Here is a 250,556-nt window from a genome sequence, read left to right on the forward strand (position 1 = left end):
AATTGATGTTTAAAGAAGTAAAAAATGGTAGCAAACATGCTGTAATGTTACCAGTCAACGGCAAGTCTCTGCTGAAGTTCATATCCTTTATTTTTAGCGTGTGTGTGGCTGTGACGTTACTGTCTGTGCTGCTGTGTGAGTGCGATGTGAACCATTGTGCAGCTGTGTGCAGCACATCTGTGTAAATTTGACCAGCAAAAATTCAGATACATGGGCCTGATTAGGGCCGGTAACTGGTTATGGCCAATTAGCTGAATTATTAGCCCAATTAGCTGAGGGTGGCATCAAGAGGCCAGTGGACACTCTGAGGGAGCTACAGGGCTTTACTTTACTTTTTTCTACATAAACCGTGCATTACTTCTGACTGCAGTTAATTCATGCAGTCCAGCTGATGACCTGTTTTTTCTTTTGTGTGTGTGTGTGTGTGTGTGTTCAGCCTGTGCAGGAGTCCGATTTGCCCACACAGATGTCAGGATACCAGACTTCTCTGACTATAGGCGCCCAGAGGTGCAAGACCCCAATAAGTCCTCCCAAGAGAGCAGCGAATCCAGAAGAACCTTCTCCTACCTGGTCACCGGTGCCACAACTGTTATGGGCGTCTACGCCGCCAAGACGGTGGTCTCTCAGTTTGTCTCCTCCATGAGTGCCTCAGCTGATGTCCTGGCCATGTCGAAGATCCAAATCAAGCTGAGCGACATCCCTGAAGGCAACAACATGACCTTCAAGTGGAGAGGCAAACCGCTGTTCGTCCGTCACCGCACAGAGAAGGAGATCGCCACGGAGGCTGCCGTCAACATCGCTGAGCTGCGTGACCCTGAGCACGACAAGGACCGGGTCATCAACCCCAGCTGGGTCATCGTCCTCGGGGTGTGCACACATCTGGGTTGTGTGCCCATTGCCAACGCTGGCGACTTCGGCGGTTACTACTGCCCCTGCCACGGCTCCCACTACGATGCATCAGGCCGCATCAGGAAAGGCCCCGCCCCCCTCAACCTGGAGGTCCCCTACTACGAGTTCCCAGATGATGACACCGTGATTGTTGGATAAACATCACTCATCAGACTGAGCTCTAATTGTACAACAGCTTTCATTGTCTAAAGCATGACAGTACTGAGATCATCTGTATTATAATGTGTACTCAATACGGTGATGCTTTCTGAATAAATGTCTTCTGGTTCAGGTGTAATAACGCTGTGTTTAGGTTTTATTGGTTTTGCTGTGAATGTGATCTGCCAGCTGAGGAAACTGTTCACATCAACTTCCCAGAGGAAATTGCAACTAGTCCATCAGTATATCTCACTCAGTGTCACACATTGGCATATAATCTTCTCTAATTAAAATTTAGCGATATTTCATGTAATTCAAATCACTTAATGTACTGAGAGCAAAAAGATCTGCTGTGTTTTCTTTAATTTTGATTTTTAAATTCATGAATGCTAATAGTTTTGAATGTGTGTCCAAGGTGAACAGGTGAACAATTGTAAGTTGCAGCCAGATATCATCCTCTTCTATCTTTGCTTCCTGAATAGGATCTGAACATTAAATAAAAACACCTGCTTATCTTATTAAGTTATAGTTCATCTAATTACCAGAACAAATGTCCTGTTCAGGTGTAGTTAATAAAGAATTATATTTTATCTCACTGCCTGGAATCAGTGTTATTTGACCTATTCTGTAAAGGAAAAAAATGTTTTCTTTGATCTTCCTAATGAAACGGTTCTTATTTCTACACTGACTACCTGTTGACAGACTTTGAAAATCAATAGAATAATATTCTAGTTGTCTGAGGGAGTGTGTAAAGTAATATGATACAGGATGGAGGATGTTAAGTTGTCATCTGATGTCTGTTCCTGGTCTCTTGAACATGCAGTAGACCAGAATCTGTCCCAGAATTGTAATGTGTGAGGATCTGTATCAGCTGGAGAGTTAAATTGATGATGTACAGCTTTCAACTAGCAGGAAGTCTGGATTATTACATTCAGATTTGAGTGTGGGCTGCACCATATTCTCCCAGCAAGAGAGGCAAGGCTGTAGTGGGATTTGACAGGTGGTGAAATGTTGGAGACGATCTCACCGCAAATGGTGGTTCAGTATTTATTTGTTGTGTAGATCTGGGCAAAAATAAAGTGAACACTTAATGCACAAAGTTTTGACAACAAAGTGATTTAATTAGTAGTGTTATTTCTGCTTTATATACAGTTATGATGTTGGATATCCATTATATCATAATAAGGGAATGGTGACCAGCTGTAGCTATATAACATTGTATACTATTGGAAAATAGCCATCGATAATGTAAAGTATATAGTAGTTGTGGTTAATTGGCCAAAATTGCAAAACTACTGGGGTCTATTCCAGAAAGCAGCTTTAACAAAATCTGAGCCTGAACTCTGAGTTGATGAATCCTGAGTCACCATGGCAACAGGTAAATGGAAAGCAGGGCCTCCATTTTAATCCAGTGGGTGTAGAAATATTAATGCATGTGTATACAGACTGAACATTTATCTTTAGAAAAGTTTTATTCAGCGTAGACCAGTATTTCATCATTTAACACCCTTGAATTTCCTTAATGGAAAATAATTTTACATAAATTCAGCTTTAATCTGACAGGGACAAAACGAGGGGCAGCAACTGAAGATGAAAATATAGTTGAAGATTAAAAAAATATATCAAACATAAGACATGTTATAGAGACATGATAGTAAGCTCACACTCTGATCCAGTAATAATGAATTTGGTGATTTGCAGTTGAAAAGGCACCGAGGTTCAAACACTAAATGTTTAGACATCTCTTTGGATCTTGGCTCAACAGTATTCAAAGATTCACTGAAAAGCTGTTAAAACATGTTAAGACTATTTACAAGACAATAACAGTTTACAGTCTGCAGGTGCATCACAATCCCTATCACTCAAATATTTGTATATAATCAATATAATATGAAAACTACGATAGGAATGTTCCATCAGTGCAACCAATCACATCATGATATGTGCAACAAACATTTCAGTGCAGGAGCTGTTCTAATAACCTGACAACTGCCTGATCAATGTGCACAGAATCTCTGTTATAAAAGGATATGCAGGAGTTTTATTCTGAGCTGAGGGTGAATTTAAATATGAGGGCAAAAATGATGTTCGTAGAAACGACTGACTACCACATAAAAGTGGGAATGCTGTTAAAGACAGTCCTTGAATAACAAACTAATATCCACCTGGAATTTTGATTCTTACATACAGTAAACCTCCGCTAACGCGCTTCGATACGGGCTTATATTATAATAACAATAATGTATTATATATGGACTATAACAATGAGGAAATGAAACGTGTCTGACAGCTGACACCCTCCCTCTCCTGGAGTGAACGCAGCCACACAGCACGACGGCACGTTGCCCAGACCTACACACATTGCCTGGCTCTCCCCTTTCTTTTAGTCCCAGAGTCCCACAGGCTGTGCAATCAGTCACACACCTGATGTTCAGTCACACCTGATGTTCATTAGTTCTCATTACTTGTCGGTCCAATGCTGGTAAGTTCAACAATTCAGCTTACCATTCACATCACACTACCAGAGGAAGTAAACTCCCATGGATGCACTGACCGACTATGAATGTATAGTGGGGTGCTACTGGGACTTTATATTCAGTGAAAAAGCTTTCAAGAGAACCTGGCTGCAGACAAGTTGCTGTAAACCAGGGGTTCCCAGACCCCCCCTCTGCAGACCAGAACATTTAGTACTGCACCGCAAGGGAAGCATGTGATTCAGTAAAAAAGCTGGATAATAATTCTATAAGTTTGCAGATTATTATAGGCTATATTGGCCTAGGCCAGCAGGATATATAGAGAGATCCTGCTGGCCTGAGCCAGAGCACCAGAGAGAGAGAGGGAGAGAGAGGTTGGCAATGGCATGAGAGGGAGTTATGAGGAAAATGCAGCAGAGACTGTGCCAAGTTCAAGGTATTTACTCCCAAAATAGTCAAAGCTTTCACTTAACTTGCTTTCTGGAATACACCCCTGATATGGTCCTGTAAACTGATCTGGACGAGTTCTCAACATTAAGCCACATCCTCTAAAAAGGTTAACAAAGGTTGTTGTTTTTTCCAACATCACTTTAACTTCTATTTGAATCATATTGTTGAAATCCTCCTTACACAGAATTCAGGCCCGTGTGGGAGACAGATAGGCAAGTCACAGGTTGACTAGCAGGACGTTCATTTTTCATTCTCCTCTTGATCACAGAAATCAATCAGTGGTTACCATGGGAATCACAATGTGATAACTTGGATCTGTACCAGTAACACAAATCAGGTTTCCCCCCTGTTTCTCATAGCAAAGAATATGAAAAATAAAAGCATAATTGTATTTAATATTGATGTTATACTGCATGACAGTGTAGATCTTAACAGAAGATGAAGATACAAGCTGTGGACGTCAGGAGTAAATCCCAGAGGTACAGCGTATCGTCTCAGCCTCTTCTTTTGCTTCCAGGCGAGCTGCAGTCAGTGTAGGGTCAGTGGCTCCTTCATGCTGTTGAGGAGAGATAGCACCCAGATCTCCACCACCTGCTACAAACTCAACAGCAGACATCCTAAAAATTAGTGTGCAACACTGGAACACCTTTTAAGGGTGTGAAGCAGAACCACACTACACCTGCTATAGTACTCCTGATAAACAACATTAACACCTGCTCACTTGCACATGCTGTTTAAGGTAAGTGCACTCATGTAGACTGGAGCGTGTCTCATTAACTGTGCATTGAATGGTCATACATCATCTGTGCAAAAATGGCTTTATTTTACAGGTCCACAGTTGGGAAGTGTTCTGTGAAATTTTGATATTTAGTAATTATAGGAAAAATAAGAGTTTCTACAAAAGAGCTGCTCCTTTTAAATCCACATTCATATTAACTGATTATTCATTTAGTTTTGAAAACTTTATTCTTCATATATGTTTAATTGTACTAATTGCTGTAGTATGTAGGAAAATAATACTTTTTTGCATTGCTTAAGTTAGAAATTAATTGGAGTTATTTTAGAATGTAAAGGCAAACACAGTACCTTATTATTAATAGTAGTAGTAGTAGTAGTAGTATTTCTGGCAGTAACAGACAATCTTAATGAACTGGAAAACAGAAAAAGGACAGTTATAGTATGGCTAACGGGCTCAAAGAATATAAGGACTTACAAGTAACAAAGCAAGCATCTTGTGATTTTTTATGGACATCTGATTAAAACAATCTGTTGAGTACAGGGCAAATTAAATTACAGCAAAAATGAGATAATACCTTCAGTAAATACATACTAACATGAAGTCAAAAACTGAGCAGAGGAATTTGAAGAGAATTCACATTTTACATTGTGCTCATTTGAGGCCCCCTTGGTGGCTGCAGGGCCCCTAAGCAACCGTTTAGTTTGCTTATGCCTCAGGCTGGTTATGGGCCTGTGTCTTTTATTAATGTGCACAGTGTTCCCTCACTCACAGGCAGCAGTCATCAGTGCGCACACACACCAGACACACAGCAGCTGAACAGAGAAAATGCTTTCAACATTAGGATTCTATCTGCATTTAAGACCTGTGCCATGAAAAGTGGACCCTGGAGGAGAGTTATAATATAGGGCCCTATTTTAACTGCGCAAGTGCAATGACAAGCGCAACGTGGTAGGTCATAGGTGCACGGACTGTTTGGGCATCTCCATGCGCACCTGCTGTTTTGGTTGATGTATGTGCAGCAATGCAATGTGCAAAAGGGCTGAGTGAAGGTGAATATAGATCAGCAGGTGTGGTGATTATTAATAATGATCTCAGCCAGTCATATCACTGCTCTCATAGCTCTGAAACAGTTGTGCCAATCACAGTTAAACATGATAATGACAGCTCAACAAATGGGAAGCTTTTCTTCAGGAAATGTCTGGATGGTTCAGAGCATCAAGACATGAACACACATCACCACAAATCCATAATGATTCCTGCTAACCTGATGTCTTCTTCATTAAAAAAGCAGAATATCGAGTTACAACCACCCAGTCTGGTGTATGTAGAGGTGTGTGTGGTTATACTGTAGCAGCCTGGTGTCGTTTTCAGACAATTTAATGAGGATAAACACAGTGATATGACGGGTATGCATAACTGCAATGCGCTCTGGCGCGGCACACTTCTCAGAGACTGTGGATTTATCAACATATCAGTCCTGCTGCCTATAGATGCTGCAGGGATTTAATGAGAAGCTTTTCATACAGTATAAAGTCAGCCTATCACAGGGAGGCAGAAAACCTGGTGCTATGGTGTCAAAACAACTTTGCGCTCAATGTCAGCAAGACAAAGGAGGTGATAGTGGACCTGAGGAAGGGGAGGAGTCATCACAACCACCCATCAATATACAATGGTGAGTGTGAGGGCGAAAGTGTTAACACCTTCAAGTTCCTCAGTGTCTACATCAGTGAGGACTTCACCTGGACTCACCACCATCACTCAGCTGAAGGCACAGCAAAGGCTGTACTTCTTGAGGAGGCTGAGTAAATTTAAGAAGCCATCAACTACTACCGGTGCATCATTGAGACCATTCTCACTAGCAGCATCATGGTATGGTTCAGCAACAGCACAAAAGCAGACTATAAACGCCTGCAGGGAATGATGAAGTCAGCCCAGCACGTCATAGGAACGTCCCTCCCATCACTGCAGGATATCTACCAGCAGAGAATGCTCAGAAGGGCCTACAACATCATCAAACACCCTACCCACCCCCAGCACCACCTCTTCACACTCCTGCCATCTGGCAGACGGTAAAGGAGTCTGAAATGCAGGACCTCAAGGCTCAAAGACAGTTTCTACCCTCAGGCCATAAGGCTGATTTACACCTCCAAGACACTGCCCCTTAAATTTCTTCAGTGATTATTCTGGGGAAGCGAAGCTTTCCCTAGCCTCTTAATAGTGTCGCCTATGGCCATAACAGTATATAAATAACAGAAAATCACAAAAAGCATGAGATGTCCCCTTTAAAAAGTGTTAACCACAGATATTAAACAGATTTTACTGTATATTTATTTCTGCTGTGAGAATTAAACCACTTCACTTCCCACTGGAGTTCAGATGAACAATTCACATCAAAAGACAATGTTATATTTAGTAACATAATATGTTATCTGCTATCATTAAGCACCCTGCGGTGTAAAGTGACCACTGATTAGCATTGTCTGTAAACATTAGCACACTAAAATGATGTGTTTGTGAATTCAGCAGCAGCAAAATGTCCACATCTTTGGTTGTGAGTGTGTACATTACACTGAACACAATTCCCTCTCTCCTCTGCGAGGATAAAGCTCATTGAGCTGTACATCTCTGTAACGTGAAAGAGCTCAGATTAGAAACATCACATTGAAATAGAAAATTGAAGCTGTCTTTTTCAAGGCGACAGCTGGAGTTTTGATAGAGAGAGTCCTCTTGCCTCCCACTGCGTGCACAACAGCACACAGTGCTGGAAATTGAGATGAAAATGAGAGCTCAGTAAGAGGAGCCTGGATGGCTTTGAGGTGGGAACAGATATTTCATGACAGCACAATAAAGCCTAATAGAACTTTTCTCTTTTCTCTCCCTCTCCAGTCATGTGTCTCTTTGCAGTGGGACCCCTTTTTATGCTTGACACAAGCAGCCGCTGATGTGTGAAGCTTAAGTAGTCTTATTAATGCTGCCAGTCATGGATCAGCACAATGCACAGATCCTCCCCCTTTCAGCTAGAAGGCTGGAAATGAGCACACATGACGGAGGCTCAGTGGCTCTGAATACGCAATCACTGTCCTTCATCATTTGCTTTTACACCCGATTCCTTTATACTGTATCTACAGGTTGACTTGCTAGTTCAGTGCACGAACCGCACACACTCATAAACATATGAGACTTTTGTCTGTCTGTGTTACTCTTTATCCACTTATTAGTTGCCATTAATTGCTCCTGAGAATCATTAATAAAGCAACACTGTGAGCACATCCCATCAACAGACTGTGATGTCTGCCCAAAACGTTTTAGGAATGAAGGAAGTGAAGATTCACTTATTAAGCATGCTTACATGCATATTAAGGCAATATTTTGAGATCACCAGGTAAATGTCTTTATGTGAATGTCTTCATCTGAATATGATGATGGTCAGAGTTTAAATAGATTACATTAATTATATTTTCTCATAGTTTTTGCAATTTTATGGAAAAGAGCTGATTGAGCCATAGGCAAACAGGAGTAAATGTCTACAGCAGCTCTTACAGGCCACAAACAAACAACACACTTCTTGTTTTTGCTCTTTTATTTGTACAAAACAGATGGGATCTTTAAATGAGCACATTCAAGCTCACCGGAGGATGAACCCTTTCTATTTTGGACATGAGAGCTTTCCTTTGACATTGCTCTCAGGCCTCAATATGATATCTGTACACAATATTCTACCATCTTTAAGACACTTTATTCCATTTTAAGGCATTTTTAAAATTCTTTTTCATGAATGATAATGTCTTTTACTTAAGAATTTTAGCTGTGTTTCCTTTTTTAAGCTATTCCTATCCTCTCTTTTAATGTAATGCACTGTTTTTTGTTTTTCTTGTTTGCCTCCTTTTATTCTACGCATGTATTCCTGTTTAATATTCTGAATGTTTCTCATTTGTTTTTTATCTTTTCAATTTGAAGCACTTTGAGCTGCATTCTTTTTTTGTACGAAAGGTGCTATATAAAGTAAGTTATTATTATTATTATTAATATACTGTATGACATAAGGAATTTCTTCTAATGTCACCCTCAGTACAAACTACATTTTTTGCTGCAATACTGCTAGAGCTGTTAGAACACTGTGGCTGTCAGTAGGTTGTTTTCTTTGTCCAACATAATGAACATTGCAGTCTATAGGGGCCAATAGCAAGGCTTCAGATGTCGATGTTTGTACATTGTAACACCTTCATATCTCTCTTGAGTGTATCTTACATGGCCCGTGAGACTGTATAGAATCTAATCCAGTCCACAATGAAAATGTCTCACCAGTAGTCATCTGGTTGCATAAACTGTACAGAACGTAGCATGCAGGCACATGCAAGAATGGACAGACAGCCGTACAAACAGGTTGACACATTCACTCACCCATGCTTCCACCTTGGCTTTGCATCTGTGCTCAAGCGAGCCAAATGAGGTGAAGGTGTCACCTTGATGGGAAAAATCTATTTTAGAAAGCTTTTAGGGCAGGTGTGGGAGTCTCTCACCTGCTCCTACGATCCATACTGCATCTTGAGGCTACAAGGTGCTCTTTTCACTGCTGTCCAACTGGAAAATGCTCCTGCCAACAGTCTGTGTAATTTCCACAGACACACTGTCACTTAAACACTGAGGATTTTTTTTTTAATCTTTTTTTAGCAGAATTAAAAAAGCTTCTTATTACTTCCTTCCTCCCTCAGAACCACCATCATCTCTCATGAAAATGTTTCATGCCAACAGATGCTCTGCAGCAGCTCATCACTCCAGAATAGAAAACTGTCACAAACTTGGGAACATAGAGGTACACCGGCAACAGACACTTCTCAGTGTGTCACTCTGATGGACTTCTGTTTGAATTATGAATGAGTAAACGTCTGTGTTCTATTTATGCAACTCTGAGAGCAGAATTTCACTCTGACAAATATCCTCATTCACCTTAAAATCAACATTATTCCTGTACAAAGTTCTAAATCTGAAAAGCTGCTTGTTACAAAGAAGAGGCTCTCTCCTGCTGGAAGTAGGTTAGGACCTCAGCTTACTCTTTGCAGTACTACTTATAATTAATACTACTTACAAATAATAATAATTCTAATCATCTTTATATATATAGCGTCATAAGCCTTGTGCCCATCCATCTGTTCAGTTTAGATCAGTGCACATCAGTGCTCTACAGTACACTGTATGAGTGACCAGGCTGCCTTTAAAGTTTTTTGAGTTGGTTGACTTGGCAAGTTTGTGTTCAGTTCGTTCGCTAGTTCTAATGTAACAATGCAATAAATTGTGAACACAACTTTGGGCCTCGTACTTGTGGTCCAGACCTGTTGTACATGTCATGAATAGATCATCTCTGCCTTTCTTTACAGGGGAGAAACACTGGTTTGAATTACAATTATAATGTCCTCATTTGAATGAATTTGGAGTTTAAATATGATACTGAAATTAACAAAACAAACTGACCATATCATCATCATGGCTGCCAATTTACTGAAAGTTTTTTTAGATTTTCTGATTTTTATTGCCATAATTTTGCTCATGAACAGGTGGCATTCATCAGACTGAAACAAGCGATTTACAACAAATTCAGGCAGTTAAGAGAGTTTGTTGAATCCAACTTGGAACAGTCATATGAGCAAGTATGAGAGTTTATGGATAAAAATATGAACATGTGCTTGCATGAGGCCAAAAAAGTTGCTTATTTCAACATTCAGTAGTAACAAAAACAACATTATCATTCATTTGGTGTCGTGTTTCAGTCCATCTGGTGAATATAAGTCCAATATTCACTCTCTTTTAGCTCTGTTTTTGCTCTCTACCAACTCCTGGGGAAAATATCTGACTCTTTACTTGCTGAATGCTCCACTATGTTCACCAGCTAGTCTACAGCTAACTGTGTCTGTTTGCCATTTGGTGCTGAGCAGGTAGTGTACAGTGGATTTTTAGAGCTTTTTCTCTGAAAACAGGTGCCTGCTGCAGCCGAAAACAACGCCATGAGAGCGCTGAGAGTTAAACAAAACAGTAAAGTTGCAGCGGGACAGCTAAAAATTTCATGAGGCTCGTTGTTGAATAAAATTTAGGGGGAAAAACACGTGTGTTCTCCTTCATCTATGGCGCACACAAACCAAAATGATGAAGTGAAAAGAAAAAGAAATTTGTGTGACTTAGCTGCATTTTCAAGACATAAGAGCAGTGCAGATGGATGATGGGAGTTGATGATATATTTCTGCTCTCATGTACTTATACTTTTTTCTGTTTACATCATAGCACTATGATTCATCATGCATTCATCACGTGACCAAGATTTTATTAGAGCTGCCTCGCACAGTGTGACATGCAATAAACTTACACAATTGTTGTTTCACAGTCTAAGGGCACCTGAAGAAACGAAAACAAATATCTTTGTTTTCTATGTACATATTCAATATGTATATATAAATGAATATAAGTGCTGTGGACATCTTTGCATGTGTACATGAGAAACTAGACAATGGTAAAACTTTCCAGTGGAACCATTTTTCTATATCAGTTCTTTGCCTCATTATGCAAACCAGCCAAGTTGGTGTCTTGACAGCATTTTTTAGTAGATTCTGAGTAGCATTACCAAAGAGACCTTGTCACCTCCTCACCCCTTTCTCCCCTGTAGTCTCTTGTTTTTGTCAAGTGAATGCAAAAATGCAAAAAATAATCCTTATAAAGCAGAGTGTGATACAGACTTGTAGTTTTTCACATGCATCTCATTTAGCCTCTCAGATGTTCAAGGACAGCTAATGGTGAACCCAAAAAGTCCTGACAACAGCAACAAAAAACAAAGAGAGGGAACACGGCTGCCCACGCTGCAGGAGATGAAATGTCCAGTGTGTGTAATGTAATTCTGCAGAAAAGCCGCGGTGTTGCGGTGAATTCACACCAGCCAGGGAACAGCTTGTAGGTACGATTTCCCTGGGATAACACTGACCTTTAATTGCATTAAGCCTGTGTGCACTCGCCACTGTGGCTCGGCTGGAAGACTGCGAGGGCTGCAGATGCACCATCTGTGTGGCCTTTCCTCGCTCACCGCGGCTAACCTTGGATTGTGGAGAGCAGCTGTCTGGAGGGGAGCGGGCCGGGCAGGGTGAGCAGGGCTCAGCCGCTCACATCGTTTTAAAGACAGTGGAGGATGGAGCGGAGAGGATGGTCCTCACCTGAATCCACAGTGACAGCTTCCCTCCAGGGCAGAGGCCTGTGCACAGGCTGACTGGCCTTTCTTGTCTGGGGTTTTTCTAGTCATCTGACATCTCCTGTCATCTCTACTACAGCATCTACCGTTTCAGTTGTCATATCCTGCTATCTGACTCTCAGGATCATCTACCATATGTTGGGTGAGTTGAGTTATCCTAATCTTTATTTAATGCCATAGAGCTTAAAAAGGTTCCATTGTTCTGCTTGGGTACCAACAGAATGAGAAAATAGAAGAACAAGAGTGAAGAGTAATAATAGAATAAAAGTACATAGGAATAAAAGCTACTTTAAAGTCAATTAAAAGTAAGTCTTTAAAAGAGCTCACTTTATTCTCTGTGGAAGCGGAGTTGAGGAGACTCACAGTGAATGCCCTACTAGTCTCTGTCTCCGGGGACCAACAACAACAGCTGGTCAGCAGGGCTCAGACTAGGAGAAGGGGTGTATGGAGTGAGAAGGTGAAGGTAAGCTCGATCAATCAGTGCCTTAAAGACAAGCAGTAGAGTTTCAGAGTCAGTTCTGAACACGACAGGTAAACAGTGCAGGGAGGCGAGGAGAGGGAAACTGTGCTTACATTTTCTACATCTTACAAGAAACCTAGCAGATGTTTTTTTTTTATTCTTATTATTTTTTATTATTTTAATTGATACTAATGGGGAAATGAACAAAAACAAACGCAAAACACTTAACGTCAGAAAACAGCACAGTTTGCTTGCTGCCAGAAGTGCTGCACAGGTGGAGAGAGCCAGGTCGTATGGAGATCATCATCAGGGTATACTGAGTGCACCATGAACACATCAGGTTCAAATAGATGCATTTGATACATTTTCTAATGTGTGATGTGTGTTCTGTGAATGATTTTACACTGGATAAGTTGCAGGTTACTGTTGTTGGTGATGATTTGATTCCAGAAATCAGAAGTTGAAGCAAACTCTAAGTTTTCCTCTCAGCTTTTATAACCTTGACTGTATATTTTTGAGAGTAGTAGTACTTACCAGTTCTGTGATTACAGCAGGCGGCTGTAGAGTGACTTGTACTTAACTCTATTTTTGGGGTAATGATAACTGAAGAAATGTATTTCTGAACCCAGTATATAAAGTAGAGGAGGGAGCCGTTTTGATAGACATGTTGAAATTATGTGATACGTTTTTATTTCCGATTACTGAAGCTCATTGCTTTATTATTGAATAATAAGTCAGGGTTGTTCCAAAGTGGAGTGTGTTTGCATAATGCCAGAGATGTCTCCACCAAGCTGTCAGAGGAGTAGCGATCACAATATTTTCAAAGCAGGGATGTTTTGTAATTGAAGGGCTGATTAGTGGGAGAACTGAGAGTGGAATATTTTCACAATGTGACTGCTCTATCAGAATCAAAGACCACTCCTAGATTTCTAGCCTCTTGAGCATAGTGCAAACCCAACGAGCCTATGTTACATAACAATGTGTTTAGGACCAAACACAATCACTTCAGTTTTATCAGCATTCAACAGTTACTAGACTGCAGGTTGTGAGTGAGGTCACAGAAGAGAGACCTGATGAATATAGTATAAGTGTAAAGAGAAATATGGGAGTTGCAAATTACTTGAACTAATTAGTAGCATGTACATAGCAAACAGTAAAGAGCCAAGAATAGGCCCATGAGGACCTATAATGCTTTCCTATATATTAATACACTATATATTAAATATATTAAAGTTCTGGGATCAAATGTTTGTCAGCGGCCGTAGTAATTATGACCCGGGGAAGTGACACAGTTCAGATGACATCAATATAAGGTGACTTAATAAGTTGCCTTATTAGGAGCAGGCGGGTTGGGTGGATGGCTAGTTAGTTAGATGGCAAAACGTGGACTTTGCTGCAGGAGACCACTGTTTGCTTCCCGTTTCCAACTGCGAGTCGGGACACTTTTTTAAAAACCGTAACATTGTGGTGTTTACTATTGCTATGACAATGAAGGTTGCGTAACTTTAAGGAACTATAAACCACGTTAAAAATGATCATTTTAACCCAAACCATCATCTTTCCCTAAACATAACCAAGTGGTTTTTGTTCCTAAATCAACCAGACCTTAACCACAGCATTGTCACACCATAAAACATCATTATTTTTTAACAGTGATTTGTAACAGTTTTGGAAAGTGGCATATTAGTGCATTACTACAGCTGCTAGATAACCTAAACATAACTATAGGTTGTTTTTTGCAGACTGAATTTCAGACCTATTCTGTCGTTTAATTATGAGGATGTGTTGGTTTCACAGTGACAAGTGTCAAACAGAATATTCAGGAAAATATCAGAGATGAATGGTAGACAGCATCAAGCCTATGCAGTAGTGGGTCTGATGCATGCATGTACATGATGTCCACATAATCCACAACAGATGAAAAAGTGGACTGAACAGGATTTTTTCTTTCTGCAAAGAGAAAGCATTTCTTAAAACTGGAATAAAACCCTAATTTGATTTGAAGTTTCTTAACAAGGTTATTAATGAGAGCATGGGAAGTTAATTTATCATAAAGCCATATTCCAAGATATTTGTATGTATCTGTAGGAACTTTAATACTCTAATTTAATTGTATCTATTATTTAAAGAGTAATGTTATCTACCTTTTGTACAGAATGTGCATGATTTTTACAGTGAGTCAAATATTCAAAGCCTACCACTATTCATGTTTTTAAATAGAATAATCAAATAGAAATAATATGTCTTACAGATCATTTAAAAGTAATATTCACACATGAATTTTACATGAAATCAAACCCAGTTTTTGATAATAATTATAGTGGGCATGTTTTTTGCAATAGCCATTAAATGTATTTTTGTAATTTCTCATCTATTTAGTTGTTTTCATTGTTAGTGACAGACTTTTACTGTGACCAAAAATTACTGTTGTTTTGGATAGCGGATCAGTTTTAAATATTGCAGGGGTAATGGAACAAGACGGTGCTGCCACAGTGAGCTGTTAAACCTCCAACTCCTCTGCAAGGTAAACAACTTCACTGTGCCCTGCTGTTTTATGGAAAACTACTTGCACTGTATGCAGCATGAAATCAGAAATAAACAGGGTGTGATCTGTAAACAGATACACCAGTTGCTCTTCTGTTGTATGTTTGACAAGGTAGCTGTTCAACAAGTGTTTGCCGCCTACAATTCTGGGACCTATAGTATTAACTCGCACTTGCTGTTACCATGGTCACCATGAGTGTCACCAAAGAAATGAACCAGAACTGAAATCTTAAGGATTATAACTTTATTTGATATCTGTGGAAACTAAAGAGTAATGTCTGAGCCACAATGGGGCCACTGCTTGGGTTAATTTCCTTATTTTGTGCTACTTGCAGTGCTGTCGTCTTGGAAAGGATAGATCAGCATGTGCTGGAGCAATTCTTTGCCTTAAAAATGCACGAGCAAAATATTCCATGTGTGTAATACATGGTATATCCATACAGTGGTACAACAGTTACTCTCTTGTTTCTCTTGGTATAGTTTTTTTTCTTATAACTTACATGGATTTACATTATTTTTATCTACATTTGAAGACATATTGCTGTTCTCACAACCACTCTGAAATCCCTCTGAGCTTTCCACCCACTGAGGGCAGCATGTATAGACTCAGGAACAATAAGACACTCTACCACTAAACAGTATGATTCCATCTAAAACTCCAGTAAGTGCAGGGGAATACATAGGGAGGGGTCCACATTTATATGTGTCACTCATAATATGCACCAACTGTGACATCACTGAACACTTGAGCAGCATTTCCGAGACACACAGATGACTGTTTTGTGTTATGGCTTCTAAAAGCGCATTGGCACATTAATATTTGAAAGCTGGGAGCGTTTCTCTTCAGGTGGCAGTCCAACTGAATTTTGCTTTGCATTATATTTTTTTAAAAGAAGTACCCATGCTTTTTGTATTTTTATGTAAATTAACCAGTTCCTTTCTGAATAAGCCCCTTCATCACTGCATTGAAAACGTTTTCTATTCTACATTAAGGCTGAAAAAAGAGTGAAATTGAAGTATATTTGTTGATCCCTCCTCTCCTAAACCATGATCTGAGATTCATTAGCTTCAGTAGTTCTATATCCAATGCCTCTTTGTATGCTTGTTAAGGGACACTATTAGGCACTGGAACTGACAAAGTCATTGCATGCATTATTCACCTCAATCCAATTTGGCAGACTAACATCTATTTGATATTCTAATTTACCGTCGGGAAGAAGGGATGTCTGGAGGCAGTGCTAACACATGCACCTTGTTCAAGTGGCCATCTAACTCTGGATTTATTGATGTCGCATTCTGTTATTGTCCTCACTAAATGGAGCCTTAGCAAATGAACCTATATTTGGTCATTCTTTCCTCATCCTGTTTCTCCACTCTCCTTAATGCTATTGAGTGAACCCTTATCCCTGTTTGAAAACATATATATTGTATATATATCATATATACACCTCAGTGGTGGTAATGAGGGAGGGGCAAATGCTGCTTTTTCACTTTTCCTCATCCAGATTTACCCTGCTGGTCCGGACCTTCAAAACCAACAACCCTCTGGTCACAAGCTCACTTCTATAACCTTTAGGCCACCACTGCTAATGGCTTCCTGCTTGTTATCACTGACCTTTCTTTTCTGTCTCACTCTGTGATTTAGCCTGATAAGAACAATTTTGAACATCAAAATTTTGTGTCATGCATATTTAATACAATACAGGCCAGAATTCAAACAATGGCTGAAACAGTGGCCAAACAGATAGGCTATAGTCATGATCCATTTTCCATCATGGCTCACAAGGTAGCTTCAGTACATTTCTCCCAGGGGCTGAATTTATGGTTCCAACTCACACTGTCTACTAATTTTATTTTATGTAATTGCTGTGCAGATGGGCACTAAAAATAATTCCTTACAGTAATATCACTGTTTTGGCGCCCATGTTAACAGGTTAGAGCAGCCACACAGTCCGTGTGAGATGCGTGTGTCATGTGAGGCTGCTGCGTCGCTTCATCTAGCATTCGAGGTCTCGCCTATTTTCTCCGCGTGACATGCGCAGTTCTCAGCAGAAATAGACAGGGAAAATGAGAATGGCAGAAGCGCCGCAGCAGACACGTTTCCAGTGTGGCCACTGCAAGCGTGAGAGACGCAGCAGTTCAGCGCACTGCTGAGGTTCACGCATCCAGTGTGTCCCAGGCGTAATATATGCGTTCTCTGTGAAAGTACTCATGACAAAAACAATAGTTTGAAAAAATTTATTGACATGCCAATTAATCGCACAAAAAAATGCCCCCAGTGTGTAAAGGTCTTGGTCTCAGCAGGACTTGGAAAAACTTATTCATGCATTTATCTTCAGTAGACTTGACTACTGTAACACTGTCTTCACAGGTCTCCCCAAAAAATCGATTAGACAGCTGCAGCTGCTTCAGAACGCTGCTGCTCGAGTCCTCACTAAGACCAAGAAAGTGGATCATATCACTCCAGTTCTCAGATCTTTACACTGGCTTCCTGTCTGTCAAAGAATTGACTTTAAGATATTGCTGTTGGTTTATAAAGCACTAAATAGTGTAGGGCCAAAATACATCTCTGATCTGCTGCTACATTATGAACCATCTAGACCTCTCAGGTCGTCTGGGACAGGTCTGCTTTCTGTCCCCAGAGTAAAAACTAAATATGGTGAAGCAGCTTTCAGTTTTATGCTCCACATATCTGGAACAAACTCCCATAAAACTGTAGATCTGCTGCGACTCTCAGTCCTTTTAAATCACAGCTGAAGACTTTTCTGTTTGCCGCTGCCTTTCATTAAACCACATTAAGGGTTAATATTTTACACTGCACTGTTACTTTTATTCTCTTGTTTTATCCGTCTTATTCCCTTTTTAGCTTCTTTTTTATTTCCAAATGTAACACTTTTCAATTGTTTTTGTATGTCTTTTTACTTGTGTTGCTTTTATATTCTGTTTTAATGCCTTTTATGCTCTATGTAAAGCACTTTGAATTGCCTTGTTGTTGAAATGTGCTGTACAAGTAAACTTGCCTTGCTTTGCCTTGCCTAAAGGCAGATACAGTAATGTATGCACAATGAAACATACATAACACTATTAAATACATTGAGGAAACTTAAAGAAATGCTTTGACACTTTCAAAAATTCCAAATTCAGACTTATATTAATGGGGTGTTTGAAAAAAATATATAGTGTAGGAGAACAGATGGACTTCAGAAAAAAGGAATAATCTTACATCTCAGGATGGTGATGCTCATTGTGCCACACGTCTCCTGATTTTTCATGTCAATATTTTAATGTTTCCTGTTCCTTCCAAATGGAAGAAACCCAAGACAAATTATGGGTGTTTAAATAACAATTTAGAAACTTTAAAACTGCAAAACATTGCTCCTTCCCTCAACCCTCTTCCACAAACGGTCATCATCAGTTCATCAGAAGTTCATCAGTTTTCTTCTTTTCTGTGTGGAGCATTAATCGAGGGTTTAACAGTCAACAGCTTTCTCTCTCTTCCTCACTGCGTGTTAATTCTTTTTCCATTTGTACTTCTTATCACTCCTTGCAGCACTGAGTGGCTTTTTGTCTTTCAAAACGCTGCAGTAAAACTCTGAACAGGACTGCTCAAAGTTGAGTGATCAGGAGCTCACTCCTTATGAGCTCCATGGAGCACCTGTTCCTGCCGTTCCTAGAAGACCCGCACCATTGAATCATTTTATCCCCATTTGAGTTAGCCGGAGGGCTAAACTGAAATTTAGTCATCTTTACCTGCAGTAGTCATTGCGCGGGGTGTTTTGTTGTAAAATGTGTTGTGGTCGACAGGGTGCGGGGTGTTTCTACTTGGGTAGCACCGTTTTTGTTGTGTTGTTGTGTTGTTATGCTGGTTGTTTGTTGTTGTTGGTTGTTAGCATGAGAGTGGCAAGGCACTTGGGAGCACAAAAAAACATCACATTTGGATTTGAATTGGATGAGAATGTGCACGACATATTGAAGCATGGCACCAAAAGCTCCATCTTGTGGCCATTAGTGAAACACCACCATACTGCTTATTAACTGCCATATATCTTAAATGTAATATTCCATGGTAACCAAATTCAGCAAAGTTGGACAGATGGGGATGCTGGACAAGTCTGTAACATTTGATACCATTTCACCTGTAGGTGGCACAAGATTTTTAAAAATTGCTGCAGATTTCTGCATTTTGCAATTTATTAAAGCTGTCAGAATTCACTTGCATTTTCTGCAGGAAATTCATTTTTTAGTTCCTTATGGAAAAAGTGAGGAGAATTTAAATATCAGTTTGAAAGCAGTTCGGAATTTCAGTTAAATGCATGTCTTTAATATACGCCTGTTTCAAAAAAGGCTCTTCCTGCGGTTATTTGAGAATTTACAGTAGTTTAATACTTGATACAGGCTCCTAGTGAGACACTTGTCAGACAATACACAGTATAGATAACAAGCACACATTCCTACCTTAATGATCACATTTGATGAAAGACAAGTAATCCAGTGGGTTGCTGAAAGGTCACACAAAGCCATTTTCCACCTCAGAGCAGATGTATCAGGAGCAGCTGTGTGAGGCTGCTACTGTATAGTTAACAACACACATGGCATAAGCCTGGAACCACAGTGCCCCACAGAGATCAGTGTTATCATTTTATGGCCGGTACAGTCAATCACTGACATCTACCCCTCTATCAAAATTTGACAAAAAAGCATAATTTACTATTCTGTTTTACCATGAACAGTGAGCATCAATGGTTTACAGTCAGATTCCAGCCAGTCCAACACCTCCGGGAATCTGTCGCATTGAAAAGCCTGTTGCTTCCAAGTGAAGTGTGACATTTACTGAAGCTTGTTAAAAGATGAGGTTTCTGCCTTCATGGACCGGGAAGTAATGAGCAGCTCGATGGATGAGAGGACGGGAAACGGAGGTGAAGCGATGAAGAGAGAGAAAGACGGAGATATATTTCTCCCATTATTTCCCGGAGCAATAATAACCTGGTTTTTAATCTCTCCCTCTCTCTATTCCACAGAGCAACTTGAATCACCACAGACACATTAGTGCAGCCAACTTAATCATATTGTGATAAGGCTTTCACTGATAAAAGGCATTTCATTTTAATAGATGTCTCTCTTCCTGTTAAGGTGGTGTTAAATAATCTGAAGGCAGTGGCCAGTATGCTGTCCTGTCTTTACAGCATGAAAGACATTTTACCTTTCAAATTCTATGGGAGGAAGGAATGGTTGCTTTACAGAAGAGCAAGCATATATCGGGCCATTAGTCTGTATTGTATAAATGTGTACACTAAACCACTAAACCAAGAGTTGATAATAGCACATTTCAGGAGATGATCTTGCATTAAACAATGTGGATTAATTAGGTTGAAGTGCAAAAATGTATCATTTCTGTTCCACAAATAAAAAATACAAGTTAAATTTGACCTAATCTGTTTTTCTTTTCTTCCAAAACCTGTCCATTTATTACATAAAATTTTGTTTTTGCTCTGTGAATAAATCTGACTAACCTGAATTTTAGAGCCTCATTGACATTAGAGAACTCTTGCTGGTTAATTGTTCCCAGATGTATCAGATCCAGTCAAATTTAAATCTATAAATGTAACATGTTAAAATGCGACATCTCTACATCTTATTTTTGTCTGTTAAACTGGACAGACACTGTACAGATTTAGCCCAGTTTAACCCCGAAATTGGTTGCACTGAATTTCTTCCAGATCGGTTGTCATTTGACATGCAGTTTGAGGGTCAACAATCAACAATATGGCTATTGGATGATTGGTTGAATTTCTGGCATGTCAGAAATTTTGGTCAGCAGTCTTGCACTTTGAGCAGTTTCAAGGTCCAAATTCAGCATAAAGTTTCAGACAAGATAGCAAGCAAGTACAGCTGATGCTGATGGGAATGTCATTTGTTTTGGGGGTATTTGGTCTGGATCTGATGATGGCCCTAGATGAAAGATTAGGGGACATCGGAATATATGTGTCAAATTTTATGGCAATCCACTGAATAGTTGTTGAGAGTCAGAATCCCTAGAGCCTTGCCACCAGCATGGCTAAAGATCCATAATTTAATGGTGCTGTTTGAAGAGATACATATTAAACTAAAGTAAAACAGGACATTAAGGCCTTACATGTTTCAGAACTATTTGTTAGTTTAACCAATTTTCCCATTTTCAAAGCAAGGCAGGGTAAGACAATGCAAATAGTGTATGTGGGCTCAAAACAAACTTGAGCCAGTACTTTTTCTGGACTAGGGTCTGATTGGATCCTTTGTTGGAATTCATTTAAGCTCAGTTCATGTTCTCATTCAGATTTTTTATTTGATCCTGTGAGATAGCCACAGATTCTTTTTGGTTGGGTTCAACTTCTTGGACCTCTTTGAAAAGTTTCTGAGGTGAATTTTCAGAAAGGTTTTAGGCATATCACCTGTAACCTAACACAAAAAAAGCATTTTATTTCAATACTTCTGTCTATTCCACTGCCTCTTTCTAACCTCACAATGTATTGATTGACAGTGAATGGGATTATACGATCAATATGAATGGCTTAAGAGGCAAGTCTGAACCATATCTGCCATTATGTCCTCATCAGTCACCTATCTCATCTCAAGAGCTGCACATGGAAATTTATTAAAACTCCTTATATCTACCTACCACTATAGTCCATTCAATGAGGAATGAGTCCATTACACGTGCTGCAATCCATCTCACAAAGAGACTACAGAGGGCTTCTGTGCTCTCCATCTCACAACCATTGTGGGTCATCATAGCTCTCATTAGGATTGTGGTGTGCTAGACCAGAAGGATGTTACTTCCTCTGGAATAGGCAGTAGGATGGAATAAAGGTTATAATGATCTGAGGAATGGAGCCATAATGTTTTTTATTTGACTGAACAACCTTTGGAGTCATGCACATAGAGAGGTGTTCTACATATGTGCAATGTATGTTAGTGGGGAAACAGTTGTAATCCAAGACCAGGACGGATCATATATTTCGTTTTCTGTGTTCGTGGTTTAAAGTGAACAGCCATTGTAATTTCTAATTTGAAAGCATGGTTATGAATTATGTATGATATGCCAACGGGTGCACTTTGTGCAATGTAGAATAATTGCAGTAACCTCCCAGCGTCCTTCAACCTCCTCTGGGAGCCTGGCGTTTCTTGATCAGAAGACGCAGGGCTCCATCTCTCTGTCACATTGGAAAAACAAAAGACTGGGATAAATGATTTGGATTTGATTCCAAAATGAAATAAACAGAATGGGCCTGAATGTTCTCTTGTGCATGTCTGGCTATAATTAGAGCAATGCAATGCTTTTGGAGAGCCACGTTTTCAAACCCAAGGCCCCCAGGCTGCATTCAGCTATACTCATGCCCTCGCTCCGCAGGAGCCCAGGCTGCACTTAGAGAGGTGAAGGACCCCCAGCTGTAGGATTGATAGGATAATGGAGCCCGAACTCTCACTTGGCCATTCTCAGCAGGGGTTTGAAGAGTCCATGTTGGATTGCTGCAGTGTATGGTGCATAGAGCCCATTAACTGGGCAGGTCACCACTCTTGACAGCTTTACTATGGATTTGAACTGGCCTCTAGGGTTGTTTGGGTGACTACTAATCAGCTTATTTCTTCCAGATCCCAGCGTTTACCAGTGACTGTAAGAACCCTACCCTTTGATAGTAGTGCACAATGTATAAATAGCCCAACCTTGTGGTTTAGTTAAGGGCATACAGTGTGCAAATACTATAAATTGGTGTTAAATGAATCCAAAAACAGGACTATGAATTAATCTCAGTGGCAAAAGGTCTTCAAAACATGCCTTTCAGAAGATGAGTAGTCTTGGGTAACTCTAAAGTATAATCATTTAAGGATACACATCTAGAGCACACTCCTTATGTTACACTAGGGTATGTCCTTTGGAGTCGCCCCAGGAATTAAGAATTTTGGTCTTGTATATGAAACCTTCTCTAAGTTAATGGTATCTTCTGCAGAAGTCTTGCCTTAGAAAATATAGCATTTGAAGGATAACACTGGTGACATTTAAGTTTTTTATTAATGTCAACAAATCCCAAAACAAACAATGAACTGATCCTACTAACAAGTATTGTGTGTGTACCCAAAGCCTGATATATCATATTTTTCTCTGTGCCATGGAGCTCCACTGTTGGTCAAAAACTATTTAAAACACATCAATTAGCCACACTGTTGCACAAGGTGACATGTTCCTTCATTACCATGAACACACAGGTAGTTTATTCTAAGTTAATCCCACATATACCATTCTGCTGCCAAAAATACTAGCTAGAGCACCAAATTTTGGTTATTTCTGCAGCTGAAAATAGTCCCTAGAAAATGCAATATTTCCTCATTTTTGAACGTTTGTTGAAAACTACAATCTTTTTTTAAAAAAATGAAATTTATTATATATACGTATTTTTGACCTCTTTGTAAAGATTTAAGTGTTCAGTAGGAATAAATGGGGTTATAGCTGAATGCCACAAACGGGGTAGGGAAGTCAGAAAGAACAAACAAACACAATTTTTGTTTTGGTCGTTTCATGGGATTTATTGACTTTTACTGACAATAAGAAAAATAGAGAATAAAACTAGCCTCATCATATAAGCTTTGCCACAGATATTTTTTAAGAAATGGGAGATATTTGCTAGATGCTTCTTTACTTATTTAATTTTTTTACTGAATTATCTATTTTTTTCACTTCTTACAAAGCCTTCAGGTGTGCATGTGCACATGTATATATACAGTATACAGTATGTGTTGGGAATATGTACACACATTTTGGAGGAGTTAGTGAATGTGCTAGAATTTACATGCACATACTGTAGATTTGTATATAGATTTTTCATTCAAAAAGGTTTATTTTGGGGTGTATTTCTGCAGACACTGCACATTTATAAATGTCTGCAATATCTGCATATATGTATATGAATTTAAATGGCTTTTTGTCTGGGTATGTTCCTGTAAGGTTGCACATTTATGCAAATCATGTTTATGATGATGGTAAGAGAATGATCTGTATTTACGGTACAATGCAGTTTCTCATTATGTATCAAATAAAGTATATAAAAAGGTGAATATATTTATGGAAAAAGGAGATGATCAGAAAAAAATTAGTAACGGACCAACCTCAAGTTGCAATGTATTGTATGTATATATTTTGAGATCCATGCAATATATAAACTACTCCTCATTTCTACCTTATCTGCTTTTTGCTTTTTGTCAGTCATGATTTCACTGCATGCATGCATTATGACTGTCTGATCACACTGAAAGCGTTTTGGTTCTGCTGACCAACAATGAGCAATGTGAGAGATTTTCTTGGCTGACAGGCTCGTCGGATGCCCACACAACAGCCAGATGCTCACCTCTATAGGTATTAATAGCCTTCTGGTGATGTGATGGTTGTGATGATGGCAGCGCGAACACACGGTATGAGCATTTGCATATTTGCATATGGTTGAGTGTGTGTTCTTAGCACACTGTGCTTGGCACAGATTCCCAGCAGCATTTCTCTATCTGTGTTATTTCCTGTCAGACAGCCACTTGCATCAGCCAGCTTGTCCTGCTAGGCTCAGGTCTCCATGTCTGCTCTATTTAACCACAAAACAGTGTAGTAACAGGCCCCTGGCATTAATTATCAATATCCTGTCATTTCAATGCAGTGAATTGCAGTGGGTAGGAAAAGGGAATAAAGTTTTTTAACACACATTGTTAAAGCTGTGATATACAACTTTTTGACTTTTTAAGGGGTACTGACAAACATGAAATTTATCTCTAGTTTTGTGGTATGAGTGTAGTAGTTTTACTACTGGAGAATCCCCTAAAGCTCTGCTGCAGAAAAGTTGAAATGAGCAGAAATGCATGTACTGATCAACACAATACATTAAGAATGAACAAGATTTTAGCTTTGAATAAAATCAATAGAAATTCACAAAGATAATATTTATTGTAGAACTATTGCATTGGATTGCATTAGGTACAATAAGGGTGTCCATGACATTGGATTTGTCCAATTCTAGCATTTACTTTCCTCCAAATCAATGTCTAAAATCCAACCCTGTCTCATAGAAATGGCATTCATTGATATCATAATGCCTCCCCCAAATTATGTTTTCTTTATCAGAAGAAGTTCTTCAACGTTCTAAATCACACATAGTGAACTGATCTAAAAAAAAAAGTCCAACAATATCTGCTTGTGGCACCTAATACAAGATTTACATTTTTATGGTTCTGTTTAGCCAACTCAAAGTTAGGATCAGCGAAAGATGTAGTCTAGGTTAAATAATAAGTTACAGTCCTTAAGATTACAATCCTAGTTGATTGGCTGATACCCATGGTCACTGAAGGTAACTGCAAGTGTAGTTTAAAACTACAGCAAACACACTTTGAGCCGCTACTTTGTCAGAAATATAACAAAAGAGCAACTTGTGTATCTGTTAGGGGTGTGCCCGAATCCAAATACGTTATTTGGCAAAGTGCAAATAGTGGGATTTTTTTTACAAACATTTATTTCGTACAAATATTTTTTAAATTATTTGTTTTCGAGAAGAAAAAAACCCCATGTCAAATACCAGCATGTAGGTCACATCGCTATCTCAGTCTCTCTCCTATGCTCCATTGTTACGTCTATCAGCACGTTTCAACGAGGGGAGTCAAATCCACCTGCTACATGACACACATTTCCTTATTTGGACAAGTGCTTTCAAGGGACTCTCCATAACCTGTTGTTCCCTTTCTCCTTTCCACAAATATAAGTTGTAAAAAGTAGGCAATAAATGAAAAGTGCAAAGTAATAATCACATTTGAAGTTCTTCTCTACGTGTTACACGCTGTGCTGTCTCTGTGTTATGGCTATATAAATAAGTAGAGGTCTGTCTGCACATTTGCAATGCACTTGGTTTTAGCTCAGCAGTCAGCACAATCGTCTATGACCTGGGAGACTCGAGTTCAAGACCCTATGTGGAGACCCTCTTCATATAATAATTTATTCATAAACACTTTAACACTTTAATATTCTAAAATTAAAAGTGTAATAAAAACAAAAACTGGATTTTTAAAACTATTTCCATTTTTATTTGAATACAAATATAAATAATGTTGCCGCCTCAACAAATATAGATACAAATACAAATACTGGTCTCTTTGCACATCCCTAGTATCTGTTCACAGTGCAGCCTAAGCGTTGTACTGTAGGTAATTAAGCAATTTGAATCCAAGGTGGGAATAGTGGACTCTGCCACTAATGATGAATAATACTATAGAAAGGCATTTACAAAATGTAAATAATTGAATGGCGATTGCTGAAAAACATACCAACAATAGTATCAAAAAGAGAGATTTGATTTTATACAAAATTTAAGGATTATAACTTTAAAAAGTCATTAGTGACTTGAAGCATAAATCACAAGAATGTAACAGTCTCTAAACTGACAGGAATATTGTCAGTGAACATAATCCAAGCAACAATACATTTTACTAGGAAAATCCTTAAAGTAGTATATGAATGTAATTTCTTGGAGATAGGGTTGATGTATTGTTAGTGTGAATAAATCCTCTATAGAGTGCTTGAGAAATGTTTCAATGATGGAGAGAAAAATATGTACAGTAAGTACATATACAAAAGTATGTACACTATTTTTTTTCTAAAACGCCCACTATGTTAGTGTATAAATAACTTAATTTAAGCAGGAAAGGGCATCTCAGAATCTCTTTTGTCCTGGCCAAAACAGCAGCACTACATAGAGCACAAAACAAGGACACTATAATTACAGTTATGCAACACTAAACCTGTCAATGATGATGTAATGACAATGATTCAGTGTCCACAATCTAAGTTACTTCTCATTATAGGATAAACTATTGAGTATTTATAATGTAGGAAAAAAGTGAATGAGTGAACAAAGGAGTGATTTCACAGTATTTGTGTGAGAACATGTTTTTCCCATGGCTGACTGTGCTGTACAGTCAGTCGCCAGCTACATCACTACAATCCAATAAAACAGCCCTGCAATAAATCCAAACTTTATGAAGCTTTTAATGGTCATCCATCCACCCATGAAACCCACAAAAAATCTGCCATAGCACATAATGTACAGTAGATTTCCCCCATTTAGGAGCTGTGACTGTGAATGCAAATGATATTCATATGTGATACAGATAGATATCAGACTGTACAGAGCAGCCTATTTGAATCTTATTTTTGGAAAGGGCTTACACTGTACTTAAAAGGTAAAATGTAAAAGGGCTTGTTGGTCAGATAGATGGAAGGCTGTAAACAGTAAGTAATTGCACTTAGGGACATGGAAAAGAGAATTGTGGGACATTTTCCCTTGTCTACCTTAGGAAACTGAAGTAAAGGAGAGGCATTTCAGAAGCATTCTTTATGTCCTCTCCTATTCTCTGCTGTTGCATTAATGTTCTCTTCATCTCCCCCTCCCTTCCTTCATCCTTCCTCAAATTTCATGTATATGAGGTCTGTGGCAGGCCAATACAGAGAAGAAAAGAGCCTGGCTGTCTGCCAGTGGTCCCTCTGTGAACCCCGGATAATAAAATGCAGGTATCACTTTGTATGAACAGCTGGATTCTCAAAAATTACATTACGTTATTGCAAGGCTGCCTCTAGACAACTGAGCTGCAAGTTTCTTAATCAAACTGGTGAGAATAAAACTTCATAATCAAAAGCTGAACTTAATCTAGTGCTTTTGAGCATTTGTTCATCATCAAATACATGATAGGTTGACTCGGAATCAAATGTTGAAATAACCAGAATTTAAAAGTAGAACTGTGCTATCTGATAAGGACATGAGTTGAAATATGGATATGCGAATTGAGCATAATGGCTTATTGCTATTCAGATTTTTTCATTTTAGCAGACGATCACTGGAATAATAAGACTAAGAGTCTACAACCATGTTAGCAGCTCCATGAGGCTGTATACTGACTTTAAGCACTGTGGTGGTTGGATGCTCATGATGTTTCCACGCTAATCTTCACATGCTCTTGCCCACAAAGACGATGCTAACATGCTGATATTTAGCAGGCAGGTGTGTTGGTTTAGCACATTAGCGTGCTAATATTTGGTAATTAGCATATGTAATCTGTCCAACTGCTTGGATTGCTGTGTGTTAGCTTGCCATCATGTGTGAGACTGTGGATTGCATTTTATTTATTGAAATCAGACAAATGCATTTGCACGCCACATCTCTTTGTAAATAAAAGAAAGCTCCACTTCTCACAATCGCTGAGATCTTTTGTTCTTTGATATTTCCACCCCTTTTCTCTTCTTACTAACCACGCACATATACGCTCCTACATGCACACACACGCACAGATGGTGAGTTATCTTATTGCTAGAGACACATGTTAAGCTGGTGGACGCCATTGTCAAATCTTGCGGGCACGACCACCATCTTGACAGGAACTCTCGCATGATGAAACCCCACGTTCACGGTTCACGTCCGCCATCAGACTTCAGCCTCTTATATGTATCATTTAAGGAGGCCAGTAGGGTGTGTTTCAGTCCATCTTTCTGGTCCGGCTTGGTAGCTGAGGGGGTTGTCCTCTCACTCTGTCGGCATGTTCACAGCAGCTGATCCTCAGAGGCTGACCACTTTCTTCCTGAGACGTTCCTGATTAACTCTGAACCAGGACAAAACTAGTAATGACTCATTCATTACTGATTACTGTAAACATGAGTTATTGTATTTGTGCACCCCCCAAGTAAAGTGATACATAATACTGAGTAGTTACTAAGTTGTCCCTCATTACTTTACCATTACCATTACTTACCCCTGATGTTAAGTATCAAAACTAACAAGTAAGTTCTGGGTTTTTACTGAATAATTCACAGTTAGTTTAATAACAGACCAGAGACTGGCAGGATTGTCATAATGCATAGCCTACATTAATATTCACATCCACACGTCATAGGCCTATACTATCAGCTCCATTTACAGTAAATGCTAAGTGTACTTTTAGGCATATTATTATATATTAATACATATATTTCTTATTTATGATCGCAGGGTTGCCAACTTTGGGTACCTGGCTGGAGTGAGATTTTGATGCCATGGGCTTAATCACACATTTATGCACTAATTCACATGTACATATTTGGACACAATTCACCATCAGGGTTGGAAATAGTACGCAGTTTGCAGATGTGGTGAGAACAGAAGCTTAGGCTTAGGCTTTAAGGATACACATTACAATACAATACATTAATATTCACATCCACAGGTCATAGGCCTATACTATCAGCTACATTTACACTAAATGCTAGGTGTACTTTTAGGCATATTATTATATATTAATACATATATTTCTTATTTATGATTGCAGGGTTGCCAACTTTGAGTACCTGGCTGGAGTGAGATTTTGATGCCATGGGCTTAATCACACACATATGCACTAATTCACGTGTATATATTGGACTCAATTCACCATCAGGGTTTGAAACAGTACGCAGTTTGCAGATGTGGTGAGAACAGAAGCTTGGGCTTAGGATTTTAAGGATATAGCCTGACTACACCACCCTGGGAAATACTCACAATTTCACGATATTAGAAACACACTCACCCAATAAAGGGCACACAGGTTCTTTCATTAATGAACAAACTGTGTGTTGTTTCCAATATCAAAACTACAACATTTTATTGAATGTTCACCAGTTAAAAAGGCAATAACAAGGGTTTACACACACACACACTCTCACTCACACAGCCACATCAACACAGGACCACACTCACTCACAGCAGAGCAGAGGCATACATTTCCTTGACTTTCTCTTCATGTCATATTTGTAGTGTGTTGTTGCAGTCCTTGTTAATTATGTGTATTGGCTGTATTATCAAAATTAGGGATGAGTATCGTTAGGATTTTGTCAATACTACTACTCTTATCGATACCCTTTATTGGTTCGGTATTAGCCTAACCAGAGTACTATGGTTCTGTAAAACATACCAGCGGTGGATAGGACACTGCAGGCAAAGCAGTTGAAGATATCGCTTTTCTACATAGTGCTTGTTGAACAGGTGGTTTGATAAAGTACATGTTGGCCTTTTACTTGCAAAGGTTTTGTTGTGAGCGTGGTTGTCGTCAACTCAAGTAAAACGTTGTCTTTCACTTCACCTAGTTCCCTCATAACCTGTCAACACTGGTCTTTGAAAATAAGGCAAATTTTCCAGGACCCCACCTGACCATAATTTTAACTTTATGAAAAGGGTTTCCTCACCCAGCTCCAGAGATCTAATCACCAGGTACCTGTAATGGCAGCCCTGCTATAAGGGATGGTTGATGTGTGGTTGATGTGTTCTTTGTGGCTTCTTGGGTGCACTTATGTTTAACAGACCAAACGTGGTTGACAATTTTCACACCATGACCAACACTGAAGTCCAGTTACTGAGGTCAACAACTTTTAACAGCTAGTTGTATAGTGTTAATGCCTGTATTAAAAGCTCTACAAGTCTTTTTATAGCAGGTTTCAATTTTGTGCTTTGACTTTTGTTAGTGGGGAAGTCCTTTAGTTTACGATTGGATAACAGATTGTGCCTTAAAAATATTTAGCAGAACAGTAATTCATCTAGGTACAAGTCTAAGTTCCTTACCAGTTTTCCTGCTTTCAATGTCTTTCCATCACCTGACGCCTGGGCTGCCTCTATGTTTTCTCTTTCCTCCTTAAACTTTTTCTTTAAATCTTGAATCAGTTCTTTCTCCCTTCTCCTTGTTTGTAATGGTGTCTTTCAACACCATCACATCTTGCAATTCTTCCCTGCTTCTGTCTCTTCTCTCCTAATTTCTTCACAGTCTGAAAATATAAAAAGCCTTCCTTTAAAAATCTCAGTGAGCTTGAAAGAAAACTTTAACTTGTTTGGTGTTAATTACAGTAATTGTGGACAAACAACACACAGTAGAGATGCATCAGCAGTAAGGCTATCCAAACTATCAAGCTAACATTACATTAACAGTACTGTAAAGTAGGCTAAAGCAGCATCACAAGATAAACTGGACAGTTAAAACACTAACGTCAGTTTAACAAGCACTAGTTTCACTTTTTGCTAAAGAGTTTTTTACATTATGGTCCTTTGTCTGGCATTATCATTTAATGGCGCACATGTCAGTTAGCATCACATATGATCCTCCGAGCACTGATTCATTCCTCATGTCTCATGAAAGTGGCTCCAGTCTGCCATGCTTCGGCTGGAGGGTTTGCTTGTTTTAAACACTTGCATAGCAGGTGTGAGTGGTGGATTGTTGGTCACTCCTTGTTAACAGTAACAGCTGTCTCTGTGTCTCATACGAGGACACAGTATTCAAATGGAAAACAAAACGAGCGCTCATAGAGGCTACAACAGAAACTACGGTAGGAAGCCAGTCTGAGCTAAAAGCTGTAAAGTGAAGGGAAGTTTGCGTAAGTGCTATTTCAAAATTTGAAAAGTGGGTAAACAGTGTTTCTGTGCATTTAGTCTCCACTATGGCTCTGTGTATAATTGTAAAAATAATTCACTTGGTTTAACTATTACTCTATACCAAAAGGACTTTGACCATTCACCTGTTCATCTCTGCTGCTGTCGCAGTGTTTTGGCATGGAAATTGTTTGGGCAGCATGACAGCATGAGACTGAAGGTGAAAGTGTGTGTCACACCCAGAAGCGTGAGAGTTGGCAAACAAGTGATCAGATAAGAACGTTTAATAGATCTTATTTTCCATTGGTGACTCCATGGGCAGCTGCTGGTCCTTCAGTCAGTCCTCCCTCCTTGATTTCACCAACTTTCGTAAGCAGCATCAGCTCTTCAACACTGAGGCAATGGCAACCTCCCACAACTGGAAAATTTAATTTTACTCAACATGAAACTAAATCTACGTGGGTGAGTGGTTTTATAACTGTAGAGTAAGGCTTTAGAATAATTTGGGAAAACTTTCACCCCAAACGGAATCACATCAGCCTCAACATGGTTTCTCAGCATCAACAGTCCCCACTGCAACAAGTTCCATGCTACATAGTTCTGTTACACATTAATGCAAAGTCCATAAGAAGACGTGCCAGTAAGGCTAAAATATATAATTTACAAATCCACTGTTGTGGTGGGTTTACGTTACATTTTTGAGTGGTGGACTAAGCTTTACACAATATACAAAACTGTTTGGCTAGCGTGTAGTGTAGCTGTGTAAATCACGTAAATCCTCTTTCACCTGGTTAGGTTACAGCAGGGTTGATCACTGCCACAGGTCATGGCTCGTTTTTGTGGCTTGCTACTGGAGTGCTAACATGCCACTCAAACCTCAAGCCAATAGGACGTGTCCATCGTCAAATGGAAAACGCCCTTTACTCTTGACATACGAAACTTGTTTCTCATTTCATTCCTGTCTTTTCACAGTTGTTTCTGACAACTTGAAACGCAACATAAAGCCTCAACATTAACTGTCCAAGAACTGGTGAGTGCAGTGGACATGGTCTATGTGGCAAACATAGTGTTAGCATTTCTGCTAACTGCAAACATGCTAAGACTAACCAACTTATAGATCTGCTAACGTGGTGAAGTCAACAGTCTTGGGACTAAAGCTACCTGAGATGTGATGCTGTGCTGGAATGAAGCTTCATTTCTGCTGAGCTTGGGAGTGCATAGATTTTTTGGGAATATTTACATTGATAAAATACAATAAACATGACACTTAGCCTCGGCTTGTTTGCCTACCAACTTCAGGACCTGAAGTGTTTGCTAAAGTCTGTGCCTGTTCTCTGTCCATCTCTCCTGGTGTGGTAGGACTATACAGTTGTGCCCATCAACACACATGGTTTGAAATATACTTCATACTATTTATTATTTTGCTGGATGTTTTTTTTAATATGAAAATACCCAATACAGTTTGTGAAAGCAGTTTGTGTTGGGTGTTATTGCTTTTCCACACAGCCACATGATAAAAACTTTAAGCTTAGCCTAATTAAACTCTTACACACTATGTTTATTATATTTATTTTTAAGGTGTCAGCATTGCCAGTGCTACAGAATATGATGTGAATATTAATGTATATATGGTCTGAATATGATGAATAAAACACTTGCTAATAATCCTGCTGTCTCTGATTTTTTGTTAAGGACCTAATTGTAAAGATAATGATGAAGTAATGAGGGACTACTTAGTAACTACTCAGTATTATATACCACTTTACATGGGAGTGCACAAAAACAGTAACTAATGTTTAAGTCATTAGTAATGAATGAGTCGTTACTAGTTTTGTCCCGCTCAGCAGCTGATTCAGAGTAATCGGGAACGACTCTTGAAGGAAGTGGTCAGTATGATCGATTCACAGATATTTATGAACTAATCATTGCCTAAAGATTCATTAATATAGGATCTACTCAGTCTTTTCTAACTCATCAGTATCTAATATGTAATCATCCATTAGGAATTATTAGGGAAGTACTTAACGATTCATCAATTATCAGGTCGTTCCTAATTCGTTCCTCACTCGTTCCTTAGTAACTACGCACAATTTTGTGTACTGTATTGTAATGTGTTAACAGTGAAAGGAGGTTTCTAATTATTCTAGTTTTCCCGCATATTTCTGCAGTTGAAGGAAACCATGCGGCATCCATTAGTCATGTCACAAGCTGGCAGATGATGAGAAAGGAGATGTGTGGGTAGAAGAGAGGGAGAAATTTGAGAAAGAGGCAAATAACTCATACACTCACACTTAGAAATCTTCCCCTCATCAAATTGCATCTGGGTTTGCTGAGCTCTAAAACAAATTGGTTTTCTGCCTTGGGAGTGATATAGTGTCACTGCTGGGGCTCATCCTGCCTGATCACATGATGAAGCTGAAATTGAAGGGTTGTTGAGGTTCATTTTGGTCAACAGACATTTCAGCAATCATCTTTTCCCATCAACCAATGAAATCTGGCGACACTAGGGAGACCAAATTCAAATTATCCAAGTGCAGGACATCATGTTGATTTTCCTGGACTGAGATGGTAAAAAAAAAACTTGATACAATAAAATAACAATAATTGACTGGCAAGATAGCGTCCGTCGTCATCCAGGGTAGAGCAGTCTGACCTCTGCAGTCCTTTGGCAATTTACCACAGGCAGGATGTGGATGTCTTTAGAAAATTACAAGTCCTGCTGCCAGATGACAACCAGGAACTTCATTAGCTGTAAATCAGAGTTGGTGCTCTTCCCAGTGTTGATATAACATTACAGTCATTATATATTGCTGATATTTTCATCGTTGGTGAATGGCAACATTGTAGATTAGTCTGCTTAATTTAATTGTGTTTTCTCCTACAAGTTTCTGATGCCAGAGAAGATTTTTTTTTACAGTTCTTCATCGACTTACATAGGCACAATTTCAATAGTGCGACTGCTCTGGGTCATGACTACAGCTGCTAGATGGCATCTGTCACTCAAACGTAACTATATGTCATTTATGGGTGACTGAAGTCACTATCTATTGTACATTTTTCTTGGGAAGTCGGTCTCGCACATACTCATGCGAGCCGCACTCTAATTGTTGCATGAGTTGCCATGGAGTTGGATGTTCAGTTTTTTCCGGTAAGTACATTTTGATTTAATGGTTTTAAAACCTGTTTTTCACTAGTGAAAATTATCATTAGCATCATCACAGTCAACCATGGACTGCAAATACACCATGCTAACCAAGCTAACAGCTAGCATTAGGGTCAGCTCCACCCTTTTTGTCCAAATATGGTCACATCTGGCTCAATCCAAGATGGCGAAAATGACAATGCAAACACAAGGTTTCAAAATGGGAGTCCACAAACCAATTGGTGACATCACGGTTGCTACGTCCATTACTTTTTACAGTCTACGTTCAAAACAAATGTGCACAGCAGACAGACAGACAGAGTGAAATGCTCCTTAAGGGAGGTTTTTCAAGTTGATGTCAGCAGCAGTTTCAGAGGAGTTCTTTTGCTATTATTAATGTTGTAGAGTCAAGTCAGGCAGCCCTAGGAGGTTCTCTCAATTCTTGGGGGGCCCCAAGCAGTTGCGTGCTTGTCTGTCTATAAAACTGACCTCTAGTCATCAGTCACCTGCCCATACAGCCACTGCTCATGTACTGATTAGCTCCACATATATAGAGGAAGTGTTTGCTGCTTTGGTGCTGAAGAGTTGAAATCATTCCAGTTCTTGTTGAACCTGTTGCTTGTCTGGTTCTATGAGGGAAATTATTGTATGAATATGCTTATAATAAATGCTTGTGTGAACTTCTGAGAGATTCAAAATGCTTAGTGACAGCCATAAAAACCATGTTGTGCATCTGAACAGTATGTCCCTGTATAACAGTAACAAAGAACATCTGTTCATGCTGAAGCATATCCTGCCATGTCTGTATGGGTATAATCATGCATAGAGTAGTCACAACAACTCCTAGAGGTTGATGTGAAAGAGAAAGGAGTATTGACCCCACTCTTCGGGGCTCACTCCTCTGCAGCAGCTTGTATGTCTGTATTGAGTGTGAGTGAGTGGTGCTCTGAGAATTTAAGTGTGACAATACGAAAATAGTTTTTTTTTCTCATTGAAGTTAAGTACAAGAGGGGAATTGCCACGACAGGTTCATATCCTACTGTACCTGCTTACTTGTTGCCAGCTGTAACCATGACCACTGATCAAAGTAGAACACCTGTTCTCCACTTTAAGCAGGATTAAAACCAGTAAGGCCTCCATGCTGACAAACTGCCTTAATCACCTTATTTGGCTTTCATTTGGAGAATAAATCGGAGACACTGGGCAGTACTGGATCACTTCAGCTAAAGCCTCGTCTGCTCCAAATGTGAAATCCTCTCTAACTGCATCTAATAATAAGTAGTAAGGTATCAGTTTACTTTTGCTGTTAGTTGGGTTTTTACTTAACTATTGAGCATGTTGGCTACATAAATTCATATTACAGACTAACTGGATGAAAAATCATGCATCCATAATTTGATCTGCTAGTTAACAGTGGCTGCAGGTGAATGTAGGTTACCAGCTGTGTCACATACTGTAGGTGTAACCTCTTCTGTGAAATGATCTGGATCATAACTATGACCTCAATTCTAGTACTTTTACAAGTTGGCCAACATGTTGAATGCCCCCACCCCCACTCCTTCTCTCCTAACCGGTCACCTGATTGACATAACTTGACACCACTACTTCTTCGAGTCATAACTCAGTCAAATCTAAACACACAAACTCGTAAATACCTTGCTACAATCAGGGAAATTCTTCTTCTTCAGACATTCAGCAACCATTTTGACTTGTAGAGCAGGAAAAGCCCAGGTGAAATTAATAACATCAATGATGGCTGCACAGCTTCCATTAAATTTAGACAACACCACAAAGTCCTCACAGTTATGTGCAAGGCTCACCCCTCAGGATATTCTCACTATGGTACCATTCTCTGCAGTGTTAGATTGATGACCTGCTACCAAGGATTTTGTTTTGTTTGTAGAAACATCATTAATGCATATTCCACCATAAGCTCTTATTTTTGAATACTTTAAATTTTGATTCCCCCTGCCTTTCTGCACCATAATTTGTAGCAATTTAAACAGCCATATTAACATAAACAGTAACTCATAGAACAGAGTTCACCATCTGAACGGTGAAGGGGGACATAGTAAAAGTAATAAAATAAACAATTAATAATTCATAGCACGTTTGTGTGATCAACTAAGCCTTAAAAGAAAAGAGGAAGAAGAAAGAAAAAAGAAGAAAGAAACAAAAAGTAGAATACATTAGAATAGAAATTACAGTTATTCTAATTTTTTGTTAACCAATTCAAACCCTCAGGGCTCAAACACAGTGAATTTTCTCACTATCTAGTGAGAGGACTTGACTATGAAGAAGCACAACAAGGACAACCCAAAAGTAGTCAAAGCTTAGAATTCTATAAACTCTATAAAAATTTATGAAGACATGATGTGACATTGACCGACATGAACGTAAGTATTTACATTGTTTTTCCTTCTGGGTTGTTGATAAGAAATGCTAAGTACGCTTTCATGCTGCTGTGCAAACTGGTGATTTATCTCTAGTCTGAGAGAAGAGAACAATAAAATAAAATGTGTACCACTGTTTGTCTACTATAAAATAATTTTACCTTTTCTTCTCTCCGGTCTTTCTCTCATTTGGCTAAAAGTATCCAGAGCCAACATTGTATCACAGCCCCACTTCTGTAATCTTTTTCCTTCAAATAAGTCAAATAAAGCTTGATACTGTTAGATGTCAAATGTAGTATTCCCTTTATCTCAAATCCCTGCAGTCCTGCTTTGCAGAGAATTTCTCTCAACTGTTCTTTTCTTTGATATCTGTGACATTTAATGACTGGATTTTCTATGATTTCCTTGTCCTGACAAAAATCACACTGTACTGTTGGATGGTTACCTTGAATAAGTAGTGTCTTATAAGTCTAACGTGCCCTGTTATTAGCCTTGAAATGATGATCTCTTCTTCTCCCCATCACTAAGTCTTGTGCCTATTTTACTTTGGATATAATATATGTGTTCCCTTGTCTCCTTTCTCCTTGCTATAGTAAATGGATGGGTGCAATATTTGAAAAAGTTGATTCTCATCTATACTGAACTGGACTAATTACAAAAATGACCTTCTGTGGATCTCTGTCTTCAACCCACTGCACTTGACAGCTTGACAGCAACAGATCTGACCACAGTAATCATACTCAGACCAAAACAACTGTACCAAGACCCTTTAGAGGAAGTGATCTCAATCCGGTCCCAAACAAACTTGCAAGTGGATAATTTGTGGTGGGAACATGATCCAACCTCGTTCTGACCCAACTACAAGGTGTACTCTGCAGGTATGAGCTGAACAGCTCCTGTAGCCAGGTGTGCTTTGTATGCTGGGATGGTAGCAACTGGCCAGAGATGTTTGATGATAGATATTTCTGGGTTTTTGGGATCATTGTGTGAATATTTCATTATGATCTTGATGCAAAAGTGTATTTAAAAGTTGATGTGAAGCTTATATGAGAAGTCTGAGTTAGTCATATCAAATAGATATCTGACACATTTACAGTCCTTTTACCATCAAATTCCCTCTTTGTGTTTCCTCGGACAGTGTTTCCCTGTTGAGCTGCAGTGGAAGTATAGTAGATGGCTGAAGCTTCATATTATCTTCAGATTAACTTTTAAATACATTTTTTCACAAAAGGCTGGTGGATTTTGTCCCCCATCACTTACATTGTAAGTGCATTATGGAGGGATCTTCTAATGGTCAGTATACACAGGAGGAATGGTTACAGCAAGAAAAACATGTTTCAATGTTCATTTGGGCTCCTGACTGTTGTTTGAAGACAGACTTGAAAAACTGTGAATCTGTCCTTTAATACCCCGACACCAAAATGTGTCCTCGGGTGCAGTGTGTGATCTACATCATTAATGTTTACTAATCCTGGAGACACCACTGCTGGCAGCATGGGAAGTATAGTTCAAATAGCTAACACTGAATAACACTTAACCTTGCAAGATTTGACCTCAGTGATTGTTGCTATCACAGACTCAATATCCAATCACTTCAAGATCTAATGGTCAATACAGAGACTAGTGAGTGTAGACAGCCTATCCTGTTACATGATGTGCTGAGCTTTTCATTACCTTACGCCACAGTCACAGGGACAATGAGAAGCAGAGATCAGAGGTGTTCTTAAAATGTTGGTACATATTCAGAATATTCTGCTTGTATGTCAATGTAATCGAGCATCTGATCTGATTGATGGTGGTGAGATATTTGAGAGGAAAGCTTCAGATCCTCAGAGTCATCATCTTAGCTGCAATTTCTAGCGATATTCATCCACTTTCCCTCACTGATCAGTGCCTTTCATCATGTCAAGTGAGTGTAGAAATCATACAGCTCATCCAAAACAATTAGTCCTCTAATGAGACAGGACCACCATCTACATTAATAAGAGCAGGAAAAACTGTTTTTTGAATTGCTCTTTTGCAGCTCATTCACCTCTTCCTTTGTACCCAAACTGTGTAGCTGCTCCTAAATGACACACTGTATCTGTCCAGCTCATCTGAACCTTAAGCCTCTCTGCTATCTCTCTGCTGTCAGTTCTGGCAGAGGCAAGACATGATCTCAATTTTCCTGCAGACATTCTGTCACTCCCCTAACTATCTCTTTCCAATGTCTCAGTTTAGTGCTCTGTAGTATCTGGTTCACTTTTGCTCCGTTTACACTTGCCATTTCAAGTGTTTCATATCCAGATAAAATCCAGCTGCCACCAAATACGCTGACCCCATTTACTGTACATTTCATGCATCTTGAGCAACACATAAGCTAAGTGTAAATACAACCAGGATGCATTTGAGATGGATTGAAGTCCAGTTGCTCTAATGAAACACATTCAGACGAGTACGTAATGTACTCCCAAGTGCAACTACGTCATTAAGCGCTCCTGTGGTGTTTTATGGCAGTTATCAAACAGCTTCAGGTGCATCACCACCATCCTCTGGACTCAATTTGCATGTTGCCCAGGAAAACCAAAATGGAGTCAGCTAAATTTGTGATGTTTTGCTTGTGGCTAACACAATATGTGGCTGAGTGTAAATGACAATCGCGTCTGTATTTTATCCACATATGAGACAGTTTAGATGTAAATAGGGCCACTTTGGTTTACACTTTACTGCATATATGCTTCTCCATTAGCCAGATCACAACTGTGATAGCATCCATCTTCCTTTTCCTGCACTAGATGCAAATCCAGGTTACTGCCTGCTCCACCTGAAGTAGGTCTGGGCAATATCACCTAAAGTCAATATCACAATTAATTGTCTTGCTCCATCTTCACAGTGGAGCTCTTATTAGTTATTTCTAGTGAAAAATAAACATAAAATCCTGGACTATGACTCAGTCATATTTATTTACCATATTCAGTAGTTATTTGTTTGATAAAACAGGAAATTCAAAGTACAATATGGACATTTAAGGTATATTCCAAATGTCAAAATGAGTAATATGAATAGATTTGAATAACACTTTTATGACTGCTGTTATCTCACTATCTTGTTAGCCGTATCTTTTAGAGTTACATTATTTTTAACAAAGGCATGTGGAACAGACTGCTGCTTCTGAACCCTGCCCAGCCTCCAGACTATGGGGAAGCAGGAGGCTCAGGGATTACTGCTTTACAGATCCAGGGCTAAGTTGTAGCTAACTTTGGGGTTAACCCTGTCAACATACTAAGCTGCTGGTAAACAAAACTAGTGAACTTAACTCTGACATAGGTAGGTCATACTGAACATCATCTGTTACATTTACAGTTTTCTGCTAACCTACTCTGCTCTGACATCCAGCATCCATACCTGTCTGTCTTGTGCAGCCTCACCATGTCTCTTTTACCTTGCAAGGCAGCTGGATTCTCAAGACCACGACATCACAAGATTACACGAGAATCCATCTTGTCAGGCTTCAAATTAAAAACCACCGGTGGTTCGGACCAATCAGCATCGCAAATCCAGCTGCCTCGCAAGGTAAGACGGTGATAGACAAATGGTTCATCCGATCACCTGCCTAGTATTTTTTGAAAGTGCCTGCCCTTTTCCAAACCATTTCCATGGATGACTTCTCAGATGGTTCTGTGTAACAAACCATCTGGTGTGTCAGGTTAACGTCTCTTTGCCTCTGCTATTTTCCGACTGAATTTCCATTTAGCTTCTTTTTTTCCGGTATCGTGTGGAATGAAGCCAAACTGTGCACTTACAAAACATCTTTTTTTCTGCACCAGCTTGTTCTCATCTGCACCTGCCCCCAACCGCATCTCTCTAACACTTGAGTCATATGAAGGAATGATTTTATTTAACACATCCATATAACTAAAAGTCGGTTGGTTAGCGAGTCATAATGTTGGTTTTGGTTATTTTTCGATTAATTGCCCAGCCTTGACCTGAAGTCTAAAACACCAAAAAAAGAACTAATAACACTCTAGCTAGCTAGCAAACAATTATACATCAACTAACACAAGCACGTGGATAGTCTATGAGCAAGGTTTTGCTCATCTTTACGGACACTTACTCATGCTGCTGTCTCACTGACACTGTTCATGGGTCAAAGAAATGCTACAACAGCACGTTTCGTGATCCATATGCTCGCAGGTGTTAAAATTGCTGTAGCCTTTTCCTGTTCACATTAGAACTGGGATAATTTCAGTGTAATTTTAGTGTAATTTTATCTTTCATTACCATTGTGGCAAGACCCTGTAAGTAGCCACTTTATGCATTCACACCTTTTCAACATGACTATAACTTAAATCACCTCTAGTTTCCCAAAGTTTCTTGAGGTGGTTTGAGCAGCTGGATTGCCATCCATCTTTAATGCTTCATGGTTACATTAACACTTTTCCTTTGTGATATCAGATAACTACTCAGTCCCCAAGACACATTAAGTGGTAAAATGTAAATGGGGTATTTGACTAGTGATCGACACCTCATACCACATAATGGAAATTAATTTCATGTCTCCTTCCAGCTGTGGGAACAAAATTTGCATCATACTTTAAGGGAGCCACTTGGGTCTCGGGTACAGTGCTTGATAAAATGAGTAATACCTGGCTTTCTTTATTCTCCCTGCTCTATTCTTTACTAGTTCATTTTGAATATGTTTGCCAAGTGTCACTTGTCTCCTTTACTTGAATTCTTTTCTGCTGCTCTCGCTTAACTGCCTGAAATTGAGTCATTAATTCAACTTGCCTAAGGAAATTTCCATTTCCAGGCTCCAATAACCTGTCTGCATGGCCACAAAAAGCACAATTGTGCTCTGCCGATTCGTTGACAATTGCAATCAATCTTTGAAAAACCTCTTTGGTGGTTTAAGTCATTAGATCTTGGTTCAGTCGTTCCATAACTATGTTTGTTTCGGTCTCTCTAAAAGATTGTGACAGCTACCCATGTTTGTTTTGTGTTCAGCTGAGCTTTATTGCTGTCTTGAGTGTACTGATAGATGTTTCCAATTACTGAATCTTTTTCTGCTTAACTGAGGGCTCTTGTCAGGCAGCAGTGAAAGCACATCAAGCAATCTTTTCTTTCGCTGTTCACGTGACCTACGTATTTTCTCTCCATTCTACATGTCAGTGTAGTAGCAACTCCCATCTTTTGGCGGTGGCGGCGGTGGTGGGGGAGGGGGGGGGGAGGGGGGGGGGCTTCTTACATTATAATCATCATTAACATCAAGTATAAACCATAATTCAACTTGTTGGGAAAAGTTTCATTTTTTTTTATTTTGTCTAAATGAAACAAAAATATGTTGTTTACAATGGGACTCCCATCATCTACATCTGGTTACACTGATGGTCCAGTTTCCACACAGGGTTTGGAAAAATGCTCCAGCGGTCGCAAAGGGGCCTTAATCCATCAAGGTGGCTGTATGGTCCCTCAGACATACTTGTGGGATGGTGGAAAAATCCATTAAACCCCCTACCCTGCACCTTTCCGATGGCGGATATAGTAGCTAGCTAGCTGTCTTTTTTCATTCATGACACAACAATTTGTCACTTTTCATGTGAACAGCCGAGTGCAACACTATGACTGCCTTCCAGAAGAGACTGTCTGAAAATATGTGCCATTATCTCCATATTTAAATGATATTGTGTTTCCTCTGCCCCCTTCCCCTCTCTGTGACGGTCAGCTTTCCACTCCGCCTTAGAGTGAAGCCATTCGTAACAACTATCAGGGTTCATACACATTTTTACCCACAAATTTCCATGACTTTTCCATGCCTTTGAGGCAAATTTTCATGACCATACATTCTCTGAAACATTCATGTATACATGAAAAATAAGAATAAAAATCCATGTCAAAATTTACCACAGTGAATTTTAACTAAAATTAAAGACAAGCCATGTGGTTGATACAAAATACAAAATTTATTTATGTAACACTGACACACCAGTAAGATGTTTACTGAATAAAATGTGTCAAACCCTGAGAACTCCATTGTGTAGCCCTAATTAGCATAAATGACTGGGAGGCAACAATGTTTAAAAAATAAATGAGTAAATAAAGGTTTCCAGTAACACTGACATTAACTTCAGAAGGCAGCAGTGTCAGAGAGAGACTGTCTTTTGGAATACAAGATTTTGTAACTAAGAAGATTTTAAACCAACTATTCCTCCTATTTACCATTAACCTCATTGAGCATTAACAGACGATAACATTCCCTGTTTGAATCCCCCCAAAACAATCCACACAGTTTATTTTTTCATTTCTGCAAGGTTCTCATCAATATGCTTTTTAATCTTCAGCAGAGATGCTTTATTTTCTTTTGCAGTTCAGCGGAAACTGTTGGATTTGTTGATGAAGGTCAGTTTGTGTGTAGCTGATTTCTCAAGGGCACAAATATCAGCCTCCATCCTAGCTCTCTTTCAAATCATGTAGCTCATCTGTGAGGGTCTTCCTCTTCAAGTCAACAGCTTGCTGTTCTTTCTTTCTCTTCTCTTCATCCAGGTAGCCATGGTACTTTTGCCTGGCTCCTGCAGCTGAAAGCAGCAGCTCTTTTGTGATCTCTACCTTGGTTATGCCCCCAACAGACCTGACATGGTCAACAATGAGCCTGTCCATGAGACAAGACAAGTAGAATCTTCACCACATGCCACACTTTGGAAAATGATGGTTTTGTCCCCATTGTATCATACAGCAGGGTGTTGATCTGTTTTGGGGTCAAATTCCCTGACTTTAACCTGAAGAGCAGCTCATCACAAAACTCCCTAAACTCTCTGAGGATCACACATTGCGTCATCTATGTTTTTAGCTTCAAAAAGTATGCGCAACATTCTTTTCATTTGAGTTATGCACAGTTCCTTAGATTCAGCCATGCATCTTGGGTCAAGACACTGCATGCTTCTCACTAATGTGTGATGCACTGGAGTCTTTTTCAGCAACTTCTCAAGGAGTGTGATCAAGAATATCTTGCAGTCCATCTTAATCTTTAGTCTCTGTATCTCTGAAATGTTTTGGGAAGACCTGAGTTGGTTCAGGGTGGTTTCTGCTGCAAATCCAATATCAATCTGAGAACTGTCCTTGTGCAGATTGCTGTCCTGAAAAGGGACATGGAGGAGCTTCAGTGTGGATGTGGCCTCTTGCAGGTGCTTTTCCTTCAGAAAGTACTCTATGAGCCCTGCAAACAATTAAAATGAAGGAATTTTATGTTTCAGTTTGATCACTTTTAATTTGCAAATTTACAAACCATAGGTCAAAGTATATCTCTCTTTCACTTGAGTTAAACACACCAAATGAGTGAATATTACACATTCATAGCTTGATACAAACTACTGTGCTGTAAGCTGATTCTATTATGTGCATTAAATAATCATTTATTTCATTTTAGTCATTTAAAAATAAATACATAATGCCTTATGTGTAAGATACTACACATGTTGTCTTTATCCTACACTATTATGAGTGTCATGTATTCCCTGTGGAGGGAAAAAATTTGAAACTTTAACTGACTTCCACATTGTTGAGGTGGGATCTTTTTTTCCCCAGTGTTTGTTGTATTGTATCTATTAAGACAACAAAAAATGTTACCAATTGCTCTACCAGAAATTATGTACAAATGAAAACCAAAACTAAATATCAGCACATCAGATCTTCACCTCCTCAAATTACTTCACTTTTGGATTGGGTAGTTCACCTCTCCCTACCATCTCGATGTAGTGTTTGACATGCGGCCAGGGCAGCAATCTTCTTTCTGACACGTTCACATTCTCAATCCACTGGTGCTTGCAAAACTTCAGCATGGGTGTGCTATATCCAGTTGCTGTTGTAAAATCCTCGTGGCAGGCAGGGCAATTGTGGAACAGCCAGTAGAAGCTAAAGAGTCCATGTTCAACTTCCCATCCGGTGGATTTACATCCATCTCTGAACGCATTGTTCCGTGTGTGCAACCCACAGCGACTTCCCCACATCATTCTCCACTTGCTTCTAGAGTGTTTCGAAAACTTTCCAATTCATATTCAGCCCATCCATTGAGATTTGGACAAGATACGTTATTCTGATCTCTGAAAGCAAGTTCTTCATTTTCTCAGCGATATCTTGGGCTGATGAATGGCCCATAAACTCTGAACCAATGTATTTAGTCTTCACCTCTGGCCGTCCCATAGCCTGACATGCATGTCTAACTGTTTAGCCTGTAAATAGTGGTTCAGGCTTTCATCAAAGTATCACATTTTTGGTCGGCTACGTCCCTCAAATTTATCGGCATTGAAAGAGTGCGACCCAATCCAAGAGATGTTAACTTTAACCAGCTCTTAAGAAGGGAGGCATTTTGGATTTATGAATTGAATGCTATTGAACCTTATGGACTTAATGAAACACAGGATTTGAGTTATTTTCTGTGATATGAAAATGTTAACCATATGATACATAGTATTTGAGCTCTTTTCTGTGATATGAGTATGTAAACTTTATGAAACACAGGATTTGAGTTTTCGTCTGAGATATGTAAATATGAACTTGGATTTCTCTCCACAGACTATTTGGACTCCTAGGGTGAGATGAGCCACTAGGTCCCCTGGCACTCACCCTTCCCATTTAGTGATGTAGAGGGACAGCTGTAGGACCTGTAGAGTCCATTCTGCTTAGGGAATTCTACCCATCCTATTCAGTCAGTTGTTTATGGGATGTAATGAAGTTTAATTATATAAAATGGTGTAATTCTTGTAACTTTGTGCAACATTAATCACGTCATGTTTTTTGTAATATGTATATTTTCATTTTTGTGCCCTTTGTAAAATATTCACTTTGAGAAAATGAAGACTGTGATAATTAGTCATGTGACTCAAATGTATTTATCACACTTGTGAGTACTCAGCAGTTGTACTGAGCAAACCTGAAGAAGCTACAGGCGAAACGTGTTGTTCGCTCTTAATAAAGTTACAGTAAAGTCATTACAGTGTGCGGTGGTTAATTTTGATTATCACATTTTTGCTTTGTTTAAAAGTACATATATATGAGCACCTGCATTCACCGCATGCAAATCTGGTAGCTATTTGGCTGTCAGGGAACATCACCTGAAAAAGCTGGCTTGTGTCCTCATATGACTTGTAGGAATAGTGAGAATTAGCCACCTTTAGCGCCCACAGTAACTCTGCAGTTTGGGCTTCGTTTTTGGACACAGCACCGAAAATGGTCTCTTGTTTGATGATGGATGAGAGGGAAGCGCTGCAGCTGGCAGCAGGTATCATGTTGGTCACCGGGATGAAAGTGATGGAGTTGAGAGTTGATTTTCGAAATGTTGAACGTTTTACTACACAGTCCACATTTTGCACATCCCGTGTCCTGGTCTTTCTCAAGCCATGCCTTATACTTGTTCAAGTGAAGCCAAACATTATTAAATCAGCATTTTCCAGAAAGTGCGTAAATTTACATCTCGTCAAAGTACAAGCTGCAACTCAAGTCAGAGTCTGACGTTACACCATGTAGAAAGCCAGAGACTTTGATAGAGAGAGTTGCATCAAATTCATAGACTATAATAGGACCAATTATTCCACAACAATGGCAGATCATGGAGACTCAAATAGTTCCTAAAAGTGACTAGTCACAGGCAGCGTTTGTTATTCTTTGATGTATATTTCCATGAAAAAATATCCAGCAACAACATAAAGAGTTGAATCAGTCTGGTTTTTTAATATTCAACTTGCTAGATCAATAAGCTAAATTTGAAGAACAGTCAGGGATTCATTTAATGGAGTATTTGCCATCGTTGAGGTACCATTTTTAAAAGCTTTGAGGGATAGGTCCAAAATCACTTCTTATTTTAACCAATAAAATAAGCCTTCAATATATCATCACTATATCAGATTGACTGATAGTTATTTGACAATAGCTAAAGTTGGTTGACAAATAGTGAAAACATCAGCAATTAATTACCTATCAACAGAACAACACAACGTCAAGTGCCGTTCCAAGCTCAAATTCCATGATTTTTTCAGGTTTTTCATGACCGTACAAACCCTGAACTAAAAACACATTTGTTTTCTCATGAACAGCAAACAGTTCTGAGTGACCATAAATCAACCCTTAATCAACCCATCATTCACCCTCAATTGGAGGACTTCAATCCAACAGTGCCTGAAGTTGCGCACACAACTTTAGTATTTCTCTCCATGGGACAAATTGGCAGCAAAGCTGACAGGCAGCTCTGTATCCACTTTTCTTATTAAATCCATGGTAGGGCTGTGACAGGCGAGACAGTCACCTCCCCTAAAAATGCTGTAGCTATGCTGCAAATTTATCCTGGTTTTGAATTCATCACAAGGATGACTGCTATACTAACTAGGAATCATGACTCTAATGTATATTTACAGTAAAACAACATCTAATCTGCCTCTGTTTATATTCATTTGTATGTATTTATTAATTTTTGTATTGAAATGTGTTTAAGATGTGTACATATATGGAGCTAAAAGTCCACAGAGGCAGCGCTATAGTGTAACCTTAACTGTCCAACAGAAAAGATGCACCTTAATTCGGCTTAAAATACGGCAGAAACAAATATGAAAGTTCCACTCTGAGACCAAAGTGTATCTTTCAAATTATATGTTTAAAATGCAAGAGAGGCATCAGTGCTACTAGATTGTTTACTAAAGACTGTTCTTTTCTGTTCTAGAGGTATGGTCACATCACACTCAAAATTTCCCCACACTGAAACAGGAAATTATGTCTCAAGTCTGACATAGATTTTTATACAGGAAACATTGAGCAGAGCAACAAGGTAGTACTTCATAGCCGGTCTATGATGGTGTCTTTGAAGTTATAAAAAGGTGCTTGGATTGTATTTGATCTACAGGAGGAGACAGTACTCCACTCCAAGAGATTGGCGGTTCACTCTATAAATGCTGTTCATGAGGAGCATGGTGAGTTCTATTGATTCATTCATGAGCTCAGACTAGATGAAGAGCACTTCTGGGAGTACTTCAGGATGGGCATCGAACAGTTTGACATGCTCCGGGGAAGGACAGCACCTCGGATGTAGTAGCAAACAACAACAAATTTCATGAGGCAATCGGGGTTGAAGTTGTTGGTATTGTTATTTTAAACAATTCTAACACAGAAAAAAATATTGTCTTCACTGCATATAACTAGCACCAGTCAATTGGTTTGATATTTAAATTTCCAGTGTTCGTGTGTATGCTATCATTTTAAAATTAACTAATTTTATTACCATAGGGAAAAATGTTCCCTAAAAAGATAAAGAGGGAGGGTCTTTAAGAAGAACCTCCACTCTAGCCCAAATAAAAAACATTTTTCAGTTCATTCTGGCAACCAGGTGGTTGGACACAGTGTAAAAGGAATGAGGAACACTTTTAGAGAGTGTTTGACAAGGCATCTTCTATGGTGCGCTCATTGGATATTGAGGTTATCCAAATTCCTCACCAAAGATACACTGGTGGAGCAACTCAGCATAGGCCAAAATCACCAGAAGAGCAGGGCTACAGAGCTAAATTTTACAAGGTGTTATATACTGTAGATATGCAAGTCAAATAACTGTTCAGTCCAACCAGGGTACTGGAATACAAGCAAGAGATTTTGTAGAGTAGCCTACTAATCTGCTGACTATAAGTAAAATGCTGTTTTTCTGTTCTATTTGCTGGGTTGCTTATATGTCAACAGTACATTATGTATATGGTCTGGCACATTAATGGTAAATTTAATTTATATACTGGAAAACATCCACCCAGTGATGCCAGAACTACTCTGTTCTGAAATGTATTTCTGGTTTGTTCCTACCGGGGATTGTTAAAACTTTGTGTGAACTTCGCATGAAATTCCTCAGGAGTATGTTTACACACAGTTTATGGATTTCCCTACTGTTTTTTGTTTGTTTGGTTTTATTTATCTAGTAACATTTTTACAAAAATCTATCAAATGTACATTTTTATTCAAATTAATTAAATTTGAATTCATTTTACTCTCAAATTTATACAAACAAAATAAAAAGGAAAATATCTTTTCAAATACATTAAAAAGAATCCATGTGATACAAGTCATGTTTTGGCAAGTTAGCAGATACTTATGAAATAAAGTTTTACAGAATGTGTGCTTGTGCATGTGTGACATAGAGAGCATGTTTATACACTACTGTGTATATTGGTCATCTAACAACAAATGTCCCTACTGATGTTAAAACCAAACCTACACACTTGCTAAGTACAGACAGACTAACAGGCAGATTAGAATTCGGAAAACGAGTCAGTGCCCCACCACCAAAATGTAAAACACATGATTACAGTTTCATTTCAGATTGATTGCCAGGTCTGTTATTTGTTTATTTACAGCAGTAGAAACAGGCCTATATTTTTTCATGATTAGTTCTTCATAGCACATAAAATTGTCGACTTTCATAACTAACTCAAACCTTAAAATAATACTGTATAAGTACATATCGTTGTAGTTTGCAGTATCAAAATGTCACATATATAACTTTTAGTATTGGCTGTTAAGCTACTATAATAACATAAGCCTAATAATTTTTTAGGCCTGGGATGGTCTTGGGACAAATTTCCATTGTCCCTCTTGCTGTGGTGGACTCCTTTGGAACAGCTTTGCAGGCAGGCACCCATGACCTTCCAGATGATAGTGTTCTACCAACCGGTGATCACCTGGGTCCACTTCAATTTGCATCTGTGGAAGAAGACCTTCCACTTTTGCAGGGAACTTCTGCGTCCCTATCCAGGTCGGGTAATCTCCATAAGCACATTTTCAACTTTCATCTGTCACATGCTCGGAGGGTTGTAGATAATGCCTTTGGCATCATGTCATCCCAGTTCCCAACCAGATTCAACCGTACTGGATTTGTCACAGGAGAAAGAGTCCAGACAAACAACAGTAAAGTACAAACAAAAACACACAGCCCCCATTTGTTATGTGAATAGAGTACTGTGTAAATAAGAGGTCTGTAGATTAAATGTGCATATTTGTGAGTGTTATTATTATTGGTCTAACTTTCTATGGCAAAATACATGAAAGACAGATGCTGCCAATTAGTGTTGTTATTATACTTCACAAATTCATCCTTCATCCACATATAATTAATCCAAACAAAAGCAGCAGCAGAAATAAAAGACAAGGCAACATAAACTGAAATGCAATTCTACTGAAACCATCATTCTTCAAGTGTCTTTAAATGATATAACTCAATAATACCTGACAAGCACACTCAAAAATGATTTACTTGCAAACTCTGCATTGTGCATCATTTGCACCATTCTGATTTGTAATTTGCACTGTACTTCTGGTGACAGTCATCTCAGTGAAGACCCTATTAATTTCATGAAAGGATCCATTTCATCCCCCTGCTCCGACACCATAGCTAATATTTGTTTTTCAAATGCCTCCAGATGTGCTCTTTTTGACATGCTTGTTTTCTGTCTCTTTGGAGCACCAGGAGCTGATGGAGTAGAAGGACATTGACTGATTGATGATGTAGTTGGCAGAACATGCTGGTGTACATACTGTTACGACCTCTAATGTCTAGGAGGAACGCAAGGACTAACATAACCAGGTGACCGAAAACCGTAAAACACTTACAAAGGGTAACAAGGAGAACCATTTATTAACAAAAAGGATGATTAACAAAGATAAACTGACTGATATAGTAAAAAAAAAGGAAGCAACTTAGGCGTCAGGGTCTCCAAGGCCAAAACAATAAACAAAATCCCACACTTCAAAAAACTTAATGTGTTTGAACATTTTAAATCCTTTTCCAACAGTGTCCCAACCCGTACACTAATACACACACATGCATACCATAACAGCCACGCACACACTGACAAACACACACAGCAGGAATGCAAGTAGCAGTGTACACTTTATGTAAATTGGTGGAAGGTGAGGGCTTCAGTATGCTTGAAATTAACTACTTCGTACGATGTATTGTTCAAACACATCGAAAGTTTGTTCATGTTCTGAATGGCCACACTTGCAGGTGGCTACATCCCACTGCCTCCCCCGATCTTGCTCCAGAAATTCTTCAGCCTGTCTTTGTAGTCTTGACATGGTGAATCATAGCAGTGAGGATACATGTTCAGTCTTTCAGACAATCTCTCCTCAAAAGCAATCATGGTGTTGGATTTGGTTGCACATTCAAAAGGTGACAGAGGTAGTTGTGTGAGGAATAAAAAAGACTAATAACTGCATGCAGTGGGCATGATGTTAGAGGATCCAACAAGCTCTTTATATTAAACATATGGAGGCCTTAACCCTTTTGCAGAAAAAATGTAATAAATTAATCAAGCAACTTGTAGGTTTGAAGAATCACCCAGTAGCAACATTTTGTTGAGCCATAAGGTTGAAAATTCACTACATGCAGTTGATGTTTACCAGGTTTATCTCATTTGTAGGGAGCAGCAGCAGCCAAACCACCGAACCCAACAACATTGGGGAGGATTGTAGAGTGAGAAAGAATAAACGGAAAGCCACAAAAATAACAAGTCACCCAGGAAGAGGCTCAAGGGTCACACAAACATCACACACTTGCAAACCCACAAAGGTGGCCGTGGAAAATGTGATAGCAAAGGGGACTAAGAATGGTCAGCACAGAGACACCCAGGAAGAAACAGAGGAGTCGAAACAATGAGACTGACACAAACACCCGTGAATCAACCAAGGGGTCAGTGGAGAATTTCAAGGAGACAAGGATAAAAAAGAAAGCCAGTGCTGAGCAACTGCCAGCAAGAGAAACTCCCAAGAGAACAAGGAGGAGGGGGTACAGTGATCTCTGCCTGAGCTCCAGCAGCCTTTCAGCCTCCAGAACAACAGAACATCAGATGCACGCCCTATTCAGTGGGCATCAGAAAAGATAAGCTCATGTCAAGAAATTGACAAAAAGATTAATGTCCATTCTTCTGTTTGTATGTGATTGGAAAGATCCATGAGGAAATTTAGGCAGAAACTTTAACAAGGGACTATTTACTACTACTGACACTGCGCTGGTTAAGTTCACCAACAGCTTACTGCTTCCTGCTGCAGCAGGCCTTTACTCCATTTTAAAATCAGCTGTCTGAATTGTCTTTGGATTGCCTCATCTCTTATCTGTTCAACAGGTCTTTCTCTGTTACGCTTGGAGATGCTCCCCTAATGCTCCTCTCTGTGTGGGGTCCCCCAAGGGTCTATTCTTGGTCCTCTTTTTATTTATCTACATGCTACCCCTGGGGAAAATCATTCATAGAAATAATATTGATTTTTCACTGCCTGCCTTGCCTGCCTTGCTGAAATTAAAAATTGGATGTTCTGCAGTCGAAGTACTCCAAATCAGAAACAATTATAATCAGCCCTTCTAAAAAAGAGGCCCATAACCAAGGTGCAATTTTTGATTCAGAGTTGTCTTTTGATGATCAGGTGACTAAAGTGGTGCAGTCTTGCTTTTTCCAACCGAGACATTTAAACAAGATAAGGTCATTCTTCTCATTTGCAGATATAGAAAAGGATCTCAAGTGGGCAAACTCTGTATCCTCTCTTCTGAAACTCATTTTTACCACAAGGCTTCCTTAACTGATGGTATTTTGTGTAACTGTTTTAATAGTAAGTTATGATGTTTGTGCTGGATTGTTATTATTATTATTATTATTATTATTATTATTATTATTATTATTATTATTATTATCATTCAAACTCCAAAGGGGATAAGGCCTAAATATTAAATTTTCGAAAGGCCACGCCCCTCACACTGTAAGTCCAACTGATATGAAATTTCACACACAAGTCCAGCTCAATGTGCTCTACAAAAAGCCTCTTGGACCATAAGAGTCTGCCAACAAATTCTGCCAATTTGTATAAACTGAAAAACAAAACTTTTTTGATTTTGACTTTATCAACACCAAAGTGAGTATACCACAGTGCGGGATTGAGATACACATTTCTATTATTAATGAGCAAGATCAGTCACCATCAACCAAAATATCTTCGCAAGGGCGGGATTTAGAGAATATTAATCATAACTCATTAACCATTTGTCCAATCATCATAAATCTTGAGTCCATGATTGGGAATAGGTCCACCAAAGCATTTTGGGCCTGACCCATAAAAGTGTATCTGAAAACCCAGTGGACAGAGTTTCACCAAAATTGGTGTGCATGCTCTGGGGGTGAGTATAAACCAAAATCTGAAGTGCCAAATTGATTGGTGTAAGTGGGCATGGCCTATCATATATTTGCTCATAACTCAAAATGCCTTTGAGCAATCCTGATTTAACTCATTAGAGACATCCTGCACTACCCTCTGAACATACACACAGAGTTTCACTTAAATCCAATGAAGGGGGGACAAATGGTGGAACTTTGATTGCATAACTGAAATGCTGCAGGCTTTGTGATGATGAAACAAGTGTGTGATTTGTCTCACTCTGTACTGAATTAAACTAGCTGAAGGGACTTTACTCACCTTTATGAAGCCAGAAACTCGCTCGATGCTGCTCATGGCTTTAATTTTGTCCAATTGGGCTGCTTCCTTCTGTTGAGCGCAAAAACATGTGAACCTGCGAATTGCCTCTTGTGGCCATATTTATTACCTTGTCTTCATGTTACTTTTATTATTTTGTTTTTACTTTTTTTGTTTTAAAGCACATTATAACTCTGTTTTGAAAGGTACTAAATAAAGTTATCATTATTATAAAGCTTTGTGCTCCGTTTAAAGCTACAATTAGTTTAGGCTAAAGGTGGGCAATGATATTTTCAGTTATTGACTTTCAGTGGAATGTTGATTCAGTGATATTGTTTTTCCAAAACTGTGTTCATCAAATTGGTAATTTCAAGCAAACTGTAATTAAAAAGCCTACCAGTTTTATGCATGAAAAATTTTGTCAGCTATAATGAATTTAACATAAATTTCAGAGTTAATGGTTCTAACACTGACATTGTTTTCCTTCAAGAGACCTATCTGTGTATAAATGACCATAACAGAATGCGTAAACCTTGGATTGGGCAAATATTTCACTCTGCTTTCAACAGCAAATCCAGCTATTATTATTTCCAACCATGCCCCACACATTTTAGATCTGGTACCGACACCTAATACTCAGAGACAATGGAGGTTCAATACAGGGCTTCAAGCTAATGATGAGTTCTGCGATTTTATCTCAAAAAGAATCAGTGTCTTCCTTGAAATTAACAGGACCATTCAACTTTGCCCTCTCTGCTATGGAAAACATTAAAAGTTGTAATACAGGAAGAGATTATCTCATACAGTACATGTTTGACCAGAAAAATAAACAAAAACAGCAAGAGCTGATTGACACCATTCTCAGAGTAGATAGTGAGTACTCCAACTCCCACAGTCCAGATCTGTATATCAAAAGGGTCAAACTACAATCTGAATTTGACTTGCTCATCACAGGTAAAGCAGAATATCTTTTAAGGACTAAAGGGACATACTAAGAATATGGTGATAAAGCCAGCCGCCTTGTAGCTCTCCAGCTTAAATGCAGGTCAGCCTCTCACTTCATATCTCAAGTCTATGACTCCTCCCACTCACTAACTACCGACCCAACTGAAATAAACTCGGCTTTCACTTCCTTTTACTTTAATCTCTATAAATCTAATCTCCTGTAAACAAGACTGCAAATGGATCATTTTTTAGATAGGTTAGATATCCCCATTATAGACTCTGATCACAAGAAGGATTTGGATAAATCTATACAGATGGAGGAGATAACCACTTGTCTTAAATTAATGCAAAATAAGTGCCAAGTCCAGACAAATTTCCAGCTGACTTTGACAAGAAGTTTTCCCACCTACTTGCCCCCTTATTATAAGATATGTTTAATGATTCATTGAAACAAGGCTTCCTCCCCTCAACCTTATATCAAGCTTCAGTTTCGCTCATTCTCAAGAAAGACAAGAATCCAGTAGAATGCAGCAGCTGGAGACCAATAAGTCTGCTAAATACAGATATAAAGCTCTTAGCCAAGGTCTTGGCACGCCATTTGGATCCTTGCCTGCCAGACATAATCTTTGAAGATCAAACAGGGTTTGTTAGAGGACAGCAGTTATCATCTAACATTACTTTCTCCTTGCACCTCTCAAGTGGTTGAAATGGTAATATTGTTTGATGCAGAGAAAGCCTTTGATTGGGTTGAGTGGGATTATTTGTTTTCTGTTCTGGGGAAATCTGGTTTTGGGTCTAAATTTATTTCTTGGATACGACTTTTATACACTGCCCCTACTGCCTGTGTGACAACTAAATCCCAAATGTCTGACTACTTCGCTCTAACAAGTGGAACTGTCAGTGCTTTCCATCACTCTGAAATCCTCCCCACTCTTCACAGGTATTTACAGAGCTGGACTGGAACATCGAGTTTCTCTCTATGCCAATGACCTTCTGTTCTATGTCACAGACCCGGTTAACTGTGTAGATGATATTTTACAAATCTTAACAACCTTTGGGTCATTCTTGGGTTATAAGCTTTATATCAGTAAAAGCAAGTGTTTCTCTGTCAATGAGGCAGCTAAGCAAATTCCACCAGGTATCCTTCCATTCCAATTAGCCCACACCTGTTTCCATTATTTAGGTGTCAGCATTGCTCATTCCCTCCCCTCTCTCCATAAAAGTAATTTTACCAAGTTGGAAATTAAATCTGATTTGAACCTCTGGGAATCTCTCCCTCTCTGTCTGATAGGCAGAATCAACTCCATTAAAATGAATATTCTGCCCAGACTCTTGTTTCTTTTCCAGTGTCTTCCAATATTTCTACCAATATCTTTTTTTCTGAATGTTAGACCAAACAATTTCAAAACTTTATTTGGGCAGGCAAGAACCCAAGAGCACGTAGAGCAGTACTATAGAGAAGCAAAAGGGATGGGAGTCTTGCGTTGCCTAACCTCTGATTTTATTATTAGGCAGCCAATCTTCAAAAAATTCATACCTGGTGTAACTCTTCTAACCTTGAGTGGTGTATTATGGAGGGCAATTCTTCCCGTCCATCATCGCTGGCAGCTCTGGTCTGTGCTCCCTTGACTTCTTGTTCTCCCAATTATATTAGAAATTTTCAGTTGTTCTCTGAAAATTTGGAACTAATTCAGGCAACATTTCAAACTTCATACCCCCATCCCATGCAGTTCTATTTGCAATAACCACCTATTTGCTCCCTCTAATTTAGATACAGCTTCTACTTTGTGAAGATAGAGAAGCCTGGCTTGTTTCTCAGATTTAGAATTTTAATGAAGTATAATTGACCCCAATCTCATTTGTTCAGGTATTTTCAAGCTCATAATTATGCTTGCATGCATTTTACATCCTTTCCTCAGTTCCTGGCGGGATCTCTTGCCAGTGAGGTGCTCTCTCTCCTTAAAGCACATGATAGGATCTCTGTTTTATATGACCTTATTTCATCCTCATGTGCAGCCCCACTTGCGGGGATTAGGAGTAATTGGGAAAAGAAGCTTGAGCTTGAGCTTGATGTGATGTGATGTGATGTGACGATTGGTGGGAAGAGGCATTGGCCAGGGTCAACTTTACATCTTCATGTGCCTGTCTAAGTCTAATTCAGTTGAAGGTCCTACATAGGGTTCATCTTACAAATGCTAGGCTTAGTAGGTTGTTTCCAGGTACACATGATACCTGTAACAGATGTGGCTCATCACTGGCAGATCATACTCCTATGTTTTGTTCTTGTTCAAAACTAGCTGAGTTCTGGTCTTGCTTCTTTAATATGTTAGGCAAAGCCCTCAATATTACACTAGAACCCTGCCCCTTGATAGCCATCTTTGGGGTACCCCTTGTACCAACCAGCCTCACTAAGAAACATTCTGATGTTGCTGCTTTTGCCTCACTCATAGCCCGCAGATGTATCCTGTAACAGTGGAAAAGCCCAAATCTACCTTCTACTATATCCTGGCTAAATGATTTAATGTTTTTTCTTTCACTAGAAAAGGTGAAATATTCCCTAAGAGGTTCAACTGCCAATTTTTACAAAAGATACCAGCCCATCATCTCATATGAAAATACTCTTACCTCTGGACCCTGACTGATTCTCAGTACATCCAGTCCTTGAAGTGGGCATCCTGTGCATCCATTACACCAAAAAGAAAGTGAGGAAAAAACTATTTTGGAACACAGTTTTGCGTTCTTTATTTGATATTTGCATGACACCAGTGTCCAATAAAAAAAATATTTAAAAAAAAAAAAAAAAATTTCAGAGTCAATGCTCACATAAATATCACCATTCAACAGATGAGGCATGTCCATGAGCAAGTCGAGGATCGCAGTAAGTTCAGACATGTCTATAACAGCAGGACAGAGGGGAGCAAATGCTGTAAAAGTCTTTACACAGCATAGATTACAACTATAGCATTGGGAAATTTTATGGATATGGATGAAAAAAAGTTACAATGATATAAGTACTAGTGATGTGTCATTTGTGAACAAGTCCGCTCTATGAGCCAGCTCCTTTACATGAACAATGGGAGCCATCTCCCGTCTGAGAGCCATATTCTTTTTTCTTCCTTTTTTTTGTAATTAATACAAGACAGAGTAATAGGGTGATCTTTTCACCACACTGCTCAGCCCATGCACTGACTGAATGTTGTGTTGATGTGTATCTGAGTGCGACCAATCACGTTTGATGACAGAAAGAGATCATACCATCAGGTTAAAAGCAGAGCAGGGGCTGACGATCAACTGTTCTGAGGGACTGTAGTTGCTCTCAGTTGTTTTCTCTTTGATTTACCCATTTCATTTAGCATTTTTAACACTGGCCTGACACTGTTTTCGCATAGTACAGTATAAATAAAATATTCAATGCATATGTGAAATAGTGTTAGATTTTTTTTACATTATTTAAGGTTTTTATACCAAACATAATATAAAATTATGGTATACTGGAAATTTAAGTTTTAGTACAATTACATTGAATTGTGTGACAAGTGCACACATGCCAATCATTGGTCAAAACACTGCTAAATTTGGCTGAATTACAAAAGCCAGAAATGGTACCAAATTAAGAGCCATTTGGGTACCGAAAGAGCCAGCTGCTAGGATGCACTATACTGTAGTACTTTTCTCATGGTACTAGTACCATAGTATTGTTAAAACTACCATGGTACCTTAGTAAGTGCACCATGGTATGTGGTACAGAAACAATGGTATATGTGGTATCTGTACCATAATAAAAAAAAATGTATTTGATGAATATAACCAGTTTATTTTTCTCTACAATGAGAGCGCCTCACTGAGATTCAAAATCAGATTTTCACATCTTGAAAAGTGCAGCATAAATGAATGTGCTACAGTACTGTGCTGTTCAAAACACTAACATACGGATATTCTATCAGACACTGTCATTGTAGGACATGTATTCCCCCCTGCTTTCTAATTAATTTTAATCAGCACTAATCCATATTTAATAACTTGTCTTCAATTAGTCGTGGGAGCATTCTTGAACAAATCATAAGGGACCCTGTGTCATTTTGTCAATTTTGGCCTTGGTGAATTCAATAATACAAGGCTCAAATCGTTTTGTTGTAAGTTTTAAGAGCCATTTCCAGAGTTAAGTGTATGTGGGGCACCAAATTGTTCCAATAGGTGTCACCATTTATGCTTTGGGTCACTTCCTATATATTAAGGAACTTTCACTCAGGTGACAGGTGTTGCTGGACAAAAGAGCACAATATAGTTTTTTGACCGCCACGCCTTGTGAAAGTGCCTTGTTATATTGGTGAAATGTTTGGCTGTATGGAGATTTACGCACACACTGATTGTGGATTCTTGCCTTTAATACGTTGAGGACCATTATCGGTGAGCAATGAATATCCCATCAAAAGCAAGACGCAGAAGTTGGACCCTGTTATTTCACTAGAGTGGTGTTATGGCGAGCGCATCAATTATTAGCTGTCTATGCATCCCCTCATTGGCTTTAAGTTTAGGCTTGGCCGCTATGGTAGAATATCAATTTTAAAGTACATCAATTGTTTGAAGGTAACACAAGTATTTCAAGTAAGTAGCGTTTGAGTTTGTCTCTGAAGTTTTCTGGACTTAAAGTTTCTTTCTTTTGAGTATGTACCATCATTAATAAAACACAAATTCTGCAAAATTCATATGAAGAGGTTATACACTGCCACAATGAACCCTGCTGATGGAAAATGTTACACCTTTGTTTTAGAAAGAAAATTGGTTCCTGAGTGAATCATGTCTCCACATCAAATTAAAATCATTTCCCCCGGCACTGAGCATTCTGAGCAAACTGAGCATTGCAATACAGTTTCAAATTCCATTAACCTCCCTTGCATCTCAGCTCGATTGTTGGCATAAACCATCTCATGTCTAAATATTGACTCAATATATTTCATCTAAATCATCACACATTCAAGAAAAATATCACATTAAACTTGACTCGTTCAGTTTTATTTTATAAGGAAATGTTTAATTATGAGGGAGCAGAAATACAGTAACTCGTTTACTACATTACAAATCATTTGCATAGCACACAGTCACAATATTGAGGCTGAGATGTGTTGATTGGAGTCAGCAGTGACACTGTGCAGTTACCCTGCAGCCAAAAAGCTTTGAATGAGAAACTGTCCCCTGGCAACCCAGCTCACTGGCTGACAGATGAGGTGGCTACAGGCCAGCTGATGTGGTGCTACCCTGTTGGCACGTCAAGCTGAGGTTGGAGGAAGGTGCAGAATGGAACCAGTTTTTTTAGCGACAGCATTGCAATGTGATAATGTAAAAGAAAGATTAGGATAGGATGAGAAAAGTAAAATGAGGGACAATTCATGCCAACACGGCTTATTATAATTTAGCTGAATAAAAAACAATAAGAAAAGAGAAATGTAGGAATGTAAGGAATGTGAATTATTAACTAGATGTAACACCTGACTACATTATTTAATTTATGACAGTTATTTGTGATTGCTGATGATAAACAATCATTCAATTTATTATTTTACGTTTCTCTGTATTGTAGTTCCAACATTGTTCGACCATGCATGTTTATCTAAAAGGAGAGGGGAGAAGTAGTTTTTTACATTTCAAACTGACAATTCCAACTCCAAAGCCCAATAGCATAAGTGGATCTACGGGTGGGCCTGGATGTATGCAGGCCCACCCAGATGGACAGGTTGCCCACCCTATCAGATTTATGAAAGATTAGTTACTCAGTCACGTAAGAGGAAGAGCCAGTCACACAGAGATGAGCTGGCACCAACTTTAGTCCTGGACTCCAATTTTCAGGACTTGAATGACCAACCCATGAACTGATCACTAGGCACACCAGCATACGGCACAAGACATGCTGCACAATATGTCATGCACCAGTGACATACAGACACTCACAGACATTTACTAGAACACACACACACACTCACAAATGGCATGGACCCCTGCCATTCGCAGTCAGATCAAGGAGAACAGAGGACTGTAAAACCCATGGACTTACAAACGCAGTTTTAGATTTTTTTATGGACAATTAATATTGTATGTTACATCACAATATGTGTTATTGTGTACTTAAATTATACTTTTATTCCACTCCCTCTAAGCCAAGAAATGTACCACAAACATACTTCTATCATCCTTGATAACACTAACATCATGTTTAGTACCATTCTGCTTGTTTCACTCTCAGAACACTAAAGCTACTATCAAAAATGTCAAATTAGGAATCATGCAATTGTTAAATTGTAAATACTTTGATCAATGGAGTTCAATCCGCCTGTCCATGGACAGGAGAGGATTATCTCTGCTCCCCCAGAATTCTGCGACCCCTAGGATTGTCCAGGATGCACCTTCTGGGTGGGCAGACTGAAACTTTAAAACAGTCTCTTATCTGAGACTCCAGGCTGGTTTTTGGTGGTTTTCCACTCTGGCTGCTGGCTGCTGGTTTCTTCTTGCTTTTTCTGTGTCTTCTTGCTTTCTGCCATGCCACTGGAAAGCTTGCATTTTGCTAGTATGAAGATGTGATTCAGAAAATGCATAAGTTATGAGTCATGAGAGACCTTTCTCTGCAACAAACCAGATCCAGATGCACCTGAGATCATCCATGTTGACTGGACACCTGAACAACTTGACACTTTTGTCTTTTGAAGAGAATTATACTTCAGTTTACGATAACATAATCGATATCGACCTTTTCAATTCAAAACCTAGAAGACCGTGTCTTGTGTCGGTATAGTAGCCACAGGGAAGCTAGTGTTTTTTTTAATTTTGGCATTTAATTTAACCATAGCGTGTTATGATTGCGGTTTCTGTGAGGAAGTTCTGAATTGTAACATATTTGTTGTCCAATTTGTGTTTGTAGCTACTCTCGTAATGAGGGTTATGCAATGTTGGATTCCTTATTATCATGTTATTTCCTCTTTTATATATAGATAGCCATTCATCTGACTGGCTCATTGATATGCCTGTGGGATTCTGACATGAAAGATACGGTAGTGGCATGTTGCTAGGAGCAGTTAAAGTAAAACTTAAAGTTTTTTATGATTCCAGAGTGATTTCTGTTAGTTAACTTTAATCCTGTACAGCTGCATCAGTCTCATTCACACTTATTGCCATTTTTGTGGCCATTATTCTGTTACTATTTCTTCACGGGTGTAGCTGAGTAGCTAGCTATTGTAGTTATATAGGAAAATGACATGCCCATTTTGACTGGTCAGTAGTTTCTCCAACCAGTGGAAACAGCCAACAAAGAGTGGAAGACGATCAAGGGACCAGTATAACCTGCAAGGCGAGAATCACATGACAGAAGGAGGTAGCAGACCTAGCACTACCATTACTGAATTAATCTTCTAGCATGTTAACTGATGGCTGACCACTGGTTGTGCCAGTGATGTTTACATTATCTTATAGAACACACTGGCTGTGGATTTGATGATGTTATTTGTTTTGTTTGTTTTTTTGTCATTGTAATGGATACATATTTAGTTAAAATTGATTACTGAAAATGACGTTTGTCCTTATTCCTACAGCCATACATTGTGAACAGAGCTAGTAGCCCTTATTATAATAATTATTAATTATTGCTAATAACCAGCCGTGCTCCTCACAGATCCAACAGTCGGTGTCCCCTTGTGAGGCTCTCTAACAGTTGGTGCCCCGTATTATTAATTAATCTAGTCTACTTTCATTAAAAACCACATTCAGCATTCATTCTTTTTTTCTTTAAGATATATTTGCAGTGACATTTAAGTCAATCTATTATAAGTTTGGTCAGGGCTTAAAACAGGATAATATATCAAAAACAAGATGCAGGCACTTTTTAGTTTTCTTCTTAGTTAGCTTAGTTTATGTTTAGGACCCTGAAAGAAGCTTATATTGACATATTGGAAGGAAAATTTGACTTGTTTCATTTGAGTGCTACACCGTTCACTGGAAAAGTATTGCTCTGTTTTTGTTTTTCTTTTTCCCCAAAATATCTATACAGGTTGGGGATAATGGGTTCTTGTATTGACTGGTTGTCAGTTTCAACTGCTCCTTTTTACAGGATCAGTTGAGGATTAGTTTAGGAGCCTGTACATGGAAGGGGTGGGAAACACTGCGCAGATTGATAAGGCAGTCAGCAGGAGTGTTTCAAGTCTCATTTGGGGAGAGGAAGAGTACTTTTTTTCTTTCTGTTTTCTTTTTTGTTTGTTTGTTTGTGTCTGATGGACAGATTGAAGGTGATTCACTATACACAACAAGGTCTTTTCTCACCATCTTGGAACAAAGTGATGATAACTATCAATAATCTCTGTAAAATATCTTTGTGGAATGTCAGGGGTCTGAGGGGATTAACTAAGCTAAAAAAAAAAAAAAAAAAAGTAATGACTAGAATTAAAATTATGCAATCCAAAATAGTGTACCTACAAGAAACCCATCTAATACCCAGTGAGGTCCTGAGGCTGAGAAGAAGATGGCAAGGGCAGGTCATAACAGCATCATTTTCCTCACACTGAAGAGGAGTGGCAGTGCTCATTCATAAATCTATCCTTTTTCAGGTGAAGGACATCTGTACTGATCCAGGTAGTAGATATATAATAATACAAAGTGCTTTATTGGGTGAACAACTTAATCAGTGTTTATGGGCCAAATTTTTTTAACAGTTTGTTTTCTCTTCATGTAGAGGTAGCATCACAAGAGATTTTAATTGCACCCTAAACCCCCTTATAGACCACTCATCAGGCAGAGATGCCTCTGTCTGGACATGCTGAAATTCAAAATGCCAATAAATATATTTGTCAAAAAAGAAATGTTCTTCGGTGTCCTTGAGGAAGTTCTTTTGTTAGAAAGAGCTCTTGTCGACGCTCTCTACAATAATTATGCACTGAGGTGAATTAACACATAAAACAAGCAAGACAGTGCATTAGCCATATCTCATTCCACGTCTCATCATTACCTTTCAAATCAGGCCTCATGGCAGCTGTTTAATGTGTGTCTATTGTCTCAGATGATTTTAACCTATCTGTTTAGAAACTCCTTACATGTGACATGTCTAAGAGTAGATTTTTAATTGACCCCAGCCTTTTTATTGTCTCTGATCTCTTTGCCTCCCATTTATAAAACAGGTGCTGAGGAAAAGATGGAAGGAATGGCTGATGAGGAGCTTTTTAACAGGAGCTTCTCCACTCTCCCGTTCAAGGAGAGGCTAATTGTCTGACCCCTGCTAATAAAGATTCCAGGAGGCAGAGAGATGGGGGTGATGAAGACACAAATGGACTGAAGAGCAATGTCACCTCTGTGGTATGTGATTCATTTTTGCAAAAGGACACATTATATAGACTTAATAGAGACATAACTTGCTTGCCTCACTTGGAAGCCACCAACAGAAATTGGTGAATATTCTCTGGTTATTTAAACAATTTCTGTGTTAGGATAATTCTGTGCTTAAGGACACATCATACCACTTCTTTAAAGCCATTCTGCTCAGCAATGTTCAGCAGATATGTCCCTTAATAGCACTCTGTGGCCCCTGCATTTCTCATTCTCAGTGTACTGTAGGTCTCTTTGCATGTATACCTATAAATAAGACCCTTGCCTCTAGTTTGACCATGCTGTCAGTCAGTATTACAAACCAATGCATATGGCTATGAGCAAAGCCAGCAGTAACAATACAAAGGGATAGATGGATTGAACAACACAATGGATGTTTTGCTATTCTTAGAGATATCTATCATATGCATTTTGGCACCAGGGTGGCACAAGAAGAAGAGGTTTATCTTCCATTGAGCATGAATGCGCTCAGTAAATGCAGTGATAATGTAATTATTATATTTGGTATGTTTGGTGAGAGGGAATTTTGACCTGATAGTGCTGTTAGAGAAAAGGTCAGGTAGTCACACCAGGGAAAAAGCTTTGAAATGAATGAAAAGGTACTAATGTTGGTCTGAACATGGCCTTAACTGTGTTGGGTGTAATCAAGTGGATTGGTCAGCTGTTTATCAGCATTCTGAGATCCTTCATCAGATCTTCCAGATGCCACATCTAGAGGTGGTCTGGCCAATGTTCACAGTGACCACATTCTTAAGAAAAAACATCCACCCAGCAAGTTGAAAAGTCACATAACTCTACCTCCTCCCACTAGCTTAAGCAAGACCCACAAAAGCTAAAGAAATGAGCAGTAGCAGTAGCTGGGTCATTCTTTGACTATCATAATTTTTGTGTTCCTGGCAGAAATAAGAAAAACAAAAACATATTTCTTAATTTTTATTTTTGTCACACTATTTGACACTAAAATGAACACACAAAAATTATATGATAGATCAGACATTATTTTTATTATATAAAAAGTGGCCTTTTATGTGTGGTTTTTGCTATATTTCCTTTGTCCCTGGACTAGATTTTGGACATTCAGCTGCTTAATCCTTAAGTTAATATTGATCTAATATGAATTTCAAATACAAATGACACCTAACTGCCCATTTTAATGAAATGTATCGTGTTGTAAGGTATATTAATATTTTGTCTTTTTTCATAAAAAAGAAGACCTGTCCCTTGGGGTCACTGTCATTTCCACCACAATGTACAAAATGTAAATTCAGGGAGTTTTTTTTTTTAGGGTTTGTATACTTGGTGACCACAGCAAAATTTCTCTTGTATTACCTTATTGTGTATTAACAGTCATCATGTATAACTTTACATCAATAAAGATAAAATATTCATTTAAATGCATTGATTCAGCAGCATGTAGATAGGCTATATAGGTTCAATACTGTTACAGAAATGTGACGTGACACTGACCAACTATCTGTAGGTCTTTTTGACGGGCAGGTAGCAGACCTTCTAGTTCGAGAGAGCAGCAGTTCGTTCAGTCTCGTTCAGTTTAACCTGCAGTCTGTCCTGACTCAAGTCCATTAAGTCGCTTCTCGTTCACTCATACGTCCTAGTTCAAGAGAACGGTTCATTTGATCTCGTTCAGTGAGTAGCTGCCAGGCTGTCTCGACTCAAGTCACTTGCTGACGTTCTCATTTGAGACAATGATTCCCACTCATTCATTGGTGCTCATTCATGTCTTGAGCGACTGCACCACTGTAGCAGGCAGGCAGGCAGTGTGAGCAGTACGATAACAGTGAGTGGGTGTGGGCGGCATGAGTGGGAAAAGTCCGGGAATCATGAGCACTCGGTATGTTCGACAGGCTGACCCGGTACATTCCAGATACTAAAAAGATTCGTTCAAAAAGATTTGTTTGTTCATTTTTGCCCATCACTAACAGCAATAGTCATGTGACAGTGGAGCACATGGCTCGAGGACAGAATTAGCTAAATGGGGAGAACTGAAATAGCAACAAATCCTGGTCATTTTTTTATTAAATCAAAAATATGTTTTATGGCTGTAATTTCTAAACAGCTCATATTTCCTGTGAATGTACAAATAATAAGAAAAATAACATTTTATGTTTTGTATTTTGTGTATATTTAATGCTAACTCTAAAACAGACATTAACAGGCTAATATAAATGTGACAAAATGTAATTTCCCCAACACTCATTTCCATCACCTTGTTTATTGTGATGGAAATAATAATGCTAGTGCTCCAAATGCATAACAGTTGGCTTATATCGCTGAAAATATTGTAGGCTATATTAAATTAAACAATTAAGCCAAAAGCTTTATCAGCTAATTCATATTGTATGGTAGCAAAGTTAAAAACATTGCCAAGACTGTTGGTCAACTAGAAGAGTAGAATAGATACTTAAATGTGACACCTTCTCTTGTTCTTTAAGATGGCATGCAAGACCACAACAGAGAGATCAAAAGCATACAGAGAAAGGATTAAATCAGACCTATTTAAATACTAGCAGCTTGTTGCATCAGCTGTGCATAAGTTCTCTCTTAAGTTAGGGTGTAAAGTCCACACTAAATGGTACGTTGAAACTAGTTAGTTTGATACTAACACTGTGTCAGTGTTTGTTTGTACCACAGAGACGTAAGGTTCATCTTAGCTACACTGGCGTACTACACCAACCAAAATAGTAGCAGAAAATGACGTCTTCACTTTCTGTGGCCAATCAGGGAAAAGCACAATTCTTAATTCAGTGTTTATTACCGTGTTGTCGAAGTACATAAACAGAATGAAAACAGTCGTGCTGACAATCTGGGATAAGGTTGTTGCTACCGTAATTCAGGGCTTTTATATTTCATTAACACTAACCAAATAATAATGCTATTGCTATTTCTTAGGTTCATAGACTGTAACTTAGTTACGTTACATTTGTGGTGAGTACTTTTCATTATGATTGCTTTGTAATTTACCACATTATGACACTCTCAGAAAAGAAACTACTTGTTGTGTTGCCAATCACTGTGTTTATTGTTGTTTTTAATGTAACGTTATGTTACAGGCTACAACCTGTCATTCTCAATAAGTGTGTGCTAAAACAAACCCGTGCTCAATGTCTTTCAACACTTTGCCATGCAATAGCGAAGAGGTTAAATGGCTTACTGGCTAAACTTAACGGCTAAAAAGGCTAACGTTAATAACCAAACAGCAACATAAATGTCAGTTAACTAAGACAAAGTATTATGATTAGGTGATAACTAACTTCGACCTTGGTCTACAGCTAGTGAAAAATAACAGTGAAACCGTCAAGTACAACATAGGGTAATATAACGGCACCCTATTATGGGGCAGTTATAACACACACATAATGATAGCCCACAATGGCAAAGAATTTCAGTCTGCTTTTAACACTGATTTGTAAAATATATAGCCAAAATAATGTACGCAATGATGTTTGAATGAAAGCTCTTTCCAAACAGGCCCATTGGTTCTTCAGGACAGCTATGCACCACTGCACCACATTTCTCGTCTTTGTGTGTGCTGAACTGTAGCACTGCTCACTGATACTTGCTGGGTTTAGGTATGGGGACATAAACCATTTTCGCAGGGGATATCCTGAGTCTCCCAGCAGCCTCCCAGGGTATCTTCCTGCCTCAAAGTCTCTCCAAAGGCTAGACTGCTTGAGGATGAAGCTGTCATGCTTTGCCCCTGGCCATTTATTCACAGAATTTGTAATAACAAGGTCAGCATCACGCACAATCTGAGCATTAAATGAATGGTATCCCTTCTTGTTCACAAAATCGTTTTTGTCTTTGGGTCTCGATACTGATGTGTGTGCCATCTACACTGCCAAATATGTCGGGGAAACCGGCTATCTGGTAAGAGTTTCTGATGGGTCATATATTGTTAGTCAGTCTGAGTTGGAAATGTACATAGTCATTAAAGCGCTGACAAAATGATAGTGTGACTGACCTTATTACTCTACATACAGTAGATTTATGCACTTGAATTGAATCACCAACCAAGTTTTGAAATGACCTTGTAGCAAAATATCTTGGAGCCAGACACAATTGTAGGGAAGGACTGAGGGCGCCATTTCTGTCCGTGTCATGTTGCAAGTCTGCTGCCAGCATGTTGGTAAACCTCTGTATCTCCACTTGTGAAAAACCAAAGCACAAGTATAAATCAAAGTCATGATAAATGTCCAAGGGGTGTAATCTATCACGGAGAATGTGTTGCCGATGCAAAACAGACGGTAAAATTCGCACCTCCTTCAAGTTATCCCACCTTTCAAAACGATGCACCATGCCAATCGTTATTTTACAGAGGACTTTACACCTAGGAACAAGTGTAAAATTTCAAGTTATAACTCATGCCTACATTGGAACTATTTCAGCTAGCGCAACCCTTAAAATGTTAGTAGTGCATAAACTCTGACCTAATTAAGAAATTATGTTCAAACTAAACTATGTTTGAACTTAGGCACAGCTGCTACAACTCGCAGGAGTTCCTCAGAAAAGACAGACCTGGAAAAAAGGAACAAGATGTTGTTAAATTTGTGTCAGAATTGTCAGAGGGAGAGCAAAGAAAAATTAGAAGACAATGGTGAACTTCTCAACAAAACAGAGAAAGTTGAAAAGAGTAGCTGTAGTAGAGATTTATGGCTGGAACAATACCACCACAGTCACCAGAAGACATTGTAGTTGACCCAGAATATGTCTCACCCTGCAACCCCAGCCATCTGTAACACCTCACCTGCCTGCATCTAAAAACTGTACACGGAGAAGAAGAGGGAGGAAAAAGGTTGCAAAGACACGGGGAAAGGTCTTTATGCAACTAATGCAAAGCTTGAAGATGCCCTAAGGAAGCTAGAGATATACAACAAAATATGTGATGTTTTGCAACACAATTTTTTCACAGATAAAAAAGAAATATTAAAATATGCACACTGCTTAAGATTGGCAAGTGATCGCCAAATTTGTAACTGGTAATGTTTTGAAGAAATAGTTCAGCTTTGTTAAAAAGGCAAATGCAAAAATGTGAAAAAAGGCAAAATCAGCAAGGAGGCAGAGGAAAAAACATTTCTGGAGCGTGACAACAACAGAAGGATAAACAACAGGACAGAAGGAGACTATTACAAAGAACAAGAAAAGAATTCAAAAGCGCTTCCTGGTTGAATCAATGAGAACACTACCTCAGAAGTTTAGAATGGAGCATCCAGAAATTACAGCTTCATACGGTGAGTTTTGCAAAAAGCAAACTTTCTGTTTTGTTAAACCAACAATCAAGGACAGAGACATATGCCTCTGTAAAATACATGCAAATCTCCAGTTTATGGCAGACAGACTGTTTTATCACAAAGTGATAAAAAAGTACCAAGTTTGTGGCATTCACAAGTGCAACAAAAGAGTGCATTTACAGGCAGTGCCCTGACTGTAAGGATAAAGAACTGCAAACCTCTGCCTTTGATGCAGAAGAGCAAACCTGGTGGTTTGAATGGAGAAGCAAGGTTGAGGAGTTGAGGAGAGGAAAAAAGATGGAACATAAAGTTTAAAGTTCACTTTACAGTGAAAGAAAAAGTCCATGGGACTCCACAGACCCTGATGGATGATTTTTCAGACCAACTTAAAATAAAGATGGGAAAATACATCTACAACATCAGACTTCAGTTTCTGCTCTCAGAACCCTGAAGGAAAATACAGGAGAGCAAGGTATTGTCTTGCAAATTGATTTTGCAGAAAACTATGTAAGTATGGGAATGAGATCCAAACAGTCCATTTTGGTGATTCCTACCCAACAGGCTACTCTCCATACACGTGTGGCTCATACCAAAACTGGGGTGGTGTCTGTCTGCTCTATGAGCTCATCAATGCACCATGACCCATCAGCTATCTTGTCTCATCTCAACACAGTGCTCCCCAACCTCAAAGAACTGAACCCAACAGCAACCATACTGCATGTAATCAGTGATGGGATGGGCCAACCACACAGTGCAGGCCCAAGCAAAACCCCCTTTCAGATAGGATTTCAGAGGATCACATGGAACTTGGAGAAGGCCCGGCTGATGGAATTGGCACAGTGGTTAAACAGCAGGCTGACTCACTAGTAGGAAAAGGCATTGATCTTCCAAATGGAAAGGTGCTGTATGAGCAACTCTCAAAATAACTATTTACTGTGAAGCTGATGTATGTCACTGAGGAGGAGAGTGAGGAAATGGATAATCTCCTTCCTGATGGCCTGCAGACTATCTGAGGAATGATGCAGATACATCACATAAACGCTTTTCACCACACCCACATTAGCTTTGTTATGCAAAGTTGGTTTGATGAGTATAAAACATTTTTATTTTATGTTTTCATCTCTTGAGTCTGTAATTTGAATACAATATGCTCCTCTAGATTGTCTCTATGAGACCAGAAGAGATTTCTTGGCAAATTCTAAGTTGCTTTTGCTCAGAGCCCCATCTTTGCAGATGTTTTGGTCTTCAAACAGTAGACCTGGGAGGAACAGGTGACATTGAGACTCCTTTGAAAACTGCATTCTCAAGCACACCTACCACCACAGCTCAGTCCTTTGTAGACCATCATGAAGGACTGATTGGAACATCCATCCTTACCCAGGTATCATATAGGATGTTGACTCTGACAGCTGTGCTTTGGTGAAAACCATGAGTCTTGTTAGCAAAAACAGGTTTTTCTGGCCAATGAGAGATGATATGTCCTGGTATTGGCCAGAGGATGTTCATAGACTGGTCCCAGAGCCTCAGCCAGTTACAAAGAGGCACGTGATGTTGGATCCTGCAGGTCGACCATGAAGGATAAAGGCACCCTTGGTCCATATGCAAGTTTGATTGATACATACTGTGACAGTTAATTGGCTATGCCTAGATATACCAGTATTAACACACAGGTGTAGTACCGCAACCAAGTAAATGTTTTGAGTGAATGCAAATCCCTATTGGTAACATTTTAAAGTTAAACTGTAAAGAAAGTTGTTACATTAAAAGTTTGATTTAGCTCAGTATAATATTCAGTATGTTAAAAAGCAAATTTCAAATTCATTTTACCATTCATTTTAACTCACTTTAATTTAAAACCTTAGAGGACAGGATGTCAAGGGAGTGGCAGGAGATGGACCCAAATGCAGAACGCAGACAGTATGAACTGAAGAATAGTCAATATTCAGCCTTGGGAGTAAAGCAAAACTGAACCGGGCAGAACAAAACTGAATAGCATGGAACAAAAAATAAGTTTGTCAAGCGGAGCAACAAAAATAGGACTGAAAGACAACTGTTGCTCTGAGTTGCAGTTCACTTTTGCACATAGTTTCTATGAGGCTCAGTGTGCAGCAAGCAACAGTCCTCAGTCACATTTCCTTAAGAAAACAACTAATGTGAAAGCATACATCAGTTTCAACTTCCAGGGCCAACTACCACTCAGTCCAGTTCAACAAATGTCCAAGGTCACCTCGTGGACTGGTGGAGGGACATAGAGCCAGACTGGGACAGAACCATGACACAGAAGATTTTGTTTGTTTCATTTTGGACTTAAAAATTTCAAACTTTGTAAAAAGTAATTTTAATTTGATTACATTCTTAAGTTCAACTCACTCATTTCAAATTTCATAAAAGTTAGCTTCAACATTCAATTGATTAGAGTTAGGGAAAGATTGAGGTCATGGAAATTAATATTAACTGTTGTTGGGAAACAACTATCGGATATCTCCTCATTTTTTGGTCTTCATGTCTCTGGCCCTTAGCATCAACTTTCAATTATCAATTTCACTCCCCCTGGGCTCTGACTCTCTGTATTAAGCAGCAAGTGCCTTTCACCATGACCCCTTATGTCGGTAGCTGCCAGAAATGCTACAAAATCTTGCTTTATAGAGCTGTGTGAAGTGGAAAGAGCAGGAGAAGAAAAACACATTAAATAGAAATGTGGCATAAAGCAGAGATGGTGAGAGCTGGCAGAATCACATTAAGGGGAGAGAATCTCCGTGGAGTACTGCGCTGGGAGGATTTAGGATCTGAGTCTTGCATATCATTGAGGGGGATGCTGTGTTTGTGAGTGGGCAGGCCACATCCTATGACACATATTGTCGCACAGGAAAGAGAGGGCAAGAGATACGGGGGAGGGAAGAGAGTGGGATGATATGGAAGTGGAGGCGATGAAAGCGCATAAAAAGCAAACACGAGGAGAAGATTAAAGTGATGGCGGCAATGACAGAGACATTAAAAGAGAATGGAAGACCTACGAATGTGAGATCTATATTGCATTTCTGTAAACACTACTACCTTCTTCATCTGTGTGTCTGCAGTGAGCAGCAGAGATAAGCTTGACAATTTGTCTTCTGTGAATGTCTGCAGCAAACCAAACACCATTACTGCTGGATAAACTAGGATTAATCAACACATTCTCAACCCCGAACCTAACCATCACCATTACATTGCACATCTTAAACCTTATGGTAACCTGAACCTTATCCTAATTATACATTCAATTCTTAATGAAAATCCTTACCATAAATTAACCTTACTCATTAACCTTTCATTTCTCGCAAACCTAAAGCAAATCAGTATAGTACAGTGATGAAAAAGAGATATGTCCCAGGAGATCATTGGCTCCAGTTCTCCAGACAAGGCAGCGTTCAGACCATCATCAGCCCTGCATAAAAATATGCAGCCCTCTCATTTATCCTCACTTCCACACATTCATTTATATGAATAGGGGCAGTGCAGTGACACAGCGGGGGTGCCAATGCAGAGAGCCCAGCAAACCAACGTAAGGTAATCCAGCAAAAAAGTTGAACCAGGCTCAACTTTTGGTGCAACACAACATGACAAATTATATACATGCAAGCACACATTCCTGGTGGATTACTTTGCAATGTGAATGCAGGGTTTCTGCTGTTTAGCTCACGATTGTCATGACGAAAGATAAAATAGTTGCCACTGTCATAACTTCGCAGAGTTGTAAGTGTAATCCTGCCTGTGAGTATTACTTACTTCTGTGCGGTGTTTTGGTGTCTGATACGCTTTTAAACACATTAATCTATAGCCCCTACTAGACTTCCTGGATTGTATTTCATTATTTTACTGGTACCTTAGTCTGAATGCCTGCTAAGACTTTAACTTTAGCTTTCCATAGTAAGATGACCTTCATTTGGCACAAAGAGCTCTAATTGATGGCCCATGAACCCTAAACTGCTATCATGTTCTGAGCTGATCCACGGACATATTAGTCATCCACGAGATCAGGGCCGTTCATTGCATTCTTTTAGTTATTGACAGTATAAAGCACGATCCATTTCAAATCCTTTGCTTACTCAAGGTATACCAGTTATCAGAAACACCACACTGCATTCCATTAAAACAGCATAACCATTTCCTAACAACCTGGTCACACCAGCATTTTAAAGTGAACTTTTAAATATCAACTTTTTTTTTTGGGAAGTTCAACTTTGGTTGAACCAAACTTTCACGCATTAACCATGAGACTCACGCAATTGACACTTCATACACTCTCACACCACAATTTTTCTCATGAAGTGAAAAACAAATTCATAACTGATAATGTTGGGGCGCAAAAAAAGGACACTGACAGCACAGGGACAAACAAGACAGAGCAGCACAGCGCAACAGCAGCACTGTGAGGCAGCAAGTTATTCAGACCATCAGGGGGAAAGTGAGAAATATACACAAATCTCTTGTAATTTATTTCCATGCATGCTGCTCAGAGTAATCTCAGTCAGTGGCTCTTCTGGCTCTTGTGGCTCCTCTTGTGCTGTGCGGACACAGGCAGGAGAGAGAGTGAGTTACTATAGTTACAGGGACATTCTATGTCTCTGTCGCTCTGAATCTTTCTCATGATTACCAATAATAGATTTTTAGGTAACCTACTACCATTTTAGGCTACATAATGTTTTCATAAATATAATTTCAAATATGAAATAGCCGTTCTTCTAATAATCATTTCCTGTCCTGATCCACCCAATAATATATTGTTCTTCATGCATTCTTGGTTTTCACAGCACCCTCAATCTAACTAATCTGGACTAGTGCAGGTGGCTGTTTGTTTTAAATTTTAATTTAAATTAATTACATTTTTTTTCCTGGAGGACACCCAGACCCACCCCCCAATTATGTATCTTTCCAAGTTTGCTCCCCCATTTTAAAACATAACAAGGCTTAAATAACAAGGTGTGTGGTTGGGCGGTGGGGGTGGCTCACGGATTTCAGTCATGTTAACCTGACAGGTATGCAATGGTCATTTGTATAATTTTATGAATTTGTCGGGTGTTACTCAGGATCTGTCGGTGTGAAGTTATAGAGCTGGCGTCCGTAGAGCAAAGTTGGTAAAGTTAATGCTAACTTTACTTAAAATACCCCTCACTCCACCCCACCACCACCTGAGAAGAAATGCCAGGGTTGGTAAACTGCCTGGTTCAGAGAAAACAGATAGAAGCTCAGAGAGCTGATGTGACTGACTAGGCTACCTTGTTACCTTACCAGCTATTGCAGTTTACCATCTAGTCACTATGTGTCCAAGTTTGTTGAACCACATATTTTGCAAAGACACATGGATATATTTCACTTTGCCACTTCCTGGTAGAGTGGGACTTAACAAACAGCTTTGAGAGAGAGAGACCTGTGGTACAAAATACATAAACAGATGTAAGCATTTACCATTAATCATACAGTCAACAAACAATGCAAGTATGCAAGTACAATGTAAGTAGTATCATTGCTTGGAAATCCATTCCATCTGTGCAGGTGTTTTCAGCAGCTTCTCAGAGACAGACATGGCATCCACGGATTTTCCATATGAAAGGAATGGCACAGTAAACTAAGTTGGGTTACTTTAATGACATGTTTAGATGTTTGAGTTTACCCAAACTGAAGGAAGCACCTGTTGCCTGCAGCTTATTATCAAATAATTTCACTGTGACAGCAGCCCTGGAAAAACTAATCCAATCATTTTTGGTAACAGGACAACAGTGAACACAGTGCATATATGAGTCACCCCAGACCACATGTGCACGTATTCTTAAATAATTATAACATTGGGACATTTGTGATGGCAGTGTTTTATGTATGACTCAAAATATCTACTTTTTTTACCTTGACTGTTTAGATTTTTATGAAGTAACGCAAAAATAGGTGATGAGTAATGGGATTACTTTTCTAATAGAATAATAAGTAACCTGATCTCATTACAATTGTAGAAGGGTATAAAACAATTAATTATCATTTATTTTTTCTGAGTAACTACCCCAAAACTGATGATAACAGAACCAAGAACACATCCACAAAGGTTTCCAACACTAAATGCTTACACCATTTTTAAGCCATGTTCTCTTGGCCCCCAAATATGGGCATTTTAACTGTGGAACTGATCTCTGTCAGTGTCCCAGTTTTTGTAAAAAACAAAAAAACAAACAAACATTTGGGGCTGCCACAGACTGACATTTAAGAGTAAGAAAATAAGCCTACAGTGTCTTCTGTCTTTTCCAAAACTAACAGATCAAACAACAGATCCCAGTGTTCCCAGTGCCAGGCTTTTTTGACACAACACAATTGTTAAGGTTCTTCAGTAGAGCTTCATGTTCTTCAGGTCTAAGTACAAGAAAACAGTTCCATTTATCCCCGTTCCTGTCTTCTCTGCAAGGTCAGCCTGATAGTTAGGGCCATTAATATTCATGAGCTAGTGGGCTATGTTGGTTAAACAGCCACCCTCCAATCCCCCTACCCCCCACCCCCCTCACACACACACACACACACACAAAGCAGAGGAAAGCAGAGACATTAAAAAGATGGAAAGCAGGCTGGGACAAAGAGAAATAGAGTGAGCACTAAGCATCATACATGACAAACAAACACATAATACATAATTAATATCCTGCAATCAATTATTGTAAAGACAACTAATGGGTGAAATTCCACATGAGGGAGTTAAAAATACATTTGATCTGCATTACTGAGGACAGAAAATAAGTCATGAGTGAGTAGATAGTTATATCAATAAACAATGAATTTCAAAAATAAAATATGTAAATAATGAAAATTATAACTATGGCTTAAATCCAGGAAGTATTATTATCATTACAGAGAAAATGTTACATTTTAATTATTTTATCTAAGAATTACCAGACAGTGAATCAGTAATGCACTGGCACAAACTGGAATCAAGTGGTTCATGTCCAAAAATTACATGACAATAACATGACAGGATTTAACCAGTCAGTCACAATTTTTCACATCTACACCACAGGCATAGATTTGGGTAAAGCTAGTAGGTATATGCCACAACCAATGTCTGAGTGTTGCTGAATTGTCCTTACCAGTATTTTTAGATATCTCAAATGATCTTGTCCGTGAATTGAAGGTCTATGCACCCCGAAAAGCAGTAAAGTGTCAGTAACAGCTTTGCTAATGAGGATGTCCCTTTTCATGAGTGGAACATGACATTAGTTATTAGTATATGGGTAATTATAACATGGACATTAATTATGAGGTAAATTAGCCACAGCATGTCTAACCACTCAGTTTGTTAGTGAATGTGGAGATGCAGGCTTTCAGGTGAGCCCTGATGTCACGGTGAAATGGCCAGCCATAAGTTCATGAGTTAATTGAACAATAAATGCAAGTGGAAGTTTTTGGATAGACTCAAGCATAACTTTATTAGCTGCAGTAAACTCCTCAGTTATGTTTGTGTTGTGTATCAAAATCAACAAACTGAAAGCAGGACAGATACAGTTTGAAAATTGTTTACAGCAGACAGTTGGTTCACTCACCAACTGGTTATTTTGCATTTATTTTCTTGTAACATTTCTTTTTAAAATAAATCATTTAAATGTTGTCTCAGATTTATATGATAAAACATTTGTTTAAAGTAAGAGTCACATAATACAAGTCCTGTTTAATGCAAGTTATATAACCAAATACTTTTGGGAAAAAAAAAATTCAATTGATTTTGCAGAGTCAAGCCCTTTCTCTGTGTGTGTGTGTGTGTGTGTGTGTGTGTGTGTGTGTGTGTGTGTGTGTGTGTGTGTGTGTGTGTGTGTGTGAGAAAAAGAAAGAGGTAAAGAACTGTGCACATTGGTGATCCGACAATAAACGTCCCTACCAAACTTAAAACCAAACCAATACCATTGGAATGTACAGTATATGCATCCAAAATTTGTCTTTTACTATGTCTTAACTGATATTTATCCTGTTTTAATGTGTATACACACACATTATTTATATATATATATATATATATATATATATATATATATATATATATATATATATATATATATATATATATATATATATATATATATATATATATATATATATATATATATATATATATATATACACACACACATATACATATATATATACACACACACACACACACATATATATATACATATATACATATATATGTGTGTGTGTGCATCTATATGCGTATCTATATGCATGTGTATATATATGTATGTATGTTTTATATTTTTTTGTAAAGCACTTTCAGCTGCATGTCATGAAAAGTGCTCTATAAAGGTTATTATTATCATTATTATCAATACCAAGATTGAGCTAGAATAATGGTTTGGTCAGAAAATGAGCATACTGTAATTCAAAATGTATTTTTATGAGGGAAAAAAATACTTTATTTTTTATTTAGAAATGGAAGGCACTGAGTGCATATCAATTAAATGTTTCCTGATGGGTAAAAGTCAATTACCAGTTAAAAGCTTTCCAGCATCATAATATTCACCCTACACTTCATCCCTCGTCTCTCTTCACTGGCTGTGGCGTTTGAATCAAAATGCAAAGAGCTGTCGACGTCCGTCTATCTGTCTCTTAGTCTGTCCCACAGCATATAACCATATCCTTTGCAGGGCTAAGGGCTTGGTCAAATAGAGTAGTTCATTTGACACGTTGTCTGACCTCTCACCTCTACACACTTGGATCATAAATAAAAATGAGTAAAACGGGCAAGAATGTCAGACTGTCAGTTTTTGAAAATTACAGAAATGGTCAGATGCAGTCTATAATTCTGACATCAGAAAGGTGTGTGTGAGTAGCTGTTATTCAAATGTGGTCGATCATCCAACAAGCACTTCTGTTGAAGCATACTGATCCCTTAAGGGTAATTGGCTGTAAATCATGGGATAAAGGAGACTATAGGTTAAAGAACCAAGAAAGTTGTGGTTTTACGTGAGGTTAAGTGCTGGACTATGACTTGGTGCACCACAGTGACTTCTTGAGTTTCTGCTGGGGGCCTGGCTACTTAATGGTAACGACAAAACTTCAGGAAGTCACCACACCAAGCCATGTCTAGCACATAACCACAAAAAACCTGTTGTTTTTACTCCACTAAATTTGTACACTTTTGTGAACTTTTTGTGAATAATATTGGACAATATTGGATAATATTGGACAATGATAACATATGAATACGAGTCAGGATAGGGAAAAGGTCAACTCACCATTTTGGAAACTCCTCTTGCTGACTCTGCCACTTGGCCGGACAAGGTTTTCAAATGTAAACATTAGAGTAAATAATGTAAATATTGAGGAAAATGTGGAGATGATAAATACCAGCTATGATCCTGCCCACAAAGACAAGCGAGACCATCTCTGCGTCATCTTAACATTGGAGGAAACACAGAGGAAAATGTGGAGGGATTAAACACCGGCTGTGTTCACGGCCTCATGGATCTTCTCGACCAAGCATCCTGCTAGCCAATGTACAGGCGTTGGGTAATAAACTGGACAATCTCTGTCCCCGCATCAGTTTCCAACAGGACATCAGGAACTGTAATGTCCTTTGTTTCACCAAAACTTGGCTAAATCCTGGAATACCAGACAGCGTCATTCAACCATATGACTCTTTTTCTGTATATTCATTCGATGGGACAGAGGACTCTAGCAAGAAAAAAGGAAGAGGTGTGTGCTTTATGGTGCATGAGGACTGGTGTGACAGTGTAAATATTAGAGTGCTATCCCGTTCCTGCTCACCTGATCTGGAGTTATTGTCAATTAAATGCAGACCGCACTTTCTACCGAGGGAATTTAGATCAGTCATTATCACAGCGGTCAACATCCTACCAAAGGTGAATACAGAGACTGAACTGTTGGCTCTTTGCAAAGACTTGAACTGCTCACAGATCAGTAATCCTGATGCTGTTCTTATTGTAGCTGGAGACTTCAATCTGGTTAACCTTAAGAAGGTTATGCCTGACTTCCATCAACATATTTATCGCGCCACAAGGGGAATAAACACTCTGGATCACTGCCACACACCATTCAAAGATGGATACAGAAAAGGATCATTACCTGTGTTCAGGAAGAGTGACCATGCAGCCATCTTGCTGAGGTAAAAATATGTAAACAAACTATGATGCATGCCCCCAGTGATATGAAAGGTCAGTAAAAGTCTATAGCAAGTTCCAGGACACCACTGTCATTGTCACCGATGACATCAATGGATTCACTGAGTCTGTGGTGGATTTAATTTATAAAACAACAGAAGCAATGGCAACCAAAACTACAGTTAAATCATTCCACAACCAGAAACCATGGATTACCAGAACCATCTGAGATGTCATAAACACACCACTGCAGCCTAAAACTTAGGTTTGCAGTCTGGAAACATGGGCGATTATAAAGCAGAAGCCTACAATGTAAGAAGAGCAGTAGAGGAGGCAAAAGGGACTATAGGAAGAAAGTGGAACTGCAATTCCAGAAGCATGTGGTAAGGTCTAAGAACTATGACAGATTAAAATCTGACCCTGTCACCAAGCTGTTATCACAGTGTGTATGCAAACAATCACAGGAAACTTCACTTTAAATGTACAACAAAGTTTATTAATTTCAGCAGTATCAATCATAAATCAATAACACTTCAATTAACAAACATCTATCATACAACTACACTGAAGCCAACAGTCATAAACAATTACGTCATGCAAGTTCCAGTTAAGATGGCAGATGTGACCTACATGGAGTTATTTTCACACAAGAGTTTCAGTCATAGGGCATGATTGTGAGATTTGAACAGAGGCTGTGATTAAATGGTGACCGACCGTCAACACGTGCCCCTGATCCCAATAATGGTGTCAGACAAAGCTGAGCATCTGTGTTGCCCAGCAACATGTGTCTGGTATACCAGACTCAAAGATGGTGCCACATTCATTCCTATGAAAGTTGCTCTGTGGCGCATGAAGCCAAAAAATCAGCTTCTTGCTGTAAAGTAATTACCTGGATGTTGCTCACACTTCCTGACTGTTGGGAATAATAAAATGGTAGTGGTGGTAAAAGCAAGACTAAAACAGGGACTTCTTTGTGAGAGTACAATATTCTGCAGAAGAATCAGCAGATTAAAGTTTTTTAAACCGCACTACAGGCACTGCTCTAAGAACAGCAAAATTGTCTATCAATTTCAATAAGCAACTGAAGAATGAAAATGTGTTTATGAGTGTGAGTGACTGGATCAATAAACTGAAAAGAAAGAAAAACTAAAAAAAAAAGTATGTTTTGGTTCTTTGACATCTTCCATACATCTGTTTTTCAGCAATTAATATATCCCCAAATCTCCCTCCTGTACTCCCGTCCTCTCACCATGGCCCTGATCATTTATCTGCCTGTCTGTGGTAACGATTGGCAGCTGAATAAAAGCTCTCCTGAGTGCGCGAAAGTGACCTTTTCAGTTTTGCGTTATTACCTTAAACAGCTTATCATGATCAATCTTGAGCTTCTTTCTCTGGTTTTATCGATAGCAATTAAAGACCGGGATGAAATGGCACAGCAATTAATCGACAGCACACTGCTGCACATCTGTATTCACTGCAAATGGCAAGAAAGTGTAGCCAGTGCAAAAACACAATACAGTACTGCCATAATAATTATATACTTTTTCAATCATTAATTAATCTTAAACTGATGGGTTTAATAGACAAACAATACTGATTAAATAAGAATTAAAAAATATAGAGAATTATTATTCTGTATTTAAATGATGTATAAAGACTTTTTTTTTATTTAAAGGAAAACACTGCTCATTTTCAAGTTGAGATGTACTGTATGAACAATAAATTTGGAAACAAGAAATGTTGCAGGTCATGTGGAAAGTCAATGAGCTTTGCATTTTTATAGAGAGGCAGATGCTCCTAAACTAAATCACCTGCTTTAAGGTAAGACAGCTCAGTCTGACTGTGTGTTAATGTTTGACATATAGAGTGATGGGGTTCTGGCTTTGGATGGAAAATTTAACATTTGATTTATTCTCTGATAAGTGAGTCACTGGGTTCATGTTGAGTCTAATTTCCTGTTTCCTTGTCAGTGATAAACTCTAATTTTACTGTTGATCCTGCATTGAAACACACACAGTACGAAGTGAAGTGAATGAAACTTTGAACATTGTAGTCCAAAATGTGCATTTTTTTTGTTTATTTTTTATCAGCAGTAATTTAATTTAACTAAAGGGATTGAGGGTTGGGAATAATGAATGATTATTTGAGTAGTCAATTGACAGAAAATTATCTGGCAACAATTTTCATATCTGATTCATTGTTTAAGTCATTTTAAGCGATAATGTCAAAAAATGTACTGGTACTATCTTCTCAAATGTGAATATTTGCTAATTTTCCCAGTTTTTTATGATAGTCAACTTGACATGTTTAGGTTTTTGTCTGTTGGTCAGAAAAAAAAAGTGAATGAATATGTTAACTTGGACTTCAAGGCATCATTATCAGCATTTTTATATTCTGTCATTTTATACAATGAACAATCAATCAGTTATAACAGTAAAGGGATGAACTGTCAGACCTATTGATAATGAAAATAATTTTTGGTTGTATACAGTGACCAGATGTCCCAGTTTGTCCAGGATTGTCTGCGTTTCAGCATACTGACAAATACCCTGGTGGATTTTGGGAGACAAACGTAATTTTTTGTCTGCTGAGGCGCTGTCGATGGTGTTGAAAGGTGCTCTAAGCAGGTGTGCTAAACGCTGAAATAAACACCTGTGGTGTGTGCATAAGCATATACATGTGTGCCTGCATGAACCTGTGGTATACTTAAAGATCACAGTTTGGGGGTTTGAAAATATGGTCACCCTATGGTTGCAGCCTTACATTTGATGATGATGATGGAATCATACTACCTTGCCCTCAGTTTTGTTTGTATTATTTATATGTAACACAGCTTTACAACAAATGTGTTAAATATAAACTAAAACAATTCAGGTCTTAAACTAGATTTTGAGACAGAGGGCCTCTTCACACGGAGATGGGGGGTGGAGGACCTGTCATAGTTGATATTGTGCTTCAGTGGTGCAAATGATCTTTTCACAAATAATGTAAATTCAAATGACATGGAGTAAACCTGGGGCTTTTGGGGCCTCTGGGACCCTTGGCTCTAGAGACCACAAATATCAATATTTAATTTAGTTTTTGTTTAACTCAAGATCTGTGAAATCTTTGGAAAATCTTGAGCTTATCCCAAATTGTTAACAAATTAATCAGGTTTATGGATGGATGGATAACTTTATTAACCCCAAAGGGAAACTACAATGCTACAGCAGCTACTTATATATATCACACAATACTAAAACAATGAGGTAGGTAAAATAAACAAATACACTTAAAGGCTAAAATATTGTATTAATATATAATCATTAAATAGACTAACTCAAATAGAATAAATAAAAATAGAATAAAGAATAGAAATATAGCCGTGGTTGGAATATATGTCCCTCAGTAAAAAAATATTTTTATTAAATTTAAGTTGAAAATTTGGCCCTAGTGAAAATATTTTCCACTACACCAATAATTTTCAGCCCTACATGTTTCAAAAACCTAAAGAAGGTTTTTGAAACATGTAAGGCTGAAAATTATAGCAAAAAGTCTGGAGAGAATATGGAAAAAAAATTCCCTTACTTCTTGGTGATATGAGTTTTTTTTTTTTTAATTATAGCAGCGGTAATATCCTGCTATCATGGTCCTGCCTTCACATCACAAGCTTGAGGCCTCGTAGCATCTCCTAACCAATAATAAATGCTGGTGTGTTGCTTCAATAACTCTTATTACTCTGGGCAAATAACTTTATACAGCACAGATGTGGTTGTTGAGACTGGAGGGACTCAAAAGCTGGCATCTCATATTGACCATTAAATATTAAACACTGACAGGATGAAAATACAGCCCCTGCACTCTGGGAGAGATACCGAATGTAGCACTGGTCTTAAGACATATATGTGTGTATGTGTGTGTGTGAGAGAGACGGTGGTTCAGTCTTTGATTTGTTAAATTATAACCAAGAGGACGATGGCTGGTGGGGGTGTACTCCAACCAAATGTAGGTATCTTCTCATACTTGGATAAATGAAAATCGTAGTACACTCACTGAGATTCTTCATTTGGGTTTGATGATGAAGGGGCTTGTGAGTCATGGCAGACAACTCGAATGTTCCTCAAAAAGAAAAGTCAACATTGGGACTTTGGGTGGTGCCATGTGGTAGGAGACAAGGTGAAAAATTAGCTCTTACAAGAAACAATTAAAACCAGCTCTTTAAAACATTAATGGCAGAAAGTGAGTCAAACTCACAAAAACTTTACAAAGAAATTAATAAAAAGAGATGGAGAAAAAAGGGAGGCTAAGCAAGAAGGATCATGCAAATAACAGATGTACCGACATGGTGAAGGGAACGATGCCACGGAAGATGCTTGTCTGCTGTGAACAGAACTCGGTAATATTGGCAGAGTTGCACAGGCTAAGACAAGAGCACACAGAAGCGGTTAATGACAACTACAAGGCTCTTGCAAGACTAGAGACTAACATGAAGGAACTGGTGGAAAGAACAGCCTCATTGGAACAACAAACAGTAAATATGGAAGAAAGGCTGGGAGATGCAGACGAAAGGACAGCACGACTGGAAAGATCAGTCGCCTTTCTGCTTCACCAAGAGGCAAAGTTATCTGCAAAGTGTGACGACTTGGGATCAAGCGTAACAAAATACAGATACATGGCATCGTAGAGGGAAAAAACATAGGATTTGTAACTGATTTTAATTGTTCATCAATGCAAATGCCAGATGACATGGACATCCGCATTGAAAGAGCCCACCACTCACTGATCTCCAAACCGAAAGAGAACGCTGCTCCTCCCCGCGAGCAATCATTGTCCACTTCCTAGACTATCAGGTGAAAGATTATGTAATACAGCAAGCATAGAAACAAAAGACTACATATGAGGGATGGACCATCTACTTCAATCAAGAGATACAAAAAAAAGAGGAGACAAGTATGTGACATAATAAAAAAACGAAAGGAAAAGAACATGACGGTGGCTGTGGCTCAGGGGGTAGATGTCATGACCACTAATCGGTCATGACATCAGTGTATGAATGTGTGTGTGAATGGGTGAATGTGGCATGTAGTGTAAAAGCGATTTGAGTGGATGGAAGACTAGAAAGGCACTATATAAGTATAGTCCATTTAACATTCCCGTATCCTTCCCAGCCGAAAGTGTTTTTGGAATCAGGGACTAAGACGTTCACTACAATAATGGAGGCTGCGCCTATGCTGAAGGATGTGGGTATTTATGTTGATGAGGATGGGATGGAGAGAATACAGAGTGTGATGATGCAAGGCAGCTGGACCACAGTGACAGGACAGGGGGAGAAGAAGAGGCAGCCACACATCACAGAGGTGGGCCTACAAGCCCTCATCGATGAACTCACTAATACGATCATTATGGTAAGGACCAGAGAAAGGACTTGAATAAATCAATGCATAAGTAAGCAGAGGTCCTGCAACATATTTGGGCAATCTGCCTAATATAATGCATATTGAGTATAAACAGAGCTGGTTAAAGGTACTATACTACCTATGTAAATTGACAGAAATATTTGTTTTGTAAATATCATTTGTGCGTAGCAACTTTTCATAACAGTTGGGAAGTTTCATGTGCACATAGTGCTATTTCTGCAGAGAGAATTCGCCATGGGACTTTTGGGAGTCATATTCTCTTGTTATTGTATTACTTCTTCTGAAGGAAATGATTATTGTTTGCCTTTTTTACTGTGTGAAATTTTGCACAGTTGTGTTGGTTTATATGAGGTGCAAAGCTGATGGGTCTCAACTTAAACTAATATGAATAGGTTAAATCTTGTATAATGTCCTCGGTTGAAATCATCCCATCAAGAGGAAGAAGATACTGAACCAACTGAACAAAAATGTTCAATTGCTTTAATGCAAGAAACACATTTTGTTGGGAGTGAATATAAAAAACTGAAAAGGAAGTTGGTAAACCAAATATTTCATGCCTCATATGGCAAAGAAAAGGAACAGTGAGCCGCTCAGCTCTGTGTCTGAGTGCAGCGGGGACTGCTTGATATAACCACTGTCACATCACAGCGGGGCGGGGCTTCTATACTTGCTGAGCAGGATAAAGGTACATGCCCCACTCAGTTAAACTGCCTGAGAGAGAAGAACGAGTACACACATGAGAACAAAACAGAAGTGTAGGCAGTAGGCTCCAATAGGAGCGCAGACACATTTGATTGGAAGCAGAAATAAACTGCTTCTACAGTTCAATCTCAGTTTGGTCTCACTGGTGAAGTTTCTGTCTGGATCAAAACCATTTAATTTATTAATTGCTTATCATTTTAATTGATACATTTGTCACTTGATACATACATATGCGGTTCTCATATGCGGAAATAATAAGCAATCAGCCCGTTCCAAACAGGCACATTTTGAACAGGCACTGCACTAGTTAATTAATAGTTCTCTACCATTCTCTGCAGAGAAAGTGATAAAAGATAATATGGGAATGGTTGTTGGCTCCATAGAAAATATGAAGACATTACCCTCAGAAACATAAGAAATGGAAGAATATTTGTAAAACACTATTCAATCTAGAAGAACTGTTAATGTCATTTACAGAGGAAGAGACAAAAAAGGAGCTATCAAAAATTTATAAAGCACAACAGCACAAATCTAACAATAACAATATGCATGTCAAATAAAAATGGGAGTTGAAAACAAATATAATAAATAAAAAAAATTGGGGGGAAACATTTCAAGCAGGACATAAACCAACAGCCCATTATGTAGGGAATTTGAGTGGAAGGTGAAAAAGCAGAACTATGTTGGAGGGGTTGGGGATTGGTGGGGAACCTCACACATATATTTTGGGATTGCCCAAAGCTCCTGGATTTCTGGAAGAATGTTCAAAAGGAGATTAAACAGGTTTTGGGTATTTACTTACCTTTACATCCAGCACTTTTCATGCTGGGTATACTTCCTGATAATATGGCAGATAGAGATTTGATTTCTTTATTGAGAATTCTGCTTTTAATAGCAAACAAAATGATAACAGCTTCCTGGTTGAAGCCGCAGACCCCCAACATAACGCAATAGACAGGTTAAAAAAAAAAAAAAAACGAGATTACAGCTGAAAACAGGCAGGTTTGCTGAAAGATGGTCACCATTAATACAGGCAATGCCAGAACTTTAGTCACCACTTTTTTCCTATTCTTACTCTTATTTATTTCATTGTATTTACTTTTTGTATTGTATTTTTTATTCCTACAGTTGTTGGGTTTTTTTGTTTTGTTTTTATTTCTCAGGTATAAGCCACCAAGTATGTTTGGCTAATACTACAGTTAGTGCATTGTGTATTCATTGGTAGTATGAGTGGTGTGGTATTTGATATGTGCTGTTTTATGAAAATGATTATTACCAATGAAGAATTATTTCATAACAATGTTTGGAACAGACATAAGAAAAATTATTGAGAGTTTAATCTTGCTGAATTTAGCCATATCTTCAAAATTCTGGAAATGTCATAAATACAATTTTTAAAAACGCAGACTGTACAGTTGAAGCTATATTGAAATGGTCGAATAAATGGAAGTATTTAAAGTGTAAAAACTAAATTGTACATTTGACATATGATTGATTTTTTTTTCTTTAATTGGCCTGTTACTTAAATTGGCCTTGCAGTGCACATGATCTTGAAGGTTTTGAAATTGTCCACTTTCTTGAAGTAATGTGTGAAGTAAGGCATGAATTTATACCCTTATGTGGCAAGCCAACTTGTTTTTCAACATGATATTGATTTAGGTTTATGTGTGAAAACTTAAGCCTTGTAAACCAAAATTATACTCCTAAATGAGGTTACCGCTATGGTTACTGTATATAGATGCTCTTTGCATGATTTATAGGTCAGCAGTGGATTTAAAGGATCCTATCCTTCTCACATGCCCATATGTACTTTGAAATTTCATACTAAAAAGACTCACCCCAGGAAGGGATCACTTCACGGCTTTACGGTTTAATGTATAAAGACAGACTTGAAAAAATGTGAATATATCCTTTAACCCTTGACTCTGGTAGCACTGTCAGAAAAACAAATGTATATGTCCTGTATTGTTTGCAGGAACTGTGCATCCACTGTTTACTCAAAGTAATACAAAGCATTCATGCGCATATTCAATTTGTGATACACAAAGACAATCACTGCAAAGAGAGGGTTTACACAAGAAATGGCTTTGCTAGATTACACAATTTGTGCAGCATTACTGGAAAGAGGGAAAATGACCTCAACCTTCATTATGTTGTCTTCATTAACAGAAAATACTGCTGGCACCAGAAACCAGTAAGGGTCCTCTTTAAAAAAAAAAAAAAAAAAAAACAACAGCCTTTATCATTTGCTCAAATCCATCTATGTGTGACCTCTTGTACTCGTGAGAATAAGTAATCTCTAGTGGCAAAGCAAAGTAGCACAACCTTGTTACACCACAGGAAAAGCCTTTTAGAGAGTTCAGAGTCGGACATACTGTACAAAGCATGTGACCTCAACAAAAGACCACAGTTTGCCTTTGTCTTTCACTGTTGTGCTTCCTTTACAATCCAACTGAAATGATATTGTTGGGGTTTTTTTTGGTCTGCTACAGCATACTTATCTGCTCTGTAAATCATTTGTCCCGTGTTCTCCTTTGAGAAAAAAAATCAAAAACCAAAAGAGAAATTTGTATTTTATGTTTGTTTCATGATGTTGCCCCCCAGTTTTGCATTAATTTGATTGAATACTGTTCCATTATCTGTCTACATAGATGAACACATTATTTTGATACAGCAAATCAAATCTTGCATAAAGCAGTAATGCGGTGTTCTATCACAGGCAGAGAAGACGGTCACACTGAGCCTGATCATGCTCCACAAAAAGCCACAGACTCTGAACAACAACCCACATTAGCTTTCCTGGTGAAGTCTCCTCCTTATCTTACTTAGAAACAACACAGGTCTTAGTTTGCTGAACGAACCACCAAACAAACATCCACTGGGGAAAGTTCACTACCTGTATCATTAAGTACTAATGAGACAGCATTGTTTTTATGTGCTATTACCAGAGCTTCACAGAAGACATGCATATAGTCTTAAACTGTGACCTCATTTGCACCTCAACAAATGAAATATGGACCATTTGTCAGAATTTTACCAGTATTTTCTTCCCGTCAAGCCAAATGAAGCCATTGCAAACCCAATCAGTGCATTGTGTATGCCACATTGTTAATGTGTTTTATGAATACATGAAATGGAAAAACGTTTACTGCAGAGAATTATCACAAAACTCAGCATTTCAATACATCTTCCACCTAGAGAAAGAGATTATAGTGTGTCATGCGCTTTATATCAGATTCCCTCTGCAGCTATATTACACTGAAAGAGATTTCTTCCTGTGGGATTTGATTCTCTGCCTGCGCATTGTAAATAATTAATTTCTCCAATAAGAAAGAGAGAGTCATTAATATATGTGACACACGGAGCAGCCGTGATTTATTATAGCTGCCTGTTAATTGCACATGATAAAAGGTTGTTTACACCTTTAGCCCGTTTCCTTTTGGCCCCAAAGCCATATTTTCAGGGATGATATTTTTCATCTGCCACTGACTGCTCCTAAATTCAAATTATATGGTCAACTCATTGTGCTCAGAAAGGATACAAGATACTAGTCTTTGACCTTGGTGTGAGAGACCAAAACTCAGGTATGTTTCAGCCAATTGTTCACACCAGTCACAGGCAGTAATTACATAGGTATTTGCTGGCAGGGTCAGCCGAGGATACCAAAAGAAAAATGAGTCACTTGTGCTATCCGCTTAAGTTAAAGAGTTAGGAGCGCGTCTGTGTGCCACGTTTGTAATCAGCACAACAGCAAAATTTGCTGCCTTAGGAATAACACTCTCATCCCAGGAGAGGCTCAGAGACGGGTGAAGAGCAGAGAAAAGTTATGCCCGGAGGGCCTCCATGCACCCAATCAATTAATTACTCCCACTTGTTTTGAAATTAGCATAACAAATATAGCTCGTGGTTGGCACTGAGAAACCTACTCATGCATTCTGGCTGAGGGAGAGCAAAAATGTGTGCAGAATATATATGTGGGATACAAAATGCACTGAAAAGGAAAATTAATGACACAGGCTTCTAGTTCCCCCGATGTCTTTTGATTACATAAAGGGAATGGATATGAACACGCAGCTCCCAGTACACGCATCCTAATATTTACCATGCAGGAAAAATGCATATAAATCCATATGGTATGTTATTTGGCACCTTATCTACAAACTACAATTGTGCCTGCTCTGGGTCTGACACAATCCACAAAAGAACACAATTTCAACATGAAAACAGCAATGAGGCACTGAAATATGCGCATACAAACACTTAAAGTAGCTACACCTTATTAACCACGTCCTCCTAACTCTGAATCATGTGGCTGCAGCTAGGGGTATAAAGAAAAACTGATACGTATCAGAAAACCCAATCAGGAGTCAGAAATACATTTGTATCCTAACACAATCACAGATACAACCCAAATTCCATGTAAATACAGAAAACCCAGAAAAATTACCAGGAAGAGCAGCATAGCAAACAATGTTATCTTGATGATTTCTTTTAGGTTTTTAGGTCCTTGGTGAATTAATGCGTTTTGTCTGAATTTCTGCTCTTATGGCTCCTAAAACTTGAATATGCACAGTAATCAACTTTTTGAATTTTTTATCTTAAACCTGCAATAACTGATTTTATTGGCCACTTGGGGGCAGCAGAAACAAGCTGTGAACACAAACACTGAAATACTTGCATTGGAAAAAGTTGTATTGGCACTGGAGAATAAAAAAATATATATTTTATTTTGATATTTTTTGCATTATGTGTTTTTCAATGTCAATCTTCAGATTTTTTCGTCATGTCTTGTTTTTCAGTAACAGTTTTTTTTTTTTTTTTAACGTTGTCAGTGTTTTCAGTGTCACTGTTTGTTGATTTTGAGTGTTGTAATTTTTTGCTCTGGGACTGTTAATGTCACTTTATTACAATTATTAAGATTATAATATTTTTTCAGGCAAGAAAGTAACCATGTAGATTCCCAATATGTGGTCAGTTTAAATCTGCTGCAACGTTTTTGGAGATATGAGGAGCCACTGACCGGGTGATACCAGCCGGTCATCTCAGCTGTTAGCAGCCTGAGTCCTGCATCATCATCCTGGGGAGAGCATGATTGGATTAACTGATCTGTGCAGCCCTTTAGTGATTTAACGCTGGCTGTAATGTCTCTGCAGCATTTAGATATATGATATAATTCCTTTTGGAAGATAAATGTTGGTCTCACAGATGAAATCTAACAACTGTAGCTGCCACATTAGTTTGTCTGAATGTAAAGTGAAGCTTTACAACAGTGCTGCCTCTTGGGGTCTATATGTACAGATATCACCACATTTCAATAAATATGAATGTATTAAAATGAATGCATCAGTCTATATTCAATTTTGTTTTATTTTATTAAGCTACATTACAGACTGAATAACATAATCTACTGCATCTCTTTGTCAAGGTTATTTTTTGTGAGAAAAAAGTGTTAGTGGAGCTTTGAGTTGATTGTTTTGTCACAGTACAGTCAGGTAGGTGTGTTGAGAACTAGGCAATTTCTGGGGAGGACGCTTAATGATAGAGCTCAAAATCTTCATCATGATGCCCTCGCCCTTGGATATCTTCATTGGACTGCAAGGCATACTGGGTAATGTAGGCCCTCCTCTCTTCACCAAAATGCTGACAGAAAGTTGAGACTGAAAACCAATGACACTGAAAAAAAAAAAAAACTTACTGTTCTGGCCTTATACAAATCCTACTGAATATGAACTGAATCAATATTAAACGGCAGCCAGATCGAACTGTATCACATGGTTACAAATTCATTTATGGTTTTCTGAAATATATCGAGGACAATGTATCTAGATATGCATTGAATCATCTGAGAGGGATAGATAAACATGCCTCGTATAAATGTCCAATACAGATCAAGTATAAGTGATGGTGTCCAATGTAAACAGTTGCCTCTTGTAAACAGCTGTCTTCATGAGATTTTTGCCTGCTACACTGTTTGAAGCTTACAGTGAACAAAAAAAAACATGCAGTGAGCAGCAGTTCTGTGGGTGAAGACAGGCTGTAATTGAGAACTGTCAAATATGGATGGTCAGTCTCTTTCCAGCTAACAGGAAGAGCACAGGTATATAAATAACAGCTCAGCACAATAGTGGTGTGCAGAGAAGCATGTCTGAACACACAGCTGTTGTAACGGCAGAAGAGTGTGTCGTGCGGTTCTGTCAGCAGGGAACAAGAGGTTGAAAGTATACTGGCCACATGATCAGCAAGACTGGATAACTGAAAGGTGACACCCTAGAGTACACTTCCACGTCACTGCAGCAAGGTGAGAAGGCCAGGGTATGACAAGTAAATACAAAGTATGGTCCGACCATGCCTATGGCAAAGTGTTAATAGTTGTTCCAAATAAACACACTCAAAGGCAGGGTGAAAAGCTGGCCATCATAGAGAAGGATGAGATGCAATGAACCATTCATATGGGGATGATGGTGCACACTTTACAGCATTCTTGCTGTATACACAAAAATATGTTCAAATCCTGCCAAGTGTCTTACCTCCACACACACTTGCCAATCACTGTTTGCCAGTTTGAGAAAGTTGCAACAATTGTCAGATGCAGCCCCCCAATTTCAGATGCTGTTTGACGTTCCAGCAAGCACTTTGGATGACGCATTCTGACACCTTTAAACCACTGGCTGTCAAGTGTTCAAGTGGTGTGCAGTTGCTCTTCTGACTCTGGCTTTCACTTGAGTGTGTTTACGTCCACATCAGGTGCACACTGTAGGAACTGGAGACTTTTCTACACAGTTTGAAGGAACAGAAAATAAGCAAATTCTAAATAAAGTCATCATATTTTGTATTTGTTTTCAAATCTTTTGTAATGTACTGTATGTCTAAAGTCTCCAACCCACAGACATGAGAAGATACTTGGTATGTTCCCTGCTGATGGATTGGTCTGATCTGGTGAGGTGTAATTAATTTGGCCAGTCTAAATCATTCTACTGCAGTGTTACATTGTATATTAACATACTCTATTTGCACAATACGTGTGGTGGCCGCACCACATGTCAGCGCTAAGTGTTAGTAGTTTTCTTGTTAACACTTAACATACAAACATTTCAAATAATCACAGTACGTATAGTGCTTTGTTTTCATGCAGCACACACTTTATTATTATTGACAGTTTGTTTGCTAATTTGAGTCTACACATTTTGGTTAACATTCTGTTTTTAATATTTCTTGCTTGTGTTAAATCATGCGTTACCTTTGTCTTTTTTTCATGGATCCGGCGAGTCCTCCCTCTGGCCAAAAGAGTCAGTGCCGGTAAAGATGGCTTCTTATACTGTGGCAGGCAGGAAGTGGAAGAGGCCAACCGGGCATGCCAGAGGGGAGTCTGCCTTTCAGGATCCAGTTAACTTTAATTACTTTAGGACTTAAAGTTTATTTTTCTTGCTTTTGATAGTTAGTTTGGTTGTAAATAGTTTCTTGATTTGAATCTTTGTTGGGATTAAGGTTCATTTGTGATATAGAGATAATTGTTTATTCCCTTCCCCCTTGTATGTCTGTGTAGGCTAGCCTGTGTGTATATAATGGAAACGATTTGCAGTCAGTACAATTACTAAATGTACCTTAACTATGCCATGAATTATCCAAAGACATCTCTGCTAAGATAGCCTGGGACAGCCATTGTCGCCACTCACCACCTCTTACAAACTCTTTGCAAATGTATTTCTTGTCTCGTTTGGTATTTTTATCCTGCTTATCCTAGTTTTGTTTGTTAAGTGGTTTGCCCTGATACACTGTCCCAAATTGGTCTCACCAAATTTGTTTCTAAGAAGAGTATGAAATAATAAATGGGCCATGCAGACTAGCTACAACACCTAGTTTAAACAATTGTTTGTGAGGTTCTGGAGTTTTTAGGGTTGGTTTTTAGGGTCTACACCTTCCCCATAATTTATATGCGATTGATTCTCCATGTTTCCCAGGCACTTTTTGAATCAAAAGGAAAAATATATGATTTAATTTGTATGAGATTTAACCAGCATGACACACATGTTGTGCACAGGGAGATACTTTGCACAGAAGAGTAGTAGTACTAGCTGATGGATGGATGAGGTTTTGGCTGCATGTACTCAACAATCACAGACTGGTATTCATATAGCCCTCTGAAAGTACTCCAGAGTTTCTATGGATTGCCTTTTCTGGTGGGAGGTCACAAAGGCAAACATCTCATCACATAAACTATACACACAGACATATACAGATCCAGACTAGCATGCACATGTTAAAACAATCTCTTCACACAGTCTCCCCCCGGACTTTTCCCTCATCTCTTCTCCCAACACCCTGACCTAAGAAATGTAGCCTGTTCTCTCTCACCTCTCCCTGGCTCACGCAGAGGTGACAGATTAGAATGACTGCTGCCACAATGCCTGCAATCTTACTGTTCAAACACTCACACATACACTGGGAGCCAGCATGTGTTCTTAACAAAGGAAAACAGAGGTGAAAATTGAAAATATGGAAATCTGTGTAGTAAGTTTTTTTTTTTTTTTTTTGTTGAACAAGCAAAGAGGTACTGTTTCAGACAGAAGTATAATGAGTAAAATATGGAACAAAATGCTAGTCAAAACAGCAGTGAGATTAATAGTAAACAGACATGCATATGTGTATACAATATATAATACATAAGCAAGTGTTCAGTCAGGTGACAGAACACAGAGAGAAAAACAATGAGGGTGATAATGTCATGATCCTGTCACAGTCTGGCTCTTTGTTATTGGTTACCATTATCCACCAGTCCACCAGATGCCCTCAGGCGTTTTCTCTGTTTGTTAAACTGGACTGAGAGCCTGATTTTAACCTGGACCTCTAGGCATCTTTGCAAATGATCAACTCAATGCCACGCCAGTTGTACTGCAGACAATTACTTTGACAGCAAAAGGAGGCTCAGCATTTAATGATCCCAGTATGTGGTAAAATATTCCCTCTTTTACATTCTAATCATTCCCTAATGATGCCCAGATCAACAACTGGAGAACAATGGAGCAAACGGACATACACACAGGGATACAGTCACCATCCTTCAACACGCACATACACACACTCACTCTCACACACTCCACAGAGGGCAGCCAGCCAGCAAACTGCTCAGTTGCCGGATGACTTATAGCGTTATATTTTTAAATTAGCCACTCCAGCACATCTGATAAATCAACACACAGGACGTTAAATGGTTCATTATTATCCTGATATGATTCATTGTCAGATGGGGGGTTGGTGGTGGAGGGTGAGGGTGGGGTGCAACATGCCAGAGCAGCTCCTTACTGATCCACCATGTTGAGACAGTCATGCCAGTCTGATTTATGGTCCAGTGCAGCAGGAGCTCAGACTGAGCTGAGCCAGACGTGACAGCATGTATACACATGACTGCACAGTGCACACAGAGGAGGTACACACTGTGAACACACAACACACACACATAGATTTATGTAGTATTGTATACCTGCACACATGCATCTGCTGTGTCTGTTTATGTACACATAGATGTGCTGTGCTACAAACCTGCTACATCACTGATTCAACCTCAGGAAGACAAAACATTTCAGAAGCAGTTTTAATGAAACTATAAGGAAGCCAAATTAGAGACAGTAATTTATGCAGTGTGCTTTATCTAACAAGATATTGGGTAGTTATCAAACCATGAGACAAGCTGCTGAGACGAGGTTTCTTTGCAGGGTGGCTGGTGTCACTCTACAAAACAGAGCGAGGAAAGATTCAGGAAGACCTTGAATATCTGTGCTATTCAAGTTAAGCAGCTCATTGGCACCTCTGAGCCCAGAAAAACTTTTTGACATATTACAAAAGAAACACACTCTGAAATAGTTTTCTGGACATAATGGTAAAAACTACCATCAAACTACCAGTAAGACAACAAACCAGTCAACCCCTGAACTGTTGAAGTAACAGAGAGTTACTGGGATTAGAAACTGTAAGTTAATTACTGAATTTCTAAATGTCATCCCTTACAGTGCTCATTACTGAAAAAAAGTAATCACATTACTGTAACACTGCTGGAAATACAAAACTTAATCTTAAAAGTACAAATATTTCCACTGGCTCCACTGTATTAGAAAAGGTCAAGAGCAACCAACCACATCGTGTTTGGTTGTAGTCAGAGGTGTGCTGTGATGCACCTCTATTCACACCCCTGAAGGGAAGCATGAACTTGTAGCTACTGTTAAGCTGTGTCACTTGTCACATTGAGACTGTGTACCTTAATCTGGAAAGAGGAAATAGCACAAAAAATCAGTTGATAAAAAAATGAAATGCTACTTTGCTCAGGTCAGTACACTCACTTATTAACAATAATAATAATAATAATACATTTTATTTATAAAGCACTTTTCATGGTATCCAGAGACGCTTTACATAAGTTAAAATGATCATAGAAAAACACATATGGTGTTCCAAATGTTTTGTCCACTCTATTAACATACATGAGGGGGGCAAAATATTAGAAAGTCTTTTCAATATAATGCACTCCCGTACACCACCACCCACTACTACCTCAATAATAAACATAAAATAGAATTACCATCTCTCTGACAATGTCAACAAAAACTGAAAATGTATAAGCTTTGTAAATGTAGAATTAATGGCAAAGCTGTTGTATTGGATTGCATTAGATTGCACAGGTGTTCCTAATAAAGTGTCCTGTGAGTGTATCAAGTTATTACATTTTTCATGAGTTGCAACAAAATCATTATAACCAGTGCAAACAGGATCATTTTTATCATATTATATACAAAAAATTATTACATTATGAGTGACATTTTTAAGCCATACACATAGACTACATATTTATTACATTTTACATTTTTATTGTTTGCTGTGTAACCTACAATGTATCTCCTATAACCTATAATATAGTTTGATGTTAAATGCTCAGGTTTTGAGGTTCCTCTCCAGGCATTTCTCGGATGAAAGCTCCTCTTCTCTCACATCTGTCTTTTAGCTTTCATTTTCTGCCTCTGATCTGCTCTGTCATTTCAATAAGCTTTTCTGGAAAATAAATTGATGCTTTCAGCTGCTGGGGCTCTCACCACCACGTTTGCACAGAACCAATGGCTGAACCACCGATACGGATGCGCCACTACTGATGTGCCCTCTACTCCTGCCCTCTCTGCAGTGTGTTGGTACTCTGTGGACTCCCAGTAGTTCCCAGTAAGCATAGTGCACACAGCAAACTCAACAAAGCAGCTTTATTCTTTTTTTTTCAAATGTGAGGCTATTGTTACTTGCACCATGTATTTTTTTGTGTTCATTTTGATTAAACACAACCATAGTTGACACTATGCACCATGTGAGCACAATATATGCTAAAATAATTGCAGCCAAAAACAACACTATGAGAGTGCTGAGAGTGAAGTAAAACAGTAAAGTTGCAGGCTGACAGCTTAACAATGAGCTCAAACGTGTTATAAAGCGCCGTAGAGCCGAGAGAACCTGCAGAGTCACTGATAATTCTCTGTGGGTTCATCACTACGAGTGATATCTCTGACATTACACATTCATATATTGTTACTATAAAAATATTGATCATAGCTGCTTTAAGTGGTGCAAATTCTTAAATAAATTTCTCCAGTTGCTAATCTAACTGTGTGACCAGCTGGAGGTTGAAGGCTAGTTTGTAAATGGTTAACTGACTGAAATCTGACTACATGTTCCTGTTGCTCACAGTCCAACCACATGTCTCTTGCACAGCTGTTTTTTTTATCAACACATTTGCACACAAGGATGTTATACTCACAAATTAACATTAAGTGTTGAAACTGCAACCCTGTGTGCAAGCTTGTTGTTTGCTTGAATCAGCTACTCATGGTAAATATAAATGGCATCACAAGTTGATCATCTGTCAACAGCAGAGTGTAGAAAGTATCGAATGTGCAGATTTCTTTCATGATTAATGATTTATGATACCAGATAATAGATCCAACGTAGCTATCAGCTTTATTATGTTTTTACAACTTGCCTATAAATACGTGAAAGCTCTTCAGTGCAGCAAAGAGTGTCAGGGAGCTGCTTTTTAAAATCATTTTTGCATGTTACGCAAGAAAAGAAAAGAATCTCCTAAATATTCTGGTATAGAGCTCATTTTGTCACAAATGTCTTTATTTGGGCTCTGAACATAAACTATTCTGTGCAGATGTGCACACCAGCGTTTTTGCAAGCAAACACTACTATTAACATACTGACACATGGTTGGCAAAAATACACACACACCTAAATGATGGCATCATGAAGGTAATTTGCCTGGAGCCAAACAAGCAATTACTGGATCTGAACTGCACTGGAGCACTCCCAGGCTTACCAATTACAGAAATTCAAGTGCTGATGCAGTGCCAGATTTGTAAAGAGAAGCCAGGCCTGTGTGTGTGTGTGTGTGTGTGTGTGTGTGTGTGTGTGTGTGTGTGTGTGTGTGTGTGTGTGTGTGTGTGTGTGTGTGTGTGTGTGTGTGTCAGGGACAATGATAGCAAATCAGCAAAATGCAAGACCACCCAGCAAGCTCACTCAAGAGACAATGCCATGTTTCCCTAGAGATTTGACCATAGTCATGACTAAGTCGTAAAGCCAGAGCTGAAGGCCTGAGGAGGAGGAGGAGGAGGAAGAAGAGGAGGAGGAAGAAGAGAAGGAGGAGCAGGGGTTAATGTATGAAGGTGTGAGGGGTGGAGGATAAAATTCCATCTCAGCATAACAGTGAGTGTGAATGCCAGTGTGAGTGACAGCATGGGCAAGGTCGATCAGCGCTTGAAAATTACATCACGTCAGTATCTCTCTGCGGAGCTCTGTGCCAGGCTGGAATTGATTGAGACGCAGCCATCATCGCTGCCTCCACAACCTGAACCTTCTCTCCGTCCCTTTTCTCATTCCTCCTATCTAATTACACGCTCTCCTTTCTTCTCTGATCCTCCATCACTCTCCATATCTATTTCTTCGTCCCTTCTATCCCCTGCATGCGGTTTTTCAGTCTGTCCCCTCACTGGCCTTAATGGGGGACACTTGGTTTGGACTGATGTATGTGGCTGATGTAATATCTTTTTTATTAAAGATGGGATGTGGTTCAGGCACTATCATCTGACAGATTCGGCTTCTATGTGGATTGTAAATTGTTCATATAGGCTGATTCAAATAATAGGAAAGAAATGAAACATTGTCTCATACTTTTTAAAAAAGAAGACATTGCAACATGCTTTAGAGGGCCTAAAATGTCAGTAATTAAAGTCCCCCTTCACTCAAAAATATGTTTTCATTCGTCATCCTACAGTTGAATGTTTTAGCTTCACTGTGCAGAGTGATGTATTTGCAGAGTTTGACACTAGAAGGTTGTTTCACATTCATCTGCTGAAAGTGGAAAGTTTCTCTCTGCTCATTGAAAATCCAATTTAATTGGTTCTTGCACTCCAGCATAACACATACATGTGTTTTCTTGTTCCAGTTATGATTTGGTTAGATTTAGGCACAAAAACAACTTAGTAGGCTTTTGTATTCAATTACTTTTAATGCTATCTTGACAGGCACTTTAAATTGGATGTCTTATCGTTCATAAATGCAAAGTAACACTGCCTAAGAAAAGGACAATCACTTAAGGCTTTATAAGTGCAGTAACCCAAACTGTCCAGCAGAGGGGGCATGAATACTGATCACTGACAGTGCTGAGTGGCTTTCACTGTGCTGGTTAAGACTTTGAGTTAATTTGAAATATTAATTTAAAAGAAAAAAAGACTAAGGAATCATTTTCATAGACAAACAGAAATTATGTACTGTGTGTATATAATGTTACACGCATGCTTACATGTATATAAGCATCTGTTAAAGTATAGCCAAATGATGCTTATTTCCAATAGGAGAAAGAAAGAGAAAGAGAAACTCATAATTATTGGCTCGTAAAGATTTAGACTGTTCATTGTAGCACTCACTGGTTGCTCACTTGTTCTCATATTTTGAATAATTTGGCTGTAGACAACAGCTGCAAACTTATACGTTCTCCTCTTCATTCCTGAAATGACACAGAGGTTATTAACCTCTCCCTATACCTCTGCTATAAAAATAAAATTTCATAACAACTGAATGTTAGTGCTTTCTGTATGTGCAAGGCATTTGACCAATGAGTCACATACCCTCACAAACACTAAAGGCAAGGTTATTGCAAGGCTATCTAAACAGTAACCAAGCAACCAGGTCAAAGACCTGAAATTTAACTGGCTGAACTTTGCTTTAAAAGCTTTACCGTGCCTTTATGAGAGAGCCTGGCGAGAGTGTCAATTTATAGTCATGTGGCGATGGTGTATGTACAGTATTTCAACACTCAATTTCCCTGCAATTACTAAGTTATACCTGATATGGTACAGACTGCTAAAATAGCTCTGCACTTGCTTACTTTCCTCACAAATAAGCACATAATATATTTTCCAGTGCAATTTTTGTGCTTATGATGGCAGTTTTACATGTCAGATTCACAGTTCAGAAAAAGGGTGGCGTAATTAAATGATCTGCAGGCTCCTCCCCATGAACTTCGGAAAGCTTGTTTTGACTCTCTGTTTGCTAGATAGCCAGTCTTTCCCTCCTTTCTCATCCCAACCACTGACTGAACATCACAGAAGTGAGTAGACTTTTACAACTGATACATAACTGACTAACTCTATTCTATACTATTGATAGTTAATGATAGGACATGAGAAATAAAAATACACACATCAGCAAAGCAATGTGATGATTAAAATAATCTCAGTGTATCATTTCATGATGTTCAGCTTTGGTTAGTATAACGTATGGTTGATATACAGTGTAACATTGATCATTGTTTTATTTTTTGTAATTGTGAAACTGTCCTGCAGATTGAATTGCAAAACATGTGGTATGAAATCTTTTTCAAGCTGTTTCAGTTTTGCGAGGTCCCAACCAAAGCTGCTTGCAGCTTTAATTTAATTTTTTCTTTGAAATGTAATTTCAACAAATGTGTGTGCAGTAAAGTAAATTTTAACTTATTTTATAATGGTGACATTCTTCAGATTTTTTAAAGAGAATTCATTTAATATTAAATCGGCAACTACTTATTAAGGTTCTGTTTAATTGAAATGGTTGGCCAACAGATGTTTCTAATAGGAATTATTTAATTGTTTTACATTTATTTGAAAATACTTGAAAATGGTAAACTAGAGCAACTATAGTGGTTTTTAATTAGATTGTATGTTTACAAGGTTTCATCTATCTAGCATTTTGAACTGGGAGGATGGAGTCATGCATCAAATGAGCGTGTGCATGTCTGATACCATCATACAGGAAGAAAGATTTTTATGTCCCCTGACTCACGAAATCTGAGTAAAATTGCGCCATAACTCAAATTATCTTAGTTCACTGTTTATAGGCAGATAAGAGAGTTTTATGCATGTTGCATATTTGCCTTAGAACTTTAGAGCATGACTGTATTGTTGGGTAATTGTATACTGACAGATTTGTACTGTATATGGATTATTGCTTGAACTTTTCACTTCATTTCATTTATTACTTTATTTGTCAGAGAAAGTGCTCAGTGATGAACATATACATGTCAATGAGCCAGAGTTAGCCTAGGAGGCAAATTTTCATCTTGTAGTCCCCGGCCAGATATTAAAAGGCAACCTAAAACTAAAATCACATACAGTATGTTACAAACAACCAGATAGAACATTTATTTTAGTAGAACCTAAAATTTTCATTTGTGTAAAATTATTTTTTATAACTGTGTTGTGATGTATAAGTCAATAAACTAATTGACTATGTTTGACTTTCTAGACAATTAACCTGTAAATAATATATAAACAATAATAATACATTGTGTATTTGTGTTCTTACCTGAAACTTACTGGATAATAACAATAATATTACAATATTTTGTGCTAAACAAAAGATGAAAATTAACATAAAACATGAATAATTATAATTTTAGGTAAGGAAAATATGGTAGAAGCTTTGAGGTAAAAGCAAGTTTTAAAGGATCAGTTGTAAGTGCAGTGCACGCGGTGTCTGACTACTTAGAGGCTGCTCCAGAGTCTGGAGCGAGACTATAATGTGATTTGAGAACACTGAGAAGTACATTAAAATTTATTCTTTCATTTAATCATTCAGTGGAGAGATTTTAGTATGGGGGGTGACATGCACACTTTCTGATATGCACAGTTTTGCTTTTGTGGCTGCAGTATTTTGATCCAACTGAAGATTACGTCTTCTCTAGATGTCAGGAAGGCCTGTGAAGTAGAGATATAAAGCTATGTGTCATTTATATAGCAGTGGAAGCCAATTCTGCATAGTGGATGGTAGAATAGTTGTACAGACAGAAAAGAATGGGGCCCAGGACTGAACCTTGAGGAACACCACATTAAATAATTATAATTTATGAGCAGGACTCCCTTTAGGAAACAAAGTACTTTACTAAGCAAATGCTGCATAGTAATAATTTATTTGTAACAGAAAATTGGATATATTTTTTGAGACAGTAATGTGTTTGAGAACATGGTAATATACTCGTGCCACCCTACTGTCAATGCTTGCTCTTTTAAATGAAAAGACTGAAATTGCTGTGATTTCTGATAACAATGCTTCAACTTCTTTAGATATGTTCAATGCCTGGATCGTGTTGTTTCTCCTCCTGCCAGGTAAATTAATACTTAATTCAGACTAATTTAAAGTTGATTTATATGTCAGTATCAGTGTAACAAACAAAATGTGATGGCACTATCACCACACTTGCAGGGGCGAAGGCTTTCCTGATCCACAACACACGCCGCAGCCTGTGCCTGGAGGACACAGCACCTGCAGGTGAAGTTCTGCTGAAGAAGTGCAACCTGGACTCAAAGTCTCAGCAGTGGGTCTGGGTAGACCAGAACATGCTGATGTGTGTTGGATCGTCCAGATGTTTGTCAGCCCAGCACAGAAAACCTATCCAGACCCAGTCCTGCCATGATCCAGAGGTAGATGCTGCAGGGCTCATGTGGGACTGTGACAGGGACAGACTGATCAGCAGGAACACCTCAATGCTGCTTTCCATAGACGGCCGGCGTCTGACTCTGTCCCAAGACAGCAAACATTCAAAATGGAGATCTCTTGATGAAGGGGACATCTGCCAGGAAAAACTCAGTAAGAATTTTTAAAGAAGAATTAAATTAGATTTCTAGTCTCCATTTTTGAATGGTTTCCAGACCAAATTGAGGTAGAGAAATGTGCATCCACATGCAGGCACATCACTGAGAAGTAGTGTAAATGAAGTGTGAAATGAAGTGGTTTATGTTACCTTTTAATAGAAACATCTCAGTGCCATTGTATCATACAAGACTGCAGTGACAGAGGCAGAGGGAGATAATTGTAATCAGTCACACAGTCTGTCCATTTGGGCTCCAAACTACAAGACCTCAGACTCACAGTTTTCATTTAAATTTTAAACTTTCATTTACACATTCTCTAACATAGAAGGTCTGAAACTGGACCTAAATATTGCAGAGAGTGATTGTATATGTAGTGTCAGACCAAGCACTCACTCTGTCCTCCTCAGTCAGGGAGCAGACAAGCGTTAACCTAATTTATTTTCATGGTGATTAATAAGCTTTACTAGAAATTAAAGCAATTGTTTTATCAACCTGCTTTCCTGTTAATTACGACAGTGGCGCATTATTTATTTTGGACATCCCATAAAACACTTGTACACAAAGCTTGTTCTTATTTGAGCAGAATATTGTTATTTCAGGATATAAATGAGTAAATTAGCTATTAGCTTGCTTAATTTTCTTATACATTTGAATGAAATCAAATGAAAGCCTTGTACATTTTAGGTAATAATAATAATAATAATAATTATTATTATTATTATTATTATTATTATTATTATTATTATTGTTGTTGTTGTTGTTGTTGTTGTTGTTGTTGTTGTTGTTGTTGTTGTTGTTGTTATTATTATTATTATTGAGAATCTTTGTCTTAACACACATATTTAATGCTTCTATATTAAAAATAGATCAAGTGAATGTGTGTTATGTGAAAGGTGTCATTCATAGTGACAAACCCAAAGAGAATTGTCCCCCAAGTCTGCAATTAATCAACTTCAATTTTATTATTCCGAAGGAAACTTGGTTTGCTGGCAGGCACAACAAACAGACAACAGGAATACACTGACTTTATCAATGAGCAGCAACAATCAATAGTCAAGGACATAAAAAGCAAAATATACATAAAAAATAATGAATAAAAACATAATATTTTAAATATAAAAAATAATAAAAACAGCAGCCAAAAACAGAAACACCATCCTTTGCATGAAAAGTTGAAGATCAGATTAAGACTAATGCCAAATATAGAAGCAAATAAAGTGTAGTTCCGGGTAAGATAAAGTGCAGCTGTGCAAGTCTTAGCATTACATTAAGAGATTCACTCTTTCAGTGGCAACAGAAGTTTACTTTTACAATAAATGTCTGGATAACATTATACTCAGTGGTGCCCATCGCAATTTACCAGTGAGTTTTACTCAGAGCCCTGGTTTTACCTACAGTAGCTACAGTAAGCTACAATCCATTACCTGTGCTTGGCCTGGGCATGCGTCAGGCAGAAAACAGTCAGCCAATCAGAAAAGAGGGGCAAACAAAAAACATGTTTGATCACACTAACCCTGAAAGACGGCTCCAAATGTAAAATTGCTGTTTTGACAGACACTGTTACATTTACATAAATTAACTTTTACAACAAATGATCAATGATTTGACTTGGTTGGAATAAAAAGGTTTTGAGAATTGTGTAGCATGAGACTGATGATAATGAAAGGTAAGAGTGCTGCTATGTGCTGTGATGTAGAGTGTCTGTATGTCTGGGCTTCTTGCAGGATCCAGGAGGGCGTCTGATGAACCAGACGAGTTTGAGTTTGCAGAGCAGACAGGCAAGGTGGGAGCCATGACACAGGAGGAGAGAGAGTACCTCCGCTGGTTTTATCGTACCGAGGACCGTGAGTACTGCTCTTAAAAAAAGGAAAACGAAAATTTGCAGCACCATGTCACGCTTTCAACAACTGAAATTTGATTTCTTGTATGTTATCCTTCTGATTCTCATATTTTACATCTGCTTCTTTGCTTATCTGTCCTATTCTATATTATAAAGAGTGTTGTCTTCTTCCTGTTACAGCCACTATATGGAAGTTTGTTCTGCTGGGTCTTGCCTTCATTTGCCTTCTTGTTGGTTTTCTCTTGTTGGGAATGGGAGCCATGGCCAGCAAGTATGAACTTTCTGAAAAAGTCCACTTTCCTAGCAGCACTTGTTTTGATGACACACACAGTAGGAAAATTAACATACTGTATGTCATTTTGAGAGATAGTTGTGTCTTTTTTTCCCCTACAGGAACAGAAAAAAGATCGCAAAGTACAAAGCAGCAGCTGCTCTGGCTCACAAAAGCGAGGTTGAGGAGCTGCAGGTCATTTCACAGCTCAGAGAGAACAGTGCCAGCACACCATCCCCAGAGAGGCTGCTGCAGGGTACCGACGCTTCCCTGTCCAATGAGAAGGTGAGCGAGCTCAAAGCAGGGGACATCATGGTCACATGGAAAAATGGCAACACCTCCTGCCTATACCCGGATCCTGTAGCCGAGGCGGAGCTGCCGGAGGAGGAGAAGGAGGTTGAAGTAGTGGAGGAGAAACAGGAGGAGGTCTCAGCTGCTGAGCTGGAGGCTCATGAAGGAGACGAAACCATGAAGTGAGGAGTTTAGCACAGATTACAGATTACTGCTTTAACAACAGGTCTGGATAATCTCAACATGTGACAACAGTGTCTGCGTGTTTAACCTCTTACCACCAACTGTTCTGCCTGCAGGACGCTGGCACGCTAGCTTTGACTGTCATGGACTGCTAATACTATGAAGAACGCCATGAATATGAACATGTAATATATGTATTGATGGATAAAACTCTTGTGTTTTCAGTCATTGCTGTCAACTTTAAACAGAACAACTGATCATGAAAATAACTGAGTATAGAACTGAAACCTTAAAGATATGTTGTCTCCCTGCCTGTAATTAATAAAACACTGTAATAAATCTTTGAACAGGTTACATCCAAAGTCATAATAAGGGTATAAAGATTAAAAAATATCAATTTGTTTTAATTTAGGCAAATCAGCCCAAACAAGGAGCAAATGTTAAAGGGTGTATATTATATGGTAACAGTGTTTTGTGACATGGGGAAGAGTAGTTTGTTACTGTATATTCATATTGCTGAAAATAAAATACTCCTGAACGATGAACTGTATATTTGCATGAAAGAGGTCTCTTTAAGGGGATCTTAGCCCCTACTGGCTCCCCCATAATTCCAAAAACTGGCTACCATCCCCTTTGAAGTTCAGTATGTACAATCCTGTAACGATTTCTTAGCAAAGAACAGACAGGCGCAGTGACTTCCCGGAGTCTCATTTTCACAAATTTTGCCAGTTTTGGTACCATTGTGCTTGAGACCTTTACTAAACCTGTTATCACTCATATCTGGCATCCCACACTGAAAGCAGAAGTGCTGGGTGAATTAACTGTTTGTTCATCAAGAAATAGTTCCAGTTCCAGAAATAGTTCCTAAAATCACAAATTTTATATTTCTGTTTGTGTACAGATTAAACTTATGTTTTCATATGTTTTCACTTCATTTTCAACTGCGAGTCAGGGCAGTTTTTTAAAAAACGTAACTATGATTGTGAGGGTGTTTACTGTTGCCATGACAACAAAGGTTGTCTGACTTTAAGGAAGTAGTAACTTTAACCCACACCAAGTTTCAAGTGATCATTTTAACCCAAACCATGATCTTTCCCTAACCCTAACCATGAGATTTGTGTGCCTAAATCTAACCAGATCTTAACCACAGCATTCTGGAGGTTCTCTCGTTCTGGAGTGCCTGATACAATCGACCTGTGTGGTTGTTTAATTATGATGATGTGTTGAAAAAGCCTCTACTGTGACTGGTTTGGTAGGCTCTACATGGGTGGTCAAAATAACATGAACACCTTACAGTGTCACACAGTCCAATACCACAACAAGCCCCACCTATTACAATAGAGATGATTCTATTATAAGATTCATAAAGTCATATATATTGCAGGGCCACTGTATAAATATGATAAAAACAAGAGATTCAAGTTGAGTTTCACAACAGGAATGAAGTAATAAAACTGATTTTCTCTTGCCTTGATTTGTCACCTGTAGTTATAATCGCAGTGTTAATTAGCTTGATTTTATGAACAGTGAGTTGGGTTAGATCTCCCTGTAGGGCAGAGAATCATGAAAAAATTTTGATCCATTAACCACCTTGTGGCCTGAATGAGGATTTATCATTGATTTATTTGTTGTTGATGACACTATCAATGATCTCAGTGTGTATAGCTTTGTGTGTGTTGATTATTGTTGTGTGTGGAATATGGTTCCCTCAATTGGCTTCATTTTTGCACTCGATTATGTTATAAAACACACCTGTCCTTGGATATATCACTGTAGCCAGTTTACACACTAAGGGAGGACGTCTGCCTGAAACGTTCATGCATCAATAAATCATTTAATTCATGTGCTTTCCTGTGATGATTTCTTTATTTGTCACCATTCATGTAGTTATCTCATCTATGTTATGACTGAGAGATGTTCAACCTATCAGCTAATGTTGCCTTTTTCCAAATATTTTGATTGGTTCCTGAGCCATGCAAATCAACTGGTTTGCTACTGTATAGGCTTCCACATGCTCCAAACAAACTAGGTTGTCCAATCGTGTCTAAGGGCTTCATACCTGTTCAGAATGGCCTCACTCAAAGGCAAGGAAAAGCTGGCTGCCATAGCCTCATCCTGGCTGCATCCGACTGCCACAAAGATTGTAAATTTTTGTTATTTCTGCCTGCAGAAACAGGGTTTTTGGACACTCTTAGACAATCCAACAAGCACTGCATTTGAAGCTTACTGAGGTCTTGAAGGGTAGGTTCACAATTTTTCAAGTCTATCTTAAAACATTTAGTCAGGTGTCCATATGTACATTAAAACTGGTTTTGCTCTAATCATTCCCCCTGTTCGTACTGACCATTAATAGGTCCCTTCCTGATGTGCTTCCATGATACTGTTCCTCCATTGCAGCTCAACAAGTAAACATTGTTTAATTAATTCAGACAGCTGAAGCCTCATCTTAGCTTTAGTTTTTAATGTATTTTGCAGAATGAGGCTTGTGGATTTTGTCCCCAATTACTTCCATTAGAAGCACTTTAGAAAGGCATCGTTTAATGGCCAGTGTGACCAGGAGGAAGTTTTATGATTAGGAAACCCTGCTTCATTGTACATATGGGCACCAGAGTATTATTTTAAGACAGACTTGGAAAAACTCTGAACCTATCCTCTAAACCTAGATAGCATTTTCTATAATGCTAGTTGCCCATAAAAAATGTATATGAACATGAAAATAACAGTTTTTGAAGCACAGAAGCTTTGTGGTGACCCAGAGGAGGTTGTAGAGAAAAGCTAAAGAGAAACAAATCAAGTTTAACAATAGTAAAAGTATGTATATTAAGACTAAAATTTATGCATCTAATGACAGTTCCTGAGTCTATCCTGGGTTGCTTTAGCCCAAGCCACTCTTCTTTATACCACGTTTACATAGGAGGCATTTCAGACATATTTTTCTCTCATCTGTCTCATGTGCATCTGACCAAATATTTATATGTTAATCAATAGAGTTGTCTACCCCAACCACATAACGGCTTGCATTTCAAACAAGCAAGTCTCTTCTGCCATTTCATCCATGGAACCACAGTGATTGTGCATTTGGGATGCAAGTACTGTCAAAACATGCTGACATGCTGTTTTCACAAGGAGTAAATTGTCAAATTGGTAGATTTTAGCATTGGAGCTTACATCACTGGTGACTGACAGCACTATTGTAAGCTGAACTGACTTACAGTAAGTTACTCCCTGGTTAAACCTTAACTTTATAAATCATGCTTATATGGGCCTAGTGCTGGACTGAACAAAAACCCTCGAAACAGCAGCACACTGAAGACAGTCATTCTTCTTCAGTCTGTGTTTACTTTTAGTCTGACTCCAAGACAAGCGTGATTGGGTTGTGTTACAGGTGGGAGACGAATTAGAGGAAAAACTGACATACAGTGTCTCAGTAGGGTGTTGGGCCATCAGGAGCCTCCAGAACAGCTTCAGTACCCCTGGACATAGAGTGTGGACACATTGCTTCAAAGTTTCTCACAGGTGTTCAGTTGGGTTGAACTATGGTTATGGTGAAGGTCATAGCATATGATTCCCATCATTTTCATACTCATCAAACCATTCAGTGAAGCTGTATTTGTGAATGTTCTCCACTCATTTATTTATGTTTTTTCTTTAATTTGTCACCCGTCTGTGTATTGTACAAGTGTTCATGTTATTGTGTCCACCTCATATGTAAGTAAAAGTTAAGTGATCAATGTTACTCTCTCTACATTATCTCATTAGTCTTTCACAGTGTAATTCTAGTGCAGTGTCAGTAGAGAGGATAACAGGGAGGGGATCAGAAGATCTTGAAGCCTTTGAGCAGGGTGAGTGTGGCAGCCCGCCGTTTGCTCTGGGCCCTGGATGTCTTCACGGTGACCAGCTTGGCCGTGGCAGGGGCTGGCAGCTCCTTGTAGCAGGGGGTGGTGAAGGAGGGCGCCGAGGAGAGACTGAGCAGCGCTCTGTCCTCACTGATGTAGACAGCTGGAACCAGACAGCCACGCTTCCCGTCCCGCCTCGCCCTCCTCACCGCCTCGTAAAAGACATGTTGCACGGAGCGGAAGTCCAGACAGGCCGACACCTCATAGAACAAACAGCCATAACGAGAGGCGAGGGCTTCACCATCAGACTTACTCACCTGCCTGAGAAGAAATCATGTTTGACAAGTACCACAGTAAAAATACAATTCCACTAAAACATACAGTGTAATCTTACTGTCCTAAGATTCAGATTCAGATCCAGACAACTTTAGTTATCCCGAAAGGGATAGGAGGCATTTCAGACAGTGTACCCAGACCACGCATACCATGTACTGTTTAGTCACAGCTTGAGTCTCAAGTCCAGACTGAAATATCTCAACCACTACTGGATGGATTGGCACAGGACATGGATCCTACACGATGAAATTTAATGACCTCAGGGATCCTTGCCTTTTCCTCTGGTGCCACCATGAGATTGACATTTTTGGATCCAAGTGAAATGTCTTAACAATTATTGGATGGACGGTATAAAGTTTGGTACAGACATTCCTGTTCCCTCTGGGATGAATTGAGGTAATGTTGGCAATCTCCTGATTTTTCATCTAGTGCCATCACCAGATCAAGTTATCCAATCCTTTTTCGGTTTATGACCAATTTTATTTAAATTTTAGTTTATGACATTTCCATCAGACTCAGCTGTGCTGTGTGTTTAGTGCTCACACACTAGGACAAAGATCATGAACAAGTTTAACATGATCTGTTAAATATTAGTAAGCTTAATTTTGTCACAACCAATCTGCCAGACAAGAACACTGATGCTGGATGATTCTGAAAAACCTTAGATTATATCCCATGACAACATTTTTCAAATTCTCACTCTCTAATATCTGTGCATTGCAACTACTGTGTGGTTCAAGTGACGCAAAGATCACAGCTATAACAAATAAACAGTTAAGCTATATAGTTGTGGTTATGCGATTAAAACACTTGAAGTTAAGAAAAAAGATTGTGGTTATGGTAAATAAAGAAAAATGAGAACATTAACTGTAGCTGTGTGAGGACTATTGTATCACAGTCAGTTGTCCTACACACCCATCCACCACCCGACCTCCACACCCCTACTTTCTGCCTCACTACATAAAGGGCACACTACTTTCTGTATTGGCACTGACTGTTGGCACTAGGCGTACATCACAACATGCAGAATCATCAAATATGGATGCAAGTCCTGGGATACGGGGCTACTTTAGTGTTAGCATGTTGACTTTAGCTCAAAGCACCCCTGTGCCTATACAAGTCCATCTTCAAAGAGCTGCTAGCTCTGCCACTGTTGACTTGTAGTCTTGTTAAAGCGGCAATCAATATTTTTATATTAACAATGCATCACATGACTAGTTGTATGTGAAAGGGGTCATTAGTGATGAATCCACAGAGAATTATCACCGACTCTGCAGTTCCATTCAGCTCTACAAAGTGTTGTAGTGTTTTTCAACTCACTGTTTTAGTTTTACAGCCCTCAATTTTACTGTTTTGATCCACTCTCACTATTTTCTTAGTGTAGTTTCAGCCACAGCAAGCAGCTATATCAGTGAAAAGGCTCTAATGCAGTACACTACCTGCTCAGCACTGTATAGCAGACACATAGCAACTAGTTGGTGGACATAGTGGTGGATTCAGCAGCTAAAGAGTCAGATATTGTTCTCAGGAGTTGGTGGAGACCAAGACAGAAGTAAAAGTAGATTGAATGTAGACTTAATATGTACAGAAACACGACTCCAAACGAATGCTAATGTTGCTCAGTGACTGGTGGATGTGTAATAGGCAACTGTTTGTTCACCTTATCCACTTATCAGTTTGGTTCTGCTATTATTGTTATTGCAGGTTTGAAATTCTACAAGCTGTACACTGCCCGCCACCAGCTGCGACAAAATGAGGAAGCATTCGTTCCTTGGCCTTGTCAAAGTAATGAGAAATTCTGCTGCATCTTGCCCTTCAAAAGTCCTTACGTGTTCTAATGAAACCAACTTACTACCTGCTCTGCCACAGCTGCACAATCCTCCAAATATGTTATTTTAATATTACAGAAATTGAATTAAAAGATTCTCAGGTTTTCTTTCTTTGATGCATAACAAGAAAGTCTGCATACTGTGTCTTTTTAGTCAAGCTTGCTAATTTCAATAATGCATTATGACATTTGGTGTCATTTGCAATTTGTATCCTAATCTGCATCAAAAAACATGGATAATGTTTTTTGAAAGAGGTGCATAAACTTCTAATCTGTGTGCTTTATAAATACTGTATGGTAAGTGAAAAAAGTGACACACACACAAACACAGATACCAACCTGTATCTGTCCATGTCCAGCTTGTTCCCCAGCAGGATGATGGGAGTTTCTTTCTTGAAGGTTTTGTTGTGAAGGGCGAGTGTCTCCAGGTACTGCTGGCAGCCCTCAAAGCTCACCATATTATTGATGCTGTAGACTACAAGGAAGCCACTGGCCCAGGACAGATAGCGCTCACTGTTCACTGGACCATCCTTCAGACAGACACAGATACTTTCAAAACTGTTGAGCAGATCTTTTTTTTTTTTTAACAGAATTTACAGATATTGTAATGATATTTAGTATTTTAAATTACCCAAAAATCAAAGTACTCCAATACTGCAGTTTTTTTACACTGTATGTCCTTGCATACAAAAATCGCTTTAGACTGCTGTTTACCATTTTCCAAGTCCATAGTTTTGAAGATATTTGACAATGTTATTCCTACCTTTAAGGCCTTTAAGCCTTTGTTTCTGTCTGTCTGTATGAGGTGAAAATAACCCTGAATGGGTATTAAACTTGCTTGAATAAATAATGTTATTCCATTAAGTATTTGTCATTAATGTAGTTTAAAAAATGAATTGTAAAAAAAAAAAAAAAAAAAAAAGAATTTTAAAAAGAAAGCAACATTGTGGAGAGGTCAGTGTGAGGCTTTATTCTGCATTTTGAAGGCTTACCTGTATTTTCATTGACTGTCAGCATTTAATGTGCGTGTTATTTAAATGTGTATTATTTGCATATGTTGCTGGAGATCAGTTTCTGTTGGTTCTTGCTTTGATGCTCAGCCTCACTGTTCTTGAACTTTCATACATTTGAATTGGATTTTGTCTCATTTGTCTTGATGAAGCCTTCAGTGTCTTTGATATACCTGCTTTTCACCAGCAGATGTCAGCCCTCACTCAAAAATGGTTTTAAGGTTTGATTACTCTTCACATGATTTTGGTTATGGTTAAAGTAATGTGTGCAACATTGTTTATTATTTTTATATGTATAGTGTGTGTCATTATTGGGTCACTAATTTTGTCAATATATTGCACAATTAAAACCCGAATCTGGCAACTCCTGACTATAATTTTATTTCTTTTTTAATGATTTCTGATTTCCTATTTCCTTGAACTAAGTTAAGAAGGTTAATGGGCTAGACAGATAAACTTCACATGACTTGATTTGAAAGTGGAAAAAGATCAGCAGTAGAGTATATATGTTTTGCAGCAAACAGACTAAAATCTCCAAGTCCTCCTGGCCCACACTGACACTCTGCTTGGTCTCATTCAGCTGATAAAGACATGGTGTTTTCATACCTGGTCACAAGTGTCCATCACTCTCACCATGACTGGTTGCTGGTCCACAATCTCCTCTGATGAATAAATATCCTCTAGATTGCAGCCAATTCAGGAAAAACAACAAAGAAGAGCTAATTATTTATCATATTGTTGTCCTTTTCACAAGTGCATCCTAATGTTTTCTATGTCATATGGTTAAAATGAGACAAGAGAAATCTCACCTAGGTGGGGGTCATATTCACTGATGAAGCGCTTTGTGAGGAATTTCACAGTCAGTGCTGCAAAACAAGGGGAAAGGGCTTCTTGTGAAGACGTAACACTGTCTGACTGCAGAGTCTCTGGGGTCTGGGGTCAGTGAGGGCCATGAGAAAATCACTGCTACATAAACTTTCCCATTTGGCATCAGCTTTCCAAAATACTACATGATGAAACTCATAAAGTATAAATATATCTGGATGGTGGCCACAGAGGGTCATGGAAATATGTAATGGACACAACAGTTTATACTCTAAAAACAACAAAGCAACTGAATGAAGGTGGCTATTAACTGCAGGAAGAAATGTTTGTCATTTAGACTTACAATTAGTTATAACTGAAATAGTTACTCAAGAAACTGCATAAAGTTACATCAAGATGTTTTCCTTATGAACTTATGCTGGAAAATAGTAGCTATGCCTCTGCTGTCCATATTCACATTTTAATAAAATATAAATTATTCTTTCACTGTAATTATTCTGGTTTGTGTATTTGCAGTCTGCTGCATACTTTTTAGGAAATTATAGCTTTGTGGCGTATAAACAAACATTTGTAAAGGCTTCAGCAGTGGAAATTAATTTTTCTGATAACCTACTATAGCTAATTACCTGCAGCTTGTTCAGTCAGTATTGTATGTAAATACTGAACTATATTAGAAAATACCTCCTAAAACAAGATGAAAAACACATACATGTATATAACTATATTAAAACTATATTAGAAAATCTGTCAACCTAAAGTTGAGAGTAAGGCAAAATATTATCTCAGTTTCTTAACATTTCTTGTCATTGAATATTTAAAGATTTGAATCCAAATAAGGTCCAACCTGATTTCCCTGTGCCCATCACCCCGAGCAGCACCAGGTTGCACTCAGCAGGACTTCTCTCAGCAGCTGCAGCAAAGTTACAAGTCTTCACTTTTCCAAACATCATGGACATGATTACCTTCCATCAAATGAATTCCAATCCTTATGTCTGACAATGTCTAGCATTCATGGTCTGATGATAATGATAAAATGAATAAAAAATAAATGTCTCTTTAGACAGGATGTGATCACAAAATACATTTTTTTCCATGCATACAAGTGTGGGAAAAGTCCAAATAATGAAAATGAAAAATTCCTCTACAGATAAAAGTCATCCAAAAAACATAAATTTTCCAGCTAGCGTGCTCTGACCACTGTGTGATTCTGCTCCTCCAAAAAACACTGAGAGGAGAAAAAAAAAGTCTGGTGCGCAACTGATGCAGCGGCCTCTCCATTTTATCCATTTTAGGAAAAAGACTTCAAAACCAAGCTTGTAAAACCTGGACTTCAGTGGAAACGGCAGCTGATTCACTGAGGTGAAATAATGATGTTATGTAAGATACGTAAGACATTTGTAAAGATAGATATTTTACTTTTTAAAGTCATGAAAGATGTTTTGTTTATATTTTCAATTATGTTTTTTTTCCCTCCATGCAGGGCTGGTCCAAGCTTTTCTGGGGCCCAAGGTAAATTATGGTCCCCCTCAGCTCAGACTACCTCCTAAAGCAAGAAAAACACATACACATATACTTGACATATTAGTGACTTATAAACAGTGATGCAGTAAGTATTGAGATCTACTTAATTAAAAGTAGCAATTTCAAAATATAAAAATACTTCTTTACAAGTAAAAGCATTGCATTCAAAATCGTATTTAAGTAAAAGAAAAGCAGTATTAGTTGCAAAATGTACTTAAAGTATTAAAAGTACTCATTATGCGAAATGGCCCCAATCAGTGCTGTATACTGTGCACAGTGTATACAGTGTCTGTAAAAAGTATTCATCCCTTCTCACCTCCCCTATTCATCCCCAAATTTGAAATACATCATCTGTTCTGCTTTAATGTTAAATGTAGCACCACTGACCCCAGAGAAACAAAATTTCATCCCTACTGTGTACTTATGTGTGGATGAGTTGACAAAATTATCTTGAGTCTTGATCTGAAAAATAACTAGTAGCTATAAATGTAAAATAAATTTAGTGGAGTAAAAAAGCACAAAAGTACAGTATTGCTCTCTGAAATGTAATGGAGTGGAAGTAAGAAGTAACATCAAATGGAAATACTCAAGTAACATACCTCAAAAAGTATAGTACCTGAATAAATGTACTTTGTTACATTTTTTCATATATATTTAATTTTATTATTATTATTATTTTCTTCTTTAGGGCCCCCTGTTGGCCATGTATGGTGCCATAAATGGCTGCTTATTTCACTAATGATTTGATTGAATAAAAGCCATGTGGAAGTGGCAGGTATGTAGTACAGTCATGTCACATTGTTTGCTGTATAGGCTAACACCAAAGCTACAGTATCAGATGGTAGAACAATTTAAAAAATTCAATGTCATTATGAAATTTTGGACACAATCTTACACACTTCCTCTGCACTTACTCAGACCTGGGAGTGGCAAGTCTTACAGCCTGTAGAAGACTTTACTATAGATTATACATTTACCTTTATCTTCCAGGCAATAAGGAAAATATTTTTTGAATGATTTACTCAAGTAAAAGTGGTAGTAACACAGTGGTAGGTAGGTACTCCATTACAAGTATAAGCCATGCATGTTCTGCATTCAAATTTTCAATGACAGCTGAAATAATGGCATGTGCACTATGTGACTCAGGGGAACAACCTATTGTTATAGTTTGACTGCTCCTGCTGCCCAAGGACAAATCTTCAGCTGCCCCCAAACTGTCAGCCACAAACAAAGAGCAATATGAATCTCCAGCACATTCACTGCAACCCTGCCATTATCCGTCTCCTCTTTCAGTGGGGCAACACTGGTTTTTCCTTTGACTGCATGTCATCATAATGTACTGATCTGTGTCACACGTCTGCCTGCTATGTATAGAGTCTGTTCTCATGGTTGTGAAAACAAATAGTGAATACCCTGTCAACTACCATCTGCTCTGGATAGGAGGCAAGCAATCTCATTGGCAATATGTGTTAAAACACCACGGATGTGCAGTTTGATTTTGATCAAACTTTGATCAAACATTTCTTGTTCTGACCTTGCAGCTCAGCTAGTAATGTAATGCAGATCAACAGCAGGGAGGTGATGGAGTCCAGCAGCTGCCCTGATTTAAGCCAGCAACCAGGACACTGCAAGCCACTGGACAGGCTGAGGGTGAACATTCGGGACAGTATTTTTGCAGTGGATAAAACCATTCTTGCTCAGAACTGTGAGTACTTCAGAGCATTGTTCCAGTCAGGAATGAGAGAATGCCAACAGGAAGAGATCCAATTGCATTGTGTGGGGGCTATGGGTTTCCTTGTCATGCTGCGAGTCCTGGAAGGGGAGCGACCCATGCTGAACAGCGACCAGATTGTAGAGGCAATTGAGTGTACGGCTTTTCTCCAGGTGCCAGCTCTCACAAAGCACTTGATCAATATTGTCAATTCTGAAAACTGTTTACTCATGTACCACACAGCTGCTACCTATGGTGTGTGGGAGCTCTCCCACAGTTCAGCCTTATTCATCAGGGATATATACACTGACACTGATGTTCATGCTTTACCTAACAAGCTGTTAGAGTACATCGAGTCTCTTATCCCAAGTACCTATATGGCAGTATGTAGCCATTCACCATCCACTGAGCTACTGCAGGACTTCCAGAGGACAGTCTGCTATTTGGATGAAGAACACAAAGAATGGAAGGTCCTCACGCATCTACCTGTGAACACTAGCACCACAATGGCAGGTGTAGCAGTCCTTGACAATAAGCTTTATATCATTGGAGGGGTGCACAGTATGAGCAAGAAGGTAGTAGAAACTGGTTTCTGTTACAACCCTGCAACTAATTCATGGTCTACAGTTGCTGGCCCCCAGCAGCTACGCTACAACTTCACTCTCATAGGTCATGAGGGCTGCCTCTACACCATAGGAGGTGAATACGACAAGAAAGCCTTGTCATCTGTGGAAAGGTACAGAGTGTCTAATGGAAGCTGGAGTTTCGTCTCCCACCTCCCCTGTCCTGCAGCCTCAGTGGCGTCCGCTGTAGCCATGAGCAGGATCTTTATCTGTCTCTGGAAAGGCAAGGGGGCTACAGAAATACACGAGTATGTGCCTGAAAAGGACCAGTGGCTTCTGGTCACCACACTCATCCGCGAACAGAGTTATGGTCTTTATATGGTGGCCCATAAAGATAACTTGTATGTGATGCGCAATGGACCCTGTGATGACTTCTTACTGTGTGTGATGGACTGCTACAACCTGAGTTCATGTCAGTGGACGGCCATGTCAGGCCAGTACGGGAACAGTAAAGGTTCTCTGTTTACTGCTGTGGTCAGAGGAGACTCTGTGTTCACCCTCAGCAGAAAGGTGACCACAGAGTACACAATTGAGGATTACAAATGGAGACTCAAGTGTGAGATGACAGGTTTTGGCAGGATTGGATCCATTTATACATTTCTGATGAGGCTCCCGAAAGCCACCATCCCCCTCATGGGAAGGTCTCCAGATCTGACTAAAGGCCAAAACCTTGGAGACCTAGTTGACTGTCCAAGATTCTCAATGCAATGCGTTGATAATATTTAAGGACTACTGAAAATTACTTGATTTAGCTGCTTTTCCTTTAAAGGATAATTCTAGTTAATCACAACCTGGATTTTCTTTTGGTAGATTTGGTCATCAATAAAAAGCAGTCTAAAGGTTCAAGAAAGATCAACAGTCGGAAAATCAGACAAACACATTTGAAGAGAAAACAAAGGGGAAGGAGAAAATGATTACCCAAACTGTCACAGTTTAGAGACTGACCTCCCTATTAGACATACCCTACCTACCCTAGTTGTGTTCACACGCAATTTTCCTGTGTACTAACTGAGAATCCTTCAGTCCTGACATTTTGGCTGTGCTCACTTGCAGTTTTACCTCTAAAGAAAGTGGTATAGATAATCTGGCTAAACTTGTTTACAACCTGTCTGATCTTCTGACTGCTTGTGTTTCCTGCCCCGTATGATGTCTTTGTAGGAATATCACATTTCCCTATCACAGCAATTAGTTTAGAGTGTTATCATATGATGGGCAAAACTACAAAAATAAGACTTAAGTTGTAATAAACCAGAGTTTTCCTTTAATTTAACCAATAGCAAGTTGGTTTTAGGGTTGTTAAACTGAATGAATTAGAATATGTTCTGTTGATGCTCAGTAAAGCTCCTTGTGGGAACCAGTCCCTGATGGACACTGTTCCTGTTTTCAAAGAAAACAAGCCATGCATAACAGTGATTTCCCAGATGGATTCATTCTAGGAAGCAGGGTTAGATAAGGCCAAAACACAAGGAAAAAAATTAGAAATAAAAATAGAAACCTGTAAGGAGCATTTGTGTTGTTATAAGATGTTGACATGTGTGTAGATAAATGAAGTGTTAATTCAAGAAGAAATACTGCCATGGTGTAGTGTTGTAATGTAGCTTTAATGAATCTGACACAATTAGGGCTACTTAGATCACTTAAGACTGTTACACTGATAATATAAGTTAGACCATAAAAAAGTGTGAATATAATAATTAACACTTTTAGCCAAATAATGAGTAAAATGACAATAAACAAATAATGAAAAAAATCTGCAATATGGGCACATCATATCCTCCTTGTAATTGCAATATTTATTGAAAAAGCATTTGTTTTAAGAATATACTTTTCCTGTGTAAAGGCCACCATAAATCCTCAACTATAATGAATTGTGTTTAGTATTTTTTTTTTCTTGAGTGCCTTAACCAATAGGAATTTCATATTTTCTTGCATTGATAATTATATGAAATATATCAGGTTGCCATTCAGTTATGTGAGTCTTTGTGTTGATCTGCCATCACGCGACACGCATCATTAGTTCCTCCAGGGCCCGCTCACGGTGGTTTTCATGGACGAGCAGCACTTCTTTGATGGCATTCTGCTGGAAGCCCATCTCATTGAACTGGCTCAGGAGATGAAGAAACTCCTGCGCCTAAAGAACAAGATATAATTATGTTCTTCCACAATATTTTTGTACAATTTTTAAATAAATCAAATTATGAATCAAAGTCTTTTTGTCTCTAAGGTTGGTCACTATAGGTGTCTGCATTGCTTTTGTGCACCTCCAAAACAACTTACCTTTGTTTCACAATTCTGAAACATCTCAAGAGCCTCTTCTACCTGAGCCATATCATAACCCAGCTGACATAGATGGTCACATGCCACCACGTAGCTCAAGATCTGAAAAAGGCACACAAATATTCGTTAATATAGGATGGATCGACATCTTGTGGCAAAAATATGTTCAAAAACCAAGGAAAATGGTGGTCAAATGAAACATGTTCTCTCTGACCAATCAATGGGTCTGAGGGAAAAAGCTAACCTAATTAGAACCCACCCTGTTATGGCTATTAATACTGGACCACTAACCATCTGGTTATAGCTCATATTATCTTCCTGTTATTATTATACATGTCACGTCTGAGACATCCAGTGGATGTTTCTCAGAGAGGCTTGTGTCTATAGGATTATAGCTTAACATCTTTAGCCTTTCACACTAATCCACCTGATCCAATGTCTATAAATCGATTGAATGAATTTGCAATGTGCTGTAAATTTGAATGAAGATTATCCCCCTGAGTGATCAGTCTTTGTCACAAAGCACTTTGAAAAAGAATATCTATAAATCAGTTTAGGAGCTAAGCAGAGGCTAAGGTTGCCTTTAAACCACGTCTCTCTGAGATTAATAAACAACGCTGTGACATCAGTGAAGTGATATACAATATGTGTGAGAGCAGTGTGACCTGTCCAACAGTGCACTAGCCAGTGAGAGACATTATTATGTTCATTAAGTAAGTCGTTTTTCCCCGCTGATGAACTCTTATTAAAGTGATTTGCTAGCTGCCATATCAGCTTTTGTTGACTGTTGAGGAGGGAAAGGCAAAAAGAGATACAGTGAGGAATGCAGGCTAACAAAGGCAGATCTAAAATCCAAATCCACTCTCTGACAGACTCTTACCAATTAGTAAGATAAGATAAAAGCACTGAAAATTATCTTTGTATCAAATTATAAATAAGATTGTGTCCATCCATGTCTCCTGTGCTATCTCACTTGCTCATGTTTCTCATGTTAAAAAAAGGCATTTCCGCAATATGCCCTCTTTCCCATCAACCACTTGTAATTTATTTCAAGTCCTGAGCAGACATGAGGCGATGTTATGAGAAAACACATGATACATAGCAGGCTGTGGAAACTGTGAGGATGTGAGGTCTATTTTTACAATGGCTTAAAGTGGCTTAGTATACAGTATTTCTGTTTCATCGCTAGTTGGCAGATCTTTGCTCCTACTTTTCTGCAGTGACAGCACCCTCACCGCTAGTTCAGGACTCTGCATGTTACTCTGACTCCATACTCTGTGATTTGAATCATGTACAGAGTGCTGATAGGTTATGGGACTACCTTTTGCTGTGAGTTTTGTCTGGTTGTTTGTCATCACCATATCTGGACTCATGAAAGAAAGACAGCCAACACAGGCTAGTCCGCCTCCTTTCTACAATGCGGGACAAATACAACACTGAATGTGTGGGAGCCAACAATGACTCAGCAGGTGTTGAAATGATTTGAACAAGAAAGTAAAGCCTGGTGGAAATCACTGCTAACGTTAGCAAACTTGGCTAACTAGCTACCACATTGTCAGGGGAATACGAACTTAATGGTCCAATGGATCCCCCCTAAGTGTTGTGACAGACACTTTAAATCATCAATTGTTGGTAGCTAACAATATCTGTTGAAAAATATGTTGTCAGACACTTATAATATTAATCTGAACCTGTCAGTGGCAAAAACAAGCACTTTTAGTTGACGTAAATTGAAGGGGCACTACTGCCCCAAGGGATTGCATTACAGCCCGTTTTGCAGCTGCCGGCTACAGTGCTCTCGCTCTGTACTGGACCAATTTCAAAAATTGTTGACCCTATTAGTCACTTTCCCTTTTAGGTTCCAATTCTCTGCTAACAGCTGTTTTTGAATGGAATATCAGAAACAGGTCCTACTGTAAAGCTACAGTAAACGATTAGAGTCAGCTAACATCTGCTCTCAGATCTCTAATGAGCTTGAATGAAGGGCAGACAGTCAAAAGGCTTATGTGTCACTAACTGACCTGCTCCGGGGTTTGCCGGCCTGTCTTCTGCAGGGCAATAATGGCAGTGCGGAGGGGGTAACCCCTGGCAGTGATCACCCCAAGCAGATCTCTCTCCTCTGGGCTCAGAGCTGAGAGGAGCTCTGCTGACGAGTCCGAACCAGAAGAAGGGAGACCCACATGGTGTGAAGCCACATGGACATTTCTACAGGAATCCGGGCTGAGCGACTTCTAGGAAAGAACAGATAGTATTGAACAAATGTTGCCTGAGTGTGTGTATCTTTACAGAAAAGAACAAGGCAGTGGGGAAATGGAACAAGAGAGCCAGGGGTAGGCATCCAAATTCAATCTGATTTTGACATTTTATAACTTCGATAGCAAGTTTGAGCATGGGAGCCCTGAAATGCAGCTTTGCTGAGAAAGACATTTTCAGTGTACTTCCACTTGCTAATCCTGATGAACCTCTTATAACCTGGCTGGATTCAGGGACCAGACTTTGCACAGTCTATTTTTAGAGTGCAGATCCCTGAAAACATTTTGGAAATGTGAGCTGAAAAAAGATTGATTTTCCTTTCCATCTGACAGTGTTGACATTCACAAAAGCCAAAGAATCAAAGGACATTTAAAGACTGAGTTATTGAGCCTTCAAGGTTAAAATCTATGCCAACTTGAATATAAATAAGGTGAAGCTAATTCTACATTTGCTGTGTTGGCCAGTGAGGGTATTTGATACTATAGTGATCCCTGTCTTTTCCTGGCTTATGTGCAGAAGTTTATAGTATGGCTCAGGAAAGGTAAAGCCCCGAGCTTTAGACTGTATTCATAGTCATCTCCTGGGACCCAGAGTGAGGGCCATGTATACTACCGAGTCCAAAGCATTAGCCTTCCCTGAGCCACATTATAAATTCTCACTCATAAAGCTACATTGTCAACATAACATAGAACTTTCTTGGTCCAAGCATGGTGACATATTGTGAATAAGAAATCTGAAACACATGCTACTCATTAAAACATCTGGGCAAACCCCAACATATTGAAATGTGCCAGGTTTTTGATGGGTTTTTTTCTTTTTTTCTTTTTCTTTTTTTTTAATTCTAAAATATTTGTATAAAAATGTGTGTGCTGATACAGTGCAGTCAGCAATATTAGAACAGTGACATTTACTTTTTGGCCACTAAGGGGCAATGCAAAAATCATATAACATATCATATGGCCATATGACATTGATATGGCTAATTTACTCATCTAGCCGACATGGGACAACATTAGCATTTATTTTGAGTCATGTTTCTGATCACCTGAAGAATGTAAGTACAATATTCACTCTCAGTTGAGCTCTGTTTTGGTCTCCATCAACTCCTGAGAAAAATATCTGGTTCTTAATCACCACTATGCCTCACCAGCTGTTCACCAACCATAGACTGTAACTCTTGTTTTAAAGCCTCGAGATTGCATTTTGACTGTCACCATCTTGGATTTTTGTAGCCAGAAGTGACCATATTTCGACAAGAGGGTGGAGCTGGGGGTCTATGTGGATTGACACACTTCTGGAGCCAGCCTCAAGTAGCCATTCGAGGAACTGCAGTTTTTGGCACTTTGGCATTGGCTTAATTTCTCAGCTCCAGGGGTTGCTGTTTGTCACCAGCTAGTCGCTAACTGTGTCTGTCTGGCTGCTGTTTGGTGCTGGGCAGGTAGTGTACAGTGGGTTTACCACAGTTTATTCTGATAAAAACGGCTGCCTGCTGTGTCTGGAAATAGAATTGATGTGAACAGTGAGAGAGAACCAAAACAGTAAAATTGCGGACTGCAAAACCAAAACAATGAACTGAAAGACTCCAACACACCATGTAGAGCCAAGGGAAATTGAAGAGTCAGCTGATAATTTTCTGTGGGGTTGCCACTACAAGCAAGGTCTTTCACATTACACATTGCAATTTTTCAAATATTGATTAGTGCAGCTTTAAGTCTGTTTTGGTGTTTTCATATTGATACACTGTTCATCTAATGTACAGTAAATGTAAACACTAAAAGCACTTTGACCTCATTGTTTTATTTTCAAATACACTGTGCTGAGAATTTAAAAAAGAACTGTATCACTGCATGTGCACTGTATGTATTTTTCTAATTAATGATTATTATTATATTGTATTTCCTGTATTTGCTGCAAAGACAGTGTGCAGATTTTTTCATTTCATTATACTTTTCTTTAATCCAGCACCATTCTTGATTTGTGTGAGATACTTCTCATTTCCACACTAGCTTAAACACATTCTGGACCAGTATCATCTTCTATAAAATCTCTGAATGTACTTGTGTGAGAGTAATTACAAAAAAACTAGCAACATGTGCATATGTCATAGGCTCCGCTGTAGCCTACTCCGTCGCTACTGTTGCAGCTGTAAAATGGTGGATACATTTTTTTGAGCATCACACAACCCCTGTGAAATGATTCATTTCATCAGAATTTGATCCATTCAGTCAGATAACATTTGGAAAGTCTAGAAGAGCTGCACGATTCAATTATTTTATCCCCATTCAAGTTAGCAGAGTGCTAACCAGAAGTTAGCCGGCTTGGCTAGCAGAAGTCTAGTGTGCATGCTCTGCCCATAGAGCATGTGCAGTATGCATTCATCTGGCCAGTGCAGGAATGTCGCCAGATAAAAAACTCTGGTATACTGTGATTACAGATATACAGAGATTTAGAGAGAGCGATATATCTGGTGTGATGGGCTTAATCAGCACTGTGTGAACCCGTTTGGCAGGGGCTTGAATGTAACGTACATTCATTTATATGTAAAAGTTCCGCACTGCAGGTTTAAAATGGTTCCTGAGCATAAACTTATCTTTTATTTTAAAATTTCTTACAGGGTTTTATCCCTTACCATATGTGTTGGCGTCTGCTTGTTGATGCTGGGGAGCCTATCGATTGTTTTGGATCTGGTGTTAGGGTTTCTGTGTGGGGATGGGCTCTTTGATTGGCTATCTGTTTTGGGATCATCTTTCTTGGACGTCTCCAGCCCTGAGAGGGAACACTGGCGCAGGTTCTTCCTGCGCTGGTGTGGCAGGCTGCTCAGGCAGGCAGGAGGGTTCAGGAGGTCTGGGACAAAGGCTTTCTGTGCTTTCCTCTGGCCACGCTGACATGACGCAGCAGAGCGGTCTCCACTCAAGCAGGCTACCGCTGGCAAAGGTGCCTTTGCTTTCTGCGCAGCGCTTTCTCCTTCATCTTCAGAGTCCAAGATGACAAACTTGGTGCGCAGGACAGCAGGGTTGAGGCTGCGGGATCTCTGTCGAGGATTGGGCTCCCAGAAGTCAGAGCTATGGCGGCTGGCCAGGCGGCTCTGCTGGGGGCTACTGAACATCATCCAGTAGGGCGGGCAGGATGGCGGCACTCCTGATGCAGAGGAGGAGACCTGAGGCCGGTGCTGGTTGGTGAAGCCACTCTGCAGCCCGGTTAGCACCCAGTTCTCCAGACTGAACTCATACTGTCACATGGAGAAAGAACATGTCAGTTAAATGCACATTGCAGTTTCAGTCTCCCTCACTAAAGTCCCTAATTGTTGTGGAGAAACACTGATTAATGGTTAACTCATCAGTGAAGAAAGTGTCCAGAAGCCTTCGATGCCTTATGCTGAGAATATTTATTGAGCACTTGGCCCAAGTGGAGAAAAGAAATAGTAACATCAAGGTTGTCTGCACCTGATGTCGTCTCTTACTGTTCTGAAGATGAAGATCTGACTTTTGGTCTTTAACTCCAATAGATGACCCCATAATATGAAAAATTAGTCTATTGGTTCATTAGTTTCTAAACAAGGAACTGCACTTTACCAGTGTTAGTTCAGGTCACGTTGCATGGAGCTTCAGGTCACTGTCAGCATATTCTGGTTTGAATGTCTAATTATGCCATGCAGCCACCTATCTGTGTTGTCTAGGAAGGCCCCCCTCTGACCCTGGTAACCACGGCAACACCGATTTACTCTCTATCAGAAAGGCTTCTGCTTCCCCAAACATCACAGTTACTCTGAGTCTCAAGGAGAGGAGAGAATGTCTCCTTCGGCTTAAGAATTTTAGAGTGACGTCAAGGATCATGCTTGCCCCAATGTAACCAAATTCTTAGCCCTTAAAGATGGAAAATTCCATAACGCTAATGAGTCAACAACATTGTATCTTTCTCTTTTTTCTCTCCTCTCTCCTTTGAAGCAACACAGTCTATGACATTGTAGCCACATTATGGCATCATGACTCTTGTGTCAATGTCAGTAAGTGTTTTGATCCAACATTTTTGGTCTATGATTAAATATCTTAAGTTATTAGATAGACTGCTATTAAATTTGGTACAGATATTCATGGTCCCCAGATGATTCCTATTGACTATGGTGATCGCTTGACTTTTAATTTAGCACCATCAGCAAAAAACTTTAAATTAATTAACTTTAAAGTTGATTATCCAACACCAGCTCATGACAACATACCTGAACAAGACTAATAATAAATCTACAGTCACACTAGCAGGTCTGTGAGGCTGTGTTTAGGTACAGCAGTGCTTTGACCTTCTGCTAACTCACCATGCTAACATGCTCACAGTGACAATGCTAATCTGCTGATATTTAGCAGGTAGTCTATAATGTTAACCCGAGTTTACCATCTTAGTTTAGTGTGTTAGGGGGATTAGGTGGTCAAGGTTAGGGTTAGGATCAGTATGCACTAAATGCACTAAAAAGCAAGCATTTTGTAAGCAGTATCTTTGCATTTGCATGTCAAAATTCGCTAAGATATTAAGGACAAAAAACTCCAGGAAGAGTGTGTTTTTTCAGAGCGACAGGCTAATGGAGCATTGGGCTTTTGTTTTTCGGGATAACGGGCTGTCAGAATAATGGGCTTTCAGTCCAGTGGGAAGTTTTCAAACTATTGGGGTTTCAGAATAATGGGCCATTGGACAAATGGCATGGCAATAAAAAGTGAAATTTGTGTCACATACTGTACACATACAGACACAGTGAAAACACACATACCTCTGTCTCTTGCAGGATGGTGAGGTAATCAGGGACAATAACTTTCACGTCATCTTTGACTTCTTGAGGGAAAACCTGTGGCATTTTCAGAGGAACACCGTCCATACTGCTCAACTCACTGAAAGAGAGACAAAGAAAATGTGATATTGATTTTTTTTTTATCTCTTCTTGAAAACCATTCACCAACACTCCCATGTCAAGACATGACATACACACTGACTATAGTTAAACATGCAGTGCGGAACTGTTGTCTCCCTGTTCTGGCAGTGAGAGTAATTACAAAAACACTGTTGAAAGGTGCTTTATGACATATGCTGATGGGCTGGTCTCACCCAGCCAGCGGCTCCTCACAGCTCAAAACATCAGAGCCAATTTCCAAACAGGTGTTATTTGGACAAACTGACCACATACTGGGGCTGTAATTGTTACTTTCTTGCCTGAAAAAATATTAAAACTTAAGAAAGTGACATATTATCAGTCCTACAGTGAAAATTACAACCGCTTTTAGCCATGCATACCTAGTAACCTTGTGGTCCGATGCAGATACCTGAGGGCTGAGCATCCATCAGTATGATGTAATTTCCCCAGTAAATCTGACAGGAAGCCAATCAATTCTGGTAGACGTAAAACGCATCACTACCGGTGGTGACATTTTTCTTCCTAGGATGGCGAAGTCATGACCCACCCTATTCTGCTTCTGATTGGCTTGCCATGATATTCTTACTTTAACCCTGACCAATCTCACTCCTCATGCCTTAACCTAACCAACCCAACCAACGAAGGCAACAAGTACTAGCCAATCAGGCAGAGTAGGGTGGGTCATGACTTTGCCATCCTAGGAAAAAACATTTGGACTACTGATGCACCAGCGCAATAAAGTCATACCCAACACCAGACTTAAATATGTATATTGTGAAATACAGAGAGATTTATCTGGCAGTGATAGGTTTAATTAGCATTATGTGAACTCATCTGGCAAGGGCTTGAATGTAACAGACATTCATTTATATGTAAAAGTCCCACACTGCAGCTTTAAGGGGCGACTGGCAGAGAACACCAGCATACAGACAAATGACGGCAAAACACAAAGTTTAGACAAAGTCTCAAGAAGAACAAGTGTTGCCTCAACAGCACTGTGGAAGAGTTCATGTGACCAAACAGATAAAGTGAAGAAACTCTTCAATCACATACAGTGTACTACAGTAGGTAAATGGACAGTTTGGTCCATGCACAGTAACAGCTTGGGAGAGACTAGCTTAAATTAGATTTACTTTCCCAGAAATACTTTCACAGAAATACCTGTCTTACACCTCTGTACTTTCTATACTGGTTGGGTGTGTTACACAATGAAGAGGGAATTATGTGCAGGCAAAGGATTAGGGATTAAAACACTATGTTTGCTAAACAACCAGGCAGCATGGTGCTTATTTGTCAATCAGAAGGTGTTCAAAAGTTCAGCCTCAAATGCAGCCTTCACATTTACAGTGAGAGAAATTAAATGAGACATTTCTAAATAGCCTCGATGAGTGATCCGGTGACTGCTGTCCAATAGCCGACACATGTCACGAAACATGTTGTGCTGTATGACCGTGAGTAAACCGTAAGGCAGACACGGACTTGTGATGAGGCAAATGCCGCTATGTTAAGTCTCCTCCATCCTCACCGACCTGTGAAAGCTAATCAGACATTTGCTCCAGTAGCACCAAAACACAACACATGCTCCCGACAGGCCAGATGGTCCAGGACTTACAGGACCAGAGAGGCCAGCTGCTCCATAAGCTCATTGTGTTTTTAGTGACGCGGGTAAACAGAGAATCTAACAGGTGACACTAGATTTCAAGGTGAAATGTATGTAAATATATGATACAAATTCCTTTTCCAAATAGCCCGGTTAAAGGACTACACAAGACTTCACATAAGAAAAGCAACAATTAACATCTGTGTCCTGGCAAATAAAAAAGGACATTGCTTACTGGATATTCTTGTGTTCTATTCCCACTTTTAATATGGGAGCAAAGAAAGAAATAGATAACAAAAGTATTTAAAGGACAGGTTCACAATTTTTCAAGTGTGTCTTAAAACAACAGTCAGGTGTCCATATGAACACTGAAAGAGGTTTTCCTCGCTGTAATCATTCCTCCTGTTCATACTGGCTATTAAAAGATACCCTTCAAATGTGCTTTCAGTGTAAGTGATGGAGGCCAAAATCCACATATTAGTCCAGTCCAGTCAAGTATATCTGCCACATTTACTTTACTTTTTAGCATCAAGTTCCCTCTCTGTGTTTCCTCAGACAGTGTTTCCCTGTTGAGCTGCGGTGGAAGTATAGTAATAAAAAGAGGGACTGGATTTCATCACTTGTCAGCACATTATGAAGGGATCTTCTAACACGAGGAATGATTATTGCAAGAAAACCCTGTTTCAGTGTTCATTGAAATAAGTTTGAAAAGACTTGACAGACTCATAGCTTTCTGTTGTGACCTTACACAGTATAATAGCCTGATATATGATTTTACATGTTGTAATTATCTACCAATTTACCAGAAGAGTCCTGAGTTTGAATAAATAAATAGTATAATTTCCATTACCGGTAAATTCCATAATTTATTTTACTATTTAAACTGCACATATAAAAGTTGTATATTTTCATATTTCAAAGATTATGTGTCATTGAATCCAATAATAAAACAATACAACAATCAGCCTACCTGTGTTTTCTTCAAGCTGTGGCTTCCTCTCTTCTCAGACTCTGTTTATCACCTCTCAGGTGTTTGTGGGCTTCTGAGGCTTTACTGTCTGCAGCCTCTGACCGCCGACAATATTAGAGAAGGAGCCTTAAGGATAGCCACCTGGATCACTAATCTACTGCCATACATCAGCTGCTTTACCTTCCACGCACATATTGACTGCAGAGAGGACCACAGAGGAAGTAAACAAAAACAAGTCAAAGCCAGACATCACAAAGTAAAGGTCTGTATTAAGTGATGACAGTATGATGTTGTTAAGGATCATAGAGGAACAATGTGAACATAAACAGTGTGACGTAGGCACAGGAGGATATTATCTTTGGGACTTCCATTACATTCTCTCTTATTTATTGTATTATAGCAGAACAGGTGCAAGAGATCCAAAACCAGTTTAACAACTTTATAAGTTTTTGCTGTACATACAATATTAATATTATGTGGACTTTTAATGTCCATATTATAAATTATACCAGTTTTTTGTGTCCTTATCAGAAGGTCATAATTTGTGTGTTTGTTTGTCCAACACTTTGATCCAGTGCAGGATACTTTGAACACTAGTGGCCAGATTACCATGACATTTTTGTTATTCTGGTGACCTCGTGACCTTTAGTCTGGCACCAAACCACCACTTGATCACCGCTTTGGTCCATGATGAGGTATTTCCAAAGTGAACTTTTGAATTGCTTTGCATAATCATGATCCCCAGAGGATGAATCATACTCGTTCTTTTGATGACCCTGTGACTTTTCCTTCACCGCTACCATCAGGCCAAAATTTTAACTTGTACATAAGAAATCCAAAGGTCTAACAGGCAGATGGTGATTATACTTGCTGAGCACTTTGAAGCTCTTTGGAGGATAAAAATTCCACTTGGCACATTTACAGTGCATCAACCTCAGGTCAATGTCAACATAGTAAAAAGGACGTCTCATAATACAGTTTACGAGTTACTAAATATACAGAGCTCCTAATAAGATAAACACTGATGTTCATGGCCCCATGCTCATTCCTCTAGCACCACCCTCAGGACAAACTTTTTTTTTTTGGTAAAGTAATAAAATCCTAAGTATGTTGTATATATCATTTAACACTTTGTTTTTGTGAGTGTAAATGGTAAAATGGTAAATGGACTGTACTTGTATAGGGCCTTTCTAGTCCTCCGACAACTCAAAGCGCTTTTTACACTACGAATCACATTCACCCATTCACACACATTCATACGCTGAATGGGTACAGGGGCTACCATGCAAGGTCCCAACCTGCCCATCAGAGAAAGCTAATCATTCACACACATTCATACAAAATGAAAATCATGATGTCATCCTTTATCCTGTTCATTCAGAAAGTTATCTGCAAAGTTTAGAAAAACGTACATAAAAACTCAAGAAATAATTTTCTGGTGGATAATAAACTTAATTTCTTTATTCTGTTTTTATGTTCTATTTTCGTAGCAAAAAAATGATCTCTCTTTGTATTACTGTCATGAGAAAACACAGACGATACAGACAAAAAAAAAACAAAAACAAAAAAAGACCTGGGAAGATAAACTTTGTCAAATTAAAAAAAATAAAAATACATGTTAATGTTTTTAGTTTTCATCTTTTCTGTGTTTGCCAGAACAAAAAGAGAATTAAACTGCATTTTATTTGGGAAGCATAAAATAATCTGCTCCAGACGTTGGTTTGTGCAGTTGTACTTGTCATTTTGAATCTCATTAGCACTTTTCACACATGTGTCATCATACATCACATGAACCTTCTGGACAGAGTTTGTTTCTCCTCACGATGGTGGCAGACCTTCAGGGGGTCAGCAGTGAAATGGAAAATAAAGAGGCAAAGACAGATGATGGATTTAAAAACGTACTGTATTTTGCCACTGTCTCTTTCAGTTAATAATAAGTTAAGTGTAGTTACATTCTCAGTGGTTGCCAGGACCTGAGTAAGTAAACTAGCCAGAGTGACTTTTATGGCACAACAATAGAGGTCTTTTCATGTAAAGGTTATGTTAACCTTAGCAATTAACCACCCAATTAACCACTACTGAATCTAAATGGAAAGTGAAGTTATCAAACCCCAACTGAACACCAGGGCAACATTAAAAATATTAAATAGAAAAACCAGATGAAAAATCCCAACTGATAGTAATCCTTTGATTTGTCAAGCTTGTTCAACATGTCACTTTCTACAGATGTCCATCTGCAGGTGTTTTCTTGGGACTCTGTTTACTGTCCTTCCCAAAGCGACAACAAGTGTGACAGAAGATTCAAGTTTTCTTTGTCAGCCACGTCTCAACAGTACACACAGTCAGTCAGAGGCCGTCACACTCGACGTCGGCACTGAGTAGAGCCGAGGCCCAGGCCTGGTCTGACGGGGCATCTGGCAGGACCCAGTTCTGAGGAACCACGGTACCGTCAGGATGATCCGCTGCCACCAGAAACACGTCCCACTCTCTCCTGAAAGAAAAACATGTTGAAGTCCTCGTCTCTGTGTAAGACCTGGATGTATCATCCTTAAGTTCATTTCAACAGCTAAATGAAGAAGTGGTGCACATTTCTTCCTGCTACTGTGTCGTTCTTCATTCCACCACCAGAGGGTACCAAAGTAAGAACATCAACACTAACACATTATGCTTCATGACATAATGGTACAATTCTGCCTTTTTCTTCTTCTGAGTAGCTCAATATATAAAAATATATAAAAAATTAATAAATACACACAATAACTAAAAAAATAACACAAATCTTATTGGTTTTATTTACTGTATTTCTGCATGTATTTATTTCTATATTTTGCTGAAAAAGGGATAAATAAACGGGTAACAAGAAAGATTAATACATTTTGCTGATTACTTCTGTTCAATCCACTTCTGAATTCAATTCAGTTGTTTCCACATTGTACTTTCCTGTTCACACATTTCAAGCATTTATTCCTAAATGTATGTTTTTATTTCAGTTATTTATTTCCAATAGATAAATAGGTGTAGACATTAATGTGGAAATAAATGTGGGAAAATATGGAGGAAAATTAATACATGTGGAAATGAGTAAATAGAGAAATAAATAAATGCAAAAAGAATGATTTAATAAATAATCAATTTAATGATTTATTTATTTTTAATTTATGGTACATATTTATTTATCTATTTATTTATTTGTCCTTGTTGGGCTCCCATAACTTTTTTTTTTTACTGTGCTGAGCATAGTCATTACTCTTATTCAGGTTATTATTATTCTGACTAATATTGTTGTTATGCAACAAGAATGATGTAGAACACAAACCTTATTTGTACTAAAGAATGCAGTGAGCGCTCGGCCTGGGTGTAGTATTCTCTGAAGGGCTGCAGGACAGGATTAGCTGGAATCTCATCTGGGGAAAAACATAGTGCCAGCAATATTATATCTATTATTTACCCACAGGAAAATTAACACAATTACACAAAAAAAAACGCCTGTGAATCAATTATACCCTTTCAAAACTGATGAAACCACTGCAGTTACCTCCAAACAGCATGCCGTCTACTTTGTGTTTTCTCTGCAGCTGCCTCTCCCTCTCCTTCTTCAGTCGTTTCTCCAGGTCTCTCCTCCGCTCCTCCTCCTGCTCTCCTTCCAGCATCACCATCAAGGCTTTCTCCTCTGCCGAGTACACAGCTGTCCTCTTTTTCATCACAGACCTCAGTTTCTCCAGCCGGCTGCTGAATGCCTCGTCAGATTCTTGGTCAGTGAAGATACCTGCCACATAGAGTGTCAAACTTACTTTTTGTCTCACCATATAGAGGCTGATAAACTGGATGGATGTCGTTGTGTACAGTGTGGACTTCAGTGGCTGAAAACCTTAATAATAATTAATAATTCTCACCTTTCCTTGATGCTGCCTCTTTCCTCAGTTTGCGAAGTTTCTCCAGAGATCTGAGGATGTCCTGCATTCTCTTCACGTCTGCCTGCTTCTTTCGCACCTCACACAGAACAGAGTCTGCAGCCAGCTTCAGCTCCTGCTCCTGGTAGATGGAAACAGAGAGAAAAAAAAAGCTGAATATGGGCAGTAATTCATTTATATCTTTTACTGTTCTTTCCTTATAATCTCTTTGTGACAAAATCCTTACAGAAAGCTATTGTGGTTCACAGTTACCATGTCTACATGAACAATAATTTGTCACAGTATGAGATCTGAGTTATAGATTATGTGCTGTATCGCCAACTATTTTGATAATCGATTAATTGTTTTGAGTGTTTCTTTAAAGAAAAAAACAGGTAAACTTAATATCTTTGAATTGTGAACTTTTGTGGACAAAACAAGACATTTGAAGACGTCACCTTGGGCTCTGGGAAACAGCGACCGACATGTTTCACCATTTTCTGTCATTTTATGGACCAAACAACTAATCGATTAATAAAGAAAATAATCGACAAATCAGTCGATAATGAAAATAATCGTTAGTTGCAGCCCTGAAGGAATGGTATAGAAAACTGGGATGATTTGAGTGATGCATATTAAATCTTATTCCCTCCATTGTATTGGGGTAGAGGCAGGAATGAGCAAATAAAAACTTATTTGCATTGCAACATACCACAAGAGGTAAGTAAACAAAGTATTGACTTTCACTCTCACTGTATTTTACCACCATTTAAGTAAAATGACTATGTCAAAGGAGTACCTCATAGAGACATACCCACAGACAATTATTTCCCGACTGCATCTCTACAGAGGTTTTTAACCTATTTCAGCACATTGTTTTGGTTTGACAGCACATTTACTGGATGTTTCACCATCACTGTTCTCATCAACCTTATTTCCAGCAGCAGCAGGCAGCTGTTCTGAGCAAAAAGCTCAGACAAACTCACAGTTCACTACCTGCTTAGCAACTAGCTGCTGGACATAGCGGAGCATCTAGCATGTTAAACACTCAGATATTTTTCTCAGGGTTAGAAAGAGATGAGGTTTCATTTGGGAGGCATCTTTTTCACCTCATTCTTGTGTACAGAGTCAAAATGGGCTTATTTCACCAGTATTCATCTGGGTTTAACTTTCTTTCTTCCATTACAGAACAGCACACAGGCACTTTTCTAAACTGGAAAACAGTAAGCACTAGAGCCTGACTGATAAATAGCTAGGTTGATATATTAAGCAGCTGTGACTCATGAGGTAGAGCAGGTCATCCACTTATCGGAAGATCAGCGGTTTGATTCCCGGCTCCTCCAGTCCACATGCCAAGTGCCCTTGGGAAAGATATTGAACCCCACATTGCTCCGATGACTGCACCACTTGTGTGTGAATGATTAGATCCTACTGATGCGCTGGTTGGCACCTTGCATGGCAGCCTGCCATCAGCATGACTGTCTGTGTGAATGTGGCTTGTAGTATAAAAAGAGCTCTGAGTGAGTGGTTGGAAGACTAGAAAGGTGCTGTATAAGTGCAGTCCATTTACCATTATCAGCCTCAAAACTCCAGTATGAGTCTGGCTGTAGTGAGCATCCAAGTCTGAATCAAGTTGTTCCTCCCTGTCAGCTTTATAAAGTGATAATATGTTAGAGATGTTTGTTTTTCAGCTTGTTGTGGTCCTCTTCTGCCCCCAAAATGACCCAAAATGATACAGCTTTAATTTATAAATGCACTTACCTTCTTCTTCTCCTCTACTTCATGTATCTGCTTCATCCTCCATTTATCTATGGCAGCCTCTTTCTCTGCCATGCGCGCCTCTCTCTCCTTTTCCTCCATTTCCAGCAGTTTCCTGGCCCTCAGTCTCCGGGCCCTCCTCTTAGCAATACGGGACAATTTAGCTTGAAAGCCACTTACACGCTCACTGTCGCTGAGAACTTTCAGTTTCTCCTGTAGCTCTGTTTTGACATTTAAAGCCAGTCGATAAGAGTCTGTCCAGGCACAGTCAGTCTCCAGGTTGTGCTTGAGGCTCTCACAGGACTCAGACAGCTGTGAGAGGAGCTGAGCTGCACTGTAGAGAGCTTCTCTCAGCTCAGGAACACTGAGCTGGTGTGGCTGCTGGGTCCGTGGGCTCTTGGAAGACTTGCCTCTGTTTTGTAAGAAATGTTTAACCCACTGTTCATCCTGCTTCCTCTGCAGAGCCGTTTCATCTTGCGGCTGTTTAGTTGTCTCCAGACTCCTGTCATTGTCCCTAACCCGAGGAGGAAACGAGCTGTGGCCGAACAGAGCTCCTCTCTCAGAGAAACTCGGATATTCCTGCTGCTGTTTTTGACCGGACTCTACGGCTGAGTGGAAGTCATACTGGTTAGTTTGCGGACCAGGTCTGAAATGCTGGTTATATGTGTGAAACGCTGGTCCCGGGCTGTTGTATGTGTTTCCCGGGGCGTGAGGGGGGATACTCGGGAAGTGTCCGGGTGGTGGACAGCCGAGAGGAGGCGGTGGGACGGAGGGATCAAAACCGTATGGAGGAGCCAAGTGGGGGGCTCCGAAACCCCCTGCTACGGGAGACGGTGGAGGAAAATCGTACCTGAATCCGAAAGAGTGTCCGTCATATCCCTGGGGGGCTGTCCACCGAGGAGCAGTGAGGTCCTCCTGTGCAGCATCAGGAGGCGCCCTGTTGGCGGTGTACGCTGTCTCCACATAGCCGCCATGATAGACAGGAGGCTGCTGCTTCTCTGGCGGACCGTGGTGAAATGTATTGTCCATTTTCATGCACAACAGTACACTTAATCTACAGAAAAGACTCGTTAAATTACAAAGTAGCTAGCTAGCTAATCCTTGTAGAAGCCATGTTTACGTGATGTCGTCATAACGTCTTTACCTTCTTCTTTGCGGCAGCTTTGAGCCGTTTGGTAGGTTACTGCCCAACTACCGGTAGAGGCTGAATGTGGTACTGCAGCCTATGACTTCAGTACCAAAGAATCATACCAGTGTTGTTGCTTGTTGTACTGTAAAAACACGTTCGGGTTCTTTATTTAATTCAATTTATTTAACCAAGATAATCCACTCAGTAGCTGTACTGCTACTCCAGAGAGCAGTAGTGGAAGAAGTATTCAGATCCTTTAATTCGGTAAAAGTGCTAAAAATACTCCATTACAAGTAAAAGTCCTGCATGAAGAATCCTACTACAGTAAAAGTGTTATGAGCTTGATTAATGGGAGAGGAAAGAAGAAAGGGAGTCCTGATAAGTACATGTGAAGCAAATGTAGCATTCCACAATGTAAAAATACACCATTACAAGCAAGAGCCTTCATTTAAAACTGCACTTACAATATCTTAGACTGTATAAATAAATTGCGTTAATACATATGCACAAAAAGTATGACTCCAGTATTACAACTCTGGAATTGGAGTAGCATAGTGACTTTTTAAAGCAAAGAGATAATATATTTTGTATGTATCTGAATCTACACAGTAACCTGCAGCGGCTACAATCACTGTTTTCATATTAAAAATAGATCACAGTATTGTGTGTGAAAGGGGTCGCTTGGATGAACCCACATCAGCCGACTCTGCAGTTCCCCTCAGCTCTACAGAGCTTCATTCACAGTCTCTTTTAGCCCATTGTTCTGGTTTTCCGGCAGCAGTGGGCAGTTGTTTTACACCACCTGTCCAGCACCAGCAGACAGACAACTAGCTGGTGAACGATTGGAGCATTTAGCAACTAAAGAGCCAGATATTGCCCTCAGTTAGTGGAGACCAAACAGAGTTAAACATAGAGTGAATATTGGACTTGCATTTATCAAGGCCATGAACATGACTCCAGATAAATGCTAATGATGCTCCATATCTGCTGGATGTGTGGATAATCAGCATGTGAACCATATCAATATAAAAGGTGATTATTATATCAATATTGTGTTTACAGCTTGTTTACACTGTTCCACAGTGGCTAAAAAGCGGTTATTGCAGGTATAAACTCTTGAATAAGTGCAGTGTAGTTTTCTGACATTTAATAATGGAGGCTAATGTAGTATAAAATGAAAATCTTTATGTAAAGTACAGTACTTGAATACATATACAGTTGCTTTCCACCACTGCGGCTAACTGTTTTAAAGAATGTTAGATTCGTTTTAGATTTATGACATTTGTAAGCAAGGCTGAATTACTAAGCTGCCCTAGGACCTTCAGACTTTCAATGGAACCAATGGCCCCAGACTTATTGTGTATTACTTGATTTGAGGTCATTTTAATAACTGCAAATGTGTTAGAGAATGAGCATCTAAGGCACATCAGATGAAATGATCAGGACCGAAAGACTCTGCTAATAACAAATGAACTTGAACTGAGAAAAGAAACTGCATTTTTGTTAATACTGAATAAATGTTTGTCTGTATTAATTTGGCTATTGTATAGCCTTTATACTTCATTTGTTCCCCCGTAAAGGGCAGGCTCAGAATTTATCAAGTGTGTCTTAAATCAACAGTCAGGTGTCCATATGAACTGTGAGAGGTTTTCCTCGCTGTAATCATTCCTCCTGTTCATACTGGCTATTAAAAGATCCCCTTCCAATGTGCTTTCAATGTAAGTGATTGAGGCCAAAATCTACAGTGTGTCCACACAGTAATTTTATGCACAAATGCATGTAAAAGTTGATGTGAAGCTTATATGAGGCTTCATCAGTCTGAGTTAGTCATATCAAGTGGATATCTACCACATTTACGTCTTATTAGCATCAAATTCCCTCTTTGTGTTTCCTCAGACAGTGTTTCCCTGTTGAGCTGCGGTGGAAGTATAGTAACAAAAGGAGGGACTTTGGCACTAAAAAGACTGTAATTTTGAAAGATATCTACTTGATTTGACTCATTTGGACGCTGAAGCTTCATATTAGCTTCAGATAAACTTTTAAATACATTTTTACACGAGAGGAGGACTGTTGATTTTGTCCCCCATCACTTATATTGTAAGTGCGTTATGAAGGAACCTTCTAATGGTCAGTATGAACAGGAGGAATAATTACAGCAAGAAAAACCTATGTCAATGTTAATTTGGGCTCCTGACTGTTGTTTTAAGAAAGACTTGAATATTGTGAATCCGTCCTTCAAGACTCCAAATTGTTGTACCATAATGTGTGTAAAGACATATCAGATATAGACCGTGAACATTTCCCAATTATCTAAGGAAGCTTTCAGACTTTAAATATAAGTCAACAAACAAACACTAGAATTTATCTTTATTTTAGTGTTATGCGTTTGCTCAAGAACTCATTCATATTTCTGACAGTAGTTTCCAGCTGAGATGAGGTGAGAAAAGAAGGAGAAGGATGAGAAACCATGGACTCTTTAAACCAGACTTAAATACCTCTCCATTCAGGAAGCCTTTTTTCCTGTTGTTTATTGTATGTATTAAACGCTGTAGCACTTTCACATTCACTGCGAATGAAACGCGCAGCCCAAATGCATTATTATGATGATTATTATTATCTCTTTAGGGTTAACTACGGGTGGGCGTGTGCGCATGCGTAGTTGTAAGAGCCGCGCAAAGTGCGAGCAGTAGCAACAAAAGGTAGCAGATTAGAGATAGCCTCTGTAAACGGACTGTGGTGACACAATGTTGTAGTAATGCTGTCCTGTGTATGGCTGTGAGACAGACGCGGTGTGTGTGTGGTCGATAGGCGGTGGCAAACCCACCAGGAGGCTGAATCTTTGCGGAAGTCGGCGAAACTCGAGTCATATGACCAGGCAGCCGGAGAAAATGCTACCTAGATATGGATAAAAATCAACCGACACGGTGACTAACATCCACAACGACACGGTAATTGTAACCACATATCGTACTTAGACACAGTAAATGTGCTGTGTGTCATTTTTGGTCATTGAGTGTCCAGCGTAACATTTAACAGCCGGGTGTTTCCTCCCAACGGCCACTCATATTTATTTCCAATGTGTCGTTAATGCAGACTAACGTTAGCACTTTAGCTAACAGAGAGGAGCCAGGTGTTTGTTGTACAGTACTCCCAGCTCCATTAGTGAACTAACTGCGCAATTCAGCTGTTTAAAAAAATGAATTAATGATTTGCTCTGAATGTGTCCCACAGATGGAGGAGATTAAAGTGTCTCCTGACTATAACTGGTTCAGAAGCACAGTGCCGCTGAAAAGAGTAAGTAGCGATTTTTCTTTGGGGTCAGGTCTGTGATGGTGGCCTGATGAGCCTACTGCATGCAGATCACCACGGGAGGAGGGACAGGCTCAATATGTACGACAGAAACAAGTATACATAAATACCTACAAAGAAAAATATAATGAATGAATAGAAATATTGAAATAGATTGGCTGTACGACATAAATAACATTCCCAGGTAAATAAACATGGCAATGCTCTCAAAGTAAACACTATGGGGATTATTAGTTTCATATTGCCTGAGTATTTGACGTATCTGCTGATATGTTAATTTCAGTGGCCATTCAGTGATAATGAAGCTGTGTTAATCAGGGACGTGTGGTTGTTGTTAAACACATCAGTGGCTGATCATTGTCATGGAGAATGATTAGATTTGCATATTTGTCTTGTTTTTATTTCAGTAGTGTAAAGTTGGTCAGTGCCAGGATGAATAGCCAAGTCATTTGCTACAGGAATACATGTTTTTTTTTTTTTCTTCCTCTTCTTTTTTATATTGAGCATGAAAACATTTGTTATCACAGATCCAACGAGCTATTGTGATTCTCCTGATCCCTTGTAGAGATTGAAAGTGTGCTTGGGACTTCTTGCTGAGTTGATGTAATGGTCCATGAATTTTACTCTGGCATAACAAAAACAAAGATAACATGTTGTAAACTACTCCAGTAAAAACACAGATGTAGCTCTGTTGAGGGTTACCTTGTGTATAAGGGCACCATCATAACAGTAAGTAAGTTCAAGGTGCTCATCAGTCAAACCAATCTCTGTAGTCCTCTGACCGGATGATTGAAGCAGCTCCTATGTATGTAGATATGGAAGTGTGATGCTGTCCATATACCTGATGAAGGTCAGATAGGCCAAAACTTTGCGATCCAATAAATATTGCAGCAGTAAGCGAGACAGTGTGCGGGAGTTCCTCTCATTATTTTTAAGTTGCACCTTCCTGCGACACACCTGTCTCATATTCAGGTGTGCAGAGATTTTTTTATCAAAACATTTTTAAAGGTTACCTTGAGCTTACTTGAGCATTTCCATTCAAATAACACTCTAAACATCTCACATGGTGAGATTCTTCTTCTTCATGGTGAGATTCTTCTTCTTCATGGTGAGATTCTTCTTCTCTTCTCCTCTCTTACCAAGTTTACAGTATCACCTCCTCAGATTTATCTTGTGGTCCTTATATAATACTCTAGTTATAACTAGATCCACCTCAAGCAGTTACAATAATAAAATGCTGTTGCATATGTCGATGCATCAGTATTTAGAATGCACTTTATTAAATGTATTTAATATAGTCACTGCTCTATTCTTTAAGTAAAGTTAGCTGATAATACTTCACTACCTTTACTTAATTTGGATTTTAAATGCAGGACATTTACTTGTAATGGGAGTATTTTTATACTGTAGTAGTTCTACTTTTACTTAAGTAAAATATCCGAATACTTTTTCCACCACTGCTTATGGAAACAACACAACTGCGGATAATTTATCATAAATTTACATTTAGCCTTATTTTCTGGTGCTATTCTTCCATATTTAATAGATTTATGTGTTACATCCTCTCACCAGTTTCATGTCCCAGTGGTTTTATTGGAGCGTCTGAACATCTTCATTGGCTTGAGGTCATTACTGTGTGCAGTGGCAGGAAAGGAATATAACGTTCAGCCATTTCAGTGTGTGGTTACAGTGCTTTTTGGAGCTGGGAGCATTGATTTTGGACATTTAGTTATGATGTTTGAGCGATCTCCTGCCCCACATGTCCATGTCTTGTTTAGTGCTGCTCTGCAATCAGCTCAGCAGCTCTTCATTTGTGATGTAGGTCTGCATTCATGACCAAACCACTTGTTAAACCAACTTCATAGATCGTGTTTAGAGAGCTTTCTCACAAACTGTCTTATGATGATAAACTGGTTCAAAGCAAAATGAACAGAACACTAAAGTCCAACCGATCAGGCATTGTTGCCTTTTCAAAAATACTTGAGTGCAATACTAAATCAGAAGGATTAAGACAAAAAGGAATGACTAATGGATAAGCTGCTTAACCACAGTAACAAGAGAGTTAATACTGAGATACTTTCCCCTCCTGACCATGTTTTTTTTCTTTGGGGAGTCGGTGACCTCCTACTTTTATTGCTCTGACTGTCATTTAGACCAACGAGAGCTCATATTTCTCCTTCCCGGTTGTCAGAGTTTCTGCCTTTGATTCAGACCGCAGCCTCACCACATTGTCACTAGTGAGATTATGACAGTTCAAAGTGACTTTTAAGTTTCACACTTGGCTTCAGTGAGCCATTGAGTCCCTTAGAATAGTGCTTTGTGAGAGTAAGTTAAAACGATGATTCCCTCTCCGTCTGTGTCGAGAGTCTCACAGCACATGTTCATCAGGAGGCACAGTTGGGTCAAACAGTCAGTGAGTCAGGCTGTCACATGCTTACAGTAACTATGGCACAGTCTGCACATTATACACCTTTTGGCCTGTGACCTTTTTTTTTTTTAATAAAGTAATAGCTGCTGGTGTTATCATCACAGGTTGTATACTGTTTGTCAATGAACCGAGAGCAGATTGTTTCATTTAGAGGCCTGAAGACATAAAAGTATTCAATATGTCACAAGAAAAACCAAATGTGGAGTAAAACCTGATTAGTAAACTTAATCTTTCCTGTCTTGACTGTATTGCCAAACATTTTTATGTTTTAGAGCTTGCAAACGTTCCTCATTTTTAGCATATTGCATGATGTTAGAGTAGAAACGTGTCTCATACAATTTTAATGCATAAAGGATAAAAAGTTGCTGAATCATGCTGACATTACAGTCGGTGTAGACGGCTCTCCCCTGGTTATTTAAATAGCCGGTGTCATAATGCTTGTATGTGAATGTGAGGCTCCTGCATGAGTTAGTTGCTTTTTTTTTATCTTAAATTTATTTATTGATCACAACTCTTTACTGCACAAGCATCAAGTTATCACTGACAGATTCACTGCAAAAAAAAAAATCAGCAGTATCAGATTTTAATGTAGATTTGTGAGAATAAAACACTGATGCTGTTTATTATTAGTGTCATTTGAGGTTAGTGTATGTGTTTGTTCCTGTGACAGCGAGAGAGAAGGAAGCAAAACATTAACGTGTTATTCAAAGTATGTTCAGTCATGGTATCACTTTTTACACTACTGCCATATACAGCACCATCATCAGTTATCATTACCAGTTATAAATGATGAAAATATGTCAACAGTAAACAAAAGCTGATGAACGGTTGTCAGCGAAGCAGTACGCACCAGGTTTAAAACTACGATATGTGCAAGACGTCTGTAGGTTAACTTCCTCAAAATCAATATCAGAAAAAACCAGAAATAGTAAGGTGAAGGACAGAGCTGCTTACTGTTGTATGAACACAAACTGCATGTGCGTGGAAGTAAAACCAGAGCATAAAACAGCTGTCAGGTGTGTCAGGGTCACAAGAGGCCAGCAGACTGATTCCCAACAACTGAAACAGATGAGTGCATTGAAAAGCCTAATAATGTAAAAAGTTGTGCTTTCAGGACAGTCTGAGGAGCTACAGTATCGGATATCACTGGATAACATTGCGTTATCTCAACACAGTCAGCTGTGTTGTACTGATACAAATAAGTTCTGTGACCCGCTGTAGTCAGTGTTGGATTAGTTTACACCATGTCCAGCTAATCGCCCGCAGGTCTGGTTTCAGAGAAGCCGTGATTCGTTAACATTTCAGTTTGGATGTGGAGCCAGCTTCATGAGTCACTGTGTGTTGTCGGATGAAGATTTCTGAACCACCATGTGTAATTATAACCACAGTGAATGACACACAATCGGCACAGTCATGCTAAGATAATATGAAAATAGATAATAGTGCAGATGATGAATGGGATGAGATGAAATAGTGACATGATAGCAGCACTCTGGTAGCGTCCCAGTAAAACCACGACTGTGTTAACAGTCTGCAATAAGCTTTACACATGAACACCTTAATTTCAGCTTAATGACATAATGTTTCCCCCATGATGCCTTTAGTTATTCCCACAGTCCAAACACTTGTAGTGGATTAATCGTTATCCATGGGTATGTTATCGGTTAGTGTGGTCAAAAAACGTGTTTTTTATTATGTGAACTCTTTGTACTCTTAATCTTAACTTAAACTATACACAGCAGCCTTTGTGTCTGTATCATGAAGCAGCATTAGTGTGTTATCCAGCTGTCTTAGTGCTTAACTCAGTTTTCTGGTAGAAGCTGACTCACTTTCAACAAGTGCAAATCACCATGGTAACCAATGCTGCACAGCTAATTCAGAGGATCAGATCAAAACCTGTCAACAGCCGACATGGACAGAAGTATTGACTTTAAAATAAAGTGATGTGTAAAAATGAGATGGATGTTAACAGACATCTCCTCTCTGCTTTGGTAGAACATATTTCCTCTCTTATTTATGGCCTTAGCCTGACTTAAAATGTTATTATTCCTTGTGTTTCTACAGCTTCTTGTTCTTCTGTCACCTCACTGTAAATCACGTTTTGCTGCTCACTGTTTTATCTCATATCATATATTCTCCAGACTCAGTGAAGCCTCAACACAGAGTCAGACTAAGTTGAGCATGTTTTGTGATGAAGGCTTCTGGAAAGCTTTGTAGCGTGTTTGGTCTCCATCTTCAAGCTAAATAGTTGTATATTTGGAGCCAGTTCAGAAGATTAGATCAACTGTAAAACAGTCTGTTGGGTCATAACTAGCTTGTAGCGTCCATTATGTTAAACCTTAATAAAATAAAATGATGAGCTGTATTCAAGTAGCATTTAAACAAACAGTTTTCCACATTAAACATACATTCAGTATGAATAACAGCACATATTGTCTTGTTTTGTTTGTTTTTTTTGTCTCCGTCAGATTATTGTTGATGACGACGACAGCAAAGTGTGGTCGTTGTACGATGCAGGCCCGAAGAGCATCAGGTGTCCCATCATCTTCCTTCCTCCAGTCAGTGGAACCGCAGAGGTTTTCTTCCAGCAGGTGCTGGCTCTGACTGGCTGGGGCTATAGAGTCATCTCGGTGAGTTCATGACAAACAATGTGATTGCCATGTAAATACATAAATATCTAGTCTTTGAATATAAAACCACTTGTTCAGACGTCATATTCAGAAAAAAGTGTCTCTTATTTGGGTCAATAGATATACAGAAGTTTGTAAACCTGGAAAGCATTACCATATATGTTGATTCAACTCACAATGGACTCATTTAGTGTTGATGTGAGAGCCGAACCAGTGAAAATGGCTAAATAATAAAGTAGTAGCCTAAATCCAGTACGCTGGTAGTATATAATGACTTCTTGTATAACGGCCACATTGTTTTCAGGAAGTTCTGTTTCATAAAGGAGGTTTAAATAAGTCCAACTTAAGTTATCATGGAAACTAGGTCACACCTATTCCTCCCGACGACCACAAACTGTTCTCTACTTCTCTTCCTCTGTGTTTATGGTGATGTTTTTTTCCATTTTGCTTTATTATTTTATGGGACATATTTAATGTTTAATACGTGCTGTTCCACGGTCATTAATGTCACTGTTTCGTTTTTACGTGTCAGTTTCCTTCTTTGTGAATTGATCTGTGCTTGATGTCTCAGGTTTGTGTTTCAAAGTCATAAACGAGGAGTTATAACCCAGACTTGACCTTTAGTGTGATCTCATGAGCTCTGAGTGAGCTATAAAACAGTTTAAGCCTGATTCAGTTTAAGATCATTCCAGACTGACTCTTTTCACATGAAGACTATTTCCTCTTCAGGCCTTGCTGTAGAGATTGTAATACATTCACCATCAGACATTGGAAGATGTGGTTCATTATTCATGAGCTGTGATCAGTAGTTTGGGTTTGGTATGTTTCAGTAAGGTGCAAGAACCAAAATGTTTTTCAGTATCTTTCTTTGAAAAATATGGACATAATTTCTACAAAATACTTTCTTCACTTAACCAAATATTCCAAACACAATCAGTTATACAAGAAGTTTGGCTACATAAAAACAGCTTAAAGGGAATAAATTCAATTCATTTTGATACTTGATGCTACTGACACATTTTGCTGCTGCTCAAATAGTATTGAGGTTCATTACCAACCCTGGTGATTACTAATCTGACCTGATTAATAAACTCGCCATATTTACAGCATGATTATCTTGTTGCTGTTGCTTTATCGCTCTCAGCTGCAGTATCCGGTGTACTGGGATCTCATGGAGTTCTGTGACGGCTTCAGGAAGCTTCTCGATCACTTGCAGCTGGATAAAGTAAGCCTGTGGTTTTCCTATCACCTCACATGCCACTTATCTTTTCTTCCATGATGTTAATATAATAATAATAATATAATTATTATAATATGATAATCTTCTTTCGCTTGCCCCAGGTTCATCTTTTCGGCGCATCCTTGGGCGGATTCTTGGCCCAGAAGTTTGCAGAATACACACACAAGTCCCCCAGGGTGCACTCGCTGATACTGTGTAATTCATTCAGCGACACGTCCATCTTTAACCAGACGTGGACGGCAAACAGGTATTCTGTTTATGTGAGCAGCTTGTTTCCGCTGATTACACGGCGGATTTTCCCCTATTTAATAATGTTTCATTTCTCTGTTCCTCCTCAGTTTTTGGTTGATGCCAGCTTTCATGTTGAAGAAGATCGTTCTGGGGAACTTTGCTAAAGGACCTGTGGACCCTAAAATGGCCGACGCAATTGACTTCATGGTTGATAGGGTAAGGCTTGTGTGTTCATATGTGTTAATGAGCTGTTAGACTAATGAGTAGTTAAATTTAACAGTTTATTTGATTTTCTTGGTATAGAAGTGGAGAAAAAGGGTATAATGCTAATCCTAATGCTAAATGATATGGAATCATAAGTGCCTCCAGTGCTAACATTGATGTGAAATGTAAAAATGACACTTGTGGTTTTGTGGGGAGTGGCATGCTGGAACTATTTCTGGGTGTAGTGACCAAAAGCTGTGCTCACTAACTGTATCTGGCAAATCACACTATAGCACGAGATGGTGCACAAGTGTGACACGTATGTTTGCATTCAAATACTGTACCTCTCAACAATTTGTACATTTCATCTTCACCTCTGCATCGTAGCAAACAGTCAGACATTGTGATTTGGAGATTATTTGCTGTTTTGTCTGATATGGTTGAAGAGTGTCTACTGTTTTAATGTGCCTCCGCCTTCCATGTTTTGTGTCTGCTGTAGTTGGAGACTCTAAACCAAAGTGAGCTAGCCTCCCGGCTAACGCTGAACTGTCAGAACTCTTATGTGGAACCCCACAAAATAAAAGAGGTTGCTGTGACCATTATAGACGTAAGTGTTAAGCGTTCATGTATTGACACAGTAAACATGAGATCATCCATTCATATATATTTGTGCTGAAGCTAAATGATGATGTGTTTATCTGTTCACGACGGTCAGGTGTTTGATCAGAGTGCGCTCTCACTGGAGGCCAAGGAGGAGATGTATAAACTGTATCCAAACGCCAGACGAGCTCATCTGAAAACAGGTGGAAACTTTCCTTACCTGTGCCGGAGTGCAGAAGTCAACCTTTACATACAAGTAAGGTTCAGTTTATGGTTCAGGAACAAATGCTGGTGCTGCACTGCAGGGGATGTTGTGTTGTTGGTTGGGGTCTTTTCATTAGATTTGTCCTTTTTAAATCGTCACCCAAGTATGAAAGATCCACCTTGAGTCAGTGATGTAGTACTGTTTGCGTGTGCTGTGTCTCATTCTGTAGATTCATTTGCGTCAGTTTCACGGGACACGCTACGCTGCCATCAACCCTGCCATGGTGAGCGCTGAAGAGCTGGAGGTCCAGGAGAGCCACCTGAGCAAAAACCACGACTCTGATGACGAGCAGTGAAGACTGCGTCTCCCCCCCCAGCCCCCCGCCCCCTCCAACAGTCTGGAGCAGCAGAACTGTGACCCTTCTCTCTGACTCTTTTGAACCATTTCCCCACAGTCTCTCTCACTCATCTCCTGGGCTCATTTCAAAGGACGTTCTCCAGATCAACACTGTGGCAGGTTTTTCTATGGAGCGCAATAGTCAATCAGCTAGTCAAATGAGTATATTTTTATTTTACAGATGAAGCAATATTTTGATAATTACTTGTACATAAATGGTACTTGGCCGCTTTGCTTTAAAAAACATATGACACCTTGCCTTATGTGGAATGAATTTGATAATTGTTGCACTCATAAAATTGCCTGAATTGTTTGCCTAAAGTGTTCATTTATATGTATTAATATATATTCTGGTTAACACTACCAGCAGTGAACTGGTTTACTGTTAACACAAAGTCAAAAGATTAACACACTGGTTATAAACATGTATCTGAAATGTTTGTGTAATTAAATGAGATTATGTTACATTTTTCCATTTGTTTTGGAATACAGTTAACTTTTTGAATTTCTCATGTTGTGATGTTTTGTTATTTTCACCTGTTTGTCCTGGTGATGGTGGTGGTGAGCTCTCTTTAACACACCACTGTAGTTCATTTGTTTTGGGGCATGTTGTGAGTGAGCAGTGAGAAGTGTGTAATAGCTTTCAACCGGCTTGTAACATGCTGGTGGAGTGTGAACTGAGTAGGCAGTGTCTCTGTAAGTGAGTGCATCTGTTGAACCGCTGATGTTTCAGCCACTAGACACAAATACTGTTTTGTAATTGGGAAAAACAAAAGTAAGTGTCAGGGGATTTTTTTTTTTTTTTTGTAGGTTCAAGTTCAGAAAACTGGAACATAACTTAAAAGATTGTCACTGCCTCCAAAAGGTGGATGTTTGTGCTGACACTGCTTCGCACTACAAATGTGACATCACCTCACTGTGGTTGATCCATCATTCAGAACGCCCTCGCAGATATATTTATTTGTCTTCCCCTGTTCTATTGTTGCGCCACTTGTGTGACCTTTTGGTATTTTGATGCATTTTAGAAAAAGAGGAAATGGTGTCTTGCACCTTTTTATAAGCGATAATGTCAATATCCTTTGCACTGAGATGTTTTATCTTGATTTGTAGTTTTCAGTAGAAAAAAACGTTGAATGTTGAAGTCTGATAATGTGCAGCTCGCCTGTGTTTCTTCCATTATCTCTAATTCTATCAGAGCCAAGTCGACACTATCTTTCATTTCATTCATTCCTTATCTTAAGCTGACAAGTGTTTACGGCCCCAAGCTGAACTGTATTTCTATTGGATAATTAGCTTTGCTAGTCAATGTTTTTATATTAAACATGGATCAAATGACTGCATGTAATGTGGAAGGTGTCACTGATAGTGACAGACCAACAGATAATTATAACACTTTTCAGGTCCCGTCTGCTCTACAGAGCATTTCAGCCTCTTTCAGCTGGTTGTTTTTGATTTTACAGTTTCACTGTGCTCGGCGTCAAGCAGCAAACGGACAGTTAACAACTAGCTGGTGAACATAGTGCTTCATTTCGTACAGGGAACACATGTTAAAATTGCAGCTGATATTACTCTCTTTGCCTCTAGATGGCAACACTGACTGAAGAGCTGCCCCTTGTAGGAAATCTGCAGCCTGATAAGAATGGTTAGGATTTACATCTTAAAACCTATTCTTTACATTTACAAGTCAGCTATCAAGACTATTGGTTACTGATGGTGAGTAAAATGACTCACTTGTGTTCCCGCTAAAGAAAAGAACATCTTCACATGCAAATATCGGAGGTTATCAAATGATTCCAAGACAAAGGTCCATGTGAAGTCATGACTCAGTGGTGTCTTAACTGTGGTGGTCTTAACTCAGATTGATGATGATGATGATGATGCACACTAATTTTAAAAACAGTTCAGACAGCCAGTGTGTGTAGCTCACATTGAATGTGTGCGTAGAGGTCAGTGTTGACACATCGTAACAGATACACATTGTAGAAAGATTATGTAATTAATCATACTGCATCAACACATATCAAGGTTTCAATGACCACTTTTTAATCTCCAGGAAATTAATTATACTAACAATTCCCAGAAGTAGCAGTTTCAATCTAAGACTAACTCATTTGTATCATCAGTTGTGTTTGTCTCAATCTAAATATAAACCTCTCATTTTAGTTTCACTTGGCTATTAGTTTCAGAGCAAATCTGTGAACATGCATATTTCTAAAACTTCACGCTACCATAAAATACATCACTCAAACTTTTTAAAACACCTGAGGCACCAAGTGAAAATTATATACAATTCATAACAATGGAAATAAAGAATATTTTTGTGAACAAGGAACTCAGTATTATTAACAGTGCACTGGTTTCAACAAGCCACCACCTTAAAGATAACCCAAATTTATTAGATTTTAGTCTAGCCCCCAAAACTGCATACAAAGTGACAAGTGGATTTCAAACTAATAATGCATTAAAAAAAAAAAAGTAAAAACGCTTTACACTTCGCGTTGAGAGCACAGAGGAATAAATAAGATAAAAGCATTTGTGCAAGTTCAAGATTGGGGATCCATTCACCATTACTTCAACAGAGGAAGGCAATGTGCTCTTATAGTGTGTGTGTGTGTGTGTGTGTGTATAATCAGCTTATCACATCATGCTCACTGCATTACAGAGCATCAAACTCGTGAATCAGCTCAGTCGACAGTTAAAATATTTTTCAGCAATATTAATTTCATCTAAAATACTAAGCTATTGCTCAAAAATACCCTGTCGATGGTAAATGATCTTAAAAGACATTTGTTAGTTGGTGTATTGACCTTCAGCCAGTCTCAAATAGGTTTCTCAGCAGAAAAAGGTGCCGAAGTCGCCCATGCCGTTGCGTCTGAACTGGTTTCCCTGGATAGAGACGAATATCTCATGGTCCATCAGATCCTGCACGGCTCTGCTACAGGACGCCTCCTTGTTTCTGCTCAGCTGCCGACAAAACTGCCACTTCCTGCCTGAGGTGGTGGCTACTTCGCTGTCCGTGCCGTTGTTGTTCTCTGTCGGCATGGGCTGAACGTCTGCTGAGCTGCTGGTGGTCGGGGTTGTTGCTGTGGTGATGAGTTGAGGATCTGTGACACCTGCAGGTTTGCACTCAGCTGTCTGTCCAGCATCTTCTTTTGCAGGCTCTTCTGGGGGGAAAAAAAAGGTGGTAATGTATTGATTCTGTAGTTTTTACAAGCAGGCAAACCAGCCTGGTTCCTTTTCTGTTTTTACCTGCATATTTCACCCTTCATCAACCACCACTAGTTATAAAACATCATTTAATTTCACAGTATATTCTGACTCTCAGGGCTCTGCCTACCTTCGCTTTTGTCAAGAGGAACATTCTGGGCCTGGCTGTTTCCGGTTTTCACTAGAATCACCCCGTAGCCTTCATTGTTGTGGATCACATTGTTCTCCATGGTGATGGACGGCATCACATCCAGCTCATCAGCAAAGTCCTGCAGAGGCAGACAACGCAAACTTTAAAAATACCCTACTCAATTTGAAACATTTATTTTTCCTGTGTGCTCCAACCTTTCTAAAGTGCAACAAGAGTCATCTAAAGATTATCAATTTGGTTCTTATTTGAAAAGGAAGATCAAGGTTCAAAGAGGTTTAAAGTTAGATTAACATAAGATCAAACCAATATGGAAGTCTTTATGGGCATAATCACAGACGTTTCCATTAATAATACAGTTTTATAGCATAAGTGTGGTGCATGTAATTAGCTTGGCAGATGACTTCATTTCTCACCTTGATGAGGATCCCGTCCTTACAGTGGTGGATGCCGTTGCCAACCAGACTGCATACACTGCCAGGGTAAATCTCTACACCAGCCCCCTGCATACAACACATGCAACATAAACGACAATGTACACAATCACTATAGAATGACCAAAACTGGATTTCTGAGACCGATTTAAAAAGGAAAATCATATATCAGCAGATGATTATTTTCAAATAAAACACATATCATAATCAAACATTTGTGATGAGAGAAAGATATTGTCTGTTCTGAGTGGAACATTTTCCATCTGAGAACAGCAGTAGCTGGTCTGGAGCTTTTGTGTTTGCTCAGTCATCATGGAATTGCAGATGCTCAAACTGTCTTTTTTCTGAGTACTTATCTCAGGCTTACCTCATACATGTTTGGCATTTCTATGCTGCAATTTCTTATTTATCAGCAGACATACACAGATTCGTGCTGCAATAAACTATATTGGCCACTGTATCAGACTTTAAGTAATATTTGCAATGATCAACACATTTGACTAATGACAAATGGACACTCTTTTCTCCACAGAGATAATACAGAATACTATAGAGCATACACTGTGCAGTACAGGTAAGTTAAACTTTTCACAGATCGTTTGAATGTAAACTATAACTTCTTTCACTGTCTTCACTATCCATATTCTGACATCAGGATAGTTTGTTCTGCATTCTCATCTTGAGGTTACTCACTTTACTGTATGTTCAGAACTGGTGTGACGCAGACTGCATCAATCACAAAAGAACTGTAAGAGCTGGTGCATGACTGAAAACCTGTTCGACATACCAAGTGACAGTACCAGCTCAAAAGAGGACGTGTGCTTCTGTAGTACCCTCAGAACAAGACTCACACTGTCCCACGTCCTGACTACACACTGACTCTGAGCATGTCTTCAGTATGCAGTGTGTGATACTCAGACCAGACAGCATGCATACTAAATACAGTCCATTTCTGAGTGTGCTGTCAGTGGATCAACAGTTCATCTGTCTCATTAAGCAGCACACAGATGATAAAAATGTTTGTGGATCATCTAAAACCATAAACAGACAAAATCACCCTGACAGCTGATTCTGAAGTTCAGCTTAAGGGTGTTTTCTAACCTGCATCGTTTAGTTCAGTTGAACGGGACTCTAGTTGGTTTTCTTCCTTGGTAGGTTTCATTTGGGCAGATCTGAACACAGGTCTGGTCCCAAACAAACTCTAGAGCAGTGCATTTGTTGCGGGAACATGATCTGACCTCGATCCAACCCAACTACAAGGCGTACTCTGCAAGACTGAGTTTAATGGATCCTGTAGTTAGGTGTGATTTGCATGCTGGGGTGTGGATGAGCAGCTAGCCAGAGAAGAAACCAAAGTCCGACCTTGGTCTTCTCAAAATTTGGGCATTTAGGAGCATCTACAATCCTGCTCTCAGGTTTATTACTGGTGATGTTTTTAGCACTCATCAGTGCATCCTGTATGAAAAAGTTGGGTGGTCTTCTGTGTCTAAGAGAAAGACTTCAGGACCTTCTTCCTGTGTTTATGTTCTTGCTCCTCCCTGAGACACAACTAACCAATGAGTGAACATTCACACATGGCTTTTAGGGATGCGTTTTGGTTCAATTTCATTTTTTTCTGTGTGAATACAAACTGAACCAATGAAAAAACGCAACAAATTTACCAACTAACTCACTGATTCAAAGCAGAGCGAACCAACTATAGGTTTGAAAACACCTTAAGAAGAGCTTTGACCACAAGCCAAAAAACATTTGGAAAACAGGCTGAAATTAAAAAGTTTTGTAGAGTTTTGTCTCATCACACACTCACCTTGGAGCCATAAAGGTCACACATGTTCATCGTGAGATGGGCAGATGTTCGGACAATAACTCCGGTGGTCTCACACTGCATAACACAGTTCTCCATGTTCATATTCCCCTGACGCACACCTAGTCAACAAACAGGAAGTGAGAATGTCAAGAGATTATCCGTGACCTCATAACTTTCATTGTTTTTACGCCCCAAAAATGGACACAACAACTATACTCACACAGAATGCCCTCAATAGCGTCATGCTGAATGAACTTGATGTTGGACATTCTGACATCAGCTCCCGTGGATTCAACAAAAGAGTCACCCTTGTTTTTCTTCTCGATCACCACCTCATCAGGGAGCCCGAAGCCTGGCAGATATAGACATGAACCAAACCAGCAGGGAAAAAAGAAACTGGTCAGTGTGAGATGACATAATTATACACTCTCTACAATTACAGTATGATGTTTAAACCCCTCTGGATGTCTTCATTTAAACCCTCCATCTAGATACACTACACCATTTACCTTCTATACTGATGGAGTCTGGCAGGAAGATGGAGCTGGTAACACTGTAGACCCCCGGGAGAATAATTACCATGTCGCCCTGATGGCATGAATCCACCGCTGATACAGGGTCTCTATGGAACTACACACACACACACCTTAGGAGAGTTGCACAGCTTGCACTCTGTTTATCTGATTGTGTGACAAAGCACAGCCACCATGTCAAATTGGATTCACAGCCTGGCACAGTTCCTGCGGGCTTGTAGATTCAAGATTCAAGATGCTTATTGTCACTCTGGTTATACAAGTACAATCGTGTGAAATACTTTGGCTGGTAGGCCATTACAGTAAAAACAGCAAATAAAGATATATAAAAAAATAATTATTATAATTGTACAGATGGCGGTCATTGCACAAAAGGTTAAAAAGGCACAAACATGTTGCCTATACAATCTGGAATGGAACAGACAGCCATTTGCGGGCATCCACGAATGGTCTGATGTCATCACGAGGGGGGCGTAGAGGTAACTTTGCAAATGAAGCGTTCAGAGCAGGTTGAAGGCCTGGGTGTTGTCTTGCTGGGAGTATTTTTACCCACATTCACCTTAGGTTTTGGACCCCTATAATCACCTTTTGTTAGCTGAGAAGGGAGGAACACTAAAGAAGCCTAAATAATGTTCACAACCAACCTGTAACAACAACCTGAAACTAAGATAAGCAGCAGAATAGTGTTGACTAAATGTATCTGACACATTGGAACAAGTGTAGCCTACTTACTTTCCTATGTATTTTTTCATTAACAGATGGGGCTCAGCTGTCTGCTACTAACCTGGATTTCAGTGTCCTCAGTGGAACACTGAGGCAGCAGCCTGTCATTGAGGAGGGACTGGAGCTGAAAGCTGGTGCAGGAGGCTGTGACCACATGGACCACCTTGATACCTGATGCTCTCAGCCCACGGCTCTGGACACACTGCTGTCTGGTGTTACCCTTGTAGCCCAGCACATACCTGGAGTGGAGGTGATGGAGATAAAGGAGAAGAGACATTGAGGTGGTGTAGAAACTGGTAAAAACAGTGGTGGGTAGTTTGAAAGATGGGGGTTGACAGACATATACAAGAACCTCTGCAACGACAAGTCTCCTACCTTAACAAAGGGTTCTCAATGATGTGCAGCTTGCGTTTGAATGTTTCCAGCTGATCGCAGAGCTTCAGGCCCTCCACCATGGACACGTTGTCTGGCTCAGAGTCAGAGTCGCTGCTGAGGGCGCTGCGCAGCACCAAGAACTGCTGGAAGCACTGGGAGCAGTTTTCCAGTAAGGACTGGTACTCTGCCACCAGGCCTGATGGGACTCTGTCCTCCAAGATGTCGTAGTAGCTGAGAGAAGAAACATTTTAAAATTGGGTTTATGGGGAGGCACTATCACAAAATGCCAGATCATCACTGAGACACAAAGTGTACTCACAGCCTGAGACGAGGCTCCACACAACGAACAAAGTAGTCAAAGTCATCATCTTCGTCTTCCTCATCCCACTGCCTCCAGATGTGCTTGTAGAAAAATCTGCAAATAGAGGAAAGGAGGCAGGAATTAAAAGGATGAGAGAAACTTGCCAGTAAACTTTATCAGACTGAAATCCAGTGAAGGGTTCAATTAAGCAAAATGCAGCAAAGTCACCTGAGGTGCTCAATGGCCAGGGCAGTCTGGTCAAAGTCTCCAGACTCTTCATAGACCACCTGAAGCTCCTGCAGGGGGAGCTTGTGTCGAGTTGCCTCCAGCACAGTGTTCATGGCCTCCTCGTTGAGTTCACAGCCTCGGGCCTCAAACTGCAGAGGCAGCACTGGCTTCACACACGCTTTCAGATCCTGGTAGTCCACATCACATACCTAAAATTACAAACACCTGTTCAGCAGTAGCAGTAACATTTTAAAGACCTGAATTGTCTGTGAGGTTACATAGATTTATTTTGATGGCTGCTTGAGTGAACAACTTGAATGACTTCAAACCCTTTTCATTGGTGATGTTTCCGTCTAAGAAGTTGTTGTGTGCAAATCAGCACGTTTCCATCTATATTGTTTTGCAGATATACTCAAAAGATAGATGAAAATGTACTTGGTAAGATTTTTGCCATGTTTTCTATTCTCCCGTCTTTTTCTGTGTGAGTGACTAATGGGGACATCAATTTTTGAAACTGGTTCAGTATTGAGCGAGAGCGCTTCAGCTGGCAGCCACAAAACAAGCTGCAAAGTAATAGTCCCCTATCACTTAGACACAAAAAGATGCGAAAATATGGTCCATGCTGAAAAATACCAAAGTTTCCCTTAAAATCTGACAGCAGCGTTTGAGATGCAACTTTCATAAACAAAGAAACAACAACAGTGCCATTGTGTTTTTCCTTATATTTACTGTTGGCTAGCTCGAAGCCCTGTTCTGACTCAGGATTAAACAAGGGATCGCTATTGAAATAAGGGTCAAGTGGGGTGATAATAAAGGTCAGTGTATAATTTGTAATATCAACAGTATCTGAAACATTGTCTCACCTCCACCAGAACATCGAAGACATCTGTAGACCACAGAGCCTGCCAATCACACGACTCCACAACCTTCTCCAGGTAGTCTGCTGTGAAGGCCTTCACCTCTGAGGGCTTACAGTCACCTACACACAAACAGCAAGATCAGACAAAAGATAACACACACACACACACACACACACACACACAAGGACTACGACCAGGAATCTAATGACTCTATTTGAAATTCAGTGCTCATTTATTCCAGTGTGTTTGTTCTTACCGAATATGTAGTCCTGGTACACCTTGAACCTCTCGTAGAACAGGAGGTGGCCTGTTTGGAAAGTGTCAGGGAGATCTGAATTCATCCCGTGGCGCTCACATCTCTGCAGCTGAGTCCCTGACTTGTCAGTGTTGAAGTGGTCTGTGCCACTGTCGTCCCCATCATCATCATCACTCTCTTCTTCTTCACCCTCTTCCTCATCTTCATTCTGAAACAGAGCTGTTGGGAAAAACAAGTGTAGCTTAAGGACTGTGTTGGGATAGATGAGACTTCCCGTTCTCTACCTCTGAAGGGTCGAGGCAAGGCAGGATGATAGTCTGTGATGCACAGCTGTTTGGTGGTTTCAAGGGGTTTTAAACCCCTCAAACTACAGCATGAAACTCCCAGCTGTCATGTGGTAAAGTCGCTCTGCAAAGTCAGTGTCTGTACACTTGGTCAGGGACAGAAACATCACACTGTTGATATTTCAGTAGGCTAAATGGAGTGTATTGTGTCTTTCTGCTGCTCAAAGCCAACATGGTGCTGAGAGTGCTCCTTCTTAGGAAAACAAATAAAATGTAAAATAAATTATTTAACTGTGAATTAAAATATAGTAAAATTGTGTACATCGTTTTTGAGTTAGCAGCCTGAGAGGTAGAAATCAAGTGTATTGACTGACAACTAAAACTTATGGATAGCAAACAGAGGGGCGAATTCACACAAGGATTGCGCAGCTTTCGTTGCCGCTCAACCTGAGACAATGAGACAAAAAGAAACTGTCATTCACAAAGCACCCACAAATAGCCAGTAGTTTGGGAGGGAGGGGGTCTCTTCATAGATTATGCTTTAGTGCCGTCTGGTGGTACACAGATAAACTGCATAAGTTTAGTTTGAACTAATAAGAGTGCAGTTTTAATTTACAAAAAATGTATTTTTATGATTGTATCAGTTTTAAATAACTTCATAGTCCTACTTCTATCACTAATTTTATGACATCATATATAAGAGGGCTTATCACAGCAGGAAAATTACAGGTGTTACTAATGACATTAACATGGCTCTGTGATTGACAGTAAGTCATGACAGCGTGACAGTTTGTCAGCATGAACAACATCAGGACCCTGAAACTGAAGCAGCTACATGGAATTCAGCCATCGTTCATTTTATTATTAACACCTGCTGTCATATGGCAAAATGTCTGCTGTGAAAAAGGCTCATTTTGATTTATATAGACTTTGATGAGTTTAAAGCTGCCAAAAAAAGTTTTGTTGTTTGTTTTTTTTACAATTAATAGTCAACAGATTAATCTAATTATCAACTGATTGACTGACTTATGATTACAACAGAGATGATTAGCAAATACTCACATTTAAGAAGCTGGAACCAGCTAATGTTTATCATGGTTGATAAATGACTAACCAATTAGCAAAACTGCTTATGATTTCGGTGAATGGATTCATTGATAAATATACTTTCAGTTCTAAGCTGCAAATGTGGTAAAGCTGTCAGAAACTTGATCTAGAATTGTGTTTTCCCAGATCTACATATAGGTGTACTTTGCAAAGTACTGTTAAATTACATAAAACGTTAAATAACATTTTTAAAGAACACAGGTCCAGATAGGACAGCAGGGATACTTCTATGAAATGCAGCCTGTGTCCAGAAACAACCTCAAGAAACACAGAATAACAGATTTGCATGCTGACATGACATACAGTAGAGACGGTTACAGAAAAATCTGTTATATGTCTGAAAAATATTTCAGCTAGATCAGCTACATTAACCTGAGCTGAAATGACAGAAAATCAGCTACACCGTGTTCAACCCAAAATTTGACCAAATGGCACAATAAGCTCTGTTTTTCAATGTGTGTGTGTGTGTGTGTGTGAGACTAGAGATTATGGAGTTTATACTATCGGGCATTAGTGAATTTATATAAATCTCTGAAACAAAGCTGAGTTGAAATTAAATTGGACAGCTGGTGCAGTTATTGGTGTATTTTATTGTGACACAGCTCAGGGCTAACATTGTCTCAAAAGATCTTGATGTTAAACATGACTCTTCCACTAGGTTCCACTGTTTTTGCTAACAGGTGAAACCAGTACCACCAGTATCACTGAAAGTTTCAGCTTGTCCAACTGAGTATTGGACATTCATGGTATCATGGTCTACGTAGTCTGTGTGTGAGAGAGATTGTGTTTATGTGTTAAATGTGTTTCTGGATCTCTCTCACCCACAGATCTCTGTGTTGTTGAACCCACAGAAGTAGGCTACCTTATTGTATGAGTTACTACTACAATCACAACCATCATCAGCTCTTACTACACCACCAGTGGACTGGACAACTGTAATATTATGGATTAAATCATTTCTGACGACATGTTCTCATAGAGGGATACCTCAGCCTTGACATGAAAAAAATTAGGATTAACTGAGGGGCATCATAGAGGGAGATGGGGTGAAAGGAAAGTATAACAACTGACACATGGACAGTCCCGTGACATTTTATCATCAATTAATACCTACCAAGCCTCCCAGTTTAAGTTACTGGGAGGTGTCACTCCAGACTGCATAGCACTATGTGATTAGGAACCACTTTACAAACTAATAGAGATCATTAGTAGTTCTCAGTAAGTTAATGTCAGTTTCATCACCTTCACTTGTCTTGGATGCACATGAGACCGATTTTTGAACAGCGTTTGGTCACATGTTTTGCGGTCTGAAGGAACTGATACGAATATAGACTGACCATCTTAATTATGGACATTAAGTGTTTGAACAAAACGCTTCGTTAGCTGGTGATAATATGAACCAGCCAAGTAACGTTAACGTTAAGTTAACCTGAATGTTTGGCGTGACATTGAACCTACGTTGCTGTACATATTTCAACATTATTCAAGGGAAAAACGTTACACAAACCTTGAGTTATATCATGAACATTATGTCCAGCTTCGGGGCTCCCTTTCTTGTTTTCTATGTCGAGTTCAACATTAACGTACGACTCCAAATCAACTACGACGATGTCCGTCATGTCGTCTGCAGTTTCTTCCTTCGTCTTGTCTGAAACCGTTACCGCAGCAGACGGGTTTTCCAGCGCTGCTTGCTCCATGAAGAATTAAAAAGAACTGCTTTATACTTTGTCACGTAAACTTCAATGTGCTAAAAGCCAGTGGCGCTGCAATGTTTTGTCAGTTTGACACACAAACAGAAAAACTAACTGCACACACCCAGTTACTTTCAAACTTTCCCCGGTCTGCAGCTCAGCAGCCAATCGAGACACGAACAACTGCCGCGACTCCCGCCCCCGAGCTCCTGTGAGCCAATGGGAGCATGGAAAGAAAATGAGCATGCGCAGGTCCTCCTTCTGTTTACGGGCTAAATGTACAATTTTTAAGCAATTTTTTTACTGAACGGAGGGTTCATAATGGATCGGGTGGTGGATCAGAGTTAGTTACTAAAAGAAAGAAAGAACCAGCTGTTACCATGTGAGAGAAATTGGTCACATGATAACAAATCTGTCTCCTTAAGAAATGAGTAACTCCATCCACTGAGAAAGAAACAATTTTGACCTTGTGATAAGATTTTTTTGTTTGTTCTTATTTATTTGTTAAGTATTCAACATTGTGGTTCTCCATAAAGCTGGGATTTCCCTTCCCTTTCTTCCTTGGCTATAAAGACAACAGCCAGTGCTCTCAAGCATTTGTTTTTGGCGGACAGGCACTTCATCAGACACACTCTGCTTGGTATTGTGGACATGTGTAATGTTTTTAAAGTACTGGACATTCTCGTCCCAAACAGTTGTCTGCAAACACCCAGAAACAGAATTTACATTAACTGCCACTTGTACTGTTAAGAGTTGAATTCACTGTGTTAGTGTTTTAAGACTTGTGATGAGGACATTGAATAGCGATTGCTTACATGGATAATGCTGCACTGTTTTAATTGAAAAAGAAAATACACTGATCATTTGGAAAAATACTTCAACCTGTCTGCTTTTATTATTGCTTTTAACTCAAGTAAGTTTAGGAATTCTGCAAGTTGAATATTGTCCTGCACTACATAGAAATGAATTGAAAGCAACTGTTGCCTAGAAGGTAGGAAAAAGTCAACATATGTGAGACACTGTGGTACTCAGTTGGCAGTAATGTAATGTACATATGAGTTATAATAGGGAAGAAAAATGCAGAAACACTAGTATAGTCTTTTAAAACAAAACTTAAACTGTCCATTATCTTCAACACAGCAAAGAATTATCACTACCTATAAGTTTGGTTGGAAAATCAACCCCACATGCTGGGTCAAATACTGTATGGACAAACCCAATGCTAGGTTACTTTGACCCAGCATGTTGGGTTGTACAATCAACCCTACTCTATGGGTTGATTGTACAACCATGTCACACCAGCATGATTTGTGAATCGTAACTAATTTGGAGCCAATTCTGGTCCAATATTCAACTTACACAAGTGTGATGTGAAAACTTGAAGCCTCCAGTGCAAAAACACTGAAAATTTACAGTGAAGTAGGAGACATCTTGTGTCCAGCAGTTAAACTTTTGAAATTACAAATATTTGAATATTCATAGATTCTGGATTTTTACATGAAGGAGAAGTAGATGTCATTTTAAGAATTTGAACTTGAAGATTATTGAATTTTTGGAAAAAAATTATATCAGACCAAGTATATACCAAGTAGAGTATTTTATATACATATTAACACATGTCAGGAGGGGATCTTTAACAACAACAACAATAAATATAATAACAATAATAATAATAATAATAATAATAATAATAATAATAATAATGCATTTAATTTGTACTGCACTTTTCATTCACAGTGAATCTCAAAGAGCTACAGCATTAAAACCTAAAACCTGAACTGTACACTATGGCCGGGGGGGGGGGGGGGGGGGGGGGGGGGGGGGGGGGGGGGGGGGGGGGGGGGTGTTATATGCAGAGAAATAGAACACGTTTGTCCTAAAAAAAAAAAAAAAAGCTGGAATAGCGCTTTCATATGTAACTACAGCCTGTGTCCGGCTGGAGGCAGCATTGTGTAAATCGTGCTTAGTGTGGCCGACACCAGAACAGGAGAAGAAGAAAGTGTTTGACTGGTGAAACACTACCTGGTTGGGTCGTGGCGCCAGCAGTAAGGTAAACCCGGAAAACCGCGGCGTTTTGACCCAAAACTAAGAAATGTTTTGATACTATATGTAAAAGTAAAGTCTGCGGTGTCCTTTGTTTGAAGCAGTGTAACGGAGCCGCTGTGCAGCTCCTTTTAAACCAATGCACCACCACATCAGTTAGCATTAGCATGCTGAGGAATATTCACCGGACCTTTAGCTAATGCGTCTTCAACGCTCCGTCCCAGAGAAAGCTGGGTCCATCTCAGAAATTTATATTTTCAGTGTATTGTTGTTCCGTAGGATGTTGCACCAGTAATTTACATGAGTTAGCTATTAAGCTTCTCTAAGCTTTTCTATGGGAACCATGCCGGACTGTCTCATCCACACTGTGGGTACAAACAGGTTACATAGATGAAGGCAGGTACTCGAAAGCAAAAAAAAAAAAAAGTTTTCATACAGTGCATCATAAATTATGACGTGCATTGACCATAATCTTAAATTGTTCAGATTGCTCACAAATAATGATTGACTGGTCCAGAGACATTAAGGGATAGGTTCACAATTTTTCAAGTCTGTCTTGAATAAAAACAGTCAGGTGTCCAAATGAACACTGGAATGTGTTTTTTTTTCTTGTTGTAATCATTCCTCCTGTTCATACTGACCATTAGAAGATCCCTTCATAATGCACTTACAATGTAAGTGATGGGGGACTAAATCCACAGTCCTCCGTCTGTGCAAAAATGTATTTGAAAGTTTATCTGAAGCTAATATGAAGCTTCAGCATCTAAATGAGTCAAATCAAGTAGATATCTATCAACAATACAGTCTTTGTAGTGCCAAAGTTCCTCTTTTTGTTAATATATTTCCACCGCAGCTCAACAGGGAAACACTGGAAACACAAAGAGGGAATTTGATGCTAAAAAGTGTAAATGTGTCAGATATCCACTTGATATGACTAACTCAGACTGCTGACTTGGAACTCAGAGTAGTTTGATAGCTAATAAGATACAAATCTGAGTTGTGTGTTTCCACTTTTGACTGAACTAGGCTGACAGTGTCCCTCTGCTTCCAGTCTGTGCTAAATGTAAACATGTCACACACACACATTATATACACTTGACAGCGTAATGTGACAGTAGCATAAACAGGAGCCTTGCACATTTGAGTTGATAACATCTGACGCAGTTTTGTTCGTCTTTCTTTCTGTACCTGTTTTTCTTGTTCTGGTTCCGGGTCACTGAGGGAAAGAATCTATCCCAGCATGCATTGTGCGGCAGCTCATTAGTCTATCACAGGGGTTAACCCATAGAAACAAACACATTCATCCTCACATTCATACCTTCACAAAATTCAGTTATCAAAAATCAATTCTTCATGTATGTCATTATGTCATATGATCACTGTTACATTTCTCATTACAACATGATCTCTCCCCTCTCCATGCTTTATGTTTGTCTCAGCTGGATTATGTCTTGCCCGTTTTTGAATTTAAAATCACTTCTATATCTGGTTTGTTTAAATGATTAAATGTGTGAATTTGTGCCTGCTTTAAATCTCAGATTGAAAACCAACAGAAAGGCAGTGTGTTGGAAGTTTGATGTCTGAGCCAAACAACATCTTCCTAAATTTTTCATAAAGAACAAGTGAGTCTGCAAGCCAGGAAAGAACATGGATGCTTCAGCAGGAGTAAAAACATGGTATGCACACATACTCTTCACGGAGTTTACTAGGTGTAGGTGGTACCCGGTTTTTTAATAACCTTTATTATAATTGATTGAAATAATGACCAAGACCATTCAATTATAAATTCCTTTAATGGTGGCTGAATATCACCACTGATGTTTTTTGACACAATATTTAAAAGTGAAGTCAGGTTATGAAACCCTTAACAGGTTTCTAAATGATCCTGACAAGCCCTCATACACATTCAACATTTTTGACACATTTGTTGTAATCCTGCCAGGGAAAAAACAAACAAACCCTAGATGAAGCCAAAAACAGGTTTGTGTACATAACTCACACAGTAACCATTTTAAGGACATCATTGTCAGTGCGTTGTTTTTGTATCTACAGCAGAGGACATTCACATATTATCTCACATATTTCATCAAGTGTGGCTGTGCTTTCCTTTATAAACTTGAAGTCTCACACAGCAAGTCATATTACCTGTTACTTTGCTCATTTACTTATACAGTTCAGAGGGCCATCATCATGCTTTAGTTCACACAAGAGAAACCAAAGAAAACAGAATTTGGGTGGCGTGATAAAGGTAGATGTCCTGTCAATATAATTGACCTTTTTCACTGCAGACATTTTGACATGCAACAGTACCACTGTGCTTTTCCTGCTATAACAAGTCAGAATATCTGCTGTGAAAAAGTTCAAGTGCAGGCCTGAACAAGATATATGATGTCACAGCTCTGATGTTTGGTATTTCATAAATATAGAGCTGCAACTAATGATTATTTTCATTATCGATTAATCTGTTGATTATTTTTTCAATTAATCAATTAGTTGTTTGGTTTGTAAAATGTCAAAAAATAGTGAAAAATGTAATCATTTTTTCCCAAAGCCCAAGATACAACCCTAAATGTCTTGCTTTCTCTCAACCAGCAGCTCACAATCCAAAGATACTCAGTTTACTGTCATAGAGGACTAAAGGAAACAGAAAATATCCACATTTAAGAAGCTGGAACCAGAACATTTTGGCATTTTTTTCTTAAAAAATGACCTCAAAATGATTAATCAATTATCAGAATAGTTGCCGATTAATTTTCTGTTGATCAACTAATCAACTATTTGTTGCAGCTCTAAATAAATATTGAGCAGGGCACTCCAACTGTAAACAGTCTGTGAGAGTGATACTGCAGTTTGGAGTCTGTTAGTGTAACATTACACTTAGATACGCCAGAAAAGTGACACCTGTGTTTCCAAACCCAGTGCATCACATCCACACAGTCACCGCTGAACAAAAGGGTGATAAAGTGAACATGAAGTATAATGTGACTGTACAACAAAGCAAATGGGAGATGAAGGAGATCAAGCTCAGTCTGCACACGCCCAGAGAGAGGAGGTCTAATCAGGAAACACAACACCTGTGTGTGGATCAATTAACTAAAACCAAGAAAGCATCTGAGCTCCATGTAGCCATATACAGTTAGGTTCATATATATTTGGACACTGACACAAGTTTTGTTGTTTTAGCTGTTTACGGAAAGATATTCAAGTTACAGTTATATAATGAATATTAAATTGAATTGCACTTTTAATAAATTAAAGTGCAGACTCTCAGCTTTAATTTGAGGGTATTCACATTTAAATTGGAGGAGAGGTTTAGGAATGACAGCTCTTTACTATGTAGCCACCTCTTTTTCAAGGGACCAAAAGTAATTGGACAATTGACTCAAAAGCTGTTTCATGGACAAGTGTGGGCTATTCCTTTGTTGGTGCATCATCAGTTGAGCAGGTTGTTGCTGTGAACCCACAATATGAGAGACATAGTGGGAACATTAGGAGTGTTTTGTCAACACAAAAAGGCCTGGACCTCCACGGAAGTCAACAGTGGTGGATGATACTAGGATCTTTTCCATGGTAAAGAAATACTCCTTCACAACATTCAGCCAAGTGAAGAACACTCTGCAGGAAGTAGGCATATCATGATCCAAGTCTACCGTAAAGAGAAGACTGCCAAATACACAGGGTTCACCACAAGGTGCAACCCATTCATAAGTCTCAAGAATAGAAAAGACAGATTAGACTTTGCCAAAAAACATCTAAAAAAAAAAAGCCTAGAAGTGTATAGGGGTATACTGTCTGCTCAGATTCAGCCAAATTCAGCAAAGTTGATTGGAAGGCGCTTCACAGTACAGATGGACAATGACCCAAAAATAGTGTGAGAGCAAGTTTTTTTTAAGGCAAAGAAGTGGAATGTTATACAATGGCAGAGTCAATCTGTCAACCTGATGGAGCATGCATATCACTTGCTGAAGACAAAACGTAAGGCAGAAAGACCCATGAAAAAAACAACAACTAAAGACAGCTGCAGTAAAGGCCTGGCAAAGCATCACAAAGGAGGAAACCCAGCATTTGGTAATGTTCATGAGTACCAGACTTCAGGCAGTCATTGCCTGCAAAGGATTCTTGAAAAACATTTTATTTATGACTATTTTAATTTGTCCAATTACATTTGAGCCCCTGAAATGAGGGGACCGTGAACAAAAATGGTTGCGATTCCTTAACGTTTCATTTGATATTTTTGTTCAACCCTTTGAATTAAAGCTGAAAGTCTGCACTTCAGTTGCATCTTGATTGTGTCATTTCAAATCCATTGTGAGCCAAAATTATGAAAATCGTGTCACTGTCCAAATATTTCTGGACCTAACTGTATGTTAGAGCCTCTGGATGGCCTCAATCGAGCGTGTCTCAGTGTTCTCTGATAAACCTCCAGACTGGCAGTTACTGGGAATTCTTTACACAGGTAGCCACTTGACTACTGGCAAATACATAAAGTGTGGGCATTGGGACTGACCCATTCATAAGAGACAAAAAAGCCATGTTAGCTTTGTCACTTTTCATCACCTACTACTGTGCTACACTTGACTGACCTCAAGTGGATTGTCACAACATTATATCACCTAACATGGAAGCATCAGTTTCATGATAATCTTGTATTTGTGATGGTATAGGCCTTTTTTTCAGAAGCATAATTCATTTGTCATAGCATGAAAGGCAAAGGTGTTACTGATAACGTTAACGACTGTGTTTACACTCTAAGCACTTTGATGATAGGTTGTAAAATATGAAGGGCTTTTACTGACCTTAGCGTTCAGGTATAGCCAGACTCACACAGCTCTGCAACTAACAAATTAATAATTTACTACCTGGACATACACTTATGGCCAGATTTTGCCTAAAACAATTGAATATCATTTATGCTTGACTCTGATTTATCTTTCTCAATTTTTTAGGATGAAAATCCAGTTAAGTTCTTTGTCAACCAACAGTAATCCTCTCATACCCTTTCCAGGTTCTTGATTTAGCTCACCGTCTGAATCTTCGTGTTAAAATGTGCAGTCAGGAAAATAGCGAGCTCAGCAAGATTTTAAAGGCTGATGATGATGTCGATGACCTCTCAGCAAGTGATGAATCTGAGCCTGAAGAACAACCCTGCGGTGCACCCTTTGACCCGGAACTGGACGTGGACGACGATGACGGGGAGGTTGGGGCTGCTGTTCCAGCTGCTGGACAAAAAACCTTCAGTCTGAAAGGAGGGAGCTCGAGTTTCTCAAGCCGCAGCCACAGCATCTTTGACTGCCTGGACAGTGTTGCCAAGCTGGCCTCCTCATCATTAGGCCAGGACAACGTTATAGACGGAGTGTTTGCTCGGCCTCTGCCTCCAGCCCCCAGCCGCAAGACGAGCCAGCCTCCGCCTAGCAGCTCCACACCAGCAAAGAAGAGAGGAGTACCAGACTACCTGGTGAACCCGGATCGCTGGACCCACTACAGCCTGGAGGATGTGGCTGAGACCAGTGACCGAGGCAACAGCAGGGTGGCCCACCAGTACCTGGCCAGCCTGCAACAGAAGAAAGAAGAGCCACAGCCCGACAGCCAGGGTGATTCCTTCTGTAGCACCCAGCAGAAGATCATCTTCTCCAAGCCCAGCCATCTGGCCAAGAAGCCTGCTGATGAGTCATCAGCTGTTAGAGGCCAGGAGAAAGGGATGCGCCTCAGTCACCTGGAGGAAGAGGAAGATGAGTACGCAGTGGGGAAGGAGAAAAAGAAGACTGTAGGACGGAGAACAGATGAGTGCAAAGAGGAAAGTGTAAGAGGGAAGGATGAGGTTAAACAGACCAGGGCAGCCATCGGTCAACCAGAGGCTGAGGAAAAGGAAAAGAAACGTGTTCAAAAAGAAAGAGGTGTGGACGAGGAGGAGGAAGTGGAAGAGAAGAAAGAACAGGCCAACCCCAGCTTTGCCTCCTTTAGAAAGATGAACCAGAAGAACTACAGGAAGAGCTCACGGCAAGAGGACTGAGGACAGCAGGCCTGGTCTCTCACAACCACACCACCATACGATTCTTTCACTTCTTCTGCCATTGTAAAAAGCTATGCCCCTCATCACACAACTGCTCCATATTTGAAAAACTGTCCAGTCAAATCTTAAAAGTCCAATTTAGAAAATGTTGCAGCTCTACTGTACTGTACTCATACAGCGTCTTAGTTGTGTCAACAAATCTCTGAGTCGCAGAAATGATTCTCTGGTCCTCAGTGTCAGTTCATAAATGCAAACACTACAGGGTCATATATCATCATCGTTATGGCTTATTAAGTTTCAGATTTGATTTATAAGGGTGTCCATTTAATTTTAGGTCACTTGTCTGTGTTGAAACAAATCCTTCAGCACAATGTTGAACTATTTGGTATGTCAAGACATCCCTTAAACACAGCTTACAGTGATGGACTGAGGAGACATTTGGGTAGTGGACCAGTTAGTTTTTATTTTTAGTGGAGGAACCAACATCACTTGGTCAAACTGGGAAGGGAGCTTTGAAACAGTATAGGAATTTTAACACTGTTGGTCATTAATTTGTATTTGATTTTTATTCCTTGTTGCATATTTTGATTTTTGGAATACCTTGGATCTTGAATAAAAAATATTGATTTGTATTATGTCTACTGTTTTTTTTTCCAAACACATTAAAGGCTTGTTTGTTTTCATTAAAACTCAAAAAAAAAATGGCTGACTGAAAACTAGAATAATAAGCAAACTGGGAAGTATGTATAATATCCACATGTATACTGTAGGCTACATCAGCATAGGGGAAAAACGTGATAAAAGTCTAGCAGACTAACTCTCACCAAGCATAGAAGGTCATTCCAACAATGTTTTAGCCATGCTAGCAGCGTGGCTCTAGGGATGGCAATGTCTGTCCATCACTTTGATCCAGAGTGAAATATCTCAACAACTATTTGATGGATTACTGTGAAATTTGGTGCACACATTCATGGTCCCCAGATGACGAATTGTAATAACTTTGATCTCCTGACTTTTTATCTAATGCCATCATCTGGTCAAGATTTGATTTTGTGCAATGTGTTGCTCTATAACCAAATACCTGCAAATCTCGTGACAGCCTCAGCTAATCCTAATTTGCAATTGTTTGCACACTATTACAGTAAACCAACTCAGTGAACATGGTAAACAGTATACAGTACCTGCTAAACAACAGCATGTTAGTGTTATTGTGAGCATGACATTCAAACCATGCAAATGTTCGAAGCATGCTGATGGTTTGAACATTTAGCTCAAGTACAGCCTGACTGAGCCGCTAGCATGGTTGAAGACTTGTTCTGCTATGAAAAAGTGTCATCACCATCTTAAAGGACTGCAGTACTCATGTCCTGGACTTGATATCATGACAAATAAAAGACTCAATGAGCTCATGTTTAAGCATTTAACAGAAGCTTCACATTGGTTTATTCATCATTAACATAATTTGAAGCAAAGATTTATAGGAGACTTAAGTAGTCACCCAAGTGATTGTTTAAAGAAACCTGGAGAATCAAACTTATGATTTTTAAATCTTACATTAGCCCTTATGTGTAGGACTTGAACATCTCTGACTTAAATAACTCAGAGAGGTGGTATCAAAACAGACTGATGCTGACACCGCCACCAACCTGACCTAGGTCATTAGTAACCAAATTGATTGACTTAGATTGTCTCATTTTTTTCCCTCAAAAGTTATACCATCAAATTTCAAAGTTGCTATCATCACATAACAATTCTACACAAATGACTTTTAATGTAATAATAATAATAGGAGCTGCCCTGCTGACAAAAATAAATGGTTGGATTTGCTTCCTATTATACACTGAATTACCAGTTTATCATATATACTTGTACAATCTAATGCAATTTCGATACACAGCAACTTTCTCACGACAGACATTTTTCCTTATCATACACAGGTGCAATTAATACCATTAATAAGTGCTGCATTGTGTGTAGGAGTGCCACTTCAGCAGCCTGGCACACTGTATGCTGGTTCTCTGGCTTACTGGGATAACTAAATGTCACAGAGCTGTCATTTATTTTTGTCATTTATGATTAGCGTGTTTTCCCTGCTATTATCCTATAATCATGTATTCTAAGTTTTATATTATGCATTATATGGAAATGTGGCAAATTATTTTCAGCAGCATTCGGACCGCATTAAAATAGATTTAAAAGGAGTGGATATCAGTCTGCTGTAAGTGTTAATAAATGTCCCAAATGCACTATAGCAAACATTATATTTACTCAGTAGTCTAATGCCTCTATTGTCAGGTGAATTAAAAATGATGTGATATTTGGTCACAGTGGGACAAAAGCAACACATTATCTTGTGTACCAGAGTGTGTTTTTTAAGAGCAGGCACAGGTTGGTCCAATTAAGCCGATTTAACCAAGTTAGCCTGGTTAAGTGTCTAGTTTTATCTAGTGTTTAACAGTCACTGTTTGCATACTGATAGGCTGTAAGTAAATGATCACGCTGTTCAGGTGGTGTGCTATAAGTCATCAGCTGTTTGCATTTTAAAGGGAGTTTTGCATTGCAGCTACAGTGGATGGTGAGGTCAGTGCAAATGAGACTGAAAAAACTGTGAAGTTGCCCAATTTTTCTGCTGGCTGTAAGCCAATAATAAGAAAATGATGGTGATGTTTTAACCTCATGGTGCATTCTTGTCAGATGGGAAGAAACCCTGCTGCTCGGTGTCATGGTTACACATAGCAAAATGAAAAGTTGAATGATAGAAAGTAGATTGTGCCTTTAAAAACAGACCAGCTGCTTTCTAACAACTAAAACAATATATAAGGCATGTTCAGCTACTTTTCCCAAGAATTGGGTTTGCTGAGCTGCTGGCATATTGTTTGCTAAGTAAAACCTGGAATTCCTGCAAATCTGGAACCTGGACTGATGTAAACACACCTCTCCCTCAGCTATGGCATCCAATCTGCTTCATGGAACAAGCCCAACTTCACAGTAAGGATATGTGTTGTGACTATTTCAAGGTGATGACAGAGTGAGTCACTGGTTTCATGTATAATTGTGAGACATTCAGTGCACGTATGCACCCAATTTCAAACATATAGAAAATCCTGCTTATTGAAATGGCTACAAGAGCATTTGTTAAGCTGATAGACTATGAAGGTTTTAAACTGTGATTAATACTGCCTAAAGCTAGCTTAGAAATGATGGTTGATTACCTATGTGCTGTGTAAAGATAATTTTTTTCTCTGAAATTATGACATTGAGACATTCTTGCTCATAATTCAGCTCTATATGGGGAATTTACCTGACAGATCAGATAACGGTGTGGTCCAAAGACTCAGTATTCTCTCTTTGGAAGATGCAGAAGAATTGATATTAAAACTTGTGATGGTAAAGGTTTGATTCCCTCCCCTTATGTTTTCTGGTTGAAGGGTGTGTAAACTGCATGGCTCTTTGAAACAGAGCCAGTTTGTTTTTTATTGATATATGTATTTTGCATATAGCAAAGAGGTTTATAGTTCTTAACTGGAAAAATAAAACTAAACCCAATAGGTAATTGTATTTAGAAAAAAAATGACATAGGTACTGCAAACAAACTAGAAACATTGAGGGAGTATGGCATCTCTTAGTACATTTTCCTCAGAAATTGGTAATTTTGATTCCTAAGAAGAATGAATTAAATAAATTAGATTTTTTTGTGTGTGTGATTTAAGTTGAAGAAGCATCATTTACTTTTTTTCTTTGTTTCTTTGTCTGCTTCCTAATTGATGGAACAGAATTGAAATGTAGGACTATGAATGTGAATAGTTAGTCACAGAGTGTTTAGTCCTGCTATCATCTGAAAGCTGGGACGAAGATAATTTCTTATATTGTCTCCCATCTGAAAACTGAGCTGAAAAGCATCCAGCAGGCTAAACACAGATCTCTAACGACGCTCACATCACCCATCTCTCCCGCGGAGCTTGAATGCAACTTCAGATTATTCAGGCTTGGCAAAGTGATGATGTCACCAGGTCCGGCCGGGTGAGAGCGCGCACCTTTACCTCTGCATACACACGCACCCGCACTCACCTGTAAATAACTGGCGCTCAGAAATGCGGAAACGAAGTCATCAGCACGCTTATAAAGTAGATAAATGTGATTCGGCGAGTGATTGGTTCATTTTAAAAATGCAGTGATGGAGTAATGAGGACGGACAGCTGGATGAAGGACGATGTGTTTTCTTGGTGGATGTAGTTAGTTGTCGAGCTTCACATCAACGTCGGGACAACTTCCAACATGTATTACAAGACTGTCGAGGTAAGCGGACAGCTGTCGGTTAGTAACTGAACTTTTATCTTCTCTGCAGTGAACTGTGCTGTCAGCCTGACTTTAACCTGAAACCGTCTGCTTCACTCGAGTAATGTTACAGTTTCGAAGTACTTGTACTTTACTGGAGTATTTCCAGTTTAAACTACTTCATACCACTACTCCACTACAATATGTTTATGGTAACGTTATGTTTTACTTAAGGGTTACTTTACAGATAGTGTAATAGAGACATGCAGGTACATTTATAAATGTCTATTATGTCAGTGATCAAACGTTTTGCATGCAAAAACTTAAACTGCCCAGCAGTATATAAAGTAGTTTATATTAGATTATATTATACTACAAAATTAAAATCGCGTTTTCTTGTGAATGCATCAGTAATACTGTACTAATCCAATAATATAACATTAGATAACAGGGACTGCTCTGCTGTCTAAAACAACCTTTGATGCTTGAAGTGGATTTTACTGACAATATTTCAGTAATTTACCAATGTTAAACTTATATTAAACACTGTATTGTTATTTTTACTGAAGTAAGGACTTCTGTGTGTGAAAACAGTTACAATCCAGCAGAATATTTAGTCTCATTAAAAGACAAGAAAACAGATAACGAAACAAGTATCATGAGTCGGCTCTAATACTACTTTATCAAATATGTTGTGTGTTTGTCACATTGTGCCTTTTAAAAATAAATAAAAAAATAATAATATTTAAAAATAATTTAAAAAAAATGTATTTTTTCCCCAAAGAACAAAACTCCCCTAATTTATATTAAGCAAGTATCCAAGTCCCAATAATAGGCAAACAAAAACACAAATATAAATGTCAGTTGACGCTCACACGAAACAAAAACATGATGGACAAAACACAAAAGTAGTTGAGTAGTAATCAAAAATAGTAATCTAACAGGTGACCCCAAACTTTATGAAGTGCATTGGGAGTTTTCCTTAAATCATACGTAACTTTTCATAGAACAAATTGGTGCACTTAAAAAATGTATGTATGAAACTTCACACTTCTGCTTTACATCTGGGATAAGCAAAAAATAACTTTGCTAACCCATATTCTTACTGATGCATTATTCTAAGCTGTTAGCTGCCAGACCCACTGGTTCAAACCTGTACAAACTTCACTTTAAAGTCAACTCAAGATCTCCACGTATTCATCAATACCAAATAAGCCATCTAACATTTCAATTTTGTATAATATTGCAGCAGGTAAAAGTATGACATAAAAGCACTGTGAAACATCAAGACATGTTGAAACAAGCAGACTAAGGCGGCAACTGATGATTATTTTCATTATTGACTAATCCACTGATTACTTTTTTGATAAATCAATGAATCATTTAGTCTATAAAATGTCAGGAAATAGTGATGATTGCTTAAGGTGATGTTTTCAAATGTCGTTTGCAAATCCCAAAGATCTTCAGTTTAATATCAAAGAAGAGTAGGAAAAACAGCAAATATTCACATTTGTGAAGCAAAATCTAGAGAAATATTGGACATTATTTAAAAAAAAAATAAAATAAAATAAGGCTTTGTAAGGTTTGAAAGAAGAAAATGACACATTCTGTTCCTTACAAATGCAAAATAAAAATTCATTAGAAATAAAACGCACCCTTAATCAGTTCAGTACAATGTGTTTTTACTGCCACAGCCCTTCTTGGTCTGGCGTGACCAGGAGATTATGGTGGCTAATATTAACTAATGTTAGCTAATGTTTGTCCTGTAACTGACTTCTCCGAGTCAGCCCACTGGCTTTATGACTCTTGTTTACTTGTGTTAGTGTTATGTTTAGCATTTACCATTGTTCCTGGATAGTCACTTGTGGCCACAGTGGCTGCTGTATTTTCTCTTTAAATCTGTAATTATCAGTGCATGTCTAGAGCAGAGGCCAATCAAATGAAGCTCTTGTTCCCCAAAATTCCTTGATGACCTCTTTCCACTTCAGAGTACTTTGCTCCTTTGCCCTTGCCCTTGTTTTCTATAATGTATTCTCTTGATAAAGAGGAGATACAGTTGCTTCTACCAGCCAGTGTTGTTGGAGTCGCATCTGGCACAATAGATTTTTGTCTGGTCAGAATTCAAAAATCTGAACCAAACACTCAAATGTCAATGACAGGAGACTAAATATTAGAAACACTAGCCCACTAATACACTTAAACAGCACAACAAATTAAAGCCTCCAAAACCAATAATAGGTTGAATGAACACCTTTGTATAACAGTTCCAACTAAAACAGAAAATGATGAAGGTAGGATGTAATTCAGGGCTGTTATATCATACTGCATTATTTTTTACCTATGTGTGCCTAATAAACTGAGTGTATATATGAAAATACCACTAATGGACAAATGTAAATGTAGATATCTTAAATTATCCCTCTGATTCTTTATACGTCTATAATGACACGTTTTTGTCACATCTAAAATGTTTCCTGGACAGTCAAGCAAAGCATTTCTTGATAGAGCAGCGTGCAGTATGGCTTTTGTCTTTCTCCACGACTGACATTTAGCAGCCTGCAGGTTCCGACCTGCCCGGCAGTGAAACTGCCATCACGTTCAGGTGTTCGTTTTTGTTTTCCCCTCTCTCACCCACCGCTGTCTTCTCTTCAGCAGTCAATATTGTAACGGACACTTTTATTGACCTCACGCCACTTACAGTTAGGACAATCTGATTAACTGAGCTGTTAATATTCTAGGAGAGCGGTGACCTCCATTCATATAGTGAAACCTTTAGCATTGGGTGTGACCCTAACTGCTCTCGGTAAACAGATAACAGGTTTCACATTTGACCTACTGAGCAAAGACTTTGGGAATCATCAATGGATATACACACCTTTCACTTACCAGTATTTACACTGTCTGGTTTAATAACAAAGCAGGACATTTACACAATATCTGAGTTGGCAATGTACTTTTTCCTCTCAGGAAAGAGTAGATATCATTTCAGGAATGTCTAACTAAGTAATTGAATTTTTTTGTGGAAAAACCAAATCAGACACAAATTATTATTCCATGTACAGTATTTTTATGTCTTAAAACATATCAGGAGGGAATCTTCAAGTAGCTTTCAAGATAAACACTCAGTATGTGCTTTCACTCTGACACAACTAGTCAGTTAATTTATTAACAGAATCTGCATCAATTTGGATCAATTATTAATTGAGTATCACGATATTTCACTCTAGTCAGGCATTTTATGGTTAATGGTAATATAAAACCTTCAGGGTAATATGATAAAACAACTTGCCATGAAGCCTGCCTTTGTTTGTTGTTTTATTGCTGACCTGTTCTCTGTGTGTGTGTGTGTGTGTGTGTGTGTGTGTGTGTGTGTGTGTGTGTGTGTGTGTGTGTGTGTGTGTGTGTGTGTGTGTGTGTGTGTGTGTTAAAGGAAGACATTGAGCTGAGGGAAGGAGGGAAGGATGGCTACAGCAGAGAGCCCTTACTTCCTTCAATGGTAAGAGTCCTCCTGTCTCACTGCTCCTCTCATCTGTGCTTTTCCTACATCAATAAGATAACTGTAGGATCTGCATGGCCTCATCAGTCAGCTCTGTATCAAATCATGCAAAAGGGAATATCTGCACATGACTATGAAAGGATTCTTTTGACTCTGTGTTGAAAAGGTGAGGCTGTTCGCTATCAGACATGTGCTTCAGAGATAAACAGGCTGTCTTGAAAGGTCCTTCTGTTGCCTCTCTGCTGTCTCATTTGCACAAAAAAGCAAATGTGGAAAAAGTATCTGAGTTATTATCTGACCAACATGAAGTTCTGTCCTCTGGGGTTGCCAGGTTTGCTCAGTGCTGTCCTGTCTGTTTCATGAAGTCGTCTTTTTAGTAACTTTTCTGAATAAAACCTGAAAGCTGCCAAAATCTGGAACATGGACTGATGTAAAAACACCTGCTCTGGGTTTTACTCTGCAAATCTGCATCTTTGGCCATAACCCAATTTACTCATTGGATGAGTGAGTGACTAGCTTGTAAGCTAACATGATGCAACATGTAGGCTAGATAAGACAGCTTTGTTGTAGTTCCAAGAATATTTTTTCTGTCAGGTTTGGCGTGCCTTCAGTCTCTGTGCTAAACTAGGCTGGTGGACTACTGAGATTACTTGGCTATTAATGTGTCACACATTATGGATTGATGACATCTAACAGTGAACGAGGCTGTTAAAACTAAATGCCACCAGTTGCAAAACTACTTTAAACAGACACTCATGCAATTTTACACTTGAAGACCAGTTTACTCATTATGAGGAGTACTACTTAGACTGTGAACACAGCTGTATATTGTCTTCTGTGGCTCTGGAGGAGCTTTTTATAATCTGATGATGTCATCTTGGATCAATGCTTACCAGGCAGGGAAGTTTGACGCTATCAAGTTGCATTATGGGAAGTGTAGGATCTGGCCCTTTTAAAGGTTGCTCATTCTTTTTTTAATCTGTTTCTCCAATTTCATGGAAGTGCAATACTATATCTCCGTAGAGCACCTTTAACTAAGTTTCCATCTGTTTATAGTGGCAATCGAGAATTTAACAGCCCCACCAACCTCTACTCCTCAGGACAATTCAGTCGTTTTGGGTGAGAATTATATTGTAATATAATCTGTTTTCCTGAACACTGATGTTGGGTGATACGGACTGGCTCGTTGTTAGCATTCCAGTTCATCCCAAAGTTGTTGGATGGGGTTGGGGTCAGGGCTCTATTCATACCAGTCAAGTTGTTCCACACTAAATTGGGAGAAAACTTTTCTTGATGAAACTGGAAAGGGTCTTCCCTAATCTGTTGTCACAAAGTTGAAAAATGTCATTGCATGCTGTATCATTGAGATTTACTGGAACTAAGGTGCCTAGTCGTAGCCATGAAAAACAAAAATGAAAAGTGCTCAGTAGATAGTGTCCACATGCTTGTATATGTGTACATAGATGTAAACGAGGCAGACAAAATATTAGTAACACCTTTGAATATAATGCAGTATAATACAATATGACCAATACCTCCAAATGAAAAAAGAGGTTCATCAGCTCCTTTCTGATGATAACAACACAAACAAAACATATAGTTTCACAAAGCTGGGATTAATTATAGAACTATTGTAGCATAACTCTCTTGGATTGTTTCATTTATACAGAGGCAGGAGGGGAGAGGGATCCATTTTTTTCCCCATTAAAAGTTTTTTTTTTTTTTTTTTGGGGGGGGGGGGGGGGGTTCCTTATTTGAATCGAGGGTCTAAGGACAGAGGATGTTGTATTGCTGTACAGACTGTAAAGCCCCCTGAGACAAATGTGTGATTTGTGATATTGGGCGATACAAATAAAATTGACTTAATGGCAGCACTTCCAGCGTTGCGAACTGTTGCTACACTGCTATTGTATCCCGTTTATCACCACATACCTAGTTAACAAAGACTGTTGCCCAGGTTTGACCCAGACTGTGAGTCTTGTCTGAAAAATAGACCCATCACAATTTCATTATTATTTATTTTAGGATGATACAGTACTTTATTTTTGAGCTGCTTCACAAAAAGTATGAAAGGAGACGACTGAAATCTGCAAAAGTCACATCAGTTTTGATTTCTTTCTTGTGTGTTCCTGTCTTTAGTCTCCATTTTCACTGGATGTATCTTGTCTTTAAACAGCCCATCCAAAGGACATTTGACTATGTACTGGTGGCCCACAAAGTTGAGGATGACACAGACCAGAGGGCTCAGAAGCAGCGAGCCTTTATAAAGCAGCTGGAAAAGAAAAAAATCGTTGTCACCGTGAGTCTCATTCCTTCACCTTTTCCAAGTATCTACAAAACATCATGCCCTGGCTTGTGATGTAATACTGTGTGAATGAGTGTATGAGTAAAAGCTTACAACTCTGAGAGGGTGTAGTGTTCCTGCTGATGCTTATCTTGTCATTTATTAGCAAATCGTCCAAGACAAGGTGTTTTACGGCCTACGTGCCCCCAGTGAAATATTTGAAGACTACATTTACCTGCTCAAGGTCTCTGATTCCTGCAACTGGAGTGGAGATGATCGGGGCAGCATCACTCAGGCTACAAGGTACCACAAACACACACAAATACATACATACACCACTGTCACAACCACACACGATGGCGAATCCTGTAAAGGTGGTTCCAGGAAATGCTGGTCTGACGATTGGCGTGCTGTTTCAAGAAAAAGCTACAGTTATGTAACTGCTTTTCTATCTCCCCATGTTACACCTGATACTTATTAGCAAACTGAAGTTGGTGGAGCCGCTGGTCCTTGAAAGGTTTTATCATTTGAAAAAGTTGTTTTTAACGATAACATTATGTTCATCGACACAGCGATAGGTAGGGAAGTATCCTGTATAATGTAACAACACTATAGGCTTATGTAATGGCCCTTGGTCATGAATACTTCCAACTTACTTCCGCACTAATGGTTTCCCGTGAAGGAGTAGTTTGACATCTAAAATATGCTTATTTGCTTTCTTACTGAGAGTCAGATAAGAAGACTGATACCACTCTTACATCTTTGCCAAAGTTTTTTGTACTCTAAAAAGTCAAACTGCATTCTTCCTTATTTACTAAATGACCACACCAAGATTTTGCAAGGTTTGGTCTCATGCAGTATGTATTTTAAGGTGTTCCTGTTAGGGATGCTACAATTTTCCCATAGATTAATAAACTTGTGACAATACCGGTGTTACTGGTTACAGTGGACATCCTACAAGATGAGATATTCGTTGATGACGCTCATTATCTGTAGAGCACTTACTTTGATCTTGAACATTAGATCACTAGTTTAGATCTTCCCCTTATTTACGAGTTAGTGACAGTGGGCTTCAGGCTGCTTCCAGCCGGTCTTCCTCTGTGTACAGCCGGTCTGCAGTGTACACAGACATGGGGATAAGCTAGAGGACGACCGCCCCTTAGAACCAGAAATGGAGCAACCCGCCTGTCATCTGGAGAGAGACACACCGAGAGCAGGCTGAGCAGGCAGAGAGCGGGAGAGTTTCTGACGAAAACAAGCACTGAGACCAGGGGAGACATGAGAGCAGCTGCTCGCTAACAGCTACATGTGTTTACAACAGAGAGCAGGAAGGAGGACAGATGTCTCACAGCATCCATCATCCAACTAAGTATTGATAACACGCTTAGTATTTTACAAATTCCTTTTTTTATTTGATGAACTTGGGTGCTGATACACAAAAATGAACTAAATGGGCTTTATTTGCATTTAAAAAAAAGCAAAACGATGGCGGGGATGGTGGCAAATTATGTAATCGGTGTATGCCAGAACACCGTGTAACACCAGTAACACCGACTACTGCAGCAAGCCTAGTTCCTGTTTAGACGTGCAAAATACGGGAGGAGGGAGTGGAAATTTTTAAAAAATACCCTCAGCACATATCATCGCAGATGTACAACTGTGGGAGAGGAAGCTGTGCCTTAAATTTAATGTCTGGGAGAAGCAGATGTAACATCTGTAGCACTGTTCTACCAGACACACTCACACACACAGAGGCCCTGTTTACACCTGGCATTAACATCCATCTTGTGTGATCCGATCACAAGTGGACAGCTATAAGCACAGGTGTGAACGCACCCATGACGCATTGAGGATGCATTGAGATCCAATCACTCAGACCACATTCGGAGGTGGTCTGGGACGCATGTGGCCACATTCATTTTGCAGTGTAAACTTGAACTTGAAGTTTTTAACTCCAAAACCCTGGTCATTAATGTGATCCTGCCCTCGCACACAAAATAATCTGACTCATTTTAGGCCTAATTTTAGGCTGTTGGATGTACCATCAGTATAAGTCATATACCAACAACCGTGCGTTGTATACAACGTAATATGAACCTACTCAATTTGACCCTAACAATCCAGTCCTGCACATAGACTTTCTTCACTATAATTAAACCTTTTTATTGTTTTTCTCAGGTTCCGAATTGTCAATTTCATCATTCATCATACCTTCATCAACACAGGAGGTGAGTGTGATTAATAAGGAGGTAATCTGTGACAGCAACCAGCAGGACTTAACTATAATTGAACAACGTAACATCACAAATAAATGTGGAACATTTTGTATTGTGGGACAGTTAAAAATCCCACACAGCATCTTTTCATTGTTTAATGTTGTGTTTTATTCTGTCAGAGAACCTGAAGGAACTGTTGATGAAGGATGTGTTTGAGACCGGGTTCTGCCTCCATGAGGTGAGAAAACCTCTGACTCATTTGATTGAACCACTGCTGCTGTTATTGTATCCATCTTTAAACAGAAAAACTATATGAGCATGAAGCAGTATTAGTTCTAGCTTCAGAGTCTTTGTAAATATGATGAGCAGGTAAAGACTCTGCCATTTTTAGTTGAAACGCAGGATCAGAACTACGACTTATTTGGTATAAAGTGAAGCCAGACAAAATTGAAAAGACTACAGTAATTGTGGTAACTGCTAAAAATTACACAAACATCCTATCAATTGAGTTATCACTCCGTAGCAGCAGCAGCAGCAGCAGCAGCAGCAGCAGCAGCAGTAGGGAAGACTCTCATTAAATCATCCTCATGGTTTAATAACCATGTTTTGATTAATACTGAGTGGCAAAAGTGTGTTTAACACTTAGTAAAGAATAAATTGTGCCAAACATAATGACCACTTGGTCACTCCAAGTATTTCCTAGTAAAACTTGATCTGACCCTTGTACAGCACATAAACATATAAACTGTGAACAGACATGTCGGCTACAAACCTGATGTCTTCATGTTGATTCCCCCCCACCCCCCTTCCCCCGAATCCCAGAGGACAGAGCAAAAGAAACTGAAGGAGAAGTGGGCTCGATGGTCGGGTCTCTTCACTGGCCAGCCATTCAATGAAATCAAGTCAGTCTACCTGTCTGTCCATCTGTCTGTCACTGTTGATGTTAGCATAGTGAATTAAGGAAAGCTCATTGTAAGAACCTGTGGCATTTATTGAGACAAATGTCTAAAATGAAGTACAGTCCATGCAGTTAGCAAAAATATAATTTCAAAATGCGTAATCATAATTGTAGACAAATTGAGTAAATTGTTTCAAGCTTGAAGTGCATACGTGCATATATGTACTGTATGTTCAATGGCTTTAAAAACACCCCTTGGACTTGTTCGTGTTTTATTGTTTGACAGCACTTAATCACATGGGAAGTAATAACAGTTTCTAAAACTGATTAACAGGATCTTTGTCAGTGGAAAGCAGATTGCTTGGCCTCTGGCTGCTACTACAACGCATAAAAAAAGTAATGCAGATGTGATGTGTGAATGAGTATATACACCAACAACATGAAAGAAACTTACATTCTGTTACACACAGATGATATAAATAATAGGCTAAGTACTCTAATAGTAAATAAATGTTATTTTCTCATTTCATGTAGCATTTAGAAATAAAATGAAGTGGATCATATTGGGCTGTTAGATCGTTCCTATTTTCTGTGCCTTCAGTTCGGATTTGAGTGGGTATGTTTGCTCAAAAGATTTGTACTTTGTAGTGGCACGTCACAAATCTCCAAGGTCTCGGAGCATAGACATAGACATAGACGGAGACAAACTGATCTTGAATTGCCCGTGGAAGTATTTGCTCTGTTTTACGTTTGTAACTACAGTCATTGTGTACTGGGCTCTGAGCGCTTCCAAAACATGGGTGACCTACGCTCAACAATGTACCTGAACCCCTCCTGTGTAGACACTTGATGGTGGTGACCTGCTAAACATGCTGCTAACACTATGCTTTCTGTCTAGACACAGGGTAACAGTGTCCACTCTTGATTAAAAGCTCTGTTTTTATTCTCTTTTTTTCTACTTTTCTCTGACTCACACAGAGCGGAGCAGCTCATTGACTGCTGATTTATTCAAAATTTATTAATATTAAATGTATCACGTGTCCAAATGACACCAAATTTGACGCTGCACTCCCTTTGTTCCCCAGCAAAGTACCCACCAAGTGTGGAGTTGATTAGATGAATGGTTCATGAAATTCGCGAAAGACATACAGACAGAGATTCCTTCCTTTAGTAGATGGATGGAGCAATGTTTCCCTTTATTCCACTGATCTATAGGTGGCAGTAATGCACTAAGATACATAGCAATGTGCCTGCAAATGAAGAACAATGCAATGCAGCAACAATGCAGATTTAAAACTTAAAAGAAAAAGTTAGAATCCAGTGCATCAACATTGTTGTTTTGAAGCCATTAAAAGCTGATTAGCTTTGGCTTTATTTGGCCTGCTGTTGTGCTGGCAGTCTGGCATTTTTTGCCTTTATTGAACATCTGATAGTTGAGACAGACAGGAAACAAGGGTTAAGAGAGAGACAGGGGTGTGTGTGACAAGCATTCAAGTTATCTGGCTAGAACCGAACTGGGATGTTGCGGTTATATGTGACCAAGTCATGTAACCTGATATGTACTTTTTAATCACCTTGTCCTGTATTTGTCTAAGATGTTCGTTTGTCTTCATGATGTAATTTGTGATTCAAACAATAAAACATGAAAAGGTTCAAGTTAGATTAATGTTTCTCAAAGGCACTGGTATGTTTATGGCTTTCTGTGTTCCAACATGTCTCCCTGTATTATTCCTCTCTCTAGGTGTTACTTTGGGGAGAAGGTGGCCCTGTACTACCTGTGGCTGGGCTGGTACACCAAGTTATTGGTGCCAGCTGCTGCACTGGGTGTTGTAGTGTTCTTGTATGGGTTGGCCTTTTTCAACACCAATCCTCTCATGTGAGTCAGATGTCTAAGTGATTTGTTTTAAATTTCCTTTCATCATTATTGTTTTAAAATTTTAAACTGTAGAATTTGAAAATTTCAGACTATGGTGACTTCTAGCTGTAATAATAAAAAAAGCATTTCCAGCAAGCCTTTATCTGGTAGGCAGGGAACTTCTTAAATTGGCATTTAGGAAAGCCATTAGAAGCCAGCGCTTCCTGTTAAGCATGTTTATGCATAAAAGCACCAGCTGATCACTGCCACAACACGACTCTTATTAAAGACAATGACTTTTCATTCAGTTTTCCGTTTTATCATTGCACAGATTAAATTGTGAGTATTTGTCTTAACTTTCTGTCCTCAGTAAGGAAGTATGTCAGTCCAACATCACCATGTGTCCTCGGTGTGACAAGAGGTGTACAGTCTGGCAGCTGTCAGACACTTGCACCTATGCAAAGGTAAACTAATCTCATCTGTGTCACTAATTTACTCTGTTTACCTTTCTCTTGCACCAGCTGCTTGTGAGTTCAAACTAGTTCTGACTTAGAGCTCAGTCATGGCTAAATATTCACACCTACCAGCTACTAGGTATAAAAAGATAATGATCACATGATGGGTTTGTATGATCAAGCTACTATTTGGGGTAAACTGCATTTATAGGCCCTGCTCCTACATAATAATAACCTAAAACGTAGCCCTTTTCTTTTATTTTATTGCACTGTAGCTATTTTAACTATTTTAACTGTATTTATGTATTTTAAAAGATATTGTGTTGCTGTGTCCTGTATTGTCAGTTGTCCTGTTTAGTGTTGTCCAATCAAAGTTGTGTGGTGAAACCATGATAATTGTCCACAGTGTGGACAATAAACTTCCTTCCTTCCTTCCTTCCTTCTTTACTTACTTACTTACTTACTTAGAGTAGACAGACATCCCATTTCTTACACTTTTAAGATACACTTACACTTTTAAGGTTTTGAAAAGGCTAAAAAAAAAACAGACACAACCCTCTAAACCTGTTATATACAGAGTATGATTCTTACTACAGCCACATGCAGCCGCTTCAGCACGGGGCTGCAGTGAGAGCATGCTTGACAGGCCTGTAGTGCCTGTAGTACAGTTATGGTTGCTAAGCTAAGATTGGACAATCGCTTTTCAGGGGAGGGTTTAAGCGAACAGATAATTAATTGCATTACCACAAACCAACTAACACAAGCTGGCCCTTGTGCTTGACTTCTTAGCAGCTCAGTTGTAAGAGCTGTAGGTTACTAGTTAAGACATTCCCTAAAATTGTAATTTGTAATTTATACGTTATCTTGCCAATTCAGGGGATACATGCAATAAAGTATTTTTGCCCACACAGGTCAGCCATTTGTTTGACAATGAAGGAACTGTGGCTTTTGCTATGTTTATGGCAATCTGGGGTGAGTCTCTGATCTGATCTGATCTAATCTAATCTGATCTGATCTGATGTTCCAAATGACCCCTCTTTGATTTGTTCCCCCTGTGTTCACAGCTACTCTGTTCCTGGAGCTGTGGAAGAGAACCAGGGCCAAACATGTTTCCATGTGGAAGGTCTATGACTGGTGTGAGGAGGAGGTACTGCTTTTCTGTACTGTTCTTTGACCAAAGAGAAATCTGTATTCTGAAAGTAAACAAATCTGTTTAAATCTGAAACAGTTACCTTGATCATTGAAGTTACCTTGTTAAGCCACTTGTAAAATCTCTGCAAGACACAAGATACATGATTCCTAGACACGAAATTCCTTGTAGGCTAATAGAACGTGATGTATGAGTTGAGCAGTGAATCTCTGTCTGCTTGTGTGTGTTGACAGGAGGAACTGATTCTGGAAATAGTCAATGATCCACACTGTCAACCCAAACAGTTCAGACACTCTTACTTCCGCAGCACTCTGGTCCTCATACTGGTTACACTCATGGTAAGGATGTTATACACGTATACACACACACACACACACACACACACGTACACACACACACACACACACACACACAGTACTTTCATTTATATGGGGGCCTCTACATTTACTCCAGTTTATTGCAACTTGAATCTTATTTTAGTGCCAGGGGTCCAACAGTCCCATGGGCATGGCAAAATGGCTCAAAGGTGAAAATTTCAAATTAAAAGCCCCCACCTTTAAATTTGACAAAGATGAACGAAATTTGGTGGGTATATGTATCATGTCCAGACACACAAAAAGCCTCTTGTAGCCATACCTTAAGTCAAACATTGAGTCAGCCATCTTTTTGAGTTTTCATTGAATGCTGTTGCCATGACGATGTGGCAAACTTTGATGTTTCGACATGAAACAAGAAGTTAGTATAACTTTAACGTACACCATCCAATCTGCCCTAAATTTCTCATGCTTGATAAAGGTCCTGCCCTGAACACATCTACATGTCAATATTGAGCCATAGTCATAGCGCCACCTACTGACAACAGGAAGTCAGCCTCATGTGACAAACATCATCTGATTTACATGAAATTTACATGGTTCAGAGCCGTCTCAACAGACCTCCAGTAACAACACAACAGCTGCTGCTCCCTCCGACGCAGGCGAGGTGCAAGGGCCTGTTCAATGCTGCTTGCATCTTTAATATTGACATTGTACTCACCAAGGTAATGACTGAGAATGGGGCACACAGTGATATCATTAGATAGAAGTCTGATGTAGGAAAGAACAGGAGCAGTCTGAAGATCAGACAGGTTTTAAACAACCCCAAGTTAGCCAAATGTACATGAAAAAGAAAACAAAAACAGTTAAATTATCATCCAAACCATCTGTTTTGAACTTCCACAGTTGACCATGGATGTATTAAGAAAACTGGACACCCTGTTCTAAAATGGCGCAATATTAATCCCTATGAAAGTTTTCAATGGGCACATATGTCAAAAGAAGTTTCTACTGGCTTCCTCATACTTCCACCTTTTTGTGGCAATGGATCATGCTCACTAGAGTCCCTCTCCAGCCGAGCCGGCTGACTTTACAAATTTTGTTGGACCTAACTGATCAAATTCTCATACAACAAAGAGTCATTTCAGGGTGTTTGCTCAGAAAAGTTTATTCACCTATTTTCAGTGGTTCCTTTTGTAATGATCATGTATGGGAAAAAGAAAGAGCTGATCCTGATCTCAGTTGACAGTTTAACTTCCTGGTTCAACTTTAAGCAACTATACTTCCCTCAATTGTTGTCCATTACTACCAATATCTTCACTTTACATTTTACCTCCAAATAAAGTGGTTTAGATGATCTGACCAAGCTGTCGGCTTGTTTACATTCTGTCTTATTGTCTGACTGTTTCTCGCCCTGTCAGACTTCATTGTAGCAGTGTTGCTGTGCTTCTAGATCTCAGCAATTACTTTGGTGAGTACGGTGTTGTCATACCTCATAGAAACTACAGTTGAAAATAAGACCCAAGTTGAAATAAACTGGAACTATCCTTTAACTATTACCCAGTCCTTTTGCCTTGGCTGAATTTGCAGTCTTACAAATGAATTGTAAATTAGATCATCATTCACCTTATTTGTGAGAGCATACAATTTTGCTCAGTCAACACAATACTTTGGAAGAATGCTTGAAAATTTGACCAGTCTCTGACCTTTTCTACCTAAAATCACCTATTTCAGTACCAGTGTTACATATCAAATTAAAACAAAGCTTGACTTCAAAACACCAACTGCCTTGCAGATGTGTGTATGTTAAGAGCAAAGAGTTTTGCTTTCCTTTGAAATCGACTTTTCATTCTGTTGAAGTGCCAAACGACACCTGAAACTCATCATGTTATTTATGGACTTTGTTGGGTGTAGTATGCAGCGTGAGATAAAGCGCTTCGTAGATAGAGGAGGCTTTATTTAGAGCAAAAATGCCTCTCAAGAAACGTATCTTCATGGGAAGAGATCTGCACAGATGACTGGCTTTTACAGGAATGCCCACAAACAGCTCACATGTTTACCTGCCAAAATGAAACTGCATCATATCTCAAAATAACTGTTAATCTTCCTGGAGTAACATAATATCAGTCAGTTAAACAAGCTCAGATTCCTCCTGCTGATTTGTAAACATGAGTGAAAGTTATTGTAAAATAAGACAAAAAAAGCTACCAATTGCGTTGCAGTTTTACAGGAAAGAAAATAAAGTGAAAAGAGTAACAGCAGCTGTATCACATAACATCTTGGTGTGTTTGTGTTCCAGTTGATGCTGATCATCGGTCTTGCTCATGCCCTGGTGGTGTTTCGAGTGGTAGCAGCGCCCTTGCTGTCTGAGGGCAAGTGGGATTTTATCAAGGACCATGCCAACACTGTGGCAGTGATGCTGGGAGCTGTCCTTCACTATGTCACCATTCAGATCATGACCCGGGTAAGCATTCTCTACCAGTGAACGCACTAAAGAGCCTCAGATCAATAACCTGGATTCTTTTTTACGCCAATCAACACCCTGAAGTGTACTTTGCAGGTACCCACTAAATTAAAGTGCCACCCTGAATCTCGTTGGCTCAAGTGAACTCATCCATCCGACCCACAACCTGAACTCAGAGAGAATAATATAACTAAAATACAATGTGTTGTATTGGCACTGAGTGGAACACTGCCCCACATCCCACTTACTGTAGGCCAAACTTAACTCAGGCTCACATGTCACAGGAATGCATAGTGAAGAAAAGAAAAGAAAACAAGTCTCTGCTTGGTTGCTTGAAGAAACAAATCATCAAGGAACCACAGCTGGCACCCTGACAGAGCTCTATTGGAGGATTAGTTGTGCCTTAACTCCTAGAGTTGAGGAGTCCCTCAAGTATGGCCACAAAAGAGTGTAATATCACCTGGCCAGAAGTAAGAACATAAAATCCATAATCAGGATCTCTGTCTTGTGCAGAGGCTGTCGCAGTGAAGGAATTTCCCCTGCAGTGAATTAGGGTGGCTCAACAGCATGGTATGCAGTCTACGTGGTATTAGCAAATTTTTGTGAAAATCTAGGTATGTTAGTCTGATTATGTGTCAGCTGAATGGAGCAGCAGTACCTGACAGACACATAAAACACTTTAAATCATGTTGTGGCAGGAAACAACGTTGGCCTACAGCCGAGTACCCTTAAACCAGTGATTTATGAATGGAGTCTGCCTGGACCCGCCTTTAGATTGTATGATTGGTGGAAAACTACCTTACAGGTTAAATGGCAGCCTGCTCAGCTGCTTGGTGACCCGGGAGAGTTTAAACATATAACTGAGACAAAATATTCATACAGACGTGTTTTCAACTACTGAGCATCAGCACTCAGTCAGCTCACCCCTAGCCTGGCTGTGTTATGAGAGCTGGGCATCAGTTTAGCTTATTATCCTGGGTGCTAGCTGCAGGAGACTCAGGGGAGGCTCTACATGGCAGGTGGGATCTTCAGAGCTGCGAATGTACAGATCTTGGCTTTACAGAGGTCCTCCTCCCAAAAATCTAATATCTACAACTAATATAAAATAACTAATATTTTTCTACATCTCTCTGGGTGTTTGTGGGTGTCTTTCTCTACGTTCCTGTAGGTAAACAGATGGGTGTCCCTCAAGCTGTGTGACATAGGTGAGAACTTTTTTTTACAAGACACCTTATAATGTTTTTTAAAAAGTATAATAGAAACAACTATAAATGTTTTTAATATAATGTTGTTTCCCAAAATATGTAAAGCAAAATTGTTAGTTAGTACAAGCTAAAATATATACATGGCTGATTGAAAGTTTGTGAACCCTTTAGAATTTTCTGTATTTCTGCTTTCTAAACAAATGAAACAAAAAATTCATTTTTTTCATCTTTTTCATTTATTTATTGAGGAAAATTATCCAATCTTACATATTTGTGGGAGGCAAAGATTATGAACCCTTGCTTTCAGTAACTGGTGTGACCCCCTTTTGCAGCAATAACTTCAACCAAACGTTTCTGGTAACTGTTTATCAGCTCTGCACATCAGCTTGGAGGAAATTTAGCCCAATCATCCTTACAGAATAGTCTCAATTCAGGGATGTTGGTGGGCTTCTTTGCATGAACTACATGCTTCAGGTCCTTCCACAGCATTTCTATAGGTTTAAGGTCAGGAGTTTGACTCCGCCATTCCAAAACATTATCTTTCATCTTCTTTAACCATTCTTTGGTAGAATGACATGTGCATTTAGTGTCGTTGTCTTACTGCATGACACACTTTCTGTTGAGCTTCAGTCAGTTCACAGACAGATACTTTGACATTTTCCTGTAGAATTTGCTGGTACAACTCAGAACTCATTGCTCCTTCAATGATTGCAAGCTGTCCTGGTCAAGAGGCGGCAAAGCAGCCAAACCAAACCATGATACTGCCACCACCATGTTTCACAGATGTGATAAGGTTCTTATACTGGAATGCAGTGTTTGCTCTTGCCAAACATAATGCTTCTCATTCAAGTCAAAAAGTTAGATTTTGGTCTCATCCATTCATAGAATATTTTTCCAATCACCTTCTGGCTTATCTACGTGGTCTTGAGCAAACCGTAGACGGCAGCAATGTTCTTTTTGGAGAGAAGTGGCTTTTTTCCTTGCAACTCTGCCATGCACACCATTGATGTTCAATGTTCTCCTGATGGTGGACTCATTAACATCGGCTGTAGCCACTGCAAGAGAGACCTTTAGTTTCCTAGACATTACCCTGGGGTCCATTGTGACCTCACAGACTATTACACGCCTGCTCTTGGTGTGATTTTTGTCGTTCGACCACTCCTGGGAAGGGTAACAATGGTGTTAGATGTCTTCAATTTGTACATGATCTGCCTGACAGTCGACTGGTGGGGTCCAAACTCTTAGAAATCTCCTTTTTTTGAGCCATGACACACCTCCACAAACCTGTGTTGTGAAGCTCAGAGTTTGACAGTGAAAACCCAGATTTCTCTTCTACCTCCCAGACTCACACTTGATTGTCACCCCATTGACTGAAACACCAAACTCTAATTTCCCCTTCAAATGAATTGATAATCCTAGAGGTTCACATACTTTTGCCACACACAAATATGTACCATTGGATCATTTTCCTCAGTAAATAAATGAACAAGTGTGAGGTTTTTGTCTCATTTGTTTAACTGATGTCTCTATCTAGTTTTAGGACTTGAATGGAAATCTGATTACGTTTTAGGTCATGTTTATGCAGAAATAGAGCAAATTCTAAAGGGTTTGCAAACTTTCAAGCAGCACTGTATATTCCATATGCGTTGCTGGGAATCTATTTGCAAACCTGTGTGTTTCCTGTGTATGCAGAGAAGACAAATTCATCCGCTGCCACAGAGAGAAGCTTCACAGTCAAAATGTTCACCTTTCAGTTCTTCACTCTCTTCTCTTCACTCTTCTATGTGGCCTTCTTCCTCGGCAGGTACTGTGTGTCTGTATCAGAGGGACAGTAATATATTTGGTGAAGTCTTAAAAACTGTTACGTGAATTTTGCCTGCTCGGTCAATCTTTTTTTCCAAGTATGAAACATTTCATAGGTATTGCAATATATATTTGTTGAGCTGTCTTTTCCAGCAGATCTTTTGGGGTGGAAGGAGTGCATGGGGCTTGACTGCAGTATTGCTAAAGTTCTAGCTATGGCTCTAAAATTCATATATACTAATATTTTTTTAATGAAAACATGATAACAAAGCAAACACAATATTATGTGGAGGCTAAAAATATATTGGTGAGTGAGCTTGCTAGCTTTGGGTTTTACACCATTTCCATCTGGTCTTAGAATTTGATCTGTATCTAGATTTGGACCCTGAATAAAGACTTAGCGTGAGCTTTTTTACTGGCAGCATAGAGGTGCCCTGTGGGGTTTTCTTGTAAACAAACAAAAGTTAAGTTTACATTGAGTGTGGCTCACCGAAACTCATTGTGTGTATCCTTTAGGTCTAACAAACTTGTTGCATGCATTTCCTTCTGGGGGAGTAGTACTTGAAATACTTGTATAGGCCTTTTTCCACCAAATACTGTAGCATGTACAGTCCATTTGTGTCTCTGACTGAACTTTGAATTGAATAATTTATACCCTAGAATTTTGTATTTTTCATTAACTGAAGATGGAGTTTGGAGGAAGGTATTTGTTGTCAGAAATGTCCCAGAATAACAACTCTATGTGCATCTTTTTACTCTCTTTGTCTGTGGTGTGAAACCGATTTAAAATTCTTGTTGTCTTCTCATAGGATAAATGGCCATCCAGGAAACTATGTGCGTATAGCTGGGTGGAGACTGGAGGAGGTGAGTAGATTCAGTTACTTTTTAGGTATTTATTCACCATGTCTGCACCAAAAAACTAAAACCTTAGATTTGTTAATTCTGTGCTAATGCCTTTTTGTAATGCTCTTTGTCCTGCCTGCGTGTCCTTTAGTGCCACCCTAGTGGTTGTTTGACAGACCTCTTTATCCAGATGGCTATTATCATGCTGCTCAAACAGACTCTTAACAACATCTCTGAGTACACCGTTCCGTGAGTATGCTTTTTCATTTTGTTATGTTGTGAGGCAACATTAAACAGTCCAGAGTTTTATCAGATTTATTTTGATCCAGACAACACAGGTGCTTTGTTTTCTGTGTACTTCTCTGCATACTACATTAAACAGTCACTTTGCAACTATATGTGCTAATAAACCAGGATGCCCTATACACTCACCCTTGACCCACAGCAACAAATGCATTCCTCTTATTTCTAGTTTGATGAAAATAGATACACCAGCCTTTTCTATACTATCTACTCTATAAGACCTCATCAGAAAAGGGTTATTAAAATGACTTGGCAGATTGATCTCACAGTGTAAACATGTCAGACTTTCCATTCGTTGTTTTCCAGCTGGCTGAAGAGCTGTTTCAACAGAAACGCTGCAAAGAAGCTGCAGAGGAAGTGTGGTCTCTGTTACAGGAAGGCCTGCCGGGATGAAAAGGGACGCGTTGAACCGTGTGAGATTTGCAAACTTCGGGACTGGACGCGTAACTACCACCTGGCCAACACTGACGCCTTCAGCCTATTTAACGAGTTCCTAGAGATGGGTAGGTCCCACAGTTAGCCCTCTGAGCTCTAACCTCCTGGACAAATATGATCCAAACCTCACCCTAATTGATATGTAGTATATCTGAAGTGGTTCAAAACCTGATTAAGCAATGTCAGCACATGGCCTTAGGACCTTTGGGCGGACAAAATGAGCAATTTCATCATGTCTTTGATTATGTATTATTTGAATATAATCTTAATATCAATTAACAATTAATTCATAATAATAAAATAATTTTGGCACCAAGGAAGGAAAACAACTGAATGCCGAATCTTTTGTAAAATTGCCCCAAATAATAAAACTATTTGTAATATGATTTGTCTTTTATGTTACTTTCTACTGCCCCCATCCTCTAGTGGTCCAGTTCAGTTTCACCACCATATTTGTGGCAGCGTTCCCTCTGGCCCCCCTGCTTGCTCTCATCAACAACATCTTTGAGATCCGTCTGGACGCCATCAAGATGGTCAGCTTGGAACGTCGACTGGTTCCCAGGAAGACCAATGACATTGGTGAGCTGTGTGTATGTTTGTTTATAAGTCTTGCCTTGATAAATGGCGCATGCTGTGGTATTGCATAGATTTGTGTGCAGAGAGAAATTTGGTGCTAATTTAGGCCATGGGCAAAATAATAAAAGATTACTTTTTTTGCGCAAATAGTGCCACCATATGGTCATTTATAAACCTGTTGTTTTTAGGATTCTTGGTAGCAGAATGGTTGAATCGTTGAAGCAATAATTACTATTATAATTACCACTATTACCATGAATTCTAACCAATCTGAACTAAAACTGCTACATATGTTACACCCATAGAGTGCAAGCTGACTCAAGGGGTGACATATTTTAGAATTTTTTTTATCCTGAACGAATAAATGAAAAACAAAATATCTGATCCTGATCCTGGCTGATCCTCAGTGACTTTACTGGTTCAGGTGTTAACTGCCAACTGTAGACCGCAGCGCAAACCCAGAGCTTATATACCCACAGGTGATCTTGTGCCTTTTATACTCAAAATAAGAAATGTTTGAAATTGAATGGGGGGTGTCTGTAAACATGAAAGATAAAGTGCATTCATAAAACATAACACATTGAAGTAAGTGAGCAATTACATATAAATATCCTTTGTACCACACATACAGCATTAAGATGACCCAGGCAAAATGCAGTCAGTGGTCCTCCAACCTCTCTGAAAATATGTCACTAGCTTTTGTCACTTGAGATTCCTGTTTACATTAAGGATAAGAGATAAGTTTGTTTTGGGGCATGTCTGCTTGATTGACAGGTTGACAATCAACTCTAGTTTTGTTGTTTGCTTGTCTTACCTTCACTTCCACATGTGTGTCCTGCCCGCAGGTATATGGACGAAGGTTTTGGAGGCCATTGGTGTGCTGGCAGTGATAGCCAACGGCCTGGTCATTGGAGTCTCATCAGACTTCATTCCACGCCTCGTCTACCGCTACCGCTATGGACCCTGTGCCAATGGAAGCACACACACACAGTCAGTAGCATTTCAGTTGTTACAGTACAAACACCCTGTTAACACTGTATATAAGACACCTCAAGATACTGGCATGTGCCGTATCTCATAATTCAACTTCTGTGCTTTTGTTCAGTTGTATGCAGGGCTACATTAATGACACCCTGTCCACGGCCTACCTGACACACCCAGCAGTTAGAAAGGACTTTTTAGACGATCAGATGCTGATAGACAACAAAATCAATGTCACACAGTGCAGGTGGGAAGACCAACTTACTGTACTAAGTCCAAACATACAGAGGAATCACTCAGATTTGCATGAACAGGACAAATTGTACTGTAATTGTATGTCTCATGTCTGTGCAGCTATAGAGACTACAGGAGTAATGAGGACTACACTCTGACTTCTCAGTTCTGGTTGGTCTTGGCTGTGCGCTTTGCCTTTGTCATCCTGTTTGAGGTACATTTTGGTTAGATAGATTTGGCTTAGACACTGTTGCGCATTTTAATTTTAATACCTATTTTAAATAATTTTTGGGTGTCTCTTTCTTGTCCGTGTTTTTCCGCAGCATGTTGTGGTGGTGTGTAAGTTTATAGCTGCCTGGTTCGTCCCCAACAATCCCATTCAGGTGAAGAATGATCGTCTGCATGACAAACAGGAACGACTGAAGAAGGAGCTACTGTAAGTGTAGCTTTCTGTCTAACAAGAAACCAGTAACACATTACAATACTGACATCACAATATATTTAAGTAAATCACTGAAAATACACAATAATGTTGTGGGAACACTTTCAGAAAAAGTTAGACTATGTAAAGTCGTAAAAGCTTCTCAGCAGTTGACATTTAACTGTTGACTGGACAGTGTAGCTTAGCAGAGATGTGGTGGATGTTTAAGTTAGATTTTTGAACACTGTGACTTGCAGACTTTTTAACAAAACAGGTTACATAGATGAATGCTGTTCAAAATTGTGCTAGCTTGCATCATGGCTCTAGTGATGACGATGTCCATCAGTTGGTCCATCACTTTGGCCCAGACTAAAATATCTCAACACCTGTTCAGAATCAGCTTTATTAGCCAAGTATGCTAGCATATAAAGAATGTGTCTTGGTGTTTGCTCCCAATAACATAGAAGAATAAAGAATAGAAACAGAGCAAAAGTAAGGTAATAACAAATAATGAAATAAAACAAAATAATATTAAAATTAAATGTAAAATCTATTCAGAGAGTAGAATTTTTATAGTTGTAAAATGGGGTGTGCAAAAATTAAATGTGACATGTGCAATAAATTAAATACCATAACAGTGGAGGTTGAATGTACAATGTTAAGTCCAGTTTGATGAAATATATGAAAGTTTGATTTCCAGCTTTTTCGGACCTCAACCCTTACTCATGTAATGATTTGGCTTCTTTTCAGTGACATCACAGTCTTGCAGGCTCTTCTGGTTATTTCATAATTGGAGTTGTGATGTGTGTGTTTTGTTTTTTCTTTTTTTCCTCACAGATTAATAAAACGCAGAAATTCAACAGACGTCTAACGTCCCACAGCTGCCCTCAGATCTGCATCCTTTCACAAGCCTCAACTTATTGACTTCTCAGGGGAATGATGTTGCCTTGCTTTTATTATTTATACTTCCTGTTGAGGCTGGACTGCTGTCACCTCAGCCCTCAACTGCTGTACAATATTGTAATTTTATCAGTTTTTAAGTTGTGTTTATCTGGCATGATATTATTTAACTTTTATTCACTCCTACTGGCATGTCATGACCAACCATAACACTACATATACATTGTTTTCCACTAAGTAACATGAATGTTATTTTTTATATATATTAAAATATAAGAAAGAATATATTTTTGTCATTATACATTTACATGGAAGTTTTGCAAACAGATGATAATGTTGTTGTTATGGTCTGGGACCTGTTTGAAGAAGCACAATCATTGAGTTATCTAGATAAGCCAGAACCTTAAAGGAATAGTTTGGGCAATGTGTGAGAAGATTTATACCACTTAAACAACTAAGTAAGCCCACAAATTAGTACAAGTAGTCCTTAAATGTCCCATTCAAAGAATTTCGTCATACAATATCCCTGCATGGTACGGCAACCTGAACAGTAAATACAGATACATGCAGGCAAGGATTGTCAATGTAGCTTGCTATTAAGACCAGAGGATGAGCAGGAAGGAACCTTTACATCCCCTGTTCTCCAGGTCTGAGAGGATAAACTGGTAGGTGCTACACAATACCTTTGGCAATAAAGAACATATAAGAAGCCATTTATCCCACTGTAATTGGTTGTTCAGTACTTAGTGACTTTTTTCTCCTTTCCTTCATTGTGTTTTTCTTAATATTTGTGTATTGTATTTCAGAGATGTTTTTATGTCTTTTAGTCCAAGCCCAATTTAAGTCTCAAGTCTCTGAGGGCAAGTCTGAGTCTAGTCTCCTGCTCTGATCGTATTTATGACTTAGTGTCAATGTTGTTATTTTAGTATGTTGTGAACATACTATGCCTTAATATTTCAACAAACTGCTAAATAGACCAAAGACAATTTTCCATGTTGGAGGACTGAAGTTTCATTTATTTCTATTTTATGTTTGTGCATTAAGTGTTGAGTGAGAGCCAGGAAGTGGTTAGCCTAGCTTAGTTGGCTAAACTTGGAAGGAAACTGCTAGCCTTACTTAAACCTGCATTAACCAATTGATTTGGCCACTCTGGGGCAGCGGAAACAAGCTGCAAACACAACATTGACATATTCTCAATTTAAGTTAATATGGCTAACATGTTGGCAAACAGTTACCCATTTACATATCCAGCGGGTGCAGAGCAACATTAGCATTTATTTGTTGCGTTTCTGTCCACCTCATGGTCTCCATCAAATCCTAAATAAAGTACAGGACAGCTAGTGTACAGTGGTTTTCAGAGCCTTTTTGCACTAAAAGCAAATAGTACAGTGTAATTGATCATATTCACATTTTGGTTTGTCTCCAGATTGAAACAAAGGATTGAAACAAAGATTTAGAGCTGTTGGTAGGCTTATTTTTGAACTTCAGAGAGAGTAAGTTAAGGCTAGCTGTTTGTAGTTTAGTCTTTATGCTAAGATAAGCTAATAACATCCTTGTCCTGGCTCCAGCTGAGTGGTATTGATCTTCTCAGCTAACTCCCAGCAAGGGTGAATTAGTGTTTTCTATTCTAAATTTCTAAATATTCCTTTAAATCTGGAACATGGATTGATATAAAAACAGCTGTTCTGGGTTTTATTATTGAGCTTTCTCTGGGATCAGACACCAGGATAGGCTGTCTTTTGTTTTACCACTTACTGATCTGTGAAGCCTTACATTATTTGAGCCCCTGTATTATCTTTTAGCATACACATGATTTTGTACAGTCATTTAAACATAACCGTTAATATGAGCACCATCTTTGAAACCTTTCAGATTCAGAACACCTCATGGCATGGAGTTTGCCTGTTTGCATGATCTACTGAGACTTTAAAATGTCCATATGAAATGTGTTGTGTCTGTATGTTAGCTCTGTCCCGAGCATGAAAGTATTAGACGGTATCCAGGTGTGCACATCACCCTTAAAGAGTTCTTCCTTTCCTTTGTGACCTGGAAATGTATTTTCACACCAGCCAGCCTGACTGTCACTCCTGCAGTATGACATGAATGAAGCAACATGGAGATCTTCTCCAAGACACTCTGCCTGAAGAAGCATGATGTAGTAGTTTAATGCCAGACCAATTCTGCCATTTCAAAATCAGAAACAAATAAAAGAAAATTATTTGAGTAACTTTTTATGACTGGCTGTTGAACTCCAGTTTGTGATAGGGCCACTATATAGGTCAAGGACTTTTATGAAGATACAAACTACTGTCTCACTTCTATTTGCCTCTATCTTGAGGAAACTGCGCCCTCTCTCACCCTCATTTCCTGTCATCTTTCTACTTTCAACTATCAAATAAAGGCATAGAAATACCCCCCCAAATAATACAAATAAATAAAACCTTCTGTCTCCTTTCCTTCCTTTCCTGCTTCCTCCAAGTTAGAGGTCGAAGGCTGATGAGGAGAAGAAACAAGCAGAAGGAGACTTTGTAGTTCCCTTGATTCCAGCAATATTTGATCATAATTGTTTTCTGTTATTTCATTTCACTTATTCAATATTTCAACATGCTTTAGGATTTAACACACTTTCATCTTCAGTTCATTTCTACACTTTGGTGATCTGTAAAAGATTCCAGGTTGATCCAGATCCATTTCCTGAACTCCTATCAAAGATCTCAGGACTCTGACTCAAATCTTTAAATCCTTTTCTCTGGATCCAAAACAATCCTGTGCTGTCAGCAAGATTATTAGGGGGTTTCTCTTTTAATGCATGAACTGAGATGGAAAGTTAGATGTTTACAGTCCCACATTAGTCAGACATTAGTCAGCTTTTATTGTTTATGCACTGTAGCACTATTTTAGGACTGAGTCAGACTCGTTAACCTGATCATCACATTAGAGTTTACTTTTGAATCTACAGTATGAAAACAATACAAATCCAGAAGGGATTAACAGACAGTAAGACAATAGCAACAAAATAAGCATTCTTAAGACAGTGTCTGAGTCATGCAGAGCAACAGGAAACAGCAAACATTAGTACCGTAACATCCACTATTCAGTGCATGTAGCCATGCAAGCAAGACAAGGCAACCAAACACAACCAAAACACAAAAAAATTAACATAAAGTAAACTAAAACTTGAAATAAACCTAAAAAATGTAAAGGTTTTCTCTTCAGGTCAGTGTCTTGCAGCCAACAATCCATTTCTTTTGGCTGTAAAGTGAAAATTCATGTTAGGTTACATTTACCCTTTGCATCACCAGCATGTATCTCATCATAAAAATACAGTCACTTAATAACCCTGATTCTGGATTAGCTGCTGTTAAATGACCAATTTAATTTATAGGGTTAGTGTGACATAGACCTTCAATAAACTTCAAAAAATTGAACAGAAAACTCAATACAAACCAATCCTGCTAGATTTTATTAATAATGATCAAACATTACTGTCAACAGCAAGTGGAGTTAAGACTGTGCTTGTGTTCAATTAATGTCTAACTCTTACCTATATTATCATTCACAACTGTTTGTAGAATGTATGAAGTCCTTTATTTGAATTGATTAAACTCCTCAGTCATCAAACAGCAGCAGGTATTAATGTTTGCCTGATGTATGCAGGATCATTCCGCATGATCTTGATCTTCTGAGCTTTTGTACACTTTCTTGAGTCCATGTTGATCCAGTCACATCATCTGGAGAATAGCGGCTGCCCTCACAACATTTTTGTCTTTTTCCTTCCTTCCTTTATTTTCCCTGTCTACTAAATCAGTGACCCAGACCCTGGCTGGATTTCAGCTGCAGATGGTACAGCTGCATGTCACGAAACCCAGGGAAACCCCGAGACAAACATATGAATCATCCTTCACTTTAGGTCAGTAGTTCAGTCACAAGAGGGCAGTGAAGATCCATCAAAGCAGCATCAAACTGTCCATCCTGAAATCCACTTTCAAAAAGTAAGACACTTACTCTGGAATATAACTTCAAACTGTAAACTCTGTAAGGTGAGGTTCCTTCAGTTAGATAATGTGTAGATATCATATCATATATACTCATCTAATTGATAACATTTATGAGACATAGTTAGGCAGAGCTTATATTGGATATAAGGAGGTTTGGAAGTTCTGCTGGTATGTATGACAGAGGTCAGCAATGCTCAGTCTGAGGTTGAGGTTTCTGAGGTTGGAGGGAAGAGAAGAGTCCACATGACTGCTCTGTAACCCCTGTGATTAAACTGGATGAAACTCTGAAGCTCCTGGAGTGGAGATTGGGTCACTGCAACCACAGTGTACCTCCAAACTCAGTTTTTAAAGTCATGTCATTGTGGCAAAAGTGTTCATATTTACACCCCAAGCAGACACAGAACAACGTTAACTTTCATTTAATTCATGTTTCAGGCAAACTGACAAATGTAAGTCCAAAATTCACTTGTATTTTAGCTGTGCTCTCCTTAAACTTCTGAGGGAAATATCTGACTCTTTAGCAGCTAAATGTTCCACTGTGTTCACCATTTAGTCTCTAACTCTGTCTGTCTGCTGTTTGGTGCTGGGCAGATGGTGTATAACCGGTTTATTGGGGCTGTTTCACTGAATCAGCTGCCTTCTGTGTCTGGAAACAAGGTTGATGAGAGCTGTGAGACTGAACCAAAACAGTAAAGAAGCAGGCTGAGAGACCAAAACAGTGGGCTCAAAAAAATTCTCTTTAGATTTGAGAGGAAGTGCAGAGTCAGCAGTCAGTGGGCTCATTACATGCAAAACCTTTCACATTACACATGTCATTCGATTGATTGTTAAAATGAGCGCAGCTTTAAGTCGGATTCTGTTTTAATTTGAGTTCTGTGGGATGACTGATTCTTTAAACTGATATGAGATTTTAAAATGTATTCCAATGAATGTTCATTAATCATGAGCATACCAACTGACACACTGATATTTAATAAAATGAATAGAATTTATTTTGAATAAAAAAGTCTTCTACCCTGAGCTCAGCATTTAAGGCTCTGTTGTGCTCATATTGAAACCCCTCTCCCCTGTTTTTCCCACTGCAGACACAGGTCTTTCATTCCCCAGAAAAACCCTCCCTTCCTCCCTCTGCTAGATAAGTGCTTTGAGGCTCCTACTGGTCTACATCATACTCCAGTTGAGGTCTGAAGGTTACAGCACTTTCTCCCACTCATCCTAGAAGACAAATCCTCCTTTCTGTTACTCCACTTTGCCTTTCACTTACATTCTGCTAGACTTAAGTGCTTAAAAAGAACAGTGTAAGAAAATCAAAAGTAGGATTTTTTTTCTTTAATAACACACTATATACTCACATCATTGATCATATTTGACAAGCAGCATATACTGTGTATTTTTCAAAGCCATGATTTTCATCATTGTGCGCACAAGATACTAATTTGTGAAGCCAGGCTAATTGTTGTTTGGGTTCATTTGTCAACCTGTTTTATTATATTCTGTGCGAAGGTTCATTATGGTGCTGGCTCCTGAGATCTGTTTCTGATTAATTTCACCTCTACATCAACTCTGCCTGTGTTCCTGCACAGCTCTCCCTTGAGATCATATAAGGAACTTATCTGACGTTTGTTGAAGTTTCCTCTCTTTGTCTGCAGTGGTGGCCTTTTTTAACCTTCAGAACAGCCTTGGTAAGCCTCTCTAGCCAATCATTTTATATTTAAAAACACCAGAATAAATTGTAATAAGATTTTAAAATTTCCAGAGGATGAAATCCAGTTGACTTTGACGATCCCCTGACTTTTTCCCAAGTGCTACCGTGAGGTCCACATTTTTGTTTTTATGTGAAATGTCTCCACAACTATCGGACAAACTTTTTCATATGTCCTCATTAGCTGTACTTTGTGTTCAGTGCTAATTAGCATATGTTGGCATGCTAACATGCTAAACTAACCTGGTGAGCAAGGTAAACAGTATACCTGCTAAATATCAGCATGTTAGCACACTGACGTCAGAATTTAGCTAAATGCACTGCTGTGTACAGCTTCACAGAGCTGCTAGTTGTAGCTCTGTACTTGTAGTCTTGCTGGACTGCACACACTACACCACAGCTTTGGTTGGAATGTCCTTTAAATTTGTTTGCCATATTAAAAATACAAGGTAAGTATACTTGGTAAATACGTGTAATTTGTTCTGAATTTACCATAAAATCATTTATTTGCTAAACATCTGTGTGATTTAAGTAAATGAATGTGTGGATAACTCTAAATCAGATGGATCCTTCTCACATTAGGTGAAGTTACAGTAGTGAACAAATCATTCAGATTTAGGGAATTTACCTTCCACCTTCCCTGCTCACTGCAACACCACACAATTCAAAACTCCATTTTGGAGTTTCACAAAGTCAAGAAACAGCACCAAGCAGACACACTGTGTGAGTAATTTTGATTTTATTAATGAACAGATATGGTCATTTTTTACTCATATTACCTTAGACTGTCAACATTAGTTTACATCATTCCACCATGTTTGCCATTCATATGGACAGGAAATGTTAGACAACACAAAAAATGAATTCATCTTAATGGACCACTTAGTGTTTTATTCTTCAAAATTTGTTTTAAAACTCCCGGTCTCTACCTTATTAACATTACCCCATAAATTTACTGGATTATGTGTACAGGACATGAACATGCTTGTGGAGGCAAATAAAAAAACTACTTTACCTCTTTGCTGTTCTGCTGTCACAAACCAGTCTATACTGTAGCTGCTCAGGCAGATTTCATCAACACCAAATATCCTTCATAGAATGAAATACTGTTTTAATAAACTGTTATAATCTTTAGACTGCATCACTTGTGTGTCCCCTGACTGAACACTTATTTACCACTAAAAGGCTGATGTGAATGACGGCTTATATTTATAGTAAATCTGACATAACATGAACACAGCATCACACCTTCTTGCTACAAAGTAAAATTAAATGAATCCAGAGATGGTATCATGATAGTTAAGTAAATCTACAATTATTTAAATGACTTATGGTCCAGGTTGGACAGTCTTGTGAACTTCTGGCTCTATGCCTATTTGCATAACTGGCTGCAGGCTGGTTCCAGTTAAAATAAGTCTTTATCGCCCCATCTATGTCCTTGGCTTGATTTGAAAGCTTTCTGTACAAAAACAACATAATGGTTTAACTAGACATACTACAGCACATTCATAGCCACACGTGCACACAAACAATAGGGTCAGACTGATGTATTGGTTTGCTGATATACAGTGCGGGCTTAACACGGTTGTGTCCAACTAACACAGAGCTGTTTGTGAGTGGGAAGCCGGTGAGGGATCATGTCCCTGATTGGTAAGTATGACGGGCTATTGCCAACTTCAGCACACATCACACCCTCCCTGTCAGGCTTGCTGTCAACTGCAAGTAAACTGAGGAAAATCAGATCATTCTATACCCAACACTTTGAAATATAACTGAAATTTAGAGCACCATTAATTTTATCAGCTATCAGCAAAAGTCCAAAATAATTGGAATTAGTGTAAAAAAAAAAAATTAGTGTAAAAAAGAATATCAGTCAAACCCTAAATATACACACAGAGCATGTAACAATTTTTGCAGGGTGAAGTCCACTGTGTGTGCTTGAGCATTAGCGGTAAATTGACATCATCGCAGCCTATCTGCTGTACACCAAGCCAAGTTAAACACAAAACCACCAGAAAGAGGACAAACTTAGTCCCATCGCTCCACTGGCTCCAGTCCATTTTGTCTCTTCCTTTAAGTCCATCATGGTTAGATCATCTGCTCATTATATCTTTCTGTTCATCTTCTATTCCTCAAAGCAACCTTGACCCGTGAGGTCAAACGCTTGGAATCAATCATGTAATGCCTTGCAGCTTAGATGGTGGCATCTGTGAAATCTCGACGAGCAAATCCTTTCTGAAAGACATAAAGACACAATACAAACAGTGTGAAAAAATGTAAAAAAAAAAGTAAAACCATAGTGTCTTTCACAATGTCTGCGGTCGGACCAGTGTCCTCCAATTATCCCACAACATAAACTTCAATCCAAATATGGCATAACTGTGTATTCTTGTAGTCCTTTAACCTATGAATGCCATAATAATTATTAACTATATTTCTACCTACGAGCAGTTTTTGTTTTAATTGATTGAGCAGTATTCATTGATTTTTTTGACCACTTGGAGGAAGCTGGACAAGCTGAAAACACAACACTGACCTTATGAAGTTAGCAAACAGTCGTCAGTTTACACATTCAGCAGACACAGAGCAACATTAACATATATTTGGAGTCATATTTGTGGACATGTCCAATATTCACTCTCCTTATAGCTCTGGTTTGATCCCCACCAGCTCCTGAGGGAAATACTGGTTCTTTAGCAGTGATACTGAACCAAAGTGGGAAACCTGCTGACTATAAAATCAAAATAATGAAAGCTGAAAGACACTACAATGATCTGTAGAGCTGAGGGGAGATCATTATCTGTGGGTTCATTACTATGAGCAACACCTTTCACATTAAACACAATGATCAAATCAATTGTAAATATGAAAAGATCATTTAGTGCAGCTTTAAAAACTAACTACACCCTGAAAATCCTTCTTGCTCTGCCATCTAGTGGGGAATTCTTGCCTTCATATTTAATAAAAGTGCAGATCTACATCATAGTTGGTGGAGGAAATACCTTGTGGGCACACATTTTGTCCTGAGGAAAGCTCATGGAGTGTCCCAAATGATAAAGCTTCACCCTCTGGGAACCATGAATAGCCACAGCACATTACATGGCAATCTGTTCAGTAGTTTTCCATGTATCTCTACTTGGGTCAGTTTGTTTTTATTGTAACTCGTGAGGACAACCCGTCATGTACAGCAAGTGGTGTGCAACTGCATGAGACTGGTTGAGGACAGATGCACAACAGGATATCTATCAACTGTAATAACTTCACCATGACCACCCAGCAGACAGCTAAACATGCAGCTTTTGTTTGCTGTGTCAGGTTCAGTGTGGGGCTGGTGTGTGTGTGATTTGGAGGAGGGGGGAAAGGGGTTATACGGGAAGAACATAACAGAGTTCAGCGGCTGCCAAGTCCACCTAACAAACTCTTCTTTTATTCATCCCAGAGGACACAAAAGAGACAAACCCAAAACCTCTCAGCCAGATTCTCCGCATTCCTGCTGCGAGGGATCACTCAAGAACTAAAAACTCGACAAAACTCAGGCCAAACACCGGCAGTGATAGACACAAGTAGAGTATTCAGGAGATAAAGCACGGATCCTCACAAGAATGTAGAAAGCTGGAGTGTAGTTATTGTGTTTGACAAAAAACTCTAAGAAATTGTTACATCAGTAAAATTATTCAAGTGTAGTTTTGTTTTTGTTTTTGTAGTGTTGTAACTTTTCTCATTTTATTTCCACTTACAACAAGAAACCCTTCACAGCCACATTAGAGGAATAAAGTGTTATCTAAAAGAATCAGTGTGGCATTCCACAGCAGACTGGTCCATCTATAAAAGGAGCTGCTTCTCCTGTTCGTGCCCAGGCTCCTGTAATCCTGTTAGCCACTCACTTTGAATCTTTATCAACTTCATAAACTGAGGACAACCAGCTTGTTCTCATTGTTATTTTAAAATATTTTCAGATTTTTTAGTTCATTTCCAATTTCAATGATTCCCATTGTTCTGTGGAAAAAATCATTAAGCATAGCATGTTGTTTTATCTTCTTCATTAGCTTAACAGCTGAATAATAAATGCTAAATTGTTGCTTATCCTACACAGTTGTAGAGCTACACTGCACAAACGCACAGAGGATTATCAACCAACTGCAATTCCCCTCAGCTCTGTAATGTCTTAACTAATTGTTTTGGTTTTCTGGCCTGTGACTTAACTGTTTTGGTTCAGTCTCACTGCTCTCATCAGCATGGATTCCAGCTGTACCAGGCAGCTGTTTTCAGTGAAAAGCTTTAAAGATCCAGTGAAATAAAAAATACATTTCCCAAGTTCTAATCTTATGTTGCTGTGTTAATTCCTCAATTATTTCTTGATAAATATCAGCCAAAGGAAGTCATTTTTGATCTTTTCTCTAAAAGAAATTTGAGAATGATCTGAACGATTTGATAATACCTTTCTAGTAATTATAACCCCCCTCACATATTCTGTTTCATAACATAAAGGACCAGTGTGTAGGATTTGGTGGCATGTTGCAGTGAGGTTGCTGAATGTAACCAAATGCATACCCCTCCCCTTCCCCTTCCCCTTTTAAGCATGTAGGAGAACATACTGGGGCCGTGAAACTCATGAAAAAATGCGAAAGGTTTGTCCATTCTGGGTTACTGTGGCGGTGCACCATAGCGGGCTCCATGGAGGAGGACCTGCTCCCTTTGTAGCTATAAATGGCTCATTCTAAGGTAACGAAAACACAACAATTCTTAGTTTCATGTCATTATACGCTAATTAAAACATACTCATGAATATTATATTCCATTTCTGCCAAGTCTGTTCAGCGAAACACCACTAAATTCCACACACTTCTAACTCCAGGCTGAAAAACAATGTTTTGCTGCCCTCTCTGGTTGAAAGTTTCAAGCAAGTTTCCTGTTGTACCTGTAGCCACACCCAACAGTGATGTCACAGGGTCCTGAGGTAAACCTGCACATCACTGTGGCAAAGTCAGAAGTTAAACCAAGTTACTCATTAAAAACCCACCGTATACTATCTGCCCAACACCAAAGTACAGACACACACAGTCAGTGAGTAGCCTGTTGAACATAGTGGAGCATTTAGCAGATAAAGAGTCAGATATTTCCCACAGTAGTTGTTGGAGAGCAAAACTGAGCTAAAGGAGAATGCATATTGGACTTTGTCCAGTGGACACAAACTGGATGTTAATGTTCCTCCGTGTCTGCAGGATGTGTAAATAAAGTCTCTTTGTGTTACACTTTACACTTTTCATGCTACCCCCAAGTGGCCGAAAAAATACAGTTTTTTTTAAAGTTTTTTAAATTAGCAAAAACTGCTTCATCTCTGTAAATTTTGTAAATTGTGTTGGGTAGGTACCTAAAATTTCCAGTAAGTTATATATCCAACATGAACAAACTTTAACTATAAAACTCTTGTTTCCTAAGAATTATTAAATCTACAAGGCAACATTTTATTTTCTTCAAGTATCCTGACTCCATTATGATGTTTTGTATTTTTGACAGAAATAATAGTTATGAATAAAAGGATTGAAAAGTGACTGTTTTGAGTAAGAATTGCATCACCACTGCTTTCCCAATGTGTGGCATGACAGAAATGAAGAGAAAACCTTCACTAACTCCAAAATAATTGTTATCAGCCACAGAGAAAATATTTGATTTTGCGGAGCCAACTCTCCTCAGATAAGGCATGGCCAGAGTGTAACAAGGTCCAGCCTTTCAGAATAGAGCAAAGGAGGGAGGAAGAGGAGACCAATGGGAAAGGAGGAGTAGGAGGTTAAGAGGGATAAGAAACGGATGTGGGCAGACACAAACTAGAAAACCATCTGGTGGAGACAGAAGTTGAAAGCACAATGTCAGCCAAAACCCACACATTCTGCTCCCATTTATCTTTTTGTTTCAAGTAGTAATTTGAGGAGTGTTAGTCTCCTCATCGCTCCACACTGATCTACTGTTTTTATCTGCTGTTTTTTTTTCGTCTCTTCAGTGGAGCAGAAGAGACAAAATGAAATAATCTTTATTTCAAACTGACACCATACACAGCTTCGAAAAAAAACAGAATCACACTCATACCATAGGTTTATAGGTTTATACAGATGAAACATCAGTCATGTGAGTTAAATGTTTGCTACATCAGAACTTAATTAACTTTTTAAAAAAAGGCAAAAACCACTTCAAGCAAGTGTAAAAACTTTTTTTTTGCAAAATTGAGGAAGAATTGAGTTTTTTTCAAGTTTTGCCATTTCAATCACCCATTTCTAATGTGATACTTCAAAATGCACATAAAAATACATTGATGGAAACACGGCTAATGGCTATCATCCAAGATGTTCATTCAGGTAAAATAGAGGAAAGTATATAGAGGCAGTGAAGTTCACAAAAAGGGTTCAACATTTTCAGACCAGCAAACTGCATAACAGTAAGGTTGTAATGCCTTTATTTTATGTCTTCTTAGGCTGATTACTCAAAGATATCATTGCTCTAGAACCTACATAACGCCAAAAAAAGGTCTCTGGATAATCTTCACTGAATGTGAGAGGAATATGCAAAATATGTTCTTAAGAAAATAACAAATAAGACTATTTTTAAAATTATTTTATTATTTTGATATAGTTCCTAGTTCACAAGGATTATGTACCTGTTTATTCACCTACTATAAATATTTATACTTAAATCAAAAGTCAAAGTTTAATGCTACTCTGTTAAGCTAGCTGGTAGGAGTTTTTATTACCAGTTTTTGATTGGATTTAGATACTACCTAATTTATTTAATATAATGTGGAATAACAAACTGATTTCAAAGTAGTTTGTTCATCAAAATAGATATTTTTCAATTACAATTGACAACTAGAGACAGAGTAAACAAATTTAGTTATAGCTTTAGCTGAGGCTAGCTTGTGGCTATCTCACCAGCTAGCTTGCACTTGATATAAATTTCTTGCCAGTGTTGCCTACTATTTCCAGTGGTAAATAGCTAAAGCCTGCAGGAAAAGTCGTTAGATGTCATTAGATGATGTGATATGCTAATTTGCATATCTATGATGTAATGATGTAATTACATACATAAAAATTTAAAGAAAATTAAATGAAATTACATTAAACTGACTGTAACTAGCTATTTCATTAGCTATTTTTCTTTTCAAGCAGCTCCTCAATGTGCATTGAAATCTACTTCTAATATTAAAAAAACGTTTTATGCAGGTTGTATCAACTCTAACTGACATATCATGAATATAGAGATCATCATGCACTGAAATAAATTCACTATTGTTAACTCTGTTTTGACAAAAGAAAATCAAACTTAATAAAGTTAAATCATTTAGAATAAAAACAATGAGGATCAATGATTGTTCGTTAGGTACACACTTTCACAGCTCATTCACATCTCTGTCTGGCTGATGATTGGTCCACTTTTGAAAAAAAGACACTAAAGGGGTCTGAAAAATATTTAAATCTAGCGACAGAGTTGCTAAGTCAGCAACACTGTCTCTTGCTTTAGCTGTGTCTTTCTAAGCAAAAAGTCAGATGGCAAGCAGTAGAGCTCATAGATAAAGAAGCCAGAGAACAGTTACTGCGGCTTGGCTTTGTTTTTTTCATTCTTGTTTGTAGCTACTGAAAATGTTTAATGCTACTTTCATGGCTAATATTAATGTTTTATCTGGTAAACAGATGTCAAGTCAGTTCCTGCTTTTAGCTTTGTGGCACAGTATACAGAGGGGAGGTTAAGCAAAAGGCTTTGTGGTGCAGTCACAACAACCTGGAGCTGAGTCCCTCAACTCTGATACTCCCCCATCATCAAACTTAAAAATGGACTCAAGTGTCTGGGAACTACAATCCTAAGACCTTGAGTAAGAAACCAACATAGATCTAGCAGAGGATGTACTTCCTGCAGCAGCTGAGGAAGTTCACCCTGGCACAGGCACTGCTGATACTATTATTCACAGCAATCACTGAGTCTCCTCGTTGCAGCCACGGCCACTGCACAAGAACACTACGACGGAAAATCAGGGCAAGTGAAAAAATTATCAGTCAGTCTGCTTACTGTACACACAAGTGACACATTACAGGCTTTACTTTGTACATACAGCCACCTCTATATTTCAATTATTCTACCTTTCTAAATTCACACACACATTTTAACATTCTTTGCATCCTTGATCTACTTGCACATGCAGTAACCAACCAAACTAGCAGCCGGTATAGAAGTCACATGACTTGTATACTGCATAGCCACTGCATGTTTCAGTGTCTTTATTTCTGTTTTATATTACTTTATATACATTTTTACTGATTATTGGAATCCTTCTGTATTAGGGCTAGGAGATATAAACAATATTAACACTGATGACAACAGAAAATATCACTGATAAGAAAATTTGGAACTTCCGTTATACTGTCGATAGGTTACATTGTTTGACAATACCCTAACAATTAATTACATCACAGAAACTGACCTATTTCTAACCAATCATATAGCAGTCTTTTAGGAATAGACAGGACACTTTCCCATATTGGCACAGCTTGGTTAGTCGACTTATAGCTTGCCAATACTACTACTTAAAGCCCAGTTTGGCCAGAAAGTGATCTGAAAGTCCCAAACATGGCTAGGCCGATGTAAAACAAATGGTGGTGTACGTATACTCTTAACTAAACCCTGTGCCAATAATGATGGAAAATATCACAAACTAAGTTTATCCCCAGAAGCATCGCCATCATCCATAAAAGCATATATAGAGGAAGTACTAACACTCTCAAACAGGTAATTAAAGCTTCCCACTGGAACAGGATATCCCCACAACAAACCTGTATTATTAATATGTACTTTAATATATGACATCATATATACCAATTTCAAGTAATCTGACAAATAATTTTCCTGATTAAATGTTTTGCCATATCACTCAACCCTGTTTTATAAGTTTGTTTTGGCACTACATGTAAGCATATTGAGGAATCACCTATCATTATGGTCCCTTGTAATTCCTTGTGAGCATACTTGGCCTTTAAATATGACTGTGATTCAGATAATTTAACTTATGCTTGGCCTATTTGTCTGTCTTACAGCTCACATTCAGAGGGCTGTTTCACAAAGCAGAACTAATGAAGCTGCCGGAAAACCATGTTGAGTAATACATGGACCCCCCTTTTGTGAGCAGTAATCCTGCTTTATGAGAAAGACCGTCAGCCTGCACTTTGGTTTTAGAACAAAAGCTCTGCACCCACTGGAATTCCAAGACCCTCCCAAAAAGCATAAGAAACAGATCCGAATTAACACATTTTTCCAAATTCCATGATTCCACGATTCCATGATTATTACATTATTAATACAAAAGTGATTATTGTCTCCTGAAACATTGACTAAGCTCATGTCAGTTTCTAAACCAACTACTTGCCTACTTGACCGTTTACCAGCTGAACTTTTCAAAGACCTCTGGCCTTTTCTTGGACCAACAATGCTAGATTTTGTTAATTTATCATTTACAACTGGCATTTTAAGATGGCTCTGGTTAAACCTCTACTTAAGAAACTGTACTTCGATCCAGGGTCTCTTAATAAGTATCAACCAGACTCTAATCTTCCATTCTTTTCTAAAGTACTAGAGAAAGTTGTGTCTCAACAACTTTTGACCCATATAAAAGAAAATTATCTATATGAACCTTTTCGATCGGCTTTCAGGGTCTGTCACTCCATTGAAACTGCTCTAATCGGAGTGGTAAATGATCTATAGATTCAGATTCCACCTGTGTGCTTCTATCACTGGATCTCAGTGCAGCCTTTGACACCATTGATCACTGTATACTATTAGACAGAATAAATTGTAATTTTGGTCACTGGTCTAGCTCTCTCTTGGCTTAAGTCCTGCTTATCTGAAAAGAACACAGTGCGTATATGATAATACTACATCTAAATTCTCTGATGTTAAATATGGAGTACCTCAGGGCTCCTTACTTGGCCCTTTGCTTTCTCTCTTTATATTGCACCTCTTGGCAAACTTATATCTAGTTGATATGATTCTAGTTGATATTGAATAAATTTCCATTGCTACTGATCTCCTTAAACCTTATATTCCATCTCGAGCTCTCCACTCTTAAAATGCAGGGCTCCTGACTGTAGCCAAAGTTAAAAAGAAGTCAGCAGGCAGTAGGGCCTTTTCCTATCGGGCCTGTTCTTATGGAATAACCTCCCTGCTGACAATCTGAGTCTGTTGAGTCCTTTAAATCTAAATTTAATATTCATGTTTTGCCTTAACCTACAATTATTTGCCTTTAATTGATTACTTCTTGACCTTGTACTGCATGGCAGGTCGGTTTCTGTTTTAATGAATTTACTAGGTACTGTCCTGCCAACGACATTATTGATTATTGTAACTGTTCTGACAACCATTACATCTCTCTAACCTTCTGTTTGTTTGTTACACAAGCACATGACCGTCTGAGCTGTGTGCCCCTCTCTCTTCTCTCCCGCTCTCTCCCTACTTTCTCCTCTTATCCTCTCTTGTCTCTCAGGCAACTCTTGCTGGACCAGCACCCAAACTGGAACTGCTCTGCTTCCCTGGCTGTCAGTGCAATTTCCCTTTGGATCTGTTTTTCTCCATCTTGCGCAAGTTCAGCCTCAGCTCATGTCTCTCTCTCTCAATGATGTCTTTGTCCTTATCTCTCTTCTGTGTGAATAATGTTTTTTATTGTCTCTTCTCCCATGTATGTGAATGATGTGATAAGAGTCTCTCCTGTGTGCATGTGTAGTCTGTCCTCCTGCCAGGTCTCCATGGTGATGGAGGTTGCGTGGCTCAGGTCCTTTTCTGTTCTGGTGGCACCTGGAAGCTGCTCGGTGTCCTCTTCATCACAATCTTCATATATATTATAAATCCATTATACTTTTGTTATCCTGTTCCATGCTGATGCTGTATTTCTGTTATTTGTGTTTCTTGTTCTATTCTGTACACACAACACCTATTGCATGTCTGTCTGTCCTGTAAGGGGGATTTCTCCTCTGTTGCTCTTCCTGAGGTTTCTTCCATTTTTTTGCCCATTTTTCCTTATTCGAATCGAGGGTCTAAGGACAGAGGATGTTGTATAGCTGTACAGACTGCAGAGCCCCCTCAGGCAAATTTGTGATTTGTGATATTGGGCTATACAAGTAAAATTGACTTGACTATTGTTGCTGTTGCCTGCATGGACATATACAATGTTACCTCTTCACTGTATATTTCTGTTGGGTTTCAGCTGTCAGGAGAGCTCCTGCTCATATATCCTGACTGACTGTAATAAATGTGAAAAACACTCTACCATACCCTTCCGCTCTGTAGAAAATGGGACGAGTGAGAGGGAAGCTTTGACCACGGGAGAAAAAAACATTAAAAAACAGGAGCACTATCACACTGAAGCTGTCACAAAGTTCATATCCTGAAAGCCCGACCCACAGTGTTAACACTGAGGGGCAACAATTTTAATGAAGACTTGTGTGAAGTAGATTTTGAGTCTAAACTAAAGTGTAGCCAGACCCTCACAGTGAAGTAGCAGGACAGAACAGTGAGAGCACTGTGGAGATCAGTTAAAACAGTAATAAAAGACTGCCTCTGATACTTAGGGCTGAAGCCAAAGGCCATCTGGTTACTGTCAAACACTCCTTGTTCACATGATGGATGTGTTTAAGAATCCTTCTCCTTAAGAGTCCTTCTCTTAAAACATTGTACAGAAGAAAACCTCAGTCAGGTCTCTGGTGCAAGGTATCAGAAGCACTGAGAGAGCCAAAAGCCCTTACTACTGTTGCCTGACAGGAACTCTTCAGCTCTCTACAGGCTGGTTCGTTCCAGTGGTTGATCCACTGTCGGCAGGAGATAAAATACTTGCTTCTGACACCCAACAATTCCCTGCAGCATGAGGTCACATGGATTGGACACTGTAGATGCACTATGGCAAGGAGAACTACCTCTAAATGAAGGAAAGTTTGTTATCACAACATTTCATTCTGCTCATTGTGAAGAGCAATGATTCAAACTTTCTTTTCAAGGCTTGTGTTCAAAGAGGACTTTGTTAAAGCTGCACTACTCAATATTTCTATATTGCAATATATCAAATAACTATGTGTAATGAGAAAGGTGTCACTCATGGAGAAGAACCCACTCAGAATTTTCTCTGAACTCTGCAGCTCCATTTTAACATCTCTCAGCTCATTGTTTTGGTTTTCTGCCCACAAAGTCCACTTCAGATTAGAAGTTTTTCTGAAGTTGGTGGACACCAAAGCAGAGCTAAAAGGAGAGTGAATGCTGGACTTCAATTTGTCATGTGGACACAAAGACTCCATATGAATACCAAAGGTGCTCCATGTCTGTTGAATGTGTAAATAGCCCATTTTTAACATGTTCACCATGACAGCATTACAAAGTTGTATTTTCAGCTTAATCTGCTGCCCCTACTGGCCAAAAATACATGAATGTGGTTTTAAAAAGAACACGTTTTATTGACTTCATAAGGAATATGATTGCTTTACAAATTTTGCACTTAGCTTGCTGTTTACTTGTTCCAATTCATATTTAAACCCAAAACCACCATGGGTCTTCCCAGACATATGTAGTACTACATGTATGCTTGAAGTGCTATCAGAGTTCTTTAGACAAGACTAGAGCTTAGACAGAAGTAAAGTCTGACTAGTTAGTTTTAGTTAAAATCTGTTGAAATTGGACTTGGATTAAATTGGAGTAACTTAGAGTTTTGGACGGAGCTGTAAAACACTTGGATGATTTTGATTAATGTATATTTTGTATGTCTCTGGGTATCAGCAGTTGTGTTTCTCACCAGTTTGAAGTCTTTGTGCAGCTTGTTGTACTGGAACATGTTGCAGAGGACAGTTGATGCTGCTCTGGCAGCTTTTAGACTCCCAGAGCTAAACCAAGACACAGTGACAGACTGTGAGAAACAAGGAGGATTAACAAGGAGGAAATGCCAGAGCAAAACCAGAGGACAAAACACAATGATAAACACTTTGACCTGCAAATTAAAGGTCAATGGCCAGCGGAGATGGCAGTGATAGCTCCAGAATATGTACACACAGTGAAGCCATGAACAGGAAACAAAGGTCACTGAGAGGTCACAGCTTTGGTATGACTGAAAATATAAATCAGTAATGATGAGCATAGAGAAAGTATTTTGGTTGCTTTCATAGATTTAACCATGGTAATGTGTTAATAATAATGCCATCATCCAGCTTCCTTTTTTCTCACTGTACTACTCTAATAGTTGAGGATTACAGTTGAAGAAGAATACACATTTTGGTAGAGACTTGATAATCAAGTGACATCTGGGACAATCCTCTTTCCTGCTTCCTCCTGACCATTTGTTGGTCACTGCTTTGATCCTTACTGTATGAAATTGTTCCATTTCTTCTGCTCTGGGTCAGTCTACTGTATCAGACCAGCTCTGTGTCAGTAAGCTCACCGCATTTCCGGAATGCTATAAAACCACTTCCACCACAGCAAACTTTGAACAAGGACTTGAGTGAATTTTCTTCAACAAATGGTGAACAAAAGATAGGTGGGGAGGGCATTTGCATACAAGATCAAGGCAAATCAAGGGGGCAAAACAGGAAGGGTCAAATCAGCAGGGGTCAGGAGGCAGGAAAGAGGATTGTTCCAGACATCACTTGATTATCAAGTCTCTACCAAAATGTGTATTCTTCTGCACAGTAAAAGTTCATCCTACCTGTGATCGTGGGATGTTTTGATGCCGATCAGTTTGGGCAGGCCGTTGAAGTATGAGATGTCACGTGCTGCCAGGGAACTGCAGGTGACAAGGTGATTGAGCGCTCCACAGATGTTAACCACCACCTCGCTGGATGGTGTTTTCTGATGGCCATCACTAGGCAGCTTGGACACCAACACATTCACCATGCTCTTAGCTGCAAGGACCAAGATAAGAGCGAATGTCTCAGTTCTAGTAAAGTAAGTGAATGCTCTGACTGTTCAGTAATTTGCTTTTCAAGCTTGGTCCATACTAGGGAATAAAAGTCAGAATATCTCAATCTCTGCAGCACTGAATGAGACCTTTTTTTTTTTTTAATCCACCGCTTTTTCAACCTCAACTTTATGGAATTATAAAACTAAATTGCAGGATCACCCTTGACACACACAACTCCTAGAAAACATAATTCTACTACTCTGTGCTACCAATTTTCCAATTTATAAAAAAATGAACTAAGAGTGAATTTCAAATGGTATAATGAGGATGCCATGCAAAACAAAGATAAAATTAAAATGATTTAACATATAAAATGTCTCTGATCTCTAATCAATGCAATAACTATCAAAGATGTCTTAAACAAACCACATCAAAATGTTTTGTTCAAAACACAAATTTCCTCTTTTATGCCGATGATACTGTGATATACTGCTCTGCGTCCACACTAAACCAGGCTCTTTGTCAGCTACAACTTGCTTTCAATACTGTGCAACATACTCTGTGTGATTTAAAACTTGTTTTGAATGCTGACAAAACTCATTATGTTTTCAAATGTAAAATCTAAGCCACTGAACCTTCAATCTATCATCACTTTTCAGGGCTCTGATTTTGAGTCTGTTTCTCATTACAAGTATCTTGGAATTATAAGTGATCATTCTCTCTCATTTAAGCCTCACATTCAGCAACTGGTGAAAAAAACTGAAGTTGAAATTGGATTTTAATTTTAGAAACAACTCTTGCTTTTCCTTCGAGGCCAAAAGGAGACTTGTTGCTGCTACCTTTATGTCTGTGCTGGACTGTGGCGATGTTATATACATGCATGCATCTTCACTATGCCTCCACACAACCGATACTGTCTACCATGGAGCACTGAGATTTATTACAAATCTCAAAGCCCTTATTCTTTTGTATGCTCGGGTTGGGTGGTCTGCCTTGTCCGTACGTAACCTTAACCACTGACACATTATTATTTATAAGGCTATTCTTGGACTGCTTCCTTCCCACCTAGGGATCTACATCCTACAAAAAAGTATGGTAAGTTATTGTCTTGGCTCCCAGGACTTATTCCTACTAGCTGTCTCTTGAGTCCACATTGAACTGGGATGAAGCGCATTTAAGTGCTGTTCCCTCAGTTTGTAATCAGTTGCAAAATTACCTGAATTTTCAGGAGCTGGTCTCATTGGACGCATTTAATTTGATTCTGAATGACCTGGAAGCAGGCACATCTGGCTGTAGATGCTCTGAATGTTGCGTAATGTTTTTTGATATTTTATAATGCTGGAATTTGTTCTTTGTTTTCATTTTCAATTGTTATTTGTTTGTTTTATGTCTGCAACCATGCTATTTGTGCTGCTGCCTGTCTTGGACAGGACATTCTTGAAAAAGAGATTTTTAATCTTGATGAGTCTTTTACTCCTGGTTACATAAAGGTTAAAAAAAATTAAAAACTTGTCATCACATAACACAGTGGATACTAATTAGGGCTGGTTTCAATACAAGTGATACCAGAACCAATACCAATACTTTTTAAAATAATTTATTTTCAACAAAATAAGCTTAACATCTTAAAAGTGTTGTCAAGCTGCTGTACAAGAACTTTGCCTAAATAAATATCTAATAATATCTTAAATTAGCTAAATTTAAATCAAGAAAAATATGATTCAGTATTTGATAACAGCATTTGATGCTTGGTGCTAGAGACACAGTTTCCCAATTAACATGCAAATGTATGCAGAAAGGTACTCCAAAATCTAACCAGTCAAATTAGTCAATTAATTTAAATTAAATCACAACAGCATCCCAGGTGTTACCACACCTCTTTAAATACGTTAAATACAGAGAGTATAGCTCTGAGAGGACTAGAATACATTCAGTGCATTTTCATCATGACTCATGTCAGTCCTAATTTGCGTCATACCCATGTGGTCCTTGTTGGTGGAATGTCTGGCCAGGTTTCTCAGCAGGCCGGTCAGAGGCCTCAGCTCCATTTCATTATCGGTGTCTAACAGATCCAGCAGGATGGGCAGCATCCTCTCCTGCTCCAACACCACACCACTCAGCACTGACGACCACTGACAGAGAGGGACAGAGATCACATGAGCCTGAACTCATTCTGTATATTGTGTAACTGTTGGTTTTCTTACTGAATAATCCAAAGCAATCAAAAATTACAGTGATAGTACATTTTAGAATATGAATATACACACATTCATAGTTCATATTTCTATGTTGTGCATGTGATCCTACCCTGGCATCTCCTGCAGTGATATTTTGCAGGGCTCCTATGGCAGCCTCACGGCTGATGGAGCCACTGTTGCTGTTTTGCAGAATGTGCTTGTACAGTATCACCACCTTAGGGTGCCACAGCCACTCAGCCCCTTTAGGCTGTCGGGACACCTCAGACAGTATGAACAGATTCTGGTTACGCTGCTGTGGAGGAGGTAAAAGAGAGAGAAAAGGTTGGGTGAGGGATAGTGATTAAAAGACACTAGTAGAAAAAAAAAAGATAACATTGATCATGTCTTTGTATTGCATCATGAAACTCCTCACAGAGATTTATGTGCACACTTTACCTCCAGAAATCTGAGAAACACTCGCTCCATCACCTACAAATAAGGACATGTTTCCTCTACACTGCCATAGTATCTAATTTCTTAAGCAGCTTACTTAACAGATTGCAATTCTGTGTACATAAAAATAACAAGTATAAATGTAAGATTTGTTATTGATTATGTCAAATATATTTCATGACATGAGCAGGAGCTGGGTTATATTATTCTTTAGAACTGCACAAAAAAAATGAAAGCAATATGTGGATGGGAATCACTATCAACAAGTACTGAAACATTAAACCCCCCACAAAGAAAGGAACAGAACATATCTGATAGGGTTTAGTACTCTGCCGTGAGTTTAAAATAAGAGTTTTGGGAAGTATGCTTATTTGTTTTTTCCTAATAAGAAGATGGATAATACTCTCATATTTGTCTGTTAAATATGAAGCTGGAGCCAGGAGACTGTTAGCTTAGCATCAAGACTGGAAACAGCTAGCCTGCCTCTGTCTAAAGTACAAAAACTAAAGTGCAAATTTGAAAAGTTGCAGTCTTACATTAGTTCATTGACCATTTGGTTGGCCAAGGGCAGTGACTTCCTGGACTCTAAGCCAAGCTAATCTTCATAACTAACACACAGACATGAGAGTGCATCTGTCAGTAAGAAAGCAAATAAGTGTATTACTGAAAATGTCAAACTATTCCTTTACAATATTTTGATTCTTGTATGTCATTTCTAATGTTACCATAATATTTCAAAGTAATCCTACAACATTCCTCTGTCATTAGCATAGTATTTATAACTTGTGACTTTATGTATGTTTTCCTAATTTATCATGTTGTATTTCCATACTCTATGCTCAAATGTAGCTACTCAAGCGAGTCTATTAAATAGTCATCACAGCCAGTTTACCACCATGAAACAAGAGACCATAAAGTCTAAAGGCAAATCTGACCAATATACTGTGTTGAAGTTTCTTTTGTAAAACTGAATTTGGCATTATGGTGGTGCCACAGATCAAAGTTTCACCCAAAACTTTATGATTCATCCTCTGGAGACCATGAACATCTCCAGCCAATTTCATGGCAATGTGGTGATTGGTTTTGAAGATATTTTTCCTTTTGGACCAATGTTTGGGAGAATTTGGACCTTCCAGTGGCACTTACCGAAAAGGTCAAGGGGTCATTAGTTGTCATCCTTTGGAAACCCTGAATTTTCATGTAGGTCACATTGCAATCTAACCAGGAGTTGTCAAAGATCTCTTTCTTTGGAGCAAAGAGTTGGATGAAAGAATGAACAGAGGGAAAGCTATTGGTTGGGTAGAAATCCTCGCTGTTTGCTCTGCAAGTAACTCTTCTGATGATCTTCTCCAAGCAAGGGTATTTCATGCTAAAAGAGGTCATAAAACGTCACACAACTCACACTAAAGGATGCTATGTGAACATACATGTAACTGTGGGTCTCCATTAGCCTCCAGTGCCTGCTATTGAAAAGAGTAATGTGATCTGCTGGCTTCTATGTGTTGTATTGAAAACGGATCCCCTCTGTGGACCTGAGGCCACTTCTAGGGTTTCTATCTGCTAGGCCACTTATTATCATGCTATCAGCTCTTACTGAGATACCTGAGAGAAGCCTGACCTGTTATATGTCAACAGTTTGACCTAAAGCTTGACTTTTTGAGGCTCGACAGGTGAAACATTTTGTGTGGAAGCATAAATTCCTTGTATAAAAATGACTCATGCACATGAAAAGTCTAAATATCTGATAATGGTGGTACATCTGACTGCGTGAGCTGCAGTTGATGGCTATATCATTTATATAAGGTAGATGCTTATATGACCTGAATAGGCACAGCCTGTATACAATACAAGTGGCTACCCAGTGGCAAAATGAGTTGGTCTCCTGAATACTAAACAATGAGTGTGTTATTGAGCCAGCAACCCAGAACAGGTAAAAAAATGGAGGAATGGATGGTGTTTTTGTGTGTGGGACTCCAAAACAGTCAGATGGGTATGAAATCAGTAGAAAGGAGTAAAGCAGCCATGAAGACAGCTGCATTTTCTCTTCCTGTTTTCAATATTTTTTGTCAACATAAGTCAACATCAACATCATCAATAGACTCTAGTTTGTCCATAATGCTGGTCTCAAGCATCCAACAGATGGCCTTCCAGTCACAAACCTGCATCCTTGACATTTAGGCTACTGCTGAACTCAAACTGGGTAAATTAACAGTACAAAACTATCTTCAGGTCTTCTTAGTGGTGATGTCAGCGCATGCAGACACGTAAATCGTACTGCATAATAATATACTAACCATAATATCACCTATAATACTTTATGATAAATAATGTTATGTTATATAAAAAATGTTTGACAAAACATTCAAACTACTTTTTCAAATGAACTTTTCACTTCAGTAAGTAATATTTTATTTTCATCTTTAATACAAAGAGTGCAGCATTTTACTGCATTATCATTGGTTGATGATCAATTCTAGCATCTTTTTAGGAGAATGATTTGTAAATTAAAACAGATTACCTGAAAATGCAAAGGGGGTGGGGACTTTTTCAGACCTGAGTAATGTTTGCAGTTTTCCTCACAGGTAGCATACAGTCCCACCAACTTCCACTACAAGGATAGGGCAGCATATATAATGCCTGAGAGACGAATCCCATGGCCAAAAAAAATCCTGAGCCCACTCACTACTGTTCTCTTTGATATCCTTATTAAAATCTCTCTGAACATTGTCCTCTTCATGAGCTGCCTTCAATAATTACTGTGTGCTCACAGCAACAAGCTTAATAGCAGTGACTCAGTGCTTTGCCAACTTTCTTTGCTGTGAGATTGGCCTCAGGCAGTATACTTTAGGTTTATAAGACCTTTTACACTCAAAATAGCTGCTTGCTGCTGCTGGACACAAGGCTGATGAGAGTGGATATACACTACTGGGATGAATGATTTGCGATATGTATGATGAGTTTTACCTCTGAGTGTTTTTTGCCATACAAGGTGAAGCAGCCGATAGCCTCGCTGTTCCTGGATGCAGAGTCTCTGGTTGGGCCCTCCAGACGGTGTCGAACTGAAGGAGGAAGCTCTGAGTACAGCTGGTAGGACAGATTCCTCAGCACGCACAACGAATTCTCCAAACCCTAAACAGAGGAGGACAAATGGAGGTTTGAGAAGAAGAGAGAGAAAGTGGAGAGTTTGTATTAAAAGCAGTAATAAATAACTAACCTGAGTGGAGGCTGACACATGTAAACAGCATTACTGGGTAAAACAAGCTGGTAAGCTCACATACTGATCATATGAAACCTGATCTAAATGGCTGTTGTCCTTTAATATTTAAGAGGTAACTGAGGTGCAGAAACATCTCCCTGCTTTCACTATTGGTTTGTCAAACTCAAACCCACACAGAATTATGGCAATATTTGGATACTGAGAGAAAACAAGACAGCATGCAATACATACTATTACTAATGTAATGGAATCCTGATTTAATTTTCCAGTATCAGGAGTAAGTCACTATTAGTCAGTCAGTGGAGGGGAAGGATGCTAACTGTCTGATGCATGGCAATACAGATTTGATAGGAAAGGGTTAATGTAAACAGCTTGATGAAATAACACCAGAAATCAGCATGTGAAGTAACCAGGTTACCTTAGCATAGAAATATTGCTGGTGATGATTAATCATGATGATGGATAATGTCCTGACTTCAATTTAGCAAACACAAGAAACACCACTGCACAAAATCAATACTCCCATTGAACCAAAAATAAACTCATACATTGAGCAATTGAAACTGTTACAGTTAATAAATGGAAAATGTATGTAAATATGCAAATATAAATTAAAATTGGTTTAAGATAAGTAGTCAAGAAAAGGCCCCCTAACAACATTTTCTGGTTTTCAAAGTTAAAGCATAGCTGTTCCATTTGTATAATACAACAAGACGAATGCGAGGTAAAAGAGTTCATGTTACAAAGGAACAAGCAGGCTGCGTTTTTGTCACCTGGGGCTTATGTCGATCTGAACGCGGTCCAATAGTCTCCAATCCATGGATTTATAAAGAGAATTGGATTCAGCATTGGAGGCGGGGCCCTGTTCATTCTTCCAGCCAACTTGAATGGCGATAAAACGATTCAATCGTGCGGCGCTTCTACACTTTCGAAATGTGATCGGACTGAATGGATCAAATTCTGATAGTGAAATGATTCATTTTGCGTGGGTTGTGATACTGAAAAAAATGTATCCACTGATTTACAGACGCCTCTTTCACAATGTAAGTCTATGGGAAAAAGTCTTTTTGGGCCCAATAGCCTCATGTGACTTTGTAATTACACAGTTTGGCCACTATGTCAAATCATACTCAAAAAATATGGACCCAGCTACCATGACATCAACAATTGGTTTCTGAAAAGCAGTTTTGATGCTCAAAGTGGTTGCCATCTTGGCAGTGCCTGACTCCATCTAACTCCAGGCTAATCCAAAATGGGCAAAAAGGTGGAGCTGAGGCGGGCCGGATGAAGCCTGGTTGCTGAAACAAGCCACCTAGCGGCTAGCAACCTGTCACTCAAAGCAGTCACATCCTTAATTATGCATAACTTTACCGCTTAATAAACTCTAAATGGGTGAGTTATAAAAAAAAATCACCTGTACAGTTGTCATGAAAGGGGAAATTAGCTATAGGCCAAAACCGTTTTTTGTGCCAGGCTGTAAACATCATATATATAAACATATTTCTGCTGTAAAATTGAGCATTTTAACATGGGGGTCTATGGGGATTGACTCGCTTTTGGAGCCAGCCTCAAGTCGCCATTTGAGGAAATGCATCTTTTGGCACTTCCGCATTGGCTTCATTTTTCAGCCCCAGAGGTTGCCACTTCTGTCAAATTGGCTTCAAAGCACGGTGCTGTTCCTGGGGGCTTGCTACAACCATGCTAGCAACTCTGTGAGGTTGTACTTAGACACAGCAGGGCTTTGAGCTAAATGTTAATGTACTCACAATGACAGTGCAACAGTAACATGTTAATGTAAAGCAGGTATAAAGTTTACCATGTTCACCATCTCAGTTTAGCATGTTAGCATGCTAACATTTTCTAATTAACATTTAACACAAAGTACAGCTGAGGCTGAGGGGAATGTCATTATTTTTGCAGCTATTTGGTCATAAACTATTAAGTGTTGAAATTCTGACCTAATGATGGTGCTAGAAGTGGATCACCTAAGTGATTACAATTCATTCTAAGGGGGACATGAAGGTCTACTAATTTTCATAGTTGTTGAAATGTTTAACTCAAAACCACAAATTTTAACCCCCTGATGGTGCTGGAGGAAAAGCATAGACTGTATAAAAATAATGGACGTAGCCACCGTGATGTCCTCCATTGGTTTGTGGACTCCTGTTTTGAAGCCTCGAGTTTGGCATTTTGACTGTCACCATCTTGATTTTCTGGAGCCAGAAGTGATGAGAAGTGACCGCCAGATCTACTGTATGCAGAGTTGCCAGGTTTATGTATTTTATATTAAAAAGTGGGTTATTATGATAAAGAGTGATAAAGAGAAAAATTTGATTATTCAGAATCTGATTTTGGCAGATGGTTTAGATCAAATATGACATTTCCAGAACAGTCACCATGTATTTTCAATCTTAAAACCAAGGAAAGTGCAGCATGTCCGTCCAGTCAGATGCAGATGGGCTTCATGTTGATGTTGCAAGGAAGCGGCACGTTTGTCAATCATTTACCAGTTGGTTAAAGGTTTATCCACATGTCTGCAAAGTCATTTTGGTCTGTCGTCTGTTGACAGAGCTCTTTTTCCAAGTCAGCGCCTGTTGCAATGTGCCAGACCACAATGAGTGAAGAAGAATGTGGACTGGCTTTGCAAGGCTGAGATTCTGTCACTGATGTGTCATTTATGGCTGTGGTGCTGAACCCTTTTGTCTGCATTGTCTGTGTGGGTGCTAAGCAGCCATTGCTGTGGTGTTGGAGGAACAAATATTCAAGCCATGGGACGCGCATTACGTGACACATCTTAGAGGTCCTGTACCTCATAAGGAGCTACTGAATGTATGAAGCATAAATCTATTAAGTATTGAACTGGCTAACATGCTAACATTACCTAGTGATTCATCCACTAGTGTAGCTCCAGTGTAGCTGCCAGCTGAGGTAACACCACTGAGCAATGCAACCTGCTTCTAATGCATTGCTTTAACTCGTCTATTTTGCTAAATGGCAAAAGATACTGGAGTCTTTTACATTGTGCATGCAACTTTCAACTTTTGGTCTTGTTACCTCCAGCTTTGGTATCAGGGCTATTGAGGTTTTAAAAGGGCCTGCCAGTTTCCCGCCAATGTGGCGTAGCAATTGATGATAGAGCTTTCCATGTAAGTTACCTTGTCATCTGCCCTGTCTTCTTGTTGAATGTAGGATACCAAAGAGTCCACTAGGCCTCGCATTTCTCTCATCTTTTGTCTCGTCCTCTCATTCACTGAGCTCAAGTTCCTACACACAAATACAAACACAAGCAAACAGACAGAGTCAAACCCAGTCAACACTTATGCAGAATGTAATGCAATAAAACTATCTTGGGTACATTTTATTTATTATTTAAAGAATCTTTGACCTTTCAGTGATTATAACACACTTGTTAGGTTGCTCTAGTAGTACCCTCAGCTCACTGTCAAATTACCAGCTGAAAAGCATTTTTTGGAAGCTCATTACACTTGCTTGTAACTACCTCTGATCAGAATCCTCTCAGAGGCTCCGACAACCTTTACAAAGTGTAACCTACATGTAACTTCAGTTCCATGCAACTTGCTTGTGTGGGAGAACCAAGCAATAAAAATCTAAATGGGTTTGTATAGAGGTAACACTACAAATTTGCAATGGCTCCTGGTGTGTGGATGCTGGTGTCTACAATTTGTTTATATGTGAAACAAGTTGCTCTTTAACCAAAACTAAGCAGAGTAGAAATATGTATAAATGATCCGAGAGTACTGTTAAATTATCATGAGGGCCTCAGTGCAACAGGTTATTGTTTGATGTTGATCTTTACATGCAAACAGTAGGAAACACTGAAGCCTCTCTGTCCTGTTTCCTGTTCTACAGAGGAAATAGTAACATTCCCATCAGCCTCATTTGTACTTCTGTGTTTAGTGCTAATTAGCAAATGTTAGCATATTAACATCTGACTGTGAGCATGTTGCCATGCTGACACCCATTACATTCACAGTGCCACTGTGCCTCAGTACAGCAGAGTCATAGCTACCAGTGAGGGCACAGAGGTCATGTACAAACTTCAAGAGAGTACAGAAGATAAATACTCAATAAAAATACTCAAAAAATCTGTAGAGTTTGATTTATGTAGACATATCCCTGGTGGTTGGGATTTTGCCAGGGAAATTTGGACTGGTGACGTCAGTATTTCTAAAATCTTGGCTATGGCCCTGAGGTACAGCCTCACAGGGTAACTAGCGTGGTGGCTGTGGACTGTTACTTTTCTTTGGCTTTCCTTGATATCCCAAAATAATTCTAGACCTTGAAATTAACATTTGTGACAATTCAAACTTTTGGTATGATGACACTGACTACCCATAGATAACATGAACATGTGCATCAAAACCAGAAATAGGCACATGGTAAAGCTGGGTCCTCTTAGGTGTTACCTGAGGCAGCCGGTGGTGTTGTAAAAGATATCTCTCTCAGATGGGCTGAGTGGGATGCTACCGCACAGAGGAATCAGTACTTTCTCTGTCAGATCTGATAAAGCTTCTTTGGACAGCTTCTCCTTCAGGTTGTCTCTAGAGGACAGATTCCACAGTACACCTGCAGCCACAACAGCAGTGTTAGGTTGATATTCTGTAATTTGTATCTGTGTAATTTAAACCAGTAATAAATAATACACATAGACTCTATACAAAGAACACTTGCATTATGTGGTTGAATCGTGGGTTGAATTATCTTCTATCTATTATCTAGTTTTTGGGTTACTAGACTATTACTACCAGTGATGTTCTTTCGAAGCTCATCGTCGGGTTCGCCCAGGATGCTGACGAGATGCTTCACACCATTGGCATCTATGAGCGCCGCCTTGTTGTCAACGTTCTCGTAGATGAGGTTCCGTGTGGCGCCGGTGGCAAAACGCTGCACTTCCTGGTTGTCACTGGAGAAAAGCTGAATCAGAGCTGGAACACCATGCAGAACACGGACCTGAGAGGAGACGCACAGACAGAAACTCAGGTTAACAACACACACAACATACTGTAAATACACACATATAAGAGGTGCTGATGGTGAATAAATGACAAGTAAACAAGAAAACTAACTACATAAAATGAATAAATACATATAACCACACACAACCAAGTGTTACTTAGTTACCTGGTTTTTAGCATCGTTGCTATGGTAACACTGGTGTTGTATATATGCAGCTCCCAGAACTTGCAAGGCAGTGTCTGGCTCGGACAGATATCTGACAGCTGTAGGCATGTCCAGACCCTGCAACCTACACACACACACACACACACACACACACACACACACACACACACACACACACACACACACACACACACACACATTGGGGGTTTATTGTCTGGGTATCACATCCTGTCAAAAAAAAACATGACATACCAGTAACATGTGCTGTCAGCTGATCATATGGAAGCTGTGGTAGCTTGACTAGCTTTAAATGATTTACTTTCAGTCTTTTCTTTTTTTCTAGTAGGAAATGCTTATGTTTGTTCTATTCTGACTGAGGCAGCTTAACATGTATTTGAAACACATGCTCATATTGTCAGGTTTGTCACCATCAGTAATATCATTTATCCTTTAACTAACATAAGATCATCTCTGTCCAGTTAAGACCATCAGACCACCCGTAGTACCCTTAAGACCAGCTCTAATCCTGATTTATTGGAGGCTTTTGTTCAGCTTAAACAGTTTAAAACTTCCAGTGTAATATTTCCTCATTTTTGTAAATGTCCTAAAGTGTTGCCAATCCTGTTTAGTATGTTGTGATGTAGCATTTATGGAAAATAGAGCATGTGAATGCTACAACTGCAGGGAAGTGATGGTGATGGAATGATGGAGCCTTTAACTTAAGTAGAGCTAATATAATTAGTTGATTAATTACTTGGTTGATCGACAGAAAATAAATCGGTAACTAATTTAATAATCAATTAATTGATTAAGTCATTTATCAAGCAACAGGACCGATAGTCCACAGCCATGTTAGTGGTTGTGTAAGCCTGTACTAAACTTAAGCACAGCAGTGCTGTGACCTAATGCTAATGTCAGCATGTTAACATGCTCACAATGATAGTGCTAGCTTGTCTGAATATCTGCACAAAATTTGGTGCCAATCCATCACAACATCAAGTAGATATTGAGATATTTCACTGAAAAAGTGAAAACTTGCTGGTGGCGCTAGAGGAAAAGTCAGAGGATCACCAAAAGTTGTTAGAACTGATCCTTTAGGAAACTTGAATATCTGTAGCAAATTTCATGGCAATCCATCAAACAGCTATGCTGCTAGCATCAATCAGTATGACTGCACTGTCACTGTAGCTACACTGTAGCTGACAAACACCTCAACAATGTAACTACAGCAGCTACAATGATACCATGCGGGGACTGCAAGATTTGTCATTGGTCAGCATGGACTGCTTGTGGTTTCTCCTACAAGTTTCTCAAGGACAGAGGCAAAGATTGTAGAAAGTGAAAACATCATGGGACATTTTCAAGAAATGCTCAGTAATTTTTTCCTTTTGAGTAATACACATATAGCAAAGCCATTTCCACTGCAAACCGTGAGCTCACTGTGATCCCTGCTCTCTATCACAGTGAATGAAAGAACACAAGCATGACTACTAATCTCATACTAAGTAATAAACCTTCCTAATGTTGCTCATATCACATAATGAATGAAATAGTGTACACAAAGTTACTTTTGGGAATATAATTAAAGCCCAAATTGACCTCATAATGTCCAATATATCTAGTGTTTCTCAACCAGTCAACTAAAAATCTAAATCTATCATAGATTCTATTTCTATTCCAGTTAACCCCATTCATCTTCACACCCCTTCAGCCTTTTAACTCTTGCTCTCTCTGTGCTAGACTCTCACAGCTGAGAGTCACAGCGGCATACACTTTCTAAGAAATTCATATATCTGGTAGTTGCAAAAAAAGCCTGATTCACATCAGTAGTGTAAACTCGTGTATTATGTCTCACCCTCCTAGTGGGTCGTTGCTGTGTATTGATGCACCCTCCAAAACATCCACTCCTTTCCCAACACTCCTCACGCTGCGCAGCGAGGCTGCCCGGTGCAGGGCAGCTTGGTACTGCCCTGTCCCTGCATGGCTGGCCCTGGAGACGTGCTGCTGCCACTGTGCCCCCCAGCCATCCCCTGCCATGGGAACCCCCCTGCCAGACCCCCAGCCATCCTGGCCAAAAGCAGAGCTCTGCTGCTGGTAGTGCTGCTGACGGTTGGTGATACGGCTGATGGTGCGGTGAGAGGGGCCTTTGTAGGTGTACTGGTATGGCAGCTCCTCCTCCTGCCAGTACCCTCTCCCCTGGGCCAGTGTTCCGCTGAGGCTGCGCCTTAGGGTGCCGGGGGGAGGCACGGTGGTCGGGTAGGAGGTGTTCTCTGGAGGTACCAACACAGTCAGAGGAAGTCCCTCCTGGTCTGCCTGGCACAGCGACTTAGAGCGTCTGCTTCTGCTCTGTGATTGGGTGGCTTGGTAGCTCTTCTGGACCATGCTGGCTCCTGAGTGGTTCACCCTGGAACTGCTTTCCACAGCAGAGCGAGAGGAGAAACCAGAGGAGTGCAGGGGTACTGTGGGCACCTGCAGGGTCAGTGGTATGGCGATAAATCAAAGGTTAGCAGACACACTGCTGGCTAAACAGCCCAGCAAGCAGAGATAGAGACACTTTTCTACAGTTCCTATAAAAAAGGGCAAAATTTCAACATAAAATCCTCAATATTGAAGGTTTATCTTACAAGCAAGCGGAAAGATTGTCACAGCTTACAAAAGAAACAAATGCTTAGGCTGGTGAAATTCATCCTAATAGTGAAAAGGTGGGGCAAGATTTTCCACATTCAACACCTCCTCCATCTTTTCTTCATCAAAAGCCTTGCTACTGCAGTAAGCTGCAGGAAGCTCACTATGGTCTTTTTCATTGTTAAAAGCAACTGACAAACGTCCTGTTGATATTTTTCTTCTGTCTTTACATTGTTCTTGTTCTGTTTTTTTTTCAGCAGTGCAGGACTTCCATCTTCCTTTTCATAGACAATCAGATCAGGACTAACAGGGAGGAAACATTTTTCACACACGATACCAGCTCGTCGCTTTCATGTGTGTGTGTGCATCCGGCACACACACTGCAGACAAGTCTACAGAAATGTACAGTGATAAACACTGTCCAACTGTTTTGGAAAATGTAAAAATTCGATGTTTTACATCATTGGTTAAAAAGTAATTATTTAGTTTATTTCAACTTGGGTATTATTTGTGTAGTTTTGGCCACCATGTTTAAGAGTTATACTGCAAAGTCAAGAATTAACTTTCATTCAGGTTCATAAATCAAACTCTTGCACATAGTGGGAATTTCCTACTGTGGTCATCAGCTGTGTGTACATCCCGCTGGGCGTAAACACCAAAACCACAGCTGTTCTAGCAGCCCAGAGTGCCCATGCTACGCTAGGAAAATACTCAGATGCTTCAATGTCCATTACAGGGGATTTTAACAGCTGCGGGCTGGACATTGTTCTCCCATACTTTAAACAGTATGTTGGCATCCCAACAAGGAAAATCATGTTTTGGACTTGTGTTATGGGAACATACACAATGCTTACACCACTACTGGGCTCCGTACCATAACATTGTCTTCCTGCTTCTGCAATACGCTTAAGTACTGAAATGTCATAAACCACTCACCCACAGCATCGACCAGTGGTCAGGGGACGCAAGTGTACAGCTACAGGGGTCCCTTGTGTCCACCGACTGGAGTATTTTTGACAGTGACTACCATCCCATCCCAGCCAAAACTGTTAAAAAATACCCCAACTCCAGACCATGGATGACTCCTCAAATAAAACTTAGGCTTAAGGAAAAACAGCAAGCATTCCATCACAAGGACTGACTTTCCCTCAGAGCCATTAACCGCTCTGTGAGAAATGAAATCAAGAAAGCAAAACTTGCATATAAGGAAAAATTAGAACAGGAATTTACCTGCATGAATACCAGGCAGGCCTTTCAGAAGGAGAGAACACTCACCTGGTCCAACTCAAAAACCAGCACTCCTACACCCACTGACCCCATGTCATTCACTAGAGACCTGAACAATTTCTATGCCAGGTTTGACACTCAACTGCTCCACTGAGTGTAAGATATTGCTGGGGAGACTACCCACCCCTGAGCAGTCACACAGCAGTCTCTCCCTTTCACAGAAGTGGACATCTACTATTAGCTAATGAGGTGCAAAGCTGACAAGATGGGATCCCAGGAAGGCTGCTCAAGAGCTGTGCCTTGGAGCTCTCCCCTGTACTCCATTCTATCTTTAGAGAGTCACTCCAGACTGCAATCATCCCCACCCTCTGGAAAACATCTACCATCATTCCTGTCCCAAAGAAACCCCACCCCTCTGAAGTGAATCACAACAGACCAGTAGCGCTCACCTCCATCATTGCAAAATGCTTCGAGAATCTGGTACTGAATGCCATCCTCCTAGTTTTTAGCCTACAGCCGGATTCCTACCAGTTCACCTACAAGGCCAAAACAGGGACAGAGGATGCCTCCTTCATACTGCTCACCCTCACCAATTGCAACAAGCTCCTCAAAATCACTAAATATCTTCCAATGTAATTGGGCTCCCCACTCCCAACCTGCCAGCCTTTATTGACACTGCTACCACTCGCAGAGCACTGACCACTGCACACTACCCCTGCCACCCCTTAAACCCATGCTTCACCCTCCTCCCCTCTGGCCACAGATACAACCACTCTGTAAAAAAAAAAAAAAAAACATGCTTTGGGAGGAGTTTTGGGTCCCAAGCTATCACTGCCTTAAATAGCCTTGGCACACTGTAACAGACTTGTGTTCTTGTTTGTTTTTACCCTGTTTTGAGTGTTACTTAAATACAGACTGTGACAGCAAATTTAATCTATAGAGGACAATAAAGAATGAATCTGAATCTGAATTGTACAGGCTGATTTCACTATGCTTAGATCTTAACTACTTTTAAGACGACAAAAAATAATTGTGTAAAGAACCTGGTATGGCTATCAATACTAGTGCCTATAAAATACCTTATTTCGGGGGTATATAAACATGTGTACATGTGTGGCCCATTTTAGAGAAGTTCTCCACAGTCACTCAGTGCTGCAAACACATTTTGGTCTGCATCAAAAAACAGTATTGATGTTTGCTGACCAGATCTATAAAGGACTCATTAATTCTCCGCCAGAATTTTATTCCCAGCACTTAAAAGGTTCTGAAACAGTGTTTAGATATGCATCTTTGGAAATACCACTGACTACTGAGGATATAATGAAACAGTGATGAATGAAACTGAATGACAAAAACCACCATGGGGCCTCTTGTTAGGTCCCTTCATAGAACGGCCCTGATCTCAACAGTGAACTAATAACTACTAACAATGTCATTATTACTGTCACAAATGATGACCATAACTACAAAAATAAGACATAAATTGTAATAAAACAGAATTATCTTTTAATAATCGATGAAATTGATTTGTAATTTCGTGAATTTATAATACTACAGTCCACACTCATACCTACTGTATGGGCAGTCTTACCATCTGTGAACCAGATGACTTATGGGCTGTATCAGTGGCCTGAAAGAATAAATCCACGACAAACTCCAAAAAAAAGACTATCAGCCAAACTTACATGTTTCTGTCTGACCGCAGTAAAGCCTCACTGAACCACATGAGAAAACAAAGGATAGCGTAAACATACAAGCTTGAAGTTGCTGTGAGGTGATTTGTTTTTCTTGTTCTCTTGACAGTGCTTGGCTAACAGCTTCCTGTCTCCTGTCTATGAGCTAAGCTGCACTAAACATATTCTGGACCTACAGTATCTCAGTTCTGTTCCTTTAAATATATTTGCATTTATTATAATACAATACAGAACTGTCATATGGTACTCACAGCCATGACCCGGCTGGGTGTGTGTATCATGGATCTGGAACTGAAGCCAAGGGTGTGAGTGTGGCTCTTTGCTGCAGGAAAACTGTAGTCTAGATAAAGAGAAGAAAGATAAAACATTAGTGTGATAAAAGAGATCGGCAACAAAAGACTGTTCTGATGCTGTAAGACTCAAATTTAAGGACAGCAATCTTCATGACAATCTGCTGTGAAACTTATCTTAGTGCCACAATATATAATGCAGTAAATTACATTTGAGCAGGAGATGGTCATGTCCTACAGTATGATATCATTTACCTGTTAAAAGCATTTTAATGTTGTTGATGGTCTTACTACGTATATAATTATATTGAGGGTATGGGTTGACTGTAGTAAAAATAATTAGAAACATTTCTTACTCTATTAATACTTGATGTTTGCTGTTCTGAAGCTAAATTACTCATTTCAGAAAGAAAGAAAAGTGCAAAATACAAATACAACACATTCTACAACAAGTAGAATGTGAGTAGAAGATAGAGTGCAGATGTTGATCTCAAAATGGCAGCGAAGATAACAAAAGACGGGGATTTATTCATCTTGTATTGTGCCTAATTTTAGTGGATCATAATATATTGGGTATGGAATTAATCTGCAGATGATCCAGTTCAATATGAGACCAAACTTTTCTATGGATGTTAGTTTTTGAGACACAACCAAGGCCAAAATGTGGCCTGCAACAGACTAGGTAAGCCTTGTTTTTAGCCTAGCTGATTGCTGGAAATGCCTTCTGCTATGTCATAGCGCACATTGTAAAATGGTGAGGACTAATGAAAAGACAAAAGCTTTACAATAGGCTCATAAGGAATAGGGTCATAAAATAGGTTTTACCAAAATTGTGAATCACCGCAACCACAAGAGGTCCTTAAACATACAGTCGCAAAAGTGCACAAAAAATATTTTAGCTGATGGGTCCAGTAGTGTGCTAGATTAGCTACGGACAGATACACACACACACATACACACACGCACACGCACACGCACACACACACACACATTCACATATACATACACACACATGGCCATACAGACATGACCGAGGGCATGATCTCCTCCAAGTTACGCCTGGAGGATATCATCAACAAAACATGATTCAGGAATGGTCTGTGTTGTTTGGACAGTGTTCAGCTGGTAGACAGCGCAATTCTTAGACAATTTGGCCAAACACTGAGCATATATATTTATTCTTTGACAGTGCTTCTGTTCGGAACGCATATTAATCCTCACGGGGAAATTGGGCCACTGAAACAGAAAAAAAGAAAATTTGCAACTTTTAACTGCAATCAATTATTTGACAGCCAAGCTTAGTCTAAAGAAAGTAGACAAGTCAAGTCAGTTTTATTTATATGGCACTGACAGAAGTTATCTCAGGGCACTTTTCACATAGAGCAGGTCTACACTGTACTCTTTAATTTACAGAGACTCAACATTCCCCAATGAGCAAGCACTTGGCTACAGCAGCAAGGAAAAACTCCCCTTTAATGGGAACAAAAGCATTGTTGTGCAGATTATACAATATATAACTTATTGGAGATTCTGTCTATCCTCCTTCAGTGGCAAAATATTTGTGGCTATATGACTATTTGAAGAAGGATTGAGATGGGTGTGTTTGTCCTAACCACACAAAAAGTGTTCTCAGTGTTTGGTTAACACCAAACCATCTAGACCATTCTTAAAAGTGTGCTGAACTGTATCCACAGAAAGCCTAATTTTGACAGAGTAAGAGAATGAGATGTAAGAATATACATGCTAGCAGCACTGTGCAGCTGCACTTAGGTACAACAATGCTTTGAACTAAATAATAACATTAGCATGTTATTGCTAATGTTTACAATGCTAACTCGCTGTTTACCATGTTCTCCATATTAGTTTAGTGAGTTATAGAATTTCTGTACCAAATTTCATGGTAATCCATTGTAGTTGTCAAACTGAACTAGTGGCACTAAATGAAAAATAAGGGGATCACCAAAGTCACCAGTCATCCTCTGGGGATCATGAATGTCTGGGAAAAAAATTATGGCAATCCATCTGATAGTTTTTTAGATATTTCAGTCTGAACCATAGTGTTTATTGTTGGAGGTGATTGAAATTGCCACCCCTAGTGTCCTGCCATTAGCATGGCTAATAAAAATAGCTGTATTTGTTATGTGTGTTATGCATAACAGTGAGAGAAATATATGAAAGATTACATCATAAATAGGATAGTAAATAGGATAGTTTTCACATTAAAAGGTCTGTATAATCGGGGTTGGGCAGATAGCAGATGGATTCACTTTGCTTCACAGATAGAAATAATGCACATAGACATGAAGACAATGATTGAAGGAACTTAATATAGACTGCACAGTGTAACCACATGTATGACCACTCTCTATATATTGAGAGACTATACTCAGGAAAGTGAGCTCCTGTGAGTTGAACAGAGAGAGGAAGGGGAGCTTTGCCTGTAGTTAATGGCTTGGAGAAAACAACAGACATCATCCAATCCAGCAGGACGGAAGGAAGGAGGGAGGAGACGCTGTTGGGAGGGGAGCTGGGCTGCATGCCTGAACATAAGCATCACCAGGTCAGATGTCAGGGAAGGTATGCTCATACAAGACCACTACAATACAAAGAGGCCAAAAAGTAGAGCACACACAGCATATAACCAGTAATATATGACATGCAACCAGGATATTTCTTTACAGCTACATAACCACAGAGACTCCTAAAGCCATTACATATATAGCCTCTTATTAGCTGTACAAATCCAGACTTTCAGATCACAATCTGTAATCTATTAGCTTCAATGCTGCAATATAACGCTCTGCTGTTTTCAAACCATATGTCCATCTCATTCAACAGTGGGATTAATACATGGTTTAAAGTCAGTCAATACTGTTTCTGTTGTTATGTTTCTATCATTATTATTATTATTTTCATTATCAATTAATCTGCCAGTTATTTTGAAGATTAATTGACAGGCTATATGGCGATTTTGGTGTAGCAGCCAAATTGCAGGTTTGCATTGCTTATTGCTTATGAAAGGAACAGTTTTAACCTAAAAAGCCTCACACATCACTCTTTACTGTTTTTTACAATCACTAACACACATTTCTCCATACTGAATTCACTTTTTCAAAACTGTTCACACTGTTCTCTTTACTAAAATGCAGCTCTGCACAACAGTTAATCTCCTAAAAAACACAAACAGGCAAAAATTACAATATGTATCACTATTGTCTTTGAAGTATCTTTTATTTATTCATTTATTTCACATAAATGCAGATTTCATTACAACAAGTTAAGGTTGTTAAAGTTAAAGTTAAAGGATAATTCCCGTTTACTTCAACCTGCTGTATTTCCCATAAATGTGGCCATCGTCTCTCTATGGGTCACACTAACTTTGCACAATGATTTTTACATGAATAATTTAAATTAATAATTAAATGGATAATGCTTGTCTATGAGACAGACCAAAGGTAAACACAGAAACTAGCTGCCTGTAGCAGCCATTGTGGCTAACTGCTTAGCGATCTACATTGAATAGTGGCTCAATAGTCCATTGCTGCTTGAATAACAGCTGTAGAAGAGAAGTCAGCTACTGGATGACTCCCAAGAGTTTAAAATTAGTAAGTTAATTAATTAGTTAGTTTAAAATCTTCTTTCTGCGCTGCTAATGATCGGCTGAAGTTGGAGATAATACTTTGTATACACCTGATCAGCAAATCAGTTGATCATCAGCAGTTTAAATGAGTTCACTTTGGGTCAATTTTGAACAGAGTCAGCAGCTATGGTGCAATATTTTGTTCTTGACTGCAAGTCTTCCTAATTTGCTACAGTATAGCTCTGATCTACACCACACCAATGGCTCACTTTAGGCTCATGGTACTTGGTCACCGTAAAATAACCTATTGTTAAACTATTCAGGAGACTCCCATTTCTATGTTGAGGAACATCAAGGGAATTCATAACAGTTCATTAAACTTTCAAACATGAATTTACAGAGGGGAACGACACTGTAAATGAACCCATGGTTCTGTCCATTTTGGTACCCTTCAGCATTAGGTTGCAGAAACAGAGTAAACTGCACCCTTCCTCCTGCCTGCATTGGTTTCTTTTGGTTTATCTTCAGCATTGGCTAACTTAACTGTTTAATCATCAGTATTAGTAGTTAGAACAGCAAACACCCTGGGAAGTCTGCTATAGTAACACTACAGTCCATCAGCTATTAAAGCCAAAAGTGATAAGGGCTGCTGTTGGTAGCAAACAGTGGTAGCATCGGTAGCAGAGCTCCATATTTTGTCTAATTCAGTTACCCACACTATTCAGTGGTGGTGTGTGTTCTCAGAAGATAAACCAATGCCAATAGACAGCAGTTGATTAATTACAGTGTATGTTTATGAACTAGCCATCTATCTATGTCTTGGTGATGATCCAGGACTGTGGGAGTATCTCCAGTGGTGGATCTGTTGCAGCCCTCCTTTCTTGATCCCATGACCTTGCAAATATCCAGACTTTTATGTCAGAGTGTGTGGTATAGTTTCAACTCTACCCAAGATATGTCTTTAGCTCTTTATGCTAATCACATGTCCACACGTCTCATGTTGTATTTAGAGAGACAAACAACTAAGACATACAGACAAATGGATAGAAATAGGTTCATACAAAGTTGCTGCTAAGCAAAATCACACTCACATTCCATGAGATATTCAGAGTATGGGAATGTTGCTATCTAAAGTTTGAGTATGTTTTTAATCAGCTCCACTCTCAAAGGATTATGACTATAATTAAGCCCACCTTCCAAGATGAGACTGTCTTAGTGCAGCTCCACTCTTTTACCATGAGCCACTAATGGATCATATTATCCAACCAAGCCTTTCTCAACACCATGTTTTTTCAATACTTTCCATCTCTGTCACAAATCCATCTTCTACTGAATCTCCACCCCTATCCCAAAATATCCAATAACACCCAGTCCTCCCACACCTTGGTCTCCAACAGTAGTCTAAACTCTACACCCAGTACCCATATTCTTATAACACTCTGCTATGTTTATTGAACCCTACAATACAAAACTGTGGGACAAAACAAACACTACAGTGATAAAAATACACCAGGGAGCACATGAAAGTGCTAAGGAACCTTCAGGGCAACTTTCTGCGTATTAGATCATGACGTATCTTGTGTGCAAAACAAACATTCTGACTTCAGTGTTGAACAGGAAAATGGTTAGGGGGTTGCCAAAACCATTAGGAATCTGGAATTAGGAATTTGATGGCAATCTGGCCAAACTTGTTGAGCATTCTTGGTCTGAACAGACAGATTGACCTACCATAGCTGGGCAGACTTAATCATATTTTTAATAATCCTTTACATTGTATTAACTCTTAATTTTCCTTTCTGCGGCCAGAACCTGCAACTGTGGTGCTCACACTCAACATGGGCACGGAACCCCCGCTCAGATTTATCCAGTAACAATTCCGATTAAGTTTATTCAAACAAGACTGCAACTTCAACAATGTTGACATAAAGAGAGAAAGGCAGCATTACTTTAAACTCCATCTTATGAAAACAGTCGTGGGAAACTGTTCAAACTGCAGATAGCCAACCCAAATTTCTGACCTGCCAGAAATCCAACCAATTGCACAAAAGCCAGACTGTTGATCATTCAGACAATTAGTCAGGTGTTGTGACCTCAAACTGAATGTCAAATGACAATTCCTCCCGATTTTAAAATGACCTCTTAAATTCTAAAATCAGGCTCAATCTGTACATTGTCAACCCTGCTTAACATACCAGCAAATATTGGCATCACCCAACACTAGTTTGAATGGCAGCAGTTCTGATGGAGTATACTGGCAGCTTTATATACCTTGCTCATGCTCTATTCTTCTTATCTTGCTTAACTATAAGTCTGACTCTGTTTCTTCCACAACAGTTGTGGATAAAATGGTGTAAATGTTTTCATAGCCTTAACACCTTTGCCGTATTTCCTCGGGGGGTGGAATAAAAACTCAGCTGAGAGGTTTTCACTATCACTTGGATATGATTACACTACATGGTTGAACAACAAGCCTCAAGCTTCTAGCAGTATATCTAGTGTATTTTATTTTCATAAAGGTTTCATAAAACCTACAATTCTGAAAGGCTGGAAGTGTATGAACAAGTGCATACAATTTGCTGCAATGTTTGAAAAGAAGAAAAAAAACTTAACATAACCAATGTATTAGGTACAGTATGAGACATCTAGCTGTGAAGTTTTATAGCTCGGTGACAAATATCAGACATGCAGTAGAGCAGGCCTAACCTCACTGGCCACGTACAGTCCTGTCTAAAATAGACTGTGATAACATGCAGTGAAGAGGAGATTGGAAAGGAATGTTCCACACACAAGGTGGTCAGTCAGTTTAAGGGGGTGTTGAACCAGACATCACCTACATTACATTTTTCTTTCAACAGGCTTAAAGTCTGGAGTCAAAACCTCCATTCATCCACAGCTGGCATGATAATGTTTGTTACACATCTCCTGTGACTCCACACTTTTCCGTCCAGGTTTGTGCTATTTTGCTCATCTCCCCCTCTCCATCTGTTTCCCTTGCTTGTATTTACACTATGGCTGGATTGCATCCAGAATATGTTGATTTCAGATCACAATGTGTGAACTTTATCAGTTTTTTGCCAAACTTCTGTGGCTCATTCAACTTCAAATGGAACATAAAACAATTTCATAACTTAGGTCCATCTTTCAAACCATACGCTGCTGTGTGTTACCTCCACTTCCTCCTTGTGACAAATGACCTTCCATTCCATAGCCGTTGTTGTTTCATGGGTTGTTTGTTTTGCGCACTTCCGTATTTCGGGTCAGATTTATGCTTGAATTGTGTTTTCCCTCACATTGAAAATCAAGTTTGTATTCATTTCTTTTTAAAAATAATTTTGGAGCAATTACATACAGCACTTTCAATCTAGTGACAGCAGAGATATGACAGGAAATGAGTGGAGATAGATAGGTGACAACATGATAACATGGGTCTTAACCAGTGGGCTGCCAGTGGGCCAAGTTTGCATTCATTTCTATAAAAACTACGTTATGGTTGTGAGGTAATGCAATGCAGACTTTTCACTTAAGTTTACCATTATAGTGATTTACCAAACAATGACATGGCAACATTGACAAAAATGAACGCACACTAGATGCTCAGTTTCAAGAGTTTGCTAATTGACCTTCATACTGTACAGAAATAAATGGAAACCAATGGCTGCATAGAGCAGTAGGACAAATCCAAACCCCCAAATAAATCCAGAAATTGACACTTGTACTGCATGATTTCTTAAATAGTCAGCAAAAATGTAAATTATACATGTTTATTAGTTAAGGAGCTTAAATTTGCAAACACACAGGTATGATCTTTTAATCCCAAAAAATGTATTTTACGCTCAATTTAAATTTCTCTGTTATTTGACAAAAACAGAAGATTCAGTCTGATGAAAAAGGATGTGTGTTGGCTTGGAGATATGCAGTCAGTAATTCTACTGATAAAAGATCTTACACAAGCTAACACTCAGCTTCTTTCAAACCACATCCTGATTCCCTCATAGGTCACACAGAAGTCCTAGTCCTGCTCTCCTAGTAGTAAGGAGGAGGGGCTTCTCCTTCCTCTCCCGTACTTTCCCTTTGGAAAGACTGATTCAGAGTCATTAACTGGCCTGGGATGAGACAGATATGGAACTCCCCAGTCTGACTGGCTACTACTGTAAACCTGCACGTCAAGACAAAACCATGAGGTGCTCTTGGATATGTGTGCTTAATTGTCACTTTTGGATCCTACTTCTTAATTGATGGAAAAGCAGTTCTTGTTCAACACATGAACATTTATAACTCATAACCATCCCAGCTGGAGCCTGTGATATCATCAATTTTATGAAAGTTTCCATAGTGAGAGAAAAAACAGGAAATGAACAGGAAATAACACCCTTGCAGTTTTCCATAATGCACAAATAGGAATATGTGTGGTGAACAATACACAAAGATAAACAACTTTTCTGTTCGCATTTACATATGTTTTTATATTAAACTTTTATATGTTTTGTACTTAAATGTGTCTGTCATCTACCATCAAAAGTAATGAAATGGTTTTGTAGAGCTAACATGAAATGACTTCATGGTCTGGCCACTATAGTCCTCTGACATCAATCCTCTGAGCAGTTTTGGGATGAACTGGATTACAATAACAGTCACCCACCCATCTGCATTCTTTAACACAGAGATGCTAAAGCTCCTTTACTGCATCACTGGCATGATGTGAGGCACGTATTATCACTGCTATAACTGGCCCAACTCATTATTGAAGTTATCAGTTTATATTCATCTGCTTAGTGATTCAAATGACTGTAAGAGCAGAAAAAAGTCATGATGAAGTGGAACCGGGTTTCAAAATTCCACATACAGTAGTCAGTTTCCTGCATGTCATCTGTGTATCACATTTCCTATCTTGGTTGCGTAATTACTTGGGTTCACATCTGTTGTTGTTTTGTGTTGAGATTTTGATGGGACTATGCCTGGTGTAACCTTAAGTGTATTTGTTCTGATCTGTTTGGTACGAGATTTAGGTTCGGTGTGCAACTTTCTCTGGTTCAGTGTGCCCTATAGGCTTAGGCAATTGGACAAATATATTGACAATTGGCTGAGTCCATCGCCGGTTGTTTTTTTTCAGGGGGTAATTTTTTGTGATTTTTAACTTACTATAGTGTTATACAAGTAGTGTAGCTCCTTTAAGGGATAGCTCAGTGTGTAGGTTGTGTGCGTAGAAAGTGTGCAGCTGAGAGAGAAAGAGAGAGCGTGTGTGACGGTAAGGCTGGCGACTGGAGCAAAGAGTATGAAGTTAGCGGTAAAGCTGTGAACAGTGCAGTGTGTCTGTGAATAAATGCTACAACTCCTCAAGATCCAAGCCAAGCTACCGCGCCTTGCTCGCCACCTGCTGAAAAGTGAAGGGAGTTAGCCCCGAAGTTATCAACAGTGAGTTAGCCTAACCCGACCAGGCTCACTTCAGGTGGACTAACCTTTAAGGTGGACCAGCTATTCTTACTTTAGCGATAATCTCAGCCACTCCAAAACAGAGAACAGAGAGATGTCTAGCTTCTGAGTCTCTCCCAAGTTTTTGCAGCAGAAGCTAAGATATCCAGACATTTCCTGGTATGGGTCAAAAACTGGAGCCTACCTTTCCCATGTTGCAACTGGATATAATATTACATTATACCCTCACTGCGTCCTAAGTGCCCACTTCTTTCAAACTCCACAACTTCAGGGTGTAACACAAGCTTTCAGTTAAAAATGTCAATCCCAAGTCCGAGCAGAGACAACCCTGACGACATCATCAGGGTTAGTTGTTCAAACTTTGGAAAGCTTAGGCCAAATATAACACATCACAGCTGTTTTCACAGACCAAGTAATAGCTACTCCTCATGATGAGTAAACTTAACTTCATGTATAAGATCGGTGGACTGCCCCTTTAAAGTTCATGATGTAAATGTTGCTCATCTTAATGAACTTTTTTCCAGGTGTACTTTATTTCTATATGAAGATAGATAGATAGATAGATAGATTCTTTATTGCCATTCAAGAAAATTTGTTGCCACAGTCTGTACAGAGCTTCACATTAATACATAGATACATGAATACAGTATACATCCACAGCATATCTACAACATATCTGCCATAGTGATGCAGTCACACCAGTTAGTCTGTGGTCTGTAGAAAGCCCCATAAATCAACTACAGAACTGACAGACCTTTCATTTTCCACTACACTCCACAACCCAGTGTGGACATAATTATTATTTATGCAGTTTTATTCACAGTTAACACTGCCTTTTCATTTCTAATCAGTATTCTATATAATCTTTTTTACTGTTGACCCTTTCCATGTAATAGCATAACATTTAACAGTCTCACAGCAGGAGTTGCTCCTTGAACCTGTAAAGTTTATCAACTGGAAAACCACATGTATCTATCTAACAGTATCACAGCAGCTTGTGCACACACAAACACATCACTGACACACAAAACAGACCTCTGCTTGACCTCTGTGGCCAGTCTTCATTAGATTGGAACAGAATATATATCGGTATATTGTCATATGTAATTCAATAGCCTACATGCTATATCCTATAACAACCAATGACTTTTTAAAAAGGAGGTCTGAGGATGTTTCAGCCCTCTGAAGCAAACTTGTGATTTTAGGTTATAGACTAAATAGGATGACAATTTCATTTTATTTAAAGGAATCACAATTCTTACTTTAAGTGTTTTTGAGGCTAAATTAACGGGCATAATAATCAAAAATACGGTCAAATTAATTGTAATAATGACCAGCACCTGCTAATGGTTTGAACAAAGTCTTTTCAACGACCTGACAGAGAGAGTAAATGCGTTAGTGCTCCGCAGCGCCACCTGGAGCCCGCAGAGACAAGTGGTGTGATGCGGCTCACCTGTTGCGTCCAGCAGCGAGTCGTCCAGTCTGGGTAAGGAGGAGGACTTCTTCTCGGCCAGCCGCATCCGGACCTGCTCCCGGACCCTCCTGGCCTTAGCCATCGGGTCCGGAGACGGGCCGTCCGAGGGAAGCACATAAGCGGTGCAGGAGGAGGTAGGCTGCAGAGCGGACAGAAAGCAGCCTTCCACCGCGACACTCATACTGACCGCGGAGAATCACAACTTCACCAGGCACAGAGAAAACTGTCCGACTGCAGGCGCGGCTCGTCCGGTGACTGAGGGTCCGCTACGAAAATGGAGACCAGTCCGCAGCCAGTCCGCCTGTAGGCGGGTCCTGGAGCGTGGAGGGGGGGGGGCAATCAAAATCCACCTGCTGACTGTCAGGACGAAATAACACGGAGCAGGACTGGGAAACAGAAATCACCTCATAAAGCATGTAAGATATTTTACTTTGACAACTGTGAAAATAGTTGTCAAAGTAAAATAAAAACTAAAACTGTAAGTTACAAATAATTTCTATCTCACACTATAGGATTTGCCTGCTGATGCATACAATGTATTGTAAAAAGTGTGGATGGGCAGTTAAACTTTTGAAGCATTTTGATCGCTGGTTAATATTACTCATGCTGAGTACGGATGGTAAGATTTTAAACCATAATAATGACATAATAATGACAATTCCCTTTAAAAGACACAAATCACATGACACAAATTGGCAATAACTTTGTTACATCATGAATATACCAGTAACGTCCTAATAAATAAAACAAAAACTCCATCTGCTGATGAACACCACAAATTATGTGGTTGAAAAGTTCTGAAAAAACTATTTGGGAAAAAACAACATTTTCTTACCAATAGATATAAAATAATACAAACCTTCACACTTAAATAAAGATTCTTACAGTATGTTTTGCAGGACAACTTAAATGTATCCCTTCTTAATTACAATATTTACACAAAAATGGATTGAAATTAGGAAACCTTTGGCGTTGCCTCCTGGTATGCTGTCTTTATCAGTAGTTTTTTCAGTTTGATGCCAAAAGAGCAGTGATTAGTATAAAAGCAGTTATAACTATGGCAACAGTATTCCCTAATGAATAAGTGTTCATGTTTCAATTCCTTGTCCCAGTGTAAGGCTATCAATATGTCGGTGTCTCAGAGGAACCATGATCTCTGAATTTTTATCATATTGATAGTTTGCAATTTGCGTGTCTACACAGGCCATGTATAGAAGAAGAGGGTGTATGCCATAAGAAAAACTTACATTTAAAGCTGTATAAAGTTATGGGTATAGACACTTTACGCTGGATGAGTCATGAAATAGTTTTAAAATAGTGATTTGATCGACATCTGAATGCAGCAGCACAGGAATTACTGTTCACCTGGCCAACAGGTAGCTTTTATGCCACATATTGTGACCCCCTAACTGAAAAATGATGCCTCTTTGCTTTGATGTTTTCTCATGAACAGTAATCTTTATTTTAAAACCCTGAAACACTTCTATGGATGCATGTCATTTTAACACGTAAATAGCGTTTTAACAAGACTACAGCTAAGCTAGCAGCTCTGTGAGAATTGAAAGAATTTCATGGTGGCTGTGTTAACCCGTAAGAGATGTGGGCGCCTTACAAGTGGAAACTTTGGCCTGATGGCAGAATTAGAAGAACAGTTAGGGGTCACAACAACAAACATTGGGATTTTATGGCAGTCTACTTGTAGATGCAGCTGGTGTGGAAATATCTTGCACTGGACCAAAATAATTTGCCCATTCTGATGTAAGACACTCATGACTGAAAGTTGCTCAATAAGAGTAAACCCCGGTGTCATCTTTGAGGTCTGTATGTTATGCAAGATCTTGAAAATAATCATTCTAACCATGCTGCATACTAAATGTGAAAAGTAAAACTGAAATTATGACTGGAGCAAGCAGGAGGGATGGGGAGCGTGGGTGGAGTCAGGGTCAGATGGTTAAGTTTAGTTAGCACACTCAGCTGAAATGACATTCGAGATAAACAACTGGGATGTGATGTCACCCCAAAGCCCTCCCAAAGTTCACTGAGGTGAATCACAAGGTGAGTGCAAGCTCATTAGAAGAGAGACACATGTTTCTAAACATAGAATCAGACAAATAGTGAAGTTCCTCCCTTTGGCTTCAAGTTCACCTTATTGTTCTTTTACCAACATTTCAAATGAGAATACAAGACAGGATTGCAAAAAAAGCAATGTTCATCCTGTTGATGGGGTGGTTGTTTAAAAGCCCAGGAATGTGGAAATAACCTCATACTCCAAAGCTAACATGAGAAGTCCTTGGGGGAGGTCTGGGAAGCTAAGCAGTTGAGCAGTAATATGTCAGAAACAGAGAGGCTCAGGGAGGGATTCTTGCAGCCTGTCTCAGAAACAATCCTGCCAGACCAGAGGCTTTCACACAAACTTCCCGAGAAACCACTGACTCTCACTTTGGGTGTGGATGTCAGGAGTGTGTGGTGTGTAACTGGCATTTTTAGTAACAGCATACACACATTCTTACTAACACACAAAGGTCATGACCTCTTATTGTTGCTATGTGAACCCAGGAATGCATGCTAAAAGGTCTGGGGTCTTTAAAGTAAAAGTAAAACTGAAATGATTTTGATATTGTGTAGTTAACATTAAGCTAAATAGAAATGTCAAGTAAATTCAATACAGCTGAATTTTCAGTAATGAGTACTTATAGGGCTAATTACGGGTTATTCAGGGAGTATTTTAATCATCAGTATCTCACAAATTACAACTTCAGTATATGGTTGTGCTCTTGTGTTGCTGACTTTTTGGGTGTCCAAGAATGTTTCTGAGTAAATAATTTTGACACATAAACTAAATGCAGTGATTCGTATCTTTTAATTTTGCTCTATGCCTTCTTGTATGGAAGTCTGTGGCTGCCAATATAGAATTGTTTTATAGAATCGTTGTATAACAAAATTATTTTTTTAATGTAAAAATGTATATATATAAATTGAAAAATAAGTGTACTCCCAAGCATAAAGCTGTATTCAGACCAAATCAGGCACTGCAGTGTTCAGCCGCAGGGTCAAGCAGAGGTGTGTGGGGGGTGTGGGTGTGTTTATTTGTGCTGTACAATGTAACCGCTGTGAAACAATCAGAAAATAACATTTTATTGATCTGATTCACCAGTTTTCTTGCTACCAGTGCTCCCTCTCTTCATGCACTCTCTAGCTCGCTTGACCATAGTTGCTCTCTCTCTCTCTCTCTCTCTCTCACTGGTGCTCTCAGCTCTCTCTCTCGTCTTTTTTAAAATGAGTCGGAAAGCCGACAGCAAAGTCTAGCTTTTAACGTTATCAAACAAAGAGAAACGTCCTCCCCTCACTTAGTAACGTCTGCCCTCATGGCAGAGTTTCCAGCTCTGATCAGTCTGATCTCCAGCTGTGATTGGCCACCGCAGCCTTCAGCCGCAGTGACGTCGGGTTGCATTTCTCCAAAAGTTGACTCTGGCTCAACTTTCCGGCCGCAGTCGGGTGCGGCACCGCAGCTGCCAAAACAGCCACAACCGAAGCACTCTACCCCCATTCAAATGAATAAGAAACTGGCGTTTTCGCCGCACAGCCTGATTTGGTCTGAATACAGCCTAACACTGCCAAATTATATGTGAAACCCTAACCCTAACCCTTTCCATTTTCAAATTTGGGGACAATGTACAACCTAAACTTTTGCATTTGCATTTGAACTATGTCGTCGCAATGATAATTCATTTATTTCAAATCTAATGAAAATGAAATGGAAACAACTTTTTCATGGTAAATTTCATAATGGTGAACTTAACAATGGTTAGCTTCGAAAGATTTCACAAAAGAGGCCTGAAAGAATCCTGCCATTATGATCCAGATTCAAATTCAGACAACTTTATTTATCCCAGAAGGGCAATTCAGTTTCACAGCCTACCTAGTTCACATAAATAAAATAAAATTCTTGTTGGTCTTGACAAGCTGCAGCATTTATTAACTGACACACACAGTACACAGTACTGTACATTTACTGCCAGATTGACAACTTACTGTTAACCTGCTTCGCTCGCATCCACCATCACTTTCCTGCCACTGGCTCTCTCATGTAACCTCTCACACACTACACACAAACATTACACACTGCCCTATTCCTTAAAAGGAGCTACACTACCAAGAGATTCTGAGGCAACGACACAAAGGTTAACTCGGAATTTGGAACAGCGCTGCACAGAGGCTCACAAATGCTATTGATTTCCAAATTAATGGATATTTTGCTTTATTATTGGCATCTTTTTTTTTTGTACATTTATAGGGGAAACACTGAGTCCATTGAACCAGCATATGAAAGAAAATGTTAAAAGACTTTCAATAAAAGATTGAAAGAAGTTTCATAAAATATTATCAGAGACACTAAAAGAGTTCAACTTTCGCATCAGGTGGATTCTCTGTTGTCCTCTCTTGGTAATCAGCTCCGTGTTTGCATCAAACACTGTTCCAAGATACTGGTATGCATTTACAATTTGGACGTCCTCACCATGTATTATGCTAGTTTTTGGTTTACTGCTGTTTTTCCTAAATCCAATGATTAATTCCTTAGTTTTTGTCACATTAAGGTCAAGGAAGTTATCATCACACCATTTGACAAAGACAGGTAAGGCACAGCCATGATCTAATTCTGAGCCCTGAAGGAGAGACAACAGGGCAGAGTCACCAGAAAACCGTGTTTAAAATGTTCAATTTCATTTCATGCAAAAGCCTAGTTTTCAATTTCATTTTCAAGTCTAGGTTGCACATTGTCTGCCAATTTGAAAATGAGAGGTCCATGTTCACTATCATCATCACTAGTATTTTTAAACATAAAAATAATTATTTGATTAGAAAATTGTCATGTTAATTTCCTCATCATCATCATCATACTTATACATATAAAAAATGAAGTTTCAAACTGATTAACCGATTTCATTTTAAAGTTGGCAGTCACAGACTTCCATATACTTCTGCAACAACAGCATTCTCCATTCAACGGATCAGGAAGGAGAAATTAAAGGGGTTCAGATTTTCTCACAAAGGGTGACATGAGTTATTCACCGGCAGTGATATCGATACATGGATATTAGCTGGTGTCAGGAGTCCTTTTAAAACAGAGGTTTCCCTGCCAGTAAGTGGCTTGTAATATATCATAATAATATTGTTGCTCATATATAAGAACTTGATATGACTCACTAAAAAATAAAATCCAGTGTTTATTGTTGAGAGGTATTTTTGAAACCGAATCCTGCTTGTTTTAAACTGTTGTATTCACTGCTGAGGGAGCAGATCTGGTTTTCATTTGGAAAAGAGAGTTATTGTGTTGGAATTCAGAGACTCCAGGACTATCACTGTCAGCTATAAATCACACAGACGGGCAGTGAGAAATTAGCATGTATGTGTCGAGATAAACTAGCAGCAGACAGAGAGAGGGGGAGGGACAGTGAAATGTGGCTACACAGGCCCACTGAAAGACAAACAATACAACTTACACCAAACAAGAATATATTACTAACAACGAAACTAAACACATCAGTAAATTGTACTGTTGGGTAATAGTTAAAAATGTTACTTTCATTTTTTTGTTTCATTTTCATTTTTTTTCATCCTATTCCTACTCTCTGCCTGTTAAAACATTAACATTCTGCTGGTTCTGTAAATACAACTATCAAGATGTCGATTTGAATCATAGTAGAGTCCTTGTCCTACCCTGCTTGTAAAGAAGTCAATATGACGTAGTTGAATGATCAGTGCGTCCACCAAACAATGGTTGTTAGGGCGTGTAGCTTCAAAGGCATTCCTATCACCAGATGCAGTGTAGAGACTCATCTGGATCCCATTGACCATGGGTATAAAGAGTCAAGGTAGGTCATGAGGCAGAATGCTTTGTGTCTGTCTTAGGTGCTTCAATGCTCCATGTGTAAACCTGGACAGACAACTACATTTCATCTAGTGGGAAAAGTCTGTGTTCTAAATCTGTGTTTTTACATAATAGTTATTATTTTATCTTGTATTTTTAATTTAACTTTATACTATTGTATTGTAATAATCCTTGTTTTATTGTAAATGTTATGATTCTTTGCTTTTATGTTAAGCACTTTTGGTTGCATTTTATACATGAGTTGTGCTATAGAATGTGTATTATTATTATTATTGTTAAGTAGTCTGTGCCAGAGGCCTTAAATGCAAACATACTGTATCTTTCATTGGTTTCATTGGTTTCATTGTATGGTGGCATGCTCTATGTAGTTAATTTTGGAGGGTTATTTTATTTGCTTTCAAGTAAAATGTTACAAATCTTAAAATGGGCTTTGGACTCAGTTCTCCTGGCAGTGTCTCTGAAAGCATTTTGACAACAGATTTCATTCACTGTGAAATACAATACCCACCTTTGTCATGTTTCATATCCTGATCTGCTCTTTTAGACCTTGAAAACTTAAACTACTCTTTAGGCTTTTCTCTATTACATGAAATATTAATGACCAAGTAAGCAACAATTAAAAAGAAAACCTCTCAAAAACACTTGAAAACTACTGAAAAATACAAGTACAGAAGTCTCCCATGTAAAATCATCTGTTCAAACTGTAATACAAAACTGCATGATCCTGTAAGAGCCATCACTCCTCTTACTGGTTTTCTTTAGTACCGCTTTGAAATGGGTTTGCTCTAAAACTTCCCAAGTAGGTGAAATAAATCCTCTGAACCTTTATGGCAGTAGTTCTTGACCTGTGAGGTGCCTAAAGGTCAAATAGAAAAAAGGTAAATGAAATCTGTCGCACAAAATGAAATTTATTTTTTGACTTTTCTCTAATTATTGCTTTGTTTTTTGTAACACACAGAATAACTGTCTATTTGTGAGCTAAGGAACATGGTTTTGGGACTAATGGGAGGGACCGTATGAGGTTCATGTCCATCTTATTTTAACTGCACACACTCAACATTTGGAGCTTTAACACCCAGGAATTCATATATATATATATATCCAAATCATATACAAGTAGTTACCATCAAGGAGGGAAAACATGTACAGCTGTGTTGGAGTGTTCAAAAAAACACAGCGTTTTCTGAAAGTAATAACAGCTGACTGTGTTGGCAGCCATGTTGATCTGATGTCACATAGCTGGGAGAACAAGCCAAAGTGAGTTCCTTGGAATTCTGATTTAGAGGAACCATTTCATTTGATCTTTCCTGATAAAGAGAGTGAGTTACCCTTCAGCACTGATGTCTGGCAGTGGTGGCAGGGTTTCATGTACGGTAACTGATTACATCTGTAGAGATGGAAAGAAAAACTGACCTTTTATTCTCTCTAAATCCGTGTTTCTTATTGTTCAGTTAGGAACCTCATGTGGGTTTACTTGATATGTATTATTTTCTTTTGTATTTGTGTGAGATTTTTTAAAATAAGTAGTACCTGATCTAAATCTATGTAATATTTTTTTCTGTAAACAGTATACAGTAGTATACTGTAATAAAATACCCTCCTCAAATGAACATGATGACTTTACAGCTCTCTGACCGGGGTGCTACTGAACTATGGAACCTAAAAGGTCAGGGAGAAGAAAATACAATATGTACAGATGCTTCCATATAGGGCACAAGAGCTCACTGGATGGTTTGATGAGGATGAAAATGATGTGAACCAGATGCTATGGCCTTCACAGTCACATGACCTCAAACCAGCTGAACACTTACAGTATGGGAGACTTTGGAACAACAGTGCTCTCCACCAGCAACATCAAAACACTAAATGAGCCGTTCATCCCTCCTGTGGAGTTACACAAACTTGAGAGGCTATGAGAAGGGGCAGTGAAGCTTTGCTGGAGGCTTGTTATGTTCTTCCCTCTCATTTCTCACCCAGGATGACCTGCTGTATGAATGCTGTGGTGGTGCTGATTGCTTTGAACATTGCGCTCCCTGGTGGCAAAGTTCAGAATTGCTTGATTGAATTTTGTGTGAATATTTCTCACCAGTGATCACATTGATATTGGAACTTTATTTGGCAACAGAATGACTCTGCAGCACCTTCATTACGTGGAAAAGCTTGTATTGTTCTACTTATTATTATAATGAAGACTTTTAATCAATTTTCACTTTTCAATCACATTTTGCCCATTGATTGATTAAGCAAATGATCTGATCTGATGACATCATCTATGAGGTAAAATAACAGGATTTGAGCCTGTTGTTCCTGGTTCTGGGAGCTCACTGATGATGTCACCAGTTTGGAAGTAGCAGTTTCCATGACCTCTCTAATGATGTCATTGTTCAGGTATTATTGGCCCCACTTTCCAAATTAGGGTTCCCAAATAAAAAAACAAGACCAGATGATTGTTTATTTGTAAAATACATTTAATCCCTTTATATTTGGGCAAACCAAAGTCTACAAGAGTAAAGAGGGTTGAGACTGAAGTGGCAGTGGATTCTGAGAGTAACCAAAGGCAGCAACATGGGTAATACTTTCAGAGGAACACAGCTTGGCTTATACTCAACTGATGTGTGTTGTAACATTCTTTTTAATGATTTCTAGGAAACAAAGTGACTGTTGTGTTGAAGTTTTGACTTCATCTCAGTCGCCACTGCCACAAAATCTACCACCCTTTCTGTTCACTCCTTTGACGACGTACCAGACAAAGATATCACAATACAAAGAGAAAAAAAGGCATACATCGTCTTTCTACAGCCTTCATGATTTTCATTAGTACAATACTTCAGAGCTGTAAATATTACAAGACACTTTTACTGTTTCTCAGCATGACACGTTAACAAGACAAGGTTTTAGTTGGTTGACAAAGCTGTGATAATATGGATGGTTACACAAGATGATATGGTTTAATGTGAGTGTATGTTTATGATGTGCGGAACATAGAGTGCTGTGCAGTTCTGCATTATTGTCAAAGACAGCTGGATCTAGTAGGAAAAGACCTCAGGACAGAATATTTTCAAGCCTATAAAGTGGAATAAAAACTCCACTTGACTAAATAACCAGCATCTTCAGTTGCCAGTTTGGAGTTTTCTGATTGGCTGAATCAGCAGGCAGTTAAAGCTGATTTGTGGTCAACTGTAGCAGTTAATGTGACTGTGCTGCCCTCTGCTGGTATGCATACCACCACTGCAATCAGCCTGAGACAGTTCAAAAACAGACCAAAAAGGAGCAGACACAATATCATGAACACTTGTAAAATGGAGTGCGATCCAATACAGCAGTACTGCAGTACGTCATCAATTTGTGAAACTGACAAAATGTAATAATAGGTAAGTTGAATATGACTTGGTTAGGTATAGATTAAACAAACATTTTTTTGCCCCGCTTCTAATCATTATGCTAAAGTAATCAAATTTCCTGCTAGCTCTAGCTTGATATTTGACATACAAACATGAGAGTGGCATCAATGTTTTTATCTCACTCTCAGCAAGAAAGTGAATAAGTGTATTTCCCAAAATCTAAAACTTTCTTTCAATTATCACTAATTTTATCATCTTATTTTCCTGGCAGGAATGAGCCTCCATACACCTCAGAATCCAACAGTTAAATTGCATTTAACTGTATTCGTGGTATTGTGTCCACCTCTGCTCTGTATGTGCACACACAAACACGACAGTACAAAGACTCAACAGGTTAGATGGGACGGGGCTAGACTCAACCAGACAAGGCAACCCAGATTTGGGTTCAAAACACCAAACCGAGGCTTTTTCCACCGTTACACTGGCTACAGGCTAGAGTTTTGCCGTGTGTTTCCTCTATGAGCAACGCAACAAGCATAGCTGAGAGCTGAACAATCAGGCACAGTAATGGCTTAGGTGTGGACGGAAGTTGGTTGGAAAAACCACACAACCAATACATGGATACAACAGGTGCATCTCATGTCAACAGTCAGATTAGATATCAGCTAACTTGCTAGATGTGAATGTTATGGGTCATAGTTCACTGATATTCCTTTGATTTGGGAAACACAATTACAATGTTTAA

The 250,556-nt window shown here is 39.0% G+C and overlaps 11 protein-coding genes and 2 long non-coding RNA genes across 16 annotated transcripts in view; 6 read left to right on the forward strand and 7 right to left on the reverse strand.

Annotated features, from left to right (window-relative positions):
• The window catches only part of LOC122984901 (cytochrome b-c1 complex subunit Rieske, mitochondrial), a 6,219-nt gene extending 4,582 nt beyond the window's left edge, over positions 1-1,637 (forward strand). The window contains exon 2 of the mRNA XM_044355410.1: positions 437-1,637. Within this exon, the coding sequence (XP_044211345.1) occupies positions 437-1,047 (611 nt within the window). The 3' untranslated portion in view covers positions 1,048-1,637. The remainder of the gene's footprint in view (positions 1-436) is intronic.
• An 8,969-nt stretch (positions 1,638-10,606) lies between these two features.
• On the reverse strand, positions 10,607-23,022 carry LOC122988052. Its single transcript, XR_006404688.1, has 3 exons — positions 23,009-23,022; positions 22,823-22,824; positions 10,607-10,757 (listed from the first exon to the last, which is right to left on the reverse strand). It is a non-coding gene; the product is annotated as an uncharacterized LOC122988052 (long non-coding RNA).
• A 61,902-nt stretch (positions 23,023-84,924) lies between these two features.
• LOC122988059 lies at positions 84,925-92,624 on the reverse strand. Of its 2 annotated transcripts, none has more exons than XR_006404689.1 (3): positions 92,349-92,624; positions 91,639-91,883; positions 84,925-85,120 (listed from the first exon to the last, which is right to left on the reverse strand). It is a non-coding gene; the product is annotated as an uncharacterized LOC122988059 (long non-coding RNA). The 2 variants fall into 2 exon arrangements; XR_006404690.1 differs by lacking the exon at positions 84,925-85,120 and adding an exon at positions 90,661-90,784.
• Positions 92,625-99,673: 7,049 nt separating this feature from the next.
• si:cabz01068815.1 (solute carrier family 51 subunit beta) lies at positions 99,674-107,467 on the forward strand. The gene is made up of 6 exons (XM_044356811.1): positions 99,674-99,746; positions 101,737-101,778; positions 101,876-102,259; positions 103,989-104,108; positions 104,285-104,375; positions 104,498-107,467. The coding sequence occupies exons 2-6, from the start codon at positions 101,739-101,741 to the stop codon at positions 104,850-104,852; spliced, it is 990 nt and encodes a 329-aa protein (XP_044212746.1). The 5' UTR covers positions 99,674-99,746; positions 101,737-101,738; the 3' UTR covers positions 104,853-107,467.
• Positions 107,468-108,507: 1,040 nt separating this feature from the next.
• On the reverse strand, positions 108,508-114,029 carry rasl12 (RAS-like, family 12). The gene is made up of 5 exons (XM_044356939.1): positions 113,529-114,029; positions 112,669-112,725; positions 112,466-112,539; positions 111,189-111,379; positions 108,508-109,006 (listed from the first exon to the last, which is right to left on the reverse strand). The coding sequence occupies exons 1-5, from the start codon at positions 113,638-113,640 to the stop codon at positions 108,664-108,666; spliced, it is 777 nt and encodes a 258-aa protein (XP_044212874.1). The 5' UTR covers positions 113,641-114,029; the 3' UTR covers positions 108,508-108,663.
• Positions 114,030-115,526: 1,497 nt separating this feature from the next.
• On the forward strand, positions 115,527-117,966 carry kbtbd13a (kelch repeat and BTB domain containing 13a). The gene has a single exon (XM_044357054.1). It carries the CDS (start codon positions 115,763-115,765, stop codon positions 117,263-117,265), a length of 1,503 nt encoding a protein of 500 aa, XP_044212989.1. The 5' UTR covers positions 115,527-115,762; the 3' UTR covers positions 117,266-117,966.
• A 155-nt stretch (positions 117,967-118,121) lies between these two features.
• On the reverse strand, positions 118,122-128,786 carry ubap1lb (ubiquitin associated protein 1-like b). Of its 2 annotated transcripts, XM_044357166.1 has the most exons (6): positions 128,534-128,786; positions 125,826-125,943; positions 123,699-124,298; positions 120,838-121,047; positions 118,817-118,918; positions 118,122-118,670 (listed from the first exon to the last, which is right to left on the reverse strand). In XM_044357166.1, the coding sequence occupies exons 2-6, from the start codon at positions 125,928-125,930 to the stop codon at positions 118,536-118,538; spliced, it is 1,152 nt and encodes a 383-aa protein (XP_044213101.1). In that variant the 5' UTR covers positions 125,931-125,943; positions 128,534-128,786; the 3' UTR covers positions 118,122-118,535. The 2 variants fall into 2 exon arrangements, with proteins under 2 accessions (XP_044213101.1, XP_044213179.1); XM_044357244.1 differs by lacking the exons at positions 125,826-125,943; positions 128,534-128,786 and adding an exon at positions 124,642-124,884.
• A 1,632-nt stretch (positions 128,787-130,418) lies between these two features.
• pdcd7 (programmed cell death 7) lies at positions 130,419-135,334 on the reverse strand. The gene is made up of 5 exons (XM_044357358.1): positions 134,185-135,334; positions 132,427-132,565; positions 132,069-132,299; positions 131,850-131,937; positions 130,419-131,024 (listed from the first exon to the last, which is right to left on the reverse strand). The coding sequence occupies exons 1-5, from the start codon at positions 135,214-135,216 to the stop codon at positions 130,880-130,882; spliced, it is 1,635 nt and encodes a 544-aa protein (XP_044213293.1). The 5' UTR covers positions 135,217-135,334; the 3' UTR covers positions 130,419-130,879.
• Positions 135,335-137,951: 2,617 nt separating this feature from the next.
• On the forward strand, positions 137,952-147,062 carry spg21 (SPG21 abhydrolase domain containing, maspardin). Its single transcript, XM_044357670.1, has 9 exons — positions 137,952-138,258; positions 138,542-138,604; positions 143,516-143,677; positions 144,822-144,902; positions 145,019-145,164; positions 145,256-145,364; positions 145,852-145,959; positions 146,068-146,208; positions 146,387-147,062. The coding sequence occupies exons 2-9, from the start codon at positions 138,542-138,544 to the stop codon at positions 146,510-146,512; spliced, it is 936 nt and encodes a 311-aa protein (XP_044213605.1). The 5' UTR covers positions 137,952-138,258; the 3' UTR covers positions 146,513-147,062.
• A 1,511-nt stretch (positions 147,063-148,573) lies between these two features.
• On the reverse strand, positions 148,574-158,660 carry shcbp1 (SHC SH2-domain binding protein 1). 2 transcript variants are annotated; one of them, XM_044357552.1, is made up of 13 exons: positions 158,324-158,660; positions 155,426-155,644; positions 155,173-155,288; positions 154,310-154,518; positions 154,100-154,195; positions 153,781-154,011; positions 153,467-153,644; positions 152,659-152,779; positions 152,370-152,501; positions 152,150-152,268; positions 150,325-150,411; positions 149,891-150,029; positions 148,574-149,714 (listed from the first exon to the last, which is right to left on the reverse strand). In XM_044357552.1, the coding sequence occupies exons 1-13, from the start codon at positions 158,511-158,513 to the stop codon at positions 149,386-149,388; spliced, it is 2,166 nt and encodes a 721-aa protein (XP_044213487.1). In that variant the 5' UTR covers positions 158,514-158,660; the 3' UTR covers positions 148,574-149,385. The 2 variants fall into 2 exon arrangements, with proteins under 2 accessions (XP_044213487.1, XP_044213409.1); XM_044357474.1 differs by having other exon boundaries at positions 148,574-149,717.
• Positions 158,661-160,449: 1,789 nt separating this feature from the next.
• Positions 160,450-167,189, forward strand: tssc4 (tumor suppressing subtransferable candidate 4). The gene is made up of 3 exons (XM_044357782.1): positions 160,450-160,557; positions 162,089-162,226; positions 165,556-167,189. The coding sequence occupies exons 2-3, from the start codon at positions 162,224-162,226 to the stop codon at positions 166,558-166,560; spliced, it is 1,008 nt and encodes a 335-aa protein (XP_044213717.1). The 5' UTR covers positions 160,450-160,557; positions 162,089-162,223; the 3' UTR covers positions 166,561-167,189.
• Positions 167,190-170,573: 3,384 nt separating this feature from the next.
• On the forward strand, positions 170,574-195,902 carry ano9b (anoctamin 9b). The gene is made up of 24 exons (XM_044357903.1): positions 170,574-170,856; positions 174,266-174,331; positions 176,508-176,630; positions 176,782-176,918; positions 178,794-178,843; positions 179,011-179,069; positions 179,654-179,733; positions 181,471-181,605; positions 181,955-182,048; positions 182,951-183,011; positions 183,104-183,186; positions 183,423-183,527; positions 185,803-185,967; positions 187,136-187,172; positions 188,865-188,976; positions 189,785-189,839; positions 189,970-190,067; positions 190,428-190,624; positions 190,983-191,135; positions 191,978-192,122; positions 192,238-192,360; positions 192,468-192,561; positions 192,671-192,783; positions 193,606-195,902. Exons 1-24 carry the CDS (start codon positions 170,836-170,838, stop codon positions 193,637-193,639), a joined length of 2,340 nt encoding a protein of 779 aa, XP_044213838.1. The 5' UTR covers positions 170,574-170,835; the 3' UTR covers positions 193,640-195,902.
• A 4,188-nt stretch (positions 195,903-200,090) lies between these two features.
• Positions 200,091-240,906, reverse strand: LOC122986644 (plakophilin-3-like). Its single transcript, XM_044357973.1, has 13 exons — positions 240,560-240,906; positions 230,058-230,146; positions 226,116-226,729; positions 224,261-224,384; positions 223,885-224,089; positions 223,546-223,705; positions 222,274-222,382; positions 218,866-219,030; positions 215,579-215,761; positions 215,250-215,403; positions 213,077-213,272; positions 212,174-212,261; positions 200,091-201,603 (listed from the first exon to the last, which is right to left on the reverse strand). Exons 1-13 carry the CDS (start codon positions 240,759-240,761, stop codon positions 201,562-201,564), a joined length of 2,331 nt encoding a protein of 776 aa, XP_044213908.1. The 5' UTR covers positions 240,762-240,906; the 3' UTR covers positions 200,091-201,561.
• Positions 240,907-250,556: the final 9,650 nt, after the last annotated feature.

The sequence above is a fragment of the Thunnus albacares genome, chromosome 1 (genome assembly GCF_914725855.1).
Source record: "Thunnus albacares chromosome 1, fThuAlb1.1, whole genome shotgun sequence".
In the NCBI taxonomy this organism is placed as follows: Eukaryota; Metazoa; Chordata; class Actinopteri; order Scombriformes; family Scombridae; genus Thunnus; species Thunnus albacares.

Bases quoted from the DNA above. Each gene is read 5' to 3' on its own strand.
- si:cabz01068815.1 (XM_044356811.1), top strand. From the start codon at position 101,739: ATGTTCAATGCCTGGATCGTGTTGTTTCTCCTCCTGCCAG. The intron at 102,260-103,988 runs GTAAGAATTTTT...GGCTTCTTGCAG, and splicing joins CATCTGCCAGGAAAAACTCA to GATCCAGGAGGGCGTCTGAT. The intron at 104,376-104,497 runs GTATGAACTTTC...TTTCCCCTACAG, and splicing joins ATGGGAGCCATGGCCAGCAA to GAACAGAAAAAAGATCGCAA.
- rasl12 (XM_044356939.1), bottom strand. From the start codon at position 113,640: ATGTCCATGATGTTTGGAAAAGTGAAGACTTGTAACTTTGCTGCAGCT. The intron at 112,726-113,528 runs GTTGGACCTTAT...CTTGTTTTGCAG, and splicing joins GATGGGCACAGGGAAATCAG to CACTGACTGTGAAATTCCTC. The intron at 112,540-112,668 runs GTGAGATTTCTC...GCTGCAATCTAG, and splicing joins TGAATATGACCCCCACCTAG to AGGATATTTATTCATCAGAG.
- kbtbd13a (XM_044357054.1), top strand. From the start codon at position 115,763: ATGCAGATCAACAGCAGGGAGGTGATGGAGTCCAGCAGCTGCCCTGAT.
- ubap1lb (XM_044357166.1), bottom strand. From the start codon at position 125,930: ATGGACGGTGTTCCTCTGAAAATGCCACAGGTTTTCCCTCAAGAAGTC. The intron at 124,299-125,825 runs GTATGTGTGTTT...TCCATGTGACAG, and splicing joins CCATCCTGCAAGAGACAGAG to TATGAGTTCAGTCTGGAGAA. The intron at 121,048-123,698 runs GTAAGGGATAAA...GTTCTTTCCTAG, and splicing joins AGCAGACGCCAACACATATG to AAGTCGCTCAGCCCGGATTC.
- pdcd7 (XM_044357358.1), bottom strand. From the start codon at position 135,216: ATGAAAATGGACAATACATTTCACCACGGTCCGCCAGAGAAGCAGCAG. The intron at 132,566-134,184 runs GTAAGTGCATTT...TCCATCTACCAG, and splicing joins AAGTAGAGGAGAAGAAGAAG to GAGCAGGAGCTGAAGCTGGC. The intron at 131,025-131,849 runs GTTTGTGTTCTA...TTTTTCTTTCAG, and splicing joins CATTCTTTAGTACAAATAAG to GAGAGAGTGGGACGTGTTTC.
- spg21 (XM_044357670.1), top strand. From the start codon at position 138,542: ATGGAGGAGATTAAAGTGTCTCCTGACTATAACTGGTTCAGAAGCACA. The intron at 138,605-143,515 runs GTAAGTAGCGAT...TGTCTCCGTCAG, and splicing joins GCACAGTGCCGCTGAAAAGA to ATTATTGTTGATGACGACGA. The intron at 145,165-145,255 runs GTATTCTGTTTA...GTTCCTCCTCAG, and splicing joins CAGACGTGGACGGCAAACAG to TTTTTGGTTGATGCCAGCTT.
- shcbp1 (XM_044357474.1), bottom strand. From the start codon at position 158,513: ATGGAGCAAGCAGCGCTGGAAAACCCGTCTGCTGCGGTAACGGTTTCA. The intron at 155,289-155,425 runs GTAAGAACAAAC...GTTTGTGTGTAG, and splicing joins GTACCAGGACTACATATTCG to GTGACTGTAAGCCCTCAGAG. The intron at 150,030-150,324 runs GTGAGAAATGAA...CTGCCTCTGCAG, and splicing joins AGGACGGGATCCTCATCAAG to GACTTTGCTGATGAGCTGGA.
- ano9b (XM_044357903.1), top strand. From the start codon at position 170,836: ATGTATTACAAGACTGTCGAG. The intron at 176,631-176,781 runs GTGAGTCTCATT...GTCATTTATTAG, and splicing joins AGAAAAAAATCGTTGTCACC to CAAATCGTCCAAGACAAGGT. The intron at 187,173-188,864 runs GTGAGAACTTTT...CTGTGTATGCAG, and splicing joins CCTCAAGCTGTGTGACATAG to AGAAGACAAATTCATCCGCT.
- LOC122986644 (XM_044357973.1), bottom strand. From the start codon at position 240,761: ATGAGTGTCGCGGTGGAAGGCTGCTTTCTGTCCGCTCTGCAGCCTACC. The intron at 230,147-240,559 runs GTGAGCCGCATC...CTCTTTATCTAG, and splicing joins CTCGCTGCTGGACGCAACAG to ACTACAGTTTTCCTGCAGCA. The intron at 224,385-226,115 runs GTGAGACATAAT...GTGTGTGTGTAG, and splicing joins AGCAACGACCCACTAGGAGG to GTTGCAGGGTCTGGACATGC.